Consider the following 288,358-nt stretch of genomic DNA (forward strand, 5'->3'; position numbering starts at 1 on the left):
TTTTCTTACGTACAATAACAGAATAAATAACTCTACCGAAGGCTGAAATGTAGGCAAGAAGATGTGAAATTATTCACTTGTCATTACCAGAGTATTGCACTTAAAGTGATGTGAGCGAAATTTAATTTTTTTTTTTTGTGAAGATCAAACATCAACCAATTATAGAGAAATAACATTTTGTAACTCTGTTTATATTAGGGCTTTCTCTATCCTGTAACATGCCTATTTTGCAACGTATCATCTCATATTGGAAGTTATTTCTTTGTAGTTTCCGGGGAAGTTGTGTTCAACCACTGAAGATTAAATTGTTCTTTGTTTCATGGCCGAGTAAATAAGATAATGTTTTTAATTTTATTTACCGGCACATTCTGCTGTTCTGAAATATTTGAAACTTATGCTGTGTTTCGTGAACAGCGATTCAGAATTATTTGGAATTCCGTACAGTGCTCACTATATTCAGAAACACCTACTCACTGATATGCTGTATATTAAAGAAAAATAACAAGAAGAAATATGGTTTCGATTACGCAAAACGTGACATTTCTGAATAGGGTATATTTACAGATATACAGAGGAATGCAGATTTTCACCTACACAATATCCGTGTGATTTTCAAAATCTTAAATTTCAAGGAATTCTTGGGCTAAAAATAACCACAGACGCGGTGTACTTGATTTTGAACATTTCATTAACGTATAAAGTAATATCAAGTACAGTAATTTATTTGAACTTATTATAATGACTTAACCCCCTTTTTCACGGGCAAAGTTTTAGACAAATAACTTTATAAAACCTTTGACAAAATTTTATTTGAAAAGAGTGGAAAACTTCAGTGAAACCTTTACTGATAACTATACCTCGGATTTTTAGGTGGTAATAGGTTAGAATGCAAAGTAATTTGCTTTGTAGGAAGTGTGATGCAACCCGTTGTACCATAATGTAGGAAGAGTAGCATAAATTCAAGGAGTTCTATGGGCTGTACCCCTAATATCTATGCAAATCTCATAGCATAACCGTTGTACAGTGTAGGGTATACTTGTTACTGGCTTAAGTAAGTTTGCATTCTAACCTATCAGTACCTAATAATCCGGACTCTACTGATAACTGATGTCAAATTTAAGCTGCTATCTGTTGGCTAATTTTACTACAAATACTTTTACCATACCATTTATTCGGCTGGCACTGGGACTCAACTTACACAGCACTCACACTACCTCTATTTTATAGCATTTATATTATTATAAATCAGAAGCTCAACAGAATAATTAAGTATGCATAGATTTGGTATTTTGATATTCCTTGTTTAATAAGTCATTTTCCGAGATCGCACTAGCCACGATTGTTTATAGGTAAGTTCCACTCTCTTCCCGTGCCCTGTTTGACGCAAGTGGTTTTGGCAAATAGAAGGACATTTAATTGGTGGAATCTTTGACAGTACATCGAGATTTGGTCAGTTTGAACGTGCGTAGGAGACAAGAATTTTGTCAATGGCTTTTATAGAACTATTTGTCCAAAGATTTGACTGTATGCAGCACATTTTATGCTTCAAAAATTACTCTTTCAAAGACACCTTCGAGGAAGGGTCTTGAGTGCACCACAATTAAGGAACAGGTGGTGAAGAATTTCGACACGTTTTACATTGCAGTTTATTTCTATCGGACAGACTAATCCTTGAGACTAAAGAGGGTGATATTGTGAGATCATCAATGTTTGTCCGGTACTAGGTTACGTACTGCAAGTTGCAGTCGCTTTGGTGTGATTCTCGGGTACAGGAGAAGGTGTGGTGGAAATACAATGAATTGGAGAAGTTGACGAAGACGTGGGAGAAGCACTGCTACTTTCTGCTTCTCTCGGTGCTCCCGTGGGATCTATCAAACTGCAGCTGCATGGTTTATCAAGCAATAAACCACATGGCGGCTGCAATAACATTGTCTGGAGTGCTACAGTCGGTGGTGACGTCTTCTTCGGGTCAGGCTTTTTCAACAACTCTTCTATCGAATAAGGATTCCGCTTCTTCTGTTGTGGCTGTTCGGTTGGTTCCTGTGAATGCGGATTTCTTCTCGCTGAGCGCACCTCATCCTCCTCATCTTCCTCACTTTTATCCAACGAGTCCTCTTCACTGCTATGATGGACCTGTGAACTTATCGAGCTGTTGTCGGAGACCACCAGCGAGCCATATCGAGGGCTATACGGAGGTCTACAGGAGATAACGAGTCCCGGCAATGAGGCGGCGCTTGTTGGGGCTGAGGCAACAGTGGAGGCGGCCACATTAGCAGCGGCAGCCGTGGCAGCGGCGTGGAGTTGATGCAGCGCCGCCAGACGACTGGAGGTGGATGTTGGACCACTGCTGTACGCGTGCGGACTAAACCCAGGAGACAGAGGGTGTGAAGGAAAGAAGCCCATTCTGCTGCCGTTAGCCATGGCTACCAAAGTCGCCGCCTTGTGTGGGTACGGGGTAGGCGCTGACGTTGATCTCAGCACGGAATCTGCAACCAGAAAAAAATCTTATACATTCTTGTCCTTGTTGGATACCACAGTATTATAAGTAAGACACGGAAATCTACCACATGTCATAGCTTTATCCTGGCTTCTTTTTCTTACGACCTTAAGTCAAGCTAGTGTGAAAAACGTAACACGGTTTTATTTGTCATATAAATGCACAATTTCCTTATTGTACTACCATTGTCTTATTTGACCAAAAATGGTGTAAGAGCACACACTTTTTGTCAAAGAACGTAGAATGCAATTTCTCTAAGTACATCACACTGGTTTCTGCCAATCGAATATCCTTCGAGCTCGAGAAAAAATGCATGCCTATGTTTTCATGTAGTTCTATTCAAATATATTTCTTGTTTGTGGCGGAAAAATTAATTCAGTTTATGCTATTTTTATGGGGAAGAAATCAGGTGTGGCCAAGAACAAGCAATTGACATTGACTAAATTAAAAATTTGTTGAGTGGTGAACAAAAAGTCTTGCAAGGAATGTGTGTACACTATTAAATTATTTGCATCATATTTCCAAGATTTTATGCCTGAGTTTGGTACTTTTAGGGCACAAGTGCAGACATAGTTCCATAGTTTTAGGTCGTAGAAGTTCGACCCCTAGTGATAAGCAAGATCATCTTAAACTTAGAAACTACCGAGCTCGATAGCTGCAGTCGCTTAAGTGCGGCCAGTATCCAGTAATCGGGAGATAATGGGTTCGAGCCCCACTGTCGGCAGCCCTGAAGATGGTTTTCCGTGGTTTCCCATTTTCACACCAGGCAAATGCTGGGGCTGTACCTTAATTAAGGCCACGGCCACTTCCTTCCACTTCCTAGGCCTTTCCTATCCCATCGTCGCCATAAGACATGTCTGTGTCGGTGCGACGTAAAACAAATAGCAAAAAAAAAAACCTTAGAAACCAGTTTTGCAGATTTTAGTGTTCATTTCCCATTAATGCCAAGAAGGCGGTGATAAAGAGAGTTGTACTACGTGTTGAATAGCCAGATACCAATATAAAGTAAAAGATAATCCTGAAAATCTTTTGACAGGGTACCATTTACTATGGCGATGTTGTGGTGGCAAGTTTGTAGGATTTTTTAAGAATTTGTTTTTTACATCTCACCGACAAAGACAGGTCATATGGCCATGATGGGGTAGGAGTGGGAGGGAATCGGCCTTGGCATTAATTAAGCACAGTCCTCGCATTTGCCTGGTGTAGAAATGGAAAACCACAGAAGACCATCTTAGAACTGCCGACAGTGGGGTTCGAATCCACTGTCTCCAGAATGTAAGTTCACTGTAGTTTTACACGACTGCTGATATCGTGATCGCAACCACGGATCACCAACTTTACGTTTAATCCGAACCACAGGGATATCTTTTCATTCCAAAAATATCACGTGTTTTGGCGGGGATTCGAACCGTGACCAGTTTTGTGAGAATCACGTTCCACTAATCCTTACAAGAATATCAAGACACATAAACGTGTGTAATCTCCCTGTGGATGGAACGGTAGAATACATCCACGATATCCCCCGCCTGCTGTATGAGGCGACTGAAAGAGGCAACCTCAGCGGCTCTCAAATAAGTAGTGTAAGTTGGCGACCACGGTGCCTATAGCTGAAGCTGGCATTGCTTCCAGTCACTTGTGACAGTCTCCTCGCCATCATCTTTCCTATCCAACCTCCTTTGTACAACTCTGGTCCTCTTACGACCCCAATGGCAAGAGGTTTTAGGAGATCTATCGAGTTTCTATTTCATGTCCCTATATTTTGTTGATACCTTCATTCTTCGAAAGACTGAACCTCTTCCTTTTTCCTTCCCGATTAGTGTTAAGAGAGATTGGTTGTCCACGTGAACTTCCTCTTAAGACAGTAATCACAATTACAACCACTAAAATATTAGACTACCGCTATGGGTAGATGAAGTGAGTGCAAAAATCACTTTTCACATATAAACTTTCCATTTGATTCAATGATAAAGAGTTAGTGGACGTTCGTTGTTGTAAGTGAGACGGCGCTTTTGGGGGCTGAAGTGGCAGTGGAGGCGGCCACATTAACAGAGTGTAGTTGAGCTCCATTCCACTTTATTGGATACGGAGCAACCTCTCTCGCCAATGTTAAATTTAAATTATTCATGTTCGTTTTACTCAGAGAATATGCCTAAGTTATGATAATCAAACTTTATCATGTGTTAATAATATTGAAGATTATTGAGATTTAAAAGAAATTACTTGAATTTTTTCAATATTTAAAGATGAAATCTCAGCCAATATTTTACGTATAAAAAATCATGATTGTAAAAGTTTCAAGGCTACGTGAATAATGTCCAAGAAAACGGAACACGAGTTGTAAAAAAGCTAGAATCAGACAAAAATGGAATTGAAGTATAACTTGGTCCGCCTCTGTAGTGTAGTGGTTAGCGTGATTAGCTGCCACCCCCGGAGGCCCGGTTCGATTCCCGGCTCTGCCACGAAATCAAAAAAGTGGTACGAGGGTTGGGACGTGGTCCACTCAGCCTCGGGAGGTGAACTGAGTAGAGGTGGGTTCGATTCCCACCTCAGCCATCCTAGAAGTGGTTTTCCGTGATTTCCCACTTCTCCTCCAGTCAAATGCCGGGATGGTACCTAACGTAAGGCCAAGGCCGCTTCCTTCCCTCTTCCTTGCCTGTCCTTTCCAATCTTCCGATCCCTACACAAGGCCCCTGTTCAGCATAGCAGGTGAGGCCACCTGGACGAGGAACTGGTCATTCTCCCCAGTTGTATCCACCGACCCAGAGTCTGAAGCTCCAGGACACTGCCCTTGAGGCGGTAGAGGTGAGATCCCTCGCTGAGTCCGAGGGAACAGCCGACCCTGGAGGGTAACCAGATGATGAAGAAGATGAAGTATAAATTGTCAACTTTCATACCATTGTGGATGCTGATAAGGATGAAGGAATGCTTCTTATATGCAATCACATAGTAACGAGAGCCTTTTCTGCTTAATATAAGTTACCCACAACGTAAGTTATATCCTCAGGCTCCTCAGGTTTGTCTTCCTATGATGACAACTTTATATTTGATTATTTACGGCTCCATTAGAACAGATTGACAGGCGGGCTTTTGCGGTCTGTCATTGTGGAATGTGTCCTGCCGGCATATTGTGCCTAACGACCAGTCCTGATGGGTCAATCGGGCTTGTTCAACAGTCAAAGTGCTGCTACCTCTAGCCCTTCTCCTGCATTATGCATGAAGCAGCCTCTCTCTCACCTGCTCGCAGGAATTGCTATCTGATTTTATTTATAGTCTCATCTTATTGACTTTACAGGCTATAAACTTGTGCTAGTTATGACTGAGATTTTGATGGCCAAATTAGAAGAAGTCGAGTTCAACATTTCAAATGGAGAGAAGTTTCTTCTTAGAACAGTCAGTTGCATCCTTGCTGCGATTTAAACTGCCATGGGAATTCTGTATCATTCTATCGATAATAATAATAATAATAATAATAATAATAATAATAATAATAATAATAATAATAATAATAATAATAATAATAATAATAATAATAATAATAATAATAGACCTAAAAGTTTCCGACAAATGGTTCAGGGAGGTAAGAAAGGATCTTGAGCAGTCTGGATTAAATTGGCAACAAGACATCCTAAAACCGAACAGAGTATAGATCAGTGATCGACAACTTCAGAGGCTTCCATGACGAACAGAAAATGAATACTGTAGGGGATGAGCAGAGGAAAGAAGACAGTTTGCCAGAGAAGTAATGCAAAGATTTTGGGCTGCGAAGAAGGCTTCCTGTAATGTGTGATTGTTGCTTAACGTGGTCTCCACTGGCCGTAAACGAATATAATAATAATAATAATAATAATAATAATAATAATAATAATAATAATGGACCCCTGCCACAAACTATTACAGAAAATCAAAGTAATAAAATAATTTTGAATTCCTCTGTTACCATTAGCTTTACAACTGCTAATAAAACCTGACTTCACTGTCACAGATAAACTGCATAAGAACACATAGATCATAGATTTTGCTGTAAAAAATTTCAGTAACATGAAGACTATGGTTCAAGATAAATCCAGCAAATATATTGATCTGGCAGCAGAAATTGAGCACCTCGGGAAAGAGCAAACAGTTCTTTTTGTTGTAGATAGATTGAAATCTTAGAATTACACACAGTTCTATACCAAATGGATCTACCATGTATCATTTATGAGCAACTATAACAGGGAAATAGGGAGACCGAGTGGGTTGGCCGTGCGGTTAGTGTCACGTAAATGTGAGCCTGTATTCGGGAGGTTGTGGGTTCGAGCCCCACTGTCGGCAGCCTTGAGGATGGTTTTCCAAGGTTTTCCATTTTCACAGCAGGCAGATGCTGGGGCTGTACCGTAATTAAGGCCACGGCCGATTCTTTCCCACTCCTAGGCCTTTCCTATCCCATCGTCGGTGCGACGTAAAGCAGGTTGAAAAAAAAGACAGAAAAATTGGATTTACGTTTAATTTATGTGGTTCTTCTTCAGGATATTCCTATGCTGGTAGTAAAGACACCTGCTTTAGAGGGTGTATTCATGAGAAATAGTTCGCATATACAGGTGGTGTAAATGCAACGAGATGATCATACCCAAACCAAACCAAACCAAACCAAACCAAACCAAACCAAACCAAATCAAACCAAACCCCATGGTCCAACAGCCCCGAAAGGCCTTGGCCTACCAAGCGACCGCTGCTCAGCCCGAAGGATAACAGAGTACGAGGAATCATGTGGTCAGGACGACGAATCCTCTCGGCCGTTATTGTTGGCTTTCTAGACCGGGGTCGCTATCTCACCCGCAGATAGCTCCTCAATTGTAATCACGTAGGCTGAGTGAACCTCGAACCAACCCTCACATCCAGGTAAAAGTCCCCGACCTGGCCGGGAATCGACCCCAAGGCCTCCGGGTAAGAGGCAGGCACTCTACCCCTACACTGCGGGGTCGGCTATAAGCATATGCACTTAACTGTAATCATAAAAAAAAGGAGGTCACCTTTGGAACAGCGAAGGTGTTGGAAAAAGAAAGGGAAATATCATGAATGGCGTGAAAGTTTACAAATGTTTTGACCCCGCAAGTCTAATACATTGGGGTTTAAAAGAGAAAACAGGTTGAGGTCAGAAAGGAAAGATGAAAGAGAGGAGTCTGGAAAAAGTAATTGGAAGCTATACGAGGCTCAGCTTGGAGTTCCGTGGTTAGCACTCCATGCTTTCAAGACCAGACTATCCCGGAAGAGAGAATCCTATAAAGAAATTAGGTTAGGCTAGCCTACGTTAGAATTCTCTTCTGCTAGAGCTATAGATGAACCAATACGCAGAGACGTTGTTGTAGTTCCTATTCATTCTAGAGAATACAGGTCAGAATACAGGTGTCTATAACTTGCGATGGACTGATCTGACAGATTTATACTAGGGATTAGAATGTGTCCGTTTAGAAAACTATTTTCAAGACTGCAGTCGATATTTGTCGTAACCCTGATTTAAACTACGGAACGATTTCATCTACAGATAGGGCGTAACAATAACGTAGGCCGAACTTTGGGTCCGGAATCGCTTTATTTCCATGTTACCGAGATCGATAGCTGCAGTTGTTTAAGTGCGGCCAGTATTCGGGAGATAGTGCGTTCGAACCCCACTGTCGGCAGCCTGAAGATGGTTTACCGTGGTTTCCCATTTTCACACCAGGCAAATGCTGGGGCTGTACCTTAATTAAGGCCAGGGCCGCTTCCTTCCCACTCCTAACCCTTTCTTGTCCCATCTTCGCCATAAGATCTATCTGTGTCGATGCGACGTAAAGCAAAAATAAAAAATCCAGGTTAGAACTTATTTTCTACCACTTTATATAGCACATTAATCATGGGACACACACAGCAACAAAACGTACCAGCATACCACATAAATCGTTCTCACAGAAATGTTCCAAAATGCCTCCGATAGCACTGATACACGCAACAACCTACCGCCGCATTGAATTCTGGAGGCGGGTATGTTCTGTTGCTATGTGTTCCCCATGATTAATGTATTTGTTGTAGAAAATGAGTTCTTACATGGAAATAAAGTTTCTCCGGACCCATGTCCACATAAAATTTGAGGCGTGATCAAGAAGTTTCCGTTAGAGGGCGTTGCTGCAGCAGACATGCAACGTAGCGCGACTCCGATATAAGCACGGACATGTAGGCAAATGGATTAGTGTGGTAGTCGTGTCGTGCCGAGGGACGTGCGTTAAATGCAGCTACGTGAACTATTGCGACGTTATTACCAGATGCGTCCAAACAGGACCAACGTGCCGTTATTCTGTTCTTGGCTGCCAAAGGACAAACACCGGTGGACATCCATCGGAGAAGGAAGGCTGTGTATGGGGCAGCATGTCTGTCAAAAACTACCGATGTGGAATGGTGCGCCAAGTTCCGTGCGGGTCGCATTTCGACACAAGACGCCGGTCGATCTGGTAGGCCAGCCTCATCCAACCAACTCAAGTGGGAGACACTCGAGCATCCGCGCTATAGTTCTGATCTCTCCCCATGCGATTATCACGCCTTGTGTCCCCTCAGAAAGGCCTTGAAGGGTCGACGCATCCTGTCGTACGAGGATGTGCAGCAGGCGGTTACGGACTTCTTCACGCAGCAGGACACGTCGTTTTACCACACGGGGATCTTCAACCTGGTGCGTCGGTGGCATGAGTGCTTCAATGCTCATGGCAGTTTTCCCTGATTGGCATCCCAATTCAGGACTGTACGGCCGTCGAACGGAAACTTTTTCATCGCCCCTTCTAATTTTTTATTTGTCCTGAAAGTTTGGCAATACCTTGCGTTACACCCTGTATAAGGTTGTGCATGTTTAAAACAAGAGTGAAGAAAGGAAGTAAGGAAGACGTTACATCCTGTATAAGGTTGTGCATGTTTAAAACAAGAGTGAAGAAAGGAAGTAAAGAAGACGTTACACCCTGTATAAGGTTGTGCATGTTTAAAACAAGAGTGAAGAAAGGAAGTAAGGAAGACGTTACACAGACAGATGGAGGCATCGAAGAATAAAGAGGCTGGTGTAAACGAGGAGTAGACACGGACCTAATTCCTCATCCGTTTGATGACAGGTACTGGATCTTAAATTATGGGGTTTCATCTCAGACAACCACGTGCGACCGACGAAGAACTTACTGTCAAGGAAACAATTATCTCTTTTTAATACACGTACTCCTGCTCTGATCAGAATGCAATGTAAGGAAAAACTAAGCTATCATGGGTGGCCCAATTATAAAAGTTTTGATGTTGGTTCATGGAAGGAGTTTTAAGACAGTTCCTTCCACCTAATGAATGCCAGACTAGCCTAAAACTCCCAGTGGAATTGATAGCTTTACTGTTATGTGTAAATCCTAGATTTTTGGGATTAAAGAACTAAAATTATAGTTTTAAAACACATATTTACCACCTCTGTGGTGTATTAGATCGTATGATTAGCTGGCACCCCCGGAGGCACGGGTTCGATTCCCGGCTCTGCCACGAAATTTGAAAAGTGGCACGAGGGCTGGAACGGGGTCCACTCATCATCGGGAGGTCAGCTGAGTAGAGGGGTTCGATCCACACCTCAGGCTTCTTCGAAGTGGTTTTCCGTGCTTTCCCACTTCTCCTCCAGGCAAATGTCAGGATGGTATCTAATTTAACTAACTTAGGGCCGAGGCCCCTCTCTTCTCTCTTCCTTGCCTATCCCTTCCAATATTCCCATCTCCGCACAAGGCCCCTGTTCAGCATAGCAGGTGAGGCAGCCTGGGCGAGGTACTGATCATTCTCCTCAGTCTATCCACCGACCCAAAGTCTCATGCTACAGGACACTACCCTTGAGGCCGTAGAGGTGGGATCCCTGGCTGAGTTCTGGGGGAAAACCAACCCTGGAGGGTAAACGGGTTAAGAAATAAATAAATAAATAAATAAATAAATAAATAAATAAATAAATAAATAAATAAATAAATAAATAAATAAATAAATAAATAAATAAATAAATAAATAAAAAAAGAAAGAAACACACATATTTGAGTTTTTGGGATTTTAAACATTCCATTTAGGAATAAAGAGGTTCTTCTTCTTCTTCTTCTTAATCTGTTTACCATCCAGGGTCGGTTTTTCCCTCGGACTCAGCGAATAATCCCACATCTACCGCCTCGAGGGCAGTGTCCTGGAGCTTGTGACTCTGGGTCGGGGATACAACTGGGGAGGATGACCAGTACCTCACCCAGGCGGCCTCATCTGCTATGCTGAACAGGGGCCTTGCGCGGGGATGGGAAGATAGGAAGGGATAGACAAGGAAGAGGGAAGGAAGCGGCCGTGGCCTTAAGTTAGGTGCCATCCCATCATTTGCGTGAAGGAGAAGTGGAAAACCATGGAAAACCACGGAAAACCACTTCCAGGATGGCTGAGGTGGGAATCGGACCCACCTCTACTCAGTTGACCTTCCGAGGCTGAGTAGACCCCGTTCCAGCCTTCGTACCACGTTTCAAATTTCGTGGCAGAACCGGGAATCGAACCCGGTCCTCCGGGGGTGGCAGCTAATCACACTAACCACTACACCACAGAGGCGGACACAGGTTCTTACAAAAAGTAAAAAACATCATGCTATTTATAGTATACCTATTACAATAACTATTAGGCTACAATTAAAATATCCGTTATTATAACTTTATTAGTGTGTAACCTGATGATGTATGTAGAGATAATGAAATGTGTTATGGAACTATTTATCAATATTAATATATATTAACAATCGATTTTGTCAACAAAACTATTCCTTTATTAAATTACTACGCTCGTAAACTCATTTAATTAGGGATCCTCAAAAAACACTGAACAATGAAACACTTTGAGTTATTTTCAGTAATAAAAACTCTTCTGTCTTCTGTGAAAATCCTCTTAAACATCATAGCGGCGATTTACTTAGAATTCCAAGCCTTAGATTTTTTAAACTTATTTTTAAAAAATATTTTGTTCAGTACAGAGTGCCACTCTCAGATTTTCTCAGTTACTCGATGATCCTTTCTATACAATGGTCAACATCGTGAAGGAACGCCACCTCCAATACATTTTTATCCTGCAATGAACATCAGTACGATTTCAGAGATTTCCGCAGCATCTTTAAAAATGAATAAAATACAGATTTGTTAAGTAACTACGAATTAAACATTTTAGGTTCTGGAAACAAAATAAGTAATATTCAGGTCCTAATCTACGAATGAAGTCTTTTTATGTCTTGTAAATTTTAAGTACGTTATTCGGTTGTACATAAAACGAAAAAATGATATTTCGAGAGTAACGAGGTAGCAACATAATAGGTTCGAACATGGGCTTGTATTTGTTATTATGGAAGCAGCGATGGCCTGCGTGTTAGGCGCCATTACGTTCGATTAAATCTGATATAAAAATCCACGGAAACTATTTCTCTGTCTGTACTGACTGAACCGGTCTGAAGGCGCTAAAAAAAGGGCAGCCTCGAGTCAATAAATTTACTGGTACGTAAAATAACTCCTGAAGGACAACATTCTGACACCTCAGCGTTTCCGAAAACCGTCAGAAGTGTTTAGAGGGATGTAATGACAATAACGTTAATTATGCTACTGACTGTATTTCTGATTTTGAATGCACTTCGTTGCTGTTCCCAAACTAGTCCTAAATTTGTGGTAGATTAGGAGATAGAACCCAGGCAAGCCAGACAGGAAGCTGGTATGTTCATCTCTCAATCTGAGTCGGAATAATATTTTAAACTACATCTCGAACATATATTTACCTTTACTGAGGAATGCAGAACAATTGAATTTCTTGAAACGAATATGCTCACTTTGTATTTTAAAATGTGCACAGTATTTTCAAAAATACCACGGATTTTGGTTATTTTCTTGTAACATAAAAATTTTACACACTGATTTGCGTTCTGTTTAAAATAACAACATGTTTTATTCTGTTTTTTTCAGCTTTGGCTGGTTAGTTCAGTTCAACGCGTAAAGTGCGGTGGCATGCCTCACTTGAAGATACGTTGGATCCAACTAATGCGATGTTCAAATTTTTAACGTTTTACAGCGATTTCTCATTTTCCACACCAAGTGAATACGGAAACTATTTTATTTCTGGAAAGCTACAATCACTTGCCAAGTCCTAACCTAGCACCGAGTGGCATAGTCACTAGTTTATCACCAAGGTAGCCACAGTTCGAACCCAGCCAATTCATGTGGGATTTTTATTGCTATTTGCTTTACGTCGCACCGACACAGATAGGTCTTATGGCGACGATGGTACAGGAAAGGCCTAGGAGTGGGAAGAAAGCGGCCGTGGCATTAATTAAGGCACAGCCCCAGCCTAGTATGAAAATGGGAAATCACGGAAAACCATTTTCAGGGTTGCCGACAGTGGGGTTAGAACCCACTATCTGCCGATTACTGGATACTGGCCGCACAGCTTCGGTGGAATTTTTAAAATGAAAAGTTACGTACCAGTACAATTAGTTCAAATTCCATGTAAAACTAGATATAATCACGATGTCAATGGTCACATTACACCACAAGCATTTTTTTTGCTAGGGGCTTTACGTCGCACCGGCACAGATAGGTCTTATGGCGTCGATGGGATAGGAAAGGCCTAGGAGTTGGAAGGAAGCGGCCGTGGTAAATCCCGAGCATTTGCCTGGTGTGAAAATGGGAAACTACGGAAAACCATCTTCAGGGCTGCCGATAGTGGGATTCGAACCTACTATCTCCCGGATGCAAGCTCACAGCCACGCGCCTCTACGCGCACCGCCAACTCGCCCGGTACACCACAAGCTTGCTTCTTATTCCCATCTCACACAAAGACTCACCTCGAGATAATCTGGGTGATGGAATGATCTCATGATCTCAGTCGTATCCTGAATTTATTGGCCAGAAGCTCCCAATAGACCACATTTTATATTTAAAAAATAGCGGTAGGCTGTCACTATTGTAATGGTCGCAGGGTTTTGAGGGTTTCCTAGACTTACTTATTAGAAATAAAAGACTGACAACGATGTATTCACAACAACGGCTAACCTCTAACTGAGCGCGCGTGTCAACAAAGCGCCATCTTGTAACAGAGTATGCGTGTGACGTCACATAATTAGCACAAATTTTGCCTTACTCTGAAGCGCTATTTCATTAAAACTACCAAATGGAAATTCTAAGTTCCCATGGAGGGAATTAGATATTTTTCCACCAATAGAGCATATCAAAATCAGATCAAAAATTAGATGTTGTGAATACATCGTTGTCAGTCTTTTATTTCTAATAAGTAAGTCTAGGAAACCCTCAAAACCCTGCGACCATTACAATAGTGACAGCCTACCGCTATTTTTTAAATATAAAATGTGGTCTATTGGGAGCTTCTGGCCAATAAATTCAGGATACGATTTTAAAACTACCTTCCAGATTTTAATTTTTTTTGCAGCATGTAGCCTTTACGGGAGCGAAAGCTGGGTGGACTCAGGATATGTTATTCATAAGTTAGAAGTAACAGACATGAAAGTAGCAAGAATGATTGCTGGTACAAACAGGTGGGAACAATGGCAGGAGGGTACTCGGAATGAGGAGATAAAGGCTAATTTAGGAATGAACTCGATGGATGAAGCTGTACGCATAAACCGGCTTCGGTAGTGGGGTCATGTGAGGCGAATGGAGGAGGATAGGTTACCTAGGAGAATAATGGACTCTGCTATGGAGGGTAAGAGAAGTAGAGGGAGACCAAGACGACGATGGTTAGACTCGGTTTCTAACGATTTAAAGATAATGAGGCCACAACACTAGTTGCAAATCGAGGATTTTGGCGACGTTTAGTAAATTCACAGAGGCTTGCAGACTGAACGCTGAAAGGCATAACAGTCTATAATGATAATGAATATGAATGAATGTAGCCTCCTCTTTATCTGTCAACTGAGACATACATTAAACATAATCGTAAATTAAATACTCACGGCGATATACAGGTTCTACCCAAACACTATAAGCGTCTTAATTTTTTTCTTTCCTGTACCCATTGTCGAGGAACGTAAGTCTACGTTAAAAATAGTTCGTTCAGTCTGAAGTCGATCCACATTTGAAGATTAAAAAAAGACAGTCCCTTGGAGCTGGAGCTCCGATGATCCTTGGCTTACCAAGCGGCCACTGCTCAGCCCGAAGGCATGTAAAATACGAGGTGACGCAATGTCAGCGTGATGAACCCCTCAGAAGTTTTCTTGGTTTTTTTAGACCTACAGACAGCTTCTCAATTGCTATCACATAGGCTGAGTGCACTTAGAACCAGATCCAGGTAAAAATATCTAATCCGGCCGGGAGTAGAACCTGGGGGCTACGAGTAGGAGATAGGCTTGGAACATCTACGCCATTCGATAATAAATCGGGAAAATAAAATATATCTATATGAGCATTTTAAACCAGTGTATCCTCCAGGTCAACTGCTTGTTCCCTTTACTCTCTCGGTAGAGTAAGGAGAGAGAGAGAGAGAATGTATTCTTTTGCATGCAAAGTATCGCCAGCCACGATCTCTCCCTATCTGTTATACACGGCCCGGACTATATGCATTGCCACAAAAGCAAATACTTCAACGACAAGTACGTCTGTTAGGTTGAAGTTAGTTACACAAACTAAATCGATTCTTTTTACACTTACTGTTCCCTTTACCCCCCTCCCTACAGCTTTATTACCTCACCAGCGATAAAATAAAAGACCAGAGTTACAAAACGCGTGCTATCGTGACATCTGTCATATATTTTGTCACACGAGATCTGATAATAACGCTTTGTTATATTTAAAACGTTCCTATTTGGAGAAACTCTGGATAATTTATTACCCATCTACTTGAAAACACTATTTACTATTTTCTAATCTAATTTCATCTATTTAATTTAGAGATTCTCCAGTTTACTGTGTTATATATTAATGTATAGCTCCATAATTCTTGGAATTAAGTTAACTGCACGGATCAGTAACATAACCGCTACGTAATATAGTTGTTTCAAAGTTCAGCCCACATAGAGACCTGTAACTTTTAGTTGGAGAAGGTAAACACTTTGTCAGATTGTAGCAAGAAATGTCAGATATATTTTTATACATAACTAGGGAAATATAAAGATCATTTATAGCTATCCTGTTCCTTATGCTGGGCTGAGCAGAATAGAGTTCTAACCTTCTGAGCCCAAAGTGGTGGGTTCAACCTGGCTCAGTTCGATATTATTTGAAGGTTTCTCAATTACGCCAGCCTCATGTCGATAAATTTACTGGCACAAAGAAGATCTTCTATGGGACAAATTTCCAGCGCCTCGGCGTCTCCGAGAACTTTAGGAGTTATAGGGACATAAAACCAATAAATTCAATATTATTATTATTATTATTATTATTATTATTATTATTATTATTATTATTATTATTATTATTATTATTATAGCTATTACACTAAACAGTGAGGCATTCGAAAAATAATAGGAAAGGAATAAGATTAGAAAGGTAGTGGGCGTTGCTTTAATTATACCACAGCCCTAGAAATTGCCTGGTTTTTGAATGGAAATACAAGGAAATCATCTTTAGGACTTCCAACAGCAGGCTTCAAACTCGCCTTCTTCCGAATGCAAGTTTACAGCTACTATGCAGCTAAGTCGCTGGATATATTATTATTATTATTATTATTATTATTATTATTATTATTATTATTATTATTATTATTATTATTAGTAGTAGTAGTAGTAGTAGTAGTAGTAGTAGTAGTAGTAGTAGTAGTAATTTAAGGAAATCAGCTCCCAGACGAAACTATCTTTACATCGTTCTGCTTTAAGACCAACTTTGCTTTGCGGGAGTGAAAGCTGGGAGGACTCAAGACATCCTATTCATGAGTTAGAAGTAACAGACTTGAAAGTAGCGAGAATGATTGCTGGTACAAACATGTGGGAACAATGGCAGGAGCGATACTCGGAATGAGGAGATAGGAATATTTAGGAATAAACTCTATAGATGAAGTTGTACGCATACACCGGCTTCGATGATGGAATAATGTGAGGCGAATGGACGAGGACAGGTTACCTAGGCGAATAATGGACTCTGTTACGGAAGGTAAGAGAAGTAGAGGGAGAGCAAGACGACGATGGTTAGATTCAGTATATAATGAGTTAAATATGAGGTATAGAAGTAAACGATGCCACACAACTAGTTACAAATAGAGGATTGTGGCAGCGGTTAGTAAATTCACAGAGGCTTGCAGACTGAACACTAAAAGCGATAACAATAATGAAGATGTATGCATGTATGTATTATTCCTTTAAGTACTGGGTCTATATTTCATTCAAAATGATCCTCAGCTGGATCAGCGATCAGCACAGATAGACCAAAATTGGAGGGGGCTTGTCATGAGAAGAGACTGGTTCAATAACACGTTGCTGGAGGCAGGTTCAGTCGATGGCGTGTGCTGGGATATAAAAGGGCAGCTGCAAACACCTCTTAGGAAACCCAAATATCGCTGGTCCTGATTATTAAGGCCTCACAGAATTTAAACGAGCCTCACAATCACGTTGTAATCGGTATCTTATAAAAAATAGATCAAAACTCTTAATTTGGGCACAAAAGAATATAGGTCACACCCAGTGGGTAAACAGGTTCAAACTAATATATAGCCTCTTTTACGACTGGAATAGATCAATTTATGTCATGTGCCATTTAGTTCTTGGAATAGTCACTGGCGACAATCTGCAGTTACACCATTTATACTTATGGGTAACAATAAATATGACTTCAAAATGCTTTCTACAAGCAAGTACAGCTACGCGGTTTAGGTTGTGTAGCAGTAAGCCCGAATTAAGGAGATTTTGGGTTCGAGTACCCACTGCCAGCAGTTCTGAAAATGAAGTTTTGTGGTTTCCCTATTTTCATAATAGAATATCCTGGGTTTCCGCCGTATTTAAGATTATACCAACTATATCTCCTTTTTTTTCATTCCATTATCGTCGAAAATGTGTTAATGTGAAATGAAAACCTATTAATGTCCAGCGAATAATAATTGATTTTTTTCTCACTTACAGAGGGAATTAAAAAGAAAAACACACCATACCGTATGGATACATTGTTGGTGGTGGTACAATTCGACGGTGAACAAAGGAATTACCGGAAGGGACAGGTTTAACATTGACAGAAATGAAAAAAATGAAATGGCGTATGGCTTTTAGTGCCGGGAGTGTCTGAGGACAGGTTCGGCTCGCCAGGTGCAGGTCTTTTGATTTGACTCCCGTAGGCGACCTGCGCGTCAAGATGAGGATGAAATGATGATGAAGACGACACATACACCCAGCCCACGTGCCAGCGAAATTAACCAATTATGGTTAAAATTCCCGACCCTGCCGGGAATCGAACCCGGGACCCCTGTGACCATAGAACAGCACGCTAACCACTTATCCATGGAGCCGGACATTGACAGAAATGACTGGGCCTAAATAAAATTTGGCTGTATCTTTCATACTCGGTTTTAGTATACCTTACTGCTTCACATAAAAGTTTGGAGGTTTGCCGATATAGTTGGGCGTCAGACTATTTCATTTAAAATCTGGTCTTCATAGCCGACCACGCGGTATAAGGGTAGAGTGCCTGCCTCTTACGCGGAGGTCCTAGGTTCGATTCCCGGCCCAATCAGGGATTTTTACCTGGATCTAAGGACTAATTCGAAGTCCACTCAGCCACCGTAATTACAATGTTGAGGAGCTATGATGTGACGGTGCGATGGCGGCCCCGGTCTAGAAAGCCAAGAATAACGTCCGAGAGTATTCGTTGTGTTTATCACAAGACATCTCGTAATCGCAAGCCTTCCGGCTGAGCAGCGGTCGCTTGGTAGGCCATGGCCCTTCCGGGCTGTTGCGCCATGGGGTTTTGGATTTCGTTTGGTTTGGATGTGGTCTAGTCACTAACCATCTTTATCCTCAATAATACATTTTTTTTAACAACACTGTTGCCTATGGTAAGCCCGTTGAGGATAAGTTTCTGTAATTAATAGACTAATAATAATAATGTTAACATCCATTCAATTGCTATAGATTTTAAATGACACCGAAATGTTGGATTTTTGCTCTACGGTCGTTGGACAGAATTATGATATTCGAACACCCTCAAATAACACCAGCCACAACCGAAATCGAGCTGCTATTTAGGAAACAGAAGGACAACGACAAACCGACTGTGCTACTGAGGTCATTATTCTTATGACTTTTATGTCCTGTGTATCGAAAAGTATTTAATACATTGCTGTATTTAAAATAGTTCACCGAGTATCCAGTAATCGGGAGATAGTGGGTTCGAGCCCCACTGCCGGCAGCCCTGAAGGTGGTTTTCTGTGGTTTTCCCATTTTCACACCAGGCAAATGCTGGGGCTGTACCTTAATTAAGGCCACGACCGCTTCCTTCCCATTCCTGGGCCTTTCCTATCCCATCGTCGCCTTAAGACCTAACTGTGTCGGTGCGACGTAAAGCAAATAGCAAAAACCAAAAAAAAAAAAAAAACGTTCACTCCATTCCGAATAAAGCTTCTGTTTGCCCTGCCTTAATTATTTGTTTTTTCTGGTACTGATCCTTGGTAAAAAGAGGCAGGCGAGCGGGCTGTTAGCAGAATCAAAGCTTTCACTTGATGTCATGAATCCTTGATTTGTGAGCTTAACTAAGCGACGGAGGTTAGATTGGATCATTCTTTCCTTTTGTGGAGCTTTGATGTTATCCGAGCATTTAGCTAGTCACTGACTGGCCGTCAATAGGTGGCCGGTGTGCTCTGCAGTTGGAACACGTTGATCTCGCCCCACCGCACGTGAGATTAAAAAAGTAATATTCCTTTTTCAATACAAACGACTTTCAAGTGATTCTCTTACTGTTCTGTCGACTTACATAAGCTGTTACTGTTTAGATTAAGTCCATAGAGAGGCCAAATTCCGAAGTGACTTCAATGCAAGATTAGAAGACAAGGAACGCATTAAGAGGGACTTGAATTGCATCAATTATATTCGTAGGTTCATGTGATCATCATTACATATTATTTCTGGTAAAAATTCTTACGTACACCTTCATGCCAAATGATGGGTAAAATATGGGGGACCTCTTAAGATACTGATCCTGCTGAATAGAATGTGCGCTTACAAGCTACTTGAAGTGTAAAATTAGCTTCTCCTCATCAGCACCCTCTTGCGTTCAAATGTATCATGAATAATCCTACTGCTTATATCCGCCGCAGTAATCTACAGGATAACGCAGTGACTTCCCGTCTGGTTGGCCTGAGTTCAATGCTCAAATATGTCACGAATCTTGAGACCGATTTTAGGTCCTGATATGAGGCAACCTTTTCCTTCGAAAAAACTGAAAGGGTAAGGGTGTTTAATTCCAATTTTTTTGCCATATTAGGACCTGCATTTTATCCACACTGTTTATGCACCAGACGACAGCACAGCCATTACACTTTAACAGACTTTAAAGTATACTATTTTGACCACACAGACTCAAACTCCTTACGTGAAGCAAAATCAGTTATTAAGATTATTTTATAGACTTTTAACCTCCTATCGGTGGGGCCGTAGAATACATCCACGGTTATATCCTGGTTCTCGTGGCTGGTGACTGAATTCCATAATTTATGTTCAGGAAGGACAAGCGTGTGTTGTTCAAGTGAATATATCTTTATAACAAGTGTTAGAGTCAAAGAACACAGTAATATGAGGTACCATATCTGTGTGAAATAAGGAGTGCCGATTATGAGAATCGGCAAGTCGTGTTGATACAGAGACAGTGAAGGGTACTTATCTACATATATGTACATTGTTCAACGGACTAACTACAAATGGTGGCTTAGTTCTTGCTTTCGTTTTCCCACTGTTTTCATTGTTGTTGCTGTAAATATGGAGTCTACCAGCAATCTTTTTTGCGTGTGTTATATGTATATTTTGGTGTTGATGAGGTGCTCTTGCACGGATTTTATTGAGAATATAGTTAGTTATTTTAGAATCAGTGTAGTTATTAATGAACCTAGGTGCAGTTACTACCTATTTCGTCGTTTTCAGAAGGTTAGGCAAGGCCTGAAGCAGATGTACCATTACGCAGATTTTATTTACACGCCCTGGGAGAAAATGAAATATTATCATGTTTTATTAAAATTCGAGGGATTCATTCTGGTGAACTCTGGCGCCCATACTACGGACATTTCGATTAATTATTTTTATTAATGTAATTTATTTCAATGATTTTATTAAGTTTTTGAGTAATTTTATTTATGATCATTTATTATTATTCACTGTAAAGTTACAAATGGCGCCCAAGCGTGAGGCAATGATTATAGTTAATTCTTCTTCTTTCTTCTTTTCCTGCCGCTTTTCCCACACTTGTGGGGTCGCGGGTGCGAACTGTGTCGCACATGTGGATTTGGCCCTGTTTTATGGCCGGATGCCCTTCCTGACGCCAACCCTCTATGGAGGGATGTAAGCACTATTGCGTGTTTCTGTGGTGGTTGGTAGTGTAGTATGTTGTCTGAATATGATGAGGAGAGTGTTGGGACGGACATATACACCCAGTCCCCGAGCCAGAAGAATTAATCGGAAGCGATTAAAATCCCCGACCCGGCCGGGAATCGAACCCGGGACCCTCTGAACCGAAGGCCAGTACGCTGACCATTCAGCCAACGAGTCGGACCAATGATTATAGTTAATAATTATTATTATTTATTTGTATTCATAAAGCTACAACGTTAAGGAACGCCTGAGAGACAAAATTCCTATATTCTGTCATCTCATAACGTCTATAGTAATTGAAGGTTCATTAAATAGTTATTTCTTTTTACCGACACGGATAGGGCTTACGGCGACGACGAAGGATTATTAAGAAGCTCCGAGTATGTAAGGAAAATATTATAAATACTTGAACTGTTTAAAGGACGAGCTTCTTCACACACAGTGTAGAGGATCGGAAAAGCTAGTTAGAACCTCGAGCAGCATTCGAGAGCTCACCTGTAGAATGATGCACGCTGGGTCCCGGAGCCACTAGATCTGCCTCGGTCCACGCACCGCTGTTGCGCAGAATACGATTCACGGAGCTGACACTGGGGATGGAGTTAGGATCACAGATGCGCTGGGCTAGCAGCTGGTCGCGGATCTCCCACGCGAACATGCCTGGATTCTCCTGCTTGAACCGCAAGATCTTCTTCACCACCGTGGGCGTAGCTACCTGCTGAAAAGTTACAACATTCTGTAAGAGATAGGTGTGACATAATCAGTAAAGAAGGAGAACTTATTTGAGATAGGATTCATGAGACTGAAGTCTCAGGAGACACTATTTACAACTCATTCCTAATTGGAAGACTGAAAATTGTTAAACATGCAAGGATGAAGTGGACAGGACACATTGGAGAAATATAAGCGTCTTCTTTATCTCAGACTGGGCAGTGAAGGAAGGAAGGAAGGAAGGAAGGAAGGAAGGAAGGAAGGAAGGAAGGAAGGAAGGAAGGAAGGAAGGAAGGAAGGAAGGAAGGAAGCTACCTTGGGTCTCGGCTTACTTGTTAACCTTAAGGCATTAAGTCGAAGTGGCTTAGCTATTGGCTTCCCATCTGAGCAGCTCAATTTTGAGTCCTGGTCCATCCTGGGTTCAGAATTCAATCTGAAAAATCACGAGGCGTCGGTAAGGGTATCCGCCCAAAACCAAACTGTGTCAGGGTGTCTCCATCGACCCCACAAATACTTACAATACCTACAATAAGCCGAGGAAAGTCTCAGGACTTGCAGTCTTCAGTGGAATCGTAACTATTGGTTTATAACTATTAATTTAAAGAATTTCACTTTAATTGACAGAAATCTAATCATGTATGCTTTGGTGATAGAAAACGTAATAACTCAGTGAGATACTCACTGGATTCACAATAAGGCAGCTACGGTTATAATCCTGGCCAGTGCACGTAGGAATTTTGAAATGAAAATTCATATGTGTGGATCTTATTCCATGTAAAGTTGGAGGTCACGTGACCATCAACAGTCAAGTAAAATTACAAGCTTGCTTACTTCCTTGTTTTGGTGATAAGCCAACGAGGAATTCGTTCAGCTATCACAGAGATAGGAAAAACATTGAGGGCTTATGCCATATATTTAGCAAACAGGAATCCAATCGACACAGATTTACGATTTTGGCACGAATGTAGTCTAGGATCTAACGAATAAAAATAGCTTCCTTCTGAACATAGCCTCAATTGGTTACGAATACAAATACTAGAGCAACTGACATTTTAGCCATATAACAACAGAGCCCTTTCGTTAGCACAAAATTAAATTAATAGCTAGTAAGAGAATAAAGCACACCTCTGTGAATCACTTTTAGATTTTTATCCCTGACGAGAGGTAATGTTTCATCAGATACATTTTGACTGTTGGAGATGACGATCAAATCTATTACAGTGAATCGAGTAATACGTCTAGTTTTAATTTTATTTTTATTACTATTTAATGATAATAATGTCGGCCTGTGTGTTGTAGTGGTTAGTGTGATTAGCAGCCGTTCCCCGAGGCCCCGGTTCGATTCCGGCTCAGCCACGAAATTTAAAATGTGGTACGAGGACTGAAACGGGGTCCACTCAGCCTCGGGAGGTCAATTGAGTAGAGGGGTGTTCGATTCCTGTCTCAGCCATCCTCGAAGTGTTTTTTCCGTGATTTCTCACTTCTCCTCCCGGCAGATGCCTGGATGGTATCTAAATTAATGATGCGTCCGCTTCCTTCCCTCTTCTTTGTTTATCCCTTCCGATATTCCCACACAAGTGAGACATCTGGGCGAGGTACTGGTCCTCCTCCCCAGTTGTATCCCCGACCCAAAATCCCACGCTCCAGGACTCTGCCCTTGAGGCGGTAGAGGTGGGATCCCTCGCTGGGTCCGAGGGGAAAACCAACCCTGGACGGTAAGCGGATTAATTATTATGATTATGATTATGATTATTATTGTTGTTGTTGTTGTTATTGTACGTCCCACTAACCACTTTTACGCTTTTTGGAGACTCCAAGGTGCCGGCATTTCATCCCCCAGGTGTTTTCGTATGTGCTTGAAAATCTATCGACACGAGGCTGGCGTATGTGGGCACTTACAAATACCACCGGAATGAGCTGGTATCGAATCTGCCAACTAGGGCTCTTTCACCTGAACCATTCAGCCCGATTTACTTGTTGTTGAACATCCAACTAATGTAGGAACGTTCTCGAATACTCTGGGATAGGAAAGTACTAGGACTTAGTATCCGCCATGACCTTATTTAAAACACTTGCACTGTCTCAGTATTAATTTACCCTGTTTTGTGCGAAAATGGAAAACCAATATAAACTATCTTCAAGGATGGCAATGGATGGTGGGATTCGAGCTTGCCTCGTCTCGAATGTAAGCGTACACTGTTGTATGTCCGTCGCTCCCTTCTCGATCCGCCAGCCAGCTACACGCGTGCCAGTGTGTTATTCTTCGAGCCTCGACGCGCAGCCCTCAGTGCGCGTGCCTGGAACGTCGTGTGTGCTATATAAAGGAGCTCCTAGCCTAAGTGAAGTGCAACCGCTGTGGTGGTGATCACCACTACACGGCCTGCGCAACACTTAAGGAGGCGCCGGTGTGCGCCAATTGCGCGGGGGGCCACCCGGCCTCCCACCGCAGTTGCCCAGTCTACAGGGCCATGGCGCGGGCAGAGAGGAGGGAGGCCCGGCGCCATGACCCACCCCATTCCAGGAGGCCCCCGCCTCGGCGGGCTTGGCCTCATTCTCCGGGATCGGAGACTGGGTACGAGGTACCCCAAGGAGGTGGAGTCGTGCGACAGGCCCTAGTGGTACTTGACGCATGGCTCCGCAGCCGGCAAGGACCGCGCTAGTCCCAGCAGTGCCCAGACGGACTGATCCCCAGGCGATGGAATGGCGAGGAATTGGTTTATGTTTTGTGCATGTTACCTGTTCCTAACTAACACAACCTCTGGTCTTTTTCCAGCCCACATCCTTGCATGTGCTATCAAAAGATGTCAGGTTTTACATGTAGGCTCTTTCTTCTTTCTGCCTATGTGGTTTTTCCCTGACCCTTCAATACCAAACTTCAATACCATATACCTAATACAATATCGCCTGGTAGCGTGTTTGACATGGAAACAGGCAGATACTCCTTGTATCACTTCCCACTCTTCCCTGCTATCTCTTTCTTCTTGTTAGAAATAATAGCATGTCGGAGGCCATGTAGATTGAGTCGTTGGTCACGCGGGGGGAGCGGGCTTCGGGGGCCCCCCCGAAAAAAAAAAAAAATGTCCAGACACCCACTGACCCCGGTGTCCAGCTCCAGAATACACCCTACGTCGAGCACGGAGGCTACTCCTCTTGAAAATGTGCTTCGGCCAGGTGGACTGAATTTCTGGCAGTAAGAGGTCTCACCTCGAGTCACCGCTCCTCTTGCCTATTCCGCTGTCCATGCCCAGTTTTACCATTATATGCCACTATCATTCCCTAGCTAATGCTAGCTCCCATTATCGACTTAGTTTCGCTAAGTAGGAACTCTTCAGTCATTGAACTTACGTTAATGAACTCAGACACTTCAACAAGGAAGGACTCTCTGAGATATTTACGTCAGTGCTTCTGATAGTTTTCGACTATCAAGAACTTTTCATGTCACGAAGACTATCTTTCCGAAATAGTAGTGAACGTGAATACTCCAACGTGTATATAGTGTACAAAGACAGACTCTTTCTCCAAATTCATAGTTCAATTTGCTTCGAGATAACTTTCAGTTTTGTTAGTGTAAATATTGTAATTTTACATGTGAAGCAAATAAAGAAGTTGTGCTGTTTGTAAACCCAACCTTGTTTACAACATACACCTAGCATCATTAGCGAAAACAGTGCAAAAATCTGCAATTATTTCGGTTCGTATTTTCTTTCGTACAACGGAACAGCAATAAACATATCTTTGTATTTTGCCCTGTTTCACGTCCATAAACATTCGTACGATAGATGTTTATGTCTCAGCGTAATGACGTTACGCAATCGCGTTTGAGATCTCGACATTAACGATGAGTAATTCAGTAATGACGTGTTCCCTGGTTAGGTGGTAGAATAAATTGACAATGATAATGCAAATATTAATCATCCAACTTTTCCGTTTTTCTTACCGTGAGAAGAGATTCATAGGGTAGTTTTTAGTATTATGCTTAAAATGGAAACCTGGAAAAGTTGTATAAAAATCCCGTGAATGAGCGATGTAATTGCATATTGCAGAAACCTTGGAAAAGTTCGACTAAACAGAAGCAATGAACTGATGTGAAATTCTTGTTTAGAAATGGTATGAGAGAAACATTGTCGGAGGAGTAATCTGTACGAAAACAGGTTCATGGGTGGTAGACGACAATGTGTGACTACATACTGCTAGAACAACAGCGTTAACTACTGAGTTGAGGCTTGATGGATCCCTCACCTGCCACAGTCATCGGATTTTGAGCCGTCGGGTATCGGCCAAAGGAAGACGAGGGCCATGAAGTGCGTGAAAATGAAAGACTCACTAGGCCCCGAATTATCTAATAACGTAGGGTAGGAAAAGAACGGGAGTTGATCAAAGGAGTTCGGATAGGATAGATGAAAGTGAAGAGCCTGTCTGAAGTAAGTGAAAGAAGTGCAAGGACTCAGCTAAGCCCCCCGTGGTCACTAGCCACACCCACAGAGGATTAGAGAATTCTGATGGTGCACTCAGTGCCATCGGACAATACTAAATTAACTCGATCATAGGAACTGTCCAGTAGAGCTAACCTGGACCGTTATAAAAGTTAAGCATGCTATTGTTCTTCATAAATATTGTGTCAGTCTTAACGCTGTATGTTTTAGTTTTCCTCGTTTTTAGACCCCTTCTTCTCGAATAATGTTATTATTTCTATAAAGACTTGTTTTCACACAAAAACATTATATCTGCGACCTAAGTAGACATATTCTACTACAGAAGTCTATAGATAAACCTTTGTTACGTCAATGATATCTACCTAAATGATGCATTCAAGCTATTTATCAAATGCATTCGCATGTAATTCATGGTGATACATTCTAATTGTTACGGCATAATTTTTTAATTTATAAGACATTGATTTAAGCTTTAATGAACCGGCATCCAAGGAGCAATTCTCATTCGTTGTAGTCACGTAAGGCAAGAACCATTAGAAAAATAATCTCAGTGTACAAGTCGATTTGATTTACGATGCATTGTCCAGTGGGATTGCTCTAAGTGGATTTCTCTCTCCATCATGAATCATCTAAAATGTTTTGTCGGGGCGTTGTAATTATTGTACAGCAATGTCTGCGTGCGGCTTCCTTATGGACCTGTAGAACTCCCTCAAAGCTATCGCAAGAACCAAACAGGTGAATAGCACTTTTTGATCCTCATAAGCGCCAACATTTCTTACAGTCATATGAAATAGAAATTTGGTTCTTTGGTATCATTGAGGAGAAACGGTAATAATTTATGAGGTGATGATGTCGATCAGGCCAATAACATTTTAGAATAATTAGAATATGTTTTTAAAGTATAGACATGCACCCTTTTATTGACTAAGTGTTGATAAACCTCTATGACAAGTCAGGATAGTTACTTTATAATGGGTTCCTTCCTTTCAGTCATACTTGCACTCGGGGATTCAGAATTTTCAGTTGATTACTTTTTGTGTCAGGAAGTGGACATACCGGCAGGTGTACTGTGCCAAACAGTTTTTGTTACAGAGTTGCTTGAATGTTTGAATAACCGTTTAGGAAGGGAGACTACAAAATGTTCATGAAAAATTTTCCAAAGTGAGAGTTATTGCAACATAATTTTTTAAATCAATCGGAATTTCAATGAATTTTTGCCTGTTATGAGAAGATTTAATTAATTAATTAATTAATTAATTTACAAGCCTCTGTGACTCAGGCAGCTGCGTACCAGCCAATCACCGCTGGATTCCGTGGTTCAAATCCCAGTCACTCCATGTGAGATTTGTGCTGGACAAAGTGGAGGAGGGACAGGTTTTTCTCCGGGTACTGCGGGTCTCCCTGTCGTCATTCATTCCAGCGACACTCTCGAATATCATTTCATTTCATCTATCGGTCATTAATCATTGTCCCAGGGGAGTGTGACAGGCTTCGGTAACCGGCACAATTGCTATTCTCGCCGCTAGATGGGGCTTCATTCATTCCATCCCTGACTGGGAACAGGTTTTAGAGTTTTTTATTGTTCAATTGACTCTGTATTACACTTACTCACATAAAGTTTTAGAGATTTGATCTTTTACAGTAGATTTTAAGTACAAAACTGTTAGCACGCTGGTCTTTCGGCCAGGAGATCCCGGGTTCGATTCCCGGCCTGGTCGGGAATTTTAACCTTAATTGGTTAATTCATCTTACTTGTGGAGGATTGGGTGTTCGCGATGTCTTCAGCATTAGGAATCATCTTAGGTAGAGCCCCATCCTCACAGACATGCAGGTCACCTAATAGGCCGTCTGCTGGAAAAGAGGCTGCACCAGACCTCTTCGGAGGTTATACGCTATTATTATTATTATTATTACTAACTTTCTTCTAATTGTCATTACTAGGCCTGCCTAAACGTTGTACTCTTCTTTTGACTCCTTTTTACCAGGGAGAAGAAGAAGGACCTCTAACGGACGTGGAGTGGGGTTAACGTCACACCTCCGCTACACAGCAACTGCACCAGCGTAATGTAAGCCATTTGGTCTGACTATTTCGAAAGTGCGTTTTGAGCTCTCAAAGTTTCTTGCTTCGTTTCTGAAAATAAATTAGTTTTACTATGGAACATCAAGTAATACTATTTTATTAGCTATTTGAATTTTTTTATTGGCACAATTAATTACAAGTAACTCCAGTGTTTTCACAATATGGTGAATGAAATGTAGGATACATACTTTTTTTTTTTTGAAAACTAGTCTGCCGAATGAAAAATTTTCAAATTCGAGGTCCACTCAGTCTACACAACAACAATTGAAATACTATCTTACGGTCAGATAAGAGGCTCCAGTTTAGAAATACAAGAACAATGGGCGAGACTACGCGTTACGGCGTAATTTGGAGGTCTTCGGAATGATCAGGAGTCGCTTGGTACACCAAGGCCCAACACGCCTGTAGCTCATGCAGGTTTTAATACTTATTCATGAATCTCAAATACGCCATGTATTAACAAATTAATGAAATTCGAAATTATGTCCCCTGGGTCAGATACTTGTATTCTCCATAAGCCCTAGACTTCAAGGTTGACATTAGTTTCATGCTTATTCTTCTTTCACCGCTCCTCCCATATTTGTGGGGTCGCGCGTGCGGGCTGTGTCGCACATGTGGATTTGGCCCTGTTTAACGGCCGGATGCCCTTCCTGACGCCAACCTATTCGGAGGGACGTAATTACTATTGCGTGTTTCTGTGGCGGTTGGTAGTGTAGTGCGTGTTGACAATAGTTTCATTCTACATCATTGTTTTAAGGACTGATGTAAGCTAAAACAAGGCTTTTTTTTTTTTCTGGAATAGGCTATGCATGTTTACAAATGTCACAGTAAATTACACAAAGGACAACTTTCAGAGGTTTCTCTGCCCCGGGTCAATCACTTAATTCTCTGTCAGGAAGTCGAAAATTTCTTCTTCTGGAGAGGTTCATTCATTGTATACCAGGGGTTTCCAAATGGCGGCCCGCGGGCCGCATCTGGACCGCGAAGCCATTTTTGCGGCCCGCGAGAGCACTGTAAGAAATAATGTGTAGAGAAGTCACAAAAATATGCATTACCTCGTTCAGAAACGTGTTAATTTTTATACACATTATTGACCCAAGTCAGAACTAATTATTCTTTAATACTAGTTCCCCTTGTTCTCAACAGATTATTTTTGATTCTGCCACATTTAAAATCCAAATTTAAAGTAATAATGTTATTATTTTTGCGTCCCACTGACTACTTTTGATGGTTTTCGGAGATGCCGATGTGTCGAAATTTTGTCCCACGGGAGATCTTTTACGTGCCAATAAATCTACTGACACGAGGCTGACGTATTTGAGCACCTTCAAATACCACCGGACTGAGCCAGAATCGAACCCGCCAAGCTGGGGTCAGAAGGTCAGTGCCTCGACCGTCTGAGCCGCTCAGCCTGGCTCCAAATTTCACTCTTTTATGCAATTTTAAAATAATGATTTAAGCAAATGAAATGATCAAACTCTCATTTCAATTGAATTAATGCATATCATTTCATAATGGTGCCTCTGTACTATTTGCAGAATTTTACTAAAATTGGCCTATTCAAGTGCGGCCCGTGAACATGACTAAGGCCCTCGAGCCCTTACAAATTGGAAACCCCTGGTGTATACGAAATGAGTTCCAGGTTAATTCTTTCGGGAAGAGGTAGACGGGTGTAGGGTTAACCACTCTATCACACTTGGTGCCGACGTTATGGAAAGTAGAAGCGTTTACCTTTCAATTTACCAAAGACCTCCATGATCTGTAGCGAGATGTTTTGCTTTGGCTTTGTTATTCGTTTACATTTCCTTCGACTGTTCTACATCTTAGCAGATGCTGTAGGGTCAGAAATTTGTGTCGCACAAATTCTGGCATCTTAGAATTGTTGCATTCAAACACAACCTCAGCCAGGATGGAATCCACATTGCGAACAAATAGACAACAACCACATCTTTATGGGCGCATTGCTAATAACAACCACATCTTTGTGGGCGCATTGCTAATAACAACTACATCTTTGTGGGCGCATTGCTAACAACAACCACATCTTTGTGGGCGCATTGCTAACAACAACCACATCTTTGTGGGCGCATTGCTAACAACAACCACATCTTTGTGGGCGCATTGCTAATAACAACCACATCTTTGTGGGCGCATTGCTAACAACAACCACATCTTTGTGGGCGCATTGCTAACAACAACCACATCTTTGTGGGCGCATTGCTAATAACAACCACATCTTTGTGGACGCATTGCTAACAACAACCACATCTTTGTGGGCGCATTACTAATTTGTAGTGAAACGAGGACTCCTGGTTGAGGAGCCACCCTGCGCTAACAAGAGCTATCCATTTAACTTTTAATCTCGAATGTTACTAACGAGCATCATGCTCGAGCGTGGCGATTAACACCGGAATATCGAGAGCGGTTATCTTGTAACAGCAGCTTGTTTTAGAAAATCGTTCTACTTTTAATAGAGGTCTGTGTTGCTTATAGTGGCCGGATGTCGGTACTTCTAAAGCCTGAAAAATTATCCCTTTATCAACCGTTCTGGATTATTTTCCGTTAACTGAACCCTTTATTCAACATGTAATATATACCTGGAACATCCTCGTTAACTTAGAGCAGAATTACTGTGTAACTGTTGCTTCAAGTAAGGGAGTTTGAGATGTAGTCAATTATCAAATGTAGGCCTACTTTGCGCATATACAACTTTAATGTTAATCCGTGTTGCTGTAGTAAAATTAACATTTCTAATTAATTACGGTTAGAATTGCGAATACATAATAATAATAATAATAATAATAATAATAATAATAATAATAATAATAATAATAATAATAATAATAATAATAATAATAGTCGAGTGAGTTGGCTGCATGGTTCCATTCGGGGGATGGTGGGTTCGATTGCCACTGTCGGCAGCCTTGAACATAGTTTTCCACGGTTTACGATTTTCATACGATGCAAATGTTGGGACTGTACCTCAATTAAGACCATGGTCGCTTCTTTCCAACTCATAGCCCTGTCCTACCCCATAGTCGCCATAATACTTGTCTGTGTCAGCGAAACGTAAAACCAATATAAATAAATAAATAAATAAATAAATAAATAAATAAATAAATAAATAAATAAATAAATAAATAAATAAATAAACCGGACGAGTTGACCGCGCGATTATGGCCGCGCAGCTGTGTGCTTGCATCCGGGAAACAGTGGGTTCGAACCCCACTGTCGGCAGTCCTGAAGATGGTTTTCCGTGGTTTCCGCTTTTCACACCAGGCAAATGCTGGGGCTGTACCTTAATTAAAGCATGGCCACTTCCTTCCCATTCCTAGGCCTTTCCTATCCCATCGTTGCCATAAGACCTATCTGTGTCTGTGCGACGTGAAACAAATAGCAAATATAAATAAATAAATAAATAAATAGTCCGCCTCTGTGGTGTAGTGGTTAGCGTGATTAGCTGCCACCCCCGGAGGCCCGGGTTCGATTCCCGGCTCTGCCACGAAATTTGAAAAGTGGTACGAGGGCTGGAACGGGGTCCACTCAGCCTCGGGAGATCAACTGAGTAGAGGTGGGTTCGATTCCCACCTCCGCCATCCTGGAAGTGGTTTTCCGTGGTTTCCCACTTCTCCTCCAGGCGAATGCCGGGATGGTACCTAACTTAAGGCTACGGCCGCTTCCTTCCCTCTTCCTTGCCTATCCCTTCCAATCTTCCCATCCCTCCACAAGGCCCCTGTTCAGCATAGCAGGTGAGGCCGCCTGGGCGAGGTACTGGTCATACTCCCCAGTTGTATCCCCCGACCAAGAGTCTGAAGCTCCAGGACACTGCCCTTGAGGCGGTAAAGGTGGGATCCCTCGCTAAGTCCGAGGGAAAAACCGAACCTGGAGGGTAAACAGATGATGATGATGATGATGAAATAAATAAATAAATAAATAAATAAATAAATAAATAAATAAATAAATAAATAAATAAATAAATAAATAAATATAATAATGCAACAACTAATCTCGCTGCCTTGGGAACAGAATAATGCCGGCTAACCGACTGTGACCCTGAGATCGAATTTTCTTTGACACTGCTTCATTGGGGTAGTTAGGTCTGCAACTCTATGTTTGGTACGTGTAAAATATCTGATATTCTGCGTTGTTGTGGTGAATGTACTGGTGTAAATATAGTTAACTGTGGCCTCGGTTATGAAATATTCGGTCATGGATTAAGCAGCATTTAGCTGGAATTTAGGAGTGAATATAGCATTTCTAGGACGGCGGAAAGAAGGTTTTTAACCCAATGTTTAAAAATAGAGCGTTGGGCTGAGTAGCTCTAACGGTAGAGTACCGAACTTCTGAGCACAGCTTGCCACGGTGGATTCTGCGTCAGTCCTGTGGTATTTAAAAGCATCCAAATACGTCGGCCTCGTGCCGGTTTATTGGCACAGGTATATTGGCACGTAAACAACTCCTTCGGGATAAAATTTCCGGTACCTCGGCGCCTCCGAAACCTTCAAAAATAGTCAGCGGGACGTAAAACAAATTCTCTTCTTCTTCCTAGTCTTTTCACAGTTATCTGGGGTCGACACTTTATAGGAATTTATCCCTGTTTTTCGACCAGATGCCTTTCACGACGCCTCGCTATGGGAGGAGGTATTCGCTGTTGGGTGTTTCTGTGATGGTTTTGTAGTTTGATGTGCTGTGAATACCTCAAGATGTGTATTAAAACAAACACCGGCAGCCTCTGAGTTAGAAAAAGTTAACTATACGCAGTTAAGATTCCCGACACGGCCGGGGATTGAACTCGGGGCCTTCTGAACCGAAGATAGCTACTCTGACCATTCAGCCAAGGATATGGACTGGGACGTTTATTTAATAATATTACAACAATCAAGCACTATTGCAGTTTAACGTGACTGTTGATTTCGTCATTAGAGCTAAGGGACCTTCCGTTTTACGAGGAATGGAACAAGAGAACTTGACTTTTCATTTCAAAAATCCCATTTGCATTTACTGGGATTCAAACCGTGGTCATCTTGGTGAGAAGCCAGTGGCGATGTCACACGGCTATCATACTCTCTCAACTCTATTTTTCTTCAAAATAATAATAATAATAATAATAATAATAATAATAATAATAATAATAATAATAATAATAAATAATTTGTTATGATTTCAACTAACACCAACAGGCATTTTTATTTGACGCCTTTTAGATTGCTTGCGCTCCAATTTCGACGTTCTGTTTTACTCTACCAGATCGCAGAGATATATAATTGAGTTTTAATTCTATTTTTAATTAATTTTGTCGGGAAAACATTAAATGTGTTACCAGAGATCGTTTACTAGTTGGCATCGTACGTATAACATGGGAGTGTCGAGTGGGACTTTCTCCTCCTTTCAAAAATCCAGCTATCTGTGGCGGGTTTGAACCCGCGATCTTAGAATCCAGAGGCCTTCACTCTATCATTGATCCACAAAGGAAGCTGGCATCTATCACTCAAATCAGGTTTACATTCGAAGTCGAGAGGGGAATCGAACTCCAGTGTCAAGCTAACGTGCCAGCACCCAACCTTAGGCGGCAGTCTTCCTTTCATTTGTAATATGGTTTCCATATACAAGAAAGAGCAATTATGCCATTATTCTTTGGGATGCATCCCAAAGGCATAATGGATACAAATCTTCTGTGTAATAAAACTGTACGTCAAGGACAGAAGAACCTCAATATGTTTTGTGGTTGTGAAGTCAGGCATGTGCGGTCGTCTGGGGACGAATTATTCGACCCGAGCTAAGTAATAATTATCGTCAGTGATTATCGAGCAGATAGGTCGGCTCGCGATCTCGTTAGTGGACGGTGGAAGGGTTAATGAGACGGCGGCCCAGCCCAGGGCCTTGTTAGGGCTCGTTGACAGATGGTTGGGTAGTCCGGAAGTGGTGAAGGGTCAGTGTCGCAACACAGGTTTCTAATTTATAAGAGGGTTGCTCTGCGTGGTAAAAGGGTGTTGAGAGGCTAATTTACCTTTAAAAAAATATGGATATTATTGGACATTTCTTGGAGGGTAGAAATGACATTTGCATTTACATAAAGAGAAAAAGTACAAAAAGTGCACTGCCATAGAAACCTTTTCAGTCAAGAAAGGTCCAAAGGAACTGATTTGATAATCTCAAAGGACAAAAAAAGGAAAGATAATAATCTAGACACATATTCCCAAACCTGGAGAGCAAACGGGGAAAGAAGAGAATGAAAACAAGCGAAAGGAGATGGTATTGAAACAAGAATAGAGATAGAAAGTGGGGTTGAAAGATAAAACGTTGGAAATTGCTACCCTTTCAGACCCACTGGCTACAATTGTTTACATTACATTATTCCTCCACCCCCTCCCCCATTTTTGTTTTATTTAATATATTAAAATTATTAATCCTCATTTAGACATATAGCAAATATGTATATAAAATATATATTCATTCTCAACGACGTCAATTTTCTTATGAACGGATGGCAGAAACCGTAGTATTGGTTCGAAGTTATTATTTAATTTTGAAATTAATTTCCATTGCTAATATTTTACGTGTTCCGTTCTACAGAATTGCTTTGTACCCTGCAGTATCTAATTTGAGAGCAGTTACAGGAGCAATAATATCAGTCTACACAATTGTAACCAAATGGTCTCAGTTAAGTAATAATAAATGTCTGAATTATTTTTAGTGAGCTCTTCCTATCGTATTCTAACAGTGCTTCTTAAGTGCTGGAAGTTATTTCTCCGATATTTGTTGCCAGAATCAGCAATAAACTTTAAAAGTACCTTGTTTATATGTTTTGAGTGAATAGTGAGTATAGATTCCCAGGGTTTTGATCGACTGCTTGTGCATTCCAGTAATTATGTCTTGGAAGGGTGTTTAGACCGTGAACTTGGGCTGATTTTTGCCCTGATTTGCGACATCTTGAGTTATGTCAATCAAATAATACTGCTATTCTGGGAAGGCTGCTTCTCAGATTTTGGACTTATCTTGATGGCAGGAGAAGTGTCAGATTTAGAATTGTCGTCATATGAAGAAACATAGCCTGAAGATAACCTTCCTAATGTTGTGTGTCAAAAGGGCGTAAACTCAGGGACTGGAAAACTGAACAGAGCGAACTTTGGTAGCCACGACGTCCTTTCTATTTTTAGCCAAAATTATGGATGCGATGTTAACGAAAATAATGGTGACAGTTCTTCTGATGAACCTATGGAAATTACTGCTCATGGAATCGGTGAGATAAATTACTTATTAACGGAGAAAGTAGATGTCAGGTGACATCATCGTCCAATTTCTGTATTAGTTGATGAATAAGGTAAGGGTTATTCTGCCCGAAGGCAGGTCCGAACCTCCGCAGAGGTGTTCTTGAGCCGGAGTTTACGTGCGGTGGGGTGGCCAGTTCCTTTCCGCTCCTCCATTGCCTTACCCCCCCACCAACAGCGCGTGGCAACCCATCCAACTCCTGTCCACGTCCAATATTGCATAACTTCGTAGATCTCACGGGATCCGGTGTTTCATCACGGCTACGGCCGTTGGCTAGTTGGTGAATGGCAACCAGAAAATAAGGTATTGATCAGTTCAGGAGCGTCTATGAAAATTGAAGAATATCGAGGATCATTATGTCTCTTTAGTCTAATCATACATATGTATCTTGTAAATATAATTAAAATAGCTCAAAATGTTATTTTTAATATCATTTGTAACAAACCTATACTATGTAACGATTCTATAAGTTAACAGAGTCATCACAATTTAAGGCCCGGTATACATAATTGTGTGCATACTGTATTTTGGAAAATGGAGACCGGAATTAACTTTTTACCTCATAATATATAGCCTTTTTGAAAGTTAAATCGAAAACATTGTTAATCTAGAAAAAAAATCGGGTCTGTAATGCTACTGAGGAAGAAGGAAAGAAAAAAAGGTAGAAATTATAAGATCTGAAAAGTATGAAATTATGAACTCTTTACGATAGTCTATTGAAGTTACTTCTTATGCACTTTTAGATTTTTCAAAAAACCTATTTTGTTGAGTATCTCCTGGGAATTTTCGGTCATTATGCACTCCATTACCCTTACTAGTTACGGACTATCTGCATGAAAACTCGCAGATTCCTAGGCATTCTAGTCTTTGAGATTTTTTTGTTAATTTATTTTGAAATTCCCCGCCCATCCTAGTATCTAACTTCCTAATGTTCAGTTAGGCTTTCTCAAATGGTAGTAAATTTGTACGAAGTATGAACTTCATCTTCTTTCTCTTCCTCGCCTTTATCCCTATTTATTGGGATTAAAATCGGATGCCCTTCCTAACACCAAGCCTCTGTATTTACTATTGCAACTGTTAAGAGAAACATAAAAGCCCAGTCCCCGAACCAGAAGAATTAACCACACGCTTTTACAAACTTCGGCTTGGTGGCAATCGAATCCAGGATCCTCTCAACCGGGGGCCAGTAGGCCAGTCACTCAGCCAAGGGTCCAGACGAATACGATGTATGAATTTACGAAAATGAAAAAGACTTACTCCGCAATTTCAATATATTTCGGAAACTTCTGCATTTTTTGAAGCCTCGAGAGTATTTTTGGTCACTTAATATAAGTTGTCTCCGCACACTTGAGGCACACGTTGACGCCCATGGACGTGCCTGTGGTGATGGAGCTCTATATAGAATGAGATATAATGTTGAAAACGGCAAACGGGTTCAGTCCCCGAGCCAGGGAATTAACCAATGAAGGTTAAAATACCCGAGTCGGCCCCGAATCGAACTGGGGATCCGTTGGATCAAAGGCTAACATGGTAACCAATTAGCCAAAGACTCGAACTACCTCGATGGTGCTGAAATGCGACAACTCCGTGTAGGTGGCTTCCAGCACGTTAATTAAATCCCGAAGGGCAAAATTCCAAGTCCCAACGTCTCAAAAAAAATTATAGCAATTGAAGAGATTTTTGATTATTTATTTATGTTAAAGATCGTTTACAATTTCCGTTGTTATATCAGTTCATCAGCTTAACTTGTCTTCAGTCAAATTCTGGCTTTGATAATGAATCAAAAGTTATCACAATACCGAGCGAGGAAGCAATAATAATAATAATAATAATAATAATAATAATAATAATAATAATAATAATAATAATAATAATAATAATAATAATGATAATACCGCCTCCGTATTTTCTTTCCTCATTAGCTCACCAGGATTTGAGGTTGCGTGAAATAGGATATAAAGTATGTATTCTGTACTTAGAATCATTAAGGGGCTGCCTGGCCGAGGCGGTAAAGGCGTGCTCGGTTCGCCCGGAAGGACGTGGGTTCGAATCCCCGTCAGGAAGTCGTAAAATTTAAGAAACGAGATTTCCACTTCCGGAGGTGCATATGGCCCTGAGGTTCACTCAACCTACACCAAAAATGAGTACCAGGTTAATTCTTGGGGGCAAAGGCGGCCGGGCGTAGAGCTAACCACTCTACCCCATCAAGTGCCGAGGTTAACAATGGTGGAAGCCTTTACCTTCCACTCCTCCAAGGGCCTTCATGGCCTGTACGGAGGTGACTTTACTTTGCTTTACTTAGAATCATTAAAATGTATATTTTTGCCTTGCTTGATTATCAGATCAATCACATGAGAGATATTATTTATTTATTTATTTATTTATTTATTTATTTATTTATTTATTTATTTATTTATTTATTTATTTGCCATGTTCTGCTTGGCGTAGTTGAGTCTACACTAAACAATAAACCAAGATTAACAAATACATGAAACTATACAATTGACAGTAAGAGGGAGATAATTAAAAAGTAACCTATCAACTAATTACAACTCTATCAGGAATTCAATAATAATAATAATAATAATAATAATAATAATAATAATAATAATAATAATAATAATGTACGACCCTTGGCTGAATGGTCAGCACTGAGGCATTCTGTTCAGAGGGTCCCGGGTTCCATTTCCTGCCGGGTCGGTGATTTTGATCGAGTCTGATTAATTCTTCTGGCTCGGAGACTGGGTGTTTGTTTGTCCCAACACTCTTCTTTTCATATTCAGACAACACACCACACTGTCAACCACCACAGAAACATGCAATAGTAATTATATCTCTCTACGTAGCGTTGGTGTCAGGAAGGGCATCCGGCCGCAATGCAGCGTCAAGTCCACTTGTGTGACACAGTTCGCAGCCGGGACCCCACAGGTGTGGGAAAAGGGGTAGAATAATGATCATAATGTACGCCTGTGTGGTGTAGTGGTTAGTGTGATTAGCTACCACCCCCGGAGGCCCGGGTTCCATTCCCGGCTCAGCCACGAAATTTGAAAAGTGGTACGAGGGCGCGGGAGGGCAACTGAATATGGGCGGGAGGGTTCGATTTCCACCTCAGCCATCCTCCAAGTGGTTTTCTGTGGTTTCCCACTTCTCCTCCAAACAAATGTCTGCGGCTGCGGCCACTTCCTTCCCTCTTCTTTGTCTATCCCTTCCAATATTCCATCCCCTCATAAGGCCCCTGTTCAGCATAGCAGATGAGGCCACTTGAGTGAGATACTGCTCCTTTACCCCAGTTGTATCTGCCGACCCAAAGTCTCACACTCTTGAGGCGCTAGAGGTGGGATCCCGCGCTGATTTCGAGGGGAAAACCAACCCTGGAGGGCAAGTGGATTAATAAATAAATAAATAAATAAATAAATAAATAAATAAAGAAAGAAAGAAAGAAAGAAAGAAAGAAAGAAAGAAAGAAAGAAAGAAAGAATAAATTGTACCAATATTTGTAATAATAATGTTAACAGTAATAACAGCCCCAAGTAAACAGGTAGAAGGAGGAGGCCTCCATCATGTTCCGTAACTGGTCAGGTATGGAGTTCGAGACCCGTGCTGCACCTGTTGAGAAGGAGTATGTATGCTGTTCGGAGGTGTGTGCGGGGAAGTTTAGGACGTTCCTGTTGTGAGAGCGGGTGTTCTTTTGATGAGTCTCCGAGTGCTTGGTAAATCTGGATACTAGGTTCTGAGGTGCAGACGGTCTCAGGCCCGGTTTCATCAACACATGTTAGTACTTAACAAGGTGTTAAAACATTTTAACATCTGATTAAAGAAAATTTTCGTTTCATCAACAACCGTTAACATTAACAAATGTTAAACTGCGTATTAAAGTTAACATCAGCCATTTCCAATGTTAAATGGCTAACATTAGCATTTAGCAACCTGTTCCAAAATGGCTGCTGTGAATCTCGCTTTCGAGCGGAATTGCTCTATTTAGATCTTTTACAAAACAATCCTGATCGAAGAAGAGTTCAGCAAGTAATGACTTTGAAAATTTGACGGATGCGGAATTTCTTCATAGATACCGGTTATCGAAAATAGTCGTTGCTAAGATTGTTGATGAAATTCATGTGAGGTTGGAATATCCTATGAAGAGAAACTTGCCTCTTTCTCCAATGTTGCAGGTACTGATAATATTATGATTTTTTGTTACTGGTTATTTTCACATAATGGTCGGAGACAATGCTGGAATTTCTAAAGCCACTGTTAGTAGAGTTGTTTGTCGAGTGTCTGCAGCAATAGCATCCATGAGAAGGAGGTATATAACATTCCCTTCAGTAGAAGAGCGTCAGCAAATTATCCGCGACTTCTATGAAATAAGCTGTTTTCCTGGTGTTTGTTCTAGGTGCAATAGATTGCACACATGTAAGAATCCAATCACCTGGAGGCAATTGGGCCAAAATATATCGTGATCGGAAGGGATATTTCTCTGTTAACGTTAATGTTCAGGTGATTAGTGAGCCTAACCTCCAAATCAGGGATATACTTGCTAGGTGGTCTGGTTCCGCAAACGACAATACAATATTTAATAACTCCCATATCGGAGCATAGTTTGAAGTGGGACAATTAACGAAGTGATTTTATTAGGTGACAGCGGATACCCGTTAAAAAAGTATCTGTTAACCCCGTTGAAATCCTCGCGGATTTTTCCCACGCCTCATCCTTTTCTTTTATCGTCAAGCCATCTGTGCGCTTGCACTCAATAACATATATATTTACTAATTAATTCGGGCCGATGACCTTCGATGTTAGGCCCCTTAAAACAAGCAAGCAAGCTAATTAATTCAATTAACAACTCTTTTTCGAAGAAGGAAAAATTAGAACTACGATTCCGTTTCACTTCACGCACCATATTTTACAGCTGTACTCAAACAAAAGCGCATCGGAGCGCGCTGTAAAACAGCATGTTCGTACCACTGCCTCCTTGATTCGCACCAGTTCGCAATATTGGGAGAGTTAACAGTCGATTAGTAAACATTTCACAAGAAAAGTTTGATGAAACGCAAGAAACCTAACAAGATGTTAAATTTTTAACTCCGTATTAACTAACTACTTGTTAGTATATATTTAACATGTGTTGATGAAACCGGGCCTTAGACTGTTGTGTAGCAGAGCCTGTCCATGAAGTTGCCTTCAGAATTAGCGTAGACATAATTGTTCATTTTTAGAGGTATTTTATAGTATTCTGAGTGTTATATTCGTGTTCAACAGATTGAAAAGACTAAGTCGACGCTGTGAACGAATGGCTTAATTCTTAAAATGAACAATAAAAAATTAAGGTACGGGTTATTATGTTGACGTGGTGTCACATCTAAGGTGAACCGAATGCAGAATTTTTGAGATTTTTGTAGCCTACCACTAACTGTGAGTTAAGGTCGTTTTACCAACATAACAGTAGCCAAAAAGGGCATTATTAGTTTGCTGATTAAGTTCATTTATGTTGCTAGAGCAGGGCCTCTCAGGGTGCACGCAGCAGTGCATTGCGCTGTGCATGGTGCAAAAGATGACTTCGCTTGGTTGACCAGAGTGTAGACCCCCACTTCTCGATTTGGAGCAATTGCGCTGTCTCTCTCTTTCCCCACGCCTGCTCCGTTCACTCCGCCTGTCTCCCTCTTTCTCACTTGCTCCGTAACGCTCCAAATCCGAGCCGAGTTGAGCAAAGCTTAGACGAGTAGCCCAGAGACGAAGCGTTGATTCGGGCCGAGCCGAGTGGAACCGATGCACTGTGCACAGGACCTCTGCGCCTCAGTTTGCACGCGTGAGATTTTGGGCGTTCGAAAGGCCCTGTGCTAGAGGTAGGAACGTTGAGGTTCTTTGGAACTAACCACTTTTACGGTCTTCGGAAACGCCGAGGTGTGGGAATTTCGTCCTGCAGGAGTTCCTTTACGAGCCTGTAAATCTACCGACACAAGACTGGCGAGACTGATTTGAACTCCTGAGCCGAAATCGAGCTCGCCAACTTAAGCTAGGAAGGCTTGCTCTCTACCGTCTGAGCCACTCAGCCTCGGAATAATATATGCATGTATGTATGTACCCATATGTCCCGTCAGGAAGTCGAAAAATAGAAGAAACGAGATTTCCACTTCCGGAGGTGCACACCTACACCAAAATGAGTAAGTACCAGGTTAACTGCTGGGGGCAAAGGCGGCCCAGTGTAGAGCTAACCACTTTACCCCACCACAGATAGTGGAAGCCTTTATCTTCCACCCCTCCAAGGGCCTTCATAGCCTTATACAGAGATGACTGTGCTTCTTATGAAATGTATGTATTGCCGAACTCGTTGCCATAGACCGCATTTCATTTTCCTTCCGCTGAAAAAGCAGTGGGTTCGATCCCAGTTGAGGTTGGTGGAGCGAAAGTGGACAAATCTGCGTAGGCAGCTTCTGGTGCATTAAGGAACTTCTAAGACACAAAATTCTGACAGTTCAGCGCCTCGTGAAATGTATAACAGTTGAAGGGAAGTTTATTATTATTATTATTATTATTATTATTATTATTATTATTATTATTATTAATATACTATTATCATTATCATCATATGACGCTAATGGGAAGTGGAATTCACTGCGAAACATGCGATTTTTCTTGCCATAGCTATGAAAAAAAGTAATCAATCTATCAAAAATTTAATGTAATTCGAGGTAGATTTATAAAATTCATTTATTGGCCGAATAGCGATTAAATTTAATCTAGTATGATAGTTTTCAATTATATTTTAAGGAGGAATGCCGTTAATATTCTGAGTGTGTTTCATAATATGTACTTATCTATAATAGAAAAGTACATTGCAGTCTTCTCCATTTAGTCTCTGTCAACTTTGATTGCAGGTGATCAATCTCACGTCAGGCCCCAGGGATAATGAGCACTATGTTATTCAATTTAACCCCATGGATAACATATAATGATCACTGTAATTACAAGGTTTCAGTAAAAAACCATTAGGCATGTGTAATTTTTATAAAAAAATTATCGTTAAGTTACGGTTGATTAAATTCAAAATAATTACACTGGATGCATATATTATAACCAGAAGCAAGGCAAGATATGATGGTCATCAGCTACCGAGAAGCAGTCTCCAATTAGTTCAGTAATGATTTCGCTATTATAACCGTTTCTTCTGGTTGGCTGGAACGTAGGAATGTCGCCGGAAAATGTAGGTCATTATAGAGTACATATCGTCGTCCCTGCTATGCCAAAACTGCTAATGTGACAATGCTCTTCCTATCCATTATTTCCCTTAAAACTGGGCACGCCTGCCAGCCACATATAGGTATGCAGAGCAAATGACGTTGAGTTAATTAACTACTAACTACTAAACGTTTTCATTCCTCCCCTGAAGGGGGAGGCGGGCCTCTTAGACGGTGACGCCGTCTCTCAGGCCGGGAGATTTGTTACGGTGAAGGAGATGTGCAGAGAAGGTGAGGGGGTGGGCGGCCGTTGTCTATACTACGAGCAGTCCCGGCATTCGCCTTAGTGCAGGAGAATGGAAAACCACGGAAAACCATTTGAGTTAATTTTCCTATGCGAACGTTTAAAGTAAAATCAACCGTACTGTACGAATGTGTGTTTGCACGGCATATTTACCCGCTTCCAGAGTATGATGTATTTAAGGTTCATTTTCCTTTACACTACCGCATAGGAAAATGAAGTCAACGAAAACTGTTCTGATGCACTGCGTATCACTATGTGGCTGGGAGGTGTGACCAGTCTTAAAGGAAATAATTGATAGGAAGAGCATTTTACATTCGCGGTTTTGGCATAGGAGCGAGGATGTGTCAGATAGGCCTATCAACATGAACATGATTTCCCGGGGTTCAGGGAAGTACCCTTTTATATAAATGTTGTTTTTTAACAGTTACTATTATAAGCAGAGTAAAATGGAAAGCGGTGACAAGAACTCACGGCAAAGACGATGATTTATTGGTGTAGAATGTCCATGGGCGAACAGGTGGCTCGACTGAAGACAAAGAATTACAGGGGGCATCGCGACTTTCACCCTAATGACTTATATGAAACTTAGTAACAATGCGTTCATTGAGGTAGAAGTAACATCCGAAACGTACTTTGCTTAACCACTAGTCGATTTGTCATTGTGCTAGGGAAAACAAATTTATTTTCTGTTTTTAAATCCAATCTTCTCTTTTCGTATGTGCACTTGTAGGCATAGGATGGAATAGAAAATTCTTAGTAAGCCCCTATATAATTTGTTAAAACTACAGACTGTATGCCCCTTATATCGAGAAGAAAAACTCCTTCTTGTAAAACACCTAGCCAATAGGTCAAAACATCCCCTCCTATCTCCTGCTTCTTCACATCTTTTGCCCACCTCCTTTCTCTATCACATCTCCTCAAGCCGTCCGCATCTCTTGGCCAGAGAGAGGACATAACCCTCTACTGTAGGTGGCCCGCCCCACCCCTTCAGGTTGGGGAATGAAAACAATGATATCGTCGCTGCACTGGCAGAACATTCTATCTTGCGTTACTGAAAGAAAATCTTTGGTTTCCTCCCTGTAGTAAGGCAAACTGAAAGAGGATTTTGGGAAAATATAAGTAAAAAAAAACATTTGAGTATTATCTCAGCTCAATTCCTATCGGAACCTACATCTTATTTGTACAAAATAATAATAAACTACAACAATAGTTAGCATAAATTACCTGTAAAACGGAAATTAATGTGATGAGAATTCTTAACGGTAACGAAATCTTCATGACAGATTTTTCGCCAAGAAAATGCAGTATTATTTACCATAATCAGCTATCTTTATCAAAATATTAACCATTGCTTCACTAAACTTATGCCTGGCAAGGAGCAATTTCCATTCCCATTGCTTCTCGTGATTGATATTCAAATGTTCAGGCATTAATTTTCATGTATCAGGATGCTTGCTGAGTAGATAACTGTGATGAAAATGCTTTCACGGTATGTTCCCGCCACGATAATAAACTGTGCATCGAATATTGTGTTCTACTGAAGTGCCCTCATCACATTAAATTTACAATAATGTTTTTTTCTAACTTCCCACTAACTACTTTTGACGGTTTTTGGATAATCCGACGTGCCGGAAGTTTGTCCCGCATGAGTTCTTTTACGTGTTAGTAAATCTACCGACACGAGGCTGACGGATTTGAGCACCTTCAAAACCTCCGGAATGAGCCAGGATCGAACCTGCTAAGTTGGGGTCAGAAGGTCAGCGCCGCAACTGTCTGAGCTACTCAGCCCGGCCATATTAAATTCACGTTTTGCAGACATACTAATTATTAACTTTTATCATTTCGTTCCAATAATATTCATGTTCCGATAGGAATATCGAGCTGAGGTAACGTTAGAACGTAAAAATTTATTTCTTTTAGTTTACCAAAAGGCTCTTTTAGGTTGCCTAACTACTGATAGGAGTTCAAAGTTTTCCTTTCAATAACTCGTGATAGAAAGAGCTCCGAAACAAATTACTTCACGGATGTTACTTTTACTTCAATGGTTGAATTATTATTAACAAAAACAGAACAAAAATTCCACGACACTGCAGTCCGCCACTTTCTACCTAAGCTAACGAGCTAGTTCTGTACCCGAAATCTTGGTCTGTCGCTGAGCAACGTGTTTTGGCATTTGAAAAAAAAAAAACAGTTGAAAATAAATATAGCTCTGATTTTAAAATTTGAAATTAATCTTCTGATTGTCTTATATCGACCCTTTCATGCCCGCACCTTCTTTCACCTCTGTCCACCACGGAATCTCCGTAACAAAAAGAATTTAGCTGATGGACGTGAGCGGAGGAATTGCACTAGATGGTCCTCTAATTCTTATATTCAACTCTGTAATATTTATATTTTGCTAGTGGTTTAACGCCGCAATAACATATCAAAGGGTTTCGTTGACGGAAGGATGGGAATAGTCTAGAATTGGGAAGGTAGCGACCGCAGCCTTAATGAAGGTGCGACTCCAACATTTGCCTGGTGTGAAAGTCGGTAACCACGGAAAACCATCTTCATTGGTGCCGACGGTGGGATTCGAACTCACCATCTCTCGAATACAAGCTCACAGCTATGCATTCCTAACCGCACGGCCAGCTCGCTCATTTTATGTAATAATAATATTGTTATTGTTGATATTGTTTTCATCACAACCGTACCACTCCGCTATCACGCCCGCTACCTCAACAAACGTATTAGCCGAGGTTTCCCATATCCCCACCTTGCAAATTTCAAATTCACGAGTCATTATACTGTTTGATCTCTAGTGTCAATAATTGTTCATAAATGAAGAATTATTTTGCAATAACACCATTGTAATAAATGCGATTGTTGTTTAGTTAATGCTAATTTTACTCGGGACAAATACAGTATATCATTAATAAATTAAAAAATTATGCAGTGGCATTTTTAGCACATTGCATTTTTCCAAAAGAAACACATTTAAAAATTCTTTTCAGTTAATTAATTATCGTTAAAATTTACAATAAACTGAATTAATGAAAACATTTAGGACCATTATATAAAGTATTAAAGAATAACGGCCGAGAGGATTCGTCGTGCTGACCACACGACCTCGTAACCTGCAGGTCTTCGGGCTGAGCAGCGGTTGCTTGGTAGGCCAAGGCCCTTCAAGGGCTGTAGTGCCATGGGGTATGGGGTATGGGGTATAAAATATTACTTTATACTTGATATACAGTAGATCATTAATTAAAGACACCTTCAAAATAAAAGGTATTGTTTAAGAGCCATACTTATGAAGATTAATTTATTTTATTGTAGGCTGATTTCACCTAGATATAATAAAGATTTGTGAATACCAGTACTTAACTTTACATTCCAGCTTATTGCATGTTGCAGGAAACTTTTTGTCGATTTATTTCTCAAGAAGTATTTGCCACTATCTCATCGTTCTCAGCCACAACTCTGTGTACCTACTGTGGGTGGTAGTGGTAGACTACAACTACGGTATCTTCTGTCTGTCGTAATAGACGAATAAAGGGGTCCCAGGGGCTCTTACTTGGGGGAGTGGGTTGGCGACCACTGCGACCTTAGCTGAGTCCTGGGATTGATTCCAGTTAGTTGTACTAAGTTCCGCACTTTCATTTTACCTACCCTACTTTCCTTGGTTAACACTTGTTCTTGTCCGGGCCAGACGGTATTAGGTTTTGGAGGCCTTGGGGGTCTCATTCTCACGCCCTTCGTTACCCTTGTCTTTCCTTGGCCGGTACCTTCAATTTTGGAGGTATCGCGCCTCCTTTATCTTTTTCATCTAATTCGTGTGAATAGAGGATGGTTGCCCACTTTTACTTCCTCTTAAAACAATAATCACCACCACCACCACCACCTCAAGTTTGCGACGCACCCTTTGCCGTGTCATTCATTCAACAGTCTTACTTTCGGTCTTATTCGATCCCTTATCGAGCCTAGTTTCTTCCTGCATACATTTTCCATAGACTTTTACCCATATATTAACAATTATTTTGATACTTTTGTAAAGTATACAACAATTCCCAAGTTTCAGTCACAAAAATTCCAATTCTGTTTTATTTACTGACATATTTTTATTTTTCAAGCATTTTCTGATAGATCTAATTAAGACAAATCCAATGACACCCCATTCGTCTCTGTGCGACAGTTACTCGCCACGATTTCCGACTGCCAAATACGTATCTTAAATGGGCGGGCATGTTATGTTGACGTCATGAGTATTACGTCAGCTGCAGTGGTCACATCGTATGCATTAATCCTTATACTTCTAAATAATATACAAACCACTTCAATATATGTAATACTTTTTGAGCCACATGAAAAGCATCACATTGAGTTTTCGTTGTAGACCCTCGACCCCAAGTTGACTGACCTTTCACGACAGAAATAATTTGAATGACTATAAGTTACAGTTCAGCCTTTGTCTTCTCATCACGAATAACTTCGCGTAACTTATGAGCTACTACAGTAGTTCCCCAAGTGTTGTTATTTTAATTAACTTAAGCGAACTTTTTTTTTAAATTTTTTTTTTTACAATTTGCTTTACGTCACAACGACACAGGTAGGTCTTACGGCGACGATGGAATAGGCAAGGGCTAGAAGTGGGAGAGAAGCGATGGTGGCCTTAATTGAGGCGTTGTCACTGGAAAGGTAGCAAGTCAACTGGTACAGTAGATTAATTTCTTCGATTGGTGCAAGACGGAACCTGTGTTAAGTCCACGAGGTTTGGCATGGAGAAGGTAGTAAGTCAGTGCCTCTGGTGGATTTAGGTACAACCTTTGCCATTTGTTGAAAGTCATCTGCATGTAAATCTTGTTTTATAGCTATAGTGATACAGTCACAGTGATACTTCAGTTGCCAGAATGCCCCCGAAACGTATTCCATTCAAAATGGTAAGTCGATTGACATGACGTTCGTACTAGTTCTTTGTTTTCAAAAATACGTACTACGTGTGGCCAACAATGGTTCCAGAAGAAGATGCGGAAATAATCAGAGAGGCTAAATATTTTCGACCATTTCATGTGATTATGATGACGCCTGGGGATTTTCGAAATTTCGCCATGGGAAGCAAGAGATATTTGAATACTCGGCACCTTAATATTAGCACTGTGAGCTGAATAACGATTTCAAGTGCCGAACTTTCCTCAGTCATGACAAGGCAATCATTCAACGAGTTAGAACCGTGGAAGGAGCACAATATCCTCATAAGAGGACGGTTCTATGACGCGATGTCCGGTTCCATGGCTACATGGTTAGCGTGCTGGCCTTTGGCCACAGGGGTCCCGGGTTCGATTCCCGGCAGGGTCGGGAATTTTAACCTTAATTGGTTAATTTCGCTGGCCCGGGGGCTGGGTGTATGTGTTGTCTTCATCATCATTTCATCCTCATCATGACGCGCAGGTCGCCTACGGGAGTCAAATCAAAAGACCTGCATCTGGCGAGCCGAACTTGTCCTTGGACACTCCCGGCACTAAAAGCCATACGCCATTTCATTTCATTTCATTATGACGCGATCAACATATAGACCTTACAACCACTTTGAAGGAGACTAACCATCAACAAATCAAAAATAGACTTATGGACTATGCTGGATTTCTTGGATGAAAAATATCATTTGTTTTATCGTGAAATTTCCACTTGAAACATACACGTCAGCTGACAGTGAATTTTCACAACGTATTTTTTCGCCCATTTGGTGCCTGAATCATAATTATTATAAATTCGTGTGTTAAACTGATAAATGGATTACTCCTTGGTTTTACATGGTTTATTTTCAGTAATATCTGCTTCAGAATATTGGAAAAACTACTTTTTCTTCTGTAAAATTCACATTTTATGACTTACTACCTTTCCCACGTCAGTGCCTCAATTAAGGTTCGTGGTGTGAGAAAGGGAAACCACGGAGAACTATTTTCAGGGCTGCCGACAGTGGAGATCAAATCCACTATCTCCCGAATGCAAGCTAATAGCTACGTGACCCAAACCAAACGCTGAATAGATAACATGCAAAGAAGTTTTACGTGACTGTTGATGTCGTAATCATAGCTACGAAACCTCCAGTTTTACGTAGACTCACAATCATAGTGACGAGGTATTCTATTTTAAAATCCCACATGTATTGGCTGGGATTCGAAATGCGGTCTCCTAGGTCGCGCAGATGAGAAGCCAGTGACTACGGCGCTTGGCTATCACGTTCCCCATATAGCATTCTGTATCGCCGATGCTGAAGCCTTTGTTTGTGGATCTATTTGCACGTTAAAAATCACATCACAATCGCCTTCTCTCAACTTCATGTTATGTGATGCATGTCCAGTCAACATTATGAATGTGGTGTTAGAGGAGACTCCTGGACAATAGGCAGCACGTTCTGCACGGCTGGCCGTCCGCACCTGCAGAGGTTAGACACCTCTTTCATCATCAACATCTCTCTAATTGAATGTTGCTCGGCCAAAAAACACTTCTGATCCATAACATTAAATGGAACATGACAGCGGAATTTTAACATGTTAAAATCGGACTTTGATAAATCGATCAAACTCCCGGCGGAGTGCTATAATGATAGTCTGTTTGAAAATGGGCAATCACTGATCGCCATGGATAGCTACACTAATGATAAGTTTCACCGAATCATCTCAACGTCGCGATGTGTGTTGATTCATAATTCAGTGATTCTTAAAAGACAGATAAAATTAATAAGAGTATATCCATGAAAACTGGTGGATAATTCCGTGACAGCTCAAGCATGTGAAAATTAGAGGTAATGTATAGAATTAGAGCGTCTAGTGTAATTTTCATATTAATCTCATTTATTATGTATTCACTGGATTTTTTAAAGCTTTGGTTACCATTTTTGACTTTTATAGAAAGAAAAAAAAAAGCTTCTCTTTAATGTAGAATATTTGCTATCGTTCATATAATGTGATAGAATTCATGAGACAAGTTATCAGTCACCTTAATCTTTTTCTCTATTCATGGCCTTCATGGATTTGGAAGGAAGTGTTAATAACAGACCTGCCTTATATAGAAACTACTGATCTATGTCGAGCTGTAAAATAAAGCATTTCAAGAAAAGGGTCAACCGGTAAAATATTCAAAATTTATGGTGTGTTTGTTCTACATGGAAAAAATAGGCCAATGATAATAATAATGATAATAATAATAATAATCATAATAATAATAATAATAATAATAATAATAATTTTTACGTCCTACTAGGAACTTTTACGGTATTCGGAAAGACGAAAATGTTCGAATTTTGTCCCACAGAAGTTTGTTTATATGTTGGTTCTTCTTCCACTATCACTTTTCCCACACCTCTGGTGTTCGCGGATACAAACTGTGTCGCACATATAGATTTGGTTCTGTTTTACGACTGGATACCCTTCTTGACGCTAACCCAATTTGGAGGGACGTAATCTGTGGTAGTTGGTAGTGTGGTGTGTTGTCAGAATATGAAGAGGAGAGTGTTGGAACAAACACAAACGCCCTGTCCCCGAACCAGAAGAAGTAATCAGATGCGATTAAAATCCCCAAACCAGCCTGGAATTGAACCTGAAACCGAAGGCTTCAATGCTTAACAATCAGCCAAGGAGCTGAATCGTAAATGTACCAACACTAAGGTAGCGTATTTGAACTTCTTTAGACACCACCATACTGAGCCAGGTGGAACCCGCGAACTGGGTCTCAGAAGGCCAGAGTTCTACCGTCCAAGTCACTTAGCTCGGTGCCAAATATTCTGCTAGGAAATCAGTAAAAAAATGACGTCTATAAATTACAAGGTGTGTCTAATACCATACAGAAATATATGTTCTATTGTAGTTGAAATTCAGGGACTAATTTTTGGTTCATCATCTCAATGATTTTCTCTTCATAACAGTAAGTTTTATTTTTGGCAGCCTCCAGAGGAGTGAAGCAGAAAACTATTTTACGTAGAATCCATACCACAGGGATGTTACATTTCATTTCAAAAATCCCACGCGCAATAACTGGGATTCGAACCGCGGCTACCTTGGTAAATAGTCTGAGACCATGCCAGTCAAGCTATCACGACCGCAACCTCTCAAACTCCTGAATATGAAGCAATACCGGCAATAGCAATGGATTTGGGCAGTTTTAAATTGCACTGAAAAGTGAGAAATTACTCTAGTTATACATGAGCGGGAAATTAATTACCCCGTAAACTGCTGTGCGAAACAGAGAGTTTCATATATAAATTGCACTGAGGAAACATATTGATAATTCTTCGATGGCTGTACTTTTACGTTGCACCTTCGAAACATAGCAACCTCATTCCGTTTGAATTCAATTCAATTCAATTCAATTCAATTCAATTCAATTCAATTCAATTCAATTCAATTCAATTCAATTCAATTCAATTCAATTCAATTCAATTCAATTCAACATTCAAAATCATCCATACTTAATACCTTGTAAAAAAGTCAATAAAAACGTCAGTGTTTAATTTCTGTATTTCTTCTTATTATTATTTTGAAATATAATAAGGTAGCAACTGTTTTTAAACGAATATGAAGTTATCAGTTTGGTGCTGTTCATAGGAATTGATTTAGTTCTGAAAGTGTTTTTTCTTATAAGGTGTTTTCCTGTGTACGAATTTTCGATTCTATGCATTTTGTCATAGAACTCGATCTGACAATAAATCAACTCTTCCGTGATAAGATGGGCGGTAGGAATGAAAGCGTATACTGATATGCGAATTCAAAGATTCACGTCACAACTTTACAGTTCATTAGCATGATACAATTTAAATAATTTATAACGATTACATTTCTGGCCCGTTCAATTACAGCATGCACTACTAAACACGTTGCTATAGAAGTATAGATGGATACTGGTACTATAGGTAGGTACTGACTGGATAGAAGCACTGATGCAGCCTTGGGGGAGCAAAAGTTACGTAGGCCTATGGAAATATTGCTCAACTGACTTATGTGTGGTATCGTATGGATAGAAATTTAATAAAATGAGTAAATGAATTAAATTTTTAAAACGAGTGCAATTTACTTCGTCTCCTGTTAGTAATACGGTGCAGTTTACATTGTAGATTAGAGACTTTCAGCGCAATTTACAATCGCCCATGGATTTGTAAGATCGTAGAAGTGGTTAAATATTAAAGTGAAAGTTATCTAATCTGAACTGAGCTAGTCATTTACGTTTAATGTTATCAGGCGAAATGATTGGTCACTGACGAAAAACGTTAACCATTGGATGATCCTCTTAATGAATTGAACAATTAATACTAATGACCATTGATCGAAAGTTTATCTTCAGTTACTACTACATCTGTACGTCCTGCTTATGGCCACATTTCATGTCCGTCGGTAGTGAAAATAGTCGTAATGTTCGGCTTTTTCTTTTGCACAAGCAGATACATCATGGCTAAGTTCGTACACAAAAATGTCTACATGTTAGAAAATATGAAAAAAAAAAGAAATGTACAGAGAACAGACGGACGGATAAAACTGTACAAGCAGCGAGCTATATTATAGGCGTGTGCGTGTTTCAGGCTGATTTATAATTTATGAATTCTTTTTTACGAACATTAAAGTGACATCCTATTATATTCCTGAAATGGCGTGCGTGTGATACAGTGGAAATGACAATATTTGGGCAACATAATTATTTTCTGTAATTTAGATGTTAAATAAACATTTCTTCCCCGTTAACAAACACACTGTACTAGCTACAACATGACACTCTTGTTGGACTTTGATATTCATTCAATATGTTCTATAAAAACATTATGTTATTTCTAAGCGACCAAGAGATATGGTCTGGCTAATAGTGCGGGATGGAAGCGAGAATGATCGTGCATGCACGGGCTGAATGGCTAGTCCAACCTTTTCCCTAGCTCAGTCTCAAAAACCAAATGTTGCATCACCACAAACACGCATGGAGGCAATTCTTCTTCTTCGTCTTCTTCTTCATAGCCACTGTATATTATTCTTATTGTAGTTTATAATATTTATGTATGTTCTTCAGATTTAAAACTTCAGGATTTAGTTTAATTTCTTCCGGGCTGAATGGTTCAGACAGTTAAGGCGCTGGCCTTCTGACCCCAACTTGGCAGGTTCGATCCTGGCTCAGTTCGATGGTATTTGAAGATGCTCAAATACATCAACCTCGTGTCGGTAGATTTACTGACACGTAAAAGAACTCCTTAGGGACAAAATTCGGGCACCTCGGTGTCTCCAAAAAACCACCAAAAATTAGTTACTTGGATGTAAGAATAATAACATTGTTATAAGTTTAATTTTCTCCTTCGTTTTATTTCCTGTATTAACTCTTCTGTGTATTATTTTCAATGTAGATGTTACATAAAGGGGCTTATTAGCCTCAGTGGCAAATTGTAACCAATAAATAAATTCAATTGAATTTAATTCTTCTTCCGGTGCAATCGCCTCACAGAAGGTCCTAAGTCATAAGGCTGGTCTGTTGCCATGAGCGTTCTCCTTGTGCCCGTGTCCTCCATGATCTGTTTTATAAGTTACACGTTTTCCTTGGATTTATTTTGTTGTTTTTTCAGTAATGCATCCCTTTGCTATAATTTTTATCATCAGGGAGTGTCGTTGTTTTCAGCAGTGAGTTCCTCTGCTTCATAATTTGTAAGACTTAGGAATTTGTTATTTTTGCTCTTATAGCATTTTAAGCATTTTTAAGCATTCGTCTGAAGCACTATATTTAAATTACAATTTGCTTTACGTCGCACCGACACAAATAGGCCTTATGGCGACGATGGGGTGGGAAAGGCCTAGGTGAGAGAAAGAATCGGTCGTGGTTTTAATTAATGTATAGCCCCAGCATTTGTCTGGTGTGAAAAAGGGAAGCCACGGGAAACCATCTTCAGGGCTGACGACAGGATGGCTGAGGTGGGAATCAAATCTCCCCTCTACTCATTTGACGTCCCGAGTCTGATTGGACGCCATTCCAGCCCTCGTACCACTTTTCAAATTTCGCGGCAGGGCCTGGAATCGAACCCGGGCCTTCGGTAGTGGCATCTACTAACCACTACACCACAGAGGTGGAACTCAGTGTTTTCATTCTCACAGTTAACGGTATCACCGTATTTTGAGTACAGTATTCCAAATTCGTCTTAAATAATATAACTGTACTCTGTAATATAGATAAAGAAAAACTACTTTATAAATTACGTTTACATTCAATGAGAATGTATCAGAAACTTAAAGATAGTTTACAATATCTCAGTCAGTGTCCTGACTCATTTGGCTATCGGGCCGATGACCTTCGATGTTATGCCCCTTAAAACAACAAGCAAGCATTTGGCTATCTGTAGAATCACAGACCTCTTTAAGCCATGTACTCCACTTGTCAACAAGGGAAGGTGGTAACTCCAGAATGATGTGGGTTGTGTTCACATGACATGGGCTGGGTCCGCTGGTCCACCTGAACAGGTCTTTGACCAGAGTGACTGCTACGTTGAACGGCTGGTGCTCATTCGCAGCCATGCGTGGACTTCACGTACCCCTACAACGATGGTATATTTCAGCAGGATAATGCACCTTGTCATCGGGAAAAAAATGGCCAGAATTGATTTGAGGAGCGTTCTGGAGAGTTTCAACGACTGCTGTAGCCACCTCGTTCACCTGATTTGAACCCTGTCGACCATTTATAGGACGTGATGGTGAGGTCCATTCACATCAGAGACCATGCACCTACAAATAGCAGAAATCTGTGGGTAGTTATCAGCATGGAATGAGTCTGAACCTTCCCACGGGTGTTTCTTCCACTTGTGGAATCGATCGGGTTGTTGCGCTTGGCTAAGCTGGAGGAGGGCCTACACGATACTAGACCCCTACCCCATGACTTGTCGCTGTAGTGCAATTGTAATTGTACTTGTTCTACAGGACACGAGAGCGGAAAAGCGGCCCGCACTCTACAGAAGAAAAGTAATAATGTATATATTATAGGATGTGTGTATATATGTGTATATATTTACAGAGACAAGTGTGTGACACCAACACCGCAAAGAAGGGACGTCATCAGGCGGGAAAGAAGATGCCCCTTACAACAAGTAAGGCTTGGCACTACTCCCCTTCTCCTTAAAAGGAGACTTGGCACCAGGGACTGCTGGCTGCTGGACCAAGGGACTAACCTGTGGCCCAAAGCCCAGACGCCAGCGGACCCGAGCCGCACCAGGCAGTGACAAGTAGGACTGATCCCCCATAATAATTGACAAAAGCTAGGTAAATGGTTATGATTGCATGACACATATTCCTAACTAACACAACCTCTGGTCTTTATCCAGCCCACATCCTTGTATGTGCTATCAAAAGATGTCAGGTTTTACATGTAGGCTCTTTCTTCTTTCTGCCTATGTGGTTTTTCCCTGACCCTTCAATACCATACTTCAACACCATATACCTAACACAATCTCGCCTGGTAACGTGTCTGACATGGAAACAGGCAGATACTCCTTGTATCACTTCCCACTCTACCCAACTATCTCTTTTCTACTTAGAAATTGATAGCATGTCGGAGGCCATGTAGATTGAGTCGATGGTCACGGCGGGGGAGCGGGCTACGGGGGCCCCCCGTAAAAAAAAAAAAGCTGTAGTGCACTGTAAACACTAGGTCTCACTAGCAAAGGCATCGAGTATAAGTGCAGTTTGCGAATAAGGGACTGTGAACTTTTGACATTTTTACCACAAAATATTATTTCGTGATTTCTACATCGGTAACTACGAAACATTCGCGAGTCAAATTATACACTCAAGAGAGAACTTGGCACTCGAACACAATGGTGGATGAATCGAAAGAATCGCGAAGATGTCTCCATTCAATCGAAACGTATTCGACGATGAATTTAGTAATGATGCGATTAAATCAATCCCACGACGCCGTTGCGTCAACTTCACATTTAACGCCACGAGAGAGGGCCGCAGAGATACGACAGTATCTAACGTGCAAGAAGGATGTACAAGACTGATGAAAGCTGACTTATTTATTTATTACCGAGTGAGTGGGCCGTGCGGTTAGGGGTGCGCAGCTGTGAGCTTGCATCCGGGAGATATTGTGTTCGAACCCCACTGTCGGCAGTCCTGAAGATGGTTTTCGTGGTTTCCCATTTTTACATCCGGCAAATGCCACGGCCGGTTCTTTCCCACTCCTAGGCCTTTTCTATCCCATCGTCATCATAAGACCTATCTGTGTCGGTGCGACGTAAAGTAAATTGTGAAGGGAATGTATTTATGTATCTACTTATTTATTTATTATATGAAGAGGTATGAATTAAGAAAAAACACCTAATCCTAGAGCCAGATAAATTAAATAGACGCGGCTAAAATTTCCAGTCATCAGTTATTCGAACGAGAGGCACTGACATTCATCCAAACAGCCGGACTCTCGAGGAGGACAGTCTCTCACAATTAAAATATTATTATTTGATTAATGCCACGGTGTATAGTATTGTCTTGCAGGGGCTCTTTAATGTGCTGGAAGCCAAAGGCAACGTAGCTGCCTGATTCTTACTCCCTCAAACGCTACTGATCTCAGTCAGGATCGAATATATCATGGTAATAGAAAGCTAACGATTTGCTGGTTGTGCCACAAAGGTTATAATAATAATAATAATAATAATAATAATAATAATAATAATAATAATAATGAAGAGGTACTGCAAATTGTCTGAGAATGGAAACTATCAAGAGATCTTGACAAGAAAAATGAAGATCATTACGAGTTAAATTTCAGATCAATAATCTAAAGGTGACTGGTGTATTTATTGGTTGAGTGGAATAATCTAAAAGGTCCTGAAGACGACCTGATTAGGTCAGGCAGTCAGGTGGATTTGGTTAGATCAGGCGCTAGATCAGGTTGTGTGTATTTGTGTCGTCCGACGAAACTCTTGTCGGGTGAAGTCAGGTGGCCACACCAGCCGACCACCTGACCACTTTACCAAATCAGATCTTCTGGAGCGTTGTCGGGCAGGTCGGTTCGTCAGTTGACCAGAGTAGACCTACATACGGTGAATACTGAGCGGGAAGTTATTGCGGAGTTCTTGGAGCTATATAAAGAATTTACTTGTTTATAGGACACATCAAGTAAGCAGTATAGCAAAAAGGATGCCAGAAATCAGGCTCTTAAAATCCTGCTGGAGAAATTAACAGTTAAAGAAAGCGAAGCAACGATTGTGAGAGTGAAGAAGAGAATATGAGGGCAGTGATTGCTTCTCTCATAATGGTATCTTATTTCGATCTTAGTGGACTCACTAGGTGTAACAATGTAGTGAAACATTCGTAGTCCATTCCCAAATAATTACGGAAGTCATCAAAATTCTGTTCTTTCAATAATGAAATGGAAATGGCCTATGGCTTTTAGTGCCGGGAGTGTCCGAGGACAGGTTCGGCTCACCGGATGCTGGTATTTTGATTTGACACCCTTAGGCGACCTGCATGTCGTGATGAGGATGACATTATGATGAAGACGGCACATACAGCCAGCCTCCGAGGCAGCGAAATTAACCAATGATGGTTGAAATTGCCGACTCTGTCGGGAATCGAACCCGCGACCTCTGTGACCAAAGACCAGCACGCTAGCCACTTAGCCATGGAGCCGGACAGTTCTTTTAATAACATCATATAACTTTCTTTTTTTCGTTCCACTAGCCATGTCTTTGTCCTCATTTTTCTTCCTTTCTCACCTTGGTTAATGATGCTACAAGCGCGAAGCGAACCATTTTAGAGTTTCGATAAAACGCGATGCATGATGTGGGTATTCTGTTCAGGATCCAAAGCCCACTGATGAGATCAGGCGCTTAGTCAGACCGTCTGTTAACAACACCTGATTTAGTCAGGCTACTGTCGGGCCGACAGATCACGTCGTCTGTAGGGCCTTTTACTATGGTTTTTGTTAACAACTGTATAACAACGTATGCATTAGAAAAAACGATCGGGATATTGTTGTGACCATAAATGTACAATATTCGGTAGCCAATCCCAGAAATCATTCGAGGATAAAATAATGTATTACTACCTTAGCAAGTTAGCCCTCTTTCATCAAATGAAGACCGCAATAATTCAAGTACTACGCGTGTTATATGCACCCTAGATGAATGTGAGTACGCTTCCACAACACGTGCTATTGGACGAAGAGGATCTGAAGATCACGTGACTGACTACAAGCAATAGTGTTTACTCAAGAACCAAACCCCAGTGAAATATTGATCTCACCCATTACGAGAGTTTACCACGTGACGTAACACGGAGCATATAGGGGAATTATGTATTTTAATAGATTAATTACGCCTCTGAGGTACAGATAGTAGACTTATAAACTCACATGAAATTATTTACAGAGGGGAGGTTCTATGAGTATATTGAAAAATCTCTTACTTTACTAACTCCGTCCATCTAGACGTGACTGCGTCGAGGACGTGTTTGATTGGCTGGTGTCGAGGGGCGTGGTTAGCTAACACACCGAGGGCGTACTGATACCACACTGATAGTTAATCGACTGTTGCGCCGTGAATAAAGAAGTTTATTTATGACACTAAATTTAAAATCACGCCAGATACAGTCGGCAGCAGACTAGTGTGTTCGTGACTGTACGTCTGTTTATTCAACTTCACTTCGTCTAGATCTTAACACCGTAATACAGGGGCACAGCATTTACATGGCAGCTTTAGGATCGATTCCTTGCTTGTTCACCAACGTAAATCCAATTGCGAATTGGAACAGGTTTCGCTCAGACTCTGTAGTACATCCGACAAGTTGTCTGATCGGAGAGGCAGAAAATCTAGTCTTAAAAGCCAAGACATGCGTCTTATGCAGTGAGCACACTGACGTTGTGACACCCAATATCTCCAAACGTCTTAGCTCTGGTGTAGAGACGCTAGTTAAGAAGTCGCTAGCAGGCAAGTGTTGTTATTACATTTTCCCTCTATCATAAATGTTGAGAAACTATTCTATACGTTTGCACTCGAGCTTTCTTAAATCCATCACCACTGAGTGAAATACTAAACATTGCTTATAAAAACAAAATTGATTTCCAGTTCACCGAGCGAGTTGGCCGTGCGGTTAAGGTTGCGCAGCTGTGAGTTTGAATTCGGAAGGTAGTGGGTCCGAACCTCACTGCCGGCAGCCTGAAAGTTGGTTTTCCTTGGTTTCTGATCTTCACACTTGGCTGTACTTAAATTAAAGCTACGGCCATTTACTCCCCACTCCTAGACCTTTCCTATCCCCTCGTCGCCATAAGACCTATCTGCGTCGGCACGACATACAGCAAATTGTAACAATAATAGATTTTCAGTTCTAGATTTCCATGAAATCTATAAGAAAGTGTCATGATAATATTTTTAGTACATGCTCTCGAAAACAGTTCCTACTCGGAATGGTAACAGTTTAAAAAAACTGGAAGTCATCATAGCAGTACTATACTGGACTCAAAATCTGTCTGTCAGGTCATCAGCCCAGAGGTTGGTTGTATCCTCAAATAGCACCACCAAAGGCTATGCAGTTACAGGGAAACTGCAAAAACCAATGGCAGCACCAAAATGAGGCGTACTAAGCAAGATGAAGAGTGAAGTAGTTTGACGTCATCATAAAACAGGTTGCCACATGTTTCATTTTAAATCCTTGGCTGAATGGTAAGTGCACTGACCTCCAGTTTAGAGGGCCCTATATTCGATTCTCGTCTGGAGGAATTTAACTATGTTTGGTTCATTTTTCTAGTTCGGGGGCTGGGTTTTTATTTTCGTTCGTATAGACATCTTCATTGACATACTGCACATCACACTACAAACGACCACAAAAACACTCAGTAGTGAGCCGCTGACTTAGATGATAGGCTCCTTTAAATAGCAAGCCATCCGGGAGATAGTGGGTTCGAATCCCACTGTCGGCAGCCCTGAAGATGGTTTTCCGTGGTTTCCCATTTTCATACCAGGCAAACGCTGGGGCTGTACCTTAATTAAGGCCACGGCCGCTTCCTTCCAACTCCTAGGCCTTTCCTACACCATCGTCGCCATAAGACCTATCTGTGTCGGTGCAACGTAAATCCACTAGGAAAAAAAAAACCGCAAGCAAGCACACTTAATAGTGAATATGTCCCTCCACAAAGGGTTAGCGTCGGAAAAGGCATTTGGCCATTAACTGGGGCTAAATACATACAAAATACCGACCCCAGGTACCTGAGAAAAGGCTAGGAAGAAGAATATGAGAAAATATTGACTCTTTATGACAATTTATTTTATTTTCAAATTTAAATATAATGTAGAGAATTTTTTTCTATGTATGTAGACCTACCACGTGAGCAATGAATTATACAGATCTCATTCCATATTTCGACTATTTACTGCGTTCGACAGTTGGCATAGAAGTGAGTAAACGTACGCGTTCTGTTTTTTTTACTTAACTATAACTTAGTGATTAAAATACAGTAGTTTCGAAGAACTTTGCAGATATTATTTCGAACACCTTTCGTCAGTAGTTTGTGAATGGTAAAATTCAACGTACAAATTTCGGGTCAGTTCTCCTCTATCCAAGTTAATCTATTACGATAGTTCTCATTTTTACGGAATGTGTATTGTTCATTAACTAATTCATGGAAATGATAACATCATAATCCGTTTCGAAGGCTGTCCGAGTTTTATGAGATCACGTGAGGAGCTATGTGTTATAAGAGGTAATGGACCGGTCAAAAATACGGTTATGAAGGTAAACATGTGACATTGCAATTCTTGCAGGTCATCTGGCTGGGCGGTAGTCATATTAGAAGACCTAATGGGCCGTGCAAGCCACAAGAGGGGATAGCAAGTGGAAGCTACGTAAGGCTCAAATAGGGTCCCGTGGTCGCCGACCCACGTCCCAACTGGAGAGCGCTTGGGGGTTACTCCTTTCAGTCGCCTCATACGACAGGCAGGGAATACCGTGAACGTATGGAGGGAATAAGGAACGCATTGTTTAAACTGTATCTGTATCTGAGAGATGGTTCGAAGTTCACTCAGCCAACGTAATTAGAATTCAGGAGCTATCTGAGGGTGAGATAGCGGCCCCGGTTTAGAAAGCCAAGAATAACGACCGAGAGGATTCGTTATGCTGATCACATGACAACTCGTAATCTGCAGGCCTTGGGCCTATTCCTTTTCTTGTAAAGTAAATCGATTAAGTCAGGAAATATTATTATGCGCGACAGATCTATGACGTAGCAATCATATACCGGCCGGACAAGCCCCGCCTGGTGTCAGCAGCGCAACAGCAGTGGCTTGAAATGGTGGCTGGTATTCTTTCCCCACCGCCTGCGAGGTTCGGTCTGTGATAAAGTTTCTACAGATTGCGATGGACCATTCAAAACAAGAGGCGTGGATTGCGCAGTGCAGGTGTTGTGCATATCCATGGCAATGTTCGCCCACATACGGCTCGGCGCTCAGCAACTATTCTGCAGGAGTTCGGCTGGAAGGTGTTTGATCATTCACAGTGGAGCCCTGATCTTTCTCCCAGTGATTTTCATCTTTTTTGCACCTAAAGAAATTCCAGTCATCCTGTCAGCATTTTCATACGGACAAAGAGCTGAAGACGGATGTCACATGCTGGTTCCATTCCCAGGTGGAAGACTTCTACGACACCGGCATTCAAAAGTTGATCCCACGATATGATAAGTGTCTCAATTTTGGTGGTGATTATGTCGAAACATAGCTTCAACAATGCTGTATTGGGTGCCAATAAAGTGTCTCATGTAATTATTTGTTTTATTTTAAATTTAAGGAAAACAAAGTCATCTCCGTACACGCCATGAAGGCCCTTGGAGGGGTGGAAGGCAAAGGCTTCCACTATCTGTAACCTCGGTACTGCATGGGGTAGAGTGGTTAGCTTTACGCCCGGCCGCTTTTGCCTTCAGGAATTAACCTGGTACTCATTTTTGGTGTAGGCTGAGTGAACCTCACGGGCCATGTGCACCTCCGGAAGTGGAAATCTCGTTTCTTAAATTGTTCGACTTCCCGGCGGAGAATCGAACCCACGTCCTTCCAGGTGAACCAAGCACGCCTTTACTGCCTCTGCCAGGGAAACTGTTTGGATGACCTTAGTACTTCACCTATTGATATTCGAGCTATTGATATTTAATAAACAATAGCTGTTTTTTTCTGTCTCCTGTCTCTAGAACTTTTGAATCTGGCATTTTGATTCACTATTTACATACTACACATAATGGATCTTTGAATCCAATAGACACTAATTTTAAAATGCTATTCCAGTTGTTTTGTATCGGGCGAGTTAGCCGTGCGGTTAGGAGCGCGCAGCTGTGAGCTCGCATCCGGGAGATAGTGGGTTCGAACCCCACTGTCGGCAGCCCTGAAGATGGTTTTCCATGGTTTCCAATTTTCACACCAGGCAAATGCTGGGGCCACGGCCGCTTCCTTCCCATTCCTAGACCTTTCCTGCCCCATCGTAACCATAAGACCTATCTGTGTCAGTGCGATGTAAAGCAACTAGCAAAAAGAAAGTTATTTTGTATTATATGACTAACTGTACTACCTGGCAGTGCCAGACCGTTGAATGACTCACAACTATACGGTTGAAAGAAGAATTATATAAAACTCCTATTAATATGAAAACTCTGGCCACTTGCTCAACTGCCACGTTTTGCAGTATCTTTCTGGCCACTAAGAGCTGATGACTGCCTGTGTTTCATCTTATAAAAACAATCACAACAAGCTTGAAGTTCTGTGTGAATATTGATATCGCGATCATAGTGCGGGGTCTCTTATTTTACGTGCAATTCGAACCTCAGGGACGGCAAGTTTTCGTTTCATAAATCCCAAGAATATCGGCGATGAAAAGCGAGTAAGTACGCCAATCTGCTATCACGACAATAACAGCAACAGCAACCACCATTGTCAATTAACTCGTTATCATGATGACTAAGAAATACTTTCAACTCTGCGTTTTATAGCTCGTAGGCCTACAGTAAAAATGTATTACGTAGATAAGATGGTAAAAAGCATTTTCTACAACTTATACACAATTTTTGGATAGAACGAAAGTTTTTGGAGATTTATGAAATATCTCCGTTCATATTAGTTTGATAAAAAAAATGTATTCACTACAAATTGTGCAATATTATATTGAAAAGGCGGAGTTTACTCAAGCACTCTTAAAACTTGCTCAAGGTTGCCAATACGGATTAATTATCAAGTTCTTTTCTTGTATTTGTGAAGATATTTGGAAGTTTGTGAATAACGTTATAACCCCGAATATCTCGGTTATTGCTCGTCGTACGATCGCGAAAGTTGGGAAATTATATTTGGCACAAGTTGTAGGCCTAGTGCGTGTATTTTTTCATATAACATAACTAATATTAACGGAGATATTTTATAATTCTTAATTTTAACCCCCGCCCCCTCCCCCAAATTACGTCACTCTATACTAATGAAATAACATTTAAGTTATACAATATGGCCACCCTAAACTTAAATCAATCAACCAATCAATCACTACTGATCTCCATTTAGGGCAGTCGCCCAGGTGGCAGATTCCTTATCTCTTGTTTTCTTAGCGTTTTCGTAAATGATTTGAAAGAAATTGGAAATTTGTTGGAATTCTCTCTTGGTAAGTTATTCCATTTCCTAATGTCCCTTCCTATAAACGAATATTTGCCCCACTTTGTCCTCTTGAATTCCAGTCTTCATGTTGTGGTCTTTCCTACTTTTAAAGACACTACTCAAATTTATTCGTCTACTAATGTCATTCCACGCCATTTCTCCACTGACAGTTCGGAACATATCACTTAGTCGAATAGCTCGCCTCCTTTCTCCCAAGTCTTCCCAGCTCAAACTTTGCAACATTTTTGTAACGCTGCTCTTTTGTCGGAAATCATCAAGAACAAATCGAGCTGCTTTTCTATGGATTTTTCCAGTTCTCGAATCAAGTAATCCTGGTGAGGGTCCCACACATTGCAACTATACTCTAGTTGGTGTCTTACCAGAGACGTATATGACCTCTCCTTTACATCCTTACTAGAACCCCTAAACACCCTCAAGTTGGTAACAACAACCTAAGGCAAGCAGGTATACGTACCAACATAGTTAGGAAAGTGTGGGATCTGGTAAATGCAGCACGGGTGAAGTTTAAGGAAGTGGAGATTGTTATCAGTGGAATACTGTGTAGGAGGGATTTAAATGAGTTTATTGAGTGGGTACGTGGGAAACTCGGAGTGATATTTCTAGGTTCTAATGGGTAGGTATGAGATAGGGATCTGCGCTCAGATGGCCTTCATTTAAACCGCAGTGGTACGTATAAATAGCCGGCGTGAGTAGCTCGGACGGTAGAGCCATGGCCTTTTGAGCTCAGCTTGGCAAGTTCGATCCTGGCTCAGTCCAATGGTATTTGAAGATGCTCAAATACGTCAGCCTCGAGTTGGTAGGTTACTGCCGCGTTTAAGACCTCCTGCGGGACAGGATTCCTGCACCTCCGTGTCTCCGAAAATCGTAAAAGTAGTTACTGGGAAGTAAAATCAATAACTATTATATTAAATTTCTAGGAATTCTGTTTTCTGTCCAGCCATTACCTTTAATGCCTTGACAGACAATATAAACTCATTTTTAAAAGATGCAATTTCGGTACAGCCCTGATTGGCCTTGGCCTACCAAGCGACTGCTGCTCAGCCTGAGCACTTACCGGTTACGAGGTGATGTGTGGTCAACGCAACGAATACTCTCGGCCTTTGTTCCTCACACAGGCTGAGTGGAGATCGAACTAGCCCCCAGATCTATGTACAAATATTCTTATTCTGACCGGGAATCGAATCCTTGGCCTTAACATACAAACGAAGAAAAATTTTACTGAATGTATTTTTGACTTTTGTGTACCTAACCTAATACAGTACCTAACGAAATGCGAGGCACAGAATTCGCGTGTATAGACATAATTGTAATTTTATTTACGTAGAATATACGAAGTTATATTCTGTCCGATCCATTGGCTGAATGGTCAGCGCTGAGGCGTTCGGTTCAAAGGGTCCCGGGTTCGATACGCGGCCGGATCGGGGATTTTAATCGCCTCTGTTTGACTGTTCTGGCCCGGAGACTGGGTGTTGTTGTTTGTCCCAACAGTTTCCTCTTCATATTCACACAACACACTACACTAACAACCATCACAGAAACACGCAATAGTGATTAAATCCTTCCATATAAGGTTGGCATCAGGAAGGGCATCCGGCCGTAAAATAGAGCCAAATACACATATTCGACACAGTTCCCATCCGCGGCCCCACAAGTGTATAAACAGAAGAGAAAACGAAGATAAGAAGTTACATTCTGAATTCTTTTTTATCTTTCTTTCTTAAGCTGTTTACCGTACACGGTTGGTTTTTGCCTCGGATTTCAGCGAGGTATCCCACCTCCACCGCCTCAACGGCAGTGTCCTGGAGCGTGATACATTTTGTCGCGGAATACAACCGTGGAAGCGGACCAGTACCTCACCCAGGCGGCCTTCACCTGCTATGCTGGACAAGGGCCTTGTGTAGATGGGAAGATTGGAAGGGATGGGTAAGGAACGGGGAAGGAAGCGGTCGTAGCCTTCAGGTAAGTACCATCTCGGCATTTGCCTGGAGGAGAAGTGAGAAACCACAGAAAACCGCTTTGAGGATGGCTGAGGTGGGGATCGAACCCTCCTATATTCCGTTGACCTCCCGAGGCTGAGTGAACCCCGTTTCAGCCCTCGTGCCACTTTTCAAATTTCGTGGCAGAGCCGGGATTCGAACCCGGGCCTCCGTGGGTGGCAGCTAATCACACTAACCACTACACCACAGAGGCGGACTACATTCCGAATACGCTTTGTAAATCAGCTGTTTCCTTGCGTCGGTTGACGGGCAGTAGAGCAACTTTTCTTTTTGTTCTCGCCTGCTCGACGGCCAGAAAGTGAGATTATGACGTGCATTGGTTTAGTTTATTTTCCTTTTCGCCCGCGTCCATCTCAAGTAGGTTCTATGAAAGCTTAATGACTATGAAGCGCGGGTTACTTTGCTCATTCTACCGGACTCTATAAAACGTATGACACCTCGTGATACAAAAAGGACCAGACATGATAATGACTTTCTTACATTGTTCGCTTTTTTTATTACTTTCCACGCAGTCGAAGAATTTTAATTATTCTTGCAGTGACGACTCGTGAGGTAAAAGGAAAGAGAAGAATCAGTGAGGTGCAAGTTGTCCATTACAAGCAAGGTGGCCATTAACAGCGGGACGGGCGTGAACATAACTCATTCAAAGTGTGTGCATGTTACGAATAAACAGCACACGTTTGTTGAAGGATAAAATTTAAAGGTCTTCCGTTCGATTCCGACGCAAGATCAACGATGACCATAACAATCAATCCAGAGACTTTCCATTGTTCTATTGTTAATGTTGACTTATTGTACGAATTTGCCGGGGTAGAGTGCCTCCCTCTTACCCGGAGGCCCTGGGTTCGATTCCCGGCCAGGTGAAGGATTTTTTTCCTGAATCTGAAGGCTGGTTCCAGGTCCATTAGGCCTGCGTGATTACAATTGAGGAGCTCTCTGACGGTGAGGTGACGGCACCGGTCTAGAAAGCCAAGAACACCGGGCGGGAGAATCTGTTGTGCTGACCACACGTCATCTTGCAACCTTCGGGATGAGCAGCGGTCGCTTGGTAGGACATGGCCCTTCAGGGCTGTTAGGCCATAGGGTTTGGTCTGGTTTTAATTGTACGAGTTAAACATCTATTTTGTTGCTTTAGTCGACTGATTTTTAAGTCCATATCAATGGTAAGCGTAGTAGTTTTCGGATCAGAGGATCCTGGGTTCGATCCTCTCCCGGACCAGGAATTTTAGCCACGGGGCTGGCTGTTTGCCTAATTACATACTTCTTCATTTACACATAACACACCACACGGTCAACTGCCAAAGGAACACATAAGTCTAATTTTTATTTTATTTTCACAATTTGCTTTACTTCGCTCCGACACAGATAGGTCTCACGACAGCGATGGGATAGGAGTGGCTAGAGAGTGACCGTGGCATTAATTAAAGTACAACACCAGCATTTGCCTGGTGTGAAAATGGGATACCATGAAAAACCATCTTCAGGGCTGCTGACAGTGGGGTTCGAACCCAGTATCTCCCTATGCAAGCTGATAACTACGTGGCCACTTGCTTGGTCGTAGAATACGTCCCTCCACGTGAGTTTGGCGTCAGGAGGGCCATCTGGCTGAAAAACCGGGCCATGTCCACACGTGCTACTCCACCAGGGTGTGAGAGAAGCGGTGGAGGAACTAGTTAGATGGTTATTTGGGCCATCCTATGCAAAAGGTTATGGAATCAAATTCTGGCATAGTAGCTTGATATTCAAGTGTTCTTAGATGGTACAGACTCTTATTTGTACATTAATGTTACATAAGTCATTATGAAAAGATACCTGTGTACCTTATGCCCATTAGCAGTTAAGAGACGTTAAGAAAACAGACGTAGCGAAAGAAATTCCTCACTATGAAGGAGTCATCGTAGGGGCACGTAAGTGGGCACAAGTAGGCCTGTAGGTCATGGCAGTATATGAAAAATATCAATATATTGTATGACACCAAGCGTTTATTGCAGGCTTACAACCCCTGGAAGGATGCACTTAGTACCGTATTCGACCACTCGTAGCATGGAGGCAGGCGGCGATACTGTGGTGCTTGGAGGCATGGGCTATAGATGTCGGATCCTGAGGGAGATCCTGCCACAGCTTTCGCAATTGACTCTCTAAATCTGATGTAGTTTCGACTGGACAAAGTTGCCATCCAATCTGGTCCAAATCATTGTCGATGAGCGAGAAGTCTGGAGACCTTGCTGGCCAAGGAAGCATGTTGACATCATGAGGCAGGCCAAGAGTACCTATGCTGTGTAAGGCCGGGCATTATCCTGATGGAAAATGGGATTCTTGAACTGCACCAAGAAGGAAAGGACATGCGATCACAGAATTTCCTTGACGTATTGCCACACCGGGGTTCCTTCAACCACACCACTAGTGGGGAGCGGAAATAATAGGAAATGGCACCACACACTATGATACTACTTTCTGGGATGCCGTGCCACTCTACATTTAAGTATGGATCACTGTGCTGGCCAGGACGTCTCCAGACTGGAATTCAGCAGTCATCTGTATTCGGGTAGAATCGTGATAAGTTACTGACCACCACTCGTCGCCAATCCGCTAATTGTCTTGTTGTCCGTTCCTCGTACAATTTCAAGCATGCTCGGCGTAATGGTACATGTCGTAAGGGACGCTCCAATGACAGATCCTCCTCTGATAGCCGCATGGGTACGGTAGACACAAGCGTGACATCTCTCTGGATGGTTCACTGCGACGTCCGTGGACTGCTTATAACTTGACTCACGTTAAAACGATCCTCTGGTGGTCCGCCGCGGTCGACCCAAGCCTTCCCGACGCGTGAGTGCACCCTCACGTTCCCACTGCGTCCAACACCTACTCAGAGTTCAGTCAGGACGGTTGAAATGGCGAAATGTCCAACCTGTCTCTCTTAGTCCGACGATCCGGCCTCTATTAATTAAACCCATTTAGCTGGTCAAAGGCGTATGCATGCTGGGTGTTTACTCAACTTAGCTTTGTGGCTCACACTGCTACTATGGCCTTATTCGGCGTCTTGCATCTATGAATGACGGAGGGACACGAACGCCCCTAGTGTCACTTCCGTGCAAGCAATCAACATTAAACGCATATAGGATACACGTGAGCCTATTGGGGCACTGTGTGGCAATCTTCGTAGTACTCGCGCGATTCGTTCAAATGAATGTATTATTCTTTCTTTCTGAGATCGTTGGGCTAGATGAGGACCACGGTGCGTGTGCGTGTGTTGTTGTTTTTTATTGTTGTCGCTTCTGGTGTTCTTAATGGTAGGTTTGGCTGCTCCTTTCTTCTTGGTACCTTGACCTTTTCCGTTGGTCCAGTATTCCTTCAGTTTCTTGCTAAATTTATTTATTTATTTATTTATTTATTTATTTATTTATTTATTTATTTATTTATTTATTTATTTATTTATTTATTGACAAGTCGTGCTCCCTCACGAAATTCTGAGTTATTAAGCTAATATAATCTCTACCCATTAATCCCATTTACTTATACGGGGTTAGCGATGAGGTGCGATGGAATCATATGGCATGCATTTACAGCCGGATGCCCTTTCTGACGCAAACCTCATTTGAGGAGCTAATGAAGGTGAAATGAATATTGATGAATGAAACTGGATACGTAGTTGGAAGGAAACGGCTGGAAGTGAAAATGGTAAACCACAGATAATCATTCTGAGGGCAGCCAAAGGAGGGGTTCTGACTCACTCGTCTCCTAAATGCAGAGTTTGGCTGCAATAGCCGTAGCGCATCAACAAGTACGGATACTCCGCTTGGGGAGTTGTTAAGCTAAACTATGTATTCAAAGAGTTTACTAAAAAGAGCTTTGGCAAATACTTTATATATATATATATATTTTTTTTGCAAGTTGCTTTACGTCGCACCGACACAGATAGGTCTTATGGCGACGATGAGGGAGGGAAGGGCTTGGAGTGGGAAGGAAGCGGCCGTGGCCTTAATTAAGTTACAGCCCCAGCATTTGCCTGGTGTGAAAATGGGAAACCACGGAAAACCATTTTCAGGGCTGCCGGCAGTGGGGTTCGAACCTACTATCTCCCGAATACTGGATACTGGCCGCACTTAAGCGATTGCAGCTATCGAGCTCGGTTTTGGCAAATCCTTCCTTCCGTTCTATTGGACCGATTTGCTTCATTTCTGTTTTATTATCTCCGGAATTACCTGTCGGTGAATCATGAGACGTTGATAGGTCTCTAAGTTCAGCCAACTTTGAGTAATTATAAAATCAAATCATTAAGTGATCACTCCAATAATTGCAGGCGAAGGCTTACCCTAACCCGCAATACATTCTGTACTTGGCAGGTTGCTAAGCGACCAACACTTTCATTGTTATTCTGAAATTTGTGATTTCCATGATTAGTAATGTGATTGCATGCAGCCATGTTTGATTACTACCTGTCAAGCGAAGGAGTATACACTTCTTCTGATCACGGGAGAAATACTACAGTATTCCCTGCTAGATACTATTTGATTCTCTAACCTTTCCCAGCTTCCAAATGAACTCAACAGATGGCAGAGCGTTCCTGATAACTTACGTGCTGCATAGAGAAAAAAAGTCTACGTACAAACAGACTCCATCATGACATACGCTTTAGACATTATCTGGGAACACTTATCGAAGGATAACCTAGCTACACTAGAAAAAGTGAAGGCCATGTATCTTAAAAAGTTATCTGGATGGCAAAAAAAAAAACAAAAAAAAACAAAAAAAAAAAAACGCTCCTTAGAGACTAACCTATGAGCTCACAAGACAACCGTTCTTTATAGAAGATCTGCATTTAAAACTATGTTGCCCTCTACGACACTATACCAAGCTTCACTTCAGGAACTGCTGTAAGCCTATATTATAACGCGCTTCTTATTAAATATTCATTAACCGAGCTCAATAGCTACAGTCACTTAAGTGCGACCAGTACCCAGTATTCGGAAGATAGTGGGTTCGAACCCCACGGTCGGCATCCCTGAAGACGCCTTTCTGTGGTTTCCCATTTTCACACCAGGCAAATACTGGGGCTGTACCTTAAGGCCACGGACGCTTCCTTCCCAATCCTAGCCCTTTCCTATCCCATCGTCGCCATAAGACCTATCTGTGTCGGTGCGACGTAAAGAGCAGCTTGCATAAAAAAAAAGAATATAAAACCGTAAAACCATAAATGGCCGGCAAAACAATATGAATATATCAAAACGAGTTATCTGACCTATTTATAACGAATGCCACAGAGTAGCACGGGTCCTGTTGTATTTCATGATAATTTTTTATTATATGGTAGTTGCTGTTTGGGACAAAATAAATATATTAACACTCCATAGTAATAATAATAATAATAATAATAATAATACAAAACAATCCCCATGGCGAAACATCCCGAAGGACTATGGCCTACCAAGCGACCGCTGCTCAGCCCGAAGGCTTACAGTTTACGAGGTGTCATGTGGTCAGTACGATGAATCCTCTCGGCCGTTATTCCTGGCTTTCTAGACCGCTAATAATAATAATAATAATAATAATAATAATAATAATAATAATAATAGGCATTTATTCTAGTGCTGTAGATTTTAAGAGACATCACAGAGTTGTAATTTTGCCCCGCAGTTGCATGTTAGAGGCCAATGGCTCAGAGTTGTCACACTTCAACGTCTTTAAATTCCATTAACTCGTCGTAACTTTAGTTCAAAAGGAAGGAATCAGTTCTCCAACCCTGTGAAGCATGAGGGCATCAAGTAAATAAAAGGAAGGGCCACGAGAGGTTCGAATCCCAAGGACTAGCAAATTAAATACTGATGTCAGACGAAACAAGTGTTTTCTAGGACAAGTCAATACAAGCAAGAAAGAAAAATGCCAGATTCTGCTAGGTCAGCATACATATTTCAAAAATTGCCAGTCCTTCTGTTCCCAATACCGTCGTTGAGCTTGAAAGTACCGGTATGTGATGATGCTGGTGCACAAATGCTAACCCGCAACACACAATCCTTTAAAAAACAAATATTTTTGAACTCTTATTCTCTTACGCCTCCAAAAATATTAGTTTTACGAAGCCTTGGGAGTTTTTCATTTTCACGCCCTTCATGAACCTTCCATTTCTTTTGCCGATAACTTCATTCTTAGAAAGGAGCTGCCTCTTCTCTTCTATCTTTCCAATGATTAGTGTTAAGAGAGGATGCTTTTCCTATTTGTACTTGCTTTAAAAATAATTATTACAATCACCAGCGATCAATGCAGACCTCGGACACTACTTTTCGAGTCCTAGCCCTTTTCTACCCCAATGTCGCCAAAAATAGAAAAACGTACAAAAAAATTTCAGGTCAGTAAGGAAACTGACAGTTCACCGTTAGTCCATATAAGTGTCCTCCAGTTCCTCAGTCAGTTCGCCCCTGTTAGTTGCATGACACTTCATATAGCCTACCCCAGGCTGATATCAGTATTCTTTTTACGATGTCTAACAAATTAAACTTTCATAATTCCAAGACGGTTTTAATAATACATGAATGAACTAAGGGTCGTTTCGCCTCGTCAATTTCGTTCCACTAAAGCCACTAATGTATAATTTCCGTGAATACATTCTTGTGTATGCTGTCTCCAATCCTCACATTCGATTAGTTTTATCAGAGCCAGTCGCACCCTCCCTCATCAAGCTGATGGCTGGAAACACTATGACTCATTTAATTAAGTGAAAAAGGCTCATTTTTACTGGAATAGCCCATAAAATAAAGCGCAGGAAGATTGCAACTAACACTGCCTATAATTTACGGTACAGTTCCAACAAACCTCTCATTTGCTGAATATATAGTTCCTATTCATTGCTGTTATTCTGATGTTGCCATTTAATTATATATTATACACTTCAGGTGGTATTTGGTGCTGAAAAATCTACCATCAAGAGGCTCACGTATTTAAGCACCTTCAAATACCACCAAACTGAGCCTGGATCGAAGCCCCCAACTTGGGCTCAGAAGGCCAGCGGTCTACCATCTCGGGCACTCAACCCAGCGTATTTGAGTACCATTTCCGTTATGACCCTTTTCGATTCAACATCTTTCTCTTCTTTCCCTTAATAATAATAATAATAATAATAATAATAATAATAATAATAATAATAGTCGTATTCGTGGGTGCGAACTATGTCGAACTTGTGGATTTGACCATGTTTTACGACCTGATGGCCTTCCTGGCACCAACCCTATGTCGATGGGTGTAATCACTAACGGGTGTTTCTGTGGTGGTCCGTAGTGCGGTGTGTCGTCTTAATATGAAGAGGAAAGTGTTGGGACAAGCACAAACATCCAGGCTCCGAGCCAGAAGAAATAATCAGACGCAATTAAAATCCCCGACCTGGCCGGGAGTTGAACCCGGAATCCTCTCAACCGAAGGCCTCAACGCTGGCCATTCAGCCAAGAAGTCGGACAATAATAATAATAATAATAAGAAGAAGAAGAATAAGAAGAACAACAAGAAGAAGAAGAATATCATTTCCCTATTACTTTTCCACTCTTCGATGGGATGTCGGGTGCCATCTGTGTGGCATATGGTATTTATTATTATTATTATTATTATTATTATTATTATTATTATTATTATTATTAGGTACAATTAAAAATACTTTTTCAATAAGTAATCAATAAAATTAGAAGTACTTTACAAAACGCTAGACTTAAAGAGTAAACATTCTGAACGAACTGACACCAACATTAAGCTTAATGACACGATAGCGGAACAAGTCAACAGTTTCCCCTATCTAGGAAGCCTGATAACCAATGACAACAGGTGCAGCAAAGAGATCATAAGGCGAATAGCACTTGCCAAACAGGCGTTTAGTAATAAGATAAATCTTTTAATCAGTGCAAATTTAGATTTTGGCATTGGGAAGAAATTTGTTATTTCTTTTGTATGGAGTGTGCTATTGTATAGCTGTGAATCTTGGACAATCAGAGATCAGGATTGGAAACGACTTAAAGCGTTGGAGATGTGGGTTTGGATACGAATGCTCAGGGTTAAATGGAGTGAAAATAGAACAAACAAAATAGTTCTAGAAGAAATTCAAGGGAAGAGAGAACTGATTTTGACGATACAAAGAAGGAGAGCTAAATTCACTGACCACATCTTGAGACACACCTTTCTTACCTATCTACTGGAAGTAAAAATAACGGGGAAGAAAGGACTTTAGACAATGATGATAAGTCTTAAAGAAATTAACGGCATTTTTTTCGCACTGGGCTGCAACAACACGAAAGTTTACAAGGAAAAGATATTACATTGTTTTTCTTCATAGAAACGCATAGTGAGTCTAAACATGATAGCTTACAACTTTCAAAATGATCTTTTCCCATAATTTGTATTTGTTGAGGACATTTAGTGTTTCAAATAATATGCCATTTACTTTTAAAGTAAAATAATTGGTTCTTAAAATCCTCATCACTAAGCCTTGACCTCTTTAGGGGAAAGTACATGTTTGCGTTTACTGAAAAGACACCTACACTTGAAGGAATACTTGTGCCTAATCTAGAATTGCTGTAGCTACTGTTCTGCTGTAATAGAACTGAAAAAGTCATATCCCTACCGTTTCTGTTTCCGTAGGATGAATAGACTATCAATTAGTAAAATGTAACGATTGCAATTTTATTTCAAGAAATATATTACAGTTAAAAACGGAATTTTGTATAAAGTAACGGTTAAAAGCAGTAGCGTAACCACGATCAGCCGGGGGGTGGAGATTAGAGTTACAAAATGATGCTAGAATACAATAAAGGTGGTTATTTGATGTGTCATTAGAAGGGCACTGACATGAGCGAGTTACATATATGTTGGTTTTACGAGTATATCTCTGAATGTTTATTTAGTTTATTTCTGTTTATTTTATTTTTGTAAATATTCTATGTGTGTGTGTGGGGGGGGGGGGGGGTGTTCTAACCCCCAGTAACCCCCATGGCTACGTCCCTGATTACAAGTAAAAATTACCAAGAATGTAATCGTTATAAGTAATCCGATACCTTTTGATCAATTACTTCCCAACTCTGCAGCTATCTAACGTCACACTAATACAGATAGGGTTTCTGCGACCCTGGAGTAAGACAAAAAAGGGTCCGGCAGCTACTTTCCCGGCCCTAGCTCGTTATCATTCTCGCATTAATAAAAACTTGTGCTAGTAGGACATTAACCAGCTTAAAAAACATAAGTCTGAGGTGACGCTGAGGTGGCAGAGTTTTGCGTTTAAAGAGATAAATTTACTGGCACTAGTGTGCAGCAAGTAAGTGATATTAATTGACAGCGCACTTAACTCGGCGCACAGAAATTGAGGGTCTAGCGATCCGAACTGGGGGTTGTGGTAACCTACTGACATCATCAATGGATTTTCACAGAGGCGATCGAGTTTCAAATCTAGGCTAATGTTCGTGGAATTAAAAAAATGAAATTTCAAGATCAGTAGTAAAATCACATGGCCCAGGCCATGATGGCGATGTTAGATTCACACCTCTTTGGTAACACACGCAGCTCTGAAAGCCTCCGGAGCAGCCGGTTGCAAGACTTTCGTACTGACGCCTCTAGGCATCCTGCGCGTTTGTGACTCTCTACCTACGACGATTTCCAATGTTGAAGACGCACACATACTCAGTTCCCGACTCAGGGGAATCAACCAATGAAAGTTAAAATCCACGACCCCCAGGCGACAATCGAACCAGGGACTCATTGGGCCAAGGGCCAGCACGATAACCATTTAGCTATGAAGCCGGAATGAAGGCTGGTGAGTAAAACCCAACGAATTTAGGATAACTACAAATTCTATCTTAATATTACCACTTCGTTTTTTCATATCGTAGGAATACATCATGGCTATTTTTTTCAGAATATTCACTTGAATAAAAAAATACTGTAGGAAACAAACTAAATCAACAAATTTTGTAAATCAAGAAGTTTAAATTGCATTACCTGCATCAGTTTTAGAATTATTCCCTCAAAATGTAAGAGGCATCAAGAAAATATTTCAATATCTCGTTCATTTTGTAGGCCTGTACAATAGGGAACATGCATGATCCGGGGTTTTAATTAAAAATATGCTAATCTGATTCAAAATTTCATGCAGAATTCAAAAATGTGATCAGAATGTACAAATAGTAACTCCAAACATGATAAAAATCTACGAAAATGTCACGTCACGCAAGTACGCGATCTCATTGGTCTGACGTCATCGTACAGGTTGACTGAATTAGCAGACGAAATAACACATAGTGTGCTGTGAGAAGCAGGATACACTTCGCGTATTTCTACTTTATGTTAGTGTCTGGTATGGTTAAATTCGAGGTCTATACATTGGATAATAATCTGAGTGGTATATTTTAGACTTAAAATGAATCCTGCGCAGACAGTGAGGCAGAAAACTTATAAATGGTGTAGAGTTCCGATGTGCAATAGCACATCGCATACCATACCAAACAAATTGTTTACAAATGTTCCAAAGACGCTAAAACTAGGCAGAAATGGATTTTGGCGAGCCGGAGAAATGCTGGTGATATATCGGAAAAGTCTACAGTTTATTTTTTTGAAGATTTTAACGTAAGATGAATTTGTTTGAATTTACAAATCACTTTTCCATGTCAGCTGTTCTAGTGGTAAAACTTTAAATTTTAATGTATTATGCTTTATTTAAATGCTTCAATTACATCTTGGAATATGAAAGTAATAAACAGTGCATTAAATAATGCTGATTATTAAAGTATCCTCCAAACCTAACCTATGTTTTGGGTGATCCATGTCAAGATAATAAATCAAAGGGGTTATGAACCATTTTTGACAGCTCTAATTCTACCAGTATATCTTGGCATGGGACAGTTATGTATGTCTTTATTGAGGAGCTTAATTGGTAAAGAAATGTAGGCTATATCTAAATATTCTATAATGTAACAAAGAATAGGCGTGTACATCATGAAAGGAAACAACGTGAATTTAACAAACGTATAACTCTACACAAAACCAATGCTTGTCTGTTGGGGGTCTTATAAGTTAACAATGCTCAATTATAATAATTATCATAATATTAATGAAATAAATAACATAATTGCACACAGGTGAAACTAGTGATGTAGGTGTTTAAAATATTATCCTACTTAGCCAAAGTTTTAGGTTATACAAGCCAAGTCAATAAACCGAAGGGTAAAAATACCGCGCGAGTTGGCCGTGCGGTTAGGAGCGCGCAGCTGTGAGCTCGCATCCGGGAGATAGTGGGTTTTGAACCCCACTGCCGGCAGCCCTGAAGATGGTTTTGCGTGGTTTCCCATTTTCACACCAGGCAAATGCTGAGGCTGTACCTAAGGCCACGGCCGCTTTGTTCCCATTCGTAGGCCTTTCCTGTCCCATCGTCGCCATAAGACCTATATGTGACGGTGTGACGTAAAGCAAAAAAAAAGTAAAAGTCACAGTCACAGCACCCAAAGACATTCCTGTATTGAGCGACTAAAATGTCACCAGGACACTTTTCTTTCCTGATATGCTCAGCTTGTTAAAAGCCAAATGTAATTAATGTTATTGTCTTCACGCCCCGCTAACTACTTCTACGATTTTTGGGAGACGCCGATGTGCAGGAATTTAGTCCTGCAGGAGTTCTTTTACGTGCCAGTAAATCTACCGACACGAGGCTGACCTTCAACTACCACCGGACTGAACCAGGATCGAACCTGCCAAGTTGGGGTCAGAAGGCCAGCACCTCAACCGTCTGAACCACTCAGCCCGACTTGTGAAAACTAGATGAAGTCATATTTATCTTTATCATGTTTAATTTTTTCCCTCCACAAAGATATTTAATTCTCTTTCATGGGCCCCGGAAGTGGGTAGGCCAGTTGTCCCAACCATAAATATTTTTTTTGGGGGGGAATGATAGATTATAGCCCTATAGTACTATGATCTTTCTTTCTTTCTTTCTTTCCTTCTTTCTTTCTTTCTTTCTTAATCAGTTTATCCTTCAGGGTTGGTTTTCTCTCGGACTCAGCGAGGGATTTCACCTCTACCACTTCAAGGACAGTGTCCTGGAACGTGAGACTTTGAGTATGGTGATGAAACTGATGAGGAGGGCCATTACCTCGCCCAGGCGGCCTCACCTGTTATGCTCAACAGGGGCCTTGTTGGAGGATGGGAGGATCGGAAGGGATAGACAAGGAAGGAAACGGTCGTGGCCTTAGGTGCCTGGAGGAGAAGTAGGAAAATACGAAAAACCACTTCGAGGATGGCTGAGGTGGGATTCGAAACCGTTCTACTCAGTTGACCTCCCGAGGCTGAGTAGAGCCCGTTCCAGCCCTCGTACTATTTTTCAACTTTCGTGGCAGAGCCGGGAATCGAAACCGGGCCTCCGGGAGTGACACACATTAACCACTACACCACAGAAGCGGACTAGTACTATAATGCTACCTATATGTTTATGTTAGTGCTGAAATCCGATTTCTTACTTTACTAATGCTGAAAGCCCGAAAATGTAATGTTATTCTTTAATAGGGGAATCAGTCTAGAAGGAAATGTTGAAAGTGATGTGATATCTGTCCAGGTTCGTTGTTATCCTAATACTATGGGTTACAGTACATTGCACGTATATAAAAGACGCCACTTACAAACTTGCTTGTTATCCGCGAATTTCTGCGGCCACAAAAGTCACATTTTTCAAGAATGATGACATCTACACATGGTAGATTGTCTGACTGTGCTGTTTTGAACGTTTCTTCTGTCATTTCGAAGTTATTCGCGATCAGGAATAATAAACAATCGGCTTTTAGCAACGGCTGATGCACAACGGCTGGTAGAGCTCCATGCGGTACTGGATCGTGACGTCACAGCGCGCCGCTTACGTCAGAGGCCGTTTCACTCGCCTTGCGGAAAGGCACTATTAAATATTTTTTTAATGGTAGAAAACAAGGCAACCTACCACAATGTAATACGTTTACGTACTATTTCATTGGTGTACTTTTCAAAAAAAATATTTTTGAAAATGATGCATGTTCCCAATTCTGTGTGATGATAGCCTATATTTACGATATTACGCTGGTAGTAAGTCACTGTACCCGATTAACTGCAAATCGTATTGTCAAGATAATGCAAATATTTAAATTAGACCTATCTGTGAATTTCTATATGATGGCGTAACATGTAATAGAATATTTTAAATTTGCATGTAGTAAATTCGATGTGAATTCCTCAGTGACTACGTCGTAATTATTAAACGATACCAGTGAGAGAATATTTAAGTTATAGAAACAGACTTTCAACGTATTAGGTCGTGTTACGTACATATAGTACGTGTTGAAGAGATGTTAAGTACAGAACAAAAATGGCCAACCGGACACCAGTGGGATCCGAACCCACAACCTCCCGATTTCGCGTCGGTAGAGCAACGGACGCGAAATCGGGAGGTTGTGGGTAGAGCAACCGACGCGAAATCGGGAGGTTGTGGGTTCGGATCCCACTGGTGTCCGGTTGGCCATTTTTGTTCTGTACTTAACATCTCTTCAACACGTACTATATATACGTAACACGACCTAATACGTTGAAAGTCTGTTTCTATTACAATGCGGTCGTGAAAATTCAATATTCATCAATATTTAAGTTGTTTTACATAAATTTCGTATAAGTTATATTTCTCTTAATTATTATACTACACTACTCATAAAAATTGTTTGATATTCATATTTTTGTTTTCAGAAATTTTTCTCTTCTTTCATTGTCAATAAATTTTCTGATTGGCTGATTTACTGTAAAGTTTCGTCTTCATGTAATTGCTTTTTTATTCTTTGTAATTTGTTGTTCTTATGTATAACTACAAATTCTACCACATCACTTCACGTGAAGTAAAAGAAAATTTCATTGCTATATTATCGTAAACAGAAATTGCCACCGGGATGTCTCCCAATGGTAGTGTATTCGTTTATATTAACTCAAACTTAAGATCGGTAAATTGTGCTGATTTCCCAATTGTTGGTAATTTCATCATTAATTATTACACAATTACTACTCGCAAATGATTTCTTTAGATAGTATCGAAGGAAGAAAAGCTTGTGGATGATGATAAGAGAGGAAGCAGATGTTATTTATTCCACCCTGTTTAATATTCAGAAAGCAATGCCAATCTATGAACTTGAATATTAATGAAGAATTGGTTATACGTCGGTCACGTCAAAGGATGTTTATCAGTTTCTAATATACTTAGTTCATGATTTTTTGCTACGTTCCTTCCATTACTGAAGGTAAGAAAATTAACTCACTTGCCCGGAGAAGTAAAATTATTTATGCCTGTATTTTCATGGTCTGTCTCACAGATAACTGATAGTTGTTTAAAAGAACACAAGCAGAACTTCGAGGGTTCTAATTCTTTAGAGAATTTTTGATGCGGAATATATCCACTTACTCTGTCTCCACAGCTCTTTATCACTCGATCTCTCTAATTATGATTTATGAGTTGTGTCAGTACTAGTCTAAATCACTTATATTCATTGCAATAATAAGCCAGTAACACTGATCAACAAAAAAATGACTTTCAGTGGATATCTTGGTATCCAACACGCGTTCTAAGACAACTGAAACGTGTTGATTCAAAATATGCAAACCATTTGTATCTTTCACCCACCGTTCTTGAGATATGTGACATCATCCATTTACTTGTCCGGCTCTACGGCCAAATGGTTAGCGTGCTGGCCTCTGGTTCGCAGGGGTCCCGCGTTCGATTCCCGGCAGGGCCAGGAATTTTAACCATCGTTCATTAATTTCGCTGGCACGGGGGTTGGGTGTATGTGTCGTCTTCATCATCATTTCATTCTCATCACGACGCGCAGGTCGCCTATGGGAGTCAAATCAAGGGACCTGCACCTGGCGAGCCGAACATGTCCTCGGACACTCCCGGCGCTAAAAACCATACGCCATTTCTTTCTTTTTTTTTTTTTCATTCATTTACAAACGTTTAACATTATATCAAGGAAACCAACTCGCAGACAGAAGTTTCACTAAAGCATTGATTGTTACATGGAGTGCTAATGAACATAGCTTTAGCTCAGATTAGTGCAAATGTACCATATGGCACATATTGGATTTGTTTGTAGCGAACAGATCTGGTGAATTTAAGAAACCATTGGATCGCAAAATGTTTACTGTCACTGAAAGTAAAGAAGAAGCAAATGTAGATATTTGTCTTTGCATGAAGGGGAGGGTGTATTCTGCCCGAAGGCAGGTCCGAACCTCCGCAGAGGTGTGCCTGAGCCGGAGTTTACGTACGGTAGAGTGCCTTTGCATGAAAAATAAACGAAAAATTTTGAAAACAATTCTCAATGAACACTGTTTTATGTAAAATAAAACTTCAAAATCTGACATGATAGAGCAAAAGGACTTTGAAATTTGAAATTGGCATGAAAAACTGCACTGGAAAAAGTAAACTTCATACCCACCACTTGTAAATCAGTTTAATAAATGGTCCTCATTCTATAATTTTCATTTACGTAGATTTTTGTTAATTCTCAGGTTCTTTACTATAACGCTGTATACGTTAGGCAAGTCGTGCAATATCGTGTTGAAATTTCCATACATAGCATATCGTAAAAGCCAGCAGGTTTGAGCATATGAATTTTGGATGAAAATCTCGTGTCCTCATCACGAGGTGGTGCAACTCTTTTTCAGGTACACCCCCAATGGAGATGAGCTGCATGAACCATTTCAACCACATACCAGCCCTCCTGCCAGTTTTAAATTTCTGGCAGTACCGGGAATCGAACCCGGGCCTCCGAGGACGGCAGATAATAAGACTAGCCGTTTCGCTACGGAGGCGGACAATTTCGGATAAAAAATCTTTAAACACAGAATACGTTTTTTCTTTCTTTTCTGAAGGACTTACTTGGTGAATGGAACAGCGGTGTAGCGCAAGCGTGTACTCTGCATGATCATAGTTACAATATACCATTGTGAAGTATAACTTCAGTGGGAAAAATAAGCCTATTTACACTGCTCAAAAAATAAATTTGGTCACGCTGTTAACTACATTGTACGAATGCAGAGTGGGATGGGGATTCGATTGTTATGGCAATAGCATGTCCTGTTTACATGACAGAGAGCTCCGCTGTCATCCGGATGTTTCGGAGGTGTCAGTGTCAGTTGAAAAGTACGAATGCCTCAGTTCAAAGTGTGTGTTTATCTGGGTGGAGTTTAGTGTTAACAAGACATGGCTGATGTTGCTGACAGAAATAGGCACGGGCGAAGCAATTGTTGTCGAATGGATGGTGGCGGGAAGATGAAGTGGAAAAGCTTCTTTGAATTACGTTACCGCCTATTCTAGATTAAAGAAAATGGGAAGTGTGAAAGGATCAAACAATTACATGTTTTGTTTTTTATGGCATTAAATTCTCCAAAGTTTTTTGAACAAAATGGTATGCAATTTTACTTTTTGCGCATATTTAGTTTTTAAATTGAGCCATGCCAAGCCTTATACCTACAACATCATCTGTTGTTCCCCAATACTGAGGAGTCATGGAGTGGTTTTAAATAAGCATTAGCATAAACACTCACTTATAGTGCTGTGATGGAAACCATGGGGCCTATTTTCAAAAATATCAGTGAAGAGAAACTCTTGTAAAAATGTCTCCAAGGGCAGACTCAAAATTTAAATGAAAGTTTCCGACGTTAGTAGTCTACGGTATGGGAACGCTTACCAAAAATGATTTTCATTGATTATAGAGCAATAGTTATTGGTAGCCTATATGTGATGCTGCTCTCACATTCAATGAGGGTGCAATGGGTAGAACTAAAGTTTTGAGGGCATTGGGAATAGAACCAGGTTATAAGTCAACAGTTTTGTTTAAAATCGATCAAGATAGCTGTTGAGGCCTCGTTAAAGGAATCCAGGATTGAAAAAGATAGGAGAAGGAAGCTAGAAAAATCAGCTGAAGCAGGTAATGATGGCTATTCTTCAGGAATGCACTGAAATAAGTTGTAATACTAAGTCGTATCTTTAAATCACTTCTTCACGATACTACATTTTTGTAAACACAGGTACATGTTTCTCATGAACAATTTGGTACAGCAAGCTGGAATTTGGACCTATATTTTACATGTAATAGTGAATGCTGATAATTAATATTATGCCATTAGGTTTAATTAATTCTAAGATATTAAGTATTATTTTTAGAAAGTTAGCAGATTTTTTGTCCATGGTAATTATTTCCTAACTAAAATATATTTCAGTCAGGAAGTTGAATTTACTTACCAAAGTCAATTAACAGTGGTGGAAAAACGTGTAAAATTCTTACATCTATATTTTGAAACACCTACTCAGAAATTATACTAAAATATAAAATACTTTTTGAATTTTCATGAAGTTAATGATTAATTTAGTCGGGCTGAGTGGCTCACACGGATGAGGCGCTGGCCTTCTGACCCCAGCTTGGCAGGTTCGATCCTAGCTCAGTCCGATGGTATTTGAAGGGTCAAATACGTCAGCCTCGTGGTGATAGATTTACTGGCACGTAAAAGAACTCCTGTGGGACAAACTTCCGGCACCTCGGCGTCTCCGAAAACCGTAAAAGTAGTTAGTGAGACGTAAATCGAATGGCATTGTTATTAATTTATTTACGCAGATCTTCATTTGTAATGAAAGTAGGGAATCAAAGAACAGGCTTTGATAAAACTCTGAAGAAAAGTTGAAAAAAATCCATTAAAAACGTTGTTTTTAAATGAATACAATACCAAGATAAGCATTTCTCTGCTTGAGACACTTCCATATTGAGAAGAAAGGGGAACAAATTGTAGTCCTGCCACACTTCTTTCTGGATTGCTGTTTCCTCTTCATATTCCAAGACAATATTGCGTGTTCCTATATATCTTTTGGAGCCAAAGTGACCTCCGAGCTCGGCCCTTTTCTTCCCGCCCTTTCTTCCAATTTGTCAGGTCGGCACTTATGTTCATTTGACCCAGTTTTATGCCTGGATGCCCTTCATTACAGCAACCCCATATGGAGGAATGTATTCACTATTGCATGTGTTTTGTGGAAGTTGGTAGTACGATGTGATTTGCGCATAAGAAGACAAGTTTACTGAGACGAACACAAATACCCAGTCTCCGAGAGAGAGAGTAGGCTAATTAACCTTACGCACTTAAAATCCTCGGCCCTGCGGACCGTTCAGTCAATGTTAGGACACCTTTTGCATATTTATTTATTTAATAAGTATCCTAACAGTTTGGACCATATTGTTTATGAGAAGGCCTATATAAGGGTTATAGTTTTGATCAGCTTTATTTATGTATTTATTTATTTATTTATTTATTTATTTATTTATTTATTTATTTATTTATTGGAAACTAAATTATTGAAGATGTGGTGAATAAACTTAAGGAACTATTTGTAGCAGCAGGATTTCCTATACATATGGTATAATGGCTTTGAAAGTTCTACATTTCAATTGTTTAGGTGATACTCAAGTTCAAATCTCGTCCTTCCAAACATGGCACAGTGGAACAGTAAATAGTCCATAGTTAGAGAAGATTCCACAAAAGCACGAGTAATCGCCTGCGATGTTAATTTTGAAGCGTTCAAAGTAGCACTTAAACTTTCCATGTCCGGAGAGAAACCGAGTGAGTGTGAATTCGGGCACTAAATGTTTAGGCTATATATGTCGGAGAAAAAAATTCTGTTGTGACAGACTCTTTTGTACTACATATCCAGAGGTTGTTCCACTGTCTTATTAGAAGTGTTTTGATTTGCGCTTTTGCATAGCTTGGGGTGATTTGTTGTAAGTGATTTCTATGTTGGATGAGGAGACTGCTTTTGTAAATTCTTCTTCTTCTTTATCTGCTTACTCTCCAGAGTCGGTTTTTCCCTCGGACTCAGCGAGGGATCCCACCTCTACCGCCTCTAGGGCAGTGTCCTGGAGCGTGAGACATTGGAGAGGATGACTAGTACCTCGCCAGCTATGCTGAACAGGAGCCTTGGTGGGGGATGGCAGGGTGGGAAGGGATAGACAAGGAAGAGGGAAGGAAGCGGCCGTGGCCTTAAGTTAGGTAGCATCCCGGCATTTGCCTGGAGGAGAAGTGGGAAACCACAGAAAACCACTTTCAGGATGGCTGAGGTGGGAATCGAACACACCTCTACTTAGTTGACCTCCCGAGGCTGAGTGGACCCCGTTCCAGCCCTCGTACCACTTTTCAAATTTCGTGGCAGAGCCGAGAATCGAACCCGGGCCTCCGGGGGTGGCAGCTAATCACACTAACCACTACACCACAGAGGCGGACATTCCCATATATACAGAGTTTAAAATACTACATTTACATTATTCATACGGACGTAAGTGTTTCCGTCTATTGAGCATGTTTCTCTTTTGCGCTGTGTACGGTAACTTAGGGTGAAGGAGGGGAGGGGTTCGGAAAGTATGTTACACCAGATATAAGTTCAAAACAAGGACTAGAAACCACGCAATTTATTGCTATTTGTTAATGTTTAGTTGACCAATGGTACTTGACAGATAACTGTGCCACAACTTGCAACGTGACGTAAGGACATGATGGATGGTTGTAGTGGGCCGACAGTTGGTTATTGGGATCAATAGCCGGGACAGCGCGAGACACAAGACACACATAGGGACAAGTAAATAGAACCTATCGACCGTGCCGGGAGCGTTATCACATCGACAAAATGGCTGCTGGTCTCTGCCAGGTGTCATGGCGAACCCCCAGTCAGTTTAGAAACTCTAGTGGTTAGTATTACCTAGTTAGAGTTAGTAACTTGGGGATTTTTAGTCGGTCAAAACCTGATGAACTCAACAATTAATTTCACCGGCTGACCAAACACCCGTTAGATAGAAATAAAACGAAAACATATTAACGTTGCTTTGTAACTGTCTGAGGATTAGAATGCAAAATATAAAAGGGTCGGAAGGTCAAAGGAGAAACAAAAATGGCAAGCACCTCAAAGCAAGCAAGCAAGCAAGCAAGCAAGCAAGCAAGCGAAGAGTTTGTTTAAAAATGTAACTTAATATCGTAATCATAGACACATGACCTCTTGTTTTAAGTGAAATGTGACTTTTTATTTCATAAATTCCACATGCTTTTGTCGGGATTCGAACCGCGGCCTTCTTGGTTAGGAGTCACTGACTACGTCACTCGGCTATCACACCCGAGAAAAAACTGACCAGAGACATACCACTACATAGCACAAGACCATCAAAACATTTAGTTTACTTCACCCACCTTACAGAAGAAGACTCCAGGAAAACTGCAGAGCTGAAGGAATGCTCTTAATATTTGAATGGAATGGGAAATATGCACAACTAAACGTTGCTGGAATACAGATCTAACTAATTTTATACGTAGGAAGAGGAGAATAATGTTAAATGTGTCGGTCTATAGCAGACAATTACACAGAAATAAAAATTTATTTTATGTACAATTTTCTTCGAAATTTTACACAATTATCAATGTTATAGATAATCATAGACCTATAGTTTTAATTTCTGTAGATGTAACTACTGAATCTTACCTTTGAAGAAACATATTTATATCCACTAATACTGTTGATTTCCGCCTCTGTGGTGTAGTGGTTAATGTTATTAGCTGCCGCCTTCGAAGGTCCGGGTTCTATTCCCGGCTATGCCAAGAAATTTGAAATATGATACGAGGGGTGGAACATGGTCCACTCAGCCCCGGGAGGTTAACTGAGTAAAGGGGCGTTCGATTCCCACCTCAGCCGTCCTGGAAGTGGTTTAACGTGGTTTCCCACTTCTCCTCCAGGCAAATGCCGGGATGATACCTAACATAAGGCCACGGCCGCTCCCTTCCCTTTTCTTTGTTTATCATTTCCGATATTCCCATCCCCACACAAAGCACCTGTTCAGCATAGCAGGTGAGGCCGCCTGGCCGAGGTACTGATCATCCTTCCCAGTTGTATCCCCCCGACCCAAAATCTCACGCTCCAGGACACTGCCGTTGAGACGGTAGAGGTGGAATCCCTCGTTGAGTCCGAGGGGAAAGCCATCCCTGGAGGGTAACCGGATTAAGAAGGAAAGAATATTGTTGATGACACCTGGAGTAAAATGGTGTAACTTAATACTATCGGAGAAGAAGGTGACATTTTTCACCGATTCATTAGCGGAACTCAACTGCATTATTTTGGAAGACTCATGCTTCGTCCAGTGCAATTAAAGAGAAAAAAAGAATGTCAAATGTAACGTTTCATAAATAGAACATAATCTGATATTTTTCAGTGCTATTACTTTATAGCAGCCATTTATCCTCATGGTTTGGCCAGTCCGAATGAATTCTAACGGCAGTATTAAGGAGAATCTCCCACAGTGAGGTTAATGACTCATTGAATCTTGGCTACAATCGGGGAGGAAGTTACCTGTGGCCCAGCGGACACTCAAGATAGATCGAGCTGTGGCTTTTGAGGGATTAGAACCAGAATTATATAGGGTAGCATTTTTAAGGAGGAGCTCGTAGCTGGAAGTTAGGTAGGCCTACTTTCTGCAGTTCATCTAGAGTAGAAGAGAGAAACTATGGAAACCACTTCGATATCCTCGGAGGATTAGAGTTTCTCATGAGGGCACCCGACATGTTTTAAAAATCTCCGGCAAACCCGGGAGTTCTACCCACGGTCCTAATCGCTTAAGCACATCCGAGAGAGATTTTATTTTTATTAACTATTTGCTTTACGTCGCACCGACACAGATAGGTCTTCTGGCGCCGATGGGAAGGGAAAGTGCTAGGAGTAGGAAAGTAGCGATCGTGACTTTAATTAAGATATAGCCCCAACATTTGCCTTTTGTGAAAATATAAAACCATGGAAAACCATCTTCAGGTCTGCTGACAGTGGGGTTTGAACCCACTCTCTCACGAATACAAGCTGACAGCTACATAACCAAAGCCACGCGGCCACTTGTTCGGTATTTTGTTTTTATTTTTGCTATTTGCTTTACGTCGCGCCGACATGCCCAGGTTATACAGCGACGATGGGACAGGAAAGGCTAGGAATGGAAAGGAAAATACCGTGGACTTAATTAAGGTACAGCCCTAGAACTCGCTGGGCATAAACACTACCAGAAAATGGGAAACCATGGAAAACCATTTCCAAGGCTGCCGGCAGTGAAGTTCGAACCCAATACCTCCCGAATGTAAGCTCACATGTACAAGACTCAAACCGCGTAGCCAACTCGCTCGATAAGTCATAAATTGGGCTATATGAAGTTAAGTCATTTTTTCTGTAAAAGAAATAAATATCAACTACCCTAATTACGCATAGTTCTTGACACAAAAAGCGAGCGAACTATTGCATGAAATAATTAGCATAAAATGTTATTGCGTCGTCCCGTGTTATGATCTTTTGTAATAAAATATTATTTGTCTTATTATTCCCACTGAAGGCCAGAAGATAGTTTTCCGTGGTTTCCCATTGAACACCAGGAAAATGCTAGTGAAAATCCGTAACATGTTTCCAGTCATTTGACCTGGCCAGGAATGGAATGAATTAAGCCCCATCTAGTGGTGAGGATAGGAAATGTGCCGGCTGCCGAAGCCTGTCGCACTCCTCTGGGGCAATGATAAATGACTGATAGATGAAATGAAATGTTATTAGAGAATGTTGCCAGAATGAATTTTGACAGGGAAAACCGGAGTACCCGAAGAAAAACTTGTCCTGCCTCCGCTTTGTCCAGCACAAATCTCACATGGACTGACCGGGATTTGAACCACGGTATCTAGCGGTGAGAGGCCGGCGTTTTGCCGCCTGACCCACTGAGGCTTCGCAAATGCTAGTGTTGTACCTTAATTAAGGCCATGGCCGCTTCCTTCCCACTTGTAGGCCTTTCCTATCCCATCGTCGCTATAAGACCTATCTGTGTCGGTGCGACGTAAAGCAAATTGTACCGAATACTCTCATTTAGCTAGTGGCTTTACGTCGCACCGACACAGATAGGTCTTATGGCGACAACGGAGTTGGGAAAGGGCTAGGAGTGGGAAGGAAGTGGCCGTGGCCTTAATTAAGGTACAGCCCCAGCATTTGCCTGGTGTGAAAATGGGAAACCACTGAAAACAATCTTCAGGGCTGCCGACAGTGGGATTCGAACCCACTATCTCCCGGATGAAAGCTCACAGCTGCGCGCTCCTAACCGCACGGCCAACTCGCCCGGTGCTCTCATTTAAACTCGATCTAAAATTGTTTATAGACTTGAATAGCGTATACTTGTTTATACACAGTTACAAGTGTTGTAGATCGCTTATACCAATTTATACATACGTTACAACTGTTGTAGATCGCTTACATTTGTTACTATGGGCAAGCTTATCTATATATATATTTTTAAAAGCTCTTCATACTGTATGTAGACGTACAAAACTAAGATACCTCATGTCTGCTATACTTTTACGCGCATTGTTTTTAACCTGTTGCTGCGAAATCAACTAACATACGAAAGTGTTCATTACATTATGACTCATATATGGTATTTTTTATTTGGATATATTCGTCAACGTTGTGTAACCTGAAACCACCAGCCACCAGGTCATATCTCTGTTATACCTACACATGTCACAGTAAATTATTTTGGGTGGGGAAGTAGGGTACATGTAAAAATGGCCCCACAAGAGATCAAGGCTCATGCTTTCTCTATGAAAATGTACTCATTTCTTTCGGTCGCGCTTGTTCTCGGGAACTTGATTGTTCAGCCGATTACTTTTTGTGTCAGGAAATGTACAACAGAACTAAGTATAAAGCATTTCCTACTGTAGACAAAGCTAGAAGTTTATATACGAAATCATTTTGCCTTTGAAAGTGAAATACAGTGTTCTGCTGTTCATGCCTTCTACGATTGAGTTTCAGCTAAAAATTCAACCAGTATATTATACAATGTTCTTTCCAAACATACAGGTTAAATGACAAAAATGCACATAAACTTGCTCGTTTTCCCCCCTCGCCTACCAGCCTGTTAAAGTAGATCACGCACGCTACCAGTGCTATTCCAAGTACGCTTGCTTGTTTATTTGATGAGCTGTCTCGCTCGTTTCTATGTTAATCGTCGGCTCTAACTATTAATTCTTCTCATACTTTTAATGTAACACTTTAGACATGCTCGGGGGGACGTCCGCTTGACCACATTATTAATACACTCCTCAGCATTAGTTCACATTAATTGTAACAGAAGGCTTTTTGTTCTCCCAAACAGAGATGTTTCAGCTCTGTTAAGAGTTATTACTTTTGTCCAGCAATCTCATCCTATTTATCAAATGTAATTGCTCAGTACAATTGCTATTGTTTTATTCACAGGTGCTGCGTTGCAGGTCGAGGAGCGTAAGTCTACATATTTTTTGTAGTTACCGTTAGGCCTACTTCATGCAAGATGTTTGGGAAATAGTAGTCAACGGCTACGATTTGGAAGGAAGCGGCGTTATGAGGAATATAGCTTAAGCAGAGATCATCATCATCATCATCATCATCTGTTTACCCTCCAGGTTCGGCTTTTCCCTCGGACTCAGCGAGGGATCACACCTCTACCGCCTCAAGGGCAGTGTCCTGGAGCTTCAGACTCTTGGTCGGGGGATACAACTGGGGAGTATGACCAGTACCTCGCCCAGGCGGCCTCACCTGCTATGGTGAACAGGGGCCTTGTAGGGGGATGGGAAGATTGGAAGGGATAGGTAAGGATGAGGGAAGGAAGCGGCCGTGGCCTTAAGTTAGGTACCATCCCGGCATTCTCCTGGAGGTGAAGTGGGAAACCACGGAAAACCACTTCGAGGATGGCTGAGGTGGGAATCGAACCCACCTCTACTCAGTTGACCTCCCGAGGCTGAGTGGACCCCGTTCCAGCCCTCATACCACTTTTCAAATTTCGTGGCAGAGCCGGGAATCGAACCCGGGCCTCCGGGGGTGGCAGCTAATCACGCTAACCACTACACCACAGAGGCGGACCCTTAAGCAGAGATACTATCAATTTTTCTTCAATTACCAAAATTGATAGAAAACTTCAATAATTGATACAATATGGCCTACTTATATTTATGTACTGGGTCATTAATATTCAGTAGAAAAGGTAATGTTCATAGATTTAGTTGATTAGAAGCTTATGATATTTGGATGATGATGATGCTTGCTGTGTAAAGGGACCTAACATCTAGGTCATCGGCCCCTAATGATACGAGATGAAATGTAATAATAATTGATATTTTAAAATGTGTGAAGCCTGCGTGGCTCAGGCGACAGCGCGTCGGCCTCTCACCGCTGGGATCCGTTGTTCAAATCTCGGTCACTCCAAGTGAGATTTGTGCTGGACAAAGTGGAGGCGGGACAGGATTTTCTCCGGGGACGCAGGTTTTCCCTGTCATCTTTAATTCCAGCAACACTCTCTATTATCATTTCCATCCCTGACCCGGTCAATGACTGGAAAACAGGTTGTAGGTTTTCATTTTCATTTTAAAATGTACCCACTGACTAGAATTTAAGACAAATGACGATGGAAAAATGATTATGAATTTAAAATAATCACGGGATCGAATTAACTATGTCCTACTCGTTGGCTGAATGGTTAGTGTACTGGCCTTCGGTCCATAGGATCCCGGGTTCGATTCCCGGCCGGGTCGGGGATTTTAACCTTCATTGGTTAATTCCAACATCCCTGCAATTCACACACCACGCATAATACTATCCTTCACCACAATAACACGCAGTTGCGTACACATGCAGATGCCGCCCACCCTCATCGGAGGGTCTGTCGTATAAGGGCTGCACCTGGCTAGAAATAGCCACACGAAATTATAATTATTATTATTCGCAATGCCTTATTTGCTTACAAAATGATATAAAATATTAAATTAGAATAAAGCATTATCTTTAAAGTGAAATCACATATGTCATTCAAATTAAAACTAAAAAACACACATTAAAATAACAAAGTAACTTAAACAGTGTCAATAGAATAAAACGTTGTTATCAATAAAATTAAAATCAAAAACAATTAGAAAATACACTGTTATACACGATAAGACAGGTCACTATCCTTCATAAAACGGATGACGAGGTCTGCTGATTGCTCGTCATCTCGTAGGATGAGGGAGTTGGTATTCGGTAGTTTTAGACTTCGGCGTAGATCTGCCAGGTCCACGCACTCCGTAATGATGAGCATTACGGTCAGATGAACTTGGTCCGTAGCGCAACGGTTAGTGTTATTAGTTGCCGTCCTTGGGGGCCCGGGTTCGATTCCCGATACTGCCAGAAATTTAAGAATGGCAGGAGGGCTGGTATGTGGTTGAAATGGTACATGCAGCTCGCCTCCAATGGGGGTGTGCCTGAAAAGAGCTGCACCACCTCGGAATGAGGACACGAGGTTATTATATATTTACCGCCGCAAGTACAGACTGGGAGAGGGGTGGGGTGCTTCTCCGTTCAGCAAGTAGGAGTGCGTTGCTATACCCTGGCCGATCCGAAGACGACATAATATCACTCCTTCTCTCCGTGAAACACGAACGGAAGTCGTCCATATCCTCGTAGTTCCTTTAATCGTTATCAGCTTATCTGAAAGAAGGGTGGCCTGCCACTCCTACTCCCAGTAGGATAAAAGCAAATGTCTCAGCTGCGAATGAATATCACTGCCTTATTTTCTTATAAAATGATGAAAAATGAAATGTCGTATGGCTTTTATTGCCGGGATATCCCAGGAAGTGTTCGGCTCGCCAGATGCAGATCTTTCTATTTGACTCCCGTAGGCGACCTGCGCGTCGTGATGAGGATGAAATGATGATGAAGACAACACATACACCCAGCCCCCGTGCCATTGGAATTATACCAATTAAGGTTAAAATCCTCGACCCGGTCGGGAATCGAACCCGGGACCCTGTGAACCGAAGGCCAGTACGCTGACCGTTCAGCCAACGAGTCGGACTTATAAAATGATACAAAAGATAGATTAAAATATCAGAAGGCATTGCCTTTGAAGTTAAATCACATATCGTCGCTCCTATGTCAAAACCAGGAATGTACCAATGCTCTTCCTATCCATTATTTCTCTTAAAACTGGTCACGCCTCCCAGCTACATATTGATATGCAGTCCATCAGAACGAATTTCGTCGACTTCATTTTCCCATGCTAACGTATAAAGGGTAATAAACCTTACTGTACCGTACTGTAGGAATGAGTGTTTGCATGACATATTTACCCACTTCTATAGGCCTATATGATGCATTTAAGGTTCATTTTCCTTTACACATGCGCATAGGAAAATGAACTCAACGAAAATTGGTTTGATGGACTGCATATCAATATGTGGCTGGGTGGCGTGACCAGTCTTAAGGGAAATAATGGATAGGAATAGCATTGTCACATTCGCGGTTTTGGCGTAGGAGTGGCATAATCATCCAACTAAAACTTTAAAATACGCAAAGACAAACAGATTCAATACAATAAAACGTAGTTAACACTAAAATTTAAAAAAAATCCTTGTAAGGCGACGGGAGCAACGTGACCGCCTCCTAGGTGGCTCTGTCAGTTAAATAGTTCCCCCCATGCCCATATGGCTTGCCAGACACATCCGACCCGAACTCGTTTGCTACCCGCTGTGCGCCGCCAGTGGAAATGAAGGGTGGGACCTCCGACCTATACGGACCTATGTCCCTTAGCTAGGGGTGGTTGTTTGCTTGGTGCAACTTAATTGTCTTCGACATTTTGGTTGCTGCAATAATTCCAGTATTTCAGAAAAGAGGGAGGATTGTGGCGGTTGAGATTTTTGGATATGACTGTGGCGATTTTGAAATATGGAGGTGGTGATTTAGTTTGACCAATAATTGGCGGACAAGGGTTTGTTGACCATAAATGGCGGGATAGGGATTGAGGGATACTGGCGTATTAGGAGGTACCTGCCATCTGTCGTGTGGGCAGTTAGGTCTGGAGGAGACTGTGTGTGCTCGCTGCGGTTGAGTCATACAGTGTCTCTTGGTTGCTGGACTGAACTGGGTTGGGATTTGGTGTGGGGTACTTGGTTTAAATCTGGTTTGTGAGGAGAGTGAGGAGACATTTAATTATTTCTACAGTGGGGAAAGATTGCAGTGATGTTGGGTGGCTGAGGTTTGAGTTTTGATTTAAATTTGGGAGGTATGTAGTGTTCATCTTTGGAGACTGAATTTTAATGTGCTTATTGCCACTGTAGTGGTCCTTGATTGCCTTTTTAAAGTAAGGACAGCCAGGATAGGAGGCTGCATGACTGCCTGAGTAGTTGGCACATTTAGGTTGATCACGTGGAACGGGGCAAGCTGAATGGTGATGATTGTCCCCGGATCTATTGCAGCGGGTATCATTGGGGCAATTTACGGCTGGTTGGTTGAGCTGAAGGCAATTATAACACATGAAAATCAATTTACGGCCGGATGGTTGAGCTGAAGGCAATTATAACACATGAAAATCAAGGAAGAGTGAGAACTGCTTTTGGTTGGGATGATTCGCTTTTTGTTTGAATATGTGGCTTTTTGACATCTGGGAAAGAAGAGGGTTGTAGTGTAGCTACTGGTGGGTGTTTGCCAGTATGTGCGGGTTCGTTTAACTTCGGTTGATTTGTTTGGTTGCTTGATTACAGTTCTGTTTGATTTGGCTTGTTGGATTTTTCTTCTCTTAATATGATCTGCATGGGTTGCGATTTGGTGGTGGATGGGTGTTGTTGGGGGATTTAGGACTTTGGGGTTTCATTTTGAGTACTTAGAGAGGCAATAGTTTGAGTTATATGGATATTTGTTTGAATTTCTTTGTGTTTGGTTTTTACAGGTTTTTCTTTTTGGATATCCCTGGTTTGGGTGAAAGTTGTGCGTATGGGTAGGGGTGAGGTCTGAGTACTCTTTTCCTCAGGAGTCTGCCGAGGTGTCGTTTGGGTGCCACAGTCCCATAGTTCCGGAGTAATCGACTTCAGTTCTTCTTCCTCTGATCCTTCAGAATTTGAAAGTCTTTCTTCTTCCTTACTTTCAGTGCTACTGTCGAGGTGAAATTTTGGTGGGCGGATGAGGACAGGGTCAGGTACGTCCTCAAGTGTTGCCAGTCTTTGCTGGATTTCTAGAAAGTGGTTTTCTTGATAGGGGTAATTATGAGAATATCAGGAAGGCAGTGGCAGTATCGTAACCAATGAAGTCTATCTGAGACAGGCACAAAAACGTGATTCTGGTGTTAGCACTCCAACACTTGGCCAACAGGTCCTGGATCCGCTGCACCAGAGGGTGCCGCGGGAAACATGCATCAATAGATTGTAACGAGCTCAAGGAGTCAGTCCACAACAGAAACTGCGGACGCTCATTCCCTGTAACCGTACAACCCTTGGCGGTGCTGTTAGAGCATACGACCAGCATCCTGACTAAAGACTTAGTAAAAATTCCCGCACAGGCCATGAGAGTTCGTGAAGGATTGGAAGTTAAAGCCGTCACTTTCCGAAATCTCCACACTTAATGGGATAGAGTGGTTAGCTCGGCGTCCGGCCGCCTTACCTCCAAGGATTAACCTGGTTCTGATTTCTGGTGTAGGCTGAGTGGATATGAGACGTGGAAATTTGGCTCCTATATTTTTTGACTTCCTGACGGGGAATCAAATCTATGTTCTTCGCGATGAGCCATCTCAGCTAGGTGCTCAGCCACAACTGCCGACCTGTTAACGACAAATCAAAGGGGAGACAGGGAGTAATCCAACTCTTCGAATAATGAAGGTATCAGTTAATCAATTACAGAAAAGCTTAAAGATTAAGGGTTTCTTATTTCTCGTTGCCAACGGCCGTAGCCGTGTTGAAACACCGGATCCCGTGAGATCTCCGAAGTTAAGCAACATTGGGCGTGGTCAGGAGTTGGATGGGTCGCCACGCGCTGTTGGTGGGAGTAAGGGAATGGAGGAGCGGAAAGGAACTGGCCACCCTACCGCACGTAAACTCCGGCTCAGGAACACCTCTGCGGAGGTTCAGACCTGCCTTCGGGCAGTATAACCCTTACCTTACCTATTTCTCGTAAACCCAATACTGCCGGGATCGGAAAAGAACAAGATTTAGGAAAGGAGCTTGACCCAAGCAATTGGAAGCAATAACAAACTCAGCTGATCGGGTACTCAACACTGTACACTCACAAGTTATGAGCTCCTGAGGTATTTTCGTCAGAGTGTGTGTTTTTGTCTTTGCGAAAGTAGAAAGATTCGAGAAATGATTTCATTGGCGAAAGAATTATCAATAGGAAATTATATAGGCCTACGTTATATTTCAATATAGGTGGAGTGGTGGCTATTACCGGTGATCTGTCACCCATTGGCGACATGTGCACAAGTGGATCGATGGGATCAAGCGGGGCTAATGTTTGTGGTTTGTCAGCACGCAAGCCCAACGGAGCGTGACGTGATGGATGTGGCCCTCCTCCACGAGGATGCCGACACCAATAAAGACATAAAACTGTGTACGAGACCGTTACCAGTGGTTCATCACTACTTAATTAATTTCATGTAAGCCTGAAATTTAGTGGCCTACTCAATCAAACCTTCCCCGCGAACATAGGCCTGTAATAGTGCCGCGGTTGGGAGACTTCGCGTCCCATTGAAACAGGTACCCGAGGCGGGCTATCAGACCAATGCTGAGGCTGAGCCTTACTTAAAGGACACGGGCGCTTCCTTCCCAGCGAGCGAGTTGGTCGTGCTGTGAGCTTGCATTCGTGAGATGATGGGTTCGAATCGCACCGTCGCGAGTCCAGAAGATGGTTTTCCGTGGTTTCTCATTTTCACACCAATCAAATGCTGGATCCGTACCTTAATTAACGCGGCGCCTGCTACCTTTCTCATCTCTCATGTGTCAGTGCGACGTCAAACCACCAGAAAGAAGACGCTTCCTTCCCAGTCCTGGCCCTTTTGTATACTATCGTCGCCACAATACCTGTCTGAGTTGATGCAACGTAAAACAAAGAGCAAGCGGTCGTGGTGTGATGTCACAGCATGATTTCTTCTCGGAGAAACAGAGAGAGCAAAGCGAAGGGCTTTGGCAGATATTGCGTCGAGTGTGTGCGCGACGTTCACTATGAGAAGACAATACGGGGTGCAGATGTCTGCAGATGGTTATGAGGGAATTTAGGGGTTGTAGTAAGGATGTAAAGAAGAGGGCATATAAGTCGCTGGTAAGACCCCAACTAGAATATGGTTCCAGTGTATGGGACCCTCACCAGGATTACTTGATTCAAGAACGGGAAAAAATCCAAAGCAGCTTGGTTTGTTCTAGGTGATTTCTGAATAAAGAGCAGCGTTGTTGCAGTGTTTGGGCTGGGAATACTTGGGAGAAAGGAGACGAGCTACTTGAATAAGTGGTATGTTCCTAGCTGTCAGTGGAGAGATGGCATGGATTGATATTAGTAGACGAATAAGTTTGAGTGGTGTTTTTTAAAGTAGGAAAGATCACACTATGAAGATAAAGTTGGAAATGAAGAAGAAAAATTCGGGCAAATATTTATTTATAGGAAGAGGAGTTAGGGATTGGAATAATTTACCAAGGGAGATGTTCCATAAATTTCCAAATTTAAGAAAGGACTATGTAAAAATCAGATAGGAAATCTTCCACCTGAGCGACTGCCCTAAATGCAGATCAGTGGTGATTGTTTGACTACCGACTCCTACGAAATATATATATTCTCTGTCTCTCCAAATACGCACCCTCCCGGCTTGTGTATGAATTGACCAGAGAGCCCTTCTTTATAGAACAGCTACGACTGAATCTCTTACTACCAGCGACGTTAGCCTACCAGGACTTACTGAGGGAATTGCATGAGAAGAAACGCAAGATATGGGAGGAATCGAGGAATTCTACTTTACTGACGGTATGACAAGCCGTGAATGGACGCAGGGAGGATACGAACTCCGCCACGCAGTGACAAGACTCTGAGTGCACGGATTCCACCACAAGCTGTGCAACATCCAGAGTTTTCACGAGGTTGGCACGAACTGTATATGCGCAAGGTACGGTGACCAATGTGAGAGGTACCACGCGTTAAACTTTAAGATAACAGAGTCGCTGGTGAAATTCTGTAGTGAATAAGACCTGTAAATAAGATTTGTACATTCATATACTTCACACACTAAATGGCCAGTTCGGCTGCAGAAAACATATTATTAAAACAGTATATTCATGTCTGGGAAGAGTTCTTCCTGCTTATGGACACTGGAAGAGTAGAAAAATGGTTAATGTGTTCGAAGGAAATGCAGTAGGGCCTGCGTGAAGAAACTATGTCTACAGAGACATCACTCTTGTCATACTGCTGAATACGGTAATTGTCAAGAAGAAGAACGTGCTCATACAAACTTGAAACTGAAAATTTTTTGCAAAAAGACGCCAAAGAAGAGGAAGTGAATCTGCTGTTTGTTTAAGCTACGAGATGTTCACGCATCGCAAACATTTTAGTATCGTTTAAAAGAGATAAAAATATATCTAAATTATCATGTTTTTTGCAACTTGTTTAATGTCGCACTAACACAATGAAGGTTTTATGCGACGGAAGGATGAGAAGGTAGCAACCGTGGCCTTAATTAAGGTACAGCCCCATCATTTGCCTGGTGTGAAGATGAGAAATCACGGAAAACCATCTTCAAGGCTCGACTGTGGGATTCGAACCTACTATCTCCCGAATGCAAGCTTACAGCTGCGCCACCCTAACAGCACGGGCAACTCATTCGGTCTGAATTAATTATAATTCCATGCAAACTCATTCGTAGTAGGGCCTACATACGATAGGCTTATTATTCCTACACTATGCTTACTTGTATTCCGAACGGGCTTCGCAGCATACGATGGATGACGACACAGAGCATTCAGATGAAAATGACTGAAGTATGGAGATATAGTAGACCCTAATATTGAGTGTTGCCAAATTATATTTTCAAGATCCACTAAATACTACTAAAAATCCGCTAAAATTCCGCCAAGAACGATCTCGAATAATGAACAATAAAAATGAGCAATAATAATAATAATAATAATAATAATAATAATAATAATAATAATAATAATAATAAAATCAAATGTCTGCACTCACCTGATCTGTGACTTTCACTGGGATTAACCCCCTGCCTGCGAACCGAGGGGCTAAAACTTGTAGGAGTTTTTTTTTTGCTAGGGGCTTTACGTCGCACCGACACAGATAGGTCTTATGGCGACGATGGGATAGGAAAGGCCTAGGAGTTGGAAGGAAGCGGCCGTGGCCTTAATTAAGGTACAGCCCCAGCATTTGCCTGGTGTGAAAATGGGAAACCACGGAAAACCATATTCAGGGCTGCCGATAGTGGGATTCGAACCTACTATCTCCCGGATGCAAGCTCACAGCCGCGCGCCTCTACGCGCACGGCCAACTCGCCCGGTTGTAGGAGTTTTAGTGCCGGGTGCGAACTAGGTGAATCCCCTACCTCAAATGCCACACACAAAACAGGGCAGTTCATTAAACGGTCTTCCTTCATAGCATAACTTAAATATAAATGCTACTCTCTCACAGTTTCATTATCTGCCGTCATTCGTCATTCCTCACAAAGTACAAATCTATGATACCATGATCTCATAACATCAAATTCAAATAACATGTTTTCCTCATGTAACTGCTAGCTCCTGACAAGAAATACGAAATAGTTCGGAGACAGACTGGAGTACAAATTTATAAAACGTAAAATGGATAAAACACTAAATTCCGCTTTAATAAATCTAGAATTCCGCCAAGAAAACCGCTGTCCGCTAAATGTAATATTTTTCCGCACACAGTCTTCTAGTTCCGCTAAATTTAGTGGAGAATCCGCTAATTTGGCAACTCTGCTAATATTTACGCGACAAGGTAAAACAGTTTAATGTGAGACCTGTGTTCATGTGCTGCCACTGAGGTTGGAAAGCACATTACGGTGGTGATGAACATACTGTACGTAGATTGACGAACGTGAGTGGCACCGCTTTCATAAATAATTAATTAAATAAATAAATAAATAAATAAATAAATAAATAAATAAATAAATAAATAAATATAAATATCAGGAAGGCATTTTCTCAAACAATGGTACACATGGGTATAACTGTAAACGAAAAATTTAAATGATATTTGGCAAGAAAATTACAAACTAAACATCTGTTGGTAGAAGGGAAATGAATAAAAAAGATAATAAGTCAAATTACTCATCTCCCAAATGTCATAGTTCCATGTCTTGGCTACGATTCTTTTAGTATCACGCGGCTTCCTTCGTGCATTCGATTCTTACTGCGATAAGATCTGGCTCCGGAGTGTAATAAGCAGAAATGAAACCTGTCTGTGAAGGCGACAGCTGGGGACATGCCTCACGTATTCTCAGAAGTATGACCTCGGTTCGTCAGTTATTTTCTTCATGTATTCTCTTCTTTCCTGTCGAACTGTGAAGTCTAGACCTACTGAAATTGTGATTACAGCTGTGTCCTGTCGAGTATTGTTTACTAGGTAGCAAGCAGTTATTTTAAATAATTCCCACTCGGGTTTCTTAAACTGCTTTAGAATAATCACAGGTGCACTCAACTGACAGCCGCTTAAAATTACCAACATTGTGCCTAGGTCATAATACATTTCGTAAACTATTTATTCATCCATCTGCACTCTTCAGAGTGAGATATTCAACTTCCCAAGTTGCGTTTTTGGTGCAGATTTTGAGACCAGTTGAATAATAATAATAATAATAATAATAATAATAATAATAATAATAATAATAATAATAATAATAATAATAATAATAATAATAATAATAATAATAAATGCATGGAAGAAAGCTCACTTCGAAACGATGAAAACCTGGCGGACCCGCGAGAAGACAAACAGTTGAGATCTCGCTGTTCTTAGTGGCCCTAACGATGAAATAATAATAATAATAATAATAATAATAATAATAATAATAATAATAATAATAATAATAATAATAATAATAATAATATCAAAGCCGCGGAGCTCCACGGCTCAGGCGGAAGCGCGCCGGCCTCTCACCGCTGGGTTCCGTGGTTCCAATCCCGGTCACTCCATGTGAGATTTGTGCTGGGCAAAGTGGAGGCGGGGCAGGTTTTTCTCCGGGTACTCCGGTTTTCCCTATCATATTCCATTCGAGCAACACTCTCCAATATCATTTCATTTCATCTGTTATTCATTAATTATTGCCCCAGAGGAGTGTGACAGACTTCGGCAGCCGGCACAATTCCTATCCTCGCCGCTAGATGGGGCGTCATTCACTCCATTCCTGACCCGGTCGAATGACTGGAAACAAATTGTGGATTTTCATTTTCAGTATCAAAGCCGCGAACTCTACCGTCTGAACCACTCACTTACCTTCTATGCTCAAGATTACGTGATCAAATCTTGGTCAAGTCAGGTGGAATTTAAAGAGCAAGCTTACTGAAGTGTGAGAAAAACGTGTCAGCGTGTCTATGTAAACGCTTGTTTCTTTACTCGTCTTCTTTTTGATTCAAATCCCAGCCAAATTAACTTATTTACACAATTCTTTCTGTAATGTGTTCCTTGGTTCAATACCCTCAGGCGTTTTATGAGTCTTTGAAAAATGTCCACACCGACTGTAGTTATAAGGGCTTAAGTGAAACTCAGCATTGACTCACATTAGCGCTCGTAGCGGTAGAAAAAGGCAAACTGCTAATCTAATCGACTGGATAACGATGATTAAGAAAATGATTGTAATTTTGAGAAATTAAAAAATATATTGTCATACTTTATTACATTTTATTTACCTAAAATTCGTAGCTCATATTCCTATAGTTCATTCCATGTTAAGAAAACAGTATTGCTCTTACGACAACAGGGTTGCCATATCGAACGGCTCTGCTCAACACCATCACGGGAAGACAGCGGTACATACATTTGTGAAATTCAATGTTTAAGTTCATGATAAAAGGTGGAAGAAACTAAGCTGTAAATTATTTTTACAAACGAAAGGGGACAGAGGATTTACAGGGGCTATTTTTAGTTTGTACAAAATCGGAGGTAAACTACGGCACATAAAAAAAACTCAGCATTGAAGTGTAAGGTGAATTACGGGAGAAAATAGAAAAATAATAATTTAATGTAATCGGTAGGTGAGGGAGGCATTTAATTGCATTTAAGAAATTTCCCCAGGCAACGCGGGGTTCTATTGCGCTCTCGTATAGCTCACAAAAACAATAGTAAAAATTAAATGCGGTCGTAAAAAAGTGGTAAAATTAAAATGCGCTTAAGAAAGAACAGCTAAATAATAAAACCAAGCACAAATAAAACACACAGCCTTTTTTTTTTTAATCAGTACAAGTTATGCCATGACGTATCGCTGCACCCCGCAACACCAGCAACTTCAGGAACAACTTCTGTACAGTACGAAAAATAATGGAACACGCACAAATACTATGCAATATACAACCAACTCGCACTCAACGCAAGAAAAGTACTCACTGACTTAAAGCATAAAAACCCACACGCAACAAATCAATATTGCAGATGACTTCACTACAGAAGTGAGCTGCCGGCGGTTCACAGAGTGTGGGACTACACGAGGCTTGTACCAGAGCAACACAGATGAAGGGAAATGAAGGAAGTCGACGAAGCGATGGCTGTTCCTGCCATTGTGCTTCCTCCCTTCGAATATATTTATGAAAAAAGAAAATGTTATGTAGTTATTTTAATAACTCGCAGACAAAAATATTTCATCATTTTTATCTGCCATTCATAATAATCACAAAATACAGTACAATATCCCTTAATCACGAGAAATTATGGGTGTCTCAGAGAGGGTGTGCTCATTCGTTGTAGGTCCGTAAGAGCAATACTGTTTTCTTAACGTGGAATGAGCTATAGAATGTTTTTTTTTCTAGGGGTTTTACGTCGCACCGACACAGATAGGTCTTATGGCGACGATGGGATAGGAAAGGCCTAGGAGTTGGAAGGAAGCGGCCGTGGCTTTAATTAAGGTACAACCCCAGCATTTGCCTGGTGTAAAAATGGAAAACCATTTTCAGGGCTGCCGATAGTGGGATTCGAACCTACTATCTCCCGGATGCAAGCTCACAGCCACGCGCCTCTACGCGCACGGCCAACTCGCCCGGTGCTATAGAATGTTTGAAACATTGAGTTGCTTGATTGAAGGGCTAGAACTGCGGATTTTTAATAATATGTTTCAGTTAAAGGACAGTAGACCCTATTAAAGAGATTAGAATATATCGTCGTTGAACCTACGAAAACCTGTATGTGAAATATAGGATCAGCTTACAACTCTGGTCGGGAAGGTCCGTCATTTAAGGTTAAATTGATAGCAGAATTCTCGTTCTTAAATGTAGTCTACGTGTTGCGGGTCAGTATTTCCCTCAACAACATCGTCACATTGCGATGTCTTCAGGCGCATCACCGATATGCTTTTTCGATTCAAGTTTTCCTGGCCAGTCTTTCTAACTAAGTTTATGCTATTGATTCCAGTGTTGCCAACTTAGCGGATTTTACGCTAAATTTGGCGGAATTAGAAGACTGTCGGCGGAAAAATATTACATTTAGCGGACAGCGTTTTTTTTTTTTGGCGGAATTCTAGATTTATTATAGCGGAATTTAGTGTTTTAATTTGTACTCCAGTCTGTTTCCGAACTATTTCGTATTTCTTGTCAGGAGCTAGCAGTCACATGAGGAAAACATGTTATTTGAATTTGATGTTATGAAATGACGAATGACGGCAGATAATGAAACTGTGAGAGAGTAGCATTTATATTTACGCCATGATGGAAGACAAGGCCTGTTTTGTGTGTGGCGCGTGAGGTAGGGGATTCACCTAGTTTGCACCAGGCACTAAAACTCCTACAAGTTTTAGCTCCTCGGTTCGCAGGCAGGGGGTTAATCCCAGTGAAAGTCAGAGATCAGGTGAGTGCAGACATTTAATTATATTATTATTGCTCATTTTTATTCATTATTCGAGATCGTTCTTGGCGGAATTTTAGCGGATTCTTAGTAGACTAGTATTTAGTGGATCTTGAAAATATAATTTGGCAACACTGATTGATTCACTTTAAATGTTAATCTCAAACTGGGGAGATATTAGTTATTAATGTAGACAATTGAAGATTTCCACTTGTCGACTCCCATAATTTTTCAAACCTTAGAAAACAAAAACAAACTGAATTAACGAAAAGGAAATAGTCCTCTTATCATCTGAAATCCAGTTCTCGTGAGTTTCCCTCATTGAGTCGAGTCTATGGTGGTCATCATGGCGTTATCTTGAAGAATGGTGCCTGATTTCCTTGAGTGATGATAAAACTCGTTCAAATTGAGACAAAGAATGAGACGGATATTTTATTGATAGAAGTTGTGCCGTGTGTGTTATCATGACCCTCATCAATGTTTCCGTCATCCCCGTTGGAGGGAGGTGAGGGGGTCACTTCCGCCATACCCCGTGCCCCACAGCCCATCAGCCTGTCGCACAAGATGCTCTTCGACGATAACATCGTCATGTGTCTGCAATGAAGCCCACGCAAGCGTATACGCGATGGAACCGGAAATTTGACCATTTCCCTTCTCTTCTCTTTATCCCTCCCTCTTTGTCACTTGCGACGCTTTGCGCAATGCAGACGTAATGCCAAGAGTGGGGGAGGGGAACAGCCATTGCTAGTCATATAAGAAAATGGCGCACGTTACGCTAACATCGATCCTTGCCCAAGTCACGCGATCAATTACTTCTCAATAACGGAATGTTGGACCTATTTAATTGCAATGTACCTGCCGAGGATCAGACTGTTGTTAAAAGACATTCTTTTTAAGGAGCCTTTGCAGCTTGGATTACCATGTAAAAACATTCATATGCAGGGCATTGTTTCAGAAAATGCCGTTGGGATATCCTAAACTGCCTATAAATTACAAAGATAAAACGATGCGAATAGATAGGGCCTAACATGTAAAAATGGCTATCACAGTTTGACTGGCTTCTTCACCAGTTGTTCTCAATGGTTGCGCAGCGGCACACTACTAGGTGACGAGAGTAATTAGGTACGCACCACGAGATTAAGATTAACTAGGTACGTCGCGGCACACTCACACAACTGTGTTTTGAGATTAACTAGGTATGTCACGGCACACTCACACTACTGTACCTCGAGATTTACTAGGTACGTCGCGGCATACTCCGACGACTGTGCCTCGAAATTAACTACAGTAGGTATGTCGCGGCACACCCACACTACTCTGCCTCGAGATAACCAGATACGCCGCGCCACGCTCACACTACTGTGCCTCGAGATTAACTAGATACACCAAGGCACACTTACACGACTGTGCCTCAAGATTAACTAGGTACGTCGAGGCACACTCATAGCCTACTACTGTGTCTCGAGATTAACTAGGTACGCCGCGGCACACACACACGACTGTGCCTCGAGATTAACTAGATATGCCGCGGCACACTCACACGACTGTGCCTCAAGATTAACTAGGTACGTCGCAGCACACTCATACTACTGTGCCTCAAGGTTAGACTAAGTAGGTGCGCCGCAAATTTTCCGAGTCTTTCAGACAGTTGGTGAAATTAAATGTCATTTAAAAATTATTTTAAAGTGAGAACAATAGAAGAATATTCCGGAGCTTAAATTTATTTATTTTAAACAGGATTTTATTGGCTTAGGCCTATGCCTTACAAGAAAAGGTATGAATTACTCAAATAAATTTGAGATTTTTGTTTCCTACACAGAGGCTCAATTCTGGGTGAATTTGAAGTCAAATAGACACACGTTTGCTGTTCAATCGGCAGAAGTTACTCGTGTATCTTGTCACTCTTGTTTCCGTTTATACTGCATCTTAAACACTAACACTTCATATCAGTCCGATCTTCACTTTTGTTAGTTTCAGAATCAGTCACTGACCCAGTTTCAACTTTTCTCCCTTTAATGAGAAACTTACCCCTTATTGAAGTTAGGTTAAAAAAAAGATAGGCTATATTAAAGCAATGACGTACATGACAAGTGTAAAATAAACGACCTCATAACTACTAGAGCACAGACGAAATGTCGTTACGATAGAAAGTCTACAAACAAACAAACAAACAAACAAACAAACAAACAAACAAACAAACAAACAAACAAACAAACAAACAAACAAACAAAACAGCTGTTTGATGAAGATAAGCTGTTCGTACGCAATCTCGAGTGACTCGCATTGTTTCCAACTCGTACGTTAATGCGCCGCGAGAACTTCCAAGGAAGGATAGTGTACCGTGAATAAGAAACGTTTGAGAACCTGTGCTTTACACGATAACGTAATAGGAGATAAGAGGAAAGAATAAAATAAGAAAAGAACTATCAAGCAATGAGCGCAGAGAAGAGTAGCAAATGAGAACATTTCCCTGCAGGTGGTTTAACGTCGCACCAACCCAGACAGGTTTTTTTGTTTTGTTTTCTTTTGTTTTGTTTTGGTGACGATGGGAAGGAAAACGGCTAGGACTAGAAAGGAAAAGACCATGGCCTTAAGATAGAGTCCCAGCATTACGCTGCTGTGAAAATGGGAAACCATGGAAAACCGTCCTCAGAGGTGCTGATAGTGGGGTTCGAACCCACTGTCTCCCGAATACAAGCTTTCAGCTACGTGACCGAAACCGTGGTAGTAAGACACACTACCTCTCTGTCCAGTAATTTTAGTTTTAAGAATCCCGATAGCCCGGCGCAATATTAAAAAACGTATTTTTATTGAAGTGAATAAAAAATATTTTGATAAAGATCAGGCCTACAAGATTAATCTCAAAATATGCTTTCAAATTTTAGATTGACTCTTTACTGCAAATTATAGACTACCATATTAATACTTATTGGGGGCTACTTTTTATAGATAGGTATAGACTGTCCCGAAATTCTTCGTAAAGCACTTTATGCTTCGTCCTGTTCACTAAAATCATCACTGTTTGATACCATCTTGTCTTAGACTAATGCTTCACATGCCTAAATCTTTCTTAGTAAATGCTCTATACACCGGCGTAAATGTAATCAAAATCCGTTCAGTGGCTCGGCATTAGCTTGCACAAACACCGGGGATTTAGTAATATGTACAGAAGCGATTAGGTGGGTATTAACGAGTTAATTTGCTACAAAGAATAGGAGAAGAATTTTGGACTAGCAAGGAGCATTACCCAAAGTGTACGCTCCGATTTTGAGGAAGCTAGTGCCTCTAAAAATTATGAACAGTGACACCTACAGCACTTAAGGTCTCGTAATCATCAACGCCTAGTTCAGTAAACATATTTGGTTTCCTAGCCCTCAGCACTGAACGTACTTTAATTCTTTAGCGCCATACAGTTTATCGGATATCTCAGCGCTAGTCTTCTCGAATTAGCCTCTTAATAGGGCAATTATTAATATTACTATTTCCATTTATATCTTCGTAGGTATTACTTTGTTATTGTATTTAAGAAGCAAAACGTCCATTTATTTGATATATTGTGTAGTATACTAGGGGTGGCGTGCCTGCCTCTTACCCGGAAGCTCTGCGTTCGATCCCGGTCAGGTCAGAGATTTTTACCTCTACCTGAGGGATGGTTTGTGGTCCGCTTATCCTACGTGATTACATCCGAACGTTAGACAGTGGATCCGGTCTAGAAAGCCAAAAAGAACAGCCGAGAAGATTCCTGCGTGCTGACCACGCTTCACCTCATAACCTGCAGGACTTCGGGCTGAGCAGCGGTTCCTTGGTAGGCCAAATGCTGCTCAGGGCTGGTAGCACTCGGTGAGAAAGACAAAAGCATTTTATATATTTATGTAGCCAACAGTAAGATAGCACAGTAGTAGGTATAGAAATTTGTTTCAGTTTTTCGTGATAGCCTAAGTTATGTATTCGCTCGTTAAGTGTAAGACTGGAAAACTATTCCTAACTTTTCCAGTTAAAATTAATCACCTATCTACTGCTTCTAATTTGTTATTAATTACAGCTAACATCTAACTCCGTTATTAAGATCCAAGCTTCAAAGATTAATAACGTGTCCATCCTCTAACAGGCCAAGGTTGTAACTGTGTAGATAGTTAAAATAAATCCAATATTTACGTATTAACAATGCTCATCGATTCTTACAAAACAACTAAAACCACAGAGACACCTGTTTTGTACCTGGAGTTGAAATTAAATTAAATTAATTGGCGTACCTCTGAAATTTATGTTATCATTATTGCCAACAATGGGCAGTTTTATCGTTAATTAACCCTATTTCTCATATTTCTTGGTATTTAATCGTTTACAACAAGTGCTCCGCTTTTTTGGTATTGAGCATTGACGATTACAAGTGAGCGGATTCATATGAACTTAAAACGGCAAAATACGCACTAAAAAACAACAATATGCAACATACAGTAGGGCCTATATGAACTACTGCATACTCTGCAAAATACTTGTTTTTCCTCTATGTATAAGTTGTTTCTCCAAATATAAACACCTGAAGCAGAAAAATTTTGCTGTTTTTTTCTTCTGGCATGATTTCTAGTGGTTACTGGACTGGATACAATGAAGAAATGAGCGTATAGGCTATAGATCCAATATAGCGATGGCTCCAGTGAGCTCGCAATGCACTAAGTCTTGCTAACGTCGGTCATTACCCACAGATTTCAGTGGGTTTGGCAGACTGATATGTAACAGCAAATTCTTAATAATAATAATACTATTTGCTTTATGTCCCACTAACTACTTTTTCACTCTTCGGAGACGCCGAGGTACCGGAATTTAGTCCCGCAGGAGTTCTTTTACGTGCCAGTAAATCTACCGACAAGAGGCTGAAGTATTTGAGCACCTTCAAATCCACCGGACTGAGCCAGGATCGAACCTGCCAAGTTGGGGTCAGAAGGCCAGCGCCTCAACCGTCTGAGCCACTCAGCCCGGCTAGCAAATTCTTACGCAGTGTGGAAAGCAATGGGGAACTACCTCACTCCTCATAAGCCATCTATGACAGTTAATCGTAGAGCTTTTGAGTATCCAACCAGCCTTCGGGCTGAGGACTGAACATACACTGAATAACACGAAAGATAAACGGTAGAGATAGGTTAGAGCTACAAAATATTGGTCTGGACTGATTAGGTCCTGCTAGTGACAAGACCATAGGAACAAAGAAAATGGTGGCATTATTTAGTTTCAGGCTGTTTCTGTTTTAATTCTTCTATATAAGTAAGAATACTTTTTGGGGCGGATAGGTTGGTTCATGCCAAGTATCGAGGAAGGATCTCTCCTCTCTGTTACCTCAAGTCTCGTAAAATATTATTTTTCTATGGTTCCGGCATTCGAATCGAATATCAAAACGCCCTGAAATAAAAATGATACATTGTCAATCTCTTATTATGCAGCGAACGAAATTTTTACATAGGCTATACATTTATTTGCACTGTTGTACTATTTGAATACCAATCCCTGTCCCTTCACTATTGTTATTTCGTTTCCGTGTTTTCCAAATTCGTACGTTCCACATCGCCAGATGCTTCATTCCACGCTTGTGTCTACGTCATACTCTCATACGTGTGTACTCCTGTTATGTCATGTGACTCCCTCTCAGACTGATTCTGATGGTTCCGTCAGCTTCCGCTTCGAACGCTAGCGCTGTACCGCGTCCGGTGAACCATCTGGTGACGAATGAACGTACCACTTCTACTTCTACGTCTAAATTCAAACCTCATTGTCACAGCCGTAAATGAGACTAGAACTTCCGTGGAACCTACAGAAGCCCTCAGAGCCAGGTAATAATCATTTCCCCGGCCGGGTCAAGAATATGTGTGTATTTCGTATATATGCATTTACGTGCGGTATAAAAACTTAGTCCGCCTCTGTGGTGTAGTGGTTAGCGTGATTAGCTGCCACCCCCGGAGGTCCGGGTTCGATTCCCGGCTCTGCCACGAAATTTGAAAAGTGGTACGAGGGCTAGAACTGGGTCCACTCAGCCTCGGGAGGTCAACTGAGTAGAGGTGGGTTCGATTCCCATCTCAGCCATCCTGGAAGTGGTTTTCCGTGGTTTCCCACTTCTTCTCCAGGCAAATGCCGGGATGGTACCTCACTTAAGGCCACGGCCGCTCTTCCCTCTTCCTTGCCTGTCCCATGCAATCTTCCTATCCCCCCACAAGGCCCCTGTTCAGCGTAGCAGGTGAGGCCGCCTGGGCGAGGTACTGGTCATTCTCCCCATTTGTATCCCCGACCCAAAGTCTGAAGCTCCAGGACACTGCCCTTGAGGCGGTAGAGGTGGGATCCCTGGCTGAGTCCGAGGGAAAAGCCAACCCTGGAGGGTAAACAGATTAAGATAGATAGATAGATAGATAAAAAAGCTATTCGATTTCAAATGGTATGAATCACTTTTATTTCTTATGGGGATATTATACCTTGAAACAAAGAAAACATGCAAATATGCCGAAATGCGTATCGTTGTTTAACACTAGTTTCATCAAACTCGGACTGTACTATTTTGTAGTGTTCCTTGTAAGAAGAGGACCTGAATATATTTGCTTTACAGTCCAGTCATGAGGTAAATTTTTTAGCCTTTGTACGATGAAGCGTGACTAATAGTTTCCCTATTACCATTCCAGAAGGCTTCATGCATGACTATAGTAATTAACAGTCATTTAAAGAAAATCTGCACTGCAATTACTGGTGACTATTATGATAATTAATCTGACCGCCCTCAGGGCGACACCCAATTGGCAGATGCTTCACAGGTCGCTCACGTGGAACTTGTGGTCCGCACACTCTCTTAAAGCACATGGCTTTACTGTAGAGACGACTGATCATCTGATAAGTCAAGCACTCGATGTAGGTCAGTAATATTAAGAAAGCATTAGATAACGCATGAAAGCAGTATATTTCAATCACATCTTCCAAAATGACAAAAAATAGTCTGGTCATACGAGGCAACAATCATGGCTGACCCATAAGGACACAGAGTCACGTGCCCTCCCAATATTCATAAATATTTTAATTTTCTTCTTCTTCTTAATCTGCTTACCCTCCAGGGTTGGCTTTTCCCTCGGACTCAGCGAGGGATCTGACCTCTACCGCCTCAAGGGCAGTGTCCTGGAGCGTGAGACATTGGGTCGGGGGATACTACTGGGGAGGATGACCAGTGCCTCACCCAGGCGGCCTCATCTGCTATGCTGTACAGGGGCCTTGCGGGGGTATGGGAAGATTGGAAGGGATAGAGAAGGAAAAGGGAAGGAAGCGGCTCTGGCCTTAAATTAGGTACCATAGCGGCATTTGCTTGGAGGAGAAGTGGAAAGCCATGGAAAACCACTTCCAGGATGGCTGAGGTGGGAATCGAACCCATCTCTATTCAGTTGACCTCCTGAGGCTGAGTGAAGCCCGTTCCAGCCCTCGTACCACTTTTCAAATTTCGTGGAAGAGCCGTGAATCAAACCCGGGCCTCCGGGGGTGGCAGCTAATCACACTAACCACTACACCACTGAGGCGGGCATTTTAATCGTTACTTCTTAATACGTTATACACAGGTAGGAAGCTCATAAGGAGGATGGTTAGCAATTTCTAAACTGGGAAATCTTCAGAATAGAGCGTAAAATAGTAAATATATAGGCTTCCGGTCACAATCCCCACGTGACTGTAGAGCAGACGTTTAAAGTACGGTTACGTGACAAAATTCACGAGTCTCAAAACTCACGAGCTAAAATTCGTTGAAAATAGTATCAAAACGCATGACTACGACGTAGTAGTTAAGTCAATATCATAATGAGTCTCAAAACGCACGACTCCGGGGAGCAGGTAGGCCTACCTGCGATGATCGCAGGAGGGATCCGCTCATCATTGACTCATGCTGCCCTTCAATCCTTGTTTATCCACCCACTTTTAGGATGATGTTTCCCATGTATCGTTAACAGGAATTAACACTCTACCACAGACCAAATTCTCCGATTATAACACTGATCTTTACTCATATGTTTTGCTTGGTGTCATCGACTAGTGTACAACGTGGAATTAATTATTTCGCAAAAGGATGAACTAAATTTAGTGTACAACGGTTGTAGGTTTCATAAGCAGTAAGAAAACGACTCGGGCGAAACAGTATGATTTTGTGCGCGTGTACCGGTAAAGTTACAATTTCAAGTAATAATAATAATAATAATAATAATAATAATAATAATAATAATAATAATAATAATAATAATAAATAGAAGAATTACATTCGCGGGTGTGAATTTATTATTCTGTCCTTATCTCCACGTATGGGTGGTGCAACTACAATTTCCTCCAAAATAATATTCCCACTCAGTAGTATTCAATGAAATGAAGTCTGGCTCCATGGCTAAGTGGTTAGCGTGCTGGCCTTTGGCTACAGGGGTCCAGGGTTCGATTCCCGGCAGGGTCGGGAAAATTAGCCATCATTGGTTAATTCCCCTGGCACGGGGACTGGGTGTCTGTGTCGTCTTCATCATCATTTCATCCTCGTCACGACGCGCAGGTCACTTACGGGCGTCAAATCAAAAGACCTGCACCTGGCGAGCCGAAGTCCTCGGACACATTCTGCCACTAAAAGCCATACGCCATTTCATTTCAATGAAATGAAGATTTGAACTGTGCAAATTAATACAAGTACATTTCGAATGATCACCTCTAAACAGCTTTCTTTTATATCATCATCATCATCATCTGTTTACCCTCCAGGTTCGGTTTTTCCCTCGGACTGAGCGAGGGATCCCACCTCTACCGACACAAGGGCAGTGTCCTGGAGCTTCAGACTCTTGGTCGGGGATACAACTGGGGAGTATGACCAGTACCTCGCCCAGGCGGCCTCACCTGCTATGCTGAACAGGGACCTTGTGGAGGGATGGGAAGATTGGAAGGGATAGGCAAGGAAGAGGGAAGGAAGCGGCCGTGGCCTTAAGTTAGGTATCATCCCGGCATTCGCCTGGAGGAGAAGTGGAAAACCACGGAAAACCACTTCCGTGGCTGAGGTGGGAATCGAACCCACTCTACTCAGTTGACCTCCCGAGGCTGAGTTGACCCCGTTCCAGCCCTCGTACCACTTTTCAAATGTCGTGGCAGAGCCGGGAATCGAACCCGGACCTCCGGGGGTGGCAGCTAATCACGCTAACCACTACACCACAGAGGCGACTTTCTTTTATATACTGTACATAACGAAATATGTATTGGAATGGATGGAGAATGTGGAGGTTAATTTTCAATGCACCTTTGATATTCAGGAAGGGAAATAAGGTTGATAGAGGCACCATGATGAAGTCCTGCTATACAGGATCTATCTAAACCTTATTAGAGTCGACTGTGAGTCAGCTTGGTCGTAGGAGGTCAGATTTATATCCCACAGCATTACCGACGACCAAACATTGGACCATTGAGTCAGTTGACTTGTGCATTACCTGCAGCTGGTAAATTTACAGTGATTCAGCATATCATTACCAATAAGATAAATAATAATTATTACAATCACTAGATTCACAAAACTTACTAGTTTCCTACTGTCTCCAAAGAAATCCCCCTGTGGGTGGGGAGCGGTAAGATAACATCCTCAATATCCCCTGCTTGTCGCAGGAGGGGACTAAAAGGGGCTACAGGGGCTTTTAACTTGGCTGAATGGTCAGCGTTGATCCTTCAGCTCAGAAGGTCCTGGGTTCAATTCCCAGCCGGGTCGGGAATTTTAAACGCTTCTGATTAATTCTTCTGGCTCGGGGACAGGGTGTTCGTGTTTGTCCCAACACTCTACTCCTCATACTCAGTCCACACACCACACCACTAACCACCAAAGAAACACGCAATAGTGATTACATCCCTCCACATACGGTTTGCACATCAGGAAGGGCATTGAGTCGTAAAACAGGGCCAAACCCACATGTGCACTCACGCGACCCCACAGGTATAGAAAAGGCGGTAGATAATAATAATAATAATAATAATAATAATAATAATAATAATAATAATAATAATAATAATAATAATAATAATATAGCCTATATTATTAGGGGCTGCCTGGCCGAGGCGGTAAAGGGGTGCTCGGTTCGCCCGGAAGGACGTGGGTTCGAATCCCCGTCAGGAAGTCGTAAAATTTAAGAAACGAGATTTCCACTTCCGGAGGTGCATATGGCCCTGAGGTTCACTCAGCCTACACCAAAAATGAGTACCAGGTTAATTCCTGGGGGCAAAGGCGGACGGGCGTAGGTTAACCACTCTACCCCATCACGTGCTGAGGTTAACAATGGTGGAAGCCTTTACCTTCCACTCCTCGAAGGGCCTTCATGGCCTGTACGGAGGTGACTTTGCTTTGCTTTGCATATATATTATTATTATTATTATTATTATTATTATTATTATTATTATTATTATTATTATTATTGCCACCAGAATGGCTTGTTGCTAGAATATTAAAATGTCAGCATAAATTGTCGTAGTACAATTGGCTAAGCATAGTCGATAAACTTAGCTTTACTGTCTGTCATGAAACCGAATTAATATTGAATGTTGCTTATTGATTAAAAAGGAACTTTAAGAGTTTTACGTGACTAATAGCAATGACTTTTAGAGCCTGCGGCTTTACGTGGAATCCGAACCATTCGGGTGGGAACATCTATTTAGAAAATCTCACTTTATTGACCAGGATTGGTGAGAGACTAGAGACGAAGTAATCACTCGACCGCTGGTCAGTGACATGGTCTAACATCACAGGATGTTAAAAAACAAACGGCATGAAGTACAACTTACGTTATACCCGTTTATTGCAGTTTCTTTGCTGCATACTGTGGATGGAGTGCATGTCTGCCAGCCCCCTCGTTTCTAACAGACACGCAAAGTTAGGCCAAACAAGGTGGTAAAGTTATATACATTCCTTAGTTCACACTGAAGCACTGCCATCTTATTGCAATATTAAATTATTTTATTTATTACTAGCTGTTATATCCACCATGGACCTGTTAGTACAATAAAATTGAATTAATACTATCTAACGGAGATGTACCATATCAGAAAAGATAAAGCGCACGCCAATCAACAATAATCATTCATTGTGATGTTATTGTTCATTACGAGCGAAATACCATTTCCCAAGTTATCATGTCAGTCAGAGTTAGCACTATAAAAAAAAAGAGCTTTCATGGCAAAAATGTTCAAAATAAAATTTAATGTAAGGTTTTAAGAGTCTATACTCATTCCGGGGGAAAACCAGATAAGTAAATTTTTTCGCCTTTTTTTTTTTTTCATTTTTGCAGTAACCTACTAAAGTCAATGCTGTCTATCATTTGACATTAACAAGGTAAGAATTTCGTCATAATATTGAAGTAATAGCCAAATTTTACTTCAAGATGATTAATTAATAGGTTACAAAACAGTCTCCGGTAAGAATAAGATAAGCTGAGTTATCTTGTTAATATTTCGGATATTGCTAATAAAAGTGGCTTCAAAGAGATAGGTCAGTTTGTATTATTTGTAATACATTTTCCATGGTTATTGTGAATTATTGGCTGTGAATTTGTACAGCTGCTTCTGTTAAAGATAAATACACTGACTGACAGAGCAAATGCAACACCAAGAAGGAGTGGTCAGAACTTTATGCCAATTGCAGGGTAGACTGACATCACTGAGGTATGCTCATGATGTGAAATGCGCCGCTGTGCTGCGCACGTAGCGAACGATAAATGGGACACGGCGTTGGCGAATGGCCCACTTCGTACCGTGATTTCTCAGCCGACAGTCATTGTAGAACGTGTTGTCGTGTGCCACAGGACACGTGTATAGCTGAGAATGCCAGGCCGCCGTCAACGGAGACATTTCCAGCAGACAGACGACTTTACGAGGGGTATGGTGATCGGGCTGAGAAGGGCAGGTTGGTCGCTTCGTCAAATCGCAGCCGATACCCATAGGGATGTGTCCACGGTGCAGCGCCTGTGGCGAAGATGGTTGGCGCAGGGACATGTGGCACGTGCGAGGGGTCCAGGCGCAGCCCGAGTGACGTCAGCACGCGAGGATCGGCGCATCCGCCGCCAAGCGGTGGCAGCCCCGCACGCCACGTCAACCGCCATTCTTCAGCATGTGTAAGACACCCTGGCTGTTCCAATATCGACCAGAACAATTTCCCGTCGATTGGTTGAAGGAGGCCTGCACTCCCGGCGTCCGCTCAGAAGACTACCATTGACTCCACAGCATAGACGTGCACGCCTGGCATGGTGCCGGGCTAGAGCGACTTGGATGAGGGAATGGCGGAACGTCGTGTTCTCCGATGAGTCACGCTTCTGTTCTGTCAGTGATAGTCACCGCAGACGAGTGTGGCGTCGGCGTGGAGAAAGGTCAAATCCGGCAGTAAATGTGGAGCGCCCTACCGCTAGACAACGCGGCATCATGGTTTGGGGCGATATTGCGTATGATTGCACGTCACCTCTAGTGCGTATTCAAGGCACGTTAAATGCCCACCGCTACGTGCAGCATGTGCTGCGGCCGGTGGCACTTCCGTACCTTCAGGGGCTGCCCAATGCTCTGTTTCAGCAGGATAATGCCCGCCCACACACTGCTCGCATCTCCCAACAGGCTCTACGAGGTGTACAGATGCTTCCGTGGCCAGCGTACTCTCCGGATCTCTCACCAATCGAACACGTGTGGGATCTCATTGGACGCCGTTTGCAAACTCTGCCCCAGCCTCGTACGGACGACCAACTGTGGCAAATGGTTGACAGAGAATGGAGAACCATCCCTCAGGACACCATCCGCACTCTTATTGACTCTGTACCTCGACGTGTTTCTGCGTGCATCGCCGCTCGCGGTGGTCCTACATCTTACTGAGTCGATGCCGTGCGCATTGTGTAACCTGCATATCGGTTTGAAATAAACATCAATTATTCGTCCGTGCCGTCTCTGTTTTTTCCCCAACTTTCATCCCTTTCGAACCACTCCTTCTTGGTGTTGCATTTGCTCTGTCAGTCAGTGTATTAAATCTAACTAGCTAGCAATGCAGAAATGTGATTTAAACGCTTTGATTTTTACTTGTTTACATCAGTGGCGGCTGGTGGTATCTGGCGCTGGGTGTTGCACCAACATTTCCAGCGTCACATTCTTATAGCTTACAGAAATAACAAGAAACTATTATCGTTAAGTAATGAACTACATTCCTACTAAACTGTAATATATCTGGCAATTACAACCGAGGAAATAAGAGGCTAATTATACACTGTAACTACAGTTACTCTTAATAAAAACGTTATTGACTGTATGTCCCACTAACGATTCTTTAAGGTTTTCGGAGACGCCGAGGTGCCGGAGTTCTTTTACATGCCAGTAAATCTACTGACACGAGGCTGACGTATTTGAGCACCTTCAAATACCCCCGGACTGAAGCAGGATCGAACCTGCCACGTTAGGTCAGAAGGCCAGCGCCTCAACCACCTGAGTCACTTAGCCTGGCACAGTTACTTTTGCCTCACTTGAACTGAAAATTTGCCGTCGTTTTTTTCATTGAAGAAAGATGTTGCTAATATTGTGTGTGGTCTGGTATGGCGTGGAAAAGAAATTACCCAACAAGTTGGCCGTGGGGTTAGGGTCGCATAGCTGTGAGCTTGCATTCGGGGTATAGTGGGTTCGAACACCACTGTCGGAAGCCCTGAAATTGCTTTTCCAAGGTTTCCAATTTTCAAACCAGGCAAATGCTGTGGTTGTGCCTTAATTAAAGCCACGGTCGCTTCCTTCAAACTCCTACCTCTTTCCCATCCCATTCGCCGTAAAACCTATCTGCGTCGGTGCAACATAAATGAAATTTGTAAATTTAAAAAAATGGAAATTAATTACCGTTGTGAAAGGAGAGGAAGTAGGAATGAAGTAATCTCCGCAGAGTGGAGCAATCTAACGGGGTCATTTGGAACTGTTTCTCGATAGGGGACTTGCTAGTCTCGTGCAACTCCCTGTGACCGATACTGGCGAGCATGCTATCTGATGCTATACAGGCTTAGACCCGTCCCTGCTGAGGTATAATACATTGCGTCGCGCTGTTTGCTAGGGAGTTGCCGTAGGAAAGCAAACCCCCTGAGTTTGATTCGAAGCCAGCAGCGTTTGTTGGTCCGTTACGAAGCATTAGTACAGCGAACGACCGAAGTTGGCTGATTTTAACAGGTTTTCGAATACATGTTAGGTTTGTTAAACTAAGACATTAGAAGAAAAGACGACAAATGAAGTGCAAAATTATTGGGAGTTGTGCAACCCTGCAACAATACCACGCACCGCCCCTGGTTTATATACGAAAATAATTCCTGGTCAGTACAGGACAAGCCAGTTTCATTCGCGATCCAAAGCAGATACATCATTCAGTTTTTAATTTAAAAAATTCTAACCAAAACTATTCTTTAAAAAGGTGTTTTATATACCGCAGAATGGTTCGCCAACATTTAGGGAATAGGTGATTTCGTATTGTTTAAGAACTTTAATTTTTTTTACTTGTCTTGTTATTCCCTGAGGTGAGTTATAGGCCTATACAGTCGTTGCGTCTCCAAAAATCGCTATGTGATAATAATTTTGGAGAAATACTGATTCGCAGTACATATGTTCTGAAGAGTGAGAATTCCTTGACGGTATTCGCATAATATTGAACCGTAGATGACAGAACCTTACCGACAAAACTTTTTTTTTTTACAAGTTGCTTTACGTCCAACCGACACAAATAGGTCTTCTGGTGACGACGGGACAGGAAAGGGCTAGGAATGGAAAGGAAGCGGTCGTGGCCTTAATTAAGGTACAGCCTGGTGTGAAAATGCGAAACCACGGAAAACCACCTTCACGGTTGCCGACAGTGGGGTTCGAACCCACTATCTCCCGAATACTGGATACTGGCCGCACTTAAGTGACTATAGCTCGGTGACCAAATTTCTAAGCTAAAAAGCTTTGCTGAGTGGCTCAGCCGATTGAGGCGCTCCTTTCCCACTCCTATCCCTTTCCTATCCCATCGTCGCCACAAGCCAATCTATGTCGGTGTGATGTAAAGCAACTTGTAGAGAAAATATGTCTGCTATAGGTTGTACGCAATCGATATATCTCTAATGGAGATTCACCTTTACTAAGTACCAGGAGCTAATTTTGAGGTTGTCGTGAGGACAGTGAACAAGTGCTAAATAACAAGCATTTATCTGCATCATGAAGGTAGAAAATACAGAAGAGCTTAGAAATGTATCTGTATTTCCTGTCGTCTCCATAAGCAAACTGTTAAAAAACTGTATTTCCTAAGCAGCGAGTTCGTAGCCTTACATTATTTTTAATATCGTGATCACAGCCGTGGAACATCCAGTTCTACTTGTTATCCGAAACACATGGATGTAATTTTTCATGCCAAAACATGATCACATTTATTGACCGTGATTCGAATCGTGATGGCCTTTGTGAGAGGCCATCGGTATTTTCTGAACTGCGATAGATATTTCTTCCCTAGGCATGTAAATATCTGTTGACGAAGCTATGGACAGAGCTGAGACACGCTACAGTGTCATTTGGCGTGCATTATTCAATACAACACTTCAGATAACACGATTCCTTTCCTGTGGGCAAACCCGTCCCATTTAATTACGTTAAAAAAACCTTATTCGTTAGGATTATTTCTTTCGTGCTTAGTTACAGGAATCTAAATTTCTGGCCATTAAAATTTCAATACAAGGAGGATCGGATCCGATCCTTCGCACTTTTATACCAGAATGCATTGATCCTAGAACTGGAAATGGAGCAACTATCGTCTGTATGTTAAATAGCCTATTATCCCTGGATTCTCCTCAGGTTGATGTGCGTAAATCACAGAAATTGATTCTAGGATGGCTGATGGGCGGATTCCAGTGGACCCATTTAAGAGATGCCTGAACTATCAGCTTGCATTGGGGAGATAGTGGGTTCGAACCCCACTGTCAGCAGCCATGAAGTTGCTTTTTCGTAGTCTCCCATTTTCACACCAGGCAAATGCCTGGGACTGTTCCTTAATTAAGGCCAGGGCCGCTTCCTTCCCACTCGTATTCCTGTCCTGTATATTCATCGCTATAAGTGGGAAGCTATTATTATGATCCCTCGACCTCAGAGGAGTGTATTCTGTTTCGGAGATGGGAAATAATAAAATGATCGTAATCTATTGGATACTAACGAGTAAGGATGTGATAGACCTATTGTAAACAACAACATTGAAAAGTCAGAAAAGTCGGACATTTTCTTAATTTCGGTTTTTATTCTTTTTATTGGTTGTTTAACGTCACGCTAGCATTTATAGGTTTTTGGTGACGAAGGAATGTGAAAGTGGTAGAAATGAAACGGTCGTACTCTGGAGGTACAACGAGACATTATCTGGTGTGAAAATGGAAAGCGACGGAAAGCTATTGTATCTTCAGGGCTGCCGACGAAGGAGTTCCAACCACCACCTCTCACGTACAAACTAACAGCTACCATGACCTGTACTGCGTAACAAGTCACCCGGTGTGCATTTCCTTAAGAAAATATGTTAATATTGGCGTAATATAGGAAAATCTAAGCCGACTAGAAAAGAAAATGCCACATTTACAATACAATAATGAATATATTCCCAGTCAAGGAAGCCAATAAATAACATAACTTACGTCTGTGGCTGTCGTCAAGATGACCATATGGAACTTAAGTATCTGCAGGTTATCTGACTCCACATTAGTCGTTTGGACAGACTAAGGTTCTAAGGGGCTGTCACGCCACAATTATTTTCTTTCTTAATCTGTTTATTGTCCAGGGTTGGCTTTTCCCTCGGACTTAGCGAGGGATCCCACCTCTACCGCCTGGAGCTGCAGACATCGGATCGGGGGATACAACTGGGGAGAATGACCAGTACCTCGCCCAGGCGGCCTCACCTGCTATATGGAACAGGGGCCTTGGTGGGAGATGGGAAGATTGGAAGGGATAGATAAGGAAGAGGGAAGGAAGCGGCCGTGGCCTTAAGTTAGGTACCATCCCGGCATTTGCCTGGAGGAGAAGTGGGAAACCACGGAAAACCACTTCCAGGATGGCTGAGGTGGAAATCGAACCAACCTCTACTCAGTTGACCTATCGAGGCTGAGTGGACCCCGTTCCAGCCCTCGGACCACTTTTCAAATTTCGTGGCAGAGCCGGGAATCGAACCCGGGCCTCCGGGGGTGGCAGCTAATCACACTAACCACTACACCACAGAGGCGGACCCACAATTATTTTAATGAGTAGTTTCACGTGACTGTTAAAATCTTGATCAACTGATCGTATAACGAAGCCGCTCGTTTTCCATGGAATTCGTACTAGAGGGAAGTGAAATTTCGTTTTAAAAATCCAGCATACATTGGCCTGGATTCGAGCCGCCTTGGTGAAAAGATAGTGGCAATGCTTCTTGTCTATCACCAATCCGGATTGTTTTAACATTGAGGAACGTATGTCACAGAATATCGCGAATACTTCGGTTCATTTTAACATTCGGAATTCTGCAATGATGTTTCACTAAAAATTAACACACACATACAAGACCTTTAATGCTCCTTTTTACCCTTTGTACAAAAGAAATTCCGCCTCTGTGGTGTAGTGGTTAGCGTGACTAGCTGCCACCCTCGGAGGTCCGGGTTCGATTCCCGGCTCTGCCACGAAATTTGAAAAGTGGTACGAGGGCTGGAACGGGGTCCACTCAGCCTCGGGAGGTCAACTGAGTAGAGGTGGGTTCGATTCCCACCTCAGCCATCCTGGAAGTGGTTTTCCGTGGTTTCCCACTTCTCCTCCAGGCAAATGCCGGGATGGTACCTAACTTAAGGCCACGGCCGCTTCCTTCCCTTTTCCTTGCCTGTCCCATCCAGTCTTCCCATCCCTCCACAAGGCCCCTGTTCAGCATAGCAGGTGAGGCCGCCTGGGGGAGGTACTGGTCATCCTCCCCAGTTGTATCCCCCGACCCAGAGTCTGAAGCTCCAGGACACTGTCCTTGAGGCGGTAGAGGTGTGATCCCTCTCTGAGTCCGAGGGAAAAACCGACCCTGGAGGGAAAACAGATTACGAACGAAGAAAAGAAATTAAATTATACGTTTAATTCTGTCTAGCCTTTCAGCCGCTTAAAAGAAAAGTCGCTCTGAAGGACGTGTGATAAATTCTTAGGACTCAAGCAAAAGTAGTTCATTTACGGAGCCTTCCTAATCGTTCTTCTAATTAATGTCTCGACTATTGTAGCAGAATATTTTTCGGTATCGTTTGAACACCGCCAAAATATGGATAAGCTACCATCATGGTACGAACTGAAAATGTCATTGACCTTATTAAAATTTGGACCTTTAACCTCAGTGGCCAATACGAGACGAGGCAGATGCTGTGATGGCGACAATAGCAGATGCCTTCAGTAGGGCCGCTAGCGCCGTCATGGCGCTAATACAGACTGCACGCGAGCCGTATTTACTCAACACACGCTGGAGAAACGAGTTCGTCCACGTCATATACAACATTATAGGGCTCACTCTAATTGAGTCCCCTCGGGATCAGACTCAAGTCACACACACACACACACACACACACACACACACACACACACACACACACACACACACACACACACACACACACACACACAGAGAGAGAGAGAGAGAGAGAGAAGCAAGGATGTCTTCAGTGTAAGATTGTTATTACTTTTCGTAAGAACGAGGCTGAAAATTTCATTGGTTTCGTATTTCATAGCAGCGATTACCATCATCAGTTTACGATTGCACTCGACCATAACAGGAACTACTGCATGTTTACGTTCAGTGCTCTGTCATCAGGTATAGGAGCACACTAAACCTATGACAGCTCAATTAGTCAGTCGGTCAGTCCTTTGTGATACAGCGCTTACTTTCGCTCTAATGTTCTGTGGACTGATATTGATGGCAGTGTTCGTTTGTATTCCACTCTGATAAATTCGCTCTATTGATTTTGCACTTTCAGCACTTACAAATTCTCCTCTAATATACACGTTGTCCTGTAGTTAATGTGAGACTTATGTAACGACTGTACCACGTCCAATGACGTGTCCACTGCTCACCCCGCTCTCGTCTACGCACTGCGATAAACGAACACTAGAGCCCCTCGCCCAAGGGCAATCGTATTTTGAATAAGTAATATCTCAGTAAGAATAATACTGTGTCAACATCTATCAGTTCTATGAGGCGCTGTAGTACCAGAGTTTTGTTCCGAAGTCCGGCTCCATGGCTAAGTGGTTAGTGTGCTGGCATGTGGTTACAGGGGTCCCGGGTTCGATTCCCGGCAGGGTCGGGAATTTTAACCATCATTGGTTAATTTCGCTGGCACGGAGGCTGGGTTTATGTGTTGTCTTCATCATCATTTCATCCTCATCACGACGCGCAGGTCGCCTACGGGTGTCAAATCAAAAGACTTGCACCTGGCGAGCCGAACACGTCCTCAGACACTCCCGGCACTAAAAGCCATACGCCATTTCATTTCATTTGTTCCGAAAGTAGATTATGGACACAGTATTGGAGAAAGAGTTAACTTACAAGAATCATCATCATCATCATCATCTGTTTACCCTCCAGGTTCGGTTTTTCCCTCGGACTCAGCGAGGGATCCCACCTCTACCGCCTCAAGGGCAGTGTCCTGGAGCATCAGACTCTTGGTCGGGGGATACAACTGGGGAGAATGACCAGTATCTCGCCCAGGCGGCCTCACCTGCCATGCTGAACAGGGGCCTTGCGGAGGATGGGGAAGATTGGAAGGGATAGACAAGGAAGAGGGAAGGAAGCGGCCGTGGCCTTAAGTTGGGTACCATCCCGGCATTTGCCTGGAGGAGAAGTGGGAAACCACGGAATCGAACCCACCTCTACTCAGTTTACCTCCCGAGGCTGAGTGGACCCCGTTCCAGCCCTCGTACCACTTTTCAAATTTCGTGGCAGAGCCGGGAATCGAACCCGGACCTCCGGGGGTGGCAGCTAATCACGCTAACCACTACACCACAGAGGCGGACTAACTTACAAGAATATTAATGGAATGAAGTTACATGATGCAGGAAATACTTGATTAGGAAATATGATTTTAAAGAGACTAGCTCAGACCTAATTGGCCTATTATTCTTTTTTAAAATTCCTTCACGTCGCATCTACACAGATAGGTCTTATGGGGACGATGGGACAGGAGTAGGAAGGGGCAGCCGGCACAATTCCCATACTCACCGCTAGATAGGGGCTTCATTCATTCCATTCCTGACCCGGTCGAATGACTGGAAATAGGCTGTGGATTTTCATATTTCATATGGGTGAATTTAGATAAATATATATATATATATATATATATATTTTGCTAGTGGCTTTACGTCGCACCGACACAGATAGGTCTTATGGCGACGATGGGAAAGGAAAGGCCTAGGAGTTGGAAGGAAGCGGACGTGGTGTTAATTAAGGTGCAGCCCCAGCATTTCCCTAGTGTGAAAATGGGAAACCACGGAAAACCATCTTCAGGGCTGCCGACAGTGGGATTCAAATTCACTATCTCCTAGATGCAAACTCACAGGCGCGCGCCCCTAACCGCACGGCCAACTCGCCCGGTAAACATAAATCTAATGTGGCTATTGGCAGCCTGATACCGGCTCCGCGGTCTAGGGGCAGCGTGCCTCCATCTCGCCCGGAGGCTCCAGGTTCAATTCCCGACTAGATCAAATTTTTTTACCTGGACCTGAGGGTTCGATCGAGATTTACTCAGCCTACGTGATTACAATTGACAGAAAAAAAACATGTCCTTCCTAGGCTCAAGCACTAATTGAACTCTTGAGGGACGAAATTCCCACTCCGCGGAGTCTCTCATAACCTACAGTAATTCAAAGGGAATGAAAACAATTGATATTATTATTTATCGTAGAAGAATGACGTTTAAATTCTTGTCTCCATTATTGCAGAATCTCAGATTCTAAATGCCTCGAATCTTCCCTTCGTGTTATATTCACCGGAAATGGGAGTATTGTGTTAGTAAATACATCTAGCTTTGCAGCACGTGGTCATTATTAAAGGTCCTGCTGAAACATTTAAATTACACCTGTGGTTTTGAAAGTTTTCAGCGTTATAATACTATCAAGCATATAAAATAAATCCATGTCTCAGCTTCCCAAACGGGCCTTGGCGTTCCCCAAGTGACCGCTGCTAATACCAAAGTTCTGCAGATTACGAGGTGATGCCTGGTCAGCGCAACGAATACTCTCATCCGTTATTCTTGGTTTTCTAGACCGGAGCTGCCATCTCACAGCCAGATAGCTCAGCAATTATTATCACGTACGGTAGACTTATTAGATCCAGGAAATATCTCTGACTTAGCCGGGAATCGAACCTGGTTGAGAGACGTCTGAGGGAAGAAAAAGCAAAAGGAAAGAATGTGCTCGTTTAGATATTGAAAAACTATGATATGAAGAACCACACTTGAATAATAATAATAATAATAATAATAATAATAATAATAATAATAATAATAATAATAATAATAATAATAATAATAATAATAATAATAGTCTAATAATAATAATGTCCGCCTCTGTGGTGTAGTGGTTAGCGTGATTAGCTGCCAGCCCCGGAGGCCCGGGTTCGATTCCCGGCTCTGCCACGAAATTTGAAAAGTGGTACGAGGGCTGGAACGGGGTCAACTCAGCCTCGGGAGGTCAACTGAGTAGAGGTGGGTTCGATTCCCACCTCAGCCATCCTGGAAGTGGTTTTCCGTGATTTTCCACTTCTCCTCCAGGCGAATGTCGGGATGGTACCTGACTTAAGGCCACGGCCGCTTCCTTCCCTCTTCCTTGCCTATCCGTTCCAATCTTCCCATCTCTCCACAAGGCCCCTGTTCAGCATAGCAGGTGAGGCCGCCTGGGCGAGGTACTGGTCATACTCCCCAGTTGTATCCCCCGACCAAGAGTCTGAAGCTCCAGGACACTGCCCTTGAGGCGGTAGAGGTGGGATCCCTCGCTAAGTCCGAGGGAAAAACCGAACCTGGAGGGTAAACAGATGATGATGATGATAATAATAATAATAATAATAATAATAATAATAATAATAATAATAATAATAATAATAATAATAATAATAATAATAATAAGAAGAAGAAGAAGAAGAAGAAGAAGAACGTATGGCCTCCGAAGAGGCCTGTTGCGGGTCATTTACTCGTAGACGGCCTATTAGGCGACCTGCATGTTCTGTGAATATGAGGGCCCTACCTAGGATGATTTCTGATGATGAATACGTCACACACACCCTGCCCCCGAGCCATTGGAATTAACCAATTAAGGTTAAAATCCCAGACCCGATTGGGAATCGAATCCGTGACCCTATGGACCACACTTGGATAATCTTAATTGAATCAGAACTCAATGTTAATTCAGGGCTTCTTTCAGTGTAAATTTTTCTAAGTTATATTAACGTCTTCCAGAATCCAAATTGCTCCTTGTGCAACAGTTCTATTGCGATTGTCTTCCAATTTTGTGTACATGTGCACTCGTATAGTATTTATAATTATAGTAGTGTCCGTTTTAATAACATTTAGTAGCTGCTTTTCGGTTAAAATATTAAAAAATTCAAAATGTTGTTATAAAAATACCCCATATTAATAAAAATATAATTAACATATGAGTAATGCACTGAAGCAAGATAAAATATTACAATTGACTCTCTTAAATTCTCTAACCTATGCGAGAAAGTTCCAAAACGAAATTGAAAATTTAATTCCACAGTCTGTTTCCAGTGATTCGACTGGGTCAGGAATGGAATGAATAATGCTCCCATCTAGCGGCGAGGAGGAGAATTGTGCCGGCAGCCGAAGCCTGTCGCACTCCTCTGGGGCAATGATTAATGACTGGCAGATGGAATGAAATGATATTGGAGAGTGTTGCTGGATTGAAAAATGTCAGGGAAATCCGGAGTATCCGGAGAAAAACCTGCCCTACCTTCGCTTTGTCCAGCAAAACTCTCACACAGAGTGATCGGGATTTGAACCACGGAAGCCAGCGGTGAGAGACCAGCGTGCTGTCACCTGAGCCTCCCAGGCTCTGAAGTTCCAAAATAATAAACCAAAAATTGTTGCACCTAGGTTATTTTGAAAATGGATCAAACTGCTTTAAGAATATCATAACTACATGAATAAAAGTTTATTTAGGCAACATTTTTGCGTTTAAAAAATTAGAATGATATTAACAACTCACAAAGTTTCGTGTTAATAGAACTAAAATTACCGAAAATATAACATTTCAATGGGGTCTACCCTTAGCGAAAAGCCGAGCACTTAAATCGACTAGGCTACCTCTAATTTCTTTGAACAATTCGTCCATTGCCACAAAAGTCACCTTAACGACCCTTTGTACTTCATCACAACACACATTACTGTACCATTTTGCTAAGAACGTCGCAGTACTGAGCACCATTTGTAAAAATTAACGTCACTAAATCCCCTAATTACGGGGCACGGCCACAAGGTGTCGTATTTCATTCAAGATGTCTTCATAGCGATTGTACTCACGAATCTTGACATCTATGGCCGATTGGCAGGACTATTTGGGGTAAGAGGTTGCACCCTTGTTGAATCTGCACACTGACATTTAGGAGTTCTTAATCTGATTTACACTCAGTAACCCAACAATTATCCCCGTAATGTAGATTTAAACTGGCGAAGTGATGGGACATAAAAACGACCATAACACTGTTCAAATGGCAAGAGTGCGAGCTTCATGTGTTAGTAGTGTGGGCATTGAAGTCCAGAACCATTTTTTCCGATAGTTACTCGTCCGAGCTCGATAGCTGCAGTCGCTTAAGTGCGGCAAGTATCCAGTATTCGGGAGATAGTAGGTTCGAACCCCACTGTCGGCAGCCCTGAAAATGGTTTTCCGTGGTTTCCCATTTTCATACCAGGCAAATGCTGGGCTGTACCTTAATTAAGGCCACGGCCGCTTACTTCCCATTCCTAGCCCTTTCCTATCCCATCGTCGCCATAAGACGCATCTGTGTCGGTGCGACGTAAAGCAGCTAGCAAAAAAAAAAATAAAAAAAATAGTTACTCGAATGAAAGACCAGATGGAGACAATCGAGATAAAAGAAAATAAATTTTTTAGAATAAAACACAAGAAAAGTGAAAAACACTCAGTTACTACGCGGAAAAGAAAGATACATTCTTCCGGTCATCTTCTCAGAATGAACTCTAATAGATTAACCAAACAAATCTTTGACTTCTTACGTAACCGCAAAACTAAATCCAAGCGGATTTTTAAAAAACACTGAAAAAGACCTACTAGTAGAATTACACATTATAGAAAATTCATTATTCTATCGAACAGCTAAAGTAATAACAAAAGACGAAAATATAAGGTTCTAAGACAAATCAGTTAAAAGTCAAAAATTTTATCTCGGAAGACAAAAGGAAACGAAGATCAGAAAGAATGAAGAAATATTGGGCACTAAGAAAAGAACAACACACAGATAAATGATTGATTCAACGTACTGTTGGGAGATCAGAAGAATGCACATGCCTGGTGAGGCACGGGGCGAAGGGGTTTTCACCAGCAGAGCCAGTATCGCAATGGTTACCATAGCAAATCCGCTACTATTCTGGCGACTTTATATTAACTTCTACTGGCAGCTCTTCGCTCTTGTCAGTTGTAATCCGGCAAACTGCAAAGTGTGAGTCAATGTTTTCGCGTAGCAGATAAGAGCAGATAAGAGTCGATCAGTCTTGGTAGAACAGGAAGTTCGTTCTTGCAGGCCACATTCCTCATTCTTGCATTCTTTTCACCTCTACACAGTACACCAAAGAGGATGAAATGAAAGAAGAGAGAAATGCTCAGGATGCATCTAATTTCAAGTCTTAGTAGATATTTTATCAATCTCTGCTCTAAACTAATTATAATAATGGTAGTGATGTTACTGGTTTTATGTCCCACCAACTACTTGTACGATTTTGAGAGACGTCGAGCTGCAGGAACTCTGATCTGCACGAGTACATGTACGTGCAATAAGTGTACTGACAAGAGGCTGGCGTATTTGGGCGCCTTCAGATACTATTGGGACTGAGCTGGGTTCGAACCGGTTAACTTGAGCTCAGGAGGTATTGGACTGAGACTTTGAAAAGGGTAAATACCTGAAAAGAATACTTACAACACTTTAATTTCGAACTGTTTCGAAAATGTGTAATGGAACTTATGACTTGTGAGTCCGCCTCTGTGGTGTAGTGGTTAGCGTGATTAGCTGCCACCCCCGGAGGCCCGGGTTCGATTCCCGGCTCTGCCACGAAATTTGAAAAGTGGTACGAGGGCTGGAACGGGGTCCACTCAGCCTCGGGAGGTTAACTGAGTAGAGGTGGGTTCGATTCCCACCTCAGCCATCCTGGAAGTGGTTTTCCGTGGTTTCCCACTTCTCCTCCAGGCGAATGCCGGGATGGTACCTAACATAAGGCCACGGCCGCTTCCTTCCCTCTTTCTTGCCTATCCCTTCCAATCTTCCCATCCCTCCACAAGGCCCCTGTTCAGCATAGCAGGTGAGGCCGCCTGGGCGAGGTACTGGTCATTCTCCCCAGTTGTATCCCCGACCAAGAGTCTGAAGCTCCAGGACACTGCCCTTGAGGCGGTAGAGGTGGGATCCCTTGCTGTGTCCGAGGGAAAAGCCGACCCCGGAGGGTAAACATATGATGATGATGATGATGATGACTTGTGAACTGCCGCCTGATGAGAGTGTGAACAACTGTTTCGCCATCTAACTGTTAAATATAATAAAACAAGACATATTGATAATACTATTTACAACGAAAGCTATCTGTTCTACAAAGCATACTGGTGAGCATTGCAAATAATAATAATAATAATAATAATAATAATAATAATAATAATAATAATAATAATAATAATAATAATAATATACACCGGCAGAAAATGAAATCCCAGCACTAAGAAAATATTCGTTTAGAAGAATGCAATTTAGGCAAAGCAATTGGCTAAATAACATATTTATTTGATTAAAGTTTCCAGGCCACAGGTATCAATTTAATATCATATGTTGTGCGTTGCCATGTCCTTAGCCTTCCGTAAAGGAAAATGCTGACATTTATTAGACTGTGAACACGAGGTTGTCGTTTATCATTACCTCAAGTATGCATGAGAAGACATGTGGCATGTTGGTAATTAATAACAGCTGTAGTTGCAGCGATTTTGAATGCAAACATGCAGACGTGCACATACTTTGTGTCGTACAAGTGCCGTATGTCATTTTGTGGGATGCAGTTGCACGCCTATTGCACTTGATCAGTAAAATCAACAACGGTTAATGCTGGTATTGGATGACGCTGGATTTGTCGTCCCACAATGTCCCATACGTGCTTAATGGGAGAAAGATCTGGTAATCTCGCAGGCCAAGGCAGCTGGTCGACACACAAGAAGAGGAGAGTTATCGTATTGTCTTAGGTTGCATTATGTGGCTGACATACAGAGGTACAAAGCACCTTCTCACATGAATATTAAGCCCGCCTGGTGACTATGATCGTTGAGGTGTCAAGTCTATAGGTTTTAACATTGTGTTTAGACGGTTCGAGTCCCATTGGTGGGGAAAATTCACCATCATATTGATCGGCAGTGTAGGGAAGGTGGTGGTATAGCCTACAATTTCCAATCCTCTCCGCAGTGTTCTAATGGAGTGGAAGGATAGGCCTATAATTTTGTGGTTGGTGATTCGTCCCTCACATGGAGACGTTGAGACTTGAACGGACTCCTTGATGTCATTCAATAGGAGTGGGCTGTGTGTGACCACCGGGTTTCATCACCATCATCCTGAAGATGGTTTTCCGTGATTTCCCATTTTCACACCAGGCAAATGCTGGGGCTGTACCTTAATTAAGGCCACGGCCGCTTCCTTCCAAATCCCAGGCCTTTCCTATCCCATCGTCGCCATAAGATCTATCTGTGTCGGTGCGACGTAAAGCCCCTAGCATCACCATCATCACGCTCCCAGACTCGCAGGTCGCCCATTGGTGTCAGGTAGAAAGACCTACACTAGGCACCTCAAATATGTCCTCCGATACTCCCGGCACTAAAAGCCATAGCCTACGTTAAATAAATAAGAACACATGGATATCGTACCACGGATTGAATTCACACGAGGTATTAACCATAAAAGGTGTATATTAGGTATGCCTACATGTAATAAGCACGCACTATATTGGACTTCCATGTTTGTATATATCAGTCCCGAATAATAATAATAATAATAATAATAATAATAATAATAATAATAATAATAATAATAATAATAATAATTTTTTTGCTAGGGGCTTTACGTCGCGCCGACACAGATAGGTCTTATGGCGACGATGGGATAGGAAAGGCCTAGGAGTTGGAAGGAAGCGGCCGTGGCCTTAATTAAGGTACAGCCCCAGCATTTGCCTGGTGTGAAAATGGGAAACCACGGAAAACCATTTTCAGGGCTGCCGATAGTGGGATTCGAACCTACTATCTTCCGGATGCAAGCTCACAGCCGCGCGCCTCTACGCGCACGGCCAACTCGCCCGGTAATAATAATAATAATATTAATAATCGGATACGACCTCTTAAAAGGCGTGGTACTCGTCTCTTGAGATTACGGCCATGGATGACCTCAACGTCTGTGAGGATGAAATATAATATTGAAATCGGCACACACACCCAGTTCCCGAGCCAAAGGAATTAATTAACCAATGGAGGTTAACATTTCCGACTCAGCCCAGAATCAAACCTGGGTCGCCGTGGACCAAAAGCCAGCATGCTAACCAGTTAACATCGGAACCATACATCAATATCTGTAATGAATATGCACATAGAAAGGACTTCATTGTGGTCTTTCTTTCAGTGTCACATGCATTTACTTTATTTATTTATCACATGTTTTTCAAAAGACATCAGTTCACAAACCGTGAATGACCACAAGGATCCTGAATTTTTACAATTTACGCGTTAAACGAAAATATTAAAATTATTGTACAGAAAGGAAACACTAAAAGATTTATCATTAAGGAATAGTATAAGTGATGATTTAAAATTGTCTCCGAGTCTTTTAAAATGTCCGCTATAATTTTTTCCGAAGTAGTGTGCCGGATTGCAAGCCTTTTCAAAATTTCCCACATATACTAGTATTTACCGAAATTACTATAACTGAAAATGTGAAACGAACGTATTAATGTAGCTTATGAATGAAACTGAAGTTACATCGGGTTGACAGTCATTTGAATTCGCCCGCAAAGCGATCTGATTGGCTAACTTCAGCAGTAGATAAAATGACAATGGTGCGAGACATCAAATTATTTATTTAAAACTATTTATCAGGATGGCCAACACCCTAACGCTCATATACCTGCTTCACGTTGTTTTTGACCACCCTGTATAGATGAACTTGATGTAGCTACGGTACTTGCACCTGTGTGACGATCTCATCTTACTGAATGATAATAAATCTGCACGTGACTTAAGACCGGCATGAGTGCACCAGTCGAAGAACAAAACTTCGCCAGGGGAGGGGCTTGAATACAGAGCTCCAAGCTGACAGTATCGCACCATAGTAAGTACGATACGTGGCACCGGCTGGAACCAACGGTGTGTTTGTATTTGATGTTGATTTCTCGGCAAGGCTCTCCAAACGTAACTTAAGCCACTGTCGCGCAATACCCATTAGAATTCGCCCGCGAAGCGATCTGATTGGCTAACTTCAGCAGTAGATAAAATGACAATGGTGCGAGACATCAAATTATTTATTTAAAACTATTTATCAGGATGGCCAACCCCCTAACGCTCATATACCTGCTTCACGTTGTTTTTTTACCATCCTGTATAGATCATCGTTGCCCTTGAGAAGACCGCTATGTAACGGTTTTGTTGGAGAAATACCGAACCGCAGCACGGATATCATCATAAGAAGGAGATTTCTTTTATTTAATTCATGCATGCAGATCCTTAGACGATAGAGCAGTCCTAGCGAAAATTCTAAACTGAAATATTTAACATTTTTTCTAGACGCAACGACGATGTTTACTCTTCGACAGGTGAGGCGCGTGCAGACTTTGGTATCTGAAAGGAGCTACGACAGTAAAAGAGTGAAAAACCTCTGAAGTCCGAGATTCCGGGAACCAAATTGACACCTATCGCAATGTCTCTATTGATGGCCGTATTAAAAAAAAAGTGAATTTAGTCTCTAAATAGGAAGAATTACTATGAAAGGAGAAAAGACAGGGTCATAAACTAGTGCGACATATAAAACAGGTTTCCTTGCGTAACGATTGTTTTATGTCACAGCCACCCAAGCCTCGGGCAGGACGAGATATGGGGGCGTGTTATCTCCCGTGTTCCGACCATGAAAAGGATGTCTTAATTGAGAAATTTATGGACGTTAATATTTCGATAATAACTTTCATGAAGTTATGGACCAGTACTTTTATGTGCCAATTAACTATTAATTGCCAGAAAAATACCACAGATAAATAGCATGTTGACAAGATAATCGAGTTCTAATGGCCTGAGATAGAGACATGAAGAAGCAGAGTTTGCATACGAACACTAATATTGTAAATCAAATTGAAATTGCAAGTTAGTTTCCAGCAAGCCCTTTCAGAAGTAAGACGCGCAAATCAAATTATAGAAAGTAATGCTAGTCCTAAGGCTATTCTTCTTCTTCATCATGTTATTATTATTATTATTATTATTATTATTATTATTATTATTATTATTATTATTATTATTATTATTATTATTATTATTATTATGATTATTATTGGGGAAAGCAATCGCCAAGTGGCATTATCACTGGCTTCTTATTAAGGCGGCCGTGGTTCGAATCCTAGGCAACTCATGTCAGATTTTTAAAAATGGAAAGTTATGTAGCCTACTTGTGGTTCGAATTCCATGTAAAACTGAAGGTCATGTGACCGTGATCACGATATCAACAATCACATAAAACTAGAAACTTCCCTGTTAATTATTATCATCAGTGATGCTATTAAACATAGTATGTGAAATATTTTAGCTTATAATTTTCGCTAGGACGGTTCTAATGTTCTGCATGTTCTGCATTGCATGAATTAAATAAAATAATTCTCGTTATTATCCAGTAAGCTGTTAATTGCGATCAACACTAGACTATTCTGTAGGAAGGAAGTCAGCTACTGGACGAAACTGTCTTTACATCGGTCCGTTTCCAGACCAACTTTGCTCTACATGACTGAAAGCTCGGTGGAGTCAGGATATCTTATTCATAAGGTAGAAGTAACAGACGTGAAAGTAGCGAGAATCATTGCTGGTACAAACAGGTGGGAACAATGACAGGAGGGTACTCGGAAAGATCATGTTAGGAATGAACTCTATGGATGAAGCTGTACGCATACACCGGCTTCCGTGGTGGAGACATGTGAGACGACAGGAGGAGGATAGATTACCTAGAAGAATAATGGACTCTGTTATGGAGAGTAAGAGGAGTAGAGCAAGACCAAGAACTGTGGCCGGTAAGGTTGCATCGTCTAAGGTTCAATATTGTGCAAATATTGTCGAGGAATTCCCGCTCTTCATAATATGTGTGCTGCTCATCAGTATTTCTCGAAAATTATAATCACAATAATAGCGGTTTTCGTAGGCGCAACGACGATCTGATTCTTTGGCTGAATGGTAGGTACAGTAGCCTTCGGTTCAGGGGGCCCTAGGTTCAATTCCAGGTCGGGTCAGGGATTTTAACTGCCTCTAATTCCTCTAGCTCCGGGCCTGGGTGGTTTATTCGTCTTTAAACATATCTCTTCCCCCACATACAACACACGAGACTACCTATGACCACAGAAACATGCAATAGTTAATACTGAACCATATTATCATTTATCATTTACAACACTGTGGCATAATTTTATTGAAGCGCTCAATATGGTCACGGGGAATGAAGGAAGGAACCCTGGATGGACGTGCCATAGACTGTGAGAACCCCGTAGCGCTCCGGTAGGAACGAATTCCTCTAGTTGGATTTGGGCCGCAAGCCGTGATTTCGATTATTAACACCCCCATAGCCGCGTACCCACGCGAACGGTAAACTTTGGAGTGGGTGAGATTTGAACGATGCGATGCACCGAATATTTGTCACAGGTTGACAAACTTCTCTTTCCAGGGCTGGAATCACCTGATTTCTAAGCAGTTAATCCGCCACTAAGCTGATTTTCACAAATCCGACACCACACTTAGTGAAGATGATAATTATAGAGTAACAGGAGCTGATAAAACCATTTACTTGTGCCATGGAGATATATATGCGGATTAATGTGAGCAGCCGTTAGCATATGGCGAGCTCTCACAATGGAAGAGGGTTTGTTTGGCCGTACTTCCCCTTGAAGCCCGGGACCTTGTGAGACTATATACGCTGGGTAGACACGGGAAGCGCTCTCTTATTGCATTATAAACAGCGACAGTGCGGTGTCGTGACCGCGAGCAGATAGGACAATAACTTCGTGAAGTTTCTGTTAGACTTGAACTAAAATCGTTGTGATTTAGCTCACATGAGCTAGTGAGGGTCGGCATATAGAAATAATATACTGCGCGTACGCGATGTGTGTGATTAACGTGTGCGATTCGTTAATATATAACCGCCGATAAGGACAGATAGCAACCGGGCCCAGTTCCCTTAATTTAACGCCACGTAGATCGAGCTTATATCTAAGCGGCAGCTATAGTAAATTATTAGTCAATTCTAAGGTTGCGATCGAGCATTCGAGCAAACTAAGCAGAGAAGTATATGGTTAATTTCATTCAACAGTTCCAGATACAGACCCACATCAAGCAGACAGCAGCCATGAACTACACAGGAGTCGACAAGAGGACCTTCATCCCTGTGCTGTGTGTCGTAGTCATGGGCTGAGCCCGCATGGCATAGTGGCGTGTGATTCACCGCTGATGGAGAGGTTTCCGCCAAGTTGAGTCCGTTTGTTCTTTAAACATGTGAAGTGATAGCTAGATTCACTAGGAGAGGTCATTTTAAATAAGGAAATTAACTCTTAAATGTAAGCCAGAGTGGCATTTGCATTGCTCATATCAGTAAATTTAAATACGTTCAGTCCTCGAGCTGTGTATTGTAAATATTTAGATGGGAAATAAGGGAAAGAGTAGTTTAGATATAGGTGTGTGTTATTGTTATTTGTATGTTTATGTTGAGTTAGATAGAGTTGTATGGGTAGATTCTTCATGAACAATCTAGTGGATTGTACGCCACCAGTGTCGATAAAGTCATGGTCGAGACCGCAAACGTTTTAGCCAGCTTTCGCACACAAGCATTACAAAGAAACAGGAGGATTTGATCCTTAGTGAGTTGACATACGACAGTACGTATGTTACCTTCAAGAAGCCCATGCTTTTCCTCCCCTCATTTCCATCCCTACGGCATATTCATGGTCGATCTAAAAGGGGGGTCGTGCGGGCAGCCGGGGACGCAAGTACTTTCCCCTCTGCGCGTGTTTGTTTCATGCTATATCTCCCGTCGTCCGCTCTCTCCATCTCCCCTCCCTCTTCAGATGCCGCATGTGTTACACTTTTACGTGGATCTGACCAATTAGGGAGAGTGTAAGGCGGTACTGGAGGGTTCTGAGGGCTGTACAGATTTCCTTGCCTGAAATTGATACTTCTGACCACGAGTTTTTAATGAACGCCAATGTACAGACATCTCTCATCCATACGGTGTTGAAGCATGTTCAGAGCGAACCATTTTTGAAAGAAAATGTTCGTGATGTATTAGGTATTATACATTCAGTAAAATGTCTTGTTGCGTGGTTTAAAAGAAAAGGCTTATGAGTGAGATTACATTCATCATTAAAACAGTATGTTCCGATCAGTGGAACAGCTATTTTGACATGCTGAAGTTCACTCTCAGATAGATGCCGTGAAAGTTTCTTTAGAGAACGAGGGATCTCGTTGATAAAATGCTAGGTTTTGATGAGGACAGCTTACAGCATTTCTTAAGATACTTAAAGAGGCTATAATTTTTGATCGTAAGTCAATAGATAAATAAATTGTTAGCTAGACGATTTATTTTACTTGGCAAAGTTAGGGACACTTGAGGGCGAAGAGGAGCTACTTTAGTGTTAACGGTTTGTAGCACAGTCGAATGAAGAAAGAAGGCAACCAAGCCAAGCTGTCTGTAATCTGCGCAGGTTGGACTGAGTTTGACAGGAGGGCAGCAGCCAGCCTACACTGTTGTTTACATGCGACCAGATTGCCTGCCGCCCTCCAAGCAGGCATGGACAAGTTGAAAGTGGAATCTGTACACCTGTACAGATATGATAATTTAAAAATAGTATTTTTTCTTATTGTAGATGTGACCAACACACACCTACCAATGTTTAAAATATCTCACCAAAGTACAGATCAAATTCATTTTAATTTAGACTATACCAATACCTGATGCCTTTGCTGGCAGGACCTAGTGTTTACAGTGCCCTATATCTTCTGGTATAGGCTAGAACAATTTTGTTACTTTCATTAATCTGTCTGGCTTATCCTTGGCTTTGACAATATGAAAGTGACTGAGGTATGAGCGATGCTAGTAATGCCATTCTTTATGCTGCCAGTCCCTGCAATGTTGCTCATAGGGCCAGTTGGTGCATGCATTTCAGTGGGCTTGGCAGACTGATATGTAATCGCAACTCCTGGTTCGGTGAGGAAAGCAACTGGAAACTACCTTACGCCTCACTTCCCTAGTACGCCTCTTCAGTGATGCCTAGGCAATCTATGACAGCTGATGGCGGAGCTGTTGAGGATCCAACCAGCCTTAGGGCTGAGGACTGAACATACATACGCATACATACATAATAATACCTGCTGCCGACCCTGTGGTATAAGGTTAGCGTACCTGCCTCTTGTGCGAAGACCACGGGTTCGATTATTACCTGAATTTGAGGTCTGTTTGGAGGTCCACTCAGCCTACGTGATTACTGACGATTAGATAGGGGCCCCGGTCTAAAAAGTCAATAATAACGGCTGAAAGAATTCGTCCTGTCGACCACATGACACCTCATAATTTGCAGGCTTCGGCTGAGCATCGGCCGCCTGGTAGGCCCTAGCCCTTCGGGGCTTTTGCACCTTAGTGTTTGGTTTTTCATTCCTCAGTGTTCTCCCCAGAAGTTTTCGTCAGCCGGGTGGCAGGAATGAGTAGCCGGGCAACATTTCAATTTATTCCCCTCTGGGCATTAATAGTATCAGGCAGATAAACATTAACTGCATAATCAAACTATTTTGGTGCTATCAGGAACGAGCCATAACCGAGTATTTTGAACTTCTAGTGTTCTACAGCTAATTTATAATCATGTAACACCAGAGCTTACCACTTGGTTGCTGTGGTGTACCATACGTCCTGCGGAATAGAGTGCTCGCATGCGATTCCACGCTACTCCAGACATCGCTCGCACACGAGAGTACGTGATAGTAAAGCTAAACTGATGCAATTATGCTGACGATAATGAAGATTTATCATTTAAATGAACCGTTTACATCATTTCATGGCCCTAAGGTTCACTCAGCCTACACCAAAAATGAGTACCAGGTTAATTCCTGGGGACAAAGGCGGCCGGGCGTAGAGCTAACCACTCTACCCCATCAAGTGCCGAGGTTACGGATAGTGGAAACCTTTACTTTCCCCTCCTCCAAGGACCTTCAAGGCCTGTACGGAGATGACTTTGCTTTGTTTACAGCATTTACATTTTAATTTGGAACACTCATTGACTCAAATATGCATTAATATTATGTAACTAGCACATATTGATTCTTTTAGCCGGGCGGTCTGTAAACATGTAGGGGGATGCGCCCATTGAAAAGGTCCTAGGGAGAACACTGTACCTGCTAAACACTTTACAAATGTTCCTTGTAAGACGAACACCAGGTGTCCTTTGGTGGTTTAACAATTCATTACGATCCAGAGCCTCTATTTTTTCCCTTCTTGTTTCCATTTGTTCCTTTATTCTAATTATTTCATCCATTCGTGGAAATAAAATCGGTCAGAGCTGGAACGTAAACTATGTATGAATGGTGTTGAGAGGAATGTGTGAAAGTCGGTCAATTTTAAACGATCCTAACAGTACTGATAAGTCTACTTCTACACTTAAAGGTGAAGTGTTTTGCATCGCTCCTGGTATTGAAGTCGTGGTACTTTTATGGCCAAATTTATTGTTTCATAAATGAATTACGCTCTCTCTGTACACTCGTGATGTCACATTAATTGGAGCACCTGCCGTGTCTCTGCTGCCGGCGCAAGTTCAGGCGGCCTCTGTAATTAGCACTGCCTGTAAGAGAGATGAAAGGAGCCATTCATTCTACAAGGCACCGAGAACCAGTTCATGCGGTTCGGTCTCACGTCGTGTTCTAGTCTAAAGTCTGTAAGGATTAACATTCTGAAATGAACGAGTCGGGTAGACAGCTTGTAGCTTGCTCTCATAACTTAACCTCAGGCTCCTACTGGCCCTAAAGGCTTCTAGGACTCCCGAAACCATTGCTTCTCTGTCAAGTGGCACCCATTTTTGACTAGAATAAGTCAGCCTTATATGGTGCGGTGAGCGCTACAAAATCAAATTTCTAGACAATACGGGTGCCGAGCATGTAAAGAGGATGGATCAGTACACCTAGCAATAATAATCTGACCTCGATATATGACACCAATGAGTTATTCAATATCGCCGTCACTTTGAGGCACTAAATACGCCGTGTCGCGCAGCTAACATTTAGTGTAACTCCGGCGTGATAGCATGCCATGTGAGGTGTCGCTTCATTAATCTTAGTCTTCTCACGAATAATATGGTGAAAAAATAGAATAGTAAACATTTGGTAGGTACTTTAAGGCAGAAACAGGTTCCGAGAAGGATATTCCAGGAATCATTAATGAACAAGGGGAGTGTGTATGCGAGGGTCTTCGAAAGGCAGAAGAATTCAGTCAGCAGTACGTAAAAATTGTTGGTTACAAGAATAATGTCCAGATAGAGGAGGTGACTAATGCTGAAGAAGTATTAAAATTTACCTATGACAACAATGATATTTACAGTAAGTTACAAAAGTTGAAAACTAGATAAACAGCTGGAATTGATAAGGTTTAGGGGGATATACTAAAGACAATGGGTTGGGATATAGTACCATATCTGAAGTACTTATTTGATTATTTTTTCCATGAAGGACCTATACCAAATGACGGAGAGTTATAGTACCCCTGTGTATTGAGGAAAAGGTGATAGACATAAAGCTAAAAATTACAGGCCAGTCAGTTTGACATGCATTGCATGTAAACGTTAGGGAAAGTATTCTTTCTGATTATATTAGACATGTTTGGGAAATTAATAACTGGTTCGATAGAAGGCAATTTGGTTTTAGGAAAGATTATTCCACTGAAGCTCAACTTGTAGGATTCCAGCAAGATATAGCAGATATCCTGGATTCAGAAGGTCAAATGGACTGTATCGCGATTGACCTGTCTAAGCATTTGATAGGGTAGATCATGGGAGACTACTGGCAAAAATGAGTGCAACTGGACTAGACAAAAGAGTGACTGAATGGGTGGCTAAGTTTTTAGAAAATAGAACTCAGAGAATTAGAGTAGGCGAAGCTTTATATGTCCCTGTAATAATTAAGAGGGGAATTCCTCAAGGCAGTGTTATTGGACCTTTATGTTTTCTGACATATAACAATGGTATGTGTAAAGAAGTGGAATCAGAGATAAGACTTTTTGCTTTTTACTCTGTACTGAGTAATAAATAAGTTATAAGATTGTGAGCAACTGCAAAATGACCTCGATAATGTTGTGAGATGGACAGTAGGATAAACGGGGTTAAAAGTCAGGTTGTGAGTTTCACAAATAGGAAAAGTCCTCTCAGTTTTAATTACTGCGTTGATGGGGTGAAAGTTCCCTTTGGGGATCATTGTAAGAACCTAGGTCTTAATATAAGGAAAAATCTTCATTAGGGTAATCACATAAATATGATTGTAAATAAAGGGTACAGATCTCTGCACATGGTTATGAGGGTGTTTAGGGGTTGTAGTAAGGATTTAAAGGAGATGGCATATAAGTCTCTGGTAAGACCCCAACTAGAGGATGGTTCCAGTGTATGGGACCCTCACCAGGATTACTTGATTCAAAGACTGAAAAAAATCCAAAGAAAAGCAGCTCGATTTGTTCTGGGCGATTTCTGAGAAAAGAGTAGTGTTACAAGAATGTTGCAAAGTTTGGGCTAGGAAGACTTGAGAGAAAGGAGATGAGCTGCTCGACTAAGTGGTATGTTCCAAGATGTCAGTGGAGAGATGGCGTGGAATGACATCAGTAGACGAATACATTTGAGTGGTGTCTTTAAAAGTAGGAAAGATCACAATATGAAGATACAGTTGGAATTTAAGTGGACAAATTGAGGCAAATATTCGTTTATAGGAAGGGGAGTTAGGGATTGGGATAATTTACCAAGGGAGATGTTCAATAAATTTCCAATTTCTTTGCAATCATTTAAGGAAAGGCTAGGTAAACAACAGATAGGGAATGTGCCACCTGGGCGACTGCCCTAAATGCAGATCAGTAGTGATTGATTGATTGATTTGATTTGAGAAAAGCGTGGTGCGAAGAAGAGCGACAAGTATTTATTTCGGAAAATATTGCAGCTTATCAGTACGAACAGTAAATGGGTTCAAAATGCCGAAAACACGTTCTAGAGGATAAAGCGGTTTGTCAGAATTCCAAGAAGTCCAGAACCACCAATGCTGAACGTCAATATGCTCATCTGGAGCGTCCCAGACTTAAGGCGGCCGAGCGCCGCGAAGCGAGTTCCGCGTTACTGAGTTCTCTGCCAAGCAGATCTACTGCCCGAGACATGGCAAATTCTTTGGAACTCGTGGATGTGGACACCAATCACCATGAAAACAAAAGACAAGCAACATAAACTCATATCCTCGTCCGAGGTGGTACACCTCATTTCACGCACGCTCCCAATGGAGGTGAGCTGCATGTTCTTAAATTTCTGTCAGTACCGGGAGTCGAACCCGGGCCCCCGATGAAGGCAGCTAATAGCACTAACCGTCGTTACACTACGGAGGCAGGTAATGTTGAAGAGGCTCCGATGCAAAAATACGAATGTATTTGTTTAGAATTAAGAAATAAAGTGACAATATTTCAAACCTATACTGATTGCATATTTTGAAAATCAATTGTCCGGCTCTTTTGTTGACTGGTCAGCGTCAAGGTCATCGGTTCAGATCGTCCTGGATTTGATTCTCCGCCGTGTCGGAGATTTTGGCAGCGTCTGATTAACTGTTCTGCTTCGGGCACTGGGTGTATTTGTCTCAATACGCGTACTACCTTCATTAACACTGAACAGGAAATATTACCAACCACTAAAGAAACACATAATAGTCAATGCATTCCTTAAAGTAAGGATTGCATCCATCAAAACAAATGCAGTTCTACAGGTGCGACACAGTTTCACTCCTATCGCCATGAGAGTGTGGTAAAATTAGTAGAAAAACAAGAAGAAAAAACTGATGGTAGGCTGTCACTATTATAATGGCCGCAGGGTTTTTGGGGTTTCGTGGACTTACTTATTAGAAATTATTAAAGTATGTGGATAATACATTTTGTTCAATAGATCGTGGCACACTTGGAATGTGAGTAATAATTCGGTGTCGTGTGGGTCTGTGGTATGAGAAATAATTTAAGAGTTAGGGAGTGATAATACGAGTAAGACTGACCACGATGTATTCACAACGGCAGCTAACCGCCAACTGAGCGCGCGAGTCAACACAGCGCCATCTTCTAACAGAGTAGGCATGTGACGTCACATGAAGCGCTATTACATGAAAATTACGTTTTAGATTTTCATTTATTTTTGCGCAACAGGTAGTCTCGTCTTTTATCTGTCAACTGAGACATTAAACAGAATCGTAAGTTAAAAACTGAAAAATCTTAAAATTTTTCTTTCCACGTTGTCGGGGAAACTAAGTCTGCGTTAAAAAAGAATGATGCAAATCATTTACTTCAATAGAGCCTCCGTGGCTCACGAGGCAGCGCGCCGGCCTCTCACCGCTGGATACCGTGGTTCAAATCCCGGTCACTCCATGTGAGATTTGTGCTGGACAAAGCGGAGGCGGGACAGGTTTTTCTCCGAGTACTCCGGTTTTCCCTGTCATCTTTCATTCCAGCAACACTTTCCACTATCATTTCATTTCATCTGTCATTCATTAATCATTGCCCAAGAGGAGTGCGATAGGCCTCGGAAGCCGGCACAATTCCTATCTTCGCCGCAATTTTGGGGCTTCATTCATCCCATCCCCCACCCGATCATTGACGGGAAAACAGGTTGTAGGTTTTCATTTATTTCAATGGCCAGTATTATGGCAGTACAGACCATCGCCTGTGGATACCATAACACTGCTCGGTTGATAAAATACCAAACCAAACCAAACCCCATGGCACTACAGCCCTTGAAGGGCCTTGGCCTACCAAGCGACCGCTGCTCAGTCCGAAGGCCTGCAGATTACGAGGTGTCGTGTGGTCAGCACGACGAATCCTCTCGGCCGTTATTCTTGGTTTTCTAGACCGGGGCCGCTATCTCACCGTCAGATAGCTCCTCAATTCTAATCACGTAGGCTGAGTGGACCTCGAACCAGCCCTCAGGTCCAGGTAAAAATCCCTGACCTGGCCGGGAATCGAACCCGGGGCCTCCGTGTAAGAGGCAGGCACGCTACCCCTACACCACGGGGCCGGCGATAAAATGAACTCCGTCAATCATACTACACGAATTACAGCATTCAGATATAATCAAAAGCATATTTGTGTATTTACATCGAAAATGAACCACGGTGTGACCTTTTTTTCCCCCTAAAATATCACTGAAGTTAGCTTAGATTTGAACAGAAGCTGCCTTTGTAAAATGCCGGCGGTGATGTCACTCTACTCTCATGGCCTCCCCCTCCCATTTAAGTAAGGTCTATATTATTATTTTTTTTTTGCATCCTTCTCGCAATGATGGACAACCTTTACAAACACATTTGCAAGGTAATAATAATTTCGTGTGGCTATTTTTTTTAGCCGAGTGCAGCCCTTGTAAGGCAGACCCTCCGACGAGGGTGGGCGGCATCTGCCATGTGTAAGTAACTGCGTGTTATTGTGGTGGAGGATAGTGTTATTTGTGGTGTGTGAGTTGCAGGGATGTTGGGGACAGCACAAACACCCAGCCCCCGGGCTTTTGGAATTAACCAATGAAGGCTAAAATCTCCGACCCGGCCGGGAATAGAACCCGGGACCCTCTGAACCGAAGGCCAGTACGCTGGCCATTCAGCCAACGAGTCGGACATTTGCAAGGTGTGGCACTTTAACTACAATTTGCTGATGTGGATACTCGGGCTCCGATTCTTATTGGCAAGCAATGAGCTATAATATTTCAAACAGTTGGCAGTTCAGCAATATGTAATGAAGCTATGCATGCCTGACTGGAACTGGACGCGGCATTCATCCTACACATTTGCCAGGAAGACTGCGTGGTCACTGATGGCAACCTTGCATGCACAGTCCAGGACTTGAACTTGTCTCCGTTTAGCTGTTGAGGTTGAAACAACAGCACAAACAAAATTGAATATATTGTCCACACTGTAAACTCGTCTCCATTTTATTCTTTACTATTTGCTTTACGTCACACTGACACAGATAGGTCTTATGGCGACGATAGGATATGAAGGACCTAAGAGTGGGAAGGAAGCGATCGTGGCCTTAATCAAGATACAGCTCCGGCATTTGCCTGGTGTGAAAATGGGAAACCACGGAAAACCATCTTCAGGGCTGCCGACAGTGAGGTTCGAACCCACTATCTCCCGAATGCAAGCTGATAGCTAAGTGACTCAATCCCCGTAGCCACTTGCTCGGTGTCTCCAATTCTAGTCGGTGTGTCGATGAGATAAGTTGGAGGCAGCTGTGTCCATGTTATCTCTTTTCCTTTTTACTATTTGTTTCATATCGCACCGACACAGATAAATCTTATGGTGACGACCGGACAGGATAGGAATGAAGCGACCGTGGCCTCAATTAAGGTATAGCCCCAGAATTCGCCTGATGTAACCTACTATCCGGGAGATAGTAGGTTCGAATCCCACTATCGGCAGCCCTGAAGATGGTTTTCCGTGGTTTCCCATTTTCACACCAGGCAAATGCTGGGGCTGTACCTTAATCAAGGCCACGGCCGCTTCCTTCGAACTCCTAGGCCTTTCCAATCCCATCGTCGCCATAAGACCTATCTGTGTCGGTGCGACGTAAAGCCCCTAGCAAAAAGAAAAACAACGTCCTCCAGACGTACTGCTTGTCTTTCATGAGATAGCCTTCACAGCTTCTTCCTTGGTCTTACAAGACTGACAATGAATCATGTTCCGAAACCTCCGAGTAAGAAGCCGGCACGTCACACCCACATCACTTATCTGCCCTTATAAACACCCAGTTACCTTCCCATTATAGTTCCTTCACTTATATATTTTACGGATCATCTACTCATATATTACATAGCCGGACCACGTGTCTCAGGCGGTTGAGGCGCTGGCCTTCTGATACGTCAGCCTCGTGTCGGTAGATTTACTGGCACTTCCGCGGGACTTAATTCCGGCACCTCGGCATCCGGTAGTTAGTGGGACGTAAAACAAATAACATTAGATTAGACTCTAGGTTCAAATAATGGTGACTTAGGATGACATTTTTACTGGGACAAGAACATACGGTTCTAAACTCATGGCGTAGATCTAGATGTCCTGTTAACTCTATAGGATTTATCCAGCTTGCTACTTGAACCATTGAGAGTGATGCTGAACACAAGAGACCGTCAAGCCTACCACTTTTATCTCACTCAGATTGTGTTCTTTATAGTATTAACACTGTTGTCACAATTTTGAACCATTTGATCTGAAAGATATGGCAAAACGTATGGCTTAAAATTTAGAGCAGGAATATACGATCATGTTGCAAAGCCCATGCTGGGAAACAGCTCATTGCCATTATGGAGTTCCACTGAACAGGGGCAGCTTCATGGTCTGTGTTACTGAAAGTTTCTAGGTGATACATGACAGGCATGCAACTAGTATAATACTAGTACTTTTTGTGCAAAATAGAACGCGTAGAATTTTAGATGGAAGATGCAAATCACAAAATGGAATTAATTGAGATAGCAACAAAGAAGAACAGGTAAATAGGTAATCTAAGTAAAGTTTAAACTTAAGCAGCGAAATGATTATGAATATCGATACGACGTGCATGATAGTCGGGTTGTATGGTAATAATAATAATAATAATAATAATAATAATAATAATAATAATAATAATAATAATAATAATAATAATAATAATAATGCCTTAGCTACCATGAGCAGGCATTTTGAATTGTTGCCATCTAAGCTGCCATCTTATCAGTTTCAACGTTCCATTTTACACTACTAGATTACAGAGAATCGGATCTGTATTGGGCGATCCATTGCTCAGTTTTAATTAATTTTGTCGGGTAAACACCAAATGTGTCAGCAGAGATCGTACGGCATGGAGTACCGAATGGACTGTTTTCACACGATAATCTTGGCTGGGTTTGAACGCAGTTTCTTTGGATACAGAGACTTGCCCTCTGATACTGATCACAGAGGGAGTTTTATGTGGCAATTAAGAAACAGGGTAGGGATTAAAAAAATGAAATTGCGTGTTGCTTTCAGTGCCGGGAGTGCGCGAGGACATGTTCGGCTCGCCAGATGCAGGTCTTTTGATTTGACGCCCATAGCCGACCTGCGTGTCGTGATGAGAATGAAATGATGATGAAGACGACACATACACCCAGATCTCATGCCAGCGGAATTAACTAATGTTGGTTGAAATTTCCGACCCCGCCGCACTAATCGAACCCGGGACCTCTGTGACTACTTAACCATGGAGACGGACAGGGTTTAGATGTAACGCATAGACTACGAAACTTCAGGCGCGGTCTTGACAGGTACCACCTTGTTGGCGCTTGTTGGCAGTTCTGAGCTAGCCAGAAAGACTAATCAGGTCGGATTATTAACACTCCGACACGTTGAAGCTGCTTAGTAGCTGGGCTACAACTTATTGTATGGGGAAAAAATTTACAGACTTAGCGAGCGATTGGATGGGCGGGCTACAGAAGTGAGATGGAATCTTTCGATTACCTGCTTTTAGTAGGCTACAGGTATATCATCCTTGTTGCAGTTTTTGTAACAACCCTCTAAAAGAGCTATATATCCAGCGCCTAGTGCCGACCTTTGTGTGGCGGTAATAAATTATTACCTATCAAAGTCTTGAACAGAGAGAGAGAGAGAGAGAGAGAGAGAGAGAGAGAGAGAGAGAGAGAGAGAGAGAGAGAGAGGGGGGGGGGAGAGGCTTGTTTTAAACCGCAACGAAGAATCATCGGAGAAACAAAAAAGGTGATGTCGACTCTGAGACAGGCGACTGACTGCTGCACGCGCCTGAACAGCTGCTCCCTCGGCTGAGCTTTGGCAGGTACAAGCATAACGAGGAGTTAAGTGGATACTCAGAATATGCAATCCGGGCGAGGAGAGAACAAAGTGCTTCTTAATGCGTGAATCACGGCAGCTGACAATGCCAAATTGGACTTCATATAATTTTTTTTGATTTCCCTCAAGATTGTCTCATATTATCTTGAAATGAAGTGGTATTGGGAGCGCACTTATTCTCGTATGTATAAGAAAGTGTACCCTTGTTGGATAAGAAGAAGCGTTGGATAAGCGTTAGGATGGGAGTCTCCATCAGTGAACCAGAAATTCATCCAGGAAATAATTATTCTTCTTTTACCGTTATTCCCAGATCTGTGGGGTCGCCAGTGGGAATTGTGTCGAACAAGTCGATTTGGCCCTATTTTGCGGCTGGTTGCCCTTGTCGCCAACCTTGTGTGTAGGGATATAATCACTATTGCGTGTTTCTATCGTGGTTGGCAGTCGATGTATTGTCTGAATATGAAGAGGGGAGTGTTGGGACAAACAGAAAAACCCAGTCCCCGGGCCAGAAGAATTAATCAGATGCCATTAAAAACCCCGACCCGGCCGGGAATCCAACCCGGGACCCTCTGAACTGAAGGCCTCAATGCCGACCATTCAGCCAATAATAATAATTTGTTTGTCCAACCCTTGTCCCGCTTCTCTACCGCTTCGGCTTGGAAGTGAGATGAATCTCCGTAGCGACTTCTTACGACTGCATGCCCTTTCTGACGTCAGTCTCATCAGAGAAGTTCATGAAATGAAATGAATGAAGGGATATACTGTATGATAGTAGAAAGGGAGGAAGGGCATGGATAAAACCCGGTGCCGGCATATAGCCTACTCCTGTCGAATAGCATCAAGGAGTTTGCTCAAGGCTTAACGTCTCCATCCGACGGACGAATCACCATCAACGGCGTCATATACCCTCTCTCCATATAAACACTGTGGAAAGGTTCGGGATTGAATCCAGGCTTTTGGCACACCATCCAGTGATTAGAAATTGTAGTCTATAGCACCATATCTCCTACCCTGCAAGCCAACATTCTGATGATGATTGTTTTCGACAAAAGGGGCTCGAACCGGCTAACCTTGGTGTTATACCTTATAGACGTGACGTCGTAACGATCATGGTCACCAGGCGGGCAATAATAATAATAATAATAATAATAATAATAATAATAATAATAATAATAATAATAATAATAATAATAATAATAATAATAATAATAATAATATATTTTATATGCCGACTTCGCACGATATGGAGTGCCGAACTGACTTTTTCCCATTCTTCAAAATTCTAACCACCTACGTCAGGTTTGAATCCACAGTCCTGTGATCCTAAGGCCTACATAAGATAGTACTTCAGGATGTTAGTTACGGATGGTTCGTGTCGGTTTACACATTGAGACATTCGGTGAGTTCTGAGAAGCTCAAGACAGGTAGCTCCTGCATGTTTCTCCCTAGAGGAGGCAATAAAGACAACTTGAGCCTTGCGTGTAGTCATGTCATCGCTCGAGATGATAGAGGATTCCTTCTGTGGGAGGCTGCGGCAACTCGACACGACACGACATGCTACGCATCACTGCCTTCACACGTTCAGGAAATGTCAATTTCTCACCGTGTAGGAGACTGGTCTGGTGTCGTGCGAACACGTAATCGAAGACTTGTCGCTCTATGAAGCTGTTAATTTCAGGAATGAGCGACTGTAAATTGGACGACTAATAGTCTGTAAATATACTGTGCTGCTATTCGTTTTACATCGCACCGATACAGTTAGGTCTTATGGCGATGATGGGACAGGAAAGGGACAGTGGCCTTAGCGAAGGTACAGTCCCACCTTTTGCCTGGTGTTAAAAGGGGAAACCACGGAAAGGAACACTAAATCGAACAATATTTCCATAAATGCGTTTTATTCCACCAGGACTGCATAAATGCTTCAGTTCAGTCTATAGTACCGTGACACAAAAGCATTTGCTATCATTTTCCAAATTAAAGTTTAGAAAAAAAGAAAAGATAGAAAAACGCCAGCATGTCTTCTATTGAACAGTTTGTGTTAGGTATTAAGTATGGAGGATTTTAAGTATTTTATGATGTCTGTCTGTCTGTCTGTCAGGTCAACAGCCCAAAGGCTGGTTGGATCCTCAAATAGCACCACCAAAGGCTATGCGGTTATAAGGAAACCCCCAAAACCAATGGCAGCACCAAATAAGGCGTACTAGGCAAGATGAGGAGTGAGGTAGTTTGCCATTGCTTTCCTCACTGGGTCAGAAAGTACTATTGCAGCACGACTGACCCTGTGAGCAGCACCTTTCATAACACTCAGATGCACTAGTTGTGCTCTGAATGTCATTACTCAGCACTACCCATACCCCAGCACCTTCTATATTGTCACAGCCATGGATGTTGACTGGGACTTCGGTGGAAGCTACACTTTACTCTGGCCTGTGCCAAGAGATGGATGTAAAAGTACTGTATCCATCAAGAAATGACAACAGGCAGTTATTTTATGATACTGAAGTGAAATTAAATGGAGGTAAATTTACGAAAGTGCAATGCACATGTGCAGTCCATGGAAATATTATCTACTTGTTTCCTCATAGCAGTTATCTCCTTGGCTGAATGGTCAGCGTAGTGACCTTCGGTTCAGAGGGTCCGGGGTCCAATTCCCACCCAGACGGGCAATATTAGCCGCATGATTAATTACTCTGGCTGGGGTCGGGTTTTTGTATTCGGGGAAATATATATCTTCATTTACATACAATAAATCGCACTACCAAGAACCACAGAAACACGCAAAAGTGCGTAGCCTATATCCCTCTATATTATTATGGTCGATGCCAGAAAAGGCAGTCAGCAGTAAAACTTGCCGTGATCTACACGGATTGACGACCCTAAGTTATTGCGAAAAGTCCAGGAGGAAGAAAGGTATTTACTTTCCAAGCAGACCTCAGTGGTTAGTTGTCGTCGTTCGTTTCCCAAGACTGCGGGTTCGATTCTGGTCGAGATCGTTGGTACTTTAGGGTGTTTAAATGCGACACCTTCATGTCGTTGATATTTCAGTACGTTAATGAAATCCTGCAGGATTCAGATACCCGGGACTTTATTAAAGTACGATTAGTAAAGGGACGTTAAACAAGTAATGTTATTGTTCTTAATCTTACTGTCTTTCATTTTAAAGTATTTCATAAACTTCACTTGATACCCTTAATTTTGAGGGACCATGGCTTTCTTTTGTAACTAACTAGCTGTACTATCCGTCGCTGAACGGTTATTATATAAGACAAAAATATACCAGATATAAAATATTGGGAACTGGATTTGATGTAATTTTTGTTGTGTAGAGCAGAGGCTTATTCTTGAACCTGCATGTGCTTTGGGTCTTTTTATTATCTTCGGCTACGAAACTGGAAGTTGCATTTTCTTATAGTGTATACATTGCCTACGATTTAATAACGAAGTCGTATTTCGTATTACTTTTATGAAGAAATTACGAAAAACATTTCATATTCACACAATTTTTCATTAATTTTTCCAGCAAAATTAGTTATTTATGTCTTCATTGAAATTTTTATTATGTGTTAACAGTTAGGAAGATATCCTATATCATTTCTTATTGTGAGGACGTATAGTAGCCTACATGTTGAAAAATATTATACAGTATATATTTACCCTAGTGAATTTTAGGTTGTATAACCTATTTTTAATGGGCAGGTTTGACAACATTTAGCCACCTACGAGTATTTCACCGACCGCCTTTGTGGTGTAGTGGTTAGTGTGATTAACTGCCACCCCCGGAGGCCCGGGTTCGATTCCCGGCTCTGCCACGAAATTTGAAAAGTGGTACGAGGGCTGGAACGGGGTCCACTCAGCCTCGGGAGGTCAACTGAGTAGACGTGGTTTCGATTCCCACCTCAGCCATCCTGGAAGTAGTTTTCCGTGGTTTCCCACTTCTCCTTCGGGCAAATACCGGGATGGTACCTAACTTAAGGCCATGGCCGCTTCCTTCCCTCTTCCTTGTCTATCCCTTCCAATCTTCCCATCCCCCCGTAAGGTCTTTGTTCAGCATAGCAGGTGAGGCCGTCTGGGCGAGGTATTGGTCATCCTCTCCAGTTGTATTCCAGCCCAGAGTCTGAAGCTCCAGGACACAGCCCTTGAGGTGGTAGAGATGGGATCCTTCGCTGAGTCCGAGGGAAAAACCGACCCTGGAGGGTAAACAGACAAAGAAGATATATTGACCCTAAAATTAATGAAGTTTAGGTTGTATAACCTATTTTTAATGGGTAGGCTTGAGGACATTTAGCCACCTACGAGTATTTCACCAAGGGCAGGGACCAAGGTACAAAAATGACGAAATTAATATTTTTGCGGCTAGGTTTGTTATTTATAGACTATTCTCATTCCTCCCTCCTAGACGGTGGGGCCAGGACATTTATTACAATGAAGGAGATGCTCGGAGAAGGTGAGGGGGTAGGCGACTGTGACCTATACTAGGAACCATTCCGGCATTCGCCTTAGTGCAGTAGAATGGAAAAACACCGCAAATCCAATCTTAGGACAGCCTTTCTCCGTTTCCCAAATGTAGAGGCGTAGAGCCACGGTAGAACCGCGGCCACCCCTCCTCTGCTCGGTTGGTCGGTCGGAATGCAGAGCTGTCGGACCAGCTGAAGCCCACTCTGTAAGCGCCGACCAGGAAGAGAAAGGTAAATGGAACTTTCATGTAGCCTTTATCAGATTACATGAGTGAAGTTTCTCAATATGATATTCTTCGAGTGCTTCCAGAACCATCACTAGGTAGACGTGGTGAACTCCGATTTCCTGTGAATTTTTATTCAATATTTTCTTGAGAATTACTGTATATGTTGGTTAAGCTACAGAGCCGATGTGTTCAAGGTAGATGACCCTATTACACCTTGGTATAACTGCGTACTTTTATACAATACGTTTCGACCAGTCTAGGTTTCTTCCTTTGATACATTTAAATTAAAGAATCACACTTCTGTTGAAGTTACTGTAATAATTATGCAAGATTTTTATAAATATAGCCAAGGTCCAGGGTCTCTCATATAAACTAAGACCGTCGATGCGGCGTTTTTCCTCTCCGATACGTAAGCTCCAACACGGGAGGCGCGCGCATAGTGTTTAACCTTGCAAGCAGCTTGCATGTGTTTGACCTGGCAAGCATCAGTCGCCAGTATGAATTTCAGCTGTTAACATGGTGAGACAGTTATCATTGCAACGCCGTGTTTTCTTATGTAAAAGTTCTAGTTTCATTTTGTTTTGGCTTTATATCGTACCGACACAGGCCTAGGCCTAGGAGTGGAAAGGAAGTGGCCGTGGACTTAATTAAGGTACAGTCCCAGCATATGTCTGGTGTGAGAATGGGACCATAGAAATCCATCTTCAGGGCTGCCGACACTAGGGTTCGAAACTATTTACTCCCGGATGCAAGCTCACTGTTCTGGTTTCAACGTAATGGTCGTGTGAACAGACATAACTCTTGCTATTGGTCTGAAGAAAATCCTAATAGTGTTTAAGATGTCCTTCATTATGATAGGAAGATTGGTGTTTGGTGCAATGTTAGTGCAAGACGAATAACTGGGCCTATTTTTTTCGAGACGACAGTAAATGCAGAGATGACATTTTGACGCCAGTCTTTCATCGTTTAACGGAAGAAGAAAAATCGCGTGGGTGGTTTCAACAAGATTCAGCCCCGCTCATAGAGCAGAAGATTCCCTTCTTACAATCTCGGAAGCAGTTTGCAGACGGGGTGATCAGTGCTAGTCTATTTACCCCTCCTTCTCCAGACCTAACAGTGTGTGATTTTTACTTGTGGGGTAAACTGAAAGAAAAAAATGTACCGAGCCAATTCTCACACATTGGAGGAAGTGAAAGAAAATATTACGAATGAAATCAGAAACATTACAGTGGCAGAACTCACTCGGGTCAACAGAATGTGGTTACGAGATACAATGCCTGTATAATCCAGAAAGGACTACACTTCCAGCATCTGCCGTAGAGCAGAGTACAAACACGCGTTCGGTCGTAGTTTGTATGAGAGATCCTGTACAAGCCTATTCCCTATATTTTTGATATAACTAATATTTCCGGAGATATCTGGAAGTCCGTGGAAAACGAAAATATCGTGAATATCTTCCTTATTATTTCTCACATGGTAAAAACACATGAAACATAAAAAATAGGAACTTGTATTTTGCACGTCTTTTATTATGAATAGGTTTTCGATCCAGTTAATATTAACGGAGAAATGTTCTGTTTTGGCTACCTTAATACTGCTACGCCACTGTAGCCAAGTACATAAACATCTATCCCTGAACTTGAAGCCCAAATTTGGGAAACATTTTATTAAGCGATTTACACGTGAAGTCATTGTTGACAGACGGGTATAAACTGTACTGAACCTCCCTTCGATTTTTGCAGACGTTAGGCATAATGCAAGGTAAAGACTACACTAGAGTTACTACTGATCTGCATTTAGGGCAGTCGCCCAGGGGACAGATTCCCTATCTACCGAGCTTGATAGCTGCAGTCACTTAATTGCGGCCAGTATCCAGTAATCGGGAGATAGTGGGTTCGAGCCCCACTGTCGGCAGCCCTGAAGATGGATTTCCGTGGTTTCCCATTTTCATACCAGGCAAATGCCCGGGCTGTACCTTAATTAAGACCACGGCCGCTTGTTTCCATTTCCTAGGCCTTTCCTATCCCATCGTCGCCATAAGACTTATCTGTGTCGGTGCGACGTAAAGCAAATAGCAAAAAAAAAAAAAAAAAATCCCTATCTGTTGTATTCCTAGCCTTTTCTTAAATGATTGCAAAGGAATTGGAAATTTATAAAAATGTAACAATGAGACAAAGAATATATGTAAATACAAAAATAATTATTTTATTTATATTGATGTTAAAAGCGGGCCATTTACCCATTAAAGCAAAAACAACAACATAGGCTAATTAAACACTCAGGACATTTGGGACAACTTAATATTGTCGCTATGGAAACATGACAATACAAGGAAATGACCCTCACCATAATTTTCGGTGTTTGCATAAATAAGTGATGGTACACAGAGGATGGCCGATAATGCAGTCGTATTTTATGATAGTAGATATCATGTACATGTTTAAATGTTGTACAGTTCCCAATCTAGGGCTATACAGTACAAGTATTATCAAATGTTGACTCTATCGATTAAAAAAGCTAACAACCAACAACGCAGCAGCACGCAGAGCAATTCTTCGAATGTTAATATATATTTTTTTTTTTGGTGGGAATGTCCACACGGCGCGAAGTACACTACTACAGTAATTAGGACGATGATTCATGAGCGATACAAAACCGTGAATACATGTGCTTTACATGTTTCTCTATGAAAATTAATGGTTGGTGTGGGAGGTCACAACGGAAATGTTCATGTAGTGCTCATAAAAGCCATGTCTAGCGATTAAAATAAAACAGAATAAATATTGACTTTAATCTACACTCACTTAACTTCGTGATGAGCACTAGAAATGTATTAAAATTAACAGGAGCGTCATTAAATTTGCAGTACGTTGAAATCTTGCCTTTACATTATCATCTGCAACGATGTTAATACTGGATTTCTCGCTAAGTTCAAATGGTTATCGTTAGTAAAACCATAGTGATTTGAATCCAGAGAATAATAATAATAATAATAATAATAATAATAATAATAATAATAATAATAATAATAATAATAATAATAATAATAATCTCCGTAGAAAAAACAAAATTTATTACAAACATCAAGAATGCTCCAAAATTTTTGACAACAGATATTGTTCCAGTAGAAAGAGTAACGAAATTCAAATATCTGGGAGAAATAATTCAAGAAAATGGTTTAAACAAATCTGCAGTAGAGGGAAGGGTACTATACACAAGGTGGAAATAGCATATGGTATCACAAATAATTTTTATAACAGAAAGTGTCTATCTAAAAATATTAAAATAAGGCACTACACTACAGTGGTGAAACCGGAATGCTTATATGCAAGTGAATGCCTGGTACTAAACTATAGATTAGATAAACTTGAGATGCTAGAAAGGAAAATCATGAGAAAAATCTTAGGCCCTGTGAAAACAACAGAAGTATGGAAATTAAGATCTAATGATGAAATATACAGGAACATAGAAAACATAACACAAACCATTAGAAAAATGAGATTGCAATTTTTTGGACATATTTACAGAATGGATGATTCCAGATTAACAAGAAGGATTTTCAAGTACCTTTGGGACAAAAAGGCAACAACTAGCTGGATTCAAGAAGTAAGGAAAGATTTAGAAAGAAATAATATAAGAGAAGAAGAAACTATGGACAGAGAAATTTTTAGAAAGAGGGTAGTAAGAATGGAAGGATTCCAAGGAAAATTGAACAAGAAGCCTGGTGCGAAGTGGTCCGAGGACAGAAGCAAACAGCATAGTGAAAGGATGAAAGAATATTGGAAGGAGAGGAATAGAAAACAACACAGTATGAAGAACTGAACTGAAATTGGCACGTGGTCCTTAGCAGGCCTCATCGGAAATAATAATAATAATAATAATAATAATAATAATAATAATAATAATAATAATAATAATAATAATAATAATAATAATAATAATAATAATAATAATAATAATAATAATAATAATATTAACCTGATGGAATATCCGAACAATACCTAACGACAGAGTATGGTAAAATAGAGAAAACGGACAGTTTCAGATATCTTGGTGAGATAGTGCAGATGAAAACCAGTGAGAAAGAAGTTATCAGCAGGCGAGAGAGGATGGCCAGAGCTTTTCGTAGGACACATGTCCTATACAAGAAGAAGGCAATCTCAAGAAAAGCTTAACTCAGGCAGTGATCAAATCCGAGTGTCTGTACTCAAGTGAATGCTTCAGAATGACAGCAAAGACTGGACTGAGAAAGTAGAGAAGTATGAGCGCAAAATTCATCGCAAAATACTGGGTCCTAACATGAAAAAGTGACAGTATACTGTAGACTACTAGGAAGAGAAGAGTTATGCAGGGATAATAACTGAAGTTCTACGGACGGTTTTTCAGGATGGATGCAGCCCGACTAAGAAAGTTGATTTTTAAAGTGTTGGACAACACATCTAACGTCTCGAATAAATGAGCCAGAATTGAACTCTTCTTCTTCTTCTTCTTCTACTATTACTACTACTCCTACTACTACTCCTTCTTTTTCCACCACTTTTTCCACACGTCTGAAGTCGCGAGTGCGAACTGCTTATCCACATGTGGATTTGACTCTGTTTTACGACCGGATGCCCTTCCTGACGCCAACCCTATCTAGAGGGATGTAATCACTATTGCGTGTTTCTGTGGTGGTTGGTAGTGTGGTATGTTGTCTGAATATGAAGATGAGAGTGTTGGGACGGACACAAACACCCAGTCCCCGAGCCAGAAGAATTAATCAGAAGCGACTAAAATCCGGGAATCCGGTCGGGAATCGAACCCGGGACCCTCTGAACTGAAGGCCAGTACGCTGACCATTCACCCAACGAGTCGGACAATTGAACTAGGCAACGTGAGCTCAAAAAGCCAGTCGTCAACCGTCGGAGCTGCTAAGTTCGGCTGGTGGTGAGTATTATTTTAAAGAGAAATATAGCGATAAAATCACCCTCCTTTAACTCTGGTACAAAGTAAAATATGTATGAGTCTGATCCTTCGAAGAATGACGTACAGTAATTAAGACTTAGTCCATGAGCGATGTGAAATGAAATATTCTCTGGGCCTCTCAAACCTAGAACCCTCAAGGTCGAAAGAGAACAAAAGTTTTCCAAGGGGGTTATGATGGAGAAGGGTCTGGTATAAGTGGAAGTAATAACAGACTCATCTCTGGGCCTCATGGTAGTGTTAATGGTTATTGTTTTATGAGGATTAGTCATGCTACAATAGCACTGTCTGGCCCAGTGAGGAAAGCAATGGCAAACTACCTCACACCTCGTCTTGCCTGGTTCGCCTCATTTTGGTGCTGTCATTGGTTTTTGTGGTTTGCCTATAGCTCCATAGCCTTTGGTGGTGCTATTTGAGGACCAGCCTCTGGGCTGATGACCTAATAGAGGAAGTACAACTGGACAACAATATTCTATTAACACTTCTCAGAAGGGGAAAAGGAAGAGGTCCGACAGTTTGAAGAATGAAGGATTGAGCACAAAGTAAACGTTTTTAAAAAAGGAAGAGAAGGCCCAATAAGGGCGTCGAAATGAAAGATTCCCCAAGCCTCGCAAATGTAATACCATCGGGGGAGTAAGCGTCAACCGAGGTGAATGTGAGGAGCCTGGCACAAGTAAGCAGAAGCAACGTCAGACTCAGTTAGGGAACCGTGGTCGCCAACACTCGCTGCTTTCAGCCACCTTTGACCATAGGCAGGTGATACCGTTGATGTACTATATTATACCACCCCCACCCACAGGAGGAGTCTAAAGCCAAGAGGTCATAGACTATCTAAATTGAATATAGGAGGATATGATAGTCAACGGATCGTGGAAAATCGATTCCCAGTTTGTGCTGTTCAAAATAAGCCGAGGTTTAAATTACATACGGCGTAAAACCAAAACATTATGTAAAATACACTTTTGTATCATTTTTAGTTCGTTCGCTCGTAATCTGTTTACCATCCAGGGTCGGTTTTTCCCACGGACTCAGCGAGGGATCCCACCTCTACCGCCTCAAGGGCAGTGTCTTGGAGATTCAGACTTTGGGTCGGGGGATACAACTGGGGAGAATGACCAGTAACTCGCCCAGGCGGCCTTACCTGCTATGCTGAACAGGGGCCTAGTGGAGGGATGGGAAGATGGGATGGGACAGGCAAGGAAGAGGGAAGGAAGCGGCCGTGGCCTTAATTTAGGTACCATCCCGGCATTTGCCTGGAGGAGAAGTGGGAAACCACGGAAAACCACATCCAGGATGGCTGAGGTGGGAATCGAACCCACCTCTACTCAGTTGACCTCCCGAGGCTGAATGGACCCCGTTCCAGCCCTCGTACCACTTTTCAAATTTCGTGGCAGAGCCGGGAATCGAACCCGGACCTCCGGGGGTGGCAGCTAATCACGCTAACCAGTACACCACCGAGGCGGACTCATTTTTAGTTCTAGTGCAAATTATAGTAAAATATTAATAATTTGTTACCCCAGTTAACAGCACCAATTGGTTCCTACAAGTTAAGAAGGTTTTTAAATTAAGACATGCGTTGAACTGTCCTCTGTCCGACTCATTGGCTGAATGGTCAGCGTTGATGACTCCGGTACAGAGGGTCCCGGGTTCGATTCCCGATCGGGTTGGGGATTTTTAATCGCCTTTGATTAATTATTCTGGTCCGGGGACTGGGTGTTTGTTTTTGTCCCAACACTTTCCTCTTCATATTCAGACAACACACTACTGTACACTACCAACCACGACAGAAATACGCAATAGTGATTACATCCCTTCATATAGGGTTGGCGTCAGGAAGGGCATCCGGCCGTAAAAAGGCCAAATTCACATGTGCGACACATTTCGCACCCGCGACCCCACAGGTGTGGGAAAAGCGGTGAACCTGTGAACCACAACACCTTCTCGTGACCAGATGACTTGAACATCCCAACGAAGCATATAGCCATGCCGTAGATACAACCATATTGGATACTATTACTACTTACTACTGCTGCTGCTACTACTGCTACTACTACTACTACTACTACTACTACTAAAACAGTTTCATTCCTCCCCTGTAGGGGGAGGCGGGACGTTTAGACGGTGACCCGTCTCTCAGGTCGGGAGATTTGTTGCGGTGAAGGAGATGCCCGGAGAAGGTGAGAGGATCCTTTTTTTTTTTTTTTTTTTTTTTTTTTTTGCTAGTTGCTTTACGTCGTACCGACACAGATAGGTCTTATGGCGACGACGGGACAGGGAAGGGCTAGGAGTGGGAAGGAAGCGGCCGTGGCCTTAATTAAGGTACAGCCCCAGCATTTGCCTGGTGTGAAAATGGGAAACCACGGTAAACCATTTTCAGGGCTGCCGACAGTGGGGTTCGAACCTACTATCTCCCGAATACTGGACACTGGCCGCACTTAAGCGACTGCAGCCATCGAGCTCGGTAGGTGGTGAGAGGATCGGCGGCCGTGCCATATACTAGCAACTGACCCGGTATTCGCCCTAGTGCAGGAGAATGGAAAACCACGGAGAACCATTCTCGGCACAGCCAACGATGAGGACCAGACCCTCTCCGTCTCCCGAATACAGAGGCGTAGAGCTATGGTAGAGCCATGGCCACTTGTGGGCCCAGACCCACTCTGCATCCGTCGACGCAATGTTGGATGGGTATCTGTCGAAGAAGACTAGATTTTTTTTTTGATAGGGGCTTTACGTCGCACCGACACAGATAGGTCTTATGGCGACGATGAAGACTAGTTTAATGCAGGTTAAACGGAAGGGAGTAGCAGCCTCTCAAAGTTACAAAGGCGGCAGTCGGGTTAACTGATTGAAATGGCCTTGTAATCAAACTTAACATGGAATTATCTCTGGAGGATATGCACCTCTCTTTGTTTGAATTGTCAGATGAGAGATTCCTCCCTAGTAAAATATTCCGTATATAAAGCTGTCCACCATTTGAATCTCTGGGTGGCTATTTCCTGAGCGCGCGGGGTGGTGGTGGTGGTGGGGGTACTCGTGAGAAGGATGTATACTGGCATTCTACGAGTCGGAGCATGACATTTTAGTTTGAATCGTTGTGGTAGGATAGAGAATCTGAAAAGGGAAGTGAATTGACTAAAGAGTGGAAGTGGATGGTGGGAGCTAGATGCTTTGGCAGGAAGAGACAGTGATTCTTGTCAGGAGACTACAACATTAACGTTAGGCGGAGGAAATGAAGCAGCTAGTTTAACATTGCATAATGAAACTGTGCTATGGGATTTTTAAACCATGACCAGCATAGCAAACGGATTGTTGTCATCAAGATAGATAACAAGATAATGTCCCTCGATAATTGTACATATTTACATGCATCAAACCGGTCTACGGACAGATGACCAAAAAGAAAACATGCAGGGAATATCAGGGCATGATGACTTTAACCATCATAAAATATAAATGTAATTTGAAATTGAAGAAATATAAAAGGGGAAACAATTTTGCTACTTGCAACCTTAATCACGAGTGATAATCTGAGTCTACGTCCGGCTCCATGGCTAAATGGTTAGCGTGCTGTCCTTTGGTCACAGGGGCCCCGGGTTCGATTCCCGACAGGGTCGGGAATTTAAACCATCATTGGTTAATTTCGCTGGCACGGGGGGCTGGGTGTATGTGTCGTCTTCATCGTCATTTCATCCTCATCACGACACGCAGGTCACCTACGGGCGCCAAATCAAAAGACGAGCCGAACATATCCTCGGACACTCCCGGCACTAAAAGCCATACGCCATTTCATATCTGAGTCTACAAGAAGTCACAAAAAGGATAGCAATTTTAAAGAAATCTTTCCAAGTCGATAGTCAACAAACATAGTAGATATCCAAAACCGGAAGGCCTTTGCGAAACCTTTGTATGGAGCATGCTTTGGACAGTTGTAAAAACTGGATTTTAAAAGAAGAGGAAAAGAAAAGGATAGGAGAAATTGAAAAACAAATACAATTTATTGGTCACATTCTGCGGCATGAAGAGTTCCTTTGCAACATCACTGAAGGAAGAATTTCCGAGAAAAGGGGAAGAGAACGACACAGATAGTCTTACTTCAACAACCTGCTGCTGAGGATGAACTGTAAGACTGAGTCGGAAGGACTGGCTCAAGATAGACATCTGTGGCTACGGCGGCAAGACTTAGCCTTTAGAAGATGAGAACGACGGCGTCGACGACGACGACGACGACGACGACGACGATTACTTTTTCGTGTCATAAAAATATGCTGGGAAAGATTATCAAGAGGTAACCCTTAACTTCAATTACTGAGTGAATTAGACTTGTAGTTAGGGTCGTGCAGCTGTGAGCTTGCATTCGGGAGTTAGTGCGTTCGAACCCTACTGTCGGCAGCTCTGAAGATGGATTTCTGAGTTATCCCATATTCACACTAGGCAAATGCTAGGGGTGTACCATAATTAAAGCCACGGCTGCTTCCTTCCCACTCCCATCCCATCGTCGCCATAAGACCTATCTGTGAAGGTGCGACGTAATGCTACTTAAAGAGCTTAACTTCGATTGAGATCCTTAGCTGTGAGATGCTTCTAAAACAGACTGTTGCGAAGGTAAAATATGACCCTCAATGTACTATTGTTCGTCACTGTTTATTTTCCTTTTTTAACGTGCATATTTTAACGTCCAGCTTGACCTTTTACTTGTTGAGAGATAGCGATCGTTGCTCTCGTAATTATGTCTTTTAGAGTGTCTCCCCTTATCGATCATGGTACGGTCTCTTGCTGTGATAACATCTTAGGCTGAGCAGACCGAGCCAACGTTATACAGTATTAGAATATCAGCCACTAGAATGAACATTACTTTAATGAAACATTAAAAATTCTAGAATTCCAGCCAAATGAAGGCTATTCTCAGAAAGCACGATATCAAAACCATCTTCAGCCTAATATCAACATAGGCAATTATTTGTGATCTAGTAAATATTGGTCTAAACTGTGCTGGGCTGGGCTGAGTGGCTCAGACGGTTGAGGCGATGGCCTTCCGACCCCAACATGGCAGGTTCAATCTTGGCTCAGTCCGGTGGTATTTGAAGGTGCTCAAATACATCAGCCCTGTGTCGGTAGATTTACTGGCGCGTAAAAGAACTCCTGCGGGACTAAATTCCGGCCGTAAAGCCAATCAAATTATTAAACTGTGCTGGAATATATCAATGTACCTATGGATCTGTTTATGTTGTACAAACATCAATGATCATTAAAGAACTTCGAAAGCACTTGCGTCTTTGCCATCCAGAGAAAGCTACTATGGCAGAGCATAACTAGCGTTCGGAAGTTTATGACCTAAAAAAGTACAAAATATGCAAGCAAATATGCCTTAAAAGTATTACCTAAAACCGATAAAATATGACTTAAACATTTCAGGGATAGGCAACCAGTATTAGGGTATTACTATCATTAAATGTGCCAAAAAAAATGTGATAAGCAATAATACAGCAGACATATTTTATCATACAAACTGACAGAACTGCAGTAGATAAATTAAAACTTTATGCTTCATTCAGTATCATAGCCCTGAGGCGCAGTTCCCACTCTGTTTTCCTAAAATGGATCCGAAAATTAAGTTTTAGGATGCTTTTTTTAGGATGCTTTTTGGTATCTGTCGGCGTACGATCGTACGGCATCTCTTTCTAGGAATCATGTCTTCTAATCCTCCTACCTATCTTTTACAGGAAAAGAAAGAAAAATACATCTCGTACAGCATTTTGAAATCATGTGTTTTGAAATCGATGCAGATATTATGCACCCTGATGAAAACGGCGCTTCAACTTAACCAAAAATGTTCGAAGTATAACCAAATCTGACCTTCTATCACTAAAATGAGAACATATGACAAACGTAATACAAATGGTCGAAATATGTATTTTATACACCACAAAATTGCTATAAACGGGGCCAGGGACTCATTATTCAGACTTACTTTTAAGATTTCGGGTAAAATGACCTCAAGAAAGAAATACGGTATGACTTTTCCTTAACATTCGAACCTTAGTGATGACCGTCAAATGCGTTTTGATGAAATATCTGCCATTTTTAAGGAGAAATGCTTTACAGCTCGAGCCATTTACGAGGTGATAAACAACCGAAACGAAGGTGACGGCTATATACTGAGTAAATCATGGTTGCCCTCCGTAGTTACGTCTACAACGTAGAATCATTTCACATGAACTCACCCCTAAGTACTCTACGTTGGCACAAAAATCCACGTGAGTGAAGACTGTAACCCCATATGAAGCACAGAACATCATAATTTTGACACAACTGAATAATCGGGATATTACGTCGTGTTAAAATATAAACTGACAGGTTTCAATCTTGGAATAAATGCTTTAGGAGTTAGAATCAAGTGCTTTTTCATCATAATTTTCCTTTATATGCAGTGGATCGGGAAAATATTATTTCTTTCCATCCTATTTCATCTTTTACTACACTTCATTCATATCGGTTCCAGTCCAAATTCCGTTGTCGATTGCTTTTCTAAATCAAATCATATCTGTCATACCCTGGGTCTTCCATAGCTTATCTTTCTTTTTTTAATTCCAAGGTTAACTTTGAAATTCTTTCCCCAACATCAATTTCATGATCAAATCGTCTTAGTCTATTTCACCCCCTGTTTTATCTGAACTTCTCCACCTCAGTTTCCTTACTCTCTCTTCATTATTCTCTCTGCATATTCTCATCGGCTTTCACATTTTCTTTTAAAATAATTTTCTTACGTGTATGTTTTCTTTGTGTTTATTTACTGACCTGGTATTATTCCGTAATATCATAATACTACTACTACTACTACTACTACTAATAATAATAATAATAATAATATGAACGTCCGAATCATTGCCTGAATGGTCAGAGGGTCTCGGGTTCGATTCCCGGCCGGTTCGGGGATTTTAATCGCTTCTGATTAATTCTTCTGGTTCAGAGACTGGGTATTTTTGTTTGTCCCAACACTTTTCTCATAATATTGAGACAACGCGCTACACTATCAAACACCACAGAAACACGCAATACTGATTACATTCGTCCATATGGGTTGGCAGCAGGAAGGGCATCCAGCCGCAAAACAGATCCAAATTCACATGTACGACTCTATTTGCACTGGCGATTTCACAAATGTAGGAAAAGCAGTCTAATAATAATAATAATAATAATAATAATAATAATAACAATAATAATAATAATAATAATAATAATAATAATAATACCGGTTTTATGTCTCACTGACTACATTTACGGTTGCAAGTCATAAATTTCATATTGGAATCCGTATTGAACTACGTATAAGTTCATAGAAGAATTTTCGTAGAATTCCACCTTTGTCCACAATTTGCGATTTATTAGAAATCAAAACCGATGTGAAACATGTTTCGCCTAAATATATTAGGAATCTTCAGCCGTGTTGTCTCATTCCTAAAATTAAAATTGTTAACTAGTCCTTAGGCTATGCTGAAAACACTAGACTATATAAAATGGCTTGTGACACTGAAAGAACCATCACAAAAATATAGCCTATAACATTTACAAAAAATGAACACTTATGTGCACTTGACATTTGTGTTCTTGCCTTAAAACTTCATTTGGATAAAGTAATGCTTTTGTTGATCGTTTTTGACAGTTATTATTTATAAACACTCAGATACACTTGTAAATATATTTCACAAAATTATAACTTTTGTCAAAATAAAAAGTGCTACTGTTGATCATGTTTGTAAATGTAGCATTTTAAATTGCGAAATTGTGAAGTCATAGAAGCTGGGAATTATTTATATATATCGTGAAGACGGAGCAGCCCTATGAGGACAGAGTAGAATAGGGGACTTCGAGAGAAGGTTCTTTCTGTGGATAGATATATTTTAAAAACAGTCCCGTTGCGGTGGGAGATTAGTCTGAAACGAAAAAGGTAAGAAAAATACCTTAGTTGTAAAGCTCTAGGCCAAAATGTCACACGCCATTTTATAGTGTTTAAAGCATAGCTTAAGGACTAGTTAACCATTTTAATTTTAGTATTAAGCCAACACGGCTGAAGATGCCTAATATATTTAGGTGAAATATGTCCCGTTGTTCTATTATGTAACATCCGTTTTGATTTCTAACAAATCACAAATTGTATTGAAAAGGTGGACTTCTACGAGATAATTCTTTCATCAGCTTACATTTACGGTTTTAAGAAGGTGCTGAAAGGGAGGAGCTATTTTTGGTGATGATGATCGTTGTTTTAAGGGACCTAACATCTAGGTCATCGTACCCTGATGGTACGAGATGAAATAGTAGTTTAAATTGTTTGACCTACCCACTGATTAGCATACATATGATTATGAATTTAAAATAATCGGTGCTTCTCAATAACAATACCTTATTTTCTTCGTAAAAGGATTGAAACATGAATTAAAATTTAAGTCAATAAGGCATTTTAATGTGAATTAATATACCTATATATCTAACAAAAAGTTAAAAGCTAATTAAATATAAAACTAGTAAATGAAAGTACAATTAAAAGGCCAAGGGTGTACTTTAGATTAAAGGGTTCCTGACAATAAAATTAATTTACATTGAAAGAAAAGGATTTATTTTACTTGGTGGTAAATCTACCGGCATTAGGCTGGCTTATTTGAGCACCTTCAAATACCGTCGAACTGAGCTGGGATCGAACCCTCCAACTTGGGCTGAGAATGTCAGCTCTTTACTATGTTTACCACTCAGTAAGGCCGTCAGAAAATGTGCTGCATGAAATATATTCCAAACACTGTTTGGGAGTTCTAACAATTTAAATCAGACTTTTCTTATTCCTCAATTGTGTAGATAACATCCTTTGTTCGTTGTAACTTTCATGTAACACGAAGTTGTTAACATCAGGGGAAGAGAGTTCAATGTTTAGTGACTAGAGATACAATAACGTTGCGTTTGAATTCATTCAAATTCATTTCCATTTTAAATGGCGCCGTATTTCATTCTCTCTCTCTACCATTTGTCGAAATGAATCCACCCATGGCAGTAGCATTTATGTCCACTTACTAATTGTAAGATGCAGCTGTCACGCAAGAAACGAAGGCCACAATTAAGACAGGCAAACATATGTCCAAGGTGCACAGGACTCAGTGTGAAGTCAGGGATCCCTGCTGAGGTCATATTTATAGTTGTGGTTCCAAACACGCCGACTGGTCGTGAGTTATGGCCAAGATAAGACATCACATAGGTAAGTGGTGAAGTCACTGCCCTGGGAGCTAGTTCAACACATGGCTAGGGTATTAAATAATAACCAATAGCGGAGTTCATTATAGTCGCTGATGGTGTTTGAAGAAGATCACTTTAATGATAACAAACTAGCTTACCACAAGGATAGGTCTACATTAATGACGCTGCAAACTTGACTGCTTCTGGAAATCAGTCACTCGATTAGGTGATGATGATGATGATGGCGACACTTATGACTGTTGTTTTAAGAGACCTAATATCTAGGTCATCAGTCACTGATATCACGAAAAAATTAAAATTTACCCTCTAATTAAGATGAATATGTAAATGAATTTAAAATAATTAGTGGATCTGATTCACAATGCCTTACTTTCCATAAAACATGAATTAAAATGTAATCAAATTAAAATATCAAATATATTTAAAAGTAAACTCACACGTGTTATAAAAAGTTAAAATCTAAAATCAATTTTAAAAAATAAAGCCATTAAAACAGTTAAAATATAAAACATTAAAAGCGTAAATTAGATTAAAAGTTTACAAATAATTGCAATAAATAATAATAATAATAATAATAATAATAATAATAATAATGTTATTTGCTTTACGTCCCACAAACTTCTTTTACGGTTTTCGGAGATGTCGAGGTGCAGGAATTTTTCCCGCAGGAGTTCTTTTACGTGCCAGTAAATCTACCGACACGAGTCTGACGTATTTGAGCACCTTCAAATACCACCGGACTGAGCCAGGATCGAACCTGCCAAGTTGGGGCCAGAAGGCCAGCGCCTCAACCGCCTGAGCCACTCAGCCCGGCGCAATAAACTAGAAACAGACCACTATCCATCTTAAAACTGATGGCGAGGTCTGCTGACTTCTCTTCATCTCTCAGTGGGGATATGATATTCGGAAGTTGTAGACTTTGGCGGTGATCAGTCACGTCTCCGCACTCCGTAAGGATGTGTACTACGGTCAGATGAGCGCCGCAAGTATCAGAAGGTCTTCTCTCTTCAGTAAGTAGTGTACGTCGCTATACCACGGCCGATCCGAAGACGGCACAATACCACTGCTTCTCTCTGGGAGACCCGAGAGAAATTCTTCCATATCATCGTCGTTCCATTAGTCGTTCTTAGCTTATAATTATTTCTTTTTTTTTCAATTTGCTTTACGTCGCACGGACACAGAAGTGGCCGTGGCTTTAATTAAGATACAGCCTGTTGTGAAAATGGGAAACCACGGAAAACCATCTTCAGGGCTGCCGACAGTGGGATTCAAACCCACTGTCTCCCGGATACGAGCTCACAGCTACGCGACCCGTACCATGAGGACCACTCACTCGACGATTCGCGATGAAATCGAAGTCTGGGTTTCATAGCCTGAGCGCTAGACGGACGATTAATCCCTTTGCACACCCACTAACTTTTAGTGGAGTCTCTCAGCCAGGTGTAATCGAGGGCTATTCAGGTACAATGGTGTTCGTGGAGGATACGTGTTGATTTAAGTGAACCCTCCGTGCGTGGCGACACTTGTCCGCTCTATTGCTTCAATTTAGTGTCGCAAGCTCCGGCACGAACCTCCAATTATAATATATTGATACTTACGGCAGTCCCAGCGAGCGATACATTTATAGAAACGTCTACCAATGGAAGACACAAATAAGAGTGGAAGGACACTGACTGCAGCACACGCAAGGTCATAGTGACGATGTGTAGTAGTAGCAGTAGTGTGGACAGTACTACGATCATTTTCTACCCATTGACTTGACATACTTGCTAGAATGGGTTGTACCCAGTCTTGTAAGATTCATGTGAAAAGAAAGAAATAAATAAAGAAAAAAGGAAAGAAAGGAATATTTATGTTACTGTTGAAATAATAACAGTCGTGAGATCTCCAGTATTACGAGGAATCCGAACTCCAGAAACGTGATATATTTCATTTCAAACATTCCACATGCACTGGCCGGAATTTGCACCACGGCCACCTTATTGAAAAAAAATTTTTTTTTTTTCTATTCGCTTTACGTCGCACCGACACAGATAGATCTTATGGCGACGATGGGATGGGAAAGGCCTAGGAATGGGAAGGAAGCGGCCGTGGCCTTAATTAAGATACATCCCCAGCATTTGCCTGGTGTGAAAATCGGAAACCACGGAAAACCATCTTCAGGGATGCCGACAGTGGGGATCGAACCCACTATCTCCCGATTACTGGATACTGGCCGCACTTAAGCGACTGCTCGGTATAGAAAAAATTAGTGGTAGTGCTACTGGTTATCACGCCCCTTAGTGTGAAAAAAAGTGGGTTATTTTCCCAGAAGTGGATTCTCTGCGGATTTCAAGCCATGCAAATACGAATTCCAGAGTGGTACTTAAATCGTGTTCTTCTCCAATCCTAACCACAATTATTTACAAATGTACACACTACTACACTGAGTGGTTCGTTAAACGACGCAAGTATTAAATACCTTCTGCAGTTCGTGATTTCCTAAGCCTTTAAAATTAAACAGCAAAACCGCAGATTATGGTCCTCGAGTAATATTGATGTATTTGTTTTATACTCGCGGGAAAAATATTCCTCAGTGACATGAGAAAGTCCGCCTCTGTGGTGTAGTGGTTAGCGTTATTAGCTGCCACCCCCGGAGGTCCGGGTTCGATTCCCGGCTCTGCCACGAAATTTGAAAAGTGGTATGAGGGCTGGAACGGGGTCCACTCAGCCTCGGGAGGTCAACTGAGTAGAGGTGGGTTCGATTCCCACCTCAGCCATCCTGGAAGTGGTTTTCCGTGGTTTCCCACTTCTCCTCCAGGCGAATGCCGGGATGGTACCTAACTTAAGGCCACGGCCGCTTCCTTCCCTCTTCCTTGCCTATCCCATCCAATCTTCCCATCCCTCCACAAGGCCCCTGTTCAGCATAGCAGGTGAGGCCGCCTGGGCGAGGTACTGGTCATTCTCCCCAGTTGTATCCCACGACCAAGAGTCTGAAGCTCCAGGACACTGCCCTTGAGGCGGTAGAGGTGGGATCCCTCGCTAAGTCCGAGGGAAAAACCGAACCTGGAGGGTAAACAGATGATGATGATGATGATTGCTTGGCATTATTGACTCCCTCTCGTACAAACACCACCTGAGTCGCCCTCACGTTTCTTAAAGAATATCGTTTCAACCCTGTCTTCGGAATTAAAGTCATTGGGCGAGCTAGGAATCGAATTCGTGGCCTCCGGGGAGGAGACAGATGTGGCTGAATTGCCAGACAGAAAGAATCATATCAAGTTGAGCGAGATTTTAGAAGATCTATTCATACTTTTACCGTAAGGAAAACTACGCAGAATCTCCTTACTCCCGGGGCCCTATTTCGTAAAAGTTACAATTTTACACGCGACAGGTGACAGGAAATTGTCAGACAGGTTAACATATTGACAATTTCCTGTTTCATAAAAGCTTATAATTTTGTAAATTTTTGTAGATTTGTACGATAATTTTACAAATGTCTTTTTCATAAAACGTTTGGACTGACAGGTAAAAATCTGACAAATTTGTTAAATTGTAGGCTACATATAGTTTTATGAAACAGATATACGTTATTTTTTTCGCATATTTACAAATTTGTAGAATTATCATTGCAGGAGTGACAGGTAATCATTCATGTGGAACCTGTAACGTGTAAATAACTTGGAAGTTTATTTTCGTGAATGTTTTGTGACTAAAATTCTCTTGTGGATAATGAACTCAAGCAACAGCAGTAGTGAGAGTATTGAAAACATTTAAATGAGACCACGCCGGGTTTTTAGGCAAGTTATTAACCTAACTTTCAATTTCAGTGACTATCCATCGCATCCAGTGATTTATATCGCTCTTCAGAGCCTTCTAGAGCATAATACAATAAACTTACTAGGTCTGACATAAAAATGTTGCGTCTGACATACACTTGACGCGTTTATGAAATGAGTTCTGTAAGTTTGACAAGGTATTATATTCTGCCTGTCGAGTAAGGGAAACTTGTAACATTTATCAAACAGAAAATTGGAATGACTTATTTACGAATTTGTCAGATCTTAAATAATTGTCGGAATTGTCGCAACTGTTGAGTTTTATGAAATAGGGCCCTGGCCTTTCCCCAATTACCTGGGGTCGGCAATAATGAGGATTCGGTCCAGTTTTGCAGCTGAATGTCCAACCTGTATTCAAAGTGATGTGTTGTATATAAATTGAGAGGTGTATTAAAACGAACTAGAGGAATCAACCAAACAAATTTAAATTCCCCAGCCCAGCCGAGAATCGAACCCGGAGCTGTTTGAAGCGAATGCCACTACGCTGGCATTTCAGCCAAGGATCTGCTCCATAGATAAGTGCGTGGTGTCTTAAATTTTCGAGAGGGCCAAGGAAAAAAAAGATATGTTTTTTTCGTAAAACCCCACTCCAAAATAGAACATTGTATAGTATTGTTCTCCATTTAACGTCCCTAGAACGGCTATCGCTCGGTGGTGCCGTACACACGCAGCAGTAGCGATAGCAGATAGGGCGCGCTGTGTTAGCTCCCATGTTCACAGTCAGATACCCGTCATACAAAGTGAGCCATAATTGCACACGGCACCACTGTTTGTACATGCCGCCACTACACGTAAATAATGTTCCCATCTAAGACTTGAAAATTGTTATCAACATGAATATGTTCACTTATCTACTCAGTGTTGGCAGAACACGAGGCCGCTTTCTGTAGTGGAAAAAAAAAACCCAACACACACACAATGAGCCTCACCTAATTTACTGTGTTGCTACCGCCATAATAATTAAGGTTTTGGGAGAAGATGAGAGTAACCCCATTTGATGTATTTTTCAAGAGAGATCATGAACTGATTTAAACATTTTATATGGCTTGAATACATGTTTAATGTATGTTTTAGAATTTTTCCACTTTCAACCGGTCTTTAACTATAGTTTTGTATTTTATCCCGGCTATCACTATTGGTATTAAACAAACAAAATGGAGTTACCCTCTTCTTGAATCAAATAATGAAAAGATGTCTTTCAATATCTGAACATTTCTTTCTTGTATTATACACATAATTTCCCGATTAGTTGTTTAACAAAATGTCAGTCATCTGTGAGAACAAACAGTTATATTTCTTACGTTTATTGTCCGTAGTAGGTTTCTGCTTGATACGAGGGCTGATCAACAAAGGTGAGACTGATTTTTTCTTGTAGCTTACGTGATAATTTCCTATCTGTAACATAAATATCTGAAAAGAGCGGGTTTTTATGTATAATGTCCGTAGGCGGCAGCACTCTCGTATCGGTAGGTTGGTAGTAATGCTCTATTTTGTAGACGCTGCGTGCATTTTACATAACAAACAATGGAGGTGACGCAAGAGGAGCAGTACAGCGCAATCAAATTCCGTTTTCGTTTAAACCATACAGCCACTGAAACTTACGAAAAGCTGAAGCATCATTATGATCCTGAAGGAAAACAAGCCAGCACAATGTGGAAATCGCCAAAAGAGGCAATAGTTGTTCCGTCTGCTGGGAAAGTGATGGTGATCACATAGATTTACCATCATGCAGTTCCCCCTCAGACTACTGTTACTACACGTCAGTATTGGTTACACTGAGGAAGCACATTGCAAAGAAACGACCAGAGCTTTCTCGGACTGGGTGGCGCGGCCTCACGTCGCAGATCAAGTCATGCGGTTTCTGGCTTGAATCAACATTACCTGTGTACCGCATCCACCTTATAGCCCTGATCTTGCACCCTGTGATTTTTTTATTTCCAACACTAAAGGAAAAGCTTAAGGGCATTCGATTTGAGAACTCTGAAGCAGTGCTCAAGAAAAGTGAGGCGATTCTCAAGGACCTGATTAAGAATGGTCTGCAGCATGTGTTCAAAGACTGGTAGAGACACTATAAAAGATGCACTGAAGCAGGAGGGGACTACTTTGAAAAAGATCATGTAAACATTGAAATGGAGTAATAAATATCTGGGGGAAAAAATCAGTCTCATTCTTTGTCGATCAGCCTTCGTAGGTTTACAACTTTCCCACTTACTCTTGTGTACTCCTCATTTTCACATCTTTTATCCTCCTCCCATTTAGAAGAATTGAGTTTACTGTAAATGTTCTTGTGAACAATCTGTTCCTGCTGTATAATTGTGGTTGATTTCACTCCCTGAATCCGCAACATGTTCACTCACATCACTTTCAGTAGATGGAGAGAATGAATTACAACCACGCAAGGTTCAATCGCATGTAATTTACCTACGGCTTATAGCAGGGCCTCTCAGGGTGCACGGTGCAAAAGACGACTTCACTTGGTTGTCCAGAGTGCAGACCCTCACTCCTCGATTTGGAGCAATAGCGCTGTCTCTCTCTTTCCTCACGCCTGTCTCGCTCGCTCCTCCTGCCTCCCTCTTCCTCACTTGCCCCGTAGCGCTCCAAATCCGAGCCGAGTTGAGCCGAGCTTAGCCGAGTAGCCCGCAGATAAAGCTAAGCAGAGTGGAACCGATGCACTGTGCACAGGAACTCTGCGCCGCTAACTGCACGCGTGAGATTTTGGGCGTTTGAGAGGCCCTGGCTTATAGTTTCCTTTTTGCATCAAAGATAGCACTAATGTTTCCCTACACATACCTATACGAAATAAAATAGATTTTTATGAAATTTGGGTTATTATTCATTCAGCGTTTGGCATTACATATCACAAATAATTGTAAAATTAGATAGAGTATATTACATATTTACATTACTGTATGTACAATTTGACTTTTAAGTTGTTAATAAAGTCTATCACAGTTGGACATGCTTCCCCAAAGTCACTGAAATTGCCTGTATATGAATGTGACGGCCCGTTGCCTACGAGATAAGTATTACTAATCACGTAGACAACGGACGGACACTTACGCACGATGTGCCGAATAGTCTGCCTGCGAACACTGTGGTGACGGAACTTGTCCTAATTTGTGGAGAAGATCAGCGCTGCTGCCATGGTTTATCCTAATCCTGTTTAGGGTTGAAAAAGTTTTCCGGGGCAGATGGAAAATACTTGATTATGTTGTGGTGTTTGTTTTTGGAGTTATTCCCCTCTTGAATCAAACCCTTCACAACTGGAATTTCTGAAATTTAACAGAATTAAGACAAACAATCTATCCTACGATGTGTTGCGTTCATCCGGGAGGACAAGGGTTCGTCTCCGTCAAAGGGATGATAAATGTATGAGCTCGGCTACTACTCTCTCTCTTTCAGAAGATTTGAGACTAAACAGGAACACAGTCTAACCACATACATACAGTGATAAGGGCTTTAGTGGAAACATTCGCTACCTCGTCCAGCACTGCACTACCCTAAATTAAACTACAATTTACAATATTACTTCGAAAAAATAAACCTGTGCCGCCTCTGTGGTGTAGTGGTTAGCGTGATTAGCTGCCACCCCCGGAGGTCCGGGTTCGATTCCCGGCTCTGCCACGAAATTTGAAAAGTGGTACGAGGGCTGGAACGGGGTCCACTCAGCCTCGGGAGGTCAACTGAGTAGAGGTGGGTTCGATTCCCACCTCAGCCATCCTGGAAGTGGTTTTCCGTGGTTTCCCACTTCTCCTCCAGGCGAATGCCGGGATGGTACCTAACTTAAGGCCACGGCCGCTTCCTTCCCTCTTCCTTGCCTATCCCTTCCAATCTTCCCATCCCTCCACAAGGCCCCTGTTCAGCATAGCAGGTGAGGCCGCCTGGGCGAGGTACTGGTCATACTCCCCAGTTGTATCCCCCGACCAAGATTCTGAAGCTCCAGGACACTGCCCTTGAGGCGGTCGAGGTGGGATCCCTCGCTCAGTCCGAGGGAAAAACCGAACCTGGAGGGTAAACAGATGATGATGATGAAAAATAAACCTGACAATAGCTATTAGAGCAGTAGTTCCACGAAGACTTAATAACGCACGTGCATATAAACAGATCACATAAGATCGAGCCAGCCATGACTAAATGTTGTGTGGCGGAGGCTGTTCTATCTAGCTAGAAGTGCCCTCATCCTATGAAGCTACTGTTAGGATTTATTCATGACCACTTATTGGGTTAAATGTAAAATTACCAGCATAAGAGAGAGCCAGGATCGAAGCTACTAACGTGAGCTCATAAAGCCATTGTCCAACCGTCTCAACCACTTAGCATTCAAGAATTTTTAAATTCTCGATAATTTCGTTTGATTTAGTAAATCATTTTTTGGATATTTTTAAACAAATGACGACCATCAAGCAGGTTCATGAAAGAAGAAATTCTACTAGAAAACACAGTAAATGAATGCCGATCTACGGGTAACATGATCGTGGGTTCAAATCCGGTAGGTCCAAAGTCAATTCTGCGGGATGAGGCTACATCAAGGCCTCTCAGGGTGAATGCTCCGTTGCATTGCGCGGCGCAAGGTGTAAAAGACGACTTCGCTGGGTTGACCAGTGAGCAGACCCCCACTCCTCGAATTTGAGCAATAGCGCTGTCCTGCTCTTTCCCTACGCCTGTCTCGCTCGCTCCGCCCGTCTCCCCTTCCTCACTTGCTCTGCAGAGTTTAGCCGAGTAACCCCGAGACAAAACGATGGCCCGAACCGATCCGAGTCGGACCGATGCACGGTGCACAGAGCCTCTGCACTTCGATTTGCACGCGTGAGATTATGGGCGTTTGAGAGGCCCTGGGCTACATAGATCCTTAAAAAAATAAGTGCGAATGCGGCGAAGAACAAACTATGAAACATTTGCTTCATTGTCCAATGTGTCCACCTTCTTGTACTGAAGATGAACTGTTTCTGGCAACACAGAATGCGCTTGACGTTGCAAGATATTGGTCACAATTTTTGTCGGGTTGTTCCCGGTGTGTCTCGAATCGGACGGTCGGATCGAGTATAAATGTCTTCTTGTCACCAGGTTTAAAGGCGTTGATGTCAATTCTTGTTGACTGCAATGCCATGAAGTTTTTCATATACGCTGTAATATATCTGGCGCAGACTATCAGCCACTGAAGATTGAATCGCGTGGTGCCTTGCATTTTGTACATATTCGCCAAAAGGAATATCTGGCATCTAACTTAGAGGTATAAGGAGAAAAAATGTGTGAATATATGGAAACAAAAAAGGACAAAATCAAAACGAGTCAGATAATTTAGGAGAACACAGAGGAGTTCCAAGCAGAGAAATGTACACCGTGCACATTTTCTTAAAAACTCCTAATTGATTTTTTCAATTTTTCCCAAGTAACTTCTCAAAGGCTGACCTTCGTTTCAATCACAATTTCATTACTCTAGCTCACAACATATTTGTCAAAACTTTACTAGAAATTCCAAAAATATTATAAATATTTGGTGCTATTTATGAGAAAGTGTTTAAAATTATAGGCTTGAAAATTTTACAACTTTTTCGACCAATTTTATTTGAGCCTGATATGAAAATTGAACTTCCTGACTGAAATATATTTCAGATAATTATCATATACAACAATATTTTTATCGAATTCTGTTCTTCTTCTGAAATAATAATAATAATAATAATAATAATAATAATAATAATAATAATAATAATAATAATAATAATAATAATAATAATAATATAATTTGAAGATTTAATCCAGATGTTGTACCCCACAGAATAGTGGGATATAAATCGGAAAGACCCCTTGGATACAGAGAACTAGTAAAATATTTTACCTGTCATAACGAATAATGAGCGTGAGAAAATTTTCCCCCTCAACGCACGGTTTCCACCCGCTTGTAGTCGCTCTAAAACATTTTGAAACCATCGTGAATCTAAATTGGGGCTGTAAAGTATCCGTAGTTCCAGGAAATCGAGGTAGCAAATCAGAGGAGAATTATTACAAAGTCAGATTAGAAATGACTTTGAACAGTTTCAAAATAGGAAGTCCATCAAATATTCATTCGCAATCTCACATTTCAATCGTACTTTTAATAAATATTTCAGGCTGCATTCGGAAATTAGCAGGGCGTGTCCACGACAGGAGGGCCATTGCTTGCTGTTCTCCGAAAATGAAAGTCGTAAAATGATGTGGTGCAGATGACTGGTTTCCAGGTACGGCACGCGGTTTATCTTCACCGTTTCCTCACAACCACTGACACTCAAGATGGGGCCAGATTGTGTGTACGCTGTCCGCCAGTATCCTGAAAGGCCATCTATTTAACACACAGAAATAACAATGAAGTGCTAACGTAGCTGTGATCACTTTGCCAGCGAAATTTGTTCCAACTATCTATCTAGCCCATTTACATGCAACCTAATTGCCTGGCGGCAGTATGAACGATGAAGGATATAACAAGTACTCTGAATTTTTAATTTGCAGGAGTAATTCACGTGTGGCTTGATTGTTTGGCGGGAATTTAGGTTATAACAGTGATAGTACTTTATTTTTTATTCACTTTTAATGTGTACTCGTAAGTGCGATAAAACTGCGCTGGTGTGCTTAATAAAGCTTGTGTTTGTAGAAATTTACTTTATCTGCAAATAAATTTATACACCCAGTCCATTGTTGTGGGCGCCGTCTAGAGATCGCTCATCATCTAGCTAATTATTAGTCTTTGGTGCACGCTATATAATTAAAACTGTGTTCGGCATTCGGTAAACCGCACTAGCTGTCATTGCTTGAGTTGAGTTTAGTTTGTCGGCGCGCTGTCCACGAGAATGATGGAAAAGAAAACAACGAGAAAGAAAAGAATGAACGCAGACAACATTTAGTACAATTCGAGAATAATTTTCATCATACTCTATGTCCGACTCGTTGGCTGAATGATCAGCGTACTGGCCTTCGGTTCAGAGAGTCCCGGGTTCGATTCCTGGCCGAGTCGGGGATTTTAATCTTCAGTGGTTAATTCCAATGGCCCGGGGGCTGGGTCTGCCTGCTGTCATTTCTTGATGGAAACAGTACTTTTGCATCCATCTCTTGGCACAGGCCAGAGTAAAGTGTAGCTTTCACCGAAGTCCCAGTCAACATCCATGGCTGTGACAATATGGAAGTTGCTGGAGTATGGGTAGTGCTGAGTAATGACATTCGGAGCACAACTAGTGTATCTGAGTGTTATGAAAGGTGTTGCTCATAGGGTCAGTCGTGCTGCAATAGTACTTTCTGACCCAGTAAGGAAAGCAATGGCAAACTACCTCACTTCTCATCTTGCCTAGTACGCCTCATTTTGGTGCTGCCATTGGTTTTTGGGGTTTCCTTAAACCGCATAACTTTTGATGGTGCTATTTGAGTATCCAACCAGCCTCTAGGCTGATGACCTAACAGACAGGGGGCTGGGTGTTTGTGCTGTCCCCAACATCCCTGCAACTCACACACCACACATAACACTATCATCCACCACAATAACACGCAGTTACCTACACATGCCAGATGCCGCCCACCCTCATCGGAGGGTCTGCTTTACAAGGGCTGCGCTCGGCTAGAAATAGCCACACGAAATTATTATTATTATACTCTATAAATTACAATAACTGACCACATACATACATTATATCCCACCATCGCCTCTGGAAATCTACGGGACCTCTAGTTATGCATGTAATTCTAAGAAGGGAATGAGTTCTCATCACAAAAGATCCAGATCAGACAAGCAAAGTTGAATATATCCTAGGGATATGAGCTACGAATTTTAGGTAAATAAAATATGATGAATTATGAGAATATATTTATTCCTAAAATTTACAGTCCTTTACATCATGCCGGGCTGAGTGGCTCAGACGGTTAAGGGGCTGGCCTTCTGACCCCAACTTGACAGATTCGATCCTGGCTCAGTCCGGTGGTATTTGAAGGTGCTCAAATACGTCAGCCTCGTGTCGGTATATTTATTGGCACGTAAAAGAACTCCTGCGGGACTAAATTCCGGCACCTCGGCGTCTCCGAAGACCGTAAAAGAGTAGTTAGTGGGACGTAAAGCTAATAACATTATTAAATTATTATCCTTTACATCATCGCTATCCCGTCGATTAAGTCACGGCCGAGATTAGGTTAGCAGTTTGCCTTTTTCCACCACTACGAGCGCTACTACGGTCGGTGCGGACATTTTCAAAAAAATTAAAGTGCTTGAGGGTATTGAACCAAGGAACACATTACAGAAACAATTATGTAAATAAGTTAATTTGACTAGGATTTGAATTATTTAAAAAAGCGCGTGGTGGGTAGAAGGATTAAGAAAGGAAGAAGATTAAGAGAAATTGGGAATATTTTCCTATGATAACCTCTGTAGATGCTCTCCGCAGCTATAATATGAAATAGTAAATGCACATGTTCTGCTTTGACACGAGAAGCACAAGTAACTACGGAGCCCGTGGCGGTCTCAGTGATGGCTCAATGAAGTGAACTGGCAGGCGTAAGTCTTCCAACTTAATTTTATTCACATGACGACAAACTTTCCCTGGAGCCGATTCGTAAATCTCTTTCTCTCTCCTCCTGCTAAACAGTCATAAATTCCACATTCTTATGACCATACGACGTTTAATCTTCGGTGATCACATTATTTAACGACTTCATCTGAACAGAAAGGGAGACATTAGCAGAGGCGATCTTATCCTAATTGATACTTAATACTAATAAATTGAATATTGATGTTGTGGTTAATTACTCGATCATTTGGGGCTGGGTCCTAATACTGAGGGTCATAATTTCGAATTATAGTCGCGGCCCTACGCCCTTTCGGTGGCCACCTAGTCAAGGGATCCAAGAATCAGATGCCTCAAGGGCAGCATCGTATGTGACGCTTCTCCTCTGTACCACGGGCAAGTCGTATTTCCATGTTACCAATATCATTAGAGCAGAATAATGGACACTAATGACTGCTAGTCGGAGCCTCCCATTTCAAAGAGGTAGCCAGGAACATATTTTAGATCGTGTCTTACGTGTACTTCTACCCACGACCGTGACCTAACATTAGGTTAGATAGTGCAGGTATTATATCCATCTCAGTAGGTAAGGGCCGATAACTTCCATCCTCGGAGATGCGGTTGGATTTCCAACCCTTTCAGAGATTTAAGATTGATGATGGAAGGCAACTACATTTCCTAAAACAGCAGTGATCGGATGAAAATGTCCTAGATCTCCAACAACACTCTCGACCAAAAGTAAGGAGCACATTAGAGCAGGAATTTTGAACGTGTTTAAAATTGGGAGCACCTGTCTCATGTAATACTGTAGTACGTATACGAGCACAATGAAATCCAACGCTTTAATTCCTGAATAAGTAAATAAATAAATAAATAATAACAATGTTCAGCGCTAGACTGGAGATCTATAAATTCAAGTTCTTTTCTTACAATTGTATTTATGTCGCACCGACATAGATAGGTCTTATGTCGACAATGGCATAGGAAAGGGCTAGGAGTGGGAAAGAATAGCCCGCGGCCTTAATTAAGGCACAGCCCCAGCATTTGCCAGGTGTGAAAATGCGAAACCACTGAAAAACCATCTTCAGGGCTACCGACAGTAGGGTTCGAACCCACTATCTCCCGAATGCAAGCTGACAGCTGCGCGCCCCAAACCACACGGCCAAATCGCTCGCTAATTCAAGTTTCGTTCGAGCAGCTTTTTTATTTAAAATTTAAAATTCAGAGCTAAATAAAGTGTTGCATATTACGATTTTACACATTATGCATTGTAGGTCAATATTTGAGACACACAGTGCCGCTAAACAAACCCAGATCATATTCTATATTTGTCCAATAGAAGGCATTTGTTGTGCCGGTCAGTTTAGCATAATCACTTGTAAGGTCGGTGGTGTATAGACAACACGTGTAGGACTGGAGGCATGACAAGAGTATCCTTTTCTGCTATTGACTGCATTCGAATTGTGACATAGGTGCAAGAATAATGCGTACATGTGGATTCACCGTTCGTGTTGTATTTAGTATTAGTGACGTCTCCACAATTTGGAAAAAATTCTGGGGAGACACAAACGGTTGCTAATCAACAACGGACGGGACGTCCACGCAAAATAACTCGCTGGAAAGATCGGTATTTTTTGCTTTCAGCACGTCGTAGGCCCACTGCTACTGCCACCTCGTTTCACTAAGATCTTCGGAGGACCACCGGAGTGAATGTGTCAGATCAGACAGTGCGAATTGGCCGCACCAATGAGGACTGATATCTAAATTTCCCCTTAAATTCATACCATAGGGCAGCTCGTGTGGATAGGCAAAAACTCATTGTCCAGTACGCACGCTCTACTCTTTTCTGACGAGGTCACGATAAGCTTGTACTCATGTAATAAATTATTGAACTGTGTAATTAATTGAAAATATATATATAATCACTGATAGGTCATTTTTAAATTATTATGTATATATAAGGGTTTTAATCATCCATTTCACATCATCATTTCATTTCTTTGTATCGCGGCTCTAACGTATCCTGAATGAACGACTTATTGAGTAAAGTATGTCAACATCATTCGTATTAATAGCTTGCAGTAAATTTTCCAATAGCCGAAGTCAGGTGACCGGAGTCAGGAGTCTAATTTCAGCGCATTACCAGGAAATGTACGTCATCAAGCTTACGAGATGGATTCACAACAATACATAAGAGAAGGGATAATACATGATATATTACTGGACCATGTGATGTGGTTGATGGAGGGAGACTTGGAACCTATATACTTCGACGACAAGAGCTGGAGAGGACACTCTTACTTACAACTACTTAGAAGGACGACTCTAATCTATCATCGGAGGAGGGCTGTTACGTCTTGACATCGGAGCAGATCTTAACTTAGTTCACTTTGCATCTGAGTAGTGTACTACTCAGAATTTATTCTCATTGAGACGTGTTATCTCAATGACGGGAGTTAAAGTCAACGGGAGACCGGTTTTGACTGGTATAGGGCAGGAGATACTTTGTTATGAATTTAGTTACGCTACTTTTCCGTAATACGGAAGAATACCAGTGTATTCTCTCCATGAAAGCAACCCATGGTGGTTTTACTATCAAAATTAGGACTCATTACGACTTTATGTAAGGAGTACAGTAGGAAGTGTTAACGGCAGGAAAGTCGTAGTACAGCTAGTGTACTATGCACAAAGCACAAGTAGGACTGGAATCCACAACAAGAGATGACGCCGCCTGTACGAGAGATCCATCAATCATCAGCTTCTACATAACAGAGTCTACAAATGGTGAGCTAATGGCATAAATTACTGCAAGTCTTCGCGTAACAGTTCATTTTCTTAGAGTTTATTTCATTCAATTTTTATTTTGCTTCCGTAAGTTCAGATTCCGTTAATACGCCGTTACGTCACGTTTTTCAGCATTAGAGTCTGGAGACGATTCGATCCGATCCAGTGAGAGAGCCCTTCATCATCGAGTCCGATCAGTTGCAAGGGATTCCGTCATGTGTCATGTTTTGGGATGGGATAATACTTGGTCGAGGTACATCTCTAATTCCTATCCGGGGTAACATGACTCGTTCGGTGTACAGAGACAACCTGCAGCATATCCTGCAACTGTGGGCGAGGGCTTTATAGTAGATGATAATGATCGTGCCTCTCGAGTCAGAGTGGTCAATCGGTTCCTTGGGGAGTTGGGACACAACGAATGGTGTAGCAGGTGTATTCTTCGGGCATGAACTCTGTTGAACATGAATAGCCTGAACTCAAGAGAGCACTTGCCCACCGTCCTAATCCTCCTCGTAACATTCAGCAACTGACTGAAGTTGCTATCCAAGAGTGGGATAATCTGCTCCTAAACAAGTTGGATTCTTTGGTACTGGGTGTGCCTCGTCGTGTTCAAGCATGCCTCAGGGCCCAATGTGGCTATACACGGTACTGATCTGCCACACAACGAAGAGCCATTTTCTGTTCAAAATCCCTCGTCACTAACTTGGTGCTTTTGTTGCGTTCCTGTTGCTTTTGCGTTAGTGACTGTATGTTATTTTCTTTGTATATATCCTTGGTAATATATAACGTACGCACATACACACAGCAAAACATCGAAAAACAAGAGAGGAAAATTCTGAGATACTGTATATTGTAGGATTAAAATTTAAAAAGTGGTATTTGGATGAAAAAGAAACCACAAGAAATTTACCAAATCACAGAAAAATAGCAGATACAATTAGAAAAAGGCGATTAATATTCTACGAACACTTGCACAGAATGGATAACAACAGGCTGACAAAGAAACTTCCAAACCTAATACTATGCATGGAAAACAGGAACAATCGGCTGGTGGAAATAAATGAAGATCTGCAAGATTGCCGAAGAAACCATTGAAGATATAACATAGTTTAGTAGCCTATCTAGCAAGCATGAACTTACAGAAAAAACCTGAAGAAGAAAACCTCAATTGACGAATGAAAAGGTATTTTTCACAATGTCTCTTCTTTTTTGCAATAAGTTCAGATGCACTGCTTAATTGGGCATAAGGAATAATATTAAAAAATGATGTTCTATTTCGGGAGCTTGGTGCACTCATACTACTAAAGAGATTCGTGTCGCTACGTCTTACCTTGGTCTTGCTGCCCCCGATGGAACCAGGTCTGATAGAGCCCGTCTCGTAGAAGCGTGTCAGGATCTTGGAGACACAGCCATGCGACACCAGTAGTTGTCGCGAGATGTCACAAGGACGCACGCCCATCAGAGCCAGCTCTACAATGCGACGCCGCACACAGTCAGGTAGAGGTCGGCCGTTCACGAACACACCACCCAGCTGGTTTACCCCGGCTTGGCCTGCAATACAAGAGGTAAAGAGTGTGATTCTTAGGATATGAAATAAAACAGGTTTGTTTGAAAATTAAATTAGTTTTGATTTATTTAATTTCAATTACACGAATTTTATACCCACACGTACGTAGTTTTATCTCATAGCAGTGTTCGGAATCTGAGATAGATAGGGTCCTAATACACCACGTCTTTCAGCTTCTATCTTCAGCATAGCCTATTTATTCCTACTTATTGTGCAGTCTTTCCAGCTCAACGTTAGGATTGCAAGATCAACGAGTTCCTCACCTATCGTTACTTTTAGGCGAGAATGGGGTATCAATGTTAAATCAGCCAAATCTACTTAAAAGGAAAAAGGCTGGTAATAATTAAACAACATTGTCACATACTTCTCAAGAAGGTGGCCACAATTAGATACATGGACAATTCATAAGAAGTCACGTAAAGTTACACATCCGTTTCCGTGATCATTTCCGACCACCTCTTGAAAACGTACTATGTATCCTAGTCCGTTTCAATCCTTTTATAAACTTAGGAATTCAAACATCCACAATATTACTTGGAAGCTATTGTGCAATAATTGACAGACTGCACGATTTGAAAGAGGACAAAACTTACGAATATATTTAATTCGGACGAAACATGGCCTTGGACAAAGGTAATGGACGAACATGATAGAAGGACTAATGAATAATAATAATAATAATAATAATAATAATAATAATAATAATAATAATAATAATAATAATAATAATAATAATACCGAAAATTCGTCCCGCAGGAGTTCTTTTAACGTGCCAGTAAATCTACAGGCACATGGTTTACGTATTTGAACACCTTCAAATACCATCGGACTGAGCCAGCATCGAACCTGCCAAGGTTGAGCTCAGAAAGTCAGCGCACTACTGTCCGAGCTACTCAGGCCGGCGAAAGTGGACTAATTGTCCGTGAACGAAACGTGTGGAGATCAATATCGCATCCTATGCAGCCAATCCATAAACATAAAGAGTGTCACGATAAACTTGCACGACAGACTGGTTCATATTCGATTGTATGTCATCATTTTCTATCAGTACTGTTGTCACCATTCTTAGTTCTGACACTTTGGAATGGACCTAACTAGACGTTGCACTTACGACCTCCACCCTTGTTAGTGAATAAGCAGTAATGACGACACTGAACTACCACGTTCCGTTACGAACAGTTCATAACCTCGTTACGACGTGCCTCTAACCAACAATACTCTCATCATCTGTTTGCTGAAATCCCTGCTAAAGAGCAGATTCCCTTCGACTGGCGCTATGAAAACTTGAATATTTTATGGTACTTCAGTGTTTTGCCCACGGATCGCAGCCGTGTTCTCTTGAACTACGAATTACACAGTCTATTGCTACACTAAGCAAATATCCATTTCCGGTGAGAGTCGCTAGATGCAGAGTGGGTCTCGGCCCATAAGTGGCCACAGCTGGTCCGTGGTCCAAAAGCTCTGCACTCTGACCGGCCAACCGCACACAGGAGGGGATGGCCACGGATCTACCATGGCTCTACGCCTCTGCATTCGGGAGACGGGACAGGGATGGACCTCACGGCTGGCACCTATCGTTGGCTGTCCTGAGAATGGTTTTTCGTGGTTTTCCATTCTCCTGCACTAAGGCGAATGCCGGGACAGTTCCTTGTACAGGCCACGGCTGCCAACCCCCTCACCTTTTCCGATCATCCACTTCACCGTAACAAATCTCCCCGCCTGAGAGACGGCGTCACCGTCTAAGAGGCCCACCTCCCACTTCAGGGGAGGAATGAAAACATCATAGTTGTAGTAGTTCGGTGAGACCAGTACACTGTATCTTCTGGTATACAAATCTACAGACCGTGCACCTCTCAAGGTCACTGTTGCTAGGTATAACATTTCGTGACGTCACTTCCGTTAAACATTTTGTCGCGTCACGTCACGTCATGCAAATTTTTGCATGATCCCCAGCAGTAAGGCATATTCATGTCAAAAAGAAATGGGAAATTTTTTCTGAGAAAATTGTACCCGAGAGGAATTTGCGTTGATATTTCTTTGAACTATTGTACATTTCATTGATTCTAGACTGATATATGATAGCGCATTCTGATTAACTTAGGAAAACAACGGGAAAATACATCATTCCACATTTCCCTATTACACCTCTTCGGGCCAAGGACTCAACTTGCACTCCTGCATTAGGAATTATTCTGCTCTGCTAGATCTTTCTTGGGAACACTCTTTCGGTCAACCACAACGTAGTTCTTAAAGCCACTGTTCAAACCTGCGATCATACAGCCCAGAGTTTGAAACCAGACTTGTGATGTTCGCACACTCACTTACAGATAAGAAATTACCTAGGGCCCGGATGTTTATGCAGTAATAGGTTAGAATGCAAACTTACTGAAGCGAGTAATAAGTAGAGTCTACCCGCACGACGGTGATGCTATGAGGTTTCCATAAACTTTTGGGGGTTCGGCCCATTAGGACCCCTAGAATTTATGTTACTCCAACTACATTACGTTAGAGCGGGCCTACTAACAAATTAAGTAACAAAATTACTTAATAGGAAATGTCGACTAGCCTGCTCTAACGTAATGTAGTGGGAGTAACATAAATTCTAGAGGTTCTAATGGGCCGAACCTCTAATGTTTATGCTAACCTCATAGCACTACCGTCGTGCGGGTAGACTCTATTTATTACTCGCTTCGGTAAGTTTGCATTCTAACCTATTACTGCATAAACATCCGGGCCCTACACTATTGAAGAATCTTACGTAACTAGACTACGCTTGTAAACCCTCGAGTAGACATTACAGTAACACTGACACATATGCAAAAACAAAGCGGAACAAATAATGATCTCAAGACAAAAAGCCTGTGACACATTGGCCTACAGCCCACTAGACACCGTGATTTGCCAAGAACGACTGCTGCCTAACCATATGAACAGCAGATATTGAAATAATAATAATAATAATAATAATAATAATAATAATAATAATAATAATAATAATAATAATAATAATAATAATGGTTAATTACACTTCTAAGGTATTCGAAGACGTCGACATCCTGGAATTTTCCCTATTTACACGCAGATGGTGAATTTCAGCACCTTCAAAAACCACCAAGCTGAGCCGGGCCAAGAAAGTCATCACTCCACCGTCCGAAATACTCAGTCCAGCCGGGGTTTCGTGACCGCGTCCACCAACTTTGGTATCATACTGAGCCTTAGTTAATCCCACGAAGTGAAGTGAATGAAATCTGTTCCAGGCCTCTGCTCAAAAGTTAAATTTCTGGACATGTGTGGGAGTTGAACCCAGGACCTCCGGGTAAGAGACAGACAACGAACAAATCTGAATGGCCTGAGCGAGTTGGCCGTGTGGTTAGGGACGCATGGCTGTGAGCTTACATTCGGGAGATAGTGCGTTCGAATCCCACCGTTGGCAGCCCTGAAGGTGATTTTCCGTGGTTTCCCATTTTCACCACCAGGCAATGGGACTGTTCCGCTTCCATCCCAATTCTACCCCTTTCCCATGCTTGCGTCACCGAAAACCTTCAACGTGTTAGTTCGACGTTAAACCAATGGAAAGAGAAAGTTGAAAGGAGAAATGAACGAATACAATCTCTTGTCTCCCAATCACGGATGACCAGCAACTGGAGAAAGAATACTCAGTTATTGCAATCCTTACTAGTAAGTTCCGTGCAGTTAGTCATTAAAAAATACAAACTTCTAAAGATATTCCAAGTAACGAAATGTTCCGAAATATAATTTAAATATGGTTTACTATGCACTGTATAAATCACGAATCCTTTTGATCAAGCAAACAACTTACCAATTGACTGGCTTGGTGACTAAATGGTTCGCATGTTGGCCTTTGGTCTTAGGGGTCCCAGGTTCGATTCCCGATCGGATCGGAGATTTTAACTTTCATTGATTAATTCCTCTGACCCGGGGCCTCACCATCCTCACGGACCCGCAGGCCGCCTATAGAGCGTTAGCTCGAAGGACCTACACCAGGCCTCTCCGAAGACCATACGTCATTATTATTGAAATCCTACAACCTGTTTTCCAGTCAGTGACCGGGTCAGGGATGGAATGAATGAAGCCCCCATCTAGCAGCGAGGATAGAAATTGTGCCGGCTGTCGGGGCCTGTCGCACTCCTCTAGGGCAATGATTATTGACTGATAGATGAAATGAAATGATAGTGGAGAGTGTTGCTGGAATGAAAGATGATAGGGAAAACCGGAGTACTCGGAGAAAAACCTGTCCCGCCTCCGCTTTGTCCAGCACAAATCTCACATGGAGTGACCGAGATTTGAACCACGGAACCCAGCGGTGAGAGGCCGCCTGAGCCACGAAGGCTTCCGTTATTACTATTACAACTATCAAATTATCTTTTCCATTTCCTTTTAAATTAATATTTCGGTTCATATTTCCACCTGTTTACTCGTTTTTCATAATTCTACTAGTACTCTCTTGCTGTTACATTCTGTCCTTACTGTTTGTTTTACGGACCGCCTACTTACTCAATCTCCTATCATCTCTTGACAAATCAAGCAAGTAACAACAATACATTATTCTAGAGGAACCACATTCAATCACTTGCATGGACGATTTTTGTCAACCTAATGAATGAAAACGAATCCTCTCTCCTCTTTGCCCTCTGGACACCACTTGAGTTTGGCCAACGGAAACCGGAAGGCCGTGCTCTTGTTTCTCTGTAATGAACAGAATGAAGATGGTGATTTAGTCGCAGCCTGGAGACCTCACTTAAAGGCTCACCTGTCGTTCTCTATACGTGTCCACTTTACCAAATATGCGCTCCTCTTGTCTAACTAATGTATGCGCAACTGATTATTGTAAGGCTGCTCCATAATTCGAGATACAAGCTTGCTATTCTAAATGAGACTTCCTAAACATGCACAGTACAAGAATCATTCCTTAAAAAAATCGATACACATTATAAATATTATAAAATAAAATACCTGAATGGTGTATCAGAATTTGTCCGGGGTAATTACGAGAAACGTCAAACGAGTTTACGCCGTTTATCGAGGAAGATACAGGTGTATGAAATATTAAACTACGACAAAAGGGTACCTGGTGGTGGCGAGTTTAGTGAAATTCAGAGTCTTGATTTACTCAACCTGAATGTCAACTATAGATCCCAAGTATGTTATATCGAATAATCGGTGATTATAACGAGCTCAACAAAATAAATAAAATGTAGCCCTAAATACGCTTTTTTATGTTGTAGTTAGCAGTAGAAAAAAACAACCTTAAAAATATAAACCATATTTTGGAATTAATCACGTAATCTTTATCAAAATAAACGTATTTACCTCAATAATATTTCTCTTCTTTCTTTTCTGCTTATCTTCCAGGATCGGTTTTTCCCTGGGACTCAGCGAGGGATCCCACCTCTACAGCCTCAAGAAGAGTGTCCTGGAGCTTCAGACACTGGGTCGTGGGATACAACTGGGGAGGATGACCAGTACCTAGCCCAGGCGGCCGCTGAACAGGGGCCTTGCGGGGTGATGCGAAGATTGGAAGGGATAGACAAGGAAGAGGGAAGGAAGCGAGCGTGGCCTTAAGTTAGGTACCATCCTGGCATTTGCCTGGAGGAGAAGTGGGAAACCACGGAAAACCACTTCCAAGATGGCTGAGGTGAGAATCGAACCCACCTCTACTCAGTTGACCTCCCAAGGCTGAGTGGACCCCGTTCCAGCCCTCCTACCACTTTTCAAATTTCGTGGCAGAGCTGGGAATAGAACCCGAGCCTCCGGGGGTGGCAGCTAATAACACTAACCACTACACCACAGAGGTGGACTCAATAATCTTATTAAGGTAAAATTATTCAGTAAAACATACAGTATAATTTGAATACATGTTTTAAATATTATTGTAGTTTTAGTGGAAACACAGGAATGGTTTAATTATCACATGGGAGAAAAGAGAGCTAATAGGCAAGCAGCTGGAAGGGCCTTGAGAAAACGTTGCACTGAGCTACATAGTTTAGGCCTGCTTACATCCAGAGGAAACTAGCAAATATTACTTTTCACCATAACGTCAGAATTGCTGCTGTGAGAAACCGGGGCGTGTCGGTAGGACATTATAATGTTGAATCCTCAGCCGAAGGCTGGTTGTATCCCCGACAGTTCCACCTTCAGATGTCATAGAAAACCTAGACGTCAACAGAAGAAATGTACTAGGGTAATGAGGAGTGAAGGGTTTCCCGTTTTTGACGACGTTTATATGCGCCCCTCTTGTCAAATTAATTTATGCGTAACTGAATATTGTAAGGCTGCTCCATAATGCAATAGCGCACGGGTTTTAGTGCCGGGAGTGTCCGAAGGCATGTTTGTCCGACTATTTGGCTGAATGGTCAGCGTTGAGGCCTTTGGTTCAGAGGGTTCCGGGTTCGATTCTCGACGAGGTCGGGGATTTTAATCGCCTCTCATTAATTCTTCTTCTGGCTCGGGGACTGGGCATTTGTGTTTGTCTCTACACTTTCCTCTTCATATTCACACAACATACTACACTACCAACCACCACAGAAACACACAATAGTGATTACATCCCTCCATATAGGGTTGGCGTCAGGAATGGCATCCGGCTGTAAAACAGGACCAAATCCACATGTGCGACACAGTTCGCACCCGCGACCTCACAGGTGTGGGAAAAGTGATAGAAAAAGAAGAAGAGTGTCCGAGGACATGTTCGGCTCGCCAGGTGCAGATATTTTTATTTGACTCCCGTAGGCAGCCTGCGCGTCGTGATGAGAATGAAATGATGATGAAGACAACACATACACAGCGAAATTAACCAATGATGGTTAAAATTCCCGACCCTGCCGGGAATCGAACCCAGGACCACTGTGACCAAAGCCCAGCACTCTAACCATTTAGCCATGGAGCCGGATGGCTGCTCCATTATTCGAGATACAGGTTAATTACGGGTTAATTACGAGAAAATCCGAACGACGTTGTAATAATAATAATACTAATATTAATACTAATAATAATAATAATAATAATAATAATACCCGTTGCTGTTAAAGTTCTGGGACGACATTATAACATTAGATCCCGCACACTGGAAGATTTTGGCATAGAAATTAAACCACGTGCCAACATACAACGCATACGTAAATAACACAACACAAACGTAATAACATAACACAGATACAAATGATAAAAATTACTCCATTGAAGTAAGAATTGGCACTAGGCTTACCTCCCGTTTTGATTTCATCATGTTTTTCACCCCAACATGACTATTTCTCTGCAAAACATTAAAGAATGGAACAACAATGACCTAGAACCTAATTTGCCTATTGGAATGGCGAAGAAAGGACACTTTACGTAATTGCCATTTCAGTTACAGTATTTTATGCCTCAGTTCATTTATACAAGATAAAGGCAGATACTAGGCCTAACACTCACCGCAGGTGAGCAGCAGGAGAAGAATAAAAAAGTCACCTTAGTGAGGACTTATACCCCCCTTCTACACAGCCATCTGCGGAGGGACATACAGCGGATCCTTCGGAGAACGTGGTACGGCCTCCTCCGCCAGCAACGCCATCTATCAACAGCTGTGTAATCCGAGGGGTAGACCCCAGCGTCGCACCAGCCATCCTCGCTCACGACCTCCGTCAGGCAGGCCTCCCTGTCCAACGCGCCTTCCGAATCTAGAACTCCGACGCGCCCACTTTTCTGGTGCGGATTCAACTATCAACTTCTGCTGCCGTCCAACGTCTCATCGCCTCTGGTATCCACGTCTATGGTCGCCTACATCGTGTTGAACCCTCGCACTCACCCCCTCAACTCCTGCACCATCCAGCCTCACCTCACAGACGTCCCCGGCCTGACTCACATCAAGGCCGCACTAGATAGACAGGCCACAAGGCTCGGACCGTGACGTCACGCTAGTGGCTGGCGTTCAGCATGGCAGTGTAGGGCCCGCTCTCACTTTCACCATGATATTGTTCATTTATTCAACCTTAACGATAAAATTGAACACTACTTCAATTGTGGCTTCACTTAGGCTTGTAGGCCTATACTACACGAGTTTTATGCGGGGAGAAAACTGGAAGGGCAGTACATGTACATTTCTTTACGTAAAATTATGATGACATCTGTCACTTGTAACTCAACACGGTATCTTTAAAAGATTAGAACGCATAATACGTATACAAAAATTTTAATGTTACTAGGAAAATGCATGATGGCAATTCACAACAAAAGTCTGAAACCTTTCTTAGAAATTAAGCTGCAACGTAAAACTTACCTAAGAATTCCTAAGGTTTCAGTTTGTACATTTTTATTTTCCTGAGGATTTCTTCTTCTCAGCGATGAGTTTATTTACGGTAACTTTTCTATTGTTATTCAATAATATATTACAAAAGATGTATATACATCTGTCAACGAAATGTTTAAAACTATTTATTTAATCACAGCATGTTTAAACATTTTCGTTTTCCAGAACATTGTTGACAAGCGAAGTCAGAATTTTTCTCTGAGAATCCTCATGTAAAAAAACATTAGTATACAGGTTTACGTTTTGTAGCTCTAAAAGAGTCTGGTACACCTTTTGGTAACAGGGCAGGAGCAAGCCAAGGCCGCACTAGATAGACTCAGACATTTTTTTGTCTGACTCAGAGTTGTCAAAGTCAGGATAAGTTTTCAGCTTGATTAAGCCAGTTATTTATTAAGATTTTAAATAAATGACCAGTATCAAACAATTTTTTTTGTGTGTGTGTTTCGTCAAATGGATTTTGAAAAGTGGTTTGTAAATTGCTTTTGCACAGCTTTTCAAACATTTTCCTGTTATTATTAGAAATTATGCATGCTACCTTATAAGCTATAGGACTATCTGTTAATACTTTAAAGACTTGCAAAGTTAGTTCTTCTAAGAAATGTCACATTAGGTTCTTACATGGAAACAAATCAACAACGTCTTTATTTTTTTAAAGACTGGATGACAACATAAAAGTTTGTGCAGTTGTAGCTAATGTAGTGTTATTTTCTCCGCTTTTACTACTAAAAGCAACTCCCTCTACCTTTCCTCCTAGCGGGCGATCTGGCCGTGCGGTTAAGGGCGTGCGGCTGTGAACGTGCATCGGGAGACAGTGGGTTCGAATCCCACTGTCGGCAGCCCTGAAGAAGGTTTTCCGTAGTTTCCCCATTTTCACACCAGGCAAATGCTGGGGCTGTACCTTAATTAAGGCCACGGCCGCTTCCCTCCAGCTGTTATGCCTCTCCTATCCCATCGTCGCCATAAGACCTATCTGTGTCGGTGCGACGTAAAGCCACTGGCAAAAACAAAAATAAAACCTTTCCTCCTTTATAGTTCAGCTCACGTTTTATGTAGACTCCATTCAACAAGTTACAAAATATTTCATGCTCCTTTAACAATTTTAGTTTCTTTTTTCAAGTAATTCCAATGTGAATCATCAATACCCGAATTTTCCGTGCCTAGTTTTGCAGTAAAAGACTGTGAATAACCAAGTGGGGCATTGTAAGAAACGTTGACTGTCTTATCTTCGTTTACGCCCCAGGAAATGCGAAAAATATTGAAGTGAACCATGTTATTAGAATACAGGAGTAAGATACTTTCTTTGCAAAGGCTATATTTAACTGTTCCTTAAAAAAAAAATATCAGTAATGATACACTCATTAACTTCACTTTCAATTTCATCGATTATTTTGTGTACAGATTCTATTTTGTCGTGGACAGTCACTTTTGAGTTACGAGCAGGTCTAAACAGGAAGTTATAAATACTTTTCTAATTTGACCATTTTAATATCTTGCCCCCATCACCTAATGCACGTATATCAGGGTTATAACTCATGAAAATATCAAGTTTAATGGATTTAAAATCAAGAGCCTCGTTTAATGTTAAGGAAGTACCAATTTTCGGAATATTTTCCTCAGTCACATACATTTTGAAAATACAGACTTTGGCTGTTAAAGTTGACGGAAACTTTGTCCAAATCTAATTTGCGTTTAATACTGAAATTACCCTGAACGTCGTCGAAGTCCTTGATCCTGTCATATTCTTCCTCAGCTTTCTTTCTTTCCTTCCTCTTCCCGTTTTTCAATTTCTTCTTGTCTTTGAATAGGATTTTTGCTCGTTGTTGGAAGATTTTTTATACAGATAGGCAGGCACATTTTAAAACTTAGGAATAGCATCGTTTGAGAGTTTTAAATGGTTAGGTTTTACAGTTAAAAGAGACTCATCAGGTCTTTTAACGGAATCGTCCCTAATTACGAAACTTCGTCGAAGTGTTTTATGCACACAACTGAGCTTGCTGAAGGGATGAATTCGGTTCGATGGATAGCTATGATCCACTTTTGTTTCCGAAACACGCCAGTAGGAAATTTAAACACTGAAATATTAGGCTGTTTTGAACTGTAGTTTATTCTACAACCAGGTATACAACACGACGTGGCCATAATTCACAATGTTCACACACGTTTAAATCATTCAACACCATCGATAGCCTCACTGCTGCGAAGTTCAGATCAGCTTATAAGTCACTGGCGAGAAGTGAAGCGGCTGGCGACTAGTGTGACGTAGCGCCCGAAGTGGAGGGGGAGCCTTATGGCCTGTATATCTAGTTGGCCTTGCTCACATCCTACTTCACCAAATCCACACCTTCGCTCATCTGCTGTCCCACCCCCGCCACCCTATTTTTCCCCAGACCCTGCCACCCACGATCTCCTTCGCCTTCTCCTTACATCCCTTGTCCTCAATTTACAATACCTTTGCATTACACCTTCTCCCTAACCCCCTCTCATAAATCATTAGGTTATATACCTCTGCTTTGTACTAATCATTGTATTACTACTCTCAAATGAAGTTAAATATCAGCTGCACTCCTTAGCCAAGAGGCCACCTCCCTGCATCTCCTCTTTCTCTTTATATCATCTTTTACCCCTCTCCTTCCTTTAACGCATCTTCTTTTTCCGTCCAATCTCTGGTCAGAGGGAGGGCGTAACCCTTCAGGTGGCCCGCCCCACCCCTTCAGAATGGGGAATGAAAACGTTCTCGAACGAACGAACGAACGAACGAACGAGGACTTATCAGGTCGGTAAATGCAGAGTGAATCTCAGCCCATAAGTGGCCATGGCTAGTCCGTGGTCCAACAGCTCTGCACTCTGACTGGCGTACCGCGCAGAGGAGGGGTAACCACGACTTTACCGTGGCTGTCCCGAGAATAGTTTTCCGTGGTTTTCCATTCTTCTGCACTAAGGCGAATGCCGGGACAGTTCCTAGTACATGCCAAGTCCGCTACCCCCCCCCCCTCCTACCTTCTCCGAGCATCTTCTTCACAGTAACGAATCTCCAGGTCTGAGAGACGGCGTCACCGTCTAAGAGGCCCGCCTCCCCCTTCAGGGGAGGAATGAAAACATTTTAGTAGTAGTAGTAGTAGTAGTAGTAGTAGTAGTAGTAGTAGTAGGACTTACCCTCTAAATTTAAGAAGCTGCCCCCCAAAAATTAATGTCCTTTCTTTCTATCTCTCTTACCTCGACTTGCTGGATCACGATGTAGGATAATCTGGGAGTAACCAGCTCCCAAAACCACAATGCCTCTCCGCCTCAAATTACAGTGTTAAGACACGGACTAACGAGAGCTGAAAATGCAGTCCGGTGATATGTGAAGGTGCTCATATTCTCCAGCCTTGAACTGATAGATTTACCGCCATTTGAAATAACTGACGTCAAACTTTTCAGCATATCGGTGTCTGCGTAAAAGTTGTTTGGGAGCGTAATAATAACAATACCCGTTGCTTATAAAGTTCTATCTAAAGCCGTCCTAAACCGACTAGAGAAACAAACAGATCATTTGACTGGGGAATATCAAGCGGGTTTTAGGAAAGGACATTCGTATGCTGTACAGACATGGAGTCTGAAGATGATTCTGAAGATCTGCAGAAGCAACAAATGATAGTCACCTTCGTGGACCTGAAGAAAGCGTATGACTCTGTGGACAGGCAGACTTTGTTCGACACGCTAGAAGAATTTCGAGTGGACAAGAAGACCAGAGAATTGATACGTCAGACCCTCAGGAACACAATATCTAAGGTAAAATTTTTGGGGAAATTTGTGACCCTTTTGAAGTAATCACAGGTGTTCCAAAGAGATAGACTCTTTCCTATTCTGTTAAATTTTGTTTTAGATAAAGTCATCAAAGAGAGTGAACAGGGTATCATCGGGACTGGGGGGGGGGGGAAGCAAAATCAAAGCGAATTGCTTGGCTTTCGCAGATGACCTAGCTATCATCCGTAAGAACAAGGAAGAAACTAGGTATGCTCTCGAGACATTACACAGTACAGTATCACAGGCAGGCCTTCAGATATTACTCTAGAATTTTCATCAAACGTGCAAGAAAGATAAAACTGAAACGGCATATGGGACAAATTCACAGATACATTGGAGAAATAACTCTCCCTCCGGGATTAGACAATTTGGCCAATACAGAACGGGTCTCTCAAAAATTCAGAGGACATTTAGGCTGACATGCGATCACTACAATAAACGAATAACGTCACGAAATGCTAAATTGAAACATTACAAAACAGTTATTATAGCGGAAGCTCTATACCGTACGCTTCAGAAATCTTAGTTGTTTTAGTCATTCTAAAATTGCAGATATTGAAAAACAAGAACGTAAAATTCTTAGAAAAAATTTCCAATACAAGAAAATGGAAATTGGATCAAAAGGCGAACTGCAACACTCTATAGTTACACAGATAGTTTCATCAATACTGTACGGAGGGGACGTTTGAAATTTTTGGATACATTTTAGGATAGATAATAATAGACTTGCAAAAAGGTGTAATAAATTCAAAAAAAGGGGGAATAAATTGGCTAGAGGAAACAAGGTAGTGGTGGTGATTTTTGTTTTAAGAGGAAGTACAACTAGGCAACCATCCTCTATATGAAACTAATCAGAGAGAAAAGATGGAAGGGGTCCACCACTTCGAAAAATGAAGGTATCGGCCAAAGGAAGACAAGGGTCACGAATGGCATGCAGATGAAAGACTCCCTAGGCCTCCATACGTAATACCGTCGGGGTCTGAAAAGAACAAGAGCTGACCAAGGTAGGTCGGATAGGATATATGAAAATGAGGAGCCTGGCAAAAGTAAGTGGGAGCCATGCCATGACTCAGCTGAGGGTCCGGTGGTCGCCAACCCACGCTCCAAAGTTCAGAGCCCCTGAAGCCCCTTTTAGTCGCCTCTTACGACAGGCAGGGGATACCGTGGGTGTTATTCTAACGCCCCCACCCACAGGGTGAGAGGAAACAAAGGGAGAGCTGAATGAATTTACCGTCAGGGAAGACATCATGAAAAATCGCAAATTGTTCAGGTTCTCAGTAAATAAACACACATTTGTGGTCAGAACTAGCAGCGGGACTGGTACAAAGTGGTCAGAGGACCGGAAGAAGCAACACAGTGAGTTCATGAAGAGATTTTGGAAGAATAGGAAGGTGAAAGTCATCAAGCCAATGAACAAGTTCCAACGCACCCTATGGATGGGGATAACGAAATAATAATAATAATAATAATAATAATAATAATAATAATAATAATAATAATAATAATAACGCGAATACTGAAGAGACTGAATAGATCGGTAAGTGTTGGCAATAATGAATGGAGGTCAAGACTCATTCATCCGTTACCAGCCTGACAGACTGTATACAGTGGAATCTGCGTAATGGAAACAGCTAGTAAAGTTGAAATGTAAAAACTCTATGAACTCATAATAACGAATAATGAGCGTCTCGTGTTTTATGACTGCAGCTAGATGAAGATGTTTTTCCTTTCTCGGAATGCTTATTTTGTCATTTATAGCTGTCACATTTCTCAGTTGCGAATTTTCTTCTTCCTACCCATTTATCAAGTAGAACTAGCAGTCATATACAGGATGAATCAAAATGTATCGATGACAAAAGGGACCGAAGAAACGTTTTTTATATTTGAATGGATGAGAACCATAACGGTATAAGTAGTATTTTGATCATTCAGAGAAAAGGGCATTTAAACATCTTAACACTCATATAGCATGCTATTTGTAGTTTTACCACCCATCACTAGAGCGCAGAATATTACCGCTATCACTTGTATCTCTTTGCTAGTGAAAGGATACATCCTTAACTCATTTTTTTAAATGTCACTTATACCGTTATGGTTTTCATCCATTCATTTGTAATAACCATGGGTCTGAAAGGAATTATTGACTGACAAAATCACAACCTGTACTGTAGGAGTAAATTAATTATGATTCTCATTCTTCAAAACCATCAATATTGCATATTCTCTTAAACAGAATACAATGTCTACAATGTCTACCAGGTGTATGCATAAGTCTTTTCCGGTTTCACTAAGAGATTGCGCCAGCGAACAGTGCGCAGCGTATGAATTTGACACACACGTCAGATTGTTCATCTGACATTATCCTACCAACACACACAAGTTGAGTCCACCAAACACTAGCGTCTGTGTTGTATCGTTCAGTGATCATGTCGACGTTTGTGCCTGAAAAAGAACATTTGCAGCACGCATTGCTTTTTTTATTTAGTCAAAAGGAAAAGGCTGTGGAAAGTCATCGTTTGCTAGTAGAAACATATGGTGAACACGATCCATGGATTAGAACATGTGAGACATGGTTTCGACAATTTAAACTTGGTAAAATGAAATGGCGTATGTCTTTTAGTGCCGGGAGTGTCCAAGGACAAGGGTGAAGACGACACATACACCCAGCCCGCGGACCAGCGGAATTAACCAATTATGGTTAAAATTCCCGACCCTGCCGGGAATCGAACCCGGGACCCCTGTGGCCAAAGGCCAGTACGCTAACCATTTAGCCATGGAGCCGGACTTTAAACTTGGTGATTTTAATGTAAAAGACAGCAGGCTCTGGTAGACCACAAGAGTGCGAAGACGAGCAATTGCCCGGTGAAACCGTTAATTCATTTTTCTTCTTCTTTTCCTACCGCTTTTCGCAAGCCTGTAGGGTCGCTGGTTCGAACTGCGTCACACATATGTGGATTTGACTCTGTTTTACGGCCGGGTGCCCTTCCTGACGCCAACTCTATGTGGAGGGATGTTCCTGCGGTGGTTCGTAGTGTCATATGTTGTTTGAATATGAAGAGGCGTGTGTTGGGACGGGCACAAATACCCAATTCCCGAGCCAGACGAATTAATCAGAAGCGATTAAAAGCCCCGACCCGACCTGGAATCGAACCCGGGACCATCTGAACCGGCTGACCATTCAGCCAACGTGTTGGACGCCCGTGAAACCGTTAATGCAAAACGCTATTGCCAACAAATAATTAATTTAAATCACGCATTGATCGAAAGACGGCCGGAATGGGCTAGTAGACATGGCAAAGTGATTTTGTTACACGACAATACGCCGTCTCACATAGCAAAACCCAGAAAAAGTCACCTTGAAATCGCTTGGATGGGACATCCTTCCGCATCCACCGTACTGCCCCGACCTCGCGCCATCTGACTATCACCTCTCCGCATCAATGGGGCACGCGCTCGCAGAGCAGCACTTCAGCAATTCCGAGTAAGTTAGAAAAAGGTTCGACGAATGGTTTGCCACCAAAGACAAGCAGTTTAATGGCATGGTATTCATAATTTATTTACCTGAAGGATGGGCGAAGTGTGTAGAAGCCGATGGCCAATATTTTGAATAAACAAAAAAAAAAAAATTCCCTTGAAAATTGCGTGGTTTTTTTTTTACCACAAAAACTGGCAAAAACTTATGCATCCACCTGGTATGCTGTGTTTTAGTTCGTTTAGAGCAGAGCGAGAATGTGTATGAAACTCTGAATCCGAGGAAGAGCTTGCCGTTCGAGTGCTAACAGCTGAACACTCTCTATAGCACATGCCTGTGGTCTCAGAACGTTTACGACAGGAAACGAATGTCGTTACAAAGCGTGTGTAGAAGCAGGAGCACGCACTTTTGAACAGAAGTTTTTTGTAAAATATTACAATTAAATTGACGTGTAATGGTTTCATTCTCAAAATGAACTTTCACTATTGATTTTTTTTACAAGATGCTTTATGTCACACCGACACAGATAGGTCTTATGGCGACGATGGGTTAGGAAAGGCCTAGGAGTTGGAAACAAGTGGCCGTGGCCTTACCTAAGGTTCATCCCCAGCATTTGTTTGGTGTGAAAATGGGAAACCGTGGGATCCGTTTTGAGGGTTACCGACAGTGAGGTTCGAACCCACTATCTGCCGAATGCAAGCTCACAGCTATGCGCCCCTAAATGCACGCACGGCCAACTCACGCGGTAACTATTGATTTCTGACCTATGGTTACTTAATAAAAATCGAGCTCGATAGCTGCAGTCGCTTAAGTGCGGTCAGTATCCAGTATCCGGGAGATAGTAGGTTCGAACCCCACTGTCGGCAGCACTGAAGATGGTTTTCCGTGGTTTCCCATTTTCACACCAGAAAAATGCTGGGGCTGTACCTTAATTAAGGCCACGGCCGCTTCCTTCCCACTCCTAGCCCCTTCCTATCCCATCGTCGCCATAAGACCTATCTGTGTCGGTGCGACGTAAAACAACTTGCAAAAAAAATGCTTAATAAAACATTTTTTTTGCCTCTTACATCATTACTAAAAATATTTTTGAATTTTGTTATAAGTCTGTCACGAAAACAGTTCACGTTCCGTTACTTTCATTAAGGATTCCATAAAGAATAGCAATGTTAGTATTATGTCTCAATAACTATTTTTATGTCTTTTCGAGAGACTGAGGTCCAGACATTCAGTCCCGCAAGAGTTACTTAATATGTCGGTATATCTGCCGACACTAGGCAGGCGTACTTGAGCATCTTCAAATAACACTCCACTAAGTCAGGATCGAACCCACCAACTTGTGATCAGAAAGCAGACCCAGTCGGCCTGGCATGACTGGTATTTAGAGGAGATGATTATCAAGCTGTGTACATTCTCAAAATCAATAATCGCCGGGTTGAGTGGCTCAGGTGGTTGAGGCGCTGCTGGTCTTCTGACTCCAATTTTGCAGTTTCGATACTGGCTCAGTCCGGTGGTGTTTGAAGGTGCTCAAATACATCAGCCCCGTGTCGGTAGATTTACTGGCACGTTAAAGAATTCCTACGGGACTAAATTCCGGCACCTCAGCGTCTCCGATAACCGTAAAAGTAATTAGTTAGACGTAAAGCCAATACAATTATTATTAAAAATAATCACCACCTTTAATAAATATATTTTTTCCCAGCCACTTAACGTTTTTGTCAGGTATCTCATCTCTCATATTCCTTCACGGCTTTCATTTTAGCTTTAAGGAAACAAAGGAAAACGAACAGTTTGACCTGAATGTCCATACTGCCATCATATTAACGAGGTCTCCGGTTTTATGTCGAATTCGAAACATAAGGACGTGACTACCTTTCGTAAATCCCATATGCGTTGCCTTGGATGCTAACACCTCTTGCTGAGAAGTCCGTGACGATGCTACGTGGCTCTCATGACCCCAAATATTGTAATTAAGTTTATGGTTATGTTTATATTGAAAAAATGATCGTCGAATTACGTGATCGAGACATGAACTGTTTCACTTACGCCATTTTATTCCTCCCTCCCTGTATAAGGATATACCATCTAACCTAGTAGTAATTTTAAAGATCTTCAACCGAAAGATGTTCATACATCGAATATTCCAAAATACAGGATATTTAATAAGGAATATTAAGTATTTATGGAGGCAGTGCTATGGACTACTTCTTGTAAAATGTTCATATGAACATTTATGTACAATTTGCAACGTGTGTGAAAATACGGCTGTATGTTTGGATGTTACGTATTAGAACAACTTTATAAAAAATATGAAAAACACAAAATATACTTATTCATGCATTTTTTGACTATCAATCTTCCGTTCTTTGGAAAAATGCTCAATTTTTGTTTTTGAAGATGTATGTAAAGCGAAGTCTACAGAGAAATAGTAAACGAAATAGGAGTTTGTCCCTCTCGTTATAATAGGTGTACTCTGATATAAGACCTTCTAGACGACCTGCTGTACAATATGTAGAGGTTTTGCGATAATAAGCCATTAGTGTTGAACTGCTGCACATTATATAAGGCGAATTATGGAACAGTCCCTGTTACAGGCCACGGCCGCATGCCCCTCGCCTTTCCAGCAAATCACATCACCGAAATAAATCTCCCTGGCTCGTCGTATCCCATCAAGGTGCTGAATGAAAATTTTTAAGTAGTAGTCGAAGAACGAAAGTCCGCCTCTGTGGTATAGTGGTTAGTGTGCTTAGTTACCACCCCCTGAGGCCCGGGTTTGATTCCTAGCTCTGCCACGAAATTTGAAATGTGGTACTAGGACTGAAACGGGATAAACTCAGCCTCAGAACGTCAACTGAGTAGAGGAGTGGGGTTTATTTCCACCTCTGCCATCCTGGAAGTGGTTTTCCGTGGTTTCCCACTTCTCCTTAAGCCAAATGCCGGGATGGCACCTAACGTAAGGACACGGCCGCTTCTTTCCCTCTTCCTTGCCCATCCCTTCTAATCTTCCCATCCTCCACAAGGCCCTTGTTCAACATAGCAGGTAAGGCCGCGTGGGAGAGGTACTGGTCCTTCTCCAGTTGTATTCCCGACCAAATATCTCAGACTCCAGAACACTGCCCTTAAGGCGGTAGAGGTAGGATTCTCGCCGAGTCCGACGGAAAAAACCACCCTAGACGATAAACGGATTAAGAATGAAAAGAAGAAAGCCACCTTAAAAAAATACAAAAACAGGTAACATTTATTGTAAAAACTCAAAACGGGTACATTTAATTATGGTCAAACAATATCAGTCGTGTGAAACTTGGCTAAAATAGTTATTAAGACACTCGTATGAAAATGATGTCATTATAGACTCATACAGGCTATAATATGGTTGTTCTCTTGCATGCCATACTATAATTAGCTGTAATTTCACACACATTGCACGACGGACACATGTTTTATAGTTGTGCTACTTACTTTACGTCGCGCCGACAGACAGATCTTTAGGCGACGATGAGGGAGGAAAGCGCTAGTGCTGGGGAGTAACCGACCGTGGCCTTAACTAAGGTACGACCTGGTGTGAAAATGGGAAAGCTTGGAAAATCATTTTCAGGGCTGTCGACAGTGCGTATCACTATCGCCCGAGTACGGGACACACGTTTAGACTATATGACCGTTTGTACTTCGACAAATAGTCTATACTACTGGCTCCCAAAATATTTACTATTCCTCTTTTAACAGCCTTTATACCTAATGGCTACCGGTAGAAACTGCGGCTCTATGACTAAATGGTTAGCGTGCTGGCCATTGGTCACAGGGATCCCGGGTTCGATTCCCGGCAAGGTCGGCAATTTTAACCATAATTGGTTGATTCCTCTGGCACGGGGCTGGGTGCATCTGTCGTCCTCATCATCATTTCATTCTCATCAGCACGCGCAGGTCACCTACGGGGGTCAAATCGAAAGACCTGCACCTGGCGATCCGAAGTCCTCGGACACATCGCGGCACTAAAAGCCATACGCCATTTTATTTACCGGTAGAAATACTTCAAACCCTGATCTTCTTGTGCCGTCTCTTCACAGACAGTTGCCGACCATCATGGACTAATGCCCGGCTCCATGGCTAAATGGTTAGCGTGCTGGCCTTTGGTCACAGGGAACCCGGGTTCGATTCCCGGAAGGGTCGGGAATTTTAACCACCATTAGTTAATTTCTCAGGCAAGGGGGCTGGGTGTATGTGTCGTCATCATCATCATGTCATCCTCATCATGATGCGCAGGTCGCCTACGGGAGTCAAATCGAAAGACCTGCACCTGGCGAGCCGAACATGTCCTCGGACACTCCCGGCACTAAAAGCCATACTCCACTTTATTTTCATGAAGTAATGTTTCCTATTTTCTTGTTTCCCGTATCAGAGTTGCCATTTAGTGGATGTCCGAGGTGCAGTGTCCAGGATGATCTTTGCTCAAGTCCACGTTCCCCTTCCCTCTTGATGTTTTATATCAGCTTTATTTATCATATCAGAATTTGTGATCGAAAAACACAAATTATAAGAAATTAAAGAATCCTCCAACTGCTATGTCCGTTGAGGTTGTTTAACCACGACAGAAAGTAAAGATCAGATTGACACTTTGTTGATGAAGTCATATTTTGAAGGAGGGTCACTCAAGCGACAATCAACAGGTTCATGAATACACGACGTGCTCTAACAAGGGCCTGAGGATGGATTATTTTGCCTTATGATGTTTCTCGTTTCATAGTGCTTTAGGACTCAATTGGTCGGTATTTCTTAAAAGAACCTAGAACAATAATTATTGTGAAGGTCACGTAATCTCTAAATGAAACAAATGACGATGATTCAGGGGGAAAGTTGCCAAGGAACGACTACCTTATTACATACAGAGGATACCTGTAATTACACTTGTGTGCGCGCTCTCTCTCATGGCCATTAAGTTTCCATAAGCTGGACATTACCCGCTGTCTTATTTATGAAGGACTCCCGGGCACGAGACAGACTCCGGCGATTAAATGTTGTTTGTGATGGGTTACGAACTCTCATAAAACGATTCATATTGTTGATTCATTCGTAGGTGCAGGGGGAGTAATACATCTGAAATCCCTTTGATAAGTGGTGGATTGCTTAGGTCCTTATTGTCTGTATTCAAGGTTTATATCTCTATGGTGTCGGCTGATGATTAAAAAACAAATCGTTGCACATACAGCTCTTGAGGGCCTTCCTTGGCTTGCCATGATGACAGTCGACCAGACTGTAGATAATGTAATGTTATGTGGTTAGCGTGGCGGCAACCTCAATCGTATTGCTTTGCTTTTGTGACTACGTTTGTTGCCTCTCATATGACATAACCCCTCAGTTTGGACTCGCGACGCTGGGTAAACCACGCTCCAGAGCTCAGTCTGCAATACATTTTTGGGCTTGCCAGGAATCGATCCTGTGTCATCCAAGTAAGAACTGGGAACATTGCCCCTATACTAAGGGCTTAGTTGATAATGAAGACAGCGAGATTAATGGTAACGAAATAGCGTATGACTTTTAGTGCCGGGTGTGTCCGAGGACATGTTCGGCACGCCAGGTGCAGGTCTATTGATTTGACGCTCGTAGGCGACCTGCGCGTCATGATGAGGATAAAATGATGATGGAGACAATACATACACCCAGCCCCTGTGCCAGAAAAATCCCCGACCCTACCGGGAATGAAACCCGGGACCCCTGTGACCAAATGCCAGCACGCTAACCATTTAGCCACGGAGTCGGACGAGATTAATGGTGATTTACGTTTTTAGGGGAAGTGAAACAATCATATTCTCGCCTTAACACTAATCAGAAGACAAAAAATGAAGAGGTCGAATTAATAATAATAATAATAATAATAATAATAATAATAATAATAATAATAATAATAATAATAATAATAATAATAATAATAATAATATAGCCTTAGCTACCGTCTGAAAGCATTTAATTTGACGCCGTCTTTGGGGATCTACGTGTCAGTTTAGACGTTCCGTTTTACTCTACCAGATGGCAGGATAAATAGGATCTCTCTTGGGTGGTATCTGGAGGAGCTTTAGAATTATTGTGAGGGGTAAACACCAAATGTTTCATCTAATATCTTTTAAATACTGACATCGTACGGCAAGGAGGGTCGAATTAACCTTTAAAAATCCAGCTTCCTCTGTCGGGTTTGAACGTACAATCTTGGGATCCATAGCTGACACTCTTTCATTAATCCATGGATAGAGCTTTTGAAGATTGAATATGTCGTTAAGTGAAAGGAAAGAGCTGCGAATGATGTGAAAATGAAATATTGCTGAGTCCTCTCACACCTAATGCCATCAGGGTTAGAAGAAAACAAGAGTTTACTAAAATGAGGCTGGATAACAAAGACGAAAGTGAGGAGCCAATAAAAGGGAAGTTTAAGCAATGATAGACTCAGCTAGCGGCCCTATGATCGCTAACCCACGCTTCCAAGCTTAGAGCCCTTGTGGTCCCTCTTACAGCAGCAACTTACGTGACGATGTTCAGGGAAGGAGATACTGACCCGCAGCACATGCATACATTGATTTAGTTCATGCAGTACTGAACCTTAGATGGCCAAAATTTTAGGTCACAATTCTAAGTTAAATATTATCACATAATGGTTTTTCTATGCGCAACGGTGCCCTCACCAACAGAGGATTAACCATCGACTGGTATCATACGTCTCCTCTTTTGGGATCCTTTTTAAATCATATTTACACGGAAAATAAAGCAGCAAACCCCGTGATAAGGTAACATGTGCATCCTAATCAACAAATATTTTTAAATTTATGTTTTGATTTTTCCAGTAATTTAGTTTATTTCATCGATTCAAATTTCAATAAAAAATATGTTGTCGGAGTCATCGGTATGATGCAGCTCGCTATGCCACCCCATCCTGTGCTGACCTTTACATTTCACAAACTACTACATCCTGCGTCTGCTCTAATCTGCTTGCCATATTCATACCTTGGTCTATCCCTACCGTTCTTACATGTCCCTCAAAAACCAACTGAACAAGTCCTGGGTGTCTTAAGATGTGTCCTATCATTCTATCTCTTCTTCTCGTCGAACTTAGCCAAATCGATCTCCTCGTACCAATTCGATTCAGCATCTCTTCATTCGTGGTTCCATATACCAGTCTCACCTTGAGCATTCTTCTGTAATACCACATTTCAAAAGCCTCTATTCTCTTTCTTTCAGAGCTAGTTATCAACCATGATTCACTTCCATACAGTGCCACGCTACAGTGGAAAGTCTTCAAAAACATAGTTCTAATTCCTATATCAATATTCGAAATGAGCAAATTTAGTTTCTTAAGAAAGGTCTTCCTTGCTTGTGCTAGTCTGAATTTATGTCCTCCTTACTTCTGCCTTCGTTAGTTATTTTACTACCCAAGTAACAATATTCATTTTTTAAGACTTCGTTTCCTAATTTAATATTTCCTGCATCACCTGACTTCGTTCGACTGCACTCCATTACTTTTGGTTTGGACTTATTTATTTTAATCTTATACTCCTTCCCCAAGACTCTGTCCATAGCATTCAGATCTTATACAGACTCAGATAAAATACCAATATCATCAGCAAATCTCAGGGTTTTTATTTCCCCTCTTTGGATTGTGATTCCAATTACAAATTTCTCTTCGATTTCTCTTACCGCTCGTTCTACGTAAACATTGGAAAGAAGGGGTGAAACTGCAGCCTTGCCTCATTCCTTTCTAGATTGCCGCTTCTTTTTCAAAGCCCTTGATTCTTGTCACTGCAGACTGATTTTTCTACAGATTGTTGATAGTTCTGATCACGATCATCTTCAGAATCTCAAAAATGTTGGTCCAGTCAAAATTATCGAATGCCTTTTCTATAACGGAGGTACGATCATTAAAAGTGTACTTTCTAGAATTTTTAGAAAAGTAGAAAGGCCCTTTTCTCAGAGGATTATTTTAGAATGTTTTCATTTCATCTGGATTTGTTATTTTTTTTAGTTTAAGCTTTAAGTTTAAGTTTATGACGTAACAGAGAGTTTATTTTCAAATGAACTACACTACAATAACAACAACAAAATAAAAAATAAAACATTGTCGAATGTAATAGTGTGTATCTGGGACCTGAAAGACAACATTATGCCAGTTATGTTAAAAAAAAGTATGTTACAAATTAAGGGTTAAAATGTGAGAAATTCGTGTCGGTAGGTACTGGAACCTCTTCAAGATCTTCTTTTAAGAGTAAAGTTCCGGCACTCAGAGTCTTTTAAGACCGAAAAGGTGTCGGTATGTTATAATTGTTACTGAAGGCCATTCATATACTAAATACACTGCTGGCCAGTCAAATTACACCACATGCACATAAATCAGGTAGAAGTAACGCCACCTGCAGCCTCTATAAAAGGGAAGATTGCACAGCGGGTTTCTCAGTCGAAAGTCGCATTCGAACTTAGGTTGTTTGTGTAAGGATCGTGTTATGCCTCGTTTAGAGAGGAGGAACGCCTACCAGCATGAGTCAGAATTAGACCGCGACAGAATCTTGGCCTACTAGGACTGCGGTTAATCGTTGCGCTATTTTGCTGCTCGCGTTGGTCGAGATCCTATAACGATCATGCGAGTATGGAATCGATGGGTACAGTAGGGCCATACAGAACACCATAAAAGAACTCAGAGGTCCCCGGCCAGTAACGCGCGAGAAGACAGTCATGTTGTCCTCACAGCCTTGCGGGATCTATAGTCACCTCACGTAATCTGAGTCAGGTACTCGGCTCGTTTACAGGACAAGTGTCCGCACGGACAGCGCGACGACGTCTGCAGCATCACGAATTTTCAGCACGGCGACCAGTGTTGCGGCTTCCCTTGACGCCGCAGCAGAGCCAGGTGTGTCTACAGTGGTGCGTTGAACGACGAACATGGACAGGGGAGCCGCATCACCCCGTCTTTTCAGACGAATCACGGTTTTGTGTGCAGCATCATGACGGACGTAACCATGCATGAAGATACCCAGGAGAACGAATGTTTGCAGCTTGCATCCGTCATCGTCATAAGGGCCCAATACCTGGAGTAATGAAATGGGGTGCCATTGGGTACAAATCATCCCGGTCACTTCTTGTTCACATAGCCGGTAATGTGGACAGCCGCCGTTACGTTTCTGACATGTTAAGGCCCGTGGTTCTGCCCTATATCCGAGGTCTACGTAAAGCTATCTTTCAACAGGACAATGCACAACAACAAGTTGCGCATACTGTCCTGACCTTCCTCGATATGGAGGCTGGTCTACTGTTGCCCTGGCCAACACGTTTTCCAGATCTATCACCCATTGAGAACATCTGGTTATGGGTTGCCGAGAGACTGGCGCGCTGCAACTTGCTAGCCCCCACGATTGATGGATTCTGGCATAGAATTGAAGCCGCATGGAATGCTGTTCCTGTATCTGTCATCCAAGCTCAGTTCGACTCAGTGCCCAGCCGGATTGCAGCTGTTATTGCTGCCAGAGATGGCAGATCCAGATACTAATTTATACATGTTCTGCACCTCAAAAGTACCTGTAAAGTGAATCATGAATTCCGCCCATCATACTGTATGTGGACAATAAATATAATTCTGCTCTCTCCGTGCCTTCCTGAATTTTAATGGTCAGCAGTGTATTTTGAAAGCTAGCCCCGCGGTGTAGGGTTAGCGTGCTTGCCTCTTACCCGGAGGCCCCGAGTTCGATTTCAGGGTGGGCCAGGGATTTTTAACTGAATCTGAGGGATGGTTAGAGGTCCACTCAGTCTACGTGATTACAATTGAGGAGCTAGCTGACGGTGGAATAGCAGCGCCGGTCTAAAAAGCCAAGAATAGTGGCCAAGAGGACTCGACGTACCGACCACACGACACCTCGTAATTTGTAGGACTTCGGGCTCAGCAGCATTCTCTTGGTAGGCCCAAGCCCTTCGGGGCTGTTGCACTGTGGGGTTTGGTTTAGTGTATTTTAAGAGGCACACGATTGCCAGAATTTTGCTCCATAGTAATTCTTTAGAGGCCCGGCTAGCTCAGCCGGTAGAGCATGCGGCTGTGAATCTCAGGGTCGTGTGTTCCAGCCCTACGTTGTACGTTATTAAGTCCACCTCTGTGCTGTAGTGGTTAGTGTGATTAGCTGCCACCCCCGGAGCCCCGGGTTCGATTCCCGGCTCTGCCACGAAATTTGAAAAGTGGTACGAGGGCTGGAACGGGGTCCACTCAGCCTCTGGAGGTCAACTGAGTATAGGTGGGTTCGATTCCTACCTCAGCCATCCTGGAAGTGGTTTTCCGTGGTTTCCCACTTCTCCTCCAGGCAAATGCCGGGATGGTAACTAACTTAAGGCCATGGCTGCTTCCTTCCCTCTTCCTTGTCTGTCCCTTCCAATCACCCCCATCCCCCCGCAAGGCCCCTGTTCAGCATAACAGGCGAGGCCGCCTGGGCGAGGTACTGGTCATTCTCCCCAGCTATATCCCCGACCCAGAGTCTGAAGCTCCAGGAAACTGCCTCTGAGGCTGTGGAGGTGGGATCTCTCGCTGATTCCGAGGGAAAAACCGACCCTGGAGAAGAAGATATTCTTTAACGTCCTGGAAGCCAATGAGGCAGAGGTTTCGACCTCAGCCGGGATTAAACCCAGTATTTTGCAAACAGAAGGGCAACAACTAATCAACTATGCTATTGATATTGGCAAAGATACAAAGCAAGTATCATTTTCCTAATGAAGTCTTGAAGAATGCCAAATCCCATATCCACAACCTATAAGTCCCAAAACTGTGAAGATTTCTTAAGTTGTACATTGGGGAGAACGCCTTCAGTTCATATGAGCTTTCTGTTGTCCACCTCTATAGTGCAACGGTTCACGTTTTTGGCTGTCGTTATCGAAGGCCTGATTTCGATTCTGCATACTTCCAGATATTTGAGCCTGGTGGTAGAGTGTGCATAAGGTTAAAAAGGTACAAATATCTCACCTCCAGTGGAGATGTACCCGAAACGAGCTGTACTATCTCGAGGAATACTACATTTTACCTTCAGAATGTCGGCCTTGGGATCCCAAAATCGCGGTTCAAACCCAGCAGATGTAGTCAGTTTCTTGATGGGCGCATAAAAAGTCCACTTGCCACTACATACCGATGTCAGCATGTAAAAGATCTCTGGCGACACAGGTGGTATTCATTAAAACACATTTATGGATAGTCCCTATCATTCCCTAAAGTAAGGCTATGGCGAGACGGGCGTTTTTATTACATGCCACATTGTCCATTAGAGGTGCGAAATATGATGTGGCAAGACGCTACAGAAGTTATCGCACAATGACGAGTTAAAAAAAGGAAATAAATACCGTCCCTCACGATCACAGTGCAGACGAATGCATCACCGCCCATAATCTTCGGCAACTTTTAGCGGCTACGCCTACGTTAAGTAACGTAGTATACAGGCGACCGGATCATTCACCAATTATTAGATGTAACCACCTCTATTATCCATCGCTTCCATTTGCGACGCCGTCTGACAACGAATAACTAACTAATGACTTTTTGCTGTTATTCTAATTCTGTCGTGATTTTCTAAAATTCGTAATTTCTTCGAAAATACATGACACTGTAAACCTAGGTCCTCCAACGAAGGCAAGTACGTTAAAAAATCAACGTGCAGCATTCGCATCTCAAAACCTGCGTCCATTAACACACATGTAACTGCGTTGTTTAATACATGGAGTAGCCATGTAATAACGTGATAAAACGTTACGTTCCTTTCCGTCAACACAGTTATGTTTAAAAAGGCTCGCCTAACCACAGCTTAAAATGGAACGTCGAAACTAACATGGAGTTAGCGTTAAAGGGATCGAATCGAAATGCCTGCACAGGCATTATGTGATTATTATTATTATTATTATTATTATTATTATTATTATTATTATTATTATTGAGCCTCCGTGACTCAGACGGCAGCGCGTCGGTCTCTCACCGCTGGATACCGTGGTTCAAATCCCGGTCACTCCATGTGAGATTTGTGCTGGACAAAGCGGAGGCGGGACAGGTTTTTCTCCGGGTACTCCGGTTTTCCCTGTCATCTTTCATTCCAGCAACACTCTCCATTCTCACTTCATAGCATCTATCATTCATTAATAAATCACTTTGGGAGTGGCGACCCCATCGTACTAACAGCCTATATCTGCTTCATTCATTACATCCCTGACCCGGTCAATGACTGGAAAACAGGTTGTAGGTTTTCATTTTCATTATTATTATTATTATGCATTCGCTGGGGCCATCGGGGACCAAATTAAGACTTGTTACATTTGGCAGTGAACTTTGCTTTCTTTTGAGTCCAGAATTCCCTCAGTCTTTCTGAGTGGGCCCGCTTGCGTTCCTCTGTCCAAAGGACACAATGTCTTGTTTTTGGTTGTCCGTCTCGGTTTAACCCGTTCATCACTAACTTTTTTCGGAAAAGTCCTCTGTCAAAGGCGTCTTCCGGTTTGATCTGTAGCATTTGAAGGTCTTCTTTAGTGTTTCTAAACCAAGGCGTCGTGGTTTTAAGTTTTTGAATCAAACTAGTAGAAGATCTGTTTGGTCAACCTGTTTGGGTCCATTCGTTTGAGGTGACCGTAAAATCATGTCCGTCTTTTGCGGATGGTGTCTGAAATTTTCTATATTTTGTTATAAACTTCTTTTATGGATCATTTTTTGGTGGATACCATTCTTGTAGTTGAATCCGGTTACATCGCGCATTCCTATCTACGAAATGTCACTGTAAAATTTGTCACAAATGGTACATAATAATTGCTTTTACTTAAATGAAGTGAAAAATCTGCGGTAAATTAAGAAATACCGTCGTTATTAGAGAAATATGAATACATACTTAAGGCCTGTATACAGGACGCCTTTATGTCGTATTTCCCTGCTGGTGCCGTCTTTTGTTAATTTCTTGAGGTCCAGAGCTAGCACCGAGAAATGGGAGTGCTATGTCTGTGGACTCTCATTAGTTTTGTCCATATGACTAGAGCGGCCAGTTGAAACAGAAAAATGGAGGTCAATAGTATTCACAATAAGAAAAATAGCATGATCCCTGGACCAATAAATCGCTAGTACACAGAATTCTTCTTATGTACATTGGCCATAGCTTTTTGTCGCCTATTAAATCTTGCATATCGCGATACAATTCAGGAAATGATGTCATTGACACCTGAAGCAATAAAACGAAAGCAAAGATCTTCAGTGAACACAGACATCACACACGGAATTGTTGAAAGTGTAAGACAAACAAAAGACATTCGTGTGTTACTGTGAGCGTAGCACAAAAAGTACTTGTAAAGTAGGTATACATGGGAGGCCTAAGATTCACCGCCATCTAGCACCACGTGTGACGTCACGCAAAGCCGAACATAGCCGACTCCGCTCCGCTCTTACTGCAGCACCCGACAAGGGCCAGCGGCTGCGCGCGCCCTGGGACTCGCATTAATATAATAATTGAAGACAATTCTGAAATATACACTTTCACTGTAGTACGCATGATGATATGAGATCATCCCCAGTAGTAATTATTAAAAGTAACTTGAAGTATACGTTAAAATTCGAAGTTCTTTTTCTTTTCAGAAATATAAATACAACGTACACAATAAATTTGTTATTAAATATCACTTTGTCAAAAACATAATGCTGAACTTCAGCGGGACAAGAATATATCATAAAATAATTTTATTCAGAACTGTTCTGTTAGTTTTGTGTCTTCAGTTAGAATCCTTGGAAAACTCTCAGTAAATAAAGAATAGTTGTTCACTGTTTCAAAAAGAATATTTTCATGGCAGCAAACGACACGTTTAAAATTCAGTGTAACTTTATTATTGATGTAAAGCGAAGATTCGTTTAGATACCAGTTCTCATTAAATAATAATTGTACAATAAAATACACAGTTTTTATTCGTGAATAGCTAGTTATCTCCCTAGAAATGATGTCTTTAGTTAATCTCCGTTTCAACCCAAACCTCGTAATTATCTCTATTTATGTTTATAACTCCACGGCAGTGAGAAGGTGGTGGTGATTAGTGTGAAAATGAAAGACTCCGTAGCATTCACAGATGTAATACGGCCGGGGTCGGAAATGAGCAAGAGTTGACTAAGGGAGGTTCGACAGAACTGATGAAAGTGTGGAGCCTGGCACAACTAAGTGGAAGCAATGCCAGGACTCAGCTATGGGCCTCGTGGTCCCCAACCACGCCCCCAAGCTGAAAGCCCCAGATACCCCTTTTAGCCGCCTCTTACAAGCAAGCGATGCCGTGGATATTATGTTCTACAGACCCTGCAAACTCAGAAGGTACCGGGCGAGTTAGCCGTGCGGTTACGGGCGCGCAGCTGTGAGCTTGCATCCGGGAGATAATGGGTTCGAGCCCCACTGTCGGCACCCCTGTAGATGGTTTTCCGTGGATTCCCATTTTCATATCAGGCTGTACCTTAATTAAGGCCACGGCCGCTCCCTTCCCATTCCTAGGTCTTTCCTATCCCATCGTCGCCATAAGACCTATCTGTGTCGGTGCGACGTAAAGCAAGTTGTAGAAAACCTCAGAAGGCTTCGTGAAAACGTTATATATTACCAACAATAAGCCTATACAGTACTTCAGTAAAAATTTAATATTAAAGATTTCTACATTGGATATATAATTTTGAATGTTTAAAAATAATGTGCATAGCTATAACACATAAAAATGTTTATTTAACACGTATTATTCTACGCTGTTATTAGCTCCGTAGCTTAATGGTCAGCGTCAAGACCTCCATATCAGAACGTCATAGGTTCGATTCCCGGCCGGGTCGCTTTTTAACATCGTCTAGTTAATTTAATTCGGTGACTGGGTGGATTATTTTGCTAGTGGTTTAACGTCATATTAACGCAATTTCAGGGTTGTCGACGGTGGGTTTCAAACCCACCATCCGCCGCATGCAAGCTAACAGCTGCGCGAACCTAACCGCATGGCCAACTAACTCGGTACTCGTAATATTGAATACATCCCTCCACATGTATTTGGCGTTAGGAAGGGCATCCGGTCGTAAAGCAGCTCCAGTCCACATGTGTTGCACAGTTGGCACCCGACTTCACAAGATGTGGGTTAAACGGAAGAAGAATAGGAAAATTCCATGGCACTATTGGTTTTCTATTGCATCTGTTAGAGCTATGCACATTATTTTAAAAAATTCAGAAATGTATGTTTGTTTCTTTTTTGTTTAAAGGGGCCTAACAGCTAGGTCATCTGTCAAATTCAGAATTAGTATCCAATCTAGAAATCATTAATATTAAAGTTTCACTGAAGTACTGTATAGGCTTATTGTTGGTAATATGTAACAGCTTTCATGGAGTCCTCTGAGATTTTTTTTTTTGCTAGTTGTTTTACGTCGCACCGACACAGATAGGTCTTACGGCGAGGATGGGACAGGAAAGGGCTAGGAGTGGGAAGGAAGCGGCCGTGGCCTTAATTAAGGTACAGCCCCAGCATTTGCCTGGTGTGAAAATGGGGAAAGCACGGAAAACCATTTTCAGGGCTGCCGACAGTGGGGTTCGAACCTACTATCTCCCGAATACTGGATACTGGCCGCACTTAAGCGACTGCAGCTATCGAGCTCGGTCCTCTGAGATTTTGGGGACTGTAGAATATAATATCCACGGTATCCGCTGCCTGTCGTAAGAGGCGGCTAAAAGGGGTCCCTGGGGCTTTCATCTTTGAAGAGTGGGTTGGCGACCACGAGGCCCTTAGCTGAGTCCTGGCATTGCTTCCACTTAGTTGTGCCAGAATCCACACTTTCATCAGTCCTGTCCAACCTCTCTTGATTAACTCTTGTTCATTTCCGACCCCGGCGGTATTACATCTGCGAAGGCTACGGAGTATTTCATTTTCACGCCCTTTGTGACCCTTGTCTTTTTTTGACCGATTCCTTCATTTGTTGAAGTGTCGGACCTCTTCCTGTGATCAGTTTGTTAGGCGTTGATGGTTGCCCAGTTGTATTTTCTCTTAAAGCAATGATCACCACCACCTTCTCATTGTCATGGAGATATAAACAGAAGTAGACATAATTACGAAGTTTGGGTTAAAACCGAGATTAATTAAAGACATAATTTCTAGGGAGATAACTAGCTATTCACGAATAAAAACTGTGTATATTTTATTTGTACAATTTTATTATTTACTGATAACAGATATCTAACCGAATATTAGTTTTATTTTAACAATAAAGTTACACAGAATTTTAAACATATCGTTTGCATATTCTTTATTTACAGATATTTTTCCAAGGATTCTGACTGAAGACGCAAAACTAACAGAACAGTTCTCAATACAATTATTGTATGGCATATTCCTATCCCGCTGAAGTTGAGCATTATGTTTCTGACAAAGTGATATTTACAGTAATATCAAAATATTGTGTAGGCGTACTTTATATTTATAGGTATTTCTGAAGAAAAAACTTCGAATTTTAAAATATACTTCCAGTCATTTTCAACCATTTTCAATAATTATTACTACTGGGGATGATCTTATTTCATCGTTTGTAAAATGCGTACTATAGTGAAAGTGTATATGTCAGTATTTTCGTAAATTATGACATTAATGCGAGTCCCATTGCACGCGCAACTTCTGGCCTCTATCGGGTGCTGGTGCTGGAGTAAGATATTATTTCTTACCGGAGCGGAGTCGGCTATGTTCGGCTTTGCGTGACGTCACGCGTGGTGCTAGATGGCGGTGAATCTTAGGCCTCCCAGGTATACATAATATTCACCAAAAATAAAATATTTCTTAATTTTCCGCAGATTTTAGACTTTAACAGTGTAAAATCAATTATTATGTTCCATTTGTGACAAATTTTACAGTGACAATTCGTAGATAGGAATGCGCAACGTAACCGTTGAATCCCATGATTCCGCTGATTCTGCGCTCCTTTTCCTCCAATTCTTAGAGCAGTCCTTTATTGACGTTCTATTACATCAACGCATTTGAGCTTGTATCTGTATTTGAAATAATTAACGATAGGTTCATAGATAGCTTTATTTTCTTTATCCGCCTCCTCACCTTGTTGAAAACCAACTTCGAATCGGACAGAATGGTCAATAATTGTGCCATGCCTAGTGGTGTGAGAATATGTAATAATATCAACTTTTCTGGTAGACCCATCTCAGGAAACGCAGGAGATTTCTTCGTGCATTAGCGATCTTAGACCTCACCATGTAATACGTGAATTACATAGTAATGTACCTCTATCACAAAATCCTAAGACATGTCCAAGTGATTCATTCTCGGTGCAGTGTCTGCATTGGGTACCGTCTAAGGATCTGCCGGGTTTGAGAACCGTTACATAGTGATGTACCTTAGTGTTCTGGGAAATATTATTATTATTATTATTATTATTATTATTATTATTATTATTATTATTATTATTATTATTATTATTATTATTATTATTATTATTATTATTATTATTATTATTATTATTGACAAAGGCTGTAGCCATGTTGAAACACCGGATTCCGTGAGATCTCCGAAGTTAAGCAACATTTGGCGTGGTCAAGACTTGGATGGGTTACCACGCGCTGTTGGTGGGGGGTAAGGGAATGGAAGAGCAGAAAGGAACTGGCCACTCTACTGTACGTAAACTCCGGCTCAGGCACACCTCTGCGGAGGTTCGGACCTGCTTTCGGGCAGAATACATACTCCAAATATTATTATTATTATTATTATTATTATTATTATTATTATTATTATTATTATTATTATTATTATTATTATTATTATTATTCATTGGTTCTCTACCTATCAGCAGGTTTCAGCATGCATTTTCCAAGCCGATCTGTCTTCTGCCATTCTTTTTGTCTTCAAGTATCCTCCATTAATTTTCGCACTGTCCATCATCTTATACCTCTTTCTTCCCCTCAACTTTCTCCCTGCAATTTTTCCTTCCACTGCCTGTGTTAATAAACACTTCTTTCGTAAACAGTCACCTAACCAATTCTTCTTTCTCTTTTGAATGGTTTCCAGTATTGTCGTCCTTTTCTCACCTACTCTTTTTAACACTACTTCATTCCTTAATTCGTCTTGCCAGTTGATCTCCATTTTCTCCACACCCACATTTCAAAAGATTTCATTCTTCTTTCTTCCTCCCTTCTCAAAGTCACAATCTCAGACCCATAAAGAGCAACGCTCCATACAAAGCACTTCACAGACCTCTTCTTAAGCTCCATATTCAGTGGCCCACTTACCAGTACCTTTTGCTTCATGCATGCTTCCTTGGCCATTGCATTATTTATTATTATTATTATTATTATTATTATTATTATTATTATTATTATTATTTGTTGTTTAGGCCTACTGAGGACCACGGGGCTCGTATCTACTCTTCGGTAAAGTTGTTGCTTTCTTCTTCTTCTTCTTCTTCTTCCAATACTCCTTCATTTGCCGACTATGAGCCAGATTTCTCTCCTCTGTCCACTTAGTTCCTGTAGTCTTCTTACTTGTAAGGGACGTTAAGAAAACTCCGTGTCGGATGGCTTGACGGAACAGTAGTCGGTCATGAGTTTGTCCCAGTGGGATATCTAGTTGTTCCATATCCGACTTAACTGACGTGATCCATTTGTTCTTAGAAGCCTTGCCTCTTCCTGTTACTGTGAATATCCTGTTGGGGTCCGACTCGTTGGCTGAACGGTCAGCGTACTGGCCTTCGGTTCAGAAGGTCCCGGGTTCGATTCCCGGCCGGGTCGGGGATTTTAACCTTAATTGGTTAATTCCTACGGCACGGGGGCTGGGTGTATGTGTTGTCTTCATCTTCATTTCATCCTCATCACGGCGCGCAGGTCGCCTACGGGAGTCAAATAGAAAGATCTGCAACTGGCGAGCCGAACCCGCTCTGGGATATCCCGGCACTAAAAGCCATACGACATTTCATTTCATTTCCTGTTGGTGAGTCTTTCGGAATCCAGACGGGCCAAGTATCCATAAAAGGTCAGGCGCCTTTTCCTTATAGACGTGTTCATACAGTTCATCATTATGGCGGATTCTCTAAATACCTCCTTCCTTTCTGATTGGTCCTAATATTCTCCTCAGGATCTTCCTCTCTTTTAACTCCAGCTTTCTGAGGGGGCCCTTCCTGTCCATTACAAGGCATTCAGAATCATACAGAACAGATGGTTTGACGATCGAGTTGTAGTGTTTGAGTTTGAGGTTCTTGGAGAGGCACTTAGATGAATAGATACTATGACACGAGTGATAAGCCCTTTCAAACTTGGTACATCTGGCATCTATGGCTAGGTTCTCGCTCTGATTCGCAGAGATCCATTCTCCCAAGTACTTAACTGCAGGTACTTTTCGTATGGTAGCGTCTGTGAGAGGAATTGTAGAAGTGGCCTCCTTCATATTGGTCATAAATTCAGTCTTCTGGATGCTGATCTTCAGACCAGTCTTAACCGCTGCACTATAAAGAGCCTGCAAGTTGTAGGTAGCCTTCTCTATGTTGTTTGCCAGTAGAATGAGGTCATCGGCAAAGGTTAGGCATGGGACAATGAGGATATTATTATTATTATTATTATTATTATTATTATTATTATTATTATTATTATTATTATTATTATTATTAAGTTTTCAAAAGAGTCCTTTCTGTTGTATTTCACTTATTTTCATTTCAGTACGTGTAGCTTCTGTCAACGCCCATAGTTAGAGTCTGTTCGCGAATCGTGTGAAGAAGACCGTGATGCTGTGTTCGACCACGCCTAGCGCGCGACAAGCAGCTCTCTTGCGTGGGCCAGGACCAAAGAGCGGCCCGGCTCCTTTTATTATCAGATTACTGTGTGTTTTGGTTTTAATTATAAAATGCCGCGTAATAGAGACGCTGTCCATAGTCACGAAATCTCGTAAATATTTTATGTATTTCATGTCAGCCTTTTGTGTGCACTGCCGTCAACTAATGGCTAGAGCACACATTCTAAGGCGAGAATCAAAGGAAGATAACGGCAGAATTATGACGCAAAACAAGACTGGAGCTATAAAAATTATATTGATAATTGATATAATAAGCGAGCTAATCGTGATTATAAATATACGAGACACATACCAGTATGCTGGATTTGAAATAACTTTGGCGTTGAAGTCTGACGTGTCGTAAATTCACGGAGATAACTTGATATTAAAGTAATAAAACTTATGAAAAACTACTATCATAAAACAGGGCACTGCCTTAGTGGGGCATGCTCGGTTCACCCGGAGGAACTAGAATTCGATTCTTGCTCAGGGAGCCTATAACTGTAGAAACGAGTCTTCCACTTCAGAGGAGACATGTGGTCGTGTAATTCGCATGGCCTGCAATATAAATCAGCACCAGGCTCGTTCCTGGGGAAATATGGTAGATGGGAGGAGCGAGCGGACCTAGAGCTAATAGTGGCGTATACTGAGGGCTATCAAGGCTATCAGTGAAGCCCAAACCTCAACTGAGAATAATGGAAGTTTAAAACACGTTATAATGTAAGCATCTGACACATTGTTCCATTTACAACACTTGAAAGCAGTGAGAAAAAATATGTCGCACGTATTTCTGAGAGCAGCCCAGACTCTATGCCTTTGCTGGCAGGACCTAGTGTTTACAGTGCACTATGTCTTCTGGTATAGGCTAGAGCAATTTTGTTACTTTCATAGATCTGTCTCTGTCTTATCCTTGGCTTTGACAATATGAAATTGACTGAGGTATGAGCGATGCTAGTAATGCCAATCTTTATGTAGCCAGTCCCTGCTATGAATGGTGTGAAAATGTTGCTTTTTTTTTTTTTTTTGCTAGTTGCTTTACGTCGCACCGACACAGATAGGTCTTATGACGACGATGGGATAGAGACGGCCTAGGAATTGGAAGGAAGCGGCCGTGGCCTTAATTAAGGTACAGCCCCGGCATTTGCCTGGTGTGAAAATGGGAAACCACGGAAAACCATCTTCAGGGCTGCCGACAGTGGGGCTCGAACCCACTATCTCCCGAATACTGGGTACTTGCCGCACTTAAGCGACTGGAGCTATCGAGCTCGGTGAAAATGTTGCTCATAGGGTCAGTTGGTGTATGCATTTCAGTGGGCTTGGCAGACTGATATGTAATAGCAACTCTGGCTCGGTGAGGAAAGCAACGGGAAACTACCTCACTCCTCATTTCCCTAGTACGCCTCTTCAGTGATGCCTAGTCTATGACAGCTGATGGCAGAGCTGTTGAGGATCCCACCAGCGGAATCGCTGACGGACTGAACATACATAGCCCAGACTCTCGTCCCTCTCCCCTCGACTCACACCGCGCTGCTTGCTCTTGCAAATCGGTTAGGAGCGGGGTCCGGGGGGATAGGTTTGCTAGGTTTCGGTCCGTCAGATCGCCACTGCTATCAACCATGCGTTACTCATCGTATATACTCCCTCACCTCATACTTCTGACTTAATTATATAGATAACAGAGTGCTGGTATTTCACTCCCATTTACTTCTACATCGTTGTAGGAAGACATCGCAGGGCTGCTGTTATAGAAGCAATACAGTTTTCTTTTTATTGGCAGATCTGCTAAAATGAAATGCAATCTTTCAGGTTTAGTGTTCTCTTTCGTTGGTTGAAATCGAACCCCCTGATCTTGGGTCCGACACCATCACTGATCTCCCGAGGAAGCTAATTAACCAGTGAACGATGGGTACGACAGCTGTAAAATTCAACATTTTTAATAATAATAATAATAATAATAATAATAATAATAATAATAATAATAATAATAATAATAATAATAATAATAATGGTGCATGGCATCTTTATAGGCTTGGTGGTGACCAAATGAGGATAAAATGAATGGCGGAGACGTCATAAACACCCTGTCTCCAAGCCATGAGAATTAACAGTATGAGGAGGTTGATTCTAAAAATTGAAACGGGGCCATCGGACCTAAGGCAAGCATTCTATCCATTTAGCCACAGAGTCGGACTTTAATTTAGACTAAACTCTCCACTGATTAGGGATTGAGCATTGGCAGTAGCAGAGGCCAGAGCAGTTGCTTGTGAAGCAGCTTTGACAACACAGTAGGCTACTCCATTGGCTATTGGCTACAGCTCAAAACGCTGAAGGCTTTACGTTCAATAAACCAACCATCGAGAAGGGGAAACCTAAGTCTTATGGTAGCCCACGTCTTGACTCCAGCATACGCCAGTGAGAGCTAACTACTATGTCGACGGTGGACGAGTAATACCTCGTATCTCATAATTTTCTTCCTATCCATTATTTTCCTTAAGACTGGTCACGCCTCCCAGCCATACATGGATAAGCAGTCCATGAGAACAATGTTCGTTGCGTTCATTTTCCTATGCTCAATTGTAAAGGAAAATGAACCTTATTGTACCGTATTGTAGGAATGTAGGTTTTTATGAAGTATTGGCGTACTCCAACAGTATAATGCATTTAATGTTCATTTTCCTGTACCTGTTCGCACAGGAAAATGAATAAAACGAATGTTGTTCTGATGGATTGCATATCCATGTGTGGCTGGGAGGCGTGACCAGTCATAAGGAAGATAACAGATCGGATGAGATACAAATTATTGCTCGCGCACCGCCGATATTGCACCTAACACTCTCACTGCAGAAAGAGCTTCATATCTTCAAAAGTTAAAGATGTTATTGTCCGTTGCTTTCAGCCGTTAGCTGTATCAGCATACAGTAGAAGGTAAGTAAAATAAAATATAAGAATTTTGGAAGTGATTCACAGTTCAAGGAGTGGAAATAATGTTGGTATTGTTATTTTATCTGAGTTTACAGAAGATCTTGAGGAATTGCTGGATGATGTGGATAAAATCTTGGAGGAGTACAAGATGTAAATAAAGAAATGCAAAGCAAACGTGATGAAATGCAGTTCAATATTGTCAGACGATGTGGGAGCAAGTGGAGGAGCGTCTTGAGTCACGTAGCTATCAGCTTACATTCGAGAGGTAGTGGCTTCGAACCCCACTGTCGGCAGCCCTGAAGATGGTTTTTCCGTGGTTTCCTATTTTCCCACCAGGAAAATGCTATGGCTGTACTTTAATTAAGGCCACGGTCGCTTCCTTCGCACTCCTAGGCCTTACCTATCCCATCGTCGCCTTAAGATCTACCTTTGTCGGTGCGAAGTAAAGCAAATTCTAATAAAGAAAGAAAAAGGAAAGAACGAAGCATTGCAGGAAACAGATGAACTTCTTATAGACATATATCTCACTTGGCATGAGCAGGTCGTAAATATATGACAGCGAGTGTTTTATTCCTTACATTCTATGAAAAAACTCAGACAATTATTGCTATTAAAAGTAAGGAAATTACTTTTACCAAGTCTTATACTGTCCATCTTTGATTACTGAGACGCAGATTACAAAAATCTAAGTATATCACTTTCCGCCAAAGTATAATGAGCCTATAATGTATGTGTTTGTGTTATTTTTGATGTACCATTGTATTAGATCGTATTTCCCCGGCGTTCTCCGAACTCCAATGGATACGTTTGAGAGAGCAATGGAATCTTCACTCTGTCACCGTCATTTATATTGACCCTATCCGGCTCCATGGCTAAATGGTTAGCGTGCTGACCTTATGTTAGAGAGGTCCCGGGTTCGATTCCCGGCAGCGTCGGGAATTTTAGCCATCATTGGTTATTTTTTCTGGCAAGGGGGCTGGGTGTCTGTGTCGTCTTCATCATCATTTCATCGTCATCACGACGAGCAGGTCGCCTACGGAAGTCAAATCGAAAGACCTGCACTTGGCGAGCCGAACATGTCCTCGGACACTCCCGGCACTAAAAGCCATACGCCATTTCATTTCATATTGACCCTAAATAACCCAGCATACTTTGCCTCTCAGTTTTATTAACCTATCTACTTTTACAAGGCAGTAAACGAGTGTTCTATCTAGCTCTGTGTTAAGCATACCGATTCACCGATCAGATGGCTACAGTAAGTCATTGTAGTTCCCGCAATCCGCGCTCGGGACTATTCTTTCTTATTTTGCTATATGTTTTATATCTTACCGATAGAGACTAGTGACCATGGGATAGGACAGGGCTGAGATTACGAAAGAAGCGACCGTGGTCGTAATTAAAGAGTTGCGGGAAAATAGAAAACCGTGGAAAAATATCTTCGGAGATCCTAATACAGTACTAGGGTTCATACCCACTACCACCCGAAGGCAAGTTAACAGTTACGTGACCCAATCTGCGTATCCAACTCGCTCATTGCTGCCTGGAATTTTCTACCTGCTGAAATGAGTTCTACCATGCAAAATATATTACACCTTAAGAAGCAATGCAAGAAATACAAAGTTTGCAGTGGAATGATCGTCCCTTAAGAAACAATACCGCGTATCTGACAAAGCTCTTCGTATTCCTTAAGACTAGTCACGTCTCTCAGTCACATATGTATGTGCAGTCCGTCAGAGCAATTTTCGTTGTGCTCATTTTCCTATGCTGATGAATAAAGGAAAATGAACCTTAAATATATTTTACTGTAGGAGTGCGCAAATACTATGTACCAACATACGGTACGGTATGGTACGGTAGTGTTCATTTTCCTTTAAAGGACCGTATAGTTCTCATGGACTACATATCCATATGTGGCTGGGAGGCGTGACCAGTCTTAAGGAATATAATGAATAGTAAGAGCATTGGTGAAGTGGACAGAAGAGAATAAACTTCGGTTAAATGAGGCAAAGACAGTATCAATGACATTTAGGAAAGAAGGTAAAGCATCAGAGTTTCATATACATTTGAGATCTATAAAGAATGTATCGAACTTCAAGTATTTGGGAGTCACACTACAAACTAGAGGTAATGTTTTCTCTACCCACATCAATGACAGGACAAATTCAGCAATCAGAGCCATCAGCGACATACAGAATTTGACTAAGTTGTCTATCAAAACAGCCCTGGAATTATTTGACCTCAAAGTGTCACCAGTGATCACGTATGGATTAGAAATTGTATGGCCGCATCTAAAAATGAAACAGTTCGAGCAACTAGAAAAAGTGAAAGCTACGTTTCTGAAAAAGGCACTATATGAGTTAATTCGCGAACCTTTCTACGTAGAGGATCTCCGTTGTCACCTACCGCTACCAACTACACCAACATATCTGCAGTTCATAGAGAAATTAAGAGCAAAGAAGAGAGACGTATGGAGCGAATTTTACTCGACGCAATGATTTACAAAGACTGGCAAGGAGGAGGATATGAGCTCAGACACTTGATTACACGCTTTGCAATACACGGATTTCATTATAAGCTGTGTAAAACAAAGAAATTCCATCAACCAGACACGGACTGTGATATGACTGTGGTAAGAGCTGTGAACGTTATCATGCCATGATTTGTACTTGTCGGCGCGAATCGATGACAGCCTTCTGCAGAGATGACTAATGCTGTGTATTAATGTAAATATCTTTTGGCCATTGGCTGCAATTAAATATATAATAATAATTATTATCATATATGCGGCATTGTTTCTTAAGGGATGATATATGAATAGGTTATTTTTAGAAACCCTAAGTCCCCCATTTCGTCATTTTCATTTTATGAGAGATGATGAAAGCTGCAACATGGGTGCATCATTCTGTGTAGAAATCCCGCAAGTCTGATGAATGAAATGGATGTGAGGACATTAGGAATTTTTGATATGGTTTGAAACTCCCTAAACCATTGATTTGCGGGGTTTCTCAACGTAACTATGGTTGGCTACAATTCCTGGAGATCCCCACTGTTCAAGAAGTATGTCCTGTCCATTGAATCCTATAGGAAGGGAGTACCCCGAGTTAAGAAAGTAAAATTTCAGGTGTCACAGTATAACAATTTTGTGTATTCCTGGGACCAGTTTGGTATAATTAATACGCCTACTACCCAGTACGTTGATAGTCTTATAAGCTACAACCTCAGGCTTCGTAATAGTAGTCCCAGGGTCATTGTGATGCCAGAAAGAAAAGCGTGTAAACATAATCTTCCAATTAAAATACAGAAATTGGAGGAATTGAAAAATTAGGAAGGATACACATCGGATGATGGGGAAATTGAATGATTCTGGAAAACCGTGTATTAGAGATGGGTAAGAGTAGTTCATCAGAAGGGCTAGTGTTAGAACTGCTCAGTCCTAGAAATGAATAGTTCTTTTAGCTCCTACCCTTCTCCCTCAGTAACTTCGCTCGCAAGAATCCCAGGCGGCTGGGCTGCCGACAATGTCCCGTGGTCAGCACGTGGGTATGTTATACCTGCTCGCGCTTCATACCACAGCAGCCGAATGTACCTTTAAAATTGAACGATCATGATTCTTTTAAAGGGCATAGCAATGAGGTTCGGTGATTCCACATTATTGATATTTTGATTATGAAATTTGGACTTTGGTGATTTCAAACCTTTTAAATATTGCAAACGGCCGTAGCCGTGTTGAAACACCGGATCCCGTGAGATCTCCGAAGTTAAGCAACATTGGGCGTGGTCACGAGTTGGATGGGTTGCCACGCGCTGTTGGTAGGGGGTAAGGGAATGGAGGAGCGGAAAGGAACTGGCCACCCTACCGCACGTAAACTCCGGCTCAGGAACACCTCTGCGGAGGTTCGGACCTGCCTTCGGGCAGAATAACCCTTACCCTACCTAAATATTGCATAATGTGCGTTTGAATTAGGCCTATTTTAGCTTTGGGAACTTTACGCCACGAACACAGAAATGTAAAAAAAAAACTGTCGATACTTAGATACATTTAAGCCAATTTTTATGGTTTCCCCACTGGTGTTTCGTATTGCAATCAATCTGCACAAGTAAATTTACATTTCACTAGAAAGTTATCTCCGTGCACTCCTGTAGAAGAGTCCCGGGCCAACCTTCTGGTTAGTCTTACTCCAACTCCTACTCCTAGTACCATCACGTCCCGCTCACATCGCGTACAAGCCTCTCATTGGTAGGTTGGGACTAAAAGAACTACAGCTGCGTAGCTAGTCTCCCGACACGAAAATGTAAAAGATTATGTCGATACTTACATAAATATACACCAAGTTTTAAGGTTCCGCAACTGGTATCACATAATACAATCAATCTACACAAGTAAATTTACATTTCACTGATCACTGGTCAATCGTTCTAATTAGTCTTACTCCTACTCTTAGTTCCACCATGTCCCGCTCATATCACATGCAAGCGTCTCATTGGTCGGTTGGGACTTAAAGAACTACTCATCCCGAGGAGAAGGTCTTTAGGAGCAGTTCTGTCAGGAACGACACATCTCTGCAGTGTATGACAGGGGTATCACTGACAGAGAGATTGGTCACAAATGTTGTTCATTTCAAAATCATTTTCATGGTGCGTACTTTCATAGAAATGTAATTTTCTTAAGTTTCTAGCGATGTTTTTTACTAACTGACATGGGAATTATTTTCTAGATGAATATTGTAATTCAACATATTATTATAAGGAACATGTGCCATGTTATGATAAAAAAAATCTTCATTAGTTCCTGAAATGCCGCAAGTCATGGACATTTAAACCAGTCTTGCAATAATTGTAATAGTTATACAAGCAAATTACATTCCTCCATGGAATGATGAATCAAAATTTAAATTCCGGAAGCAATAAAACCTTATCAAAATTCTCTACATAATTAATTATTCAGTTTTCTTATTTTACCATAAATTTTCAATTATTGTCTTACGGGGTTTTAAAAATAACCGATTCATATGTGTATAACAATTTAATAGTAAATTTACATGAAATAATTGTTAAAGCTACTTAATATAATAAGTTAAAATCAGCTAGTTTTAAGATCAATATAGCTATATTAACGTACTTCTTAAGTACAATAAGTTACATTTCAAATGTAGGTAAATGTGTGGATTGACAGTACATCAGGATTCATAGCCTGAGTCTTGCTATGTACAATTAAACATTTCATAGATAAATAAATAAGTAAATAAACAAATAATATTTGGGTGGTGTTATCGCTAGTGGCGGTAGAAGTAAGGAGGACACAAAAATACTGACTAGCCCAAGCAAAGAAGCCCTTTATTAAGGAAATGGATGTTCAGACGTACAAAGCTTGCAGTGGAATAGATGTGTATAAGAATTAAGTAGTATCGCAATTTTCTTTTGTACAGAATGTTCCATTCTCAACATATCTTCTGCACATACTTGGGATCTATCATTGACGGTCTAAACAATGTAAACAAGAGAGCGCTGGGTCGACAGACTTTTCTTTGACTTCCTTCCCTAATAAACGCCACTACTCAGCTCTTTTTGTTACAGATTGATGTTTCATACAACTAAATCTCCCTCGATAAATACTCCATATAACGATGAAAACCGCATCAAAATCCGTTCAGTGATTCCCATGATTAGCCTACGTAAGCAATACACACACTGGGACTTCATTTAATAATAATAATAATAATAATAATAATAATAATAATAATAATAATACCGGGCGAGTTGGCCGTGAGCGTAGAGCCGCGCGGCTGTGAGCTTGCATCCGGGAGATAGTAGGTTCGAATCCCACTATCGGCAGCCCTGAAAATGGTTTTCCGTGGTTTCCCATTTTCACACCAGGCAAATGCTGGGGCTGTACCTTAATTAAGGCCACGGCCGCTTCCTTCCAACTCCTAGGTCTTTCCTGTCCCATCGTCGCCACAAGACCTATCTGTGTCGGCGTGACGTAAAGCCCTTAGCAAAAAAAGAAAAATAATAATAATAATAATGTCGTATGGCCTCCGGAGAGGCCTGGTGCAGGTATTTCAAGTTGACTCCTATAGGCGACCTGCGCGTCTTTGAGGATGGGGCCCTACCTAGAAGGAGGTGTAATGTTGACGGCACACTCAAAACCAGCCCAGAGCCACCAGAATTAACCAATTAAGGTTAAAATCTCCGACCCGGCCAGGAATCTAACCACTTGGACCAAAGTTTATTGCACGCTAACCATTTACATATGGAGCCGAAGATGATATGTATAAAAAGGTACAGAAGATGCTAAACTCAGGCCTAATTTAAAATTCTAGCTGAAGAGGCTTGAAAGATGCAAGGAAATATAGTCAATTTAACATTGGCGAGAGAGGGTCTTTAATTCAGGTATTACAGATATGGCTATCCTACCATCTGAAGTCCTGGATCTCTTGCGACAGTCAGTGATTTATTAAGATTACATCTTAATTTTACTGAAATTTTAATGAAGTGTTCCATACACCCTATGATCATATTGAGTGAATTCTTAAACAACCGTTCAGTTAGTTGAATCTTAAATAACGATATTACAGATTGGCCCGTGAGATGTTTCCGTGATGTATTTCGCTCAGTTAAATCGTGTAATCATGAGAGCTGCATTTGCATGTTATCTGATTGATAACTATTAATTACTTATATAGTTACATAATTATTTAAATTATGTTGCGATAGTTATTACGTGAACACGCCTCACCTCAGCCGTTGATGTATAACATGATAATGAGCTGACACATTTTTGTCTTGAAAATGAAGAGTTACGCGTTTGACTGATAATGTTATTTATCCGGCAAGAAGAAGAAGCTTATCTAAATCCTTGAATTATGAGTTTGATAAGTCGCCATATGTTATTACAAGAATCTTTCTTCCAGGATACTAATGAGTTTAATTGCAACTAACAAGGCAGCCCGATGTGCTAATGTCTGGGGGCAGATAGTTCAGGTAGATGACCCCAAGTGGTTACAGGTGCATCATGCCTTCCAAGAAACCAGTTTGGTATATTTATTATTTATTACCCGTATTTATAGGGAAGTTCAGCACCTTTTGAGTTCTGGTCAATTTTATACTGAATAAGCAAAGGGTTTAAAAAGTAATCATCCATTCTTCATGCATTCTACCATTTTTTTTAAATACATATGTATACTATACTGTACTGTACTGTACTGTAATTCATAGGTTTAATGAAGTCCCTCCACCTCTTTACAGTATAATAGTTTATTATAATAATTGGAACACAATTTGAAGAACAGTTGTCGTCCTCCCAACCTAGCCGAGGGGATAAAGTAAGGTAAGGGTTATTCTGCCCGAACGCAGGTCCGAACCTCCGCAGAGGTGTTCCTGAGCCGGAGTTTACGTGCGGTAGGGTGGCCAGTAGGGGATAAGGAGTACTTGATTTTGTTCCCCGTCAGGAACACGGGACGCGTAGAAAGAGACCACTTCTTTCAAGTCACGGCGAAGTGCTGGGAAAATTCCCGTAGCATACATATATCCAGCCCAAACAGACGGCCGCTTTGTCAGCATGGCGGCGTACTCATCCGTATTAATTAGCTTTTGTGACCGGGCCCATGCCTCTCATATCAGCAGCACTTCAGGTGACTTCAAAAGTCCGAGTATTATTTCCATTATGCCGTCAAACTAAGGAATTAAACTAGAAAGCCGCTTCAAAGTTATGGAATACGATCCCAGAAGATTAAAAAAAATGTATTGCTCGTCTAGGTCGTTTCAAACAGCCTACCGTAAATTCCTCCAGAGTACATACAGTTGACTAGAATTAATGTAAGAGTGAACGGCGTGTGAATGAACACAAATTTACGTATTCGATTTAAGTATCTTAGGGTATCCCATTTACGTTTTTACTCTTTTCATTTAAGACTAGAAATAGATAACATAGTAACATGGTTTTTAGTGAGCTCAGATTGTATCATTTTTGCCTCACACTAGAATAAATAAATAAATAAATAAATAAATAAATAAATAAATAAATAAATAAATAAATAAATAAATCTATATAAATAAAATTGTTTCTGTTTGTCTGTTTGTCTGTCTGTTTGTCTGTTCCACCATCACGTCGAAACGGCTGGATAGATCTCAACCAAACTTCATATTTAGAGTATACTGACCCCGGGGAAGGTTTCGATATGCATATCATTTTAAAATCTTTGAAAAGACGGGGGTTTTATAGGAAAAACGGTTTTCCTCCATTTTCTCTTATACTATTATAGGCAAAATATCGAATTTGTCGTATAAGGACGAGACAAAGCTCAATTTAATCCTCTTGACGCAAAGAACAAAACTCGGTAAGCCCTACGGGCCCGAAAACCATGTTTTAAGGCCCTAAAACCAACCGTTACGGAGATATTGGCACCACACTACCCCTGCTCTAGGAATCGGATAAAGAAATGAACTGCCGTAACCATGGCAACGTCAGCTCCAGGATTCTAGAGCAGTGAGATTATGCATGTACGTTTGGGCATAGCTGTCAACCAAAATAGGTACAAATAAGACTTAATATCTGGGAAAAAAATATACTGTTGTGTAAGGCACTCATAGGACTCCTTTGGGCGGGGATGGAAAGGGGGTGAAGAACGAGTGTAAAAATCTTACTATATATAGAAATGGAAGTGTGTGTGTAAATGACACATCTCCAACTAAACCACTGGAGCAATTTCAACCAAACTTGGTACACGAATCACTTACTATCGGGAGACGATCACTGTGGGGGGTAAGCCATCCCTAGCGCCCTTAAGGGAGAGGGTCAGGGGGGTGGTAGTTACAATAATAATCGAGAATAGTGTCGAATTCATAGTTTTCGGGGTCGCTGAGTTGAAAAGTGATACTCTAGAATTTTTTTAAAATCCAGCCCCCTTTTAGGTTGGGAGCAAAGGGTGGGGGGGTGGGGTGAGATATAGAAATAATTAAAAACAGTTTCGAATCCATAGATTTCAGGGTCTCTGAGATGAATAGTATTACTCCGGATTTTTTGCAAATCCAAGTGGGGAGCGAAGGGGGTGAGATATAAAATTAATCGAAAAACTACATATAAAAATATTATCTTCTTCTTCTTACTATATATAAAAATTGATGTATGTGTGTGCGTGGGTGTGTGGGTGTGGGTGTGTATATGACACAACTCCTCCTAAACCACTGGAGCAATTTCACCAAACGTGGTACACTTATCAATTAGTATCAGGAGACAAACCGCGTGAGGGTAAGACACCCCTAGCACCCTTTTGGCAGGGGGCGAGGGGAGTGGTATAAAATTCGTTTCTGTTTGTCTGTTTGTCTGTTTGTCTGTTCCACCATCACGTCGAAACGGCTGGATAGATCTCAACCAAACTTCATATTTAGAGTATACTCATCCCGGGGAAGGTTTAGATACGCATATCATTTTAAAATCTTTGAATACACGGGGGGTTTATAAGAAAACCAGAATGGTTTTTCTACTATCACGTCGAAACGGCTGGATAGATCTCAAGCAAACTTCATATTTAGAGTATACTCCTCCCGGGGAAGGTTTCGATATGCATATCATTTTAAAATATTTGAATACACGGGGGGTTTATAGGAAAACCAGAATGGTTTTTCCACCATCACGTCGAAACGGCTGGATAGATCTCAACCAAACTTCATACTTAGAGTATACTCCTCCCGGGGAAGGATTAGATATGCATATCATTTTAAAATCTTTGAATACACGGGGGGGGGGGTTATAGGAAAACCAGAATGGTTTTTCCACCATCACGTCGAAACGGCTGGATAGATCTCAACCAAATTTCATATTTAGAGTATACTCATCCCGGGGAAGGTTTCGATATGCATATCATTTTAAAATCATTGAATACACGGGGGTTTATAGGAAAATCAGAACGGTTTTTCCACCATCACGTCGAAACGACTGGATAGATCTCAACCAAGCTCCATATTTAGAGTATACTCATCCCGGGGAAGGTTTCGATATGCATATTATTTTAAAATCTTTGAATACACGGGGGGTTTATAGGAAAACCAGAATGGTTTTTCCACCATCACGTCGAAGCGGCTGGGTAGATCTCAACCAAACTTCATATTTAGAGTATACTCCTCCCGGGGAAGGTTTCGATACGCATATCATTTTAAAATCATTGAATACACGGGGGGTTTATAGGAAAACCAGAATGGTTTTACCACCATCACGTCGAAACGGCTGGATAGATCTCAACAAAATTTCATATTTAGAGTATACTCATCCCGGGGAAGGTTTCGATATGCATATCATTTTAAAATCTTTGATTACACGGGGGTTGATAAGAAAACCAGAATGGTTTTTCCACCATCACGTCGAAACAGCTGGATAGATCTCAACCAAACTTCATATTTAGAGTATACTCCTCCCGGGGAAGGTTTCGATATGCATATCATTTTAAATTCTTTGAATACACGGGGGTTTATAGGAAAACCAGAATAGTTTATCCACCATCACGTCGAAACGGCTGGATAGATCTCAACCAAACTTCATATGTAGAGTATACTCCTCCCGGGGAAGGTTTTGATATGCATATCATTTTAAAATCTTTGAATACACGGGGGGTTTATAGGAAAACCAGAATGGTTTTTCCACCATCACGTCGAAACGGCTGGATGGATCTCAACAAAATTTTATTTAGAGTATACTCATCCCGGGGAAGGTTTCGATATGCATATCATTTTAAAATCTTTGATTACACCGAGGTTTATAAGAAAACCAGTATGGTTTTTCTACCATCACGTCGAAACAGCTGGATAGATCTCAACGAAACTTAATATTTAGAGCATACTCCTCCCGGGGAAGATTTCGATATGCATATCATTTTAAAATCCTTGAATACACGGGGGTTTATAGGAAAACCAGAATGGTTTTTCCACCATCACGTCGAAACGGCTGGATGGATCTCAACCAAATTTCATATTTAGAGTATACTCATCCCGGGGAAGGTTTCGATATGCATATTATTTAAAAAAATTTGAATACACGGGGTGTTTATAGGAAAACCAGAATGGTTTTTCCACCATCACGTCGAAACGGCTGGATATATCTCAACCAATCTTCATATTTAGAGTATACTCCTCCCGGGGAAGGTTTCGATATGCATATCATTTTAGAATCTTTGAATACACGGGGGGTTTATAGGAAAACCAGAATGGTTTTTCCACCATCACGTCGAAACGGCTGGATAGATCTCAACCAAATTTCATATTTAGAGTATACTCATCCCGGGGAAGGTTTCGATATGCATATCATTTTAAAACCTTTGAGTACACGGGGGGTTTATAAGAAAACCAGAATGGTTTTTCCACCATCACGTCGAAACGGCTGGATAGATCTCAACCAAATTTCATATTTAGAGTATACTCATCCCGGGGAAGGTTTCGATATGCATATCATTTTATAATCTTTGAATACACGGGGGTTTATAGGAAAACCAGAATGGTTTTTCCACCATCACGTCGAAACGGCTGGATGGATCTCAACCAAATTTCATATTTAGAGTATACTCATCCCGGGGAAGGTTTCGATATGCATATCATTTTAAAATCTTTAATACACGGGGGGGTTTATAGGAAAACCAGAATGGTTTTTCCACTATCACGTCGAAACGGCTGGATAGATCTCAACCAAACTTCACATTTAGAGCATACTCCTCCCGGGGAAGGTTTCGATATGCATATCATTTTAAAATCTTTGAATAGACGGGGTGTTTATTGGAAAACCAGAATGGTTTTCCTCCATTTTCTCTTATACTATTGATTTTCTGTAAACTTCGTTTACCGTACGTGAAACGTCTCTTCATTATAAACAACTTTCGTTATGTTTATAATTTACCTTACTCTTTACATGACGGAGAAATTTACAATTTTCTGCTGGTACCATGCTCTGCATTGAGTGACCGACAGACCGACAACGAACCTACAGGTTACCATGGCAACGTCTCTGACTGCATGCCAGCAGGGAAGTAACGTATTGCCATTTTCCTCATTATGCTTTTAAATTCTTGGTTGTTCCTTGGGTAGAATGCAAGAAAGGCGTCAATCGGCCTATCTGCGGGATATTGGCGGAATATCGTTGGATGTTATAACCGCCTTCGAATAGATTAAATAATAACACCATTAGTCATCTTCTTATTATTTGTTTACCTAGGAATCAATGGACCTAAATTGCTCCTCTGTTACCGTTTTATTATATCCATAACTCACACTAGCATAATTTATGGAGGGGCATTTGTTTTTCCAATACATTAACTTGGCATTTACATATTTGTCGTTTTCCGGCTGTCCTCAGTTATAATCCATTTTCTATTACTTTCAACTATCTTAACTGTATTATTTTCTTCCTTAATTACGCCGTATGTACGCGAGTGCTACAAACTACTGGATGTATTTCCACCAATACTCATATTTAGAATACACCTGTCCTTGATAGATTTTAGGGCAAATATTGTTTCTAAATCCCTGAACTGACTGGGGGTTTATACGAAACCGAAACAGTGATTTTGCACTTCCACAAAATATACACAACCAACGTTAATTTAAATCTACCTGCCTTGGTAGAAATTAATTTCTAAACCTTTTTTCTCATGTGCATCATTTCGATACGAGGATTAATAAGGGAGATATCATTAACGGACCGTTTTTTTGTACAAGTCCCATCGGACTTAACTCACGAGCGGGTGCGTGTAAAGCGTATTCCTTACAACTTGAAAACTACTGAAGACATTCGAACCAAAATTCATATTTAGCATCCACCTGTCCAAAGGTAGGTTTTAAACGTAAATGACATTTCATATTCCGGAATGGACTGGCGGTTTATAGGGAACCGAAATGGTGATTTTACTCTTGCACAATATATAGAGAACAAGACCAACCTGACTGGAAATCGACCAAACGTGATGGAATTCCACCTCTAAACCTTTTTTTCATGTGCATTTTTTCGTCAGGAGGATTAATAAGGGAGATATCATGAATGGTCAGTTTTGCAGGTTAAGTCCAGCGGCCATAACCAAAAAGGTGTTTTACATGGAGCAGATTCCTTATCTATATAAATCAAATCGTAACGACTGTGTGCCTCTACACTGACTATTTTGGCGAAATTTTTGTACAGCTTTCCGTTTAAGGGGTAATAATGACCATCTGCATAATTTTTGGTTTAGTTTCTGAAAGTCCTAATTTTTACCCGCCTCGCCGAAAATCCAGATTGCGGAATAATCTGCCAGAAGAAAAAGAAGATAATTGAAATTTGACAAAATTATACGTTTTAGCCTGTAACGAACGGAAAACATCCAAGATCATTAAATTCTTCACTTTTTATCCCCGAAGAATATCGAAATATGCAGGCAATTTTAATAATGGTGCAGACCTTCTGAAATTCCTATCGCATAACAGATTGCACAATCTCCGTTCAATTTGGAATGATCTACAACCTTGGTCTTATTACTCTTTGCCGTATCTGTATCAATTTTACGTTTGATTTTTCTCTATTAATGGATGTTAAGTCAATTTGGAATTTTCACATGCATAATTTACACCTTCGATTACTTATATGAAATACAGAATCATCAAACTCTTCACGAAAATTGGCCCACCCAGTAGCCATATATGAGCCAAATGCTATGTATATAGCTGTCACATAATTATCCGAAAAGTAATGTAATGTGAGATAATCTTACAAGAACGTTACCCTGTTCCACGTTTCTAACTCAATCTGACCCAAGAATAGATTACATATCATAGGACCAGCCATTTAGGCCACTAAATCCGGCGTGTCTTATGGTATAATCCTTTGTCGATATGACGTACGTTTAGTAGCAGTTAATCTGTAAATGAAGGTCTTCAGTATTGTAAACACGCATATAGTTTCGTATGTCGATCTATATATATTCACTGATGTCGATTTGTAGCGATCGAGAAAGGGTGGGTCTGCTATTGTAATCAGTACTCCCCACACCGACTTTGACTGGCAGTATGAAAGGGTTCCTTCTCCAACTCCTGTGTAACTGTCATTAGTAAGGAAGGTCTACAATTGTAATGAATAGTTCACATCTCGATTTGACTTGCAGAAGGCAAGTGAGCATGCAGTTTTGTTTAAAACTCCCCTACCCGATTGTGTTTGGCAGTAGGCAAGGGTGCCCGCCATTATAAAGAAATGTCCTCATCTAAAATGTGACTGGCATTAGGCATAGTGGCCTGCTATTTTGATGGAAACTCACCAACTTGGTGTGACTGGCAGTAAGCTGGCTGAAAGTAGGAAAATGGGCCTGACATTATAATGATAACTGCACAACTTAATTTCGAGTGGTAGTAGGGTAATTGCATGCCATTATAATAAAAACTCTAATCTGTCTGGAAGTAGGAAAGGGGGGCTGCCATTTTAACGAAAACTCCCCAAATCGATTCTGTCCGCATAGTAGGCAATGGGGCCTGCAATTATAACGTAAACGTCCCAACTCGATTGTGAATGGCAGTAGGCAGTGAGCCTGCCGTTATATCACAAATCCATAACAAACACTTTACATTGGAAACAACGTACGGGGACCTCCCCATGCTCTTTCTCGGATAACGCTAAGAGACATGCAATTTTAAAACAATCTTATTTACTGCATGCACACTATTTACTTCGATATTCGAATACAATGTAGAATACCGTAGCGAAGCACGGGTACATTCGCTAGTAAATAAATAAATAAATAAATAAATAAATAAATAAATAACTAAATAAATAAATCTTCTTTTTATATCACTTTTCTCACACCTTTGGAGTCGCGGATGCGAACTGTGGCGCACATGTGGATTTGGCCCTGTTTCACGGCTGGATGCCCTTCCTGACGCCAATGCTATATTGCGTGTCTGAATATGAAGAGGAAAGTGTTGCGACAAGCACAAACACCCAGTCTTTGGTCCATAAAAATTAATCAGAGGAGATTGAAATCCCCGATCCGGGACCCTCTGAACAGAAGGCCTCAACACTGACCATTCAGACAAAGAGTCGGACAAATAAATAAATAAATAAATAAATAAATAAATAAATAAATAAATAAATAAATAAATAAAACGCACATATCAGTTTTTGTACCAGATATATTTTGACTGTTTGTGAAGGATATCCGCTGAGACAGAAATATCCTTGAAAAGAGAAATCGGAATGCAATTCAATGAAAATGTAACGTAGAAATACGAAATGCGATCTCAAGACACTCCAGAAGAGTGCACTGTCTGTCGCAGGAACCGACAGGAACCGAGAAGGCACCTCAACAGGGCTCCGTAATGCCTTCCTGATGACAACTGGGAGGGCTGTATCTACTTAGACTATCCGAAATCATCTCCACAGGACCCACCAACATTCTAAGAGTTCCTTGGGGAGTATTTGCACGAACACCCCAACACCGTGGCGCAAGGAGCAGTTAGGTAAAGGGACACTAGGACTGGAGCCTGCTCTTATGGTGCCAGATCTTCTTCACTGATGAGTGAGGAATTTTTCCTGAGAGTGAAGTAACGCCAGATGGGTCACATACACCATTCAACGGGACCAACAGGAAGGCGGATCCGTCATGATTTGGGCCGGCAGTATGTGTAGACGTCGGATGTCGCTTCTCGTCGTTAAGGGCACTATGGCAGGTGTGCAATATTGGGAATAAATCTTCCAGCTTATTGCTCGACCGTACAAACAATATTCTGCAATGAACGCGCGCAGCTCTCTTCATGGTCTGCGTGGTGCGCTGTGTCTGCTGGTATCAGTTCGATTGATCATGCCTAGAACTCGCTGAAACAGACGATGTGAAGCCGTAGGATCCCACCTCTCACCCCGAACGGCCTCCTAAGTGCTGATATCGAAGAGTAGGACAGCGTAGAGCAAGGCAGCCTAAACCGTAAGGTGAGCAGTTTGCCACGAATGATCCAAGTACGCCTTAACACCATACTAAGACGCAGGTGGTGTTTTCCAGGTTCAATAGACGGATGCACTTTGCCCAATTATGCGTTGTGTTTTACGTGGGTTTGTATATATTTTGTATAGCCTACATATGTTGCCAAACAACGTCGTACCTCAGCAATCCAGATGGTACAAAACATTTTGAGATGTCTATAATACTATAATGATACTATGACAATCTCTTAGGCGCATTTGTTACAGGCTCATCCAGCATGCGGGCCGCGAAAGCATTATGCAAGCCAAACGATTTTTAGAAATGATGTAGGCTTATTAACCGTAACCCAGTCCTATAGATTGTTCGGAACGCAAATTACAAAGTATTGAAAATCGTCGGTCTGCTGGTCAATGGCTGCATTCCTGGGTTAGAGTTATCTGCCTGCATGTCTATACTGCCTATAATGCCAGTTTACTTGACTAAGCCTTGCACGGCTTGTGACGAAATAACGCCTAAATTTTCTTCATAAAAGTGAGTGAACTCCATTACACCCACAAGCAAAGCCATTTAACTCGGGAATATGGTAAAATTCACACTATAATTACAAAAAATGTCACTACGTGAATCTGTTACCAGGCTTACCTTTATTTCTTCATTTAACTCCTAAAATGTGCGGTCTACGATTGAAATCGGTGTGTGATGTTTGGAATGGCAGTAGATACTGCTGTATTTACTCTCGTAAGAACAACTTAAAAAGTAAGGTTACTGTTCCACCATAACGGAAATAAGTCACAACGTACCTCCAGGGCCCTCTTTTCCACTCTAACAGATGATCTCGAGCTTGGAAATCGAACAGGAGACTTCATTGACAGCAACTCAAGGTTGTGCCGTACGAATGCATTCTTAATGAATTTTTAAATATTTGTTTTTCTTCTTCTTTCATTATAATGCGATTTCTTGATCCAACAATATTTCTTGCATTATTTTTTCTTGTAATTTCTTGTTGTATATCTTTCTTTTATGTAATATTTAATTTTTATACGTTTTCTTTGCTATACTCTTGTTAAGTAGTTGTCATCGGGATATTTTCTAACTTTAACGCATTTAATAATAATAATAATAATAATAATAATAATAATAATAATAATAATAATAATAATAATAATAAAACAGAGGCCTAGATCACTCTATCCCTCAGGTCCTTGCGAAAATGAGGGGATATAGTGCTTTTATTACAAGTCTCAGAGAGAGGAATGAACGAATATTCTTGACTCTAGAAAATGAAGGTGTGAAATAAACAGAAATGCTTTTTGAAGTAAAGGAGCTTACCTCCAACCTTAACATTTTGGACAAGAAGAGAAAGGAAAGAAGGAGATATGAAATGACCCGAAAGTATTGAGTAATAATGATGGGCTCATCTCGGAACCCTGTGTTCTACAAACACTTTATTAATAGTGTCGAGACCTTACAACAGTGAGATGAGAGGAGAGAAAGCTCACTGTGGTATTAAGAATGCTAAGAAGTGTTGAAACCTGTTGCTATTAATTTAATCTTTGAAACTTACGAGACCTCAACACATACTATTTATATGGCAATTGGGCTTGGCAGCTGGCTGCTCATGTTCCCTGTTAGGATATTAAATCCAATTGAAAATGAACAGATAAAATTTCATTTATGTTGATGTTCCCGGTGAAAGTGAGTGCGAACTCCTTCGGAAATTCGTGTACAGTATATTGGATGTTTTTATGTTTCTGAATGTTGACAGCGCCTCCTCGTGCATTACACTAATAATTACGGGCTGTCGCAGTTAGAAACTAGATGCGCACTTATTTTGTAGGTTATGACTGCGATTTCCTGGCCAGGGTTTCATCTGATATGCTTGCCAGGAGGAGATGATCACAAACCAGAAGACCAGATGATACAGTTACGCTCAAGTACGCCCATATTTTGGAAACTAAATAGGTCTAAGGGATTAAGAGATCAGCAGATGGTTGTTCTCAGCAGCATTTGAATGTTGTGTTACCCGTTATGGAGAAAATGGGACTGATTACGACATACAGTAAATCAGAAGAAAGGGATATAAATTTAAAATCACTCCATGGAAGTACTGAACCGGGAAAAGAGCACGTTCATTGAAGAACCTCCTGATAAACAGTATTTCAAGTTTTGTTTTTAACACTGATACGGTTTTTGGGCTGGGTGTCTCTTTCGAATTAGCGTAAGCAATTTAGCGTCTACAAAAACCGACACCGTAACCAGTCAACCAGTGTACGTCATATATAGACCTGGGATTTTGAGGCAAATGCCTATTTTGTTCCTTAAGAAATATACCCCCTGTGGGTGGGGGACATGGATTAAAAATACTCTCACGGTATCCCCTGCCTATCGTAAGAGGTGACTAAAAGAGGCGACCAAAGGATGATTGGATAAGAATGGATTAGAACCGTGAAACTACTTGTAATTAGTACCATCACACGGGGAAAGCCATTGGTCGCCTTTACTTGTGAGTAGTACCACTATGTTACGTACACAATAGGTTTGTGATTAGTAGCAGCAGAGAGCGGTTCACTGTGGGTTTCCAGTACCTGTGATTAGTACACCTATGTGAGGTGTACCATGTCTTTGCGTTGCCTACGAATAGCGCCATTATGTGAGAAATAACATAGGTCTGCGTTACCTGTACGACGTACAATAATTGTGAGTAGTACCATAATGTTTGGAACACCGCGAGTTTACGCTACCTTTGATTAGTGCCGCAACTTGAGAAATGCCATGGGTCAACTTTACTAGCGATAAGTGTCATTATGAGGGATCGTTGACCTGGATATTGAAACCCTTTATAAAACAAGCATCAACGGTTCAGGGTTGTGCTTTGGAAGCAGTCCCTTCGCCAGTAATATAGTTCTGGGAAGGGGATGCATTGCGGATCGGATCCAATGATTGTTTTAAATTCATATTCATCCATTCATTCTTCATCATCACGTTTTAAATTATGATCATTGGATGAATTTTGCACTTTTAAATTGCTATTGCATTTCGTCTCATTTCGTAGTATTAGGGGTCGATGACCGAGATGTTAGGCCCCTTTAACCAACAAGCATTGTCAGCAGCATCAACCTTAAAAAATAACACGAATTTTTTAAATCCTTTACATTTATTGAGTGTTATGTTGCCCTAAAATGCCTATTTAGAACTTTAGAGCCTGAAAAATATAGGTAAATTTTCCTATGCCCCTCTAACATCTGTGAGTGTGGAGCGCTCTTTACTCTCAAAATTATTTTAATAGACAAAAGACACAACCTGATTGTCGAAAATTTGGAGAAGATTATTGGTGAATTAAAGTTTTGTACGAATGCTCTTCACAAATAAATAAATAAATAAATAAATAAATAAATAAATAAATAAATAAATAAATAAATAAATAAATAAATAAATAAATAAATAAATAAATAAATAAATACTCCGTTCGCATTTACGCCATTATGGGATGCCCACAGTGCGTAATTGTGTCCAGTAATTTTAGTATTAAGGTTTTAGTTCATTAATGATTATGATTTTTCATACAGTAATCCATAACATTTTGAAAATATCTTTTTAATTCTGTCTTTATTTCGCTGTTATTTCTGTTCAAAATAGGTAAGGCAAGTTTCTTAAAGTAAAAGGAAGAAAACGTTACAGTTTAATTGTATATTGTAATATTTCAAAGTCTATTTTCTCTCTATTTACATAGTTTTAAAGCATGTTTTAAGTGCCTACTTACTTGTTTTAAAAGCTATTTTAGGTGACTAAAACAACATTCTTTAGAGCGCAAAATCCCAGTTCTAGTCATATGGATGGAGGAACGTTGCCATTTTGGTGGACGGAAAGGCATGTTCTTGGAAGATGTTGATGAGGGACGTTCTAGACCGGTAAAGAGAAGCTATAAACAAAGCACTGGCAAATAAAAGGGGGAAATATTAATTAAAAATCGTCGAGATTCGAACGGCGGCCGCCTTGATGAAAATCCAATTAGGTCTACTATGCCACTCGGCTATCACTCCCAAGTGTTGTTGGCGGATAGGTACTGGCCACCCTACCACAAGCTAACATTGAGAAAGAAAGAGAAAAATTATTCCTTATTTTTTCGATTTATCGGAACTTTTTATCTCACCTTTGGATGGATTGAAAGAATGTATTCATTCTACATGTCGGAAGAGGCTACTAAGAGGGGAACTTGCTCTCTCTTCTTCTGAACCCCAAAACATATGTTGTTCCATGTAGTGGAGAAATTGATGTAGCCTATATCTTAAGGAGGGTATTTCGTAGAAGTACACAGTCATGTCTCTCTGAGCCTCTACCAACAAACATGCACGAATTTACACGAACAATGACGAATTAGGTGTCACGTGACTATCTTGGGAGCATGTGAAGCAAGCACGCTTGTCGTTTTACGCGATCATAGTCACGGGAATTCCAATTTTTCGTGAAATCCGAGTAAAAAAAATCGTCGAGATTCGAACGGCGGCCGCCTTGATGAAAATCCAATTAGGTCTACTATGCCACTCGGCTACCACTCCCAAGTGTTGTTGGCGGATAGGTACAGGCCACCCTACCACAAGCTAACTCCAGCTGGCAGATCCCCGTGTGTTCACTGCCTTATGCAAACCTGGACGTTGGCGATCTAGTCATTGCCCTCAGCCAGGCCAGAGTCATTGATAGGGCATCCTGAACTGGATTTTACTTGCGGTACAGTGATCGGTTCCTTTCTGCTCCTCTTATAGCCAACAGCACGTGAGCTACCCATCTAAGTAGTCACCACCTCCAATGTTGCTTAACTTCGGAGATCTCACGCGATCCGATGTTTCAACATTGCTACGCTGTTGGATCTCTGGTTTTGTTGGTAACAGTGATAAGGATTTACATTTACGTGAAATCAGAAGTGCAAGTGCATTTTATAACCCTCCTTTCATGGCCAGGATTCGAAAAGCATCTAGCTTGCAGGAAAGCCAGTGAAGGTACCAACTCAAAGACTCGCTGTCCAAGGCCTTCATAATACTTATGTGTTAAACATCCCTTGAATTACGATACACCGAGTGAGTTGGCTGCTGGGTATAGCATACGTAGCTACAAGATTGCATTCGGGAGGTAGTGAGTTCGAATCCCACCATCAGCAGCCCTGGAGATAGTTTTCCGTCACTTTCCATTTTCACCCCAGAAAAATGCTGGGGCTGTGTCTTAATGCTATGGCTGCAGCCTTCCCTATCCCATTCTTGCCGAAAAAGCTATCTGACTTCGAGCGACGTTAACCAAAATAAATAAATAAATAAATAAATAAATAAATAAATAAATGTTCGCTTCTGTGGTGTAGTGGTTAGTGTGATTAACTGTCACCCCCGGAGGCCCGGGTTTGATTCCCGGCTCTGCCACGAAGTTTGAAAAGTGGTTCGAGAGCTGGAGCGGGGTCCACTCAGCCTCGGGAGGTCAACTGAGTAGAGGTGGGTTCGATTCCCACCTCAACCATCCTGGAAGTGGTTTTGCGTGGTTTCCCAATTTTCCTCCAGGCAAATGCCGGGATGGTACCTAACTTAAGGCCACGGCCACATCCTTCCCTCTTCCTTGTCTATCCCTTCCAATCTTCCCATCCCCCACCAAGGCCCCTGTTCAGCATAACAGGTGAGGCCGCCTGGGCGAAGTAGTGGTCATACTCCCCAGTTGTATCTCCCGACCCAGAGTCTGAAGCTCCAGGACACTGCCCGTGAGGCGGTAGAGGTGGGATCCCTCGCTGAGTCCGAGGGAAAAACCAACCTTGGAGGGGAAGCAAATAAATAAATAAATAAATAAATAAATAAATAAATAAATAAATAAATAAATAAATAAATAAATAAATAAATAAATAAATAAAATAAATAAATAAATAAATAAATAAATAAATAAATACGTGCACTTAACTAACTGCGTAATTCAGCTGGTCAATTCATATAAGCCATGATTTAAGCAAGTCCTCCAGAAATTAATATGAGGGATCAACCCGGGAGTTAGTGAAGCCATTTTTATTTACAATCTGCTTAACGTCGTACCGACACAGTTAGGTCTTGCAGCGACGATGGGTTAGGGTTAAGAGTGGGAAGGAAGGTAAAAACACAGCGTTTTCCCGGTGGGAAAATGAGAAGCCATGGAAAATCATCTTTAGGGCTGCTAACAGCGAGGTTCGAACCCACTGTATCCCGAATGCAAGCTCATAGCAGAGCGCCGCCTCTAATCACACGGCCAACTTACTCAGTTAGTGAAGACAAATCTATCGAAAGTACTTTTCTCTTTTAAGTTCTGATGTTTAAATTTCAGGGCTTTGTATCTGCAAATTCAAGCGTAGTGTTTTATATGACAATTTGTTTTCAGTTATAAACTACGGAACTCAAGAGTTTTAAATGGAGTCAAATAATCAAGACGTGGCTTTTAGTTTCGAAAATATTAATTTCATTGACCAGAATTTGCCCATCACGGCCGTCATAGTAAGTAAAAGATGAACTAACTCAGCTAACAATCCTCTCCTCCCTTCCCTCTACCCCGCTTTGGATCTGGGTTTACTCTTCGATAGCTTTATAATTTAAGTCATGAATGCGAATGTATATGCATACGTGAGTAGGTATAGTTTTAACTTGTATTGGAAGGAAAGAGGGGCTCAACATTCAGATTTTACGAACAGTTCTAAAGTGAGCGATAAGAATAATTGTATCATCTTTATTTCTCACTTAACTCGTACTACTCGTATTATAACAAAAATAGTCATTTATGAATTTAATTATTCATCCTCAAACTCTTAAATTTGCCGATAATGACAAATATTACGAATCAGGTTCTCTATGACAGAGCTCGGACAACGAAAAGAAAATAATTATACACAATTGATTTTAGTACATGAATATAAGTTGAATCTTAAAGATAAAAAATGCGACAGGTGTCTAATTAGTGGAATAGAGGGGATTTAATAATAATAATAATAATAATAATAATAATAATAATAATAATAATAATAATAATAATAATTAAAACATTGTCGACTTTATTACTTTAGATGCTGAATATAAATGCGCAGAAATATGTTGGCGTCCTCCGGATTCAAATCAAAATCAAAGTTTCAAGAAAAAATAATTATTTAAGCAAACCACGTACAAATGGATAGCTCTAGTGAAAAATATAATGCTGGACACGGCTGTATACAGATAACTCGCTGTATATTAAAATATATTATTATCATTTCCTTTTCGATCGAAACTTACTTTCGGGGTACACCAGAACAATGAGGGGGCCGATAACCTCGATGTTAGGCCCCATTAAACAACAAGCATCATCATCATCATCACAGAACAATGAGGAAGCGCGCTTCAAACCATCAGTAATGTACTCAGAGGGTAGCTTCCCTTAATAATGAAGAATTAGTTAAAAAACATGAAGATTGAGACTCGAACTCTAAACTCTTTGACTTTGCTAATGTAGTCATGGATGTCACGTGGTTACATATTTAGCGGCGTGGTTATTGCGCCATTCTCGACATCGGGAGAATTTTAGTTCCAATACAGAAGATGTCTATCTATTACAGCTTGCATCGGTCAGAATAAATGCTCCATATTAAACTATTCCAAACAGATTTCAGGTCAGTGGACTCTAAACAGTCGTTTTAAGAAATGCGTCTCATTGTGTTCGTGATTCATATCGTTACGTGCCCATGAGATTGTTAGCCCTGTTGTAGCCCGTTTGACATTTTCTGGAACGAGTGAGTGAGTTGGGTTGGAAGCCCCCAGTCGGCTTGAGGGCAAGTGACGGCATTTGCATGTATCGTGTTCTTCATCTGGTGTTTCTGTAGACCTTCTGGAAGGTGAAACGAGAATATTGCTTCTTTGGCCGCACTCCGAAGATTCCAGTACTTCATTACCGGGAATATAAAAAAGGGGAGTCAGTGTCAGAGTGTTGAGAAAATTTCGTCGTGGTGGACCGTTCGTTGTTAGAGAGTTGTCGTCGTCGGGTGTATTGGAGTAGTGCGTCAGAGAGTATGTGTTGTCGTCGTTGTTAGTGTTGATCGCGCGGTTTTATCGTCGAGTAATACGTGTTGTGTCGTTCAGTGAGCGAAGCAGTGAGTGGAGTATCAGTTAACTGTGTTGAGTTGATTGTGTGACTCACCGGACTTGTCTGGAGTCGGACCAAGTATACATTCGTCTTGCTGCGTGATGGTCAGCGGAATTGTGTTCGGACTTTTCTGCATGTAGCTGCTATATAAAGCGACGGCGATGTGTACCAAGAAAAATGTTATAACTGTCAATCAAGATTACGGAAGGAGCGCCCTTTCCAGATAAAGCCTGACAAGTTGGAGACCAGATGTGAGGAGAAGAGACTTTGTAAATAGCCTCCAAGTAGTAAAATGCTGTCATTCATTGCCAAATATAATTATGTGCTCACTAACTGGGCCACCATACATATAATTAGATCAATAAAACAGGTAGTTCGTAACAATAACATTTTGGCGGGAACATTTTTGCACTTCTTGTACATTTCTTCGTGGAAACTATGACGGCATCCGAAACACCAATTGCTTTCAGAACAAGGTTTTAATAACTTGTAAAGTGAACTGCTTAGTCGCTATAATGAGTCGATTAATTTATAACACAATATATAAATAAACTCGTTTTTAAAATGGAGATCCATTTTGTAATTGTCGTTTTGTTTAATGAATATGGCTATGACATGAGTTACAGCTTCATAACTTGTTTTGCATGCTCTACTGACTCACAGATTCATTGTGTTGATGATATTACGATGCCATTACGCCAACTTGTAATGTTGCCGCGACCATAGGAACCATTATGTTGCAAATAAAACAAGTGGACCGGCTACTTAACTTGGTGAAATAACGATCATCAACGACCAACAACTTGAAATAATCTTAGTGTCACAATGAAGGGAAGAAACATCTTTGAATTCGACAATTAATCAGATCATTTAAAATAATTAGCATACTGTAATTCATATTTGCTATTCAATTTGAGGGACTTTATACATTAAACATCAATTCATTCATCTTTGCATCTATTTCCATGCTAAAATTTCCAGTAGATTTTGTTGTTGCCGCTATTTGCATTTCATTAAAGAGTTGTATGCTCCACTTTGCACATTGCATGTCGTTTGTTGTTTGAGTAGCATTATTTACTTTCTTAGATAATGAATAAATAAATAATCAAGTATCTCTGAATGAATCATCTCTTAATTGTACGGTTCACTTAAAATATTTGCAGACTTTTAGATGTTACTTCTCTTGAGGGTGGACCAAAATAAACATATTTCATTAAAAACTGAAGGGTTTATAGACGTAGAAACCACCAAAATATCCCTTTACGTTCAAAGATTAAAATTTGAACTTTTCTAAATATTTATATGAATTTATATGTTGATCTCATGGTGACTGATATTCTAAAAGGAAATACCTGTTTTCGGAAGGAGTAAAAAATGGGTCATTTCGCCTTTCCTATTAGGAATACTTATTTTTTGAAAACGTGGGAACAAAGTTTTAAAATGCCATTAATAACCAGTCTGATCATACAACCAATTTTTCACCCTACACTAAACGCTCAATGATAGTTTAAAATTGGACCACATTCCAAGAAAATCCCCAAAATATTGCATATTTTGTAAAAATTCACGTTCACCTCGGTATGAAATTTTTTAAAGCGAGCTAAAGTGTTCTTCTTGTTTGGAAGGAAAGTAATAGATTGACCCGCAACCTGTTTTAAAACCAAACCCAAACTCCATGGCACTACAGCCCTTGAAGGGCCTTGGCCTGCCAAGCGACCGCTGCTCAGCCCGAAGGCCTGCAGATTACGAGGTGTCGTGTGGTCAGCACGACGAATCCTCTCGGCCATTATTCTTGGCTTCCTAGACCGGGGCCGCTATCTCACTGCCAGATAGCTCCTCAATTATAATCACGTAGGCTGAGTGGACCTCGAACCAGCCCTCAGTCCAGGTAAAAATCCCTGACCTGGCCAGGAATCGAACCTGGAGCCTCCGGGTAAGAGGCAGGCACGCTACCCCTACACCACGGGGCCGGCCGCAACCTGTTTTGATCAACGGAATTACTTATGGAATGGACAGGAAAATTTCAGGGATAGATGAACTTTGGGTTAGCATTTTAACTTTCTGTTTCCACGGATGTAGAGTGGTTTGCACTTCTAGAACAACGCAATTTAGAGTAGAACAACACAATTGTTGTAAATACATACCTTAACGCATACCCAACTGATAGCCAATAAGTGTAGAAGAAAGTACACGGAAATTCGGCGAGCAGATTTCAACTACGGTGCTGGAAAGGATACGAGCATAGCTGAATAGCAATGAATTAACTTTACACACAGAATTGATGGAAGACTGACTTTTTTGTTCAAAGTACTGCAGGGATTGGACAGTAATATTTTACCATTATTGTTCATATTTTATATGGATCATGGGAGATATTTTACGTGCCAGTATATCTACGAGTACCTACACGAGGCCAGTGGATTTGAACACCATCGGTCCGAGCTGGCAAAGAAAGCCAGCGCAAACTCGGCTTGGAAGGAAGTATGAGGCGCAGAACGGCAGAGGGAAGCCAACATGTGATTATGTCAAACAGATTAGAGGTAGTCGGCATAAATTTCGAGGCGATGAAAATAAATTTCGGTCTAAAAAGCCTAGAATAACGGCTGAGAGGATTCCCCATGCCGACCACACGACACCACGTAATCTGCAGACCTTCTGACAGAGGATCGGTCGCTTGGTAGGCCAAGATCCTTTGTGGCTCTTGCACCATGGGTTGGTTAGTTGGTTGGTTGGTTGTTGAAAATAAATTTATCGCAGAGTAGTGTCGCATCGAGATCTGCATCGTAGTGGTCTAAGCCGCACTGTTGACCTAAATAACTTCATTTATCATTAGTATCTTGTATTGCGTATTTGTTTTTTTTTAAACATGAAAAATGCGGGTGAGGTCAGATGGGAACTGTCCCACTTCATTTTCATGACAAGTTCGCCCGATCCAAGTGTATATTCTTCAGCTCGAAATGGAATTTCTTCTTGAGATTTAGCAAATGAAGTGCATCATACAGCTGGGATTTCATTACCGATCAGATATATAATCTCTGACGCCATGTCTGTCAGTAAATTATTAGGTTGATTGTGACTACGACGTATAGTATTTGCTCTATCAGTCTGTACTTTCCCGTTCCTGTTCCAATACACTTTGGACTCCTAGTTATCGTAAAACCGGTTGCTGATGGAATTATTATCAGACTATAATAATAATAATAATAATAATAATAATAATAATAATAATAATAATTCGTCGCCATAAGACCTATCTGTGTCGGTGCGACGTAAAGCCCATAGCAAAAAAAAATAATAATAATATAATAATATTTATTATTTAATATTTATTATTATTATTATTATTATTATTATTATTATTATTATTATTATTATTATTATTATTATTATTATTATTATTATACCGGAGGTTCACCCGCCCCGTGCATTTAAAATAAGCGCCTTTTAGAAGGCCATCTATAACATAAACCATGAAACTGCTAGTAGAAGAAGTGTGACCGTTCATCGACCGGTGTCTCTCCTATCAACTTAGGTGCGCCTTTTGGGGCGAGGATGAATAATTCATTTTTGAAGTAATTTTGTGTGTCAAGATTTCCTAAACTGAATTCTTTACTGATTGTTTTTGGTGTTCTAAAGTTATAAACAATTTTATCTCCTCCCACCAACCTTATATTTCAGCCAATAAGAAATTTTGTACATTTAAGTAAACAATCAGAGTTTCTTAATCTTTATTTGATTGCCCAATGAAAATTGTGGACCGGGCGAGCTGGCCGTGCGCGTAGAGGCGCGCGGCTGTGAGCTTGCATCCGGGAGATAGTAGGTTCGAATCCCACTATCGGCAGCCCTGAAGATGGTTTTCCGTGGTTTCCCATTTTCACACCAGGCAAATGCTGGGGCTGTACCTTAATTAAGGCCACGGCCGCTTCCTTCCAACTCCTAGGCCTTTCCCATCCCATCGTCGCCATAAGACCTATCTGTGTCGGTGCGACGTAAAGCCCCTAGCAAAAAAAAAAAAAAAAAATAAAAATTGTGGATGTGTCAGGGCCTCTGCCCAGAGAAATCTGGAACCTTCCTCTCCGCTATAAACGCCGGGGTCTGGTGGGCCACGTTGTCTTTGTGATCGCTCCAGTCAAGAGGTTTAGAGTGTGTTCGTAACGGGGCAGGGGGAAGGGCTGCCTCGTTCATCTGCGGGAGGTCCACCAGCTCAAGGTAACGGCAGACTCTGGGTAATCCTGCATTAGTCTCAGAAAGATAGTTTGAGGGGAAGGTTCCAATTTTTTTTTTTGTAATGTAACTTTTATTTCCTCCATGTAAATTTCAAACTTTAAATGTAAATTTCAAATAAGCCTGAGGACTCTGGTCTAACTAAGGGATTAAAGAGTGGTACTCTCTTTCATTCCCCTTCAATATGATGTTGAGGGGACTAGGTTTTCATAAAACTTAAACTGATCTCATAATTTTGTAACTTAATATTTTCTTTTCATCTAGTCACCTCCTTAGTATAGGCCTAGCCTCTGAATAGTCGCGCCATAAGCCCAAATAGGGTTTGAAGTATTTTTGTGCGAATTTCGACCAGTGCAAGAGATCGCCTCCTAACATTTTGATTTTCGGCCAGTATCTTTAACCTGTTGTTTTTAACAAAGGCCACGTAGAATGGGTACTTGTTATCCCTGTTAAAGTCAACTTCTATTCATTTTAAGGCAAGTCAGACTGTTGAACATAGAACACAGTGCCTACTGTTTGTTTTTGTTAAATGAAGGTTGTGCCTTTGATAGGCCTGGAACATGAACATTTTGGAGAATAGTTTCCTAAAGAGTAACTGGGTAGAGCAGAGACGCTCTTGTTAAAGTTGTAATTAAAGAGCTTCAAGCTCAGGTTGTTAAATGGTTGATATTTTATTATTCGAGATTTTTCTAATAATGTTACTTAAGCTCACGAGCTAGACCTTGTACCTGATTTTTATTATTTGCGTAGCAAAGTGTAAAGATGGAAAGGAAAATAAAAAAGAAGGAGGAAGGAATATCATCGTAAAATTTAAAGCTTTAAATTAATCTTCCGTCTTTTATATATCCACCCATTCATGCCCGTACCACAGAATCCCCTGAACAATGATGATGATGATTTATTAATTTTCTCAGTCGTTCAGTAAAGGACGTGGGAATAGAGTTGGTTATTGTGACTGCTCTGCTTTATATCATCACAGCATCCCACGGTCACTTTGCCATCTGCATTCTGCCAGAGGGTTTGCCTGCCTCACAGTAATATATGTAAGTGTATTTTACCGTAGCAGTCGGCCGTGTGTAATCAGTGGCTCGGGATGTCATCAAGAAGGAACCTGCTCCACATTATCCCCCAAGGTGATGCGAGTCTGTCCTCCGGCCAGTCTACTTTTATTACTGTCCTGTCGTCTAGATGTAATTTAACACACTTCTTTTTCTGCTCAATATCACTTGCCTAGGATAATAACCAACTTCTAACCGCGGTAAGCCTGGCTCTTTCATGCTTGATGCTTCAGTGTTGGAGCTCTTCTTTGATGTCATTCCAAGAAACCGATCCTCCGAAAACTGCAGCTCCTGAGTGGTTAGATTCTACACCATCCTTCATGGCTGAGCGTGCCCCGTGATACCCATTTCTGTTCACTCTATTCCGGATCACCAAAAACTGAGGAGGGGATGTAGGTTTATTGTTATTCAAATTATTTTGATACATGGGTATTCAATCATCCTTATCAGAGTTAGGTTGCCTATTACAAAATTGTACATCATGTTTTGATCTAAGAAGTGTTTTATACCAATTTTACACGACCCGTTATCATTTTTAAATCCTTGATTTTAAATGGAGGGGCTGCCTAGCCGAGGCGGTAAAGGCGTGCTCGGTTCGCCCGGAAGGACGTGGGTTCGAATCCCCGTCAGGAAGTCGTAAAATTTAAGAAACAAGATTTACACTTCCGGAGGCGCATATGGCCCTGAAGTTCACTCAGCCTACACCAAAAATGAGTACCAGGTTAATTCCTGGGGGCAAAGGCGGCCGGACGTAGAGCTAACCACTCTATCCCATCACGTGCCGAGGTTAACAATGGTGGAAGCCTTTACCTTCCACTCCTCCAAGGGCCTTCATGGCCTGTACGGAAGTGACTTTGATTTTTTCCCTTTAATTTTAAATGGTATTATATATACTTGGACAAGGATGTATCCTTTCTAGCTGGGCTGTGTAGCGTGCAGGTTCGATCCTGGCTCAGTCCAGGGTATTTGAAAATGCTCAAATAAGTCACCCTCGTGTAGATATATTTACTGGCACGCAAAAGAACTCCTGTGGACAAAATTCCAGCATCTCAGCGCATCGTAAAACCGTAGAAGTAGTTTTCTTTACAAGTTGATTTACGTCGCACAGACACAGATTGTTGTTACGGTGACGACGGGATAGGAAAGGGTTAGACGTGCGAAGAAAGTGATCGTGGCCTTAATTACGGTAGACCTAAAGCATTTGCCCGGTGTGAAGATGGGAAACCACGGAAAATCATCTTTAGGGCTGCCGACAGTGGGGTTCGAACTCACTATCTCGCTAATGCAAGCTCACAACTGCGCGCCCCTAACCGCAGAGCCAACTCGTTCGGTCTTAGAAGTAACTAGTGGGACGCAAAACCAATAACATTATTATTATTAAAACGAAATAGTATGATATCCTTTATATCATTATTTATATTAGTGGTTACTTTACTGTTTAATTGGCCAACGGCCGTAGCCGTGTTGGAACACTGGATCACGTGAAATCTCCGAAGTTAAGCGACATTGGGCGTGGTCAATATTTGGATGGGTTGCCACGCGCTGTTGGCGAGACTAAGGGAACGGGACAGCGGAAAGGAACTGGCCACCCTATCGTACGTAAACTCCGGCTCAGGCACACCTCTGCGGAGGTTCGGACCTGCCTTCGGGCAGAATACACCCTTACCTTACCTTACTTTACTCTTTCATTCCTTAAATGACTTCATTACAGACTGTTATGCATTTCAGCTTTCAGCGTTCAGTCTGCAAGCCTCTATCAATTAATTAAACGCCCCTACAATCCTCTATTTGTAACTAGCTCTGTGGACTCAGATTATCTTCCCTTTTCCGACGCGATCCACCCTCTGTTTAATATTTTGATACCGAGCTCGATAGCTGCAGTCGCTTAAGTGCGGCCAGTGTCCAGTATTCGGGAGATAGTAGGTTCGAACCCCACTGTCGGCAGCCCTGAAAATGGTTTCCCGTGGTTTCCCATTTTCACACAAGGCAAATGCTGGGGCTGTACCTTAATTAAGGCCACGGCCGCTTCCTTCCAATTCCTAGCCCTTCCCTGTCCCATCGTCGCCATAAGACCTATCTGTGTCGGTGCGACGTAAAGCAATTAGCAAAATAATAATAATAATAATAATAATAATAATAATAATAATAATAATAATAATAATAATTGGACATTTGTATGGAATTCGTTCTCTACCTCAATTTGAACCTTAGATTCACTATCAAGATATTTGATTCTAATGGATTCTTTTCTCTACACCACACAACAATCATTCTTGTCCTCTTTCTCTCTTCGACCGTTATTCTTCTACATATCCACTATCCACCACACTAAAGCCTGCCTCTTACTTCTGCATCTGTATTTCTTTGTTATTATCCTTTTGCGAATTTCTCAGATTTCTAGTAGATCTTATGTTCTTTTGGTCCTATATTCTGATCTGTTTCTCAGTTCCTCCCACCATTGCAGTTACCTTGTTACTCAACACCTCTTTTTCACACTGAATCTCTTTGTTCGAGCTGTCCCCCGTTCCGTTTTACCCTGTTCACCCAGATACCCAATAATCATACTATGTTTTATCTTAATCCTAGCGAGCGAGATGGCCGTGCGGTTAGGGAGATGGTGGGTTCGAACCCCCACTGTCGGCAGCCCTGAAGATGGTTTTCCGTGGTTTCCCATTTTTCTCACCAGGCAAATCGTCGCCGTAAGACGGTGCGACATGAAACAACTTGTAAAAATGAATTAGGTACACAACTTGTGGCACGTGGACCGTTTTGCACTCATGTAATTTAAATTTTGTCCGCCCTTGTGATGTAGTGGTTAGTGTGATTAGCTGCCACCCCCGGAGGCCCGGGTTCGATTCCCGGCTCTGCCAGGAAATTTGAAAAGTGGTACGAGGACTGGAACGCGGTCCACTCAGCCTCGGGAGCTCAACTGAGTAGAGGGGGGTTCGATTCCCACCTCAGCCATCCTGGAAGTGGTTTTCCGTGGTTTCGCACTTCTCCTCCAGGCAAATGCCAGGATGGTACCTAACTTAAGGCCACGGCCGCTTACTTCCCTCTTCCTTGCCTACCCTTTTCAATCTTCCCATCCCCCACCAAGGCCCCTGTTCAGCATAGCAGGTGAAGCCGCCTGGGCGAGGTACTGGTCATTCTCCCTAATTGTATCCCCGACCCAATGTGTCACGCTCCAGGACATTGCCCTTGAGGCGGTAGAGGTGGGATCCCTCGCTGAGTCCGAGGGAAAAACCAACCCTGTAGGGTAAGCAGATTAAGAAAGAAAGAAAGAAAGACACAAAGTAATTTAAATTTTTCCACTCGTGCAAATTTGGTCCACTTTACGCACAAGTTGTATAATCTGATACGTTGTAGGCTACTAACTTGTTTTTTAAAGTCAAGGAATGATTTTGTACTAATAAAATGAGATGCAGAATAATAATTATTTATACTATTATAAAGTAAAGAAAAGGAAAACTTAATTATAACATTTTTAGTTACAGAGTGAACGAAAAGACTACTGAATCCCTTCGTTGCGCACGTGAAATAAACAGTCAAATATAAGCAGTCCATCTCTCTAATTGCTAAGGACCACTTCGCATCATGACTAGCCATGAATTTGTGTTATTTACTTTACACAGTAGGTCTGTAAATTGTGTTTTAAAATCGGTACCAATTACAGCATAGAAAACATGTCTGCGGTTAAGTTGTTTACGGGTGAATATTAAATATAGCTGGAAGGTAAAAGCATGGAAATTTATTCCGAGTTGTAAAGCGATGCTGTTGTTACGTACGGATTGTGAATTAATAGGCAGACGAATTTAATTAGAGCATAAGTCAAAAAAGCAAGTTCGCGTTACAGAGATACTGTGTTTAGTTTATAAATTTTATATAAAGTACACGGGATGTATTACTCGATAATTATACTTAATGGAAGTCCTCAGTTACACGCTTGGACATGCAAACTATGGAGATCAAAAACCTACATTTTTAAATATATGTAGCCATGTCAGAAAGAGATTATGCACGGTTTCTTGTTCATAAACAAATACACGTAGTTTCTCTGTAATTTGTGTACCCACTTGTATGTAGTCTTAGGTCTGTCTTGGGGAATATAACGGAGCATGGACGTAGGTTTGGTTAGCGTGTACATTTTAGTAGGCTCGGAAGTTTAGCAGTCGCTTACCAATGCTAAGTGTTACACCAGTAAACACTTTAATAACCGTGATCTGAAATTCCAGCATATTACTTTTTCGGTTATGATATATGGTTTTCATTAAATTAAATGTGAATAAACCAATTTCTCAATGAAAATGTCTTCATTAGAAAAAATATGATCAAAATTCAGTTCTGGTATTATGTGCTTTCTACCACTGCAAACAATTACTTTTTACAGTCAACACGGTATAACAGATGATTTGTGCGCCCTGAAACTTCAGTGATCGGGCGAGTTGGCCCGCTTAGGGGCGCGCGGCTGTGAACTTGCATCCGGGAGATAGTGGGTTCGAATCCCATTGTCGGCAGCCCTGAAGATGGTTTTCCGTGTTTTCCCATTTTCACACCAGGAAAATGGTAGGGCTGTACCTTAATTAAGGCCACGGCCGCTTCCTTCCAACTTCTAGGCCTTTCCTATCCCATCGTCACCATAAGACCTATCTGTGTCGGTGTGACGTAAAGCAACTAGCAAAAAAAAAAAAAAAAAAAAAAAAAAAGAGAAAACTTCAGTGATGTCCAAAAACTATGAACACTGATAAGAGTGAGTCCAGGAATAAGACAAAACATGTCTATACAGCAAATTAATCAGTTTCGTCCAAATCACTAGCAACCTCTATCTCTCAGCCAGGGCATTCTTGAACAATATATTCAGTTTCACTGGACGAACTATCATGTAAACTGGAACTAAATTCACAATGCGAGTTTTCAAGTCTCTTGTCAATGACTTGTCAGTCAGTCTCGGCCATTTTTGAATATGCGATGAAAACAGAACTTCTTCCAGCACTCTTTACTGACCTACGGACTTTCCCACCTACACATTAAAGCACCGAGCTCGATAGCTGCAGTCGCTTAAGTGCGGCCAGTATCCAGTATTCGGGAGATAGTAGGTTCGAATCCCACTGTCGGCAGCCCTGAAAATGTTTTCCCGTGGTTTCCCATTTTCACACCACGCAAATGCTGGGGCTGTACCTTTATTAAGGCAACGGCCGCTTCCTTCCCACTCCTAGCCCTTTCCTGTCCCATCGTCGCCATAAGACCTATCTGTGCCGGTGCGACGTAAAGCAACTAGCAAAAAGCAACACATTAAAACACGATAATAGTAATAACGCGACAAATTACTGTCACCGGGCGTTCTCATTTTTGTTAGCCCACAGAATATTCTTATCCCAGCTACACGTGCATATACTAGAATAGAATTTTTTTTTTTTTTTGCTAATGGCTTTACGTCGCACCGACACAGATAGGTCTTATGGCGACGATGGGATGGGAAATGTCTGGGAGTTGGAAGGAAGCGGCCGTGGCCTTAATTAAGGGTACAGCCCCAGTATTTGCCTGGTGTGAAAATGGGAAACCACGGAAAACCATCTTCAGGGCTGCCGACAGTGGGATTCGAACCCACTCTCTCCCGGATGCAAGCTCACAGCCACGCACCTCTAACCGCACGGTCAACTCGCTCGGTAGAATAGAAATAACACAACATTGGACTGTCACTCGAGGCACTCATTTTCGTCAACGCACAGAGTCTCCATCATAAACAAATATTGAACACAACACTAGACCTGCTATGGCGTGGAATGGACTAAGAAACATGGAATTAGGTAATAAAAAGAGGCGATCATCCTATTGACGTGTCCCTGGGCTCGCATATTTAATTATTCATTAATGACTGGCACATATCCCTTCTTATCTGCCATTGTCACCTCGCTTCCTAAAAAAAAAATCACTACCTGAAGACGTTAGTGACCTGTGAGTATATAATGGACATTATCAAAAGCCCTATAATACAAAGTACACCAACAACTTTCCAACTATTGGTAAATACACGATATTCACGACGAACACCAGTCTGGTTTACGACGCAGCTATAACACTTAGCCTATGGCATTACTTAAGATTACAGACGACCTTCGCAATGCGATGGACAAAAGACAAGTTTCAATCTTCACTATTCTTCACTTCTCTAAAGCTTTTTGACTCAGCTGACACGGGCATACTACTTTCCAAGCTATTTCAGATCCCTTTTCAGAAAAAAACGGTCTCCAGTGGATGAACTCATACCTTTACGGTCACCAGTAGAGTGTAAGAAATAACAATAATGAACATTCACCTTGGCGATCTGTGGAATTTGGCGTCCCACAGGGGTCTGTCCTAGGTCCGTTTCCATTTTCCAAATATATCAACGATATTTCGCGATTGGTTAACAGCTGCAGACCTTCATGTAGGATAATGATAGGCAATTATACCCGCACTGTAAACCGGAAAGATTATTTGATGAAATTTAAAATGGCGATGGAGACTTACAAGAAATTTGTAACTGGACTGACAAGCATGGACTTAGACTAAATAACGTAAAATCTTAAGTTATAATAATTTCTCATCCACGACGTCGTTCAAAAATCATAAAAAACTTCACTTGAATAAACTCTACCTAAACATTTCACCAATCGATTTCAGTGAATCAGTCGAAGACGTCGGTGTTAGTAGGCTATAGACGAACATCTTTCATGGAAGTAGCAGATTATCAGGGTTCCAGAAAAGTATTTGCGATACTGAACTCAAGTAGAAGATTCCGGAATATATTTTTCTCGTGTATCAAAGGTAAGCCTTATTTGCACTCTGGTATTAATTCATTTCGACTACTGTAAAACCGTTTACAACGAGCTACTCTCGATGAAAAATTAGAACATTATTATTATTATTATTATTATTATTATTATTATTATTATTATTATTATTATTATTATTATTCTTTCTTTCTTTCTTTCTTTCTTAATCTGTTTATTGTCCAGGGTTGGCTTTTCCCTCGGACTTAGCGAGGGATCCCACCTGTACCGCCTCAAGGGCAGTGTCCTGGAGCTTCAGACATCGGATCGGGGGATACAACTGGGGAGAATGATCAGTACCTCGCCCAGGCGGCCTCACCTGCTATCCTGAACAGGGGCCTTGGTGGGGGATGGGAATATTGGAAGGGATAGCCAAGGAAGAGGGAAGGAAGTGGCCGTGGCCTTAAGTTACGTACCATTCCGGCATTTGCCTGGAGGAGAAGTGGGAAACCACGGAAAACCACTTCCAGGATGGCTGAGGTGGGAATCGAACCCACCTCCAGTCAGTTGACCTCCCGAGGCTGAGTGGACCCCGTTCCAGCCCTCGTACCACTTTTCAAATTTCGTGGCAGAGCCGGGAATCGAACCCGGGCCTCCGCGGGTGGCAGCTAATCACACTAACCACTACACCACAGAGGCGGACATTATTATTATTATTATTATTATTATTATTATTATCATGGAGAAGGATAACCTTGTCATGCTTTGTAACATACTGCGGACGTTTGTTTGTAGTGTACGACAAGTGAGTCTGTCTTCGGCAATGTTCAGTATTGATGGTAGTAGCATCTTACTCCATGTCGGATGCCAAGATAGCGAGCGGGATGTGTCTTACCCACTCAACCTCTTTTTTATTTTGAAATGGGTCTAAGTTTTTCGCATGTAACATTCGCCATACACGTGTTCGTAGAACATTGATACGTGCGGAAAGTCGCAGCGTGCTGGCAGTAGGACTACACTGCACCATTTCAACAATGCGTTGCTGTTCCTACACAGGTTATTAAACTACACGTTCAGAAGGAATATGGTAACTTGGAGAAATACCAGTTCCACGCAGTGTGCTGAAAACTCTGGTAAAGACTCTACGATCAGGAATTTGGCGTGTCGGAAAGCACCAACGGTATTCCTCGACAGCAGCAGGAGCATTGCCATTACAGAAGCTGTAAGCATACACCATATCTACATATTCTTCATTAGTGTAGATGTTTGGAATTTTAGCGAGCGCGTGTACAAACACAGTTAGCGGATGTTTCTCTCTGATACATGCTCCATCCCTCACACTGGATCGCTCGCAACACATCACGGACAACTGCACGTTCAACGGGCTAGTTTAATGGCAGAAAGACATCCGGAGCAAAGAAGTTGAAAGCAGCCAGGCTAGAATAAAACGTCAAAGAGGTTGGATGGGTAAGACACCTACGTATGCGGCACAAGCCCAAAAATAAATGTACAGGTAAACCCCGTTATACGCGGATTCGTTATCCGCGATTTCGCATATACGCGATTTTTGGTTTTAAGTATATTGCTGCCATCTGTTAACAGTACGTAGAAGCTGTAATGCCTTAAGGTGGGTATAACCATGCGTGCCGAACTCTGTAACATACCGTACACTACGTTGCTCGCCAAGGTTAAACGCGGCAAGCGCAATCTAAGCGCATCTTCTGTCGTGTTTGTCGAGACGTGATTCCTCAGTTCCGATCAGCAGGGCGGTGAAGTTGCATTTCACAGATTTCGTAATTAAAACGCCGGGTAAAAGGAAATAATGTGTGCCTGTCGAAGGAAAGAAGCGTGTACCAAAGTTGTATTAGTTAGAAACAAAGTTAGAAGTTCTGGATCGCTATGAGAAAGGTGAGCATATTGATGACATTCGGCGTGCTTTGGGACTTAGTGAATCCAATGTGAGAACTATTCGTGACAATGTGGAAACAATTGGAAAAACTGCTCAGTCTTCTGCTAACGTATGTGTTACTAGAGTGACCAAATCTCGATCAGAAGCGATGGAAAGAATGGATTGAATTGAGCCTCACAACCAACAACACATGCCTCTCTCTTGAGGTGCTATTCAAGCTAAAGCCAAGAGCTTGTATGCAGAGTTTAGTTATATTATTGTGTGTTTCAGTGTTAAATTTTTAAGTGTATAATGTTTGCATTAAAATGCGTTTCAGAAACATGATAATGGTTGCTTTTTGTAAAAATACTGAGAATCTCTGCTATTTTAAACTTAATATGTGAGTAAACGGAAAGCTAACCCTATATTTTACATATAAAATGACTCTCGATTTACGCGAATTCGGTATGCGCGAGAATTCCGCGGAACGTAACTATCGCGTATAACGAGGTCTACCTGTAGACTACATTAAATGTTTCCACCTCGGAAACCGTGCGGAATAGGGCATAGTCCATATGAAGTTTTGGCTTCAAATGATCGTTTCTGTCATGTCTCTGAATATTGAGTATTCCTCCTGGGACACCGTATGTTACTTGGAAAATTGGAGCCGAATTTATGTTTCCGTGGAGATGAATTCATTCATTTTATTTTTACTTGGATACCTGTGGAGTTCAATTTAAGTCCTTGTTGATGTGGAATGCATGAGAAAAAGGGAAAAGCTATTTGGAGCAGAGTTATAAAATACGCTGTTTAGCTCTAGCTTCCAGGAATTCCCTCCCATTCTTGTCACGTTACTTCTAGGACTGAATTTACTCAGGTCCTGGAAACCTTCCGGGTTTCTGTTTTATCTCCAGTTCACTAACAAGGCTTCTCAGATATGTGTCCCAATACGGCTGCTCTATATTCCAGAATTAGTCCCGCAATTGATAAATAACTTAGTGCCTTCAAGTGCCTTCACTTGGTACTCTGCCCTTTATCAACCTCATCATAAAAAGCCGTACAACATTCGATTAAAGGAACTCCGAAGTAGTGGTAAATCCTTTTCTGAAATATGACGCAGAAGAATGGCCAGGATAATGCGAACAATGTTGCAGTGAATGGGAGCAGACAAATGTATTAGCGTCATGACAGTTCTATTGTGCGTCCGTAGGCCACTCATGTATGACATAATTAATGTCAGTGCAGCCAACTTAACAACGTTGTATTATCAGTTTATCATGTCAGACTTAATTAAAAGCACACACATTTAGATAACATCTCAGGAACAATTGAGCAGCAATAAGAATCATGTGGCGAACGTGAGTGAACAGAAAGAGAAGAGGACGAAGCAGAATAAGAAATAAACGATAACTTAGTAGACGCGAAGATTACGGAGGAAGGATTTTGAAGGGAAATTGTTGTCGGCTGGAAAAGATAAATGTTTGGCCATTCCATATTTTTTTGTGCGCACGTGGTTATTCATTTGTTTAAGAAGGAGAGGAGTGGGGGCAGACAGGGACAAGGAGTGCAATCATTTCTTCATTACGCATCTCGCCAGTGCAGTGGGCAGGTAGCGGCAGGAATTTCGTCGACTTCTTGTGTGCATGACATAATAAATAGTGGTGAAGCGTTTAAGACAGAATTAAGCGGCATAAGGAGGAGACAGGAGGCAATTAAAGACGGGGTCAAAGCACGGACAAGCTCCGCTTCTTATTGATTTTTAAAGTACGGAGCTAGAATATCAAATTGAATTAAGAGCAGGGCTAAAGGCGCCAAAACATTGCCTTCCTTCTCTGCCACCCAGCTCGGCTTCATTTATTATACACGTCAAGAGAAATGAGCCAAAGCTGCACGGGAATATGTAGCAACAAACAAGTGGAACTTAGATATCCTACAGATCCGGGACAGAGGAAATATAAAATTTATGTATAAATTCTGTCAAAAACCTTTTAAAACTATCAGTGGTTGAAATAATATTTACAACTATATTCGCAAATTTTATCACATTGTATCCAAACGTAGCTTACGATCAAAATGTTGACTTATTACTTACCTAATAGTACATTATGCAATAAGCCTATAATGGCAATAATTAAGACACGAGTATGTTTATGAAACGAGCGAGTTGCATACGACTGTTTCTGCTCGACGATAATTATAACACTATTTTTTAAATATTCATAAATTACTATCGAAATATCGCTTGACAGTTGAGTTTACTGAACAGAGCGCAGAGTGCATGCGCTGGGTTATTGATTTTCCGTGAGTGTACCAGAGACCTTGACAATGTCATATGTTTTGAAAGCTTTGATAGAAGGTTATCATAACCTAGCTTTATTTCATATACAAATTGTTTATTATACAATTGGTGAAGTGAATTTGCGGGAATGTGTCGTGTGGTTGTGGAATATTGGAAGTAGAAGATGCATTGATGGGCAGACTAACTCAAGAGCCTGACCAGGCAGGGCCCGATCCACCATGCTCAAGATAGGGATTACTGGAAAAGAACCGTCAATATACTTATACATCATGATGCCACACGCTTACGTAGTGTTAGAACATGAGAGAGAGACTTTATTTTTACCTCAGATTAGGTACCGTGAAGCGGGTAGACTTCGAATCTAATTTATTTTACATAGATCACAGAGTATAAACCGAAACTGAGCAGATACAGTACATCATCATGTTACATCCTCTCAACTGATAAAACAAGCCACAATTTTTTTTTCAGCCAGTGGCTTTACGTCACACCAACACAGATAGGTCTTATGGCGACGATGTGATAGGAAAGGCCTAGGAGTTGGAAGGAAGCGGCCGTGGCCTTAATTAAGGTACAGCCCCAGCATTTGCCTGGTGTAAAAATGGGAAACCACGGAAAACCATCTTCAGGGCTGCCGACAGTGGTATTCAAACTCACTACCTCCTGGATGCAAGTTCACAGCCGGCCAACTTGCCCGGTACAATTAATTATAGCTGATCATTATATTTCATCGTAAAGTGGCAAATTGAGCATATGCAAATTTAATCAAATATAATGATATACAGTGGAACCCCCATTACTCAAATTTTCAGTATCTCGTAGTAACTTAAATTTCCCGGCCGTTTGCCCTATTCTTCACGTGTATTTATTTCTCTATTACTCAAACAATTCTGTTACACAAATTTTTCGATTTCTCGAAGCAAGCATTCCCTCCCTTGCTGCAAAAAATACTCTGTAACTTGACTTTTGTGCAACATCTTAACTGTGCAATACGGCATTTGTGTGGTTTGTGAGGAGCAGTTAACAAGTAAAGAAAGGGTTACAGTGATGCTGGGAGCTAATATGAAGGGAACTGAGAAACTAAAACTTCTAGTAATCGGAAAATCGGTGAAACCTCGCTGTTTCTCGGGTGTGAATTAATTACAGGTCACGTACGAAAGCATCCCCCCGAAGTCGTGGATGACAAGCTCCATTTAAGAATCTTGGCTGTGTGGTATTGACCAGAAGTTTCAACGAGAAGGGAGGAAAGGTTAACAGTAACAAACAGAAGAGAGTAATGGATTTTTTCCAAAGGTGTTAACGGAGCTATGTTTCTTGTTTCTTCTAAAAAGTTGCTATAATAAGGGTTATAATTATAGTGATGTCGTAAAATAGTTTGTATATTTTTAAATACTGTTAATTAATGTATTCAATATAAGCCCGTAGATACATATGATTCAATTATGTGCCATACATGCTCAAAAACGGTATTCTCTGTATCTCCAAATAAAATGTAGCTCCTAAGATGAAGCAAGATATCGAGATTTCACGGTATACTGATAATAGCAAGGATCGGACAGATATTATAATATATAATATTTTGAAGGATAATGTTATTGTGAAATCTGTGTGTATTGTGTATTTTGGAGGGAGGACATTGCTAACAGTTGAGGATGTGAGTGAGCAGGGAAGGATGTCCAGGCGGAGTCCACAGTCTTCGCTGCAGAGTGTGGAGCAATTAGTAGGTACTGAACCCACCTAGATACGCCTAGACTCAATGGATAGGGTTAAGGATTCCTGTTGTACGCTGTGGCGGGAAATGCTTATAAGGGCTGGCGAGAAGTGACTTAAGATCATTCGACGAAGTGGTTTTATATTCCACTAACTACTTTTACGGTTTTCGGAGACTCCGAGGTGCAGGAATTTAGCACCTCAGGACTTCTTTTACGTGCCAGTAAATCTACCGCCATGAGACTGTCGTACATTTGAGCACGTTCAAATACCACCAAACTGAGCCAGGATCGAACATGACAAGTTGGGATCAAAAGGCCAGCGCCTCCACCGTGCAAGCCATTCCGCCCAGCTCAACAGTTGCGAATTGAGAGTCTTGTACAATCAGCATTCAGTATAGAGACTTACTTGGTGCCTAGTTATTCACTGTATATGCTACTTGGGTCCACCTCTGTGGTGTAGTGGTTAGTGTGATTAGCTGCCATCCCCGGAGGCCCGGGTTCAATTCCCGGCTCTGCCACGAAATTTGAAAAGTGGTACGAGAACTAGAACGGAGTCCACTCAACCTCGGGAGGTTAACTGAACAAAGGGGGTTCGATTCCCGCCTCAGAAATCTTCTAAGTGGTTTTCCGTGGTTTCCTCTATTTTTTCGTCAGGCGAATGCCGGGATGGTACGCAACTTAAGGCCACGGCCGCTTCCTTCCCACTTCCTTGCCTATCACGTCCAATCTTCCCATCCCCCACAAGGCCCCTGTTCAGCATGGCAGCTGAAGACGCCTGTGCGAGGTTCTAGTCCTCCTTCCCAGTTGTATTGCCGACCAAATGTGTCACGCTCCAGGACACTGCCTTTGAGGCGGTAGAGTTGGGGTCCCTAGTTGAGTCCGAGGGGAAAATCAACCCTGGACGGTAAAATGATTAATTAATGATTAATAAAATATACAACTTGGACATCGACTTTTACTGGAGCTGATAAAAAACTCAACTTGCAACTGCCATACGAGTCGTGCACTGGGAGTGAACAATTATGTTGGCGACAGTGGCGTATGCTAGGATCAAGGCGTGGGCTACCACTAGACTTAGGTTACCACTTTTCGATGGTTGGTTTAGTGAACGTCAAGTCTCAAGCGGTTTGAGCTGCAGCCAATAAGCCGGCGAAGAAGACTCCTGTGCTGTCAAGAATGCTTCACAAGCTATTGCCCTGGCCTCTGCCACTGCCAATACTGAATACCTAATCAGTGGAGATGGTAGCCTAAGGATTAGCAAATTAAGGTTCTTAGCTTTGTGGCTAACAGTCCGATGACTCCGGTTCAATTCTCAGAATCAACCCCCTCGTACTGTTAATTCCCCTGGCTTGGAGACTGGGTATTTATGACGTCTTCGCCATTCATTTCATCTTCGTTAGGTCACCGCCAAGCCTATACAGATGCCATGCAATATTGTTATTAATAATAATAATAATAATAATACATTAAAATTTGGAATAATACAGCATTACCAGCGGTCTTACACATGGTTGACTGGTTTATTAGCTTCCTAGAGAGATCAGTGATGGCATCCGACCCATAATCACGGGTTCGATTCCAACCAACAAAAGAGAGCACTAAACCTGAAAGACTGCATTTCATTTTATTTTTGCAGACCTACCTATAAAAAACCATATTACTCCTACAACAGCAGCCCTGCAGGTCTTCCTACAAGGATGTAGAAGTAAACGGGAGTGAAATATCAGGACTCTGTTATATAAATAATAAAGTCAAAAGTATCAGGTGAGGGAGTATACGTAGTGTGTCCGGAAAATACGTATAAGTCCGTCGGGGTGACGTATCACGTATCGTGGAGGTGCCGCCAGGTGGCACTGCTGTTGTCGCCAATCTTCTACACGCTCAGTTCGAGTCGGAGAGCTCTGCGTGTCCGTAGTAGTGTGCGGCTGCTTGTTGAAAGTTACCCGTTTTAACCTGCCGTCGGTATGGATCTCTCTCTGATTGAGGAACAGCGCATCAACATCAAGTCTCAGAGCTCGTGTGGCCCGAGTTCGACCGGATTTGGCACAAGGGGGCAGGTGGATCCTTCATCACGACAATGCGCCCGCTCACACGTCACTCGTTGTGCGTGAGTTTTTGGCCCGAAGCTCAATCACCGTGACAGACCACCCGCCTTATTCACCCGATTTAGCCCCTTGTGACTTCTTCCTGTTCCCGAAATGCAAAATGGTGCTTCGGGGGCGGCACTTGGGTGATGTGGAAGCCATCAAGGGAGAAACGACACGGCAACTGAACAGCATCACAACTGAAGACTTTCAACAATGTTATCAACAGTGGAAACGGCGTTGGCAGAAGTGCATCTTGTCTCAGGGAGAGTACTTTGAAGGAGACCATATTGTAATACCTGAATAATTGTCAAATAAAGTTATTATTCAACTTTTCCGGACATACTACGTATATGATGAGGAACGCATGGTGGTGATCTGACGGAGCGAAGCCTAGCACACGTATCCTCTCGGTCCCCGCACCGAAAGGACATTCGGCAGCGTGCCACACGAGGTGAGTCTAGGGAGGTGGGGTAAGGGGGCGGGGGGTAGGAGGGATGCAGAGCCTGGGCTGCAAGATCAGTCTCCAATGCCTTACTCCTCAGAAATGGAACAATGTGTCAGATGTTTGCATTATAACGTGCTTTAGATTTCCACCATTCTCATTTGAGATTTGGACTTCACCGATAGCCTTGGCAGCCCTTAGTATACGCTACTGGTTGGCGAAGTTGTTTAACTAGCTTCCATCAGATTTCTATCGTATGCTTACGAGCATGATAGTGCGAGACATCGTGTCTGTTGCGATATCGGAGCTGTGGATCCAGGACTACGTACCCGTGGATATACTGTCATCTGAGAGGCACTTACGAACCTCGCCGCAGAACGAGATATCAGGAAAATTTCACACAAAGCCTGCGAACTTTATATACGCGTTCGTATCCATTAAAGATACGACAGAGGGTAAATATGAGTCATGAAGGAGGAGAGAAAGATGGAGGTAATGTGGTCTTTTGGTAGCGAATGGAAGTTATATGTCATGAGAAGAATTAGTTGTTAATGTAAATAGAAGGAACTGAGCTATTATTCGTAAAAATATATTATATTTATACAGAAATAGAATCAGTTTTCATGTTTAGAAGCCTATTTGCATGCTGTTACGTATTTCACCGTTTACGGCGGATATTAGGCAAGGCCCAAGAACGGAAGTGAAGATTTCCAGTTAATGTTTACAACCTAAGGAGGAGATTATTATTATTATTATTATTATTATTATTATTATTATTATTATTATTATTATTATTATTATTATTATTATTATTATTATTATTATTATTATTATTATTATTATTATTATTATTATTATTGTACCGGGAGGTACACCTCAACGTCACGCATTCAAAATAAGCGCCCTTATAAACTCCCCTATCGATCAAAAGTGGAAACTCATACAACATGAACTTAGAACTTTAATCACAAGATGTCACCACTGAAAAATTAAGGAATAGAGTTATTGTGAAATTTCCTAAACTGATTTAATTTCTCCTTGTTATGTTTTCCATTCATCAAGAAGTTTGGACATTCCTCCACAGATGGCACTACCAAAAACTCTGATCATGCACTCTGGTGCAAGTTGAAAGAACTTATAACTTAAAGAAGTTTCATATTCGTAGGCTTTCCAAAATTGAATCTAAGTTAATTTATTTTTGGGTTGGCAACTATTCCTTTTCTTTCCACCAGTTTTGAATCTGGCCAATGAAAAATTCTAATTTTCAACCTATCACAGGCTTCTTGTTCGATTTTGAGTGTAGCTTTTGAACTTAACCAAAAAAAATTAGAAGGTGTGTACGGATTAGCCCAGAATCCTCTCGAACCTTCCCTGAGGGTATGTAAGTTGCGGCTTTTCGGGTTTCCTTGCCAATTGATCATCGTCTTTCTCTCTCTCTCTCTCTCTCTCTCTCTCTCTCTCTCTCTCTCTGTGTGTGTGTGTGTGTGTGTGTGTGTGTGTGTGTGTGTGTGTGTGTGTGTGTGTGTGTGTGTGTGTGTTAAGGCAGGCGGCGGGGCCGCCTCTTTCTTCGGCCAGCAGAACATCTATAAGGTAATGGTCACATAAAATTCTATCTTTCTTGCTGTCTCCGCTACTTTATCTGAGGGGAAAGTCCGAATCTTTAACTATGTAACCTACTTTTCTAAAATGTAACTTTTCTTTCGGCTAATGTAAGCACTTCATAAATATTTAATTGTAAATCGGGGATAGAGAGTGAGTTACCCTCTTGAGCTCCCCTTCATCTTGGTTTGAGGTAGCTACGTTTTCGCAACCTTTCGTTTCTGTAATGTATTAAAGTAATTTCCATGCGAGCCACCTCAGTAGCGTGGGAATAGCCCCAGTTTCATCGGCCAAGAGCCCTGTAGGATTTTATATTTCATTATCTGGAGTGCAGGGTACTCCTCCATTCAGTTTGTGTTTCGGGCCGTTTACTTAACCTGTTCTTTTTCGCAAAGGCCCTATAGGTTGGGTACTAGATACCCCTGTTTCAATTTGTAAGTTGGGCCATGGAAGGCCAGAGAGTGTAAGATTTTTGATGTTGCCTCGAGTAGGCTGGAAGAAACGGAGAGTCTGTTAGCTCTTTTCAAAGTTTTGTAATTGTGAAGGGTGCCTCTGGAAGGCTTGACATTGTAATTGAGGGAGCAAGTGTTCTTGATTTAGGGGATTTCTGCCCTTGACATAATGGTTCCTTATTTTTAATTAAAGTTTTGTAAACTGGATCCGGTATCTCTGGAATTGTAAAACTACGAGCTTGAAGCCCAGAATCTGTAAAGTTTACTGATCTTGGATTTTCCTAGTCTTGTTTCAATATTGCTTTTGTGCCTGATATCTTGTTATGTTCACTAAGTGAAAAATTGTTAAGTTGTTGTTTTCTGAAGAAATATAACCTTCAGTTTTTTAGTTTTAAATTAATTTTGACATTCTAGATAGACCCATTCACCCCGGCACCTTCTTAATCTCTTTCTGCTTCACGGGTATCCCCGTAACAATTATTATTATTATTATTATTATTATTATTATTATTATTATTATTATTATTATTATTATTATTATTACAACGTTGTGCCCAACTAAGGAGCGTGATTGAACTTATTTAGCAGATGAATTTGCTTTCTTCTCTTCCCAGAATCTCTTCATCCTCTCGCTATGAATTTTCTTCCGTTCTGCCGTCCATGCAATGTTAGTTGTCATCTTGGGTTTTTCAGCAAGAATGTGCTTGCTCACCAACGTTCTAAAGTTAGGCCTGTCCAATAAAATTCAAAAGGAAGTTATGAATGTATACGTTAAAAAGGAATAATCAAATCTGGTCAGTATGTATCTGTAATCAAAGTTAAATTTCAACCAAACAGACCCACGACCAGTAGAACAAAACACCTGAGAACTGATTCAGACTTTCGTAAAGAAAACACGGAGATCTTCCTCGGAAATATCCCCAAAACTAAATCCTTCAGATTATATGAAACTTAACGATGATATCACAAATGATACCCATGCCATCGATTTATCTCGATTATTATTATTATTATTATTATTATTATTATTATTATTATTATTATTATTATTAATTTATCACAATCGAGAAGATAATCTACTATCTAGGAATTATACATGAATCTTCAAATACTATGATATCAGTGCCATCTTGTAGCACAGCACTGAATTGGAACTAGAGGGATGAATCTCCTTAAATTCTATATTTCTTAATCTCTATAGGTTATTATTTAAATATTATTTTCCTTGATGAAATTTTAATTGGACATATCGTAATTTCAGCAAGCAAGGTTCCGTATGACGTGGCAGACACCCTGTAGAGTGAAGTGTACATCTGCCTAAGTGGCACGCACCACGGGGCCATTACCTCAGAGTAGAGGTTAAACAACTCAACTCAAGTGTGATGTTTGTTTGGAGTGCAGGCTGCACAATTACTTGGAAGAATGCACCCGTGTGTACGAATGATATTAAATTAATAACTCGTGAGCGCACTCGACTCGCTTATAATCTCAATATAATGACACAAGAGACTGGTGGAGACACGTGACGATAATGTAAGGTTTTTGTCTCCCAGCAGCAGGTGTATTAGTGTGTTGCGTGCTCGCGTCTGACTCCGTACAGTTACACATCTTTTTTCTCTGCCATGGAAGATAATGATGATGTTAGAATCCATGCAGTGGCTTTGCTCAGATTCCACTAGTCTTGCCAGCTTGCTCCTGACGCAACTTTGTCCTACTTAACCCTCCTTAGCCTACAGTGCCATGTAAATGGCACGCTCCGGCAGAATAGCCTTAAAATATCCCAATAGTACCACATATTGCTCTAGTTTTAAATGATTAACTGAAGGTACGTAAATGAATTGTAGCGAAATATAACAAAAACTACTCATTAAGCCACATTTCCCGCAACCTAATGAGATCGTGCTTGTGAACTGTGCTGTACATGTGAATTTTAGTCTGTTTACGGCCCTTCCTGACGCCAACTCTATGTGAAGGGATGTGCAGGGTAACACAAAAGTCCATTTACATTTGACGAGGCAATACTTCATGGAATATTATAGGTAGAGAGGTAATAACTGACAGACATGGGGTTTTATTGACACCAAATTAACAAGTTTTAAATGAAGATAAACTTGGAGATATTCAGGAGTGGTCAGAATGAAGTCTCAAAAAATCACTTAATCGTCTAGCGCAGGAAACGAACATATCCATAGGGTCGCCCCTACAAAGCAACTAGACTGTTGAAATTTTGACCATATTAGGTAAGATTTGCACAGGAATTTTGCCAGACAGATTTCGCCACAAGAATAAAGTTCTGTAAGTGGTTTCATAAAGTATTCACATTGGAAATTTGGATCCACAGCTAACGTTAATGTTTGACGAAGCATGGTTCCATCTTTCTGGATATGTAAATTATCACAATGTGCGATTATGGAGTACTGAGAACTCATACATTGTGCAGAAAGTGCCATTGCATCCCATTAAAATACGGGTATGGTGCATGGTAAACGCGCGGTAGATAACTGGACCAGTATTTTTCGATGACCACGTGAAATCAGACGTGTATGTGAGAACAATATATTTTGCGTCCATTTTGTAACTAACTATCGCATGAAGGAAAGGATTATAGATATTTTCAATAGGACGGTGCCACATCCCATACTGCTTTTCATTCTATAGACACTTTACGTCAAGTTTTTGATGACCTGATTATTAGTACAGGTGTACTAGGTAAGGTAAGGGTTATACTGCCCGAAGGCAGGTCCGAACCTCCGCAGAGGTGTTCCTGAGCCGGAGTTTACGTGCGGTAGGGTGGCCAGTTCCTTTCCGCTCCTCCATTCCTGTTCCGGCCTAGCTATGGCTAGACCACCTACTTACTCGCTACCACTTTAGGACAGATAGCAGCACCCTTCAGCACCCAGCCGGAAGTGGTGTGGATGGAAGGGGATGAGAGACTGTCATGCTTGGGTGCCTCGTGCGAGAGGACACGAGAACATGTGACTGACTGTTATCGAGGGCATCTGCCCATCAATACTCAGTATTATGTATTTATAATGTGTTATATAAGTGTCTTAAATGTAATAAATGTTAGTATTTAATCAAGTGAGTGAGTTTACGTTCAAAACATGGTCCTCCGGGCCGGATTATCTACACCACGAGGATCTCGTGAAAGCAGCGTGGCGTGTAGTATGGACGACTAGTTTCTACAGTAACATGGAAATACTTGGAAGTTCACTTCAATGACATCATCTGGCAGTCCCAGGTTCGATGTTCCAGCACCAGAGGTAAACTAAACTGAAGGCAGGTCAGTACTATTCATTTAAGGCTCTCCTTTTCTCCTTGTTATTGTCTTACCCCCTCCATCATGGAATCTTCAACAAGGCAAAAGCTTCTTAAGCAGAGGTCGCGATTTAAAGCGCAACTTACCCGCTCGGAAACATTCGTTGAAAATTTCATCGCTCAACAGCATTCGAATTCGCATGAAATTAAACTGCGATACGAAGACATGAGTGCATTAATGTCGAAGTTTGATGACGTGCAGTCAGAATTAGAATTAGGAGACGCTGAAAACGAGCAAGCTCATGATCAGGCGCGTGCCGAATTCGAAACCAAATACTACAAGGTAAAGGGCGAAATGAGTAAAATAATAGCGAACCTTGAAGAGTCATCACGCGACACGGTAGATTCAGGAAGAACTCAGGTCAGCAGTGTCGCGAGTTTAAAGTTACCGGCTATTAACATTCCACATTTCGATGGAAAATACGAAAACTGGCTCTCATTCGCAGACAGTTTTCAAGTTATGATTCATAACAACAATAATCTGCCAAGTGTCCAGAAATTTCACTATTTAGCATCTGTTCTCGAGGGCCCAGCCAGCCAATTAATTCAAAATTTACCCATCACAGAGGCAAATTATGAGGTAGCGTGGAAAATGTTGAAGGACAGATTTGAGAACAAGAAACTAATAGCAGCTACTCATGTTAAGGCACTCTTAACTTTAAAATCAGTCTCCAGTGAAACAGCCACAGAACTGTTAAGGTACTCTAACACTTTTAATAGTCATTTGAATGCACTCAAGGCCCTAGAACTAAACATTCCACTGCATGAAGTTATTTTGACTCAACTGTATGCTCAAGGACTTGATGCTTGTACTAGACGAGACTGGGAATTATCACAGGCAGACACTCGGGTTCCATCACTTGATGACTTGCTGTCATTTGTTGAGCATAAACGGCAAGCTCTGGAGAACTTCCCTAGCTCACAGCACACTGCACCATCGCACAGACAACAAGCTGACAGAAATAAGCCTAAACCTCAAGGGGATACTCAACCACGTTACACTTACACCACTACCAGTCTCATAAAGTGTCCCTGCTGTCATGGTAATCACCCGATATTTAAATGTGAAGAGTTTGCAGCTCTCAGTGTGGAAGATAGACAAAGAAGGGTTAAGGAAATGGACTTATGTTTTAACTGTTTGCGTACACAGCATTCTGCCAAACAGTGCAAATCACGTGGCTGTAAATTATGTAGTAGGAAGCATCACACCTCATTACATAATCCATCAGGTAGAGAGGGAGGTACAGCCCATCAAACTGCATCCAACTCCTCTCACACATACTGCAATACAAAAGACCCTGTAGGGGTTCTGCTGTCCACTTCCATGGTCAAGGTACTAGATTGTAGGGGGCAAATGCAGGTCTGCCGGGCACTTCTTGACAGTGGCAGCCAGGTTAATCTTTGCACTGAAAGTCTAGCACAGCGATTAGGCCTTAAGAAAATGAAGAATCCCATACCAATCAGCGGCATAAATGATTCCATTTCTCAATCAAGGTACAGTGTTCAGTTAGAATTGCAATCCACTGTAAGTAACTTCACTGTGAGTATGACTTGCTCTGTCTTTCCACGTATCACAGGTAACATGCCCAGTAGTTACATTCAGCATGAGCATTGGAACTTGCCCACTGATTTGAAGCTCGCTGACCCCAAGTTCTTCCAGCCAGGTGGCATTGAATTGTTAATAGGCGCAGAACATTTCTTTTCATTACTGAAACCTCGGCGCAGAACTCGATCACCAGATTATCCTATCCTTCAAGACACTGAACTAGGATGGATTATTGCTGGACACTACCATCGTAGGGAAGAGAAAAATCCTACTCTAACTACATGTTTCTTGAAGTCAGAGGACAGGTTAGACACTCAACTACAACGGTTCTGGGAAATAGAAGAGCTTACATCACGAGTCATGACAAGAGAAGAGAGAGCTACTGAAAAACACTTTACAGAGAATACTACTAGGGATGCTACAGGTAGATTCATAGTTCGCTTACCCCTCAAGCAGAAACCTGAGGTTCTGGGAAACTCCTTCAATCATGCCATGTCAAGACTAACTCAATTAGAACGGCGTTTCAGCAGGCAGCCCTCACTTAAGCACGAGTACTCTAACTTTCTTCACGAGTATGAGGCGATGGGGCATATGGTTAAGGTGGATACATCTACTCAGTCAGGGAATGAAGGTGGAAGCTATTATCTACCCCATCATCCAGTTTTTAAGCTTAGTAGCTCGACTACCAAAACTAGGGTAGTATTTGATGCATCTTCTAAAACTTCTAACAACATTTCATTGAATGACATATTAATGGTTGGAACGACAATACAACAGGATTTTTACTCTATCATTCTAAGATTCAGAATGCATACCTTTGCCTTCACCGCAGATATTGCTAAAATGTATCGGCAAGTCATGGTTCATGCAGATGATAGGAAACTTCAGCGGATTATCTGGAGGGAATCACCAAGGGACCCACCCTCTCACTATGAACTGACAACTGTAACATATGGTACAGCATCAGCACCCTTCCTAGCTACCAGATGCCTGCAGCAACTTGCTGAAGATGAAGAATCGAGGTTCCCCAGAGCAGCACAAGTTGTTCGCAGAGATTTTTATGTTGATGATTTATTAAGCGGCTGTGACGATATCCAGGATGCTCTTCACTTGCAGTCTGAAATTATTAATTTACTAGAGAGTGGAGGATTTCACCTCAGGAAATGGTGTTCAAACCACCCAGCATTACTAGAAGCAGTTTCAGAAGAGGACAGGGAAACCCAGCTGCCTTTAAGTCTTGATGAAGGCACTAGTGTGAAATCTTTAGGCCTATTATGGCATCCAGTCACTGATCATTTTCTCATTTGTGGCAATCTGTATTCAGACAGTCTCTATCATGCTGACTCTCATGTAACTAAACGAAAGGTCTTATCTGTTATTGCATCAATATTTGATCCACTTGGGTTGGTCAGCCCTTTGGTAATTTCTTACAAGGTTTTTATGCAGAAACTTTGGCTAGTCAATCTGAACTGGGATGACAGACTACCATCTCAACTAGTCAGAGAATGGGAAGAACTTCACTTTAAGCCACAGGCAGTAAGAGAATATTATATTGAGCGGTTAGTCACATGTAAGGGACCCCCTGTTGATATACAAATTCATGGTTTTTCTGATGCTTCAGAACAAGCTTATGGAGCTTGTCTTTATGTACGGTCTGTCGACAAAGGGGGACAGACCTGTGTCAGATTATTATGTTCTAAATCCAGAGTAGCACCGGTGAAGAAACTGACACTACCAAGACTTGAACTGTGTGGAGCGCTACTACTTGCCCGACTACTCCACAAGACCCTTCCAGCTTTGTCTCTGCCAGTCAGCAAGCTGTACCTGTGGACAGACTCCACCATTGTATTAGCCTGGATCGCATCTCCTGCTACTCGCTGGAAAACATTTGTGGCCAACCGAGTCTCTTCAATTCAAGAATACACTCACAAGGCTGAATGGAGACATGTTCCTACCAGTTGTAATCCAGCAGATTTAATATCCAGAGGTGTTGCTCCAGAACAACTACGAGGTATGAACCTGTGGTGGCACGGACCATCCTGGTTAACTGAGCCCACTGAATCATGGCCAGACACAAGCTCAGCCCATGCAGAAGAGGAACTACCTGAGTCACGAAGCACACTTCCTGTAGTTATGTTGATAGGTACAAACTGGGATGAACTTATGCTGAAGTACTCGTCACTGTCCCGACTGACTCGAGTTACTGCATATTGTTGGCGATTTATTCACAATAGTGCCAATCCTCAAGACAAGAGGTTAGGGATATTAAGTACACAAGAGCTGCAGATGGCCTTGCACTCCTGTATCAAAATTGCACAGCAAGTGTGTTACGCTCAAGAGATAGCCAGTCTCAACTCTAAGTGTTGCATTTCAAGGAAAAGTAAAATTGCAGATTTACATCCTTTCTTAGATGATAAGGGAATGCTAAGGGTAGGAGGAAGACTAGTAAATTCAAAACTACCTTATGACAATAAGCACCAGCTTATCCTTCCTCCCCAGCATGCTCTCACAAACCTTGTTGTGATGGCAGAACACATTAGGCTTTTACATGCAGGTGCTCAATTAGTAATTGCATCATTAAGAGAAAGATTCTGGATTCCCACAGCTAGGGCAGTTGTTCGAAGAGTCATCCACAAGTGCCTCACCTGTTTTAGATTCAAGGCGTCAACAGCTGAACAGCTGATGGGACAGCTCCCTGTTACCAGAGTGCAACAGAGTCGCCCATTTCTTAATGTAGGAACTGATTATGCTGGTCCTTTCTTCGTCAAGAGGGGAAATGTAAGAAGCAAACAGACAACGAAGAGCTACATTGCATTGTTCATCTGTCTGGCTACCAAGGCTCTTCACCTGGAGGTAGTGAGTGATCTCTCTACTGATGCCTTTATGGCAGCCCTGAGGAGATTCATAGCTCGACGTGGGAAATGCTCCATCATCTATAGTGATAATGGGACTAACTTCATTGGTGCCAATAGAAGAATGCAGGATCTCCAAAAACTATTCCTTTCAACCAGCTTTTGTGAAGAGATAAGGAATTCATTAGCGATGGAAGGCATCACGTGGCACTTTATACCTCCCAGCTCTCCACACTTTGGCGGACTGTGGGAAGCAGCTGTCAAGTCCATGAAGTACCACTTGAGAAGAGTTGCGGGTAATGCGCTATTGACATTTGAGGAGCTATGTACCCTTACTGCACAGATAGAAGCCTGTCTTAATTCTCGCCCCCTATCTGCCTTATCTAATGACCCCAGTGACCTTAATTATTTATCACCTGCTCATTTCCTAATTGGTGCCCCCCTTACAACCATTCCTGAGCCTGACATTACTGACCTGCCCATCAACAGATTGTCTCGATGGCAGCGTATCCAGTCAATGCAGCAGCAGTTGTGGAAGAGGTGGTCTGCCGATTACCTGAACTCACTGCAGCAGAGGAAAAAATGGACCTGTCCCAAGGAGAACCTAGCTACTGGTACAGTTGTTCTTCTGAAGGAGGACAATCTTCCTCCTCTCTGTTGGAAGTTGGCTGTGGTGGAGACTGTTCACCCTGGGAAGGATGGACTTGCACGAGTGGCTACCATCAGAACAACCAGTGGTCTTTTTAAACGACCTGTTAACAAGTTAATTCCATTACCTATTGAGAACTAAACAGGATCGTTGTGGCTAAAATATAATGTGTTTCATGTGAATATTTTTTCTTGTTCATTTCAGAGTGTAATTATGGTGTTGTGTGTGCGTGATTTGAACTGAGAACTTATAGTGTGCTTAATTCATATTGCATAATAATGGATGAGGACACAGTCAACCTACTTAGTACCTTCTGTTAACAGTGTAAATATTTTGTTGCTTGTGTTTCTGTTTTGCCTATGTTTATATGTATATTTTGTTGAATGATCAACTCATTTTGGTTACTGTACATGAACTCTGTATGTCAGTGCCTGTGTGATATTTGAACTGAACTCTCATGAGGGCATGTCAGGCAATTTAATTCGGTTGAATCATGGTGATTCAACGGTGGGGAGCATGTTCCGGCCTAGCTATGGCTAGACCACCTACTTACTCGCTACCACTTTAGGACAGATAGCAGCACCCTTCAGCACCCAGCCGGAAGTGGTGTGGATGGAAGGGGATGAGAGACTGTCATGCTTGGGTGCCTCGTGCGAGAGGACACGAGAACATGTGACTGACTGTTATCGAGGGCATCTGCCCATCAATACTCAGTATTATGTATTTATAATGTGTTATATAAGTGTCTTAAATGTAATAAATGTTAGTATTTAATCAAGTGAGTGAGTTTACGTTCAAAACAATTCCCTTACCCTCCACCAACAGCGCGTGGCAACCCATCCAACTCCTGACCACGCCCAATGTTGCATAACTTCGGAGATCTCATGGGATCCGGTGTTTCAACACGGCTACGGCCGTTGGTAGTACAAGTGTACTTTCTGTGATTATTATCTTCGGAGAACCCAAAAGGGCAAAGTACTATAGACGAACTGAATCCCGAAATAACACGTACAATACAGTCTACTACCGAAGGGGAATTACTGAAAGTGACTATCAATTTGTTTAAACTATATAAAGCATGTCTTACTGTGTCATTTTCAACAGTATCTGAAATAAATTGTGATTTATAAACCTGTATGCATGTATAGTATTTTTAATAATATTGAAATTCGTGGGCTTATTTTATCTGTAATTGCTGAATGTCTTGCTTTGCTGGTAGTGACGACGGAAAGTGTGAGTCGGGTTCCCTTGCATTCTAGTTTTCTGGTCTTGTCACCCATGCTGCAGTTGAGAGAACCGGAAGTTTACCAATGGCAGAATCATCGGAAGTTTCCTTGTAAAATGAGAGCACTGTGTAATGATTCACGGTAGTAGGTTACTGATGAGCATTACTATTCAATATAACAACTATTATTGTCCAAACACTAGTTCTAGCGACATCCCAGGGTAGGGCCTCTCAGAGTGCTTGCACTGTGCACGGTGCAAAAGACGATTTCGCTTGGTTGACCAGAATGCAGACCGCCACTCCTCGATTTGGAACAATAGCGCTGTCTCCCTCTCTTTCCCCACGCCTGTCTCGCTCGCTCCACCTGTCTTTCTCTTCCTCACTTGCTCCGTAGCGCTCCAAATCCGAGCCGAGTTGAGCCGAGCTTAGCCGAGTAGCCCAGAGACGAAGCATTGGTCCGAGTCGAGCCGAATGGGACCGATGCACTGTGCACATTAACTCTGCGCCTCAATTTGCACGCGTGAGATTTTGGGCGTTTGAGAGGACCTGCCAGGGCATCATTGCCGGCGAAGGAGAGATCTGCCTCATCAGGACGGCCGTATCGTCGTTGAATCTTTCACCATCCAGGTGCTTCTTCAACAGTCTGAAAAGATGGAAGTCAATTGGTGCCAGTTTGTAGTTGTAGGGAGCATGGTCCAGATGGCTGATTTCATCATTATAGAGGAGTGACAGTGAATGCTGCCAAAAGCCCGCATGAATTGTTGCGGCACTTCCGCTGGAATGTACTGAACCATTCTCCCTACAATCCCGACCTGGCACAGAAATGCGCATCAATGCTCTTCTACTGTGTGTCCTTATATCTGCTTGTGAAATGAAGTTTCTCCATGCAAGCACTTGTTACCATATTTTTGGAAGGTACCTTGTATATGATTTTTTTTTTAAATTTGCTTTACGTCACACCGACACAGATAAGTCTTATGGCGACGAGTATATGAATTAAGTCTGAATGTTAGACTGAAAGGTCAGAGTACGTGCCGGGAAATTTAACTGCTTATGGTTAATTGCTTCGACTCAGGTGCAGAGTATTTGTGGTCGTATTAATACACTTCTCATCTACTTACTACACACCACACTACCAAACATCATAGAAACACATGATACATAGTGTAGGCGTCAGTAGGGGATCCTACTGTTAAGCTGAGTCAGACTGAAAAACAAGTGCCGAGTCCCAATAAATAGGGAGAAAGTCAGGAAGAAGAAGAAGAAGAAGAAGAAGAAGTAATTAACAGCATTTAAATGAAAATTTTTAATTTTATCAGTACCCTTCAAATTATGCCTTCATTCTTCGGTCATACACCGAGTTAAGTATACGTATACGTAAGTCCAAAGTAGATTCCGTTCTAATTTTGTCTGTCTGTTTTTTGTTGTTTAGGAGACAATCACCTAGATGTTAGGCCCTTCATACAGCAAACATCATCATCATCATCATCATCATCATCATCATCATCATCATCATCATCATCATCACAATTTGTTTTTAATTTGTTTGTTTGTTTGTTTGTTTGTTTGTTTGTTTGTTTGTTTGTTTGTTTGTTTGTTTGTTTGTTTGTTTGTTTGTTTGTTTGTTTGTTACAGAATCACGGGAAAACGACTAACCATGTATATGTTTGGCGTGTTGCTTTCATCGAAGCCTGGTGCAGGTCTTTCGAGTTTCCACCCTATAGGTGACCTGCGCGTCTGGTAAGCCTGGGACCCTATCGTAGATGACTTCTAATGCTGAATATGGCACAAACACCCCGAGCCAGAGGAACTAACCAATAAAAGTTAAAATACCCTATCCGGTTGGGAATCGAATCCGGGATCCTTTAGATCAAAGAGCAGCATGCTAACCATTTTAACCATGGAGCCCGAACTAATGTATGTTGAGTTTTCAGCCCGAAGGTCGGTTTGGACCTCAACAGCTCAGCCATCAGCTGTCGTAGGTGGCCGAGGTGTCATTGAAGAGGTGAACTAGAGAAATGCGGAGTGAGGTAGTTTCCCGTTGCTTTTCTCACTGAGCCAGAAGTTGTTATTACATAATAGTCTGCTAAGCCCACTGAAATGCCCGCATCAACCGACCCTATGAGCAACATTTTCACACCATTCATAACACGGGCCAGCTATATAAGGCATTACTAGTATCACCCGGAACTAATAATAATAATAATAATAATAATAATAATAATAATAATAATAATAATAATAATAATAATAATAATGTATCATTTTTAAGTTCCACTAGCTACCTTTACGAGTTTTGTCCCGCAGGAGTTTTTTTATGTGCCAGAAAATTTGTCGTCGAGGCATGCGTATTTGACCAGGTTTAGCTACCACCAGACTGAGTTGAATCGAAGCAACCAACTTGGGTTCAGAAGACCAGCGCTCTTCCGTCTGAGCTATTCCGCCTTACAAGTTACAGAAGAGCACCGAAAGCGCCGAACGGTCCATTCACGGAAAGTTTTACTTTCAATCGGTTCTGAGCGGCACCAAACATTTCCCTGTGTTTCCGTATTTTCGGCTTGCAAACAAATATACTTCCCAAAAAAGTGCGTGACTTGATACCAATGCACCGCAAATGAACTAGTGATACGACACTCCTAACTCCAGGCTTATCAATAACGACACCAAAGCCTTGGAATAACGGTACTAATTTTTCTTCCATTGCTCTAAACACGTTCTGAGAGCCAAGTTGTTGACACCTGATGATAAATTGTGGCCTTAAATAATCAGCCCGTTATTAATTGCTGAAATCGCGTGCAGTTTACAACATATTACCTGAATGATTAAGCAGTTCCTTGCACCTTTTATTGGGGACAAAGTTATTCACGAGATGGATTACTAACTCGCAAGTGTGGGTTCTTCATTGTCCGCTGTTCATCTGGCCAGTTAAGACATGATTTATGTATGTTCCCTCTTCGAGTCGAATTTAATATTCACAATGGAGATTATTACGTCTGAGACAGCTGCTCAAAGTTGAACTCTTTGGTACAAATATGTAGCGAATTGGCCGTGATATAGATGAGGTCTGGTTCTGGAACGATAATGATGATTAGTGGCTTAATGTTGTGTCCTCCTAGTTATATTTTCGACCTCATGGTCAATTCTTCATCATCATCATCATCTTCATCTGTTTACCCTCCAGGTTCGGTTTTTCCCTCGGACTTAGCGAGGGATCCCACCTCTACCGCCTCAAGGGCAGTGTCCTGGAGCTTCAGACTCTTGGTCGGGGTATACAACTGGGGAGTATGACCAGTACCTCGCCCAGGCGGCCTCACCTGCTATGCTGAACAGGGGCCTTGGAGAGGGATGGGAAGACTGGATGGGATAGGCAAGGAAGAGGGAAGGAAGCGGCCGTGGCCTTAAGTTAGGTACCATCCCGGCATTCGCCTGGAGGAGAAGTGGGAAACCACGGAAAACCACTTCCAGGATGGCTGAGGTGGGAATCGAACCCACCTCTACTCAGTTGACCTCCCGAGGCTGAGTGGACCCCGTTCCAGCCCTCGTACCACTTTTCAAATTTCGTGGCAGAGCCGGGAATCGAACCCGGACCTCCGGGGGTGGCAGCTAATCACGCTAACCACTACACCACAGAGGCGGCATGGTCAATTCTTAATAAATTATTAGTTACAAAATGCGAGGTTTTAAACATAAAGGAACTCCGTCACCTAGAGTGTAACAGTGTTGTGGATTCGATTCCAGACTGCATTATTCAGAGCAGTATAAAGGCAAAGTACAGTACAGTTCATCCTGGATGTGTACTCTCGTTTGGTGTTGTCTATAGGTGATAACTTAAGAAACGAGATTTCCACTTCCGGAGGTGCATATGGTCCTGAGGTTCACTCAGCCTACACAAAAAATGAGTACCAGGTTAATTCCTGGGGGCAAAGGCGACCGGGCGAAGAGCTAACCACTCTACCCCATCACGTGCCGAGGTTAACAATGGTGGAAGCCTTTACCTTCCACTCCTCCAAGGGCCTTCATGGCCTGTACGGAGGTGACTTTGCTTTGCTATAGGTGATAACGTCGAAGCCAACACCCCATCTCGAAAGTTACTAGACTCAGCTTGAAAAGATTTCTAGAGAGAGTTCCTATCTCTCATGGGTAGTGAGAAAGAAAAGTTCCGCACAGGAAAGACTAGGAGAAAGGACACTTCCTACGAGTGCAGCGAGTGTGATATCTACTTGTGTAATAGCATGTTCCAAATACTTCATACTGTGATGCACTATGAACAGCGATTTTGTGTGTGTTTACATTTGTATCAACGGCAATACCATGTTGAATACACCGGTTCTCGTCCGATCAGCGCAGTTAAGAAACATCGGGCGTGATTGGTACTTGGATGGGTGACCGTTTGGGAACACAATGTTCCGTTGGTTTAATTAACCTTTCAGGAGCTGTCAGACTGAGGCGGTAAATATGTGCCCAGTTCACCCGGAAGGACGTGGGTTTGATTCCCCGTAAGAAAATCGAAAATTTAAGAAACGAGATTTCCACTTCCGGAGGTGGACATGGCACTGAGGTTCACTCAGCCTACACCAAAAATGAATACCAGGTTAATTCCTGTGGGCAAAGGCGGCCGGGCGTAAAGCTGACCACTCTACCCCACCAGTGCCGAGGTTACGGATAGTGGGGGCCTTTACTTCCCACCCCTCAAGGGCCTTCGTGGCCTGTACGGGGATAACTTGACTTAGTTTTTGTAATTATATGTGTTTCTGTTTATATGTATCAATTCTGGTAAATTTTTCACAAGCGTTTTATGAGTAGTCCGCCTCTGTGATGTAGTGGTTAGTCTGATAAGCAGCCACCCCAGGAGGCCTGGGTTCGATTCCCGGTTATGCCACGAAATTTGAAAAGGGATACGAGGTCTGGAACGGGGTCCTTTCAACCTCGGGAGTTCAACTGAGTAAGGATGGATTATATTCCCACCTCAGCGATCCTCGAAGTGGTTTTCCCTGGTTTCCCACTTCTCCTCTAGGTAAATGCTGGGATGGTACCTAACTTAAGGTCACGGCCGCTTCCCTCCCTCTCCGTTGTCTATTACCATCCGCCCACAACGCCTCTATTCAGCATAGCAGGTGAGGCCGCCTGCGCGAGGTTCTGGTCCTCTTACCCAGTTGTATATCCCCGATCCAAAGTCTCACGCTCCAGGACACTGCCCTTGAAGCGGTAGAAGTGGGATCTGAGTCCGAGGGAAGAACCAACCCTGGAGGGTAAACAGCTTAAGAAAGAAAGAAAGAAACAGGAAAAAAGAACAAATTTTATCAGCTCCTATTGTAGGATGTGATATTGTTTCATTATGTGCACTCGTGCGCAATTCTTACATTATGTAGGCCTACACAAAATACAACACATGCCGATGCGACATACGGTAAGAAACACATTTCTCACGAACAAAGTTCTATTAACAACAATGCAAAAGAAAAGAGTTTTACGTGATTGTTGAGACCATTACCATAGCCACGGACCGGAAGAGTTGGCCGTGCGGTCAGGGGCACGCGGCTGTGAGCTTGCATCCGGGAGATAGTGGGTTCGAATCCCACTGTCGGCAGCCCTGAAGATGGTTTTCCGTGGTTTCCCATTTTCGCACCATGCAAATGGTGGGGCTGTACCTTAATAAAGACCACGGCTACTTCCTTCCAACTACTAGGCCTTTCCTATCCCATCGTCGCCATAAGACCTATCTGTGTCGGTGCGACATAAAGCAACTAGCAAAAATGGCATAGCCACGGGACCTCCAGATTTTCGCGGAATCTGAACCACAAGGACGTGATTTTATTTCAAAAATCCCACATCAGTTTGGCAGGAACTGAACGTCGGCAGTCGGCCATCGACCACCCTGGTGAACAGCCAGTAGCGATGTCATTCGGCAATTGCAACCCCTAATGACAACAACAACAACAACAACAACAACAACAACAACAACAACAACAACAACAACAACGCATATTCTTATTTTATTAGTATTATTTCTGCTATTTTTCCAATTTATTGTGGTCGGTACTTAGTGGATATAGACCAGTTTTAATACCGGTTGCCCTTCCCGACGCCATCCCTAGGATAAGGGATGTATTTCTGTTGCGTGTTTCTGTGGTAGTTAGTAGTATGGCGAATTGTATGTAGATGAAGACCAGCACAATCAAATAGAGGAATTAACCATACACAGTTGAAATCCTCAATTCTGCGCATTTCGGGACCGTCAATTGAGCTACTCATTCACCGAAGTTCACATAACGCGTCTGAATGTCACTGGTTTCATTAAGTGAGAGAACACGTGAGCGCGCAGGAGAATTAATTGAGGCTACTATGTGTAGGTCGTGATTACCTTGGGCTCTATAACTTGCTTCCTCCAGAAACAAGTTCATTCAACCTGAACCAACCGCGCCCAGTTGGTTGTTTGATCGGCAGCGAGCCTTATGTTCTTGTCCACACCTACGATGGGCTTCCGACTCGAGAAATCAGCTTATCTTGATCTTCCTCAGACATTAGCAACGCTCGATTTAAAACATAACAGTTTGTATGTATCACACACTGTATTCCATGTCACAACCAGGATTTTAGAAGAATAATAATAATAATCGTATGGCCTCAGCTACCGTGTGCAGACATTTCAATTTGACGCCATCTGGCTGTCTGCTCGTCAATTTCGACGTTCCGTTTTTCTCTAGGCCCCCACTAGGTAGCAGACCGAGTAAACCGAAACTCTCTTGGGCGTCTATGGCTGAGATTTAATTAATTTTGTCGGGTAAACACCAAATGTGTCACCAGAGATCTTTTACATGCCGACATCGTACGACATGGAGTGTCGAATGGACTTTTTTCCGCCCTTCAAAAATCCGACTACCTCTGCCGGGTTTGAACCCGCTATCTTGGGATCCGGAGGCCGACACTCTACCGCTGATCCACAGAGGCAGCTATTTTAGAAGAGAAAAGGCAATATATTTTTTTTTTTGCTAGTGGCTTTACGCCGCCTCGACACAGGTAGGTCTTATGGCGACAATGGGATAGGAAAGGCCTAGGAGTTGGAAGGAAGCGGCCGTGACCTTAATTAAGGTACAGCCCCAGCATTTTCCGGGTGTGAAAATGGTAAACCACGGAAAACCATCTTCAGGGCTGCCGACATTGGGATTCGAACCCACTATTTCCTGGATGCAAGCTCACAGCCACGCGCCTCTAACCGCACGGCCAACTCGCCCGGCATATTTAATTTTAAAAGTCCGTTTATATCATGATCATAGTGATACAACCTTCAGTTTTGTGTGGGATCCGAATCACAGGGACGTTATTTCTCTTTTCATAAATCTCAAACCGGGCGAGTTGGCCGTGCAGTTAGGGGCACGCAGCTGTGAGTTCGATCCGGGAGATAGTGGGTTCGAATCGCACTGTCAGCAGCCCTGAAGATGGTTTTCCGTGGTTTCCCATTTTCACACCAGGCAAATGCTGGGGCTGTACCTTAATTAAGGCCACGGCGGCTTCCTTCCCAGTCCTAGCCCTTTCCTGTCCCATCGTCGCCATAAGACATATCTGTGTCGGTGCGACGTAAAGCCAATAGCAAAAAAAGAAAAATCTTTTAGGTGACACTGAAAACACCACCAGAGATATGTTACATGCCAACATCAATGGCATAGTGTGTCAAGATGTTTGACCGTCCTTGACTGAATTGACTACCACAGCCACCGAAAGAGTTGGCCGTGCGTTTAGGTGCTCGCAGCTGTGCACTTGCTGTCCCAAGATAGTGGCAGTCCTGAAGATGGTTTTCCGTGGTTTCCCATTTTCTCACCAGGAAAATGCTGGGGTCGTACCTTAATTAAGGTAATTAATTAATTCCTTCCCATTCCAAACCTTTTTTTTGCTATGGGCTTTACGTCGCACCGACACAGATAGGTCTTATGGCGACGATGGGATAGGAAAGGCCTAGGAGTTGGAAGGAAGCGGCCGTGGCCTTAATTAAGGTACAGCCCCAGCATTTGCCTGGTGTGAAAATGGGAAACCACGGAAAACCATTTTCAGGGCTGCCGATAGTGGGATTTGAACCTACTATCTCCCGGATGCAAGCTTCACAGCCGCGCGCCTCTACGCGCACGGCCAACTCGCCCGGTATTCCAAACCTTTACCTTTCCCATAGTCTATCTGTGTCGGTGCGACGTAAAACCAATTATTTAAAAAAACTACCTCAACCGGGATCAAACCCGCGAATGTGGGATAATGAGTTGGACACTTTACCACTGTTCCACCGAAGGAACTATAATAATAATTATAAGAATGATGATGATGATGATGATGAGGAATGATGATGATGATTGTGATCCGTCTCCGAGTTTCTCGCTGCATAATTCAGCTGGTCAGATGCCTGTAGATTGCTCTCAGGATTGCGAGATCGAATATTTACGCAGTAACCAGTGTCAGTAAATGTATTGCCACATTAAGAAATCACCCTTCAGGGAAAAATTCTGGTATTCTGGCATATCTTAAGTCCAGCAGAAGTGGAAAGAGACTTTAAGCATTTAGCATACATATCAAAGGTAATGGAGATAAATAAAGCAGTTTCAGCGAGGGGAATCAACAGGTTCAACATTCCCCGAGGTGTAGTCATCCTATCGTTTCTCAAAATGCCTATGTACAACATTACAACAGCAACTACATCAGCACATCTGACAATGCTTAGGGATTCAATGAGTGTATTCGAAGCTTGAATTTACAGAAAGAAGGATTTACAATCCAATTTACTGTACGTCACACCGATACAGATAGATCTTATGGCGACCATAGTATAGGAAAGGGCTAGGAGTTTTAAGGAAGTGGCTGTGGTTTTAATTAAGGCACAGCCCCAGAAATTTGCCTGGTGTGACCATGGGAAACCACGGAAAACCATCTTCAGGGCTGCCGACAATGGGATTCGATCCCACTATCTCCCGAATGCAAGCTGGTAGCTACGTGACACAAACCACGCGGCCACTTGCTTGGTGAATGAAGGAAAAGAAGATGAGGTAGAATCCTTCGAGATTAAAGGGTATGAGTTTGGTAAAATGGTGACTTCGGCACAGGATGTGGAAGTAATGTTGGATCCCTTTCGGTTTGTGTTCTTCGAGCTAGTTTCAATTATTGTGACACCTTCGGATCGAACGAATTCATGTATTAACTATATCGCCATAATGACCTATTTTCAATTCGAATACATTCGCAGTTTTTTCATCGTCTGTCTTGTTGGCACGCGTTCGATTACGGCCACTTTCACGACTTTTAGACAAGTCTGAGGGACTTGAAATGTATGCCATTCAATCACAGGTTAGCTTTGAGAGAATTGGACGTGAGCCCCTCACGGCCATCCTGGAACTGAATTTCCTTTCCTCTACTTTAAGTCCAACCGAATTCTAGGATGCTATCGTACGTTTAGGCTATATCCAAAAACTTCCCCTAGTGCATGCTATTATTTAGAGATATATTCTCGAGACCTACGCGACGAACTGCAGCATCAAGCGAACGCAGATATTATGACACGTGTTTGAACTACTGCTTGTTTACGTCCGATGCTGTATCACCAAGTACAGCAGAACGCTGAAGCTATTACTGCTCGGTTAGTCTGTCGGTAAGTCCTTGGTTATAAAGTGGTTCTTTTCACTCTAACTTTTCGTTAATTTATATTTATTGTATTGTCAGCTTGTCCACTTTAATGTAATTTAGTTTAGGGTAGCGTAATTTATAGTGTTGCATTTAGTGCATGTTGCAAATTCTTCTCTAAAATTCATTTTGTCCTGTCAGAAATGCGACACTCATTAAATGACCGTGCCTGCTACTGACCACGCTCTCTGCTACCAACTGCGATAAACAAACACTACCGCCTCCTCGTCCAAGAGGAATCGTATCTTGAATGATACTATAGTACTGGTTTTACAATTACAGCGATGCGTCTTGCAGTACATGTAATCAAGTACATACTTGACCGATTGCTTGGATGAATGGTCAGCATTGGCAATTTCGGTACTAAGGGTTCCAGGTTCGATTCCAGCTGGGCCAGGGATCCTATTTCGTCTAATTAATTATTCTGGCTCGGGAACTGGGCGTTTGTGTTTGTTCCAACAATATCCTCTCCATAATCAGACAACATACCGCGGAAATACGCAATAGTGAATACTTCTCTGCACATAGGGTTGGTGTCAGGAATGGAATCCGGCCATAAAACAGAACCAGATCCACATGTGAGAGACAGTTCGAACCCACGACCCCACAAGCGTGGGAAAAACAGCAGGAGAAGAAGAAGAGAAAAGGAATCATGTACGTTTGTGACAAGTAGTACTGTAATTAACACTGCATTATTATATGATTAAAAGTCGGTTTCATCGGGGACGATTACCAGTCCGTACTATAAATTAATAAGCAATCAGTTGAAGGTAGTTTACTGATAACGGGTTTACACTCTGAAGATTTGATACAACGACCTCGCTCGGAGTAGCCTCATATTGCCAGTGTAGTTTGGAAGTCATTATCACACGGGAGGGGGGGGGGGTGAGGGATAAATGAAGTATAAATACAGTTAATCACGAATGATATGATCTTCGTACATATTATCTATTCAGTTAGTAAGTAGAATATTTTCGTGTAAAAGTTTAAACTTTCTGGTGAGGGAATCAGACGTAGGAATAGGGTCTTCTAGTTTTATAAACGAAGTATGTTTGCACTTTGGTGTCGATATAGTAAATGATCGAAAGAACCGATTTAATAAGACTAAATTAGATCAAAAAGTTATATAGGCCTAATCACTCAGGAATTATTGGATAGACTTGTAAGTTGTGTTCTTTTTCCGGTAGAATGCGATGCCTTTACAATCCTTTTTCCTAGAGCGTAGAAAATTATGGGGTTGTAGCCTACAATGTAATACTGCAAAAACGATTATGAACTCGCATCGTGGCGTAAGGTATCAGGAGATTATTACTCGATTATATTTTAATGTTGAAAAAATTTATTAGTAGACAAAGTAGAGGTTCCCATACTACAAAAACGTAATATTAAGCAAATTTCCTCCATTGTGCCGAAAGTAAAAGGGATAAAGGGCTCGGAACGATTTCAAAGTTAGAAAATCTCTTCCGGCCTAACTGCACTTCCGGAAAAGCAGCCTAAAATCGCTTGTTTCATTACTCGTTTTTTAAAATTCAAATCCTAGCCAAGTTATCTATATATTAACTTTTTTTTATGTAAACTACAGTCTGTCAGTCCGGCCATTCTATCCGGTCGATTTCCTTCATTTTTTTGTAACTGGAAGGTATTCATGCACAGAGTTTTCACCAGGTACTCTAAACTTCCGCCTTCCTCAAATTATTTAATTTTTTGTCTCTTTGAAGCAATCATATCTTTGGTTCTAATTGAGGTACGGAGTTCGTTTTGGCCCCAGTGGATCAAGCTCTGTCA

The 288,358-nt window shown here is 41.6% G+C and overlaps 1 protein-coding gene and 1 pseudogene across 1 annotated transcript; one reads left to right on the forward strand and one right to left on the reverse strand.

Annotated features, from left to right (window-relative positions):
• Window positions 1–1,725: 1,725 nt before the first annotated feature.
• Window positions 1,726–184,434, reverse strand: Poxn (Pox neuro). The gene is made up of 4 exons (XM_068227391.1): window positions 184,233–184,434; window positions 182,317–182,537; window positions 21,498–21,717; window positions 1,726–2,486 (listed from the first exon to the last, which is right to left on the reverse strand). The coding sequence occupies exons 1-4, from the start codon at window positions 184,432–184,434 to the stop codon at window positions 1,726–1,728; spliced, it is 1,404 nt and encodes a 467-aa protein (XP_068083492.1).
• A 96,781-nt stretch (window positions 184,435–281,215) lies between these two features.
• LOC136872828 (5S ribosomal RNA) lies at window positions 281,216–281,334 on the forward strand (annotated as a pseudogene).
• The last annotated feature ends 7,024 nt before the right edge of the window (window positions 281,335–288,358 follow it).

This window comes from Anabrus simplex, chromosome 4, assembly GCF_040414725.1.
Source record: "Anabrus simplex isolate iqAnaSimp1 chromosome 4, ASM4041472v1, whole genome shotgun sequence".
Lineage (NCBI taxonomy): Eukaryota > Metazoa > Arthropoda > Insecta > Orthoptera > Tettigoniidae > Anabrus > Anabrus simplex.

What these genes read in the sequence shown, in the direction of transcription:
- Poxn (XM_068227391.1), bottom strand. Translation starts at nt 184,434, where the DNA reads ATGTTATACCTAGCAACAGTGACCTTGAGAGGTGCACGGTCTGTAGAT. An exon ending in GAAGTGGATGATCGGAAAAG is followed by an intron (nt 182,538 to 184,232) that starts GTGAGGGGGTTG and finishes CTTGTATTGCAG; the next exon opens with GCCAAGCCGGGGTAAACCAG. An exon ending in CAGCGTGCATCATTCTACAG is followed by an intron (nt 2,487 to 21,497) that starts GTGAGCTCTCGA and finishes TTCTGGTTGCAG; the next exon opens with ATTCCGTGCTGAGATCAACG.